The sequence below is a fragment of the Puma concolor genome, chromosome D3 (genome assembly GCF_028749965.1).
Source record: "Puma concolor isolate L17-30 chromosome D3, mPumCon1.1.hap2, whole genome shotgun sequence".
NCBI lineage: Eukaryota > Metazoa > Chordata > Mammalia > Carnivora > Felidae > Puma > Puma concolor.
Genome location: NC_141678.1, coordinates 10,010,982 through 10,232,828, shown reverse-complemented (window position 1 = coordinate 10,232,828; position 221,847 = coordinate 10,010,982). Strand labels below are relative to the sequence as shown.

The 221,847-nt window shown below is 44.4% G+C and overlaps 2 protein-coding genes, 1 long non-coding RNA gene and 1 pseudogene across 8 annotated transcripts; 3 read left to right on the top strand and 1 right to left on the bottom strand.

The window, feature by feature from the left end:
* The first annotated feature begins 1,147 nt into the window (after positions 1-1,147).
* Positions 1,148-5,174, top strand: RPL6 (ribosomal protein L6). Its single transcript, XM_025933676.2, has 6 exons — positions 1,148-1,414; positions 1,510-1,608; positions 2,760-2,903; positions 3,420-3,468; positions 4,324-4,508; positions 4,984-5,174. The coding sequence occupies exons 1-6, from the start codon at positions 1,178-1,180 to the stop codon at positions 5,134-5,136; spliced, it is 867 nt and encodes a 288-aa protein (XP_025789461.1). The 5' UTR covers positions 1,148-1,177; the 3' UTR covers positions 5,137-5,174.
* Positions 5,175-19,158: 13,984 nt separating this feature from the next.
* On the top strand, positions 19,159-209,999 carry HECTD4 (HECT domain E3 ubiquitin protein ligase 4). Of its 6 annotated transcripts, XM_086681735.1 has the most exons (77): positions 19,159-19,515; positions 78,175-78,692; positions 83,307-83,396; positions 84,412-84,542; positions 87,024-87,132; positions 88,031-88,169; positions 91,437-91,607; positions 106,091-106,283; positions 110,199-110,357; positions 114,399-114,512; positions 115,226-115,366; positions 118,898-119,130; positions 119,508-119,653; positions 121,203-121,273; positions 122,603-122,708; positions 123,289-123,409; positions 124,112-124,240; positions 126,169-126,293; positions 127,773-127,926; positions 128,443-128,543; positions 130,202-130,400; positions 132,480-132,626; positions 133,748-133,852; positions 134,961-135,124; positions 135,693-135,926; positions 136,924-137,116; positions 137,869-137,973; positions 138,468-138,556; positions 138,928-139,103; positions 141,200-141,335; positions 141,447-141,588; positions 141,689-141,855; positions 144,797-144,943; positions 145,538-145,722; positions 148,059-148,212; positions 149,147-149,427; positions 149,647-149,836; positions 149,962-150,036; positions 150,866-150,947; positions 152,615-152,817; positions 153,471-153,606; positions 154,429-154,611; positions 155,099-155,263; positions 155,659-155,828; positions 156,741-156,856; positions 164,098-164,201; positions 166,021-166,182; positions 166,296-166,444; positions 166,714-166,793; positions 168,599-168,762; positions 169,390-169,627; positions 170,585-170,721; positions 171,148-171,274; positions 174,623-174,760; positions 176,239-176,375; positions 179,113-179,273; positions 181,709-181,890; positions 183,081-183,286; positions 183,591-183,721; positions 184,260-184,465; positions 186,284-186,463; positions 189,093-190,399; positions 191,396-191,603; positions 193,783-194,006; positions 194,094-194,245; positions 195,613-195,719; positions 196,191-196,314; positions 198,575-198,765; positions 199,807-199,953; positions 200,521-200,640; positions 201,359-201,514; positions 202,886-202,989; positions 203,097-203,318; positions 205,613-205,776; positions 206,018-206,213; positions 206,777-206,999; positions 207,779-209,999. In XM_086681735.1, exons 1-77 carry the CDS (start codon positions 19,339-19,341, stop codon positions 207,913-207,915), a joined length of 13,356 nt encoding a protein of 4,451 aa, XP_086537861.1. In that variant the 5' UTR covers positions 19,159-19,338; the 3' UTR covers positions 207,916-209,999. The 6 variants fall into 6 exon arrangements, with proteins under 6 accessions (XP_086537861.1, XP_086537860.1, XP_086537858.1 ...); XM_086681734.1 differs by lacking the exon at positions 149,962-150,036 and having other exon boundaries at positions 124,112-124,234; positions 132,507-132,626; XM_086681732.1 differs by lacking the exon at positions 149,962-150,036 and having other exon boundaries at positions 124,112-124,234.
* LOC147575296 (uncharacterized) lies at positions 37,511-39,355 on the top strand. The gene is made up of 2 exons (XR_015242235.1): positions 37,511-38,238; positions 38,478-39,355. It is a non-coding gene; the product is annotated as an uncharacterized LOC147575296 (long non-coding RNA).
* Positions 57,024-57,336, bottom strand: LOC147575295 (large ribosomal subunit protein eL42-like; annotated as a pseudogene).
* Positions 210,000-221,847: the final 11,848 nt, after the last annotated feature.

Below are 221,847 nucleotides of genomic sequence, written 5' to 3'. Positions count from 1 at the left end.
CTTCCAGAAGTATTTTGAGAATTTTATTGGTCTATAAAGTGAAACATTTTCAAAACGTTCCTTGCTTTTTGCCTGTTAATAAGGACACCTAGCTCTCCACAGTAGCACTGTCAAAGGAGGGGAAACTACACTTCCCATAATGCCCCAGCTCCGGAAGGAAGTGAGACTCAACAACTCCCGTGATTCCTTATAGACCGGAAGCCGGGATCTTAGTTCTCTTTCCCATCTTGCAAGGTAAGTATGGCGGGGCTTCTCTGCGAGACTAGATCTTAGGGTCCCTAATCCCTCACCATCCGAACCGAGAGGGAATCAAGTAGGCACCTGCAGGGGTCGAACATGCTCGGGGCCAACTGAGAGGCCTCCCAGACGCTTCATTTTTCTCGCCTGGGTTTGCATAGGGGCACGAAGAGGTTGAGGTAGGATGCCGTAGAGGCTCCGGAACTCCGGCTGCTCGCCACCCTCCTGGGCTGGGGATACTGGACCCCTCTGGGGATCCGTAGCGGAATAGTGGGGCCTCGGGGAGCATGGTGACAGCGTGCGCTCTGGAATCCCGGGTTCGGGTTCGAAAAGACGCCGCTGAGTTTGTCTGAGCCACGTTGGGATTTGGAGCCGAGGCCAAATGCTGCTTTTCCTTCTTCCCACGTCCGCGCCCGGAAGTCGCCAGTTGGCTTTGCGCTTCTTTTCGGTCTGGCCTGAGTGTGGGCTGAGTGTGTCTGTGTCCTCTCCTAAGCCGAATTTCTCGAATGAGACATTAGTCTGAAAAGAGCAAAAGCTCTGGACGCGAATGGTTTCAGGGTCCAGCGTCGCTGCTTCATAGCTGTGGGGATTTATTTGTCAGATTTCTAGTTCCCAGAACAGTAATGGTGAAATAATGGAATGGAGACTTTTGACCACTAAATATTTAGCAAACAGATGTAAGATTTCTTCAAATTAAAAAAAAAAAAGTTGTAGCGTATTCGGGAGACAACCCCAAAATTAACCATTATGACGGTTCCAGATGTGTGTGGTTTTGGAGGAAGACCTATCTTACAGGGGAGGCATGAAAGAAGGTTAGAGGTACTTGGACAGAGAAAGTGAGGGTTCCTCCCCTCGGAAGCCTATCCGTGTCCAGTTTAGATACTGTTTTGTTATAAGGTAGTTGGTGAAATGCCTTTCTTTTTAATCTGTGTATTGCTAGATGGCGGGCGAAAAAGCTGAGAAGCCGGATGCTAAGGAGAAGAAACCTGAAGCCAAGAAGGCTGATGCTGGTGGCAAGGTTAAGAAGGGTAACCTCAAGGCTAAAACGCCAAAGAAGGGGAAGCCCCACTGCAGCCGAAACCCCGTCCTAGTCAGAGGAATTGGCAGATATTCCCGATCGGCTATGTATTCGAGAAAGGCCATGTACAAGAGGAAGTATTCAGCAGCTAAATCCAGGGTAAGGGATGAGGGGAGTCACTGAGCATCACTTACCATTCTTAACCTGAGGAATGTTGGTCTGCCTCTGACTTTGACGCATTTGTGTCCTGATAGATTGAAAAGAAGAAGAAGGAGAAGGTTCTTGCTACTGTCACAAAACCAGTTGGTGGTGACAAGAATGGTGGTACCCGAGTGGTGAAACTTCGCAAAATGGTAAGATTTGGAAGATTTGAATGGTGGGAGGGGTTTTTGTGTGTGTGTGTTTACCTACCGGAGAATTACTAATGGAGGATTCTGGCCTTACAAACATTAGTAAACTTTTGGACCTTAAACGTTGGTTGGTTGACATTAATTAAGTAGATATTAATAATTGATACTACTTAAGCAGATATTAATTAATTGACCCTTCTGTGCTTCGGTTTCTTCGCCTGCAAAATGGGAATGAAGGTTTGCCTCACGGGGTTGTTGTGAGAATTGAGGCACGAAGCCTAGGATGCTGCTAGGCCTAGAGAGCGTTTACGGACCAGAGCACGGTTTCTTGGCTCCTCTTTAACCACCCACAAGACCCAACTCTTTCTCAGTGTTTGCTCTGCAATTTTCATTGTGGAAACATGCCCAGATGTATTACAGTCATCACAGTTGGAAATTACTGCCCCAGAGAGAAAGTGGCGCTTTGATTCCTGGTCACAGTTTTTTTGTGAGCTCGTTTTTCTGTTAGGTACTAATGTTTGAAGTAAAAGCAAGAGGTTATTGTGAGTTACTTGTCACACCCTTAGTAGCAGTCTTCGCGTGGGGTCTTGTTTTCACAGTAAGTGAACTGGTGCTCTTGATGTAAACTGTGTTGTTTTTTTTTTTTTTCCTTTACGGATAAAATGGGAGTAACTCATGTTGACGGGGAGGGTGTGAACACAATTGGAATCGAAAAACAAGCCATGCCTCCCTCGTAACCTGCAAAATGTGCATCAGACGTGTTGTTTCTGAAGAAGGACGGTTTAGGTTAAGGTCAGGGACCCCAGAAAAGCTTGAGCATCACTGCCACAGGACCGTGTGTAATGCTAGGACCGTGTATGATAGCTTGCCATGGAAGTCTCAGGTTTGGTTTAATCCCAGATTGACGGTTTTCATCTTTGCCTGAACACACAGCTCTGTTAAATGGATTCCACCCTATGTTTTACATGGAAAGAGTAAGCAGCATTGATCTTTGTCAAATTCAGTATCTACGGACAAGTGAAAATGAACTGTAATAGTGTAAATACAGCATTTGAAGTAGGTGAAAAGGGTGTAGCAAGTGTTTCACTGAGACCACCAGCTCTACTAATCTGATGAGCTTGTTTAAATAAGATGAACCTATGGATTCTCTACAGCCTAGGTATTATCCTACTGAAGATGTGCCTCGGAAGCTGTTGAGCCACGGCAAAAAACCTTTTAGTCAGCATGTGAGGAAACTGCGAGCTAGCATCACTCCTGGGACCATTTTGATCATCCTCACTGGGCGCCACAGAGGCAAGGTGAGCAGAGCACCTCGGCTTGTGAAGCTTCGGCTCAGGTGTCTGAGCCGCAGGTGCTTGATTGTAATGGGTCACACTCCAGGTGGGATTCTTTATTTGCCTGCAGTAACTAGTTCGCGGTGGGTGGGTAGCCCATAACAAGACCAGCAGCCCAGTCACTAGCATAACGTATTTAGTCCGTAATGTATGATAAATTATTACCATTTTCTGCTGTTGGGCTTATTATAGATGATTCCCATGTCCCTGTATCTGAAAGTACTTGTATAGATTTCTAGGGATGGAATTCGTGAGTTAAAGGATTAGAAGTAATGGCTGTTCCTTAAAAAGAAGCACCCAAAAGTATTGCTCATATCCAAGGGTCATCCCTGTTGGTAGTTTGGTGTAGTTGCTTCCAAGATTGCTGAGCAGATACGTATTGAGAAATTTCCTTTACCAAATTTATAAGCCTATGATTTGATTAACTCAGAAGTGCATTTGTAATTGCAGAAATGTCTGAGATTTCTGTTTAATTCACAGAGAGTGGTTTTCCTGAAGCAACTGAGCAGTGGCTTGCTACTTGTGACTGGTAAGAAAATCCTTGAATTTTATACTCTCTGAAACTTGGCATTTTTTTTTACATTTATTTATTTATTTGGGGGGGGGCACAGGGAGAGACCCCCAAGCAGGCTCCACACTGTGAGTGCAGAGCCTGACCCAGAGTTCGGTCTCAGGAACCATGAGGTCATGACCTGAACTGAAATCCAAGAGTTGGACACTTAACTGAACCATCCAGGTGCCCTGAAGCTTGGCATTTTTTTTTTTTTAATTTTTTTTTTTTTTCAGCGTTTATTTATTTTTGGGACAGAGAGAGACAGAGCATGAACGGGGGAGGGGCAGAGAGAGAGGGAGACACAGAATCGGAAACAGGCTCCAGGCTCTGAGCCATCAGCCCAGAGCCTGACGCGGGGCTCGAACTCACGGACCGCGAGATCGTGACCTGGCTGAAGTCGGACGCTTAACCGACTGTGCCACCCAGGTGCCCCATTGGCATTTTTAAGTGTACTTTTGTACCCACCTAAATGGAATTTTCAGTGCTATGTGGTTCCGTGTCTTATTTCATTGTCATATGTATACCTGAGTTGTGAGGAAGCAAGTGTTTACTTTCTGTGTGGCAACATATCACCAAGTATCTGCCACCTAAAGTGCAGAATGGTTGGCTGTTAACCGCAAGGAATGATCTCACAGACTTGTAATTGGTCTTCCACTTGGAACCAAAGTGGAGTTGCTAAACAGGTAAAAAGTGAACTGTTCACTCTGGAAAGCAGCGCTCAGTTTAAATTTGTCAGGAACCTGTGGTTTTGACCAGTGTGTTTGAGTGACTGCTGTCTCCTAAGTCTTTGCTTTCTCTTTGCCTCTGCGTATTGATTTTTTCCCCCCTCAGGACCTCTGTCCCTTAATCGAGTTCCTCTGCGTAGAACACACCAGAAATTTGTCATTGCCACCTCCACCAAAATTGATATCAGCAATGTGAAAATCCCCAAACACCTCACTGATGCTTACTTTAAGAAGAAGAAGCTGCGTAAGCCCAGACACCAGGAAGGTGAGATCTTCGACACGGAGAAAGAGGTAAGCTGCTTTTTCTGTCTTCGTTTTTGATAGCTCCAGCTCCTCTGGGTGGGAGTGAAAATACAGTTACGAATCGATGAAGAAAAGTCATAAATCATGAGAAATATCTGGGGAATAATAGTGTTCCAGATGCTGCTGCATTCAGTAATTTTTAATGGCAGTTGAGAGCTCATCTCAGAATCTTTTTGAGAGTTTTCGTGGAGCTCTGAATTCACTGCTACTGTTCTAATGGGAGTTCAGCCTCTTTATCCTTGATGTCTATTAAAAAAGACAAAAGGAAAAGAGCTACTATTTTTGTTATACTCGAAACAGGTTGTATTTCACAGCCCTCCAAGGAAAGGATTATTAAAGTTACATTCTAAATATCCCTGGGATTGAGTATTTGTGAGCTAGGATTCCTGAGAGGACTGGAGTGTGGTACTTGTGTCCTACTTTTAAATGATTTTCTTCTTTTTTTTCCCTCCCTTCCCCCTAGAAATATGAGATTACAGAGCAGCGCAAGGTTGATCAGAAAGCTGTGGACTCGCAAATTCTGCCAAAAATCAAAGCCGTTCCTCAGCTTCAGGGCTACCTCCGCTCTGTGTTTGCCCTCACGAATGGAGTTTACCCTCACAAATTGGTGTTCTAAATTTCTTACAAAGAACCTAATTAAATAACAGATCCATCTCTTTTGTGTCTTTTTTTTCTTTTTTGTTTTTAATCTTTCTCTGCCCAGAGATATGGTTTGATTCTGCATGCTTGTGGCATCTTGGCCTCTGCTAAGAGCAGTCGGGGTCGGGAGGCTGGCACCAGCTGCAGTGGAAGCTCCACTGTGTCATCGGTTTGGATCAGCATTCTTGCCTTCCTCACCGTCTGGCTTGCCACCCAGCACCCACCAGTAGGAAATAGCGACATTTCCCCAGTCAATACTGAGCAGGTCAGTACTGGGCTATGTGGACAAAAAATAGCTGTTCTCTTCAGGCCACAAACTTTCCTTCCTTTGAATGAGTAATACCCATTTCTCCCCCATAATCATTGCAATCTTGTATATCTGGTTTTTTAAGAGCATACATAGCAACATAGCAAATGAGTATAATTATTTACCATCTTTTTTTTTTTTTTAACCAAAAAGCCCTTATGCTGTACATACTATTACACAGATGACAAACCGTGTGTTTTGGTCATTCCATAGAAAGTCCCATCTTCAGGGGCACCTGGGTGGGTCAGTCGGTTGGGTGACCGACTTCGACTCAGGTCATGATCTCGCAGTTTGTGGGTTCGAGCTCCGCATCGGGCTCTGTGCTGAATGCTCGCTCGGAGCCTAGAGCCTGCTTTGGATTCTGTGTCTCCTTCTCTCTCTACCCCTCCTCCACTTGTGCTCTGTCTCACTCTGTCTCAAAAATAAATGTAAAAAAAAAACTTTTTAAAGTCCCATCTTTACTGATACAGAGTATAGTATTCCCTTATATGGATATTTGGGTTTACATCTTTTGTAAATATATACACAGTAGTAGATGAGTTCTCAAGTGTGCACACAGGTGAGTATCTGGTAAGAATTATTTTTTGCTGAGTAAGGATTTATGCATTTTGATTTTAATAGATTGTGTCAAACTGCCCTCTGTGGGGTTTGAGCCAGTTTAGCGTCTGTATAAAAGTGTCCAGGGGTGCCTGGGTGCTCAGTCAGTTGAGCATCTGCCTCTTGATTTTGGCTCAGGTCGTGAGATTGAGCCCTGCCTCAGGTTCCACACTGGACATGGAACCTGCTTGGGATTCTCTACCTCTGTCTCTCAAAAAGGGTTCATTTCTCCACAGGCTCCCTAAACGGGGTCATCAGATTAGAGGTTTTGGCAGTAGATAAGGGAAAGATGGCCCTGGTGGGGTGTTTTTTAAAGTTGATCGAATTGACGATTAACATTTGGTGAAATTCGCGATCCGGTGACGTCTATGTAGTTCAGTAAGCATCACCACCACCAAAGTTCCTTCATGCTTCTAAAGTCCGCTCCCGCTGCAGGCAGTCCTCCAATTTCTGTAAGGTGTAGTTTTGCCTTTTACAGAAGGTCTTATAATATGCCACTTAGCATAACGTTTTTGCGATTTGTTCATATTCATGGTTCGGTTTTTTGGTCATTTGTTACTCCATTATATCATTGTATTAACTTCCCTAAAATTCACCCACCAAACAACTTTGGGTGGTTCACAGTTCCTGGAGATGGTGAATAAAGCCACCATCAACATTCACATACAGGTTTTTGTGTGGATGTGTTTTCATTTCTGTTGGATGAAAATGCGGGATTGCTGGGTTGTATGGTAAATACACGTTTGTTTACCTTTGTAAGAAACTGCTAAGACTTCCATTTTGTATCCCACCAACAATGTGTGAGCTACTCCACTCCCTTGCCAGCACTTGGTATTTTCAGTTTTGTTAATTGAGAGAATTGACAGATTCGGGTGTACAATGTAATGATCAGTACTGTAAGTCTGGTTACCATCCATCACCGTATGTAGTTAGGAAATTTTTTGTGAGAGTTTACACAATCTAGCAACTTTCAAATATATGGTAGTGTTAACTAGAGTCACCTTGCTGTATGTCACATCCCCATGATGGTCTTTTTTTTTTTCACTTTTTTTCTTTTTTAATGTTTATTTTTTTGAGAGGGAGAGATAGAGATCGCAAGCTGGGGAGGGGCAGAGAGAGGGAGACCAAGGATCCGAAGCAGTCTCCATACTGTGCAGAGCCTGATGCAGGGCTTGAACCCACAAACTCAGATCATGAGCTGAGCCAGCCAGGTGCCCTATCTTTTTAATTCTAGCCTCTTGAGTAGATACATAGCTATGTGCTTGGATACATTTTTGAAACAAATCTAAACATGTCACTTCTGGCTACGGCCTTTTAGTGGCTGTTTATCACTCAAGTTCAGTTCCAAAATCATCTTGGCCACAACACAAGACCCTCTGATTGGCCCGTTTCTTCAGCCTACTCTTCTCTCTGGCCCATCAGATACCAATTACAAGCAGTAGACCCCTCCCACCTCCCAGGTCATCCCTCTTTGACCTGGCTACTTGACAACCCTCCTCAGATTGAATAATTTGCTATCATGACTCAGAACTTGGAAGCGCCTTACTTGAATTTATTGTAAAGGATACAACTCAGCCAAATGGAGGAAGTCTATAGCACAAGGTAAGGGTGGGGAGTAGCATGGAGTTTGCATGTCCTCTCCAACACTGACGTGTTCACCAACCCAGAAGTTCATCAAACCTTATAATTCCCAGCTTCTTCGAACCCCAGGCCCAGTACCCCCATTCCCTCCCTGCCTTAAGTCTGGGTAGGGCTGAAAGTTCCCACCTTATAATCAGTTGGGCTTTCTGGTGATTGGTCCCTTCTTGAGGGTAGGGTCTCGTCCTGTAAGTCACCTCATCAGCATACACTCAGGTATGATCTAAAGGAGCTTCTTGGCAATAAAAAAAGATACCCCTACCACTTGGGAAATTCAATGGGCTTTAAGAGCTCTGTGTTAGGAATCGGGGACAAAGACCAGATCTATCTATGTGCTCTACCACATTCCCCATGTCAAAATGTGCAGCTTAGTCACACCTGCCAAATCCCTTTTGCCAAATGAAGTAACGTACACGGGGGGCGGGCATTAGGCCATAGACACACTTTGGGACCATTATTCAGCCTACATCACCTCCCAAGCTGTAGTGACCAAGGCCTAGGGCCTGATTCCCAGTGTTGGCGGCTCTAGTAAGTGTTGTACTGAGTTCGGTGCTGCTCTTCCATGTGTAATTCAAAAAAAATAGTGTCAACGTACAAATGACGTAAGGACAGACAATGCTCTGGCTTTCCCCATTGTACAAGTATACATTATACAAGTATAAAATGGGAATTTCTGGGGCGCCTAGGTGGCAAAGTGTCTGACCATGTGGTTCTGAGCCCACATCGGGCTCTGCTGACAGCTCAGCCTGGGACCTGCTTTGGATTCTGTGTCTCTCTCTCTGCCCCTACCCCACTTGTGTTTTCTCTCTCTTTCTCTCTTTCTCAACAATAACACGTTTAAATAAAATGGGAATTTCTTTGGGGAAAAGGTGTGGAATAATACATTCAAAAAATAACCATTGAGTGCAGGTCAATTGGAAACTAGAGGTTAAAGTCAGAGCTTTGGGGATCAAAGGACTTAGTTTTGAATCCTTGTTTTGCTGCTTATTCACTTACCTTTCAGATGATCACAATAGCAAATACTGTGGTCCTGAGTATGTGCCAAGCAGTTAAAGTATGTACTTCTGTAGAATTACTTTATTGTGGTAAAATATATGTAACAACATGTACTATTTTATTTTTTTTTAATTTTTTTTCTCAACGTTTATTTATTTTTGGGACAGAGAGAGACAGAGCATGAACGGGCGAGGGGCAGAGAGAGCGGGAGACACAGAATCGGAAACAGGCTCCAGGCTCTGAGCCATCAGCCCAGAGCCCGATGCGGGGCTCGAACTCACGGACCGTGAGATCGTGACCTGGTTGAAGTCGGACGCTTAACCGACTGCGCCACCCAGGCGCCCCAGAACATGTACTATTTTAAACTTTTCTAAATGTACAGTTCGTATTGTGCAACCATTACCACCATCCATCTCTAGACGTTTTTGTCATTCTAAACTGAAGTCCTGTACGACTCCCCTTTCCCTCTCCCCCCAGCCTCGGTAACCTCTATTCTACCTGTTCTCTCTGTATTAGACGGAGACACAGCCATAGATTGGGTATAGAATACTATGAATATCATTAATACAGAGAATACTATGTAGCTCACATAAGTGGAATCACACAGTATTTGTGTCTGGATTATCTCACTTTGCATAATTCCTTCAAGGTTCATCCATGTTCTAGCTGGTGTCAGAACTTCATCCCTTTTTATGGCTAAATCTATTTCTTTGTGTGGGTATATTGCCTTTTGTTGACTCATTCACCTATGGATGCACATTTGGGTTGTTTCTCCCTTTTGGCAACTGTGAATAAAGCTATTGTGGCCATGACATACAGAGATCTACTCAAGTCCCTGCTTTCAATCATGTTTGAAATTGCTTGGGGGCCCCTGGCTGACTCAGTCAGTAAAGCATGCAACTCTTGATCTCAGGGTCATGAGTTTGAGTCCCACGTTGGGTGTCAAGGTTATAAAAATTCTGAAGATTATGGGCTGCTTGGGTGGCTCAGTCATTTAAGTGTCCAACTTTGGCTCAGGTCATGATCTCACGGTTCATGGGTTTAAGCCCCACATCGGTCTCTGGGCTGACAGCTCAGAGCCAGGAGCCTGCTTCAGATTCTGTGTCTCCCTCTCTCTTTGCCCCTCCCTGACTTGTGCTCTGTTTTTCAAAAATAAACATTAAAAAAAATTTTTTTTTAAGTTTATTTATTTTGAGAGAGAGAGAGCACATAGGCTGGGGAGGGGCAGAGAGGAGAGACAGAATTCCAAGCAGGCTCCACGCCATCAGTGCAGAGCCCGACGTGGGGCTCCAACCCACACACTGAGATCATGGCCTGAGCTGAGATCAAGAGTCAGACGCTTAACTGACTGCGCTACCCTGGTGCCCCCCCCCCCCCAAAAGTTATTTTAAACAGTACCTTTAAAAAAGAAGCGTGGGCACTTGGCTGTTTCAGTCCATGGAGCATGTTACTCTTGATCTCTGGGTTACGAGTTTAAGCCCTATGTTGGGTGTAGAGATTAGTTAAAATCTTAAGCGGGGGCCTGGGTGGCTTAGTCCATTAAGCATCCAACTCTTGGTTTTAGCTCATATCATGATCTCATGGTTTGTGAGATCAAGCCCCATGTTGGGCTTTGCGTTGACAATCTTAAGAAAAAGTGGAATTGCTTGATTGTATGGTAATGATGTTTAATTTTTTGAGGGACCACCATACTGCTTTTCACATTAAGAGCTATACTTTTAAATCCTGGGCACCTGGGTGGCTGACTTCGGCTTGGGTCATGAACTCATGGTTCGTGAGTTTAAGCCCTGCATCGGGCTCTGTGCTGTCAGCACAGAGCCTTCTTTGTTTCCTCTGTCTCCCTCTCTCTCTGCCCCTTCACCCCCTCTCTCTCAAAAAAATAAACATTAAAAATACCATTTAAAATTTTTCTTAAAAAGATACATACTTTTTAAAAATTTTTTTTTAACATTTATTTATTTTTGAGACAGAGAGGGACAGAGTATGAACGGAGGAGGGTCCAAGAGAGAGGGAGACACAGAACCTGAAACAGGCTCCAGGCTCTGAGCTGTCAGCACAGAGCCCGACGCGGGGCTTGAACTCATGGACAGCAAGATCATGACCTGAGCCAAAGTCGGACGCTTAACCGACTGAGCCACCCAGGCGCCCCAAAGATACATACTTTTAACTCCCTTACTACCACTATAGGAAGCAGGTTCTTGTATTTTTCACTATCGCTCCATTTTACAGATGGGAAGACTAAGGTGCAAAGAGGTTAAGTAATTCCTCCAAATGGGATTTGAACCTGGATTGTCTGGCCCTTGGACGCATGCTCTTAACCATGTCCTCTGCTGCCCCTCAGATGATTAAAGCAGAACCTTGTTTCAATTAATTTCCCTACATGTGGACTGCCCTACAAAAGATGACTCGGAATTAATTCATTTAGTGATTTTCTTCTTACTTTATTTTTATTTTCCTTAATTTTTTAATGTTTATTCATTTTTGAAAGAGAGAGAGAGAAAGTGGGCCTGACTTGGGGCTGGAACTCAGAAAGCGTGAGATCATGACCTGAGCGGAAGCCCGATGCCTAATCGACTAAGCCACCCAGGTGCCTCTAGTGATTCTTCGGACTATGTGCCAAGCACTGTGGTAGACATAATGTGTCTTACAGTCTAGCCAGGGAGACCAGCATCTACGTTTGCATTGGTAATTATTTAATTGAAGTTAACTAATCCTAAAAGGTATAGTGTGGAAAGACATTGAGAAAGAGATGGATTTGTGATGTTTGGGGAGGCCAGGGGAGTTCTCTGAGGTAGTGAGACCTGAAGGATGAGGAGTTTGACAAGCTTCCCAGGTGAGGAAGTGCATCTAGGCTAGGGGACAGCAAGTGCCAAGGCCAAGCAGTAGGAACGACACAATTGGTAAAGAAATTGAAAGAAGCCAGGGTGACCTTCTTAGATCACGAGGGACACTGAGAAGAGGTGAAGAAGCAGCCGAGAGGTGGGAGCATAGGGAGCGGGTAGCACACGCAAACCGTAAAACCACCTTGCAAATGAATGTGTGGAGTCTTGCACAGCATCTTCAGATTCAGCACTAAGAACCTTTATGGAGCAACTACTTTATTCTAAGCACCACGCCAGGCACTCAGGATTTAGGGATTAACCAAAAAACAAATGTCAGTATTGTTAGTGGTTGACAATAAAAAGCATGTGTTTCACCCCTCCAGGGTCCGTGGGTAGGCTGTGGGTTGGCTGAACTTCGGGGCTGGGATCTGGAGGGCTCAGCTCCAGGCTAGGGGCTGGTGGCTCATTTCTGCCACGTCTCATTTGGGGACCAGCAACTCCCAAAGCGGGTGCCAATGGACACAAAGACATTTTAACCTCTGCTCATCTGCTAAAACTCCATTGGCTGAAGCATGTCACATGGCCAAGACCTCAGTGGGGAGGGGAGATCTATTTGACCTGCTCTGATGGGAAGTTTGGGGAAATTGCCCTATTAGTCTCCTGGGGCGGCGGTGACAAAGCAGCATAGACTGGGCGGTTTAAAACAACAAATCCAGTCCCACGGTTCAGGAGGCTGGCAGTGCAAATTTAGAGTGTCAGCAGGGTTATTTCCTTCCGGTGATCCTTGGCGTTCCTTGGCTCCTAGATGCATCACTCCGATCTCTGTCTCTGTGTCTGTCCAAATTTCCCTCTTCTTATGAGGACACCAGTCTTTGGATTGGTGTCCAAATCTAGCATAACATCATTCTGACTTGATTATATCTGTAATGTAACCTATTTTCAGAGAAGGAAACATTCACAAATTCTGGATGGACATGAATTTGGAGGGAACACTCTTCCAACTAGTACAGTCTCATAACAAAGGGCATGGCTGTATAATTTTAATAAAGGGAGAAAGTGAAGAATTGAGAAGACATTTTCCAATCCACCACGGGACTACAGCAAAAGCCCAGAGAAGGGAATGATGATGATATCTAGTCTGTGAACTAGGAGTATTTTAGTTCAGTGGGTAGAGAGGGGGTGAGGACCATGAGAACTGATGCTGTAGCCCAACAAGAGCTTGATCCTGAGGATTTTGTGGGGCAACAGAGGAAGTCAAGAGAGATCAGGATTTTAGAGCCAGAGGATAATCATATTTGCATTTTCAAAAGCTTCTGTATGGACATGGGTCTAGAGGACACAAGGGAAAACTAAAATATGTTAGTAAATGGACAGTTGCAGGAATCTGACCAACTAAGTGATTTTTAATTTTTTTGATGTTTATTATTTGAGAAAGAGACAGAGAGCAAGCAGGGGAGGGGCAGAGAGAGAGGGAGACACAGAATCGGAAGCAGGCTCCAGGCTCAGAGCTGCCAGCACAGAACCCGTTGCGGGACTCCAACCCACAGACCATGAGATCATGACCTGAGCTGAAGGCCGCCGAACCAAGTGAGCCACCCAGGAGCCCCCCAACTTAGTGATTTTTAACTCATTAGAACCTCCGATGTGAATTTTTACGGGAAAGAAACTTGCTGACACAAAAATAAGTAACTTCCAGGGCACAAGCTTGAATTATACTAAAATTGTGGGGAATAAAAACCCCCACCGGTGTGACTCTGGAATCCTAATGCTGCTTCAGACCGAATTCCTTCGTAACAAGGATATTGAAGAGAAAATACCCTTATGCTCATCAGACACAACCATTTTCAAGTTACTAGGTGCATATCTAGTTCCTATGGATGTATGTAAATTTCTACATACATCTGATTTTCTTCGTAGAATACTATTTCATGAATATTTTATATTGCTGTCAAAACTTCAAATTTATTCTTTTCAATGGCTGCATACTATTTTATTTTAAATGTACATTATTATCTCACTTCTTAGATTTTACACATGCTATTCTGAAGGCTTGGAAAACTCTACTGCTACCCTTCCCCTGACTACAGTCCTCACTTTTGGTCAGTTTTTGAGCCTCCACATTAATGACATTTGGGGGTTGCATGCAAATGTCAACATGAAGGGGGGAACTGTTCTGTGCATTCTAGAATGTTTAGCCGCATCTCTGGCCTCTATTTACTAGATGTCAGTAGCATTCAACCCCTTCATGATGAAAAAACTCATCCAGGCATCGCCAAATGTCCCCGGTAGGCAAAAATCACGTAGGTTCTCCACGGTTGAGAACCACTGCTTTAGATCTCCTGCTGGCCCCCAAGTCTCACCCCAAATATGACTCAGGTGTCTCTGCTCTATGTGCTCCACTCCCCCCCTCACAGATAGGACTTCTTGCACTCAGGGAATACTGAATTAATGAAAACATAGAGTGCTTGTTTTTTTGTGAAAACTCTACGATTGTGTCTTTTGCTCACTTTTCCTTTGTGTGTGTGTGGGGGGGGAGGTACCATTTCTTCCTCTAAATTTTTGCAGCAGGGGAGATTTTTGCAAATTGGCAAGTCAGATTTTTTTTTTTAATGCTTATTTCTGAGACAGACGGAGCATGAGTGGGGGAGGGGCAGAGAGAGAGGGAGACACCGAATCCGAAGCAGGCTCCAGGCCCTGTGTCAGCACAGAGCCTGATGCGGGGCTCGAACTCACAAACCGTGAGATCATGACCTGAGCCAAAATTGGACGCTCAGCCGACTGAGCCACCCAGGCGCCCCGGAAAGTCAGATTTTTAAATTCCGGCGCAGCAAGGCCTCTGGTGCCCACAGGGGGGCGCGAGAGGACACAGCAACTTTCAGAGCTCCAAGGTGCTTGATTTTACCAATGAGAGCTGCACCCAATGCTGCCTCATCTTTGGGCTTTTCATCAACGTGGAGGCTGGTCCCTTAGCGATGGTAATTCAAAGGAGCGCCAAGGAGAATTTCTCCCTCTCCGTTTTCAAATACATCTTTCATCCTATTTCCTTTCCCTGCCGCTTCATAGACCCACCCCTGATCCGAAATAATCTTCCTTGAATTAAAAAAAAAAAGGAAAAAGAAAAAGAAAAAAAGAACAAGATCTACCAGATCATTTGGAAAAAAAAAAGATTTTAAGTAGGTGTATGTTTCCTCTTTGAGACTGTGATTAGTGAGATGGAAATAATCAATCTCCCCCACAGTTTCTGTCAGTGTGTGTGTCTATTTAGCAGATGTGTGCATGTGTTTTTTCCCTTGGTGCTTTGAAAAACCTTAAAAATTAACATGGATGCTTTGTTTAAAGCTATTTCAAGCTTTATTAAGGCTTTTCAAGGACCACTTATCTTCACTCCACACTCGTATTTTGTGAGCCCAGTAAGGATTACAGGCTCATTTTAGACCGTCAGCTGGTACAGAAAAGCCAGCAGAAGGGAGAGATATTGCAAAATCCCAGAGGGGCCCCAGCTTGAGCTGAGGCCAGTGAACATCACGTCAGCAGCTGGGGCAGCAGGGAGATGGTCTTCATCAACAAGCTTGCTCTCTCTTGGGGAGATGCTTCCCAAGAGAAACTGAGGTCCAACCTACCAACACTATTTTTCCTGCTTTCTCATGCTGCTTGTTTGCTTCCAACTTAGGGTTGCCCAGTCAAAACCTTCTCTTTTCTTCCCATCTCGATACTTCAACCTCATTTTTGAATGGAAGAGTGGAAAGGACAATTCCAAAGAAAATAAATCATAAACCATAAACCTTTTTTTCTATGAACCTATGAATGGATGTTTCCTGTGTGCATAGGTGTGTGTGTGTGTGTGTGTGTGTGTGTGTGTGTGTTGTCTTGATTAATTTGGATTCTCTGCATCCGGGCTTCCAGCATAGAGTTCTTTTGACCGGGGACTTTCTTTGTCTTTCTGACCATTCTAGAAATTCCCAGTAAATGGTCTTTTTCCAGAGGGGGTTCTATAAATATTAATTCATCAGCTGCCTCATCATGGTATGGTGGCAGGCATGCAGTCCTATGACTAATTAATTACTGTTGCTAAAATATTAAATAACTATTCATTATGCAGTCTAAAGACTTTCAGCCCTGGGTATGTGCTGTTTTCATTAATTAGGGTGAAGGACAATAGTTTCTGGGCATCTTGACTCCTGATCTTGAAATATAAAAATAAGAGCAGGAGAATGTTTCTCTGAGTTACACCGATGGTTATTTAGATTCTAAAACCCGAGCATTTTAAAAATTGTGATGGTTGGCATTAGGTTGGGAAGTTGTAAGCAAAAGAAAAGAAGTGCTTTCTTTACAGCCAAAATAAGGAAGCTGGGATCGTAGAATGAGACAGACCTGGGTTCACATCTGAGCTTTGATAGTCATTGGTTGTCAGACATTGAGCGAAGTATCCAGTGGAGCTTTGGTGTCTCAACTGGAAGAGACGACAATAATACTCCCTCTCTCCTAGGGTTGTTGTGAAATGTTATTTTATTCCATTGGCCTGTTTCATTGTTTTCATGGCACTGATCTGCTCTGAACTGCTGGACTTAGTATTTCTTTGCTCCTTGTCTGTCTCCCTCACTAGATTGTTGTCTTCCTTGAGAGAAGAGTTTTCTGCCTTAGCACAATGTCTGTTATACAGCAGGAATCAAGAAATATTTGTTGAAAGAATAAGAGAAGCATAGCCATCTTTCTGTGGAATATCTTTGACATACATTATTAGAACTGTCCAGCTCTCTGAGAGCAGGGAGTCCATTTTTCCTGTATTATTTCAGGGATTCAGATATAGCTCCATTCTATATGCTTCCCAGGATTTGACATCTACTAGAGGCTCAACAAATGCTTGTGGAATAAGTATCATAAAATTGAAATTTAACGTTATAAGAGGCATGAGATTGTTAACAGTGCCATGAATAAGAATTATTTGTTTAGGAGGGAGGCAGTGCAGGATGGAGCCTGCTATCGGTTCAAATCTTGATTCTGTCAATTCCTAGGCAGGTGCAAGTCACTTAATTCTGAGCTTCAGTTCTTGTACAATGGGCTGTTCATGAATCATCTGAAGGGTGTTATGGTGGATAAATGAATAGAAGTATTCTGATTCCTAGGTGTTCAATAGCTTTTTAAAAAATTTTTTTTTTTTTTTTTGCTTTTCTCAAATGTAACACACGCTCTAGGAAGAAAACTGGGAAAACATTCCAAAGCACAAACCATAGGTCCCCCAGTCAGTGCATTGCTGAAATTTACCCATATGTCATCAGGCATGATATCCTCCAGTCTTTTATTCTGTATCTACAGTCACACATGCTGTGTCATTTTTAAAATGCAATTGTAGGGGCACCGAGGTGGCTCAGTTAAGTGGCCGACTTTGGCTCAGGTCATGATCTCCTGGTTGATGAGTTTGAGCCCTGCATCAAGCTCTGTGCTGACAGCTCAGAGCCTGGAGCCTGCTTTAGATTCTGTCTCCCTTTTTCTCTGCCCCTCCCCCACTCGCACTCTGTCCCTCTCTCTCAAAATTAAATTAAAAAAATTTTTTAAAAAATGCAATGGTACATAGACATAGTTAAATTCCAAATTTTCCTTACTATTTTAGCCTGATTTTTTTCCATTTAGCAATACATTGTAAACATTCACTTGCATTAATATTTTTCACAAACATTATTCTGAATGGCTTCATAATATTTCATCTTATGGATATACCATTATTATGGTTAACCATTTCCATATTGGTGGATGTTTAGACTGGTTATAATTTTTTCTCTTATAAACAATACGGACCTGTCCATCCTGTGTGTGCATCCTTGACAATGGGTCTGATTATTTCCTTGGAACAACTTCCTCATAGCTGAATTGCTGGATCAAAGGGAATGCACCTTAATGTCCTTGTGATTCATTTACTTATTTATTCTTTATGAAAACTACTTTTCAGAGCAGTTTTAGGTTCACAGCAAAATTGAGAGGAAGGGACAGAGATTTTCCACATACTCCCTGCCTCCACACATGCATAGCTTCCTTTATCTTCAATATCCCCCACCAGATGGTACATTTGTTGCAAGTGAGGAACCCACACTGACACATTATCATTCCCAAAGTCCATAGTTTCCATTATGGCTTGCTCTTGGTGGTGTACATTCCATGCATTTGGACAAATGAATAATGACATGTATCCATCATTTCCGTATCAAAGTATTTTCACTGCCTTAAAAACCCTCCACACTCTGCCTATTCATCCGCACCCCAAAACCTCGGCAACCACTGATCTTTTTACTGTCTCCACAGTTCTGCCTTTTCCAGAATGTCCTATGGTTGGAATCACATACTATGTCACCTTTTCGGATTGGCTTCTTTCACTTAGTAATATGCCTTGAAGTCTCCTCCATGTCTTTTCGCGGCTTGATGGTCATTTCTTTTTAGCTCTGAATGATATCCCATTGCCTGGATGCTACTGAAGAGCATCCTGGTTACTTCCAAGTTTGGGAAATTATGAATACAGCTGCTAGAAACATCTGTGTGCATGTTTTTTTTTTGTGGACATACATTTTCAAGTTCTGTGATACCAATGAGTGCTTTTTTTTTTAATTGTAAAAAAAATACAAAGATGACATTCACCTCAACCATTACTCTCTGCATGGCAACTCATGTTAACAATTTGGTATGTGTTCTTAAATACATTTTTCTCTACACACATAGTTCTTTCCTAAAATGGGCCTGCGTGCTTATTTTTAAGGTGCATGTCAATCAGTGTTAAATACTGATGGAATATAACAATAGTTTCAACTCCCACTAGGGAACACTTAATGCAGTGCCAGACTTGGGGCACCAAGCATTGTGACCAGTGCTTTATTTACATTAGTTTTTTTTTTTTTTTAATGTTTATTTATTTTGAGAGAGAGAAAGAGAGGGAGAGAGAGAGCGCAGGCCGGGGAGGGGCAGAGAGATAGAAGGAGACACAGAATCTGAAACAGGCTCCAAGCAGTCAGCACAGAGTTCGAGGCTGGGATCGAACCCGCCAACCGGGAGATCATGATCAGAGCCAAAGTTGGCGGCTTAACCGACTGAGCCACTTAGGCACCTCTATTTTCATCAGGTTTTGAGTGCTTATTGTTTCCTAGACAGTTTAGTAACTATGAAGTACCTACTGTGAGGCTCTCCCAAGTGCTTGTGAACAAGCGTGCACCGTGCCGGATTTGTGCACGTTATCTCATTGAAATGTGAAAGCAGCAGGGAGTGAACCGCTATGTTCTGCCCAGGCTGGGGGCTCTGGCCACTGCAAGGGGTGCACACCTGAGTAGGGAGAGGAGGGGAGGCGGCGGCTTCTCCCGGTGGACAGCAGACCCAGGGCGCCCCCAAACGGCTAGGGGTAGAGGAGGCGGGGAAGGTCAGTCGGAGGGCAAGACCGAGCCAGAGGCGAAGCACCGGTCCTGCAGACCTGTGAGCCCCTGGCGGCCCGGAGTGGGCGGGGCCAGGCGGGTGGGCGGAGCCTGTATTGTCCGCTCCGCAGGGCATGCCGGGAGCCCCGCCCCCAACATGGCGTCTCACTGACAGTTGGCTGCCGAGCGGCAGAGGCGGGTCCTGCTCCTCAGGGCGGCGGCGGTGGCGGCGGGGCTGGGGTCTCCGGGGCCGGGGGTGGGGGGGGATGGCGGATCGGACCGCCTAGGGCGGAGCTGCACAGGCGAGGCGGCGAGCGGGGCGCTGCAGGCGGGCGCGGCGGCTGCTGCTATGGACTGGTGATCTCGGCGGCTCCTGCTCGCATCTCTCCCGGGCCGGGCGGCTGCTCCTCACCGCCAAGCCCTCACCCGGGGCCATGGGCTCATCGGCGGCCGCGGCGGCTGCGGCGGCGGCGGCCGCGGACTCGGCGCAGTGGCTCTCGGTGAAGGAGGAGACCATCTTCCTGCACGACGGGCTGATCCGGGTCACCGACCTGGCCGAGCTGCCCAGCGAGATCCTCGGGGCCCCGGAGGCCGCCGACACCGACCTGGAGGTGAGCGAGGCTGCTCCCCGGCCTCGGCCAGCAGATTAGCCCACCCGCCCCGCATCCCCGGCATCGGGGCCGTCGTCACGCCTCTGCCTCACCCCGGCCCCGAGGTCCCCCGAAGGCTGCCCCCGGCAGGTGTGTGGGCGCGGGGCGGACAGGTGGGGGGCCGCGGCCGCAGGTCCGCAGCCCGCCCGCCTCCCTGCCGCCTCGGGGCCTCAAGCCCGCCGGGGACTGCGTTTGTGGTTTCATTGGGAACGTTCCGACACCCGGCATTTTATTAGACTGTCACCCGGCACGGCCTTCACGCTCTGGAGGAGCCACCGGCGCCTCCCCGGCTCGCTCGCTCCCCTCCCCCCACGGACCCCCCGGACTCACTTCCAGGGCACACCCAGGTTGCTTAGCTCTGGGGACATTTTAATTTTAACGCTGTACACCTCGCCCTTTTTCATTCCCAGTTCTGTGTGGATTTTTTTTCTCCCGGGGGAGGTTGGTGGCAGCTGTCGGTCCGTGATGGGCAATCCAGCAACTTGTCTGTGCCGTGCCTCGGATTGACACGGGGCCTTTGTCAGGGAAGCGGGCAGTGTGGACAGCGAGGGTGATGCTTCAGGGGCCCTACGTTGCGCTCTCCGCAAAGGGTCACGGGCGCTTTAGGCCTCAAGGCCTTTTTTTTTTTTTTTTTGTGAGCTCGAGGGTCGCCGAGAAGCCGAGGCTTACGGGCCGTGGCAGGTGCAAAAGCAAATCTCCGCAATTGTGATGTCGGGTTTGGGGGCAGAAGGAAACCAAATATGTTCGGTTGATGAGAACTTTCCACCGACTTCACTTGGTTTCGTGTTTGCCCAGAGGTGAGAATACTGGCTGTATCGTTTCATCGAGGCCAGCCGATGCTGACGCTGCACCCCCTCCACCCTGTGGGATGATATTTTGATGTGTAGGTAGCACCGGGGGGTTCATGAAATTCTCAGTGTCGCAAGGAGGACTTTCTGGGGTAGGGCGCGTAGGGCGCGGGGAGGATGGCCTTGTCTTCTGGCTAAAAACGGAATGTGAGGAATCTTTTGTGTTTTGCGGTTTTGCATGCACTTTGGCTTGCAGCACAAGGAACGTTTATAGAAATGGATTAAAACCCATTACTGTGTGTTTCTGGAAACGGTAGCGATCAGATCGCGGTGGCCAAGACGCTTGGGCGTGCTTGAGATGCGAGTGCGTTCCCCTGTGTTTTGTGTCTGGATTTGAGCTGGAGCCTGCAGCATTCCCATTGTGAACTCTTAATTGACTTCCTGGCCACCGAAAAGGGAAGATAACAAGTTGGTAGGGAATTCCTAACATGGAATCGTAGTTTTATTATGTCTCATTTGGGCCTATTCTAGAAAAAGGAAGCGTCTGAGTGTCTTATGGGTTGAAAACTCAAAGGGCATTATGCTATGATGGTGGAATCTTTTTATTTAATTGACTTTGTTGTATCTGAAATGTGGGAAGTGGATGCTCTTTGTTCCTTAGAGACTAAGTTCACGGATCCCACAATTTTATACGTAATGTAGTTTATTTATTTTCAGTATTAAGAAGGTAGGAGTAGTTAAAAATACCTGAGCTATTAAGTTGGCTTTCCTAAGATGTTTACTGCATAAATGTATTGAGTATTTGTCAGCTGTTTCCACAGAAGAATGATCTTCAAGAAAGAACCTCTCTGGCTTGGTGAATTTTAAAACACTCTTAAAGAAAATGTAGGTTCTGACCTCTCAGAAACCAGTATGTGTATGGGTGATAAATATTTATGACTGTCAGTGGTGAAGAACTTTTTCATTTCTTTCCACGTTATACGGGCTATATAGTATCAGTAGAAATGGATAGCTAAGAATGTTTTTGCGGCTATTAGATTTGTGTTTGTGTGGGCGTACTTGCATTTAGTTATTTAATGACAATCCTAAGGGTATCCTGTGTGTCAAACATCATCTTATTAAGTTCCCCAAAGGATCCTGGTAGTTAAATACTGTTACCCGTTGTAACAACTATAAATGTTACACCCACCGTACAGATGAGGCAAGTAAACGCAGAGTGTGTATGTGACTTGCTCAACATCCCTCACGCGGAGCCAGGACATTAACCCAGGTCTGTTGGTCTCCAACACATCTGCTTCTTATCGTAATCTTGTGCTGTTTTTCCATGCAGTAGGATACTCATATTTGTAATTATTTAAAATTTCGTAACTGGCTAAAGATAGAGTAGTGAACAGGTATCTTTATTCCCTTTCTAGTAATGTGTTCTTTTTCATATTTGAGGAAGCTTAGAAGTTCATCACCTTTTTAAAAACTGACTTTTGAAATGCTGCCACCTCTGCAAAGTCTTCCAAGCCTCTCCTTGCAGTGGACACCTGGCTAACCAGTGGCCATATTTCCACAGGGTTTTCTAGTGACATAGAGTCCTTCAGGTGACGGTTTCGGATCATGACAAATTTGGATTAAGCTGACAAATTTATGGGGAGCCCGGGTGGCTCAGTCAGTTGAGCGTCTGACTTTGGATTTTGGTGTAGGCCGTGATCTCCCAGTTTGTGAGATCAAGCCCCTTGTTGGGCTGTGTGTGGACATCACGGAGCCTGCTTGGGATTCTCTGGTTCCCCCCGCGCCCCACCACCTTTCTTCTCAGAAATAATTAAAAAAACAAACATTTAAGCCAACAAATTTATGATTGGCAAACTTAACGCATACGTGTGCAGTAACTACAGTAGAGTGTCAGAACCTTGCAACAAGAAGGGACCTTGGAGATAAGTGCTTCCCTCATTTTAGAGAGAAGTTATCTGAGATCAGGAGAGGCTATGACTTGGCAGTGAAGCTAGTTATCCTGCCTTTGAATTCCACTGTTCTTTTCACTGTGTAAGTGCTGCTCAAAGTTAAATGTCAATTTCAAAAAAGAACCCATGCTACAAAGTAGATCAACATTGACTTAGCATTTTAATTTAAGCAAGAGCACAACATTTGAATTAAAATTTCTTCCTAGTTAATTCTAAACAGAAGTTTAGAATTTTTTTTTTTAAGTTTATTTATTTTTTTTTCTTTTGGTAATCTCTACACCCAAGGGCAGGTTTGAACTCATGACCCTGAGATCAATGCTCTTCCAACTGAGCCAGCCAGGCCCCCCAGCATTTATTTTTGAAATCAATAAATAGGGTGTAATCAACACATTTCTTCTTGAAGTATTTGTAGAATTCAGCAGTGGGTGGGGCCCACTGTCCTGGGTGTTGAGGACACAGCAGAGGATAAAATAAAATCTTTGTCTTTAAAAAACTTTTATTTTAGTGGGAGGATATAGACAATAACCAGTAATCAAACACATATTATGTATATGTAATATGTCAAATGATAAGTGCTGTGGAGACAAGTATAGGTGGGTAGGAGGAATGGGGAGGAATAGGGAGGAATGGGGGGAAGGGCTCCGTTTCATGTAGGATGGGCAGGACAGGAAAGCACAAGATGGCATTTGAGCAGAGACCTGAAGGAGGAGAGAGTGAGTGTACCATATGGCTCCTGGGGAAAGTACATCCTAGACAGAGGAGCCAAGTCCCTCAGAGGGAAGCATCCTCAGCATCCTTAGTTTGGTGCTCTGAGCCCAGGAAGCCAAGGGGAAGAGGAGAGTGATAGGAGATGGAGAGCTTGGGATGCAGATCGAGTAGGGCTGGTAGATGAGGACTTTGAATCCACTGCCGTGTATTAGAAATGCAGAGTGAGGTTTCTTTGGGGTGTTTAAAATAGCTACCTGTGTTTATTTTAATTTTATCTTGTTGGCAGAAAGTGAAAGCATGTAGGAAATAATTTTTTTAAGTGTGAAATAAATATAAATTGAAGAAATTCTTAAGAACTTAAAAATGACAACTCAAATATTGCATTTTGCATTACGTTTCATAGAACGTTAGTCTTTTTGTTTTTCTAAGGGCATTTACAAGAAAAAAAGCAATAGCTTATCTGTGGAAGTTCCAAAAGATTTCCGCTTCCTATCTCATTTTCCTTATAAACTCCAGTGGGGGCAGGCATTGCATATATGGATGTTGACAGGGAAGCTAATTGACTGTCCCAAATTGGCCAAGATATTTTATACTCTACAGTGGAGATTAATTTTGAACTCAGGCATTTTGGTTAGTGTTCTGGATTTTTCATTCTGTTTATAAGGACCCACCCCATACCTGCATACTCACACCAATTCAGAAGACTTGAACATGAATGTTCAGGGCAACTTTATTTGTGCTTGCCCAAAACTGGAAAAAACAATCTAAACATCCACCAAAAGGTGAATGGATAAACAAGTGCGATTTATACTGAGTGGAAGAAGCTAGACGAACAGGAATTCATCTTGTAAGATTCCACTTATATGAAATTCTAGAAAATGCAGACTCATTTATAGTGACAGGAAGCAGGTCAGTGGTTGCCTGGGAATGAAGGTGGGTTGGAAGGGATGGGAAAAGGGGTTATAAAAAAGCACGAGGAAACTTTTGGGTGATGGATGTGCTCCCTGTTTTGATTATGGTGATGGATTTATGGTTGTATATATACATAGGTCAAAACTCATCAAAGTGTACGTTTTAATTGTATGCAGTTTACTGTATGCCTGTTTGATCTCACTAAAACAAACAAACAAACAAACAAACAAACAAACAAACAAACTCCACACAAGCCCAGTATGCTTTACTGATACTATCTAGGAAATGAACCAAGGCTCAGGAGGATTTTTTGTTTGTTGTTTTACTAAGTAAGGGAGGAGTTGATCATCTGGAATAAGTTAAGGCTTTTTTTTTTTTTTTTTTAAATGTTTGTTTATTTTTGAGAGAGAGAGAGAGTGAGCAGGGGAGGAGCAGAGAGAGAGGGAGACACAGAATCAGAAGCAGGTTCTAGTCTCAGCTGTCAGCACAGATCCTGATATGGGGCTCGAACCCACAAACCATGAGATTATGACCTGAGCCAAAGTCAAGACACTCAACTGACTGAGCCACCCAGATGCCCTGGAATAAGTTAAGGCTCTGAATGCTTAGGATACACTCACATGAAACCTTTGAGATGATAATTTAGATTTATAAATGTTGATGTCTTCTCCTAGGAAGATACCACCAGCCTTTTTATCTTTTGGTCAGAATGCTTTGGAAGGGGCTTATGTACTTTTATAGAATTCCAAATTCTCAATTGGGAAGAGTTAATGAATAAGTGAATAAAACTACCTTTGCTCACCAGTAGAATTAATTACCATGTAATTAATGAGCACTGAAAGAAGAGGGGCACCCAGTCGGTTAAGTGTCCGACTTCAGCTCAGGTCATGATCTCACGGCTTGTGAGTTGAAGCCCTGCACAGAGCCTGCTTCGGATCCTCTGTCTGCTTCTCTCTATGCCCCTCCCTGCCCCCAAATAAATAAACTTAAAAAAAAAAAAAAAAAAAAAAAGAAAGAAAGAAAGAAAGAAATGAGCCCTGGAAGAAGAGCTGGTGAGCTTGGACAAATGGCTCAAGCAGCTCTCAGGTTTGTCTGGTTAGCTATAAAGTTAGAATGAGGTACCTGAGGACTGTGGGAGGCAGAATTACCTAGAGGTCAAAGTCAGGTTTGAAGAGTCAGACTGGGACTGAAGTTCCAGCTCTGCCCCTTACCGGCTGTGTGACTTTGGGCAAATGCCACGCCTTTAGTAATCCCTGGTTTCTTCTTCCACTGCAACTTCTCTGTCATCATTGTCCCCACCTCTACTTACCACCCTGACCACAGTGTCAGCATGTTGTGTGCCAGGCTCTGTGCCAAGCACTTGACACCCATGATCTCATTCAGCACTCACAAAAACCTGCTAAGGTTGTTACTATTGTTACCCTTACTTACAAATGAGGAGACAGTGGCACAGAAATGAAGTAGCTTGACAAAGGTCATACAGTGAGTAGCGAAGCTGGTCTGACTCTAGCCCAGGGTCCAGGCTTTAAAATCATGTTTAACTGTCTCATCATCTGTAAGAGGAGAGCAATAACAGGGTTAACGTAAGGACCAGATAAGGAGGGATGTGCTTATTTATATACTTACAGTGTATGAACTGCCTTTATAAGGTGCTACATTGTTGGGAAGTTATTGCATATTCAGTCAGCTGAGCATTGTATATGAAAGCAAAACTGTGCCTTCAACAGGATTTTATTTTCTTGTAGTGGATAGTGGAGATGGTAGGGTTTTTGTGTGTATATGATGCCTCTGGAATTTTCTTCCTTCCCAATTGTTTGCAGTATGGCTAGACAGATGAGATAACATTTCAGTTTTCCTCCAATTGTATGTCTAAGCTCTTGCTAAATAAATCAGTTTTGATTATTATCTGTCTTCTTGGCTTCCATATTGACTGTCACAAAATGCCACCTGTTGGCCAGGGCTACTGGGTGGATTGTCATGCACCTGTTCTTTCCCAAGTAATAAGTTACCTGTGGTGATAATTATGAAAGGCATGTCAAGTCCCGAAAGGGCCCCGTGCTTTCTCCTCCCTCCCCTTTTTCCATCTTGTTTTACAACGGTACTTGTGGGATGAACACAAGGAGTGGGGTCTGCTTCCTAAGATGTTTACTCAATAGTTCTAGACAAATGTAAATAACAGCAGGTGATCAACTATGGGACAAATGCATAGTTACTTCAAAAGGAGAGAAGACTGCGGATATTATATAACTGCTACTTTGATCTTGAATTTTTTAACACAATTTATGTATCCATCAAACAATCTTTTTAATTTAAATTTAAATTAAGAATTTTTTTCAATTAAAAAAATTTAAAACGGAGGTGCCTGGGTGGCTCAGTCAGTTAAGCATCTCTTTTTTTGTTTTTTTAAAAAAAAATTTTTTTTCTCAGAAAGTGGTAGTTTCTTTTGTTTTTTTTTTGTTTTTTTTAATGTTTATTTATTTTTGGGACAGAGAGAGACAGAGTGCATGTGGGGGAGGGGCAGAGAGAGAGGGAGACACAGAATCTGAAACAGGCTTCAGGCTCTGAGCTGTCAGCACAGAACCCGACACGGGGCTCAAACCCATGAACTGCAAGATCATGACCTGAGCTGAAGTCAGGAGCTTAACCGACTGAACCACCCAGGCACTCCAAGCATCTGACTCTTGATTTCAGCTCAGGTCATGATCTCATGGTCGTGAGATTGAGCCCTGAGTTGGGCTCTGCACTGAGTGTGGACCCTGCTTGGGATTCACTCTCTCCTCTCTCTCTCTGCCCTCTGTCAAAATAAATAAACATTAAAAATGTATTATTATTATTTGTTTACTAAAAAATTTTTTAATGTTTATTTATTTATTTTGAGAGACAGAGACAGAGCATGAGCAGGGGAGGAGCAGAGAAGAGGGAGACACAGAATCTGAAGCAGGTTCCAGGCTCTGAGCTGTCAGCACAGAGCCCAATGTGGGGCTCGAACTCACAAACCGTGAGATCATGACCTGAGCTGAAGTCGGACGCTTAACTGACTGAGCCACTCAGACGCCCCCTCCCCAAAATTTTTTAAATGAATACATGAATACATCCTCATAAAAAGTAGAAAAACAGGGGTGCCTGGTGGCTCAGTCAGTTAAGCATTCAACTTTTAAAAAAATTTTTGTAACATTTATTTATTATTACCATTTTTTAAATGTTTATTTATAATTAAGAGACAGAGAGAGACAGAGCATGGGAGGGGCAGAGAGAGGGGGAGACACAGAATCCCAAGCAGGTCCCAGGCTCTGAGCTGTCAGCACAGAGCCTCATGTGGGGATCGAACCCACGAACCGTGAGATCATGACCTGAGGTGAAGTCAGTCACTTACCTGACTAAGCCACCCATGTGCCCCTCGTTTTGTAACTTTTTAAACTAAATGGTATGTTTTAACCTTCCTATATCTCTCTCTATAGATCTACCACATTTTTTTTTTTTTTTTTTTTTTTTTTTTTTTTTTACCGCGTTTTTCTTTTTTTTAAGAGCTGCTCGGGACATCCCGATTGATGGGTGTATTAGCTTCCTGTTGCTATACTAACAAATCATCGCAAACTTAGTGGCTTAAAACAACACAAATTTGTTCTTACATTTACTCTTACGTTTCTGGAAACCGGAAGTCCAGAATGAGTCTCACCGGGTCCAAGCCCGCTGTGGGTACGTCTGGCTCCTTCCGCGGGTTCTAGGGGAGAATCTGTTCCCTGGCCTTGACCACAACTTCTAGTGGCTCCTTCCTCCGTCTTCAGAGTGTGTCAGTCTGGTCTCTGGCCTGTCATCACAGATCTTGTTTAATGGGCTCCTCCAGCATCCCTTTTGTAAGGACCTTTGGAGTCCCTTTCCCCCCCAAATAATCCAGGGTAATCTCTCCATCTCAAGATCCTTAATTTAATCACATTTGCAGAATCCCTTTTGCCATCCAACATCACTTTTACGGGTTCTGGGGATTAGGACTTAAATATCTCGGTAGGGAGCATTATTCAGGTTACCACAATGGGTATTTTGGTTGTTTTCAGTTTTTCACTATGAAAATTGGTCCTTCAGTACCTACCTTGCATATCTGTTGTGCACATGTTGGAATATTTCTCTCCAGTGGCTCCTGAGAAGTAGAATCCTGGGTCATAGGTGACCATTTTAAGTTTTATTTATTTATCTTTTTAATTTTTTTTTAACGTTTATTTATTTTTGAGACAGGGAGAGACAGCATGAACGGGGGAGGGTCTGAGAGAGAGGGAGACACAGAATCCGAAACAGGCTCCAGGCTCTGAGCTGTCAGCACAGAGCCCGACGTGGGGCTCGAACTCACGGACCGCGAGATCATGACCTGAGCCGAAGTCGGATGCTTAACCCACTGAGCCACCCAGGCGCCCCTTTTTTAAGTTTTAATAGATATTGCCAAATTGCTTTCCAAAGTGACTGTTTTAGTTTATACTCCTGAGTGACAGTGTTTGTTAGGACCCCTTTTCCTTACACCCTCATAGAGATTATTCTAGAACTCATGGATTTGCTTGATTTTATTATTTGCTTAAGCCAATGGCTTTTGCTCTGTAAGAGGAAGCCAGTAGATGTAATTGGGTACCTGGGAATGCATGCTGAACCATGGTCAGCTGAAACAAGCCAGAGTGTTCGGTTAGTGCTGCCTCGCTGTTATCCCTGCGCTTCAGAGGACCTGTCTTGTGGCTTGATCTTCCTTGTCTTCTGACATCCACTCGTTTTGGTCAGTAATCCAGTTAATCAGACCATGTGCATATTTAGGCAGGACAGAGCAACTTCTTATTTTGATGATCTGGGGATGCTGCCAGAGGCCAGCATCGCCAGGGAGCTGCCCGCTCTGGGAAGAGACACCCTGGCCCCTGAAGTGTGTTCTTAGTGCATGGTAGTTGTTAGGTAGACTGTTTCGACTCAGATTGTCTTAAAATTTTCTTTTATGTGCAGCTACTTCTCTCTCCTTTTCTTTTTTTTAAACTGTATGAAAAGGGGCTCCTGGGTGGCTCAGTCGGTTGTGTCCGACTTGGGCTCAGGTCATGATCTCATGGCTCATGGGTTCGAGCCCCATATCGGGCCCTGTGCTGACAGCTCAGAGCCTGGAGCCTGCTTCGGATTCTGTGTCTCCTTCTGTCTGCCCCTCTGCTGCTTGGATTGTCTGTCTGTCTCTCTCTCAAAAATAAATAAACGTTAAAAATTTTAAAAACAAATAAACTATGAAAAATACTTGATATTAACTTTTAATTTAATTTCATTAATTGATTGTATTTTTATGTTATGCAAAACTTTTTTCTTGTAAAGAAGTAAAAAATGAGTGTTGTAAACAGAGAAACACCCATATGTGTAAAAGAGAAAAGAAGTATCCTTTGATTGTACCATCCAGAAATAGTCATATTAATTAATTTTTTACTATTTCCTTCAGTTCACATTTTTATATATAAACAAAATTGAGATTATATACTATACACAGTTTTGTATCCTTTAATCACTTATTGGGAGCAATTTTGCCAAATTAGACTTAAAAACATACATTTTTTCTGTGTATTTACTTTTTACTGAATTTGTTAATGTTACAGAGTTCTTGCACTCCCAAACTGTGGCTGAGAATTTAGAGAAAGAAATGATACATGGACAGCCTCACCCACCCATCATATAGTATATTAAAACTTGATTCATGTACATTTTTATAATTTCAAAATAAAAACATAATTTTTGGGGGGCGCCTGCGTGGCTCAGTTGGTTGAGCATCCGACTTCGGCTCAGGTCATGATCTCACGGTTCGTGGGTTCGAGCCCCGCGTCGGGCTCTGTGCTGACAGCTCAGAGCCTGGAGCCTGCTTCGGATTCTGTGTCTCCCTCTCTCTGTGCCCCGTCCCCACTCATACTCTGTCTCTCTCTCCCTCAACAATAAATAAAACATTAAAAAAAAAATTTTAAAAACATAATTTTTTTTAGGGGCACCTGGGTGGCTCAGTTGGTTAAGTGTCCAACTTCAGCTCAGGTCATGATCTCATGGCTTATGAGTTCAAGCCTTGCATCGCGGAACCTGACTGGGACTCTCATTCTCTCCCTCTCTCTCTCAAAATAAATAAATAAACTTAAAAATAAAAACTTTATTTATTTATGTATTTATTATTGTTATTTTTTTAATTTTTTTTTTTTAATTTTTTTTTTTCAACGTTTACTCACTTTCGGGACAGAGAGAGACAGAGCATGAACGGGGGAGGGGCAGAGAGAGAGAGGGAGACACAGAATCGGAAACAGGCTCCAGGCTCCGAGCCATCAGCCCAGAGCCCGACGCGGGGCTCGAGCTCACGGACTGCGAGATTGTGACCTGGCTGAAGTCGGACGCTCAACCGACTGCGCCACCCAGGCGCCCCGTATTATTGTTATTTTTTAAAGTAATCTCTACACCCAACGTGGGGCTTGAACACATGATCCTGAGATCAAGAGTTGAATGTTCTACCAACTGAGTTAGCCAGGTGCTGCCTAAAGACATAATGGCTACATAGTAATTTATAAACATAATTTTTAGTGGCTACATAGTAATTTATTGATGTACTATAGTTGTCTTGTACCTTACTGCTTTCTCCTCACATCTGCTATTTTTTTTTTTAAGTTTATTTATTTATTTATTTATTTATTTATTTAATCTCTACACCTATTGTGGGGCTTGAACTCACGACCCTGATCAAGAGTGATCAAGAGTCACATGTTCTTCCAGCTGAGCCAGCCAGGCTCCCCACATCTGTTATTAAAAAAAAAATTTTTTTTAATGTTTATTTTTATTTTATTTATTTATTTTTAAATGTTTAAAATGTTTTATTTATTTCTGAGAGACAGAGAGAGAGAGAGAGAGACAGAGACAGAATATGAGCGGGGGAGAGGCAGAGAGAAAGGGAGACATCCCATGAAGCAGGCTCCAGGTTCTGAACTGTTACCACAGAGCCCAACGTGGGGCTTGAACCTGTGAACCACGAGATCATGACCTGAGCCAAAGTCGGACGCTTAACCGACTGAGCCACCCAGGTGCCCCTAATGTTTATTTATTTTTGAGAGAGAGAGACAGACAGACAGAGCACGAGTGGGGAAGGGACAGAGAGAGGGAGACACAGAATTGGAAGTAGGCCCTAGGCTCTAAGCTGTCAGCACAGAGCCCAGTGTGGGACTTGCACCCATGAACTGCGAGATCATGACCAGAGCCGAAGTCGGAGGCTTAATCAACTGAGCCACCCAGGAGCCCCAGCCACATCTGTTATTTTAAAGATAATTCCAGGGGCACTAGACTGGCTCAGTTGGCTAAGTGTCTGACTCTTCATTTCAGCTCAGTTCATGGTTTCATGGTTTGTGAGATGGAGCCTCACCTTGGATAATTCCAGATTATAGGAGGCCAAAAATGTTTTAGTGTTTATTGTTATTTGTTTGGTAAAGTTTGGTAAATTATACATTTGTAGTAATTATTAGTGTGTTTCTGCGATCCATTACTACAGGCAGTTTATAATTTAAGGGGATTTTTATAGTGCTGTATGATTCCTCTCCCGATAATGTTGAATGTTTCTGTGGAGCTTTGAGTTTATAAAGTGCTATTAAGAATAATTGTAGAATAATTAATGTTCCATGATGGGACACTTGGGGTGGACACGCTTGAATCCCTCGTGTTTCTACTGAAACCTGCGGTTGGCTGAATTACTAGGTCATAGCACAGTTTGTAGCAATTTTAGATTAACAACAAGGAGATGCGTAATTTGCAAACCATTTTATGCAAATTGTAGGTTTAGTAATGCTGATAACTACAGATGCATCATTCAAGTAGTGGTTTTACACCAACAAAATATTAACGTTTAGCGTGTATTTGTAATGGATCTTTCCTGTGTTTACTATATTGGCTTTGTGCTTTGTAGTTTGCATTACTGATTTCAAAAGAGCACTAATATAATAGATGTAACCATTTACAGGACAGGATAGAAAATCTGGACCTCCTATCTCTGTTCACATGGTTGCTTTTCTTACTGTTGAAATAAAATAATTAAGAATGTTAAAGGAAAAGCTGTGTCAACATATTTTCATCGAAACAGTGGTAGATAATAGGAGAAATGAAGTATTCTTGATTCTGATTCCTTCGTGATTATCTAGTTGTGGTGTAGCTCAACAACAACTACTGGTTTATTTAATGGAGAAAGGAGCAAATGACGAAAAGTAAAAATACATAAGGGGGACTTTGGAGGAAGCATTTTTGGATGAGCTTATAATAAAAAAAAAAGTTTTCCTTTCCCTCAGGGGTTCTGAACCTGAAAATAGAATCCGGGCACCATCTATAAGAGTGCAGGGGGTCTGTTAAGTAGGATGGGGAAAACTGTATCTTTATTTACTCATACCTAAGGTGAAATTCAGCATTCTCTTCAAATATGAATGTAGTCAACGAACCCCAGTGGTACTGATAGAACTGTAACTTTGTACAACGAACACAAATCATAGCTATTTTCATATCATATTATAGATGTTGAACATATCTTGAAATATTGTTTATGCTCACCATCACTTAGAAATTATGGTAAATTGGGGTTCCTGGGTGGCTCATTCGGTTAAAACATCGGACTGTTGATTTCAGCTCAGGTCAGGATCTCACTGTTCGTGAGTTTGAGCTCCATGTCGGGCTCTGCGCTGGGCCTGGAGTCTGCTTAAAATTCTCTCTCTCTCTCTCTCTCTCTCTTTCTTTCTCTCCCCCTCCCTTCTTCCTTCCCTCTGCCTCTCTCCTGCTCACCTGTGCATGCTCTCTCTCTCTCTCTCTCAGAATAAATAAATAAAAATTAAAAAAAATATGCTCATATTAGATTTTGGTGTTCAGTGTACTAAGAATGAAGTTCCTGTGCTGATAGCACAAATAAAGCATTTTGGCAACTGTATTTCAGTATGCTGTAACTGGCACTTCTAACACCATGTATTTTATTTTACATATTTGCAAATGTTATCTGAGACGGGTCCACAGGCTTCACTGAAAGCAAGTGGTGAAGGGCCCTGAGATACCCTCTCTTGCTCCCAGCATCTCTCCTGTTGTAGTTCAAGTTTGCTGAAGACGAGCATAGTTTTGCAATTTTCTGAAATAAAAGGACCACATTTTTGACACTCTTTAGTATTTTTTTGGTAGAAAATGTTATCCTACAAATTTTTCTATTACTTACTGCCTGCAAGCTATTAACTAGTAGTAGTTCTCTTGGATAATCTGATTTTTGTCCATTTGCCCAACACGTGTCATTAAGGAAGCTGTTTTTTAAGAAAGTAACATATCTGCTAAAAAAATGACAAGAAATTCTTTTGAAATAGAACAGGTTTTTTTCCCACCATATTTTGGGTTTTCCCCCCTTGTCTGGGGAGAACGTTTGTCGGCTGAAGTTATGTGAATAAAAATTCATTAAAAAAAACTCATGAATATGCTTTATATCAGGATCTTACACTGCTAGTAAAGAACTATTTTTTGAAAAGTGTATTTATCTATTTGGGGTGTGGAGGGGTAGGGAGAGGGAGGGGGCAGAGAGAGAGAGAGAGAGAGAGAGAGAGAGAGAGAGAGAATCCCAAGTAGGCTCTGCGCTCCCACTCACAAATTGGATCCTGAGATCGTGACCTGAGCTGAGATCAAGAGTTGGATGCTTAACCGACTGAGCCACCCAGGTGCCCCTCTTTTTATGTTTTTAAATATAACTACTGGAAAATATTAAATTCCACTTATGTCTAACCTATTTCTATCGGACAGTACTTCTTTATACAGAGGTCAGCAAACTATGGCCATACCTTAGGGTACATCCAGCAGTCTCTTTTTTTGTTTCATTTTTTGAAAATATTTATTTATTTTGAGAGAGAGCGTGAGCAGGGGAGGGGCAGAGAGAGAAGGAGAGAGAGAATTCTAAGCAGGCTCTTCACTGTCAGTGCAGAGCCCAATGCAAGGCTCAGTCCTACCAATCGTGAGATGGTGACCTGAGCCAAAATCAAGAGTCAGACACTCAACCGATGGAACCACCCAGGTACTCCAGTAGTCTGTTTTTATAAATAAAGTTTTATTGAGACAAAACCAGTTCATTAGTTTACATATGGTCTGTCTTCATGCCACCGTGCAGAGTTGAATGGTTGTGACAGAGACCTCATGACCAGCAAGCCTTCTGGGGATTTTCATTTATACGCTTTTCATTTCATCCTTTCAGTGGTTCTGTGAAGCAGTAGAGGAGATATTATTTTAGGAAAAAAAGGCTTTGAGAAGCCGAGTCATTTGTCCAGGGTCATGCAATTAGGTAGTGCTAGGGTTAGGAATCTAGTTCTGAGTGATTTTCTACTCTACCTCTGCTATTTAGGTAGCACTTGAGTTTGATAACGTGTTATCTCTGAGACAGTAGTTAATGGCTATTATTTTAAATAAGAGCTACACAGCCAGGTCTACAGGCTGCCAGAGTAATCTTCCTAAAGCACAGTTACATTGACTTTTTGCCCAGACCGTCTATGGCTTCCAATTTCCTGCAACTAAAGTAATAATTCAAGGTAGCTATGATTTGGTTCCATTCTACCTTTCCAACCTTTTATCTCATTACTCTCTATCTCCCCAGGAACCATATATTTCACAAGCTCACTTTCTATATTCTCTCCTACGCAGTCTTGGCTTATGAGGTCCCGTCGCTCTGGGAAACCCCAACTCCAACTTTTAGAACCCTACTCTATTCTTCAAGATGCAGATCAAATGCCACTCCTCCACGAAACTTTCATGGTGCCTACAGTTAGAAGCTGTCACCCTCTCTCTGTATTTCTGTAGCACTGCCTTATAAAGTCATGTATTTGTTTGCTTGATCTCCCTTACTACATTATAATCTCTCGGAGGGCAGCTACTTCATAGTATACATCATGGTGTACCTACTAATATAGTTCAAACATTAGATGTGGATTGAACTGAATGCTAGAAAGGGTATTTAGAACAAATTTGAAAGGGTGAGATTTAATAATACCATGTGTTGAGGATACAAGTTAATGGAGAATAAGAATAGGTAATTGTTTTTGATGAACTAAAATAGTGTAGGTAAGACTTTAGGAATTTTAATTGCAGTTATGCTTTGCAATTTGTTTTTTGTTTATTTGTTTTTTATGCTTTGCACTTGAGATACGAAGAATGTTGTTAATGCTGGAATATGGATAAGCAACATGGAGTTAAAACCTTTGAATTTGTATACAGCCTAACAAATTTTGCATACAGAATAATGAATTCGTGAGGGATTTTTGAAAACAGCTACATTAGATAGAGTTAATTGAAAATACCTTGTTTTGATCATCATTCTAAAAATCTTATGAATTTGGATGAATATTTGTTTAACTTAGTTGTTTTATGGTTAGGTAGTGAACTTGAGCACTATTTGTTTTTAAGATCTTATTTTTAAGTAACCTCTGCAACCCAACATGGGGCTTGAACTCACAACCCCGAGATCAAGAGTTGCATACTCTACCCACCAAGCCAGCCGGGTGCCCTGAACTTGAGCATTATTATATTTATTTTGAACATTTCCATGTAGAGATTTTTTTTCTCCAGGGATTCCAGTGAACTATGTCTATTTACCAGCTTTTATTGAATGACAGTGCTTGAAGACTGGAACTGTTACAAAGTTATTTTATGTAATTTAGTAAAATCTAGTTACTGATTAGCATAATAAGGCTGTTAGGCATAATTTATTTAAAACATTATAAAGCAATCTATAGGGGTGCCTGGATGGTCAGTCGGTTGAGCGTTGACTTTGACGCAGGTCATGATCTCACAGTTCTTGAGTTCGAGCCCTGCATCAGGCTCTACCCTAGCAGCACAGAGCCCATTCAGATCCTCTGTCTGCCCCTTTCTCTCTGCCCCTTCCCTGCTGGTTCTCTCTCTCTTTCTCTCAAAATAAATAAATAAACTTTAAAAAAATTATAAAGTACTTTAAAAATTTTTAATTAAAATGTTAGAATTTTAGAAAATTTCAGGACATCTGCCTGACTCATTTGGTAGAGCATGCCACTTGATCTCAGGGTTGTGAGTTCGAGCCCCACATTGGATGTAGAGATTACTTAAAAATGAAATCTTTTAACAAAGAATTTTAGAAAATTTGCGAGACATAAGAACACGAAGAAGAAAATAAAATCACTTGTATTACTACCATCTACAGATAAGTATAGTTCATATTTTCCTGCAGACATTTTTGTATGCATGCACCCTTACAGACATCTTCTAGGCATTTAGGTTCATTGTGTATACATTTCGTGCCTTGTCCTTTTTACTTAACCTTGATGTCATTTAGGGGACATTCCTCCGTTCTCAATATGGTTGAGAATATAGTTTTTAATACCTGCATAGAATTAAAGTCTGCATGGCATTTCATTATATGAATGTGCCACGATTTATTTGTCCAATCCTCTCTTTGGGTCGTTAGTCAATTCTGTTGAAAAGTTTTAAAAGTTAGAGAAATAGCCTTTATAAATAGTGAGACTCTTCTCTTTCAAGTAGGCCACACATATATAACCATCTAGGGTTATTTGCCAGAAGTCAGAATGTGAGCCTTCAGAACTGTGCTCTAACTGTATACAATGATAGCAGTGTTTGTTCATTTTTATATGCATAAAGTTCATATTTCCTGTCATGTAATAGAATGCATAAATTATATGTGTGGTCTGTGGTTTCAAGGGGTGCTTTATTTAATTAAAACTTTTAGGAGAGCAACACATGGTTCAAGATTTCAAAGGTTGAAAAGGAGATTCAGGGAGTGCCTGGGTGGCTCAGTCAGCTAAATGCTGGGTAAGGGACCAACTCTTGATTTTGGCTCAGGTCATGATCTCATGGTTTATGGGATTAAGCCCTGTGTCAGGTGTACTGAGCACAGAGCCTACTTAGCATGTGTGTTCTCTCTCTGTCTGTCTCTCTGTCTCTCTCTCTTTCTCACATACACACACACTTAAATTTTTAAAAATTAAGAAAAAAAAAAAGAAAGAAAATAAATTCAGGGAAAGGTCTTCCTAGCTTTGTCTCCTCAGCAGCAGCCAGGGTAGTGAGCTGGTCTGTGTCCCTCAGAGGTGTCCAAGCAGTTGCACAGCAGATCCGCCTCTGACCTCGACTTCTGCTGTGTCCCCTTCTTCCTTCATTCCGCTGCAGCCACCTTGGCCTTCTGGTGTTTGTCATGAATCAGGCTGGCAGGGCCCAAAGGTTCCCTGCCCCAGGGCCTTTGTTTGTCTCCCTGGACAGAATAAGCCTCCATAAGGCAACAGTCCACACAGGGCATGGTATTTTTGAAACTTTTAAAGTATGAAATAATTGGAAACTTGACGTATTAGAAAACAAAAACAGCCATATTGCCAATGGCAGCTTTAGTTCTCTTAGCAGACCAGTGGGAAAGTTTTGAAATGACTCAAATAATGAATCCTTTTAGATGCATAGTTATATGCTTAGCACAGTTCTACAGAGTACAGATCGATACTTCGAGTACCATGTTTAAGGAAACAGAGGACTTTTAGTCCAAAGGTTCTCTGGTTGCAAGACTGTGTGGTAATTCTACATAATTGGGTGGGTGGGGGCATCCAGTGCCCATTTGGTGCTGAAATATCACCCTTCCTGCTTCTGGAGTTAAACAGATACTTACACGATAAACAAATACGTGTTTTGCATAGGACTAGATTTTATTATTATTTTTTTAGGTTTATTTATTTTGAGAGAGAGAGTGAGCGCGCGCGCGCGCACACACACACACACACACACACACACACACACACACACACACACACACACAGCAGAGCGGGGGAGGGGCAGAGAGAGGGAGAGAGAGAATCAATCCCAAGCACTGTCACCTGGGAGACTGGTGCGGGGCTTGATCCTTGAACGGTGAGTTCATGACCTGAGCTGAAACCAAGAGTTGGTTGCTTAACCAACTGAGCCACCCAGGTGCCTGGCACAGGACTGTTTTTGTTTTGTTTTGTTTTGTTTTTGAATGTTTATTTATCTTGAGAGAGAGAGAGAGAGGGCACAAGCAGGGGAGGGTCAGAGAGAGAGGAGCAAGAGAATCCCAAGCAGGCTTTGTGCTGTTAGCACGGAGCCCGATGTGGAGCTCCATCTCCTGAACCATGAGATTGTGACCTGAGCTGAAACCAAGTAGGATGCTTAACCGACTGAACCACCCAGGTGCCCCAGGACTGGTTTTTAAAAGCGTGTAAAATGCTATAATTATATGGCACTTTCTTTGCCTGTTGTTTTTAGAATATCTGCATGTTAACCTGTGGGGCCATACAGAATATGGTACCCTTTGGGATTTAAAGAAGGAAAGTGTTGGGGCGCCTGGGTGGCGCAGTCAGTTAAGCGTCCGACTTCAGCCAGGTCACGATCTCGCGGTCCGTGAGTTCGAGCCCCGCGTCGGGCTCTGGGCTGATGGCTCGGAGCCTGGAGCCTGTTTCCGATTCTGTGTCTCCCTCTCTCTCTGCCCCTCCCCCGTTCATGCTTTGTCTCTCTCTGTCCCAAAAATAAATAAAAAAACGTTGAAAAAAAAATTTTTTTTAAAGAAGGAAAGTGTACTGAGTGCGGTGTTAGATAAATAAACTGGGACCTCAAAATGCAGGAGCCTTCAGGGGATGTGTGGACACAGAGCGAGCCTAGTGGTTAATCTTTTTGGCTTTGGCATTGACACATCGAGCCAACTTTTAGCCCAGCTCTGCCACCTGTCAGAACTTCCACTTTTTGGTTATAAGATATTTTAAGCTCTTTTTCATGACTTAGACTTAATTATCACTATGTGTGATTTTCAGAAACTGATTGGTAAGACAACTGCACCTCCACCCTGAATGCTCCCAAGTGAATGTTCTCGCAGTTGGCATTTTCTCCCTCCTGCTCGCCCACAACTCCTCACCCTTGGGGTCCGCCTCCCGGTTAAATTCTCATTCCTTTCCTCTGAGCTTACTCTCCTGTCTTTTTCATCGCCTTTCGTCTTTCAGTCACTCCATGGGTGTGACAAAAATGGCTGTCCTTAGGCAACCAGTCACGTCACATCTTCAGCATTCAGAATCTTACAGTTTGTGGGGCTGAAAGGATCTTAGTATCATTTAATCCAGCTTTTTTTCAGAGGTCCTTTAACCTATTGTGGTCAGTACTAAACGACGGAGGCTTTAAAAGTACTTTGGAAAATAAATAGGTTGCATATAGAGCAGTGCTACTCACAGTTTGGTCTGCATACCATGAGCCCATAATGACAAGAGAAGTACAGAAATTGAGAGCGAAGCATTTAGAAACATAACAGTTTGGCGGGCTGATTTTGTATCTGTTGAACACAGTAAACTTGGGACTTGTAGTTTGTGTCTTTTTTTTTTCACATTATTTTTGTAGTAACTTTTTAATTGTATTTTACAAAAGATTTGTTCTGCAGTGGATTAGAAAACAACAACAACAACAACAGCCTGGTTCTTTACCTCAGACAGTTTGAGAAGCACTGATATAGGATATTTAACACAGTGTTTGGCACATAGTAGGCTCTCAAAAACCAATAGCTTGCTCATGTCTTCAAAGTGTGCATTTACTTTGGGTAAGGATGCTAGAAATCTGAGTAGCAGGTAAAGGAAATATTATTTTATAGAAATGAGGTGATTAAAATTGGTAATGCTGTTTTTCAAATACAAGTAATGCAGTTTTTTCCTTTTTAAACGTAGCCTGTACATTGAAGAGCGTTTTATACATAGTAGAAAGCTAATTTATATTTTCACTGATTCTTGGAGATACTTTATAACATTTAACGTGCTACCCATACCCTCAGCTCTGCAAGGTTGGGGGAACTTAAACTCTGGTAGCTAGCCATATCCATAAATATTTGACTATATTATAGCAGTGCTTATATGTTATCTTCTTGGATAAGAAGAGGGAAAGATCTGTTGAAAAGCACTCAGGTTTTGTCAGCTTCCTCATGTCACTCAGCATCTGGAAAGTACATGGTTGTAATATTACTTGGCATTCCCATTTTAACGCAGTTTAGTGCCACATGCAGTGGCCCTTCATTTTCAGGAATCCGTGGCTATTCTTTGGAACTAGATTAGCATGTCCTGTTTTTTTAACTGAATCCAATGTAGTTGAGCTTATATGTGACACAATAAATACAGACTGTCAGAAGCAGTTAGCTTACCGTGGTGTTTACAGGTTTAAGGGACATGTTTTCCATACTACTCAAGATCATGAAATTGCCACTCCTTGTTTAAGGATAAAGGTCATTGACGGGGGTGCCTGGGTGGCTCAGTTCATTAAGTGTCCGAGTCTTGGTTTTGGCTCAGGTTGTGATCTTCAGGTTCATGAGATTGAGCCCCATGTCCTGCTCTGCACTGACAGTGTGGAACCTTTTTGGGATTCTCTATCTCTCTCTCTGCTCCTCCCCCACTAGTGAGCACACTTTCTCTCTCTCTTAAAAGAAATAAATGAACATTAAAAAAAAAAAAAGGTAATTGACTGAGCCAGGTGACTTTCCTGAAATGCCACCCCTTTGAAAATTCTGTCTATAAAGTTTACTTATTTATTTATTTTGAGAATCAGTGCAGAGCCCAACTCAGGGCTTGATCCCATGAACTGTGAGATCATGACCTGAGCCAAGATCAAGAGTCGGTGCTTAACTGATCAAACCACCCAGGTGTCCCTAAAACTTCTGTTTATCATCAAAGAATCCTTAGAAACAAGGTCCTTTTGAGTTAGTAGATTTCATTTTGGCAGGTTTAAAACATTATTTGAATGTTAAGGAACCTGAATGAATTGCTTTTTGCTTGGGGATATCGTCTACCTTTTTGTGATACCATTACACATAATGTAATGGGATAAATCTTTGTCCTTATAATTAAAAGAAACGACACATTTTATTTTTTAAAAATCCACGTGGAATATCCCTAATCTGCTTATTTAGATATAGGATAAATATTTTCTCTGGAGGGCAGGATTCCTTTGTTTTGAGCTTCATTTTTATTTGTACAGGGCTCAAATTCTTTATAATTTTTTTCTTTAAATTTTTTTAACGTTTATTTATTTTTGAGACAGAGAGAGACAGAGCATGAACGGGGGAGGGTCAGAGAGAGAGGGAGACACAGAATCTGAAACAGGCCCCAGGCTCTGAGCTGTCAGCACAGAGACTGACGCGGGGCTCGAACCCACAGACTTGTGAGATCATGACCCGAGCTGAAGTCGGACGCTCAACCGACTGAGCCACCCAGGCGCCCCTCTATAATTTTTTAAAGTAAGCTCTCTGCTCATCATGGGGCTGGAGCTCACGACCTGGGTTGCACGCTCTAGCAACTGAGTCAGCCAGGCGCCCCAAGGCTTAAATTCTTAACATCTGAGAAGTTTGAAACTGAACCAAGATTTGACATAACCAGCATATATCATGGTTGAAGAGTAAGGAGCTTTGCAGTGATGACTGAGAATAATAAGCTATTCAAAGTGTTGCTCCTTGGTTTTAATAGGACCACTTAATTTATACAGTCAGGTTTCCCCCTCTTTCTGTCTCCTTTAGGAGCCAGGCTGAAGAACTTCAGAAAAAAGAACCGCTATTATTAATCCTTTCGAGTGCATATTACATTTTGGCAAATGCTGGCTGATGAGATTAAAATTACCCTTTTGCACTTTAAAAGTTACATTTCTGTAATCATGTTAGCAAGCAGGTGGGTCCTAGGGGGACAGGAAATGAAGATTCTTTTAGCCAACTTTTCAAAGTTTAGAATTTATTTCGGGATTTTGCTTTGACGCATGAAAGGATCTAGTCGTAGTTTCTTAAAATAACTCAGTTTATCTATGTTCGGCAGTCACTGTTGAAATCCAAGGAAGAGCCACATTTTGGAAAATAAGAAAGACAAGTAAGAAACTGGCACTCTTTTGATGGTTTTTTTTTTTTTTTTCTGAGAGAGATGATAAAAACTAAGTAGTATGTAGGTGGGTTAATAATCTCAGAGCCTCTTCTCTCAGGTAGCATGTTTAGAATTTGGGGAAACAGTACAGGTTTGATGAAATATCCATTAACTTAGGTACCTAGTAAGAATCCCTCACTTGTTCTTAAATTGCCCCTTGACTGTAAGGAAGCCATATGTGCCTCCTTGGAACTGTAGAACCGTCAAGATAGCATTCCTAGAGAGGTCAGCAGAGTTTTAACCTGATAATGGTGGCTGCTGGTCAGGGAGCTCTCCAGTTGGGTTCTTAGTTCTTAGGAAATCCTTCTGCTTATTTCCATAGGGTTGTCCTTCTGGGCTAAGGACAGACTTAGTCTCGTCTGGGCTAAGGCAAGGACTTTGTCCTTGTTTTGGATGTTTGTTAAGATGAAAACAGTGATGCTTCCAGCCTTTGGGCGACTTGAGTTCCGGTAGGATTTCTGAAGTTTTCTTCCTTGCACATAAGGTCTTAATCATGACCCTTGCATGTTTCTGCTGTTGAGTTTTTGAGGATCAATTAGAATTATGCTCTGTGTGTTTAAAACTCAGATTGAGAGTTGAAACAGAAAGGTTCTCCTCTGCTTCCTGTATTTTCAAGTGCCTGAATAGAGCAGAGAAAATTTTTGTTACATGGCTGTGTTATGGCCAAATCCCAGTGGGGGCTCTGTGTATTTTAGTAGAGATAACCTGTATGAAGTTCAGCTCTGTACTGGGTTGGGTCATACCCGCCCCCACTGCCTGTTTACCCTCTGCATCCCTACTTGTTTCTTTATAGCTTAGAAATGTGTTTCTTTTTTTTGTTTGTTTAATTACAAAATTTTTTTATTTTGTTTTTATATTTGAGAGAGAGAGAGAGACAGAGTGTAAGAGGGGGAGGGGCAGAGAGAGAGGGAGACACAGAATCCGAAGCAGGCTTCAGGCTCCCAGCTGTCAGCACAGAGCCGGACGAGAGGCTCGGACTCTGAACTGTGAGATCATGACCTGAGCCGAAGTCAGATGCTCTGCCGACTGAGCCACCCAGGCGCCCCTTAATTAAAAAAAGATAATAATAATGTTTATTTATTTTTGAGAGAGAGAGAGAGAGAGACATAACATGAGCAGAGGAGGGGTAGAAAGAGAGGGAGACAGAATCTGAAGCAGGCTGCAGGCTCCGAGCTGTCAGCACAGAGCCTGATATGGGGCTCCAACTCACAAACCACGAGATCATGACCTGAGCCAAAGTCGGACACTTAACCAACTGAGCCACCCAGGCACCCCCCCTTAATTTTTTTTTAATGTTTATCCACTTTCTGAGAGAGAGACAGAGTGCAAGTGGGTGAGGGGCATAGAGAGAGGGAGACACAGAATCCGAAGCAGGCTCCAGGCTCTGAGCTGTCAGTACAGAGTCCAATGCGGGGCTTGAACCCACGAACTTCAAGATCATGACCTGAGCCGAAGTCGGTCTCTTAACCAGTGGAGTCACCCAGGTTTCCCCTTAGAAATGTTGTTGTTGTTTTTTTTAATTTTTTTTAAGTGTTTATTTATTTTTGAGACAGAGAGAGACAGAGCATGAACGGGGGAGGGTGAGAGAGAGAGGGAGACACAGAATCCGAAACAGGCTCCAGGCTCTGAGCTGTCAGCACAGAGCCCGACGTGGGGCTCGAACTCACAAACCACGAGATCATGACCTGAGCCAAAGTCGACCGCTTAACCGACTGAGCCACCCAGGCACCCCACCTTAGAAATGTTTTTAATAGCCATGAGGGAGGCTAGGTGATGCTAACGTTTTAGTGACTTTTAAAGCCAGCTTGTGCAACTTGCCTTTGTATCTGAGTGATTATAGCTAGTTTTTTTTGCCTGTCTAGGATTTGAAATGTTAGTAAAATAGACATGAAACCTTTTCTGAGAAATCTCTAGCTTCCCGGTCCTTATAGGATTATAATGATAGTCACTTCCTTCTTAGTTTCTAAAATAAATTCACACACAATCCAGTTTATCTAAAAATATACCTTCAAACTAACATTAATATTAGATGTGTTTTTAGATCTATAAAAGATGTGGTTCTAGCCAGAAAATGTTTCATGTGCTTTTTCATAGTATAGCCCAGTTTCTTTACTCTGAAAGGGAAATGAAGTTTCAGTCTTCTGAGAAGGTGAAGAAAAATCCAGTTTTATGGTAGAAGCAATTTGGTGTTGTAAACTAGACAAATAGAGCTTTCTTCCTTCAAAAACCCTCTGCTTATAAAGGGTTTGCTATAAAAAAAATTGAGCAAAGCTTTTGGGGTGCCTGGCTGGTTCAGTTGGTAGAGCCTGTGACTCTTGATCTTTGGGTTGTGAGTTCAACCCCACGTTAGACATAGAATTTACTTAAAAAAATAAATTGAGCAAAGCTTTTATTTTTTAAAAATTTTTATTTATTTTTTAAATTTATTTATCTATTTTTTAAATTTTTGAGCAAGAGAGAGAAAGCACGTGTGCATGTGTGCAGGAGGGGAGGGGCAGAGAGAGAGAGAGAGAGAGAGAGGGGGACAGAGGATCCAAAGCAGGCTCTGTACTGACAGCACAGAGCCTGATGTAGGGTTCAAACTCATCAACTGTGAGATCATGACCTGAAGTAGGACGCTAACTGACTGAGCCACCCAGGCACTCTGAGCAAAGCTTTTAGACCACAGTAAGGAAAAGCAGAGCTCTTCTGTAAAGATGCCTCATTTCATGAAGAAAAAAAAGCATAGAAAAAGACTGTCTAGATTAAAGAAAAGACAAGAGGCCTCAAAGCATGGTGGAAGGGACATCACAGCTACCTAGCTTCTCATACTATTGATTAGATTCTTATTTATCAAATTGTGTTCTTGGATATTTATGAGAGACTTTCACAGGTAGGTTAAGTTTCTGCAGCAAGGAACCATCAAAGATTTTTGGTTCTTAGTATTTGATTACAAAATGTTAAATGTTCCCAAAGTGTGTGTTTTTCTCTCATTCTTTTTTTTTTAAATGTTTGTTTATTTTTGAGAGACAGATAGAGAGAGTTGAGCAGGGTAGGGGCAGAGAGGGAAACACAGAATCTGAAGCGGGCTCCAGGCTCTGAGCCGTCAGCACAGAGCCTGATGCGGGGTCTGAACCCATGAACCATGAGCTCATGCATGACCTTAGCCCAAGTTGGACACTTATCTGACTGAGCCACCCAGGTGCCCCATTTTCTACCCTATCTTTGCTCGTTACCCATCCTGTTTGAATCTCACAACATAGTCCAAAAAGTGGAACTTTGAATATATTTTTATGTTTTCATTTTTTTCAAGATTTTGTTTTAAGTAATCTCTACACCCAACTTGGGGCTCAAACTTGCAACCCCGAGGTCAAGAGTCCTCCACTCCACTGACTGAGACAGCCAGGTGCCCCTGAATGTATATTTTTTTTCTTTTTCTTTTTTTTTTTTTTTTAACATTTATTTATTTTTGAGAGAGAGAGAGACAGAGCATGAACGGGGGAGGGTCAGAGAGAGGGAGACACAGAATCTGAAACAGGCTCCAGGCTCTGAGCTGTCAGCACAGAGCCTGACGCGGGGCTCGAACCCACGGACCGCGAGATCATGACCTGAGCCGAAGTTGGACGCTTAACCGACTGAGCCACCCAGGCACCCCGAATGTATTTTTTATAATTAAAGTGCATCTAAGCGAATTTTGTTTTGGTGAATTTTATAAAACCTACCTCAAAGTAATGGGGAAGAGATAGGTATTCTTGCCCTGAATCATAGCTGGGCAGCTCAGAGATTTCTGATGGCTGTTTACTCTTGTCCTTTCCTCAGAGTCTCTTGCTCTGTCTTACACATTTGCATGGATGCAGAAAGAAATGGAGAAGTAAAAGAGCAGCTTTGAATATAGCCTTACCATAAGATGTAGTTTCTGTGCAGACAGAAACTGTATCTCTGTATCTCTATATCATGTACAAACAAAAATAACACCGCCAGCAGCTTCACAATAAAGTCTACCCCAAAAGCACATTTTTGTGTGTCATCTAATATTTAGTAATTCACTTGTCGGACATCTTTTTTTTCTTTGATGTTTCTGTTCCGAGCCTCCTGTTCTCAGCTTTTCCATTACTTAGGAGGGCTATGAAGAAGAATATGTTTAAATGGTTGATTTCAACTCCTAGGTTAGCAAGGGTTGTACATACCTAGTGATCTTATTTTGCATTATTCTTTTTACTTTTTTCCGTGTTTTTACTTTCAAGGGACGTAATGGGACACAAACTAAACCGGTGTCTTATGTTTACTGATGTTATGTCTTATGTTATTTCCCGTCTCCAAGTCATATTGAAACTATGACATAGACCCCGACATATTTTAAGTGAGGCATTCTGTAAAATCAAAACCAAAAAGCTTCTCAATGGGGAAGGTTCTCAATTTCTTCATAATTGCATGCGCATTTGTGAATGAGGGCTCCTTGGTCTTCTTACTACCTACAGTGTGGTACGTGTGCTGAATATTTGTCAAGTCGAACTAAAGCAATAATGTATGAGACAATGGGCATGCGGGGCATGTACCTTATTCGTTCACATTTCTGCGAGGTAACTAGGTATGGGTCATTCTGTGTTTTTAAGACTAGGAAAAGTGAGGAACAGAAAGATTAGTGGCTGACATGCCTTGGATTAGAATTTCTGCCTCTTAAACACACTGAACGGTATTTTATCTGCTAAGCTACATTACTAAGTAGGTGCATATGTCCCTGGTAATGGTATCTTTCTCGCCCATTGGCACAATTTAAGCCAGGCAGGGTAGTATAAAAGCTATGTACAAATACTGTTATGAGCTTTCATGATTTATCTGTAGCTTTAACAGGGAAAAAAACCCCAACTAAATACACTACATTAAACCTTTTACTTTTACCCCCTTGCCTAGAAGTGTCTGTTTATTAAAGAACGAGATTCATTTGTATCTATCCAGCCACTACAGATAGTTTATAGACAGATCTGGAAATCTCCATAGTTGTCTTTGTTGGGGTATTTGTCTAAATGCTTCTCTTTCCCAAAGGACTCACCTGGGTTTTCACTATTAAAAGATTATTTAGATTGGTTACCTAGGGAAGATCTCCATGGTGTTGTGAGCAATATTCTGAGAGAGCAGAAGGAGGGGCAGCTGTGTGCCCTTATCTGTGTCTCGGCAGACACTAAACAAACTCCACCCTGGCGTGTTTGGTGTGAGCGATAGCGTCAGAGCTGATGCTGAGGCCTGTCCTTCGTGGACGGAGGACCTCCCTTCAGCAAACTTGGATTACTTTGGATGCAAGAGATTTGAATTCTTTGGAAACACTAATAAAGGAGGCAGGAGGGGCGTGCACAGTGGGCTCCTTGATGCATCTGCACAGAAAGCTAGGTACAGATCTCTCAGGTCTGCAGGGTAGAGAATACAAACCCTTACCCATGCTGAGTGGTGGCTGGAATAGGAAATGAGGTGGCCGATGAATGAAGGTGATGATTTATGTTGCCACTCACACTCAGTTGGATTTCCGACACAGAATCGAGCTCCTGCTTAGGGAGACTAACAGGCCCTTAATGTAGGTAAACCACAACTTAGCGTTTGGTTCTAATCGACTGAGCTAGCCATGGGAGCCAAAAGAACTGACCCAGCCCTCTCACTGAAAGGTCTCATAACCAGGAGAACAAAGGGTGGTGTAACGTGTGGCCAAGAGGACTGGCATCAGGAATCGGAGCAGACTGTCTGTGGAGAATACAAATGGAGAGTGTGTCTTGCTGGCAGCTTTAAGCTTTTAAAATTGAATTATTAAAAAAGAAAAAGAAGGGGCGCCTGGGGGGCTCAGTCGGTCGAGCGTCCGACTTCGGCTCAGGTCATGATCTCGCGGTTTGTGAGTTCGAGCCCCGCGTCGGGCTCTGTGCTCACAGCTCGGAGCCTGGAGCCTGCTTTGGATTCTGTGTCTCCCTCTCCCTCTGCCCCTCCCCTGCTCATGCTCTGTCTCTCTCTGTCTCAAAAATAAATAAAAAAAATAAAACATTAAAAAAATTTTTTTAATTGAATTATTTTTGATTATGATGAAGATAAAGCCTTAGTCACTTGAGGGACACTATAAAGAAGTTTGATTCCTTTGAAGCCTAGAAAAAGGAATTCATCCAAGAACACTAAAGCATAAAGTTTATTAGGTAAAAATATACCGAGAGACTGGGGAGTATTTCTTTTACCTCACTGGCTTCGTATCCTTAATAGGGAAAAACAAAATAGGTACTTTAACCGTCCAAGAAGCAAATTCTGGAATTTGGAGGCTTATGGGAACATGGCAGTACTGCTCCCCAAATCAGCAAAACCAAAAAAAGGAAAGTGACACAAAAGGGCATTTCTTCTAATAACGTATGTTGTTTCCTCAGAAATGATTATGACCTTCCTCCTTTTAATAGTGAGAACAATGTGTTTATCTTGGGTTTTGAGTCTAATAAGACATCTGATGCTGAAAGAAAAACTGCCGTGTTTTTGTTTCCAATGGTCTTTCCAAAAAAATATAAATACTTTCAGAAATAGGAAATTATTTGAGGTATTCCCATCATTCTATTGCATTCTAGAATTAGGTAGGCTCCTTTAATCAAGTTTGTTTTTTCTCTTTTGCTCTCAGCCCTTACCAAATATAAAATCCTCCTACACTTGCTCGCCCATTTTTTACTCCATAACACTCCAGGCGCTGTTTCCAGGAAAAGGTTAAAATTAAGAATGATGTATTTCCTGCTGACCACCATGTTTGTACTGCCACAGCTGAATTCTGGGCCAATTTCTTTTGCCATCTGTTCCCAGCGTGGAGAAGTTGAGATTCATATAACAACGAGAGAGAAGCGAAGCTAGATGTTTCATCTGACTTCTACGCCCAGAAGCATGGCTTATCTTTGCCAATTAGACTCTTCACTGGTGAATAACTTGACATGGAAATATCACGTGGCAAATCTTTAAAATGTTGATCTTAGAGTTTCCTGCTAGGCCTCTCTGTGTGTAATTTTTTAAAAAGTACTGAAAATATTTTATTTTGTTTTGTAGCCTCCTTTATTTACCTGTTATATTTTAAATATTTTTTCCCCATGATATTCTATACCCCCTATCCCATTCAAAGGCAATTTGTGTTTAGTTGACCCTACCTGGAAAAAAAAAAAAAAGTTAAAAATCGACCATAACCCTCCACTGTTAAGATTTTGGAACCTGTTCCACTCTTCTCCCCCTTCTATAAATACACAGTATATATACACACATGTATTTATATGTAAAGCATACATGTGCACACTTAAAAACCAGGATTATGCTCTTCCTAACATTTTAATGCATACAAGTTTTAAGTTTTTGATCCATAGTTCTGTTTGATACAGCATTCAAGGAGCATCACAAAACCTATTTCAGGGGCGCCTGGGTGGCTCAGTTGGTTAGGCGTCTGACTTCAGCTCAGGTCATGATCTCCGTGAGTTGGAGCCCCGCGTCTGTGCTGACAGGTCAGAGCCTGGAGCCTGATTCGGATTCTGTGTCTCATTCTCTCTCTGCCCCTCCCCCACTTGTGCTCTGTCTGTCTCTCAAAAATAAACAAACGTTAAAAAAAAATTACCTATTTCAAGGACATAGAGAATCTGCTTGGTAGCTTATTTTTCTCAATCATAAATTTGATCAGTTCCTTAACTGTTGCTTTTGAGATTGCTTACAAAAACAGGTAACAGGGCCACTGAGATAAAATATATGGTCCTCCTAATGCATCTCCTTGTAGAACATTGTGTTACTCTAGTTTATTTTATTTTTTTAATTTTTAATTTTATTTACTTAAGTAATCTCTACACCCAGTGTGGGGCTTGAACTCACAACCCTGAGATCAAGAGATGTATGCTCCTCCAACTGAGCCAGCCAGGCACCCCAATCTGGTTTATGTCTTAATGTCAAAGCAATCAACTTTTCTCTGGGCAACAGTGCTTTGAATAAATTAAAAAAAAAAATGCTTTTCCATCTGCAGTTAGAATGCTTGGTGTTTAAAACTTTCAACCTTTATGTTCACTGTGCTCCAACATTTTATCTCTGTCCAAACTAAGAAGGAACTGTTTCTGCTCTCAAGCCCGGGCAAGGACTTGGCAGAGCCAGTAAGGTGATAGCCTGTAACAGCTCCAGCAGGGAATTCTGTGTATTGCCCTGTTGTACGTCATCCATATAAACGGAATATGTTCATAGTTCGTATGGCAAGCAGTTGGCATGCAAGCTCGTAAGTCTCGGGCCAGCACACGGTCCATATGTTCGAAATCCACGATTCTTAACACCTGCCGTGGGGCCCCCCCTCCTTCTGCCCTGAGCATCGTTGCCTCAGGAAACCACTGTGACTGGGGAGAGTGTGATTTATCTCTCAGCTGTGTTGGAATCGAAGGAAACTTGGGGATCGTAGCCCAAGTCCTATCCACTAGGAGTCTGATAGTATTCCTAATATCAGTATGCATATTGATGGCTGGTGGTAGGTGACTGAAGTGTAAGTAAATTCCTCAAATTTACCTGGCTTTGTACTTCAGTCACTGGGGCGTTCCCAGTCCTAGAGTTTCCGTTGTCAAGGCATCTTGGCAGATGCCAGCTCATTTATCTTCAGAGATTCTTTGCAGCTTTATTGAAGTACAATTGACAAACAAGAGATTTTAAAATTTAACGTCTGCCCCCCCGCCGCGAGAAAAGAAATACATATTGTATCTAATAAATGGATATATTTATGGAAAAAGAAACTGAGGTATGAGGAATTTGGATTATAAACTGTAATGCAAGGATTATAAACTATAATCAGGAGGCCAAGTTCAATCCACAGATAGTTTTTGTTTGGCACGTAGAGTTTTCAGAAATACTTTAATTTGAACGTCTTTAGGAGGGATCTGCACGGTCCAGTTTGCCGTGGACCTTACCGTTCGTTGTGTGTGAAATACTAATCTGAATAATTGATGACCTCTTTCTACTAGGAAAGTGCTTATTTAGGAATATGAATCCCTGGTCTCCTTTTCTCCTGTTTTCAAAAGAGAATGACCAAGTGGGGCTGTTACTGGCTACCCACACCCCCTGGCCACCGAGTTTGTGGTGGCAAATAAGCCACCAGTGACTCTCAGAGCCATTGTGGGGGCTCTAGAAATTCAGAACTCTGGCAGCCTCAGCACAAAAGCTTTATCTCCTGTTTCATGTTATAAACTGGTCATTTTTCTCTCTTGGAAACCCAAGAATACCTTCAACCATTTTCTTTTTTCTTTTTTTTTTTTTTTTTTGGAGAGTACAGTATCTGGCATTTCATCCTAGTAATTTTATGCAAATTTTAGGCTTCATCCTAAACAAAAAGTTTGGGTGGCAGTAGAGGGTGGACAGGGTTTTTCAAGTCATACTTGATAAAAATTAACTGGGATGCCTATTACATATACAGACTCCCAGGACCTCTGACGGAAGGTGTAGGGGCAGTATGTGTTTCTAACTGGCGCTCAGGGTGACTCAGCGTGTCTGGAAACACGTGGTGTGGTTCAGAAAGTGGGCTCTGAGCTTAGAGACTACCTTTTAATGCCAGTTCACCATTTTCTGATGACAAGACCTTGGCCGGTGGCTTAATCTGCTACACCAGCAATTTCCTCATCTGTAAAATGGGGACAGTATTACTATTTACCTATCGAATGCTATGCTTAGGGACTGTATAGTAAATGGGAGCTTTTTAGCCCAGTTTCTAGCACATAAACCTTTGGTAAATGTAGTTCCCTCACCACCAGACTTCCTGTGAGCTCTTGACCGACAGCGTTCTAGAGCCTTCAGGAGAGACTATGTGCTTTCTATTTGTTCTAAAATAACTTCTTACAAAATAATATACGTTCTACGGAGAAAATTTGAAAGAGCAAAAGGAAGAAAAATACAAATTACTTGTACTCCATTATTTTATGAATTTACTGCTAGTCTCCGTAGACAGGTGTTAGAATGTGATTAATATATAGTTAGTAATTTTCTTTTGTGAAATAATTGTACTTGAATTGCTTATTTTGCTATTTACATTTGTGTCTCTTATATTAAGGTATTTTTTTTTTTTGACTTAGTTAGTGTTTGTTCGTTTTTATAGATGTGGTTTAGAGTCTTTTTTAAAAGATTTTATTTATTTATTTTAAGTTTATTTATTTTGAGAGAGCGAGGGAGCAGGGGAGGGGCAGAGAGAGAGGCCAAGAGAGAGAATCCCAAGCAGGCTCCGCATCGTCAGTGCAGAGCCTGGTGTGGGGCTCACACTCATGAACCATGAGATCATGACCTGAGCTGAAATCAAGTGTCAGATGCTTACCTGACTGAGCCACGTAGGCGCCCCCTTTTAAGGTTTTATTTTTAAGTAATCTCCACACCTAAGATGGGGCTCAAACTTACAATCCTGAGATCGAGAGTCACATGCTCTAACAAAGGTTTAGTCTTGTTTATTGTTTTTGTATGGTTTCATTTTTTTTTTTTTTTCTAAATCCAAAAATTTTGTATTCGACAGGAAAAACTTGAGATAGTCCATGGAACCAGTCCATGGAACCAGTCTCTTTTCCATTAGTACCTATGGGCCTCTGCTGTGTTGAGCTTTTTATGAACTAGTTACGTTGGTTTTAGAATTTATATCTGAACCACAGATACTGCTGGCTTGTTTAGTTTCTTACAGTGTGACTATTTACTTGGCTGAATTTTGTGCTTAACATCATCCAAGCTGTTTCAGAAATCACAGGACCAGTTATAATATAGCCTGGCAGTTTTTGGCCTACAGCTTCAGACGACATTGTAGGATATTTCCACGGTGGTTGTTGATTTTCCTCCTTAAATCCATTGAAAGTTGGGAATGCTTTAGAGTTAAAAAATTTATGTTTACCCAAGAGTGACAATTTTAAGTAAATGGGAGTCAGAATTTATTACAAACATTGGTTAAGTCATTCTACAGACTTGCCTCAGAAGTCCTTGTGAAGAGAGATCTAGAATTCACATTCAGGCCTGTTCAAATCCGGTTCCGCTGTCTTCCTGCCACAGTTGGCCCCCTGCAGGCATGTTCTGAATCCTTTAGTAACAAAGCCTGAAGATGCCACTACAGAATACATGTAGTAATCATCTTTCAACATCAATGCTATATGCATGTTTCCGCAACTTGTTTTTTCCTACTCGTATCTTAGAGCTTGATTCATGTGTGTATATACATGAATTGTATGTATATAAGTATGAATTATACGTACCTATATTATATCTATGTGAATTGCTTAGTCTCATTCTTGTATTTAGCCCTTCTATTGATGGACATTTTAGGTTGATTTCAACTTTTCTTTAATGAAACAATATTCGGTATCTTTGTACACCAAACGTTTCTAAATCTTCACAAGCACTTATCAACACTTCATACATCAAACACCACATCATAAATGAAGTTTGTTGGACTGAATTTGGAGAATACTGTTTTATTTTATTTATTTGTAAATAGAATTCAGTAGTACTTGTCAAGTTTTAGTGTTGTCAAAAATTTTGAGAGAATGTCAGTATGACTAGCTACCTATGTGGTGGTCTGGGACATCAAAAATACGAGTTGAACCCTTTTAAAACAAATCCATATAACAAAAATATTTTTAAGTTTTAGTTGGTGGGTGGGTGCCTGGGTGGCTCGGTTGATTAAGTGTCTGACTCTTGATTTTGGTTCAGGTTATGATCTTACGGTTCGTGAGATTGAGCCCCGTATCAGGCTCTGCACTGACAGCTTGGAGCCTGTTTGGGACTCTCTCTCTGTCTCTGTCTCTCTGCTCCTCTCCTGCTCACGTGTGCACGCTCTCTCTCTCAAATAAAGTCTTAGTTGGTGGAATTTATTTTGTTTTATATACAAATACAGCACATTTCCAGTGCAATTAAAAAATTGATATATTTTTGGAGGTTATTTTGCCTGTAGTTTTAGAGTTTTAATGAAATTATAAAATTACAGTTATAGATTTTGGAAAAAAAGAAGGAATCTCATCTTTCATTTTAGCAGTGACCGCTGGGTAATATACAGTGTTGTAAGTTAAATGTGCATCAGTGTGGTGAATTACAGTGGTTTTGAAATAACTTTCTAAGATGTAAAGTGTTTTGATTGTGCTTCATGCTTCATTTTGTTTGTTGTCTGTTACATGGCTTACTAAAGAATGAATTCCTTGGGTAAAAAAATCATATTGGAAAGAGAAATTGAACTTTACATATCTTGTGACATTTCAGAACACAGGTATAACATGGTATAATTTGGTATATATGGCTTTGGCAGCAAAAATAGTAAAAAAAATCTCACAAGTAACTTCAGACTGTTGAAATCCATAGTGTGCTATGTCTTTTTCATTGTTGTAGAATATTTTCATGGGTTCATCCTGTATCATTTCTAGGCAGGGGCTTTATGACTCAGAAGTGATAGTAAAATCAGCACAAAGAGGGGGAATTGTATGTATTTTGCTTTAGTAATTGATAAAACTCTTAGAAATTTATTCTATTAAAATTTTTTTTTAAGTTTATTTATTTCTGAGAGAGAGACAGAGACAGAGCATGAGAGGGAGAGGGACAGAGGGAGAGAGGGAGACACAGAATCTGAAGCAGGCTCCGGGCTCTGAGCTGTCAGCGCACAGCTAGATGTGGGGCTTGAACTCGTGAACCGCGAGATCATGACCTGAGCCAAAGTCAGATGCTTAACCAACTGAGCCACCCAGGCTCCCCAAAACTCTTAGAAATTTAAAATCATGGTTCCAGATCAAGGCCATAACAAGTAGATGTTTTTTTTCCTTGTTTTTCTGATCATGGGACAGGACGAGTAGCTTGGCGATGAATCTTGTGTATTTCAGATATCAAAAAGTAAAACCAGAGGTTAAATATCCATTCAGGCTTTCTAAAGTCCAAATGAGAGGAAAATGTATGAACAAACCTTTGGGATTGATAGTCATAGGTAATTATTTTGGATGAGCGATGTGTTGATATGTGTTAATTTCGTCAGAAAGTTTTGTTTTTAGATGTAAATACATTTTAACCAGGAGTTTCTGGATTTACCCCTGATTTGCTAAGATAGGAGATGAATATCTAAGTATTTATATGGTTAAGCTCTGTGTTACCTTCTTTCTAATGGTTTATACATATATTCCTTGTTCCCTGCCCCCAACAACATATTAAGTCTTAGCTAGAAAAGGTGCATTTAATTTTAGCTATTTGGTTAGTTTTTCTGAACATTTGTTCTTTGCAGACTGAGAGAGACAGATGGATTTGAATCCTAAAGCGGAGTCTTTTGATTTAGTACAAGAAATAACCAGTAAAGTGATAGACAAGGTTTCCAGGCAGTTTTAATTAGTCAGGCACAGCTGTGAGCAGGAATCGACGAGAAGGGCAAGACGCAGTGGCACAAAAGACACAGCCTTTCTCACGTTTCTTAGACGTGCACTTAGTGGTCAGCCATGGTCATTGGTAATTTTTATTGAGTAGTCACTTGGTGCATATTCACAGTTTAGCCCAACGTAGCGGACAATTACAGGCCATGGTTTCGAATTAATCTCTGATCTTATCAGAGTTTGAATAACACTGATTTCAGCTTTCTTGTTGATGTTGACCACAGGAAGATGAGGTCAGGAGTCTCAGATAGCAGTGCTGACCTGGCAGTGTGTTTGGAAGTGGTGCCTCATTGTATCTGCTGCTTTTGGTTGTTTTGTTTGTTGGAGGGTGGGGGGAGATGTAGGTGTACTATTAGGTAGCATTGTTGGTCATTTGCTCATTCAATAAATATTTATTGAGCACTTATTATGTGCCAGAATATGTGCATGGGATACACATTAGGGGAACAGAATAGGCAAAGTTGTATGGATGGAGTTTGAATAAATTTGAAAAAGTTCTTTTTTTTTTTTTAAATTTCAGATAATACTAATGCTATTGAGTGCTTACTGCATGCCAGGTGCTGTACTTTGTGCCTGATTTCTGGAGAAACAATTAAAAATGTACTGAGATTTTAGGGTAGAAGATATGAATGAATCTAAGTGTACAATCTATCAGAATTCTTCTGGTACGTATAATCATCTGTAAAACTGGTATTTTAAGTGAGCATATGATTAGAATCCCTTCTGTGCACAGTTCTGAGGATCAGCAGATTTTGCCAACTGGGACTTTCTATATCCCTTATGGGAGAGTTCATTGTCACACTTAATGTCAGGTGGCAGTAGTTAGCTTATTGCAGGCGCTCAAATCAAGTGGTTACTGTAGAACAGGGTTTCTCCATCGAGGTCAGGTGATTCTCGGGTGTGGGGCCTTCCCTATGTATTGTAGGCTATTTAGCAGCCCCCACCGGATACCAGTAGTGCCTCTATACTTAGAACAGCCAAAAATGTGTGTAGGCATTGCCAGATGTCCCCTGGGAGGCGGTCTCTCCCCAGCTCCCTCCTCTCCCCTCCCTTAAGTCTCTGCATTAGGAGCTAGTTTCCCTAAACAATCAGCAGCTCCTTCCAGAGGCAGAGAGAACTCCAGCATCACCCAAAGCTTAGTCTGTGTATCAGCTCACACTGTTCCTAAAAATGTGAAGCACTTGGGCCACTCACACCTTATACTGCGATACTCTCGTTATGCAATGATGCCATCTCTAGGGAAACGGATAAGTGTTTATCAGCAGTGGGGATAATGATCTTGGTCTGCTTTTCAGGGCTGCAATAATAAGGAAGTACAACATTTTTTATTAAATATATATTAAAATATATTCATTTTGGGTAGAGCTTTTGAGTATATAAATAAAAATTTTTAAATGTATGTTATTCTGTAATCTTACCACTCAAGAAATGGGTCCATACTGGTATCTTTAAAGCCCCCTGCATGCTCTACAATTCAGCCCTTCCTCTCTCCTACATAGGAGGCTACTATCCTGAATTCTGTTTCTTTTTCTTCCTTCCTTTCTTTCTCTCGCTTTCTTTCTCTCTCTTCCTTTCCCCTCCCCTCCTCCCCTCCCCTCCTCCCCTCCCCTCCTCCCCTCCCCTCCCCTCCTCCCCTCCCCTCCCCTCCCCTCCTCCCCTCCCCCCCTCCCCTCCCCTCCCCTCCCCTCCTCCCCTCCCCTCCCCTCCCCCCCTCCCCTCCCCTCCGCTCTCCTCTCCTCTCCTCTCCTCTCCTCTCCTCTCCTCTCCTCTCCTCTCCTCTCCTCTCCTCTCCTCTCCTTTCAGCAGGGTAACCTCCAGATTTTATTGTCTTCATAATATAACAAAATAGGAAGCTTAGACCTGGATGAGTCAGCCCTTCATCTTCTTATCTCCTCCCAGTTCAGATGGCTTGCCTCTCTTAACAGCCAGCATTCTCTTAGACCTGCAGGTAGGCTCAGCACATCCAAGCCTCGGACAGGCTTCTTTGCCATTTTAGCCTTTTTCTGGAAAATTGGCTTACTGTGCCCACCACAGCCACTCTGCTCCCTGTTGTAATGCTGCTTTCCCTGGGCACGAAGAGAACCTTTGCCTTTCTTGTACTCTGTCACTTTGTGGGGCTGGTGCCTACCACACTCTCACAGAAAGTCCAGTGGGTTTTAGGAACCATTCACCACATTTCTGAGAGTGCTAGAGCATCGTCTTTTGCTTTTCTTTCTTTCTTTTTTTTTTTTTTATTTTTAATGTTATTTTTTGAGAGAGAGACAGAACATGAGTGGGGGAGGGGGAGAGAGAGAGAGAGAGAGAGAGAGAGAAAGGGAGAGAGAGGGAGACACAGCATCCGAAGCAGGCTCCAGGCTCCAAGCTGTCAGCACAGAGCCTGATGCGGGGTTTGAACTCACGAACCGCGAGATCATGACAAGCTGAAGTTGGACACTCAGCCAACTGAGCCCGCCCCCCCGTACCCCTGTCTTTTGCTTTTCTTTATTGTTTTATCATACGTACGCAACCCTAAACATGATAGAGCTTAGTTATCTTGTGTTTTGAGACCTTATAAATGCAGTTGCCATATGTATTTTTTTGGTGGCTTTTTTCTTGGCTCCACATGTATGATGATTCTTCTGTGTTGATGTGTGTAACTATACTTTTAATTTTCACTGCTGCCTAATTAAATGACATTTAACTCTCTCGTTGATGGATATTTGAGTCTTTTCCAGTTTTGTTGTTATGTTGCTGTGAATATTCTCATTCTTGTCACCTGGTATTCATGTGTAAGAATTTCGGAGGTGGATTGCTGGATTGTGGGCTATATGCATATAGTAGGCTGGATGATAGGTAGCCTCTAAAGGAGGCTAATCTCTGGCACCTGTAAATGTTACTTCTTACGGGGAGAGGTGCTCTGCGATGTCATTATGTTAAGGATTTTGAGCTGGGTAGATTTTCCTAGCTTTTCAGGTGGGCTCTAAGTGCAGTCACAAGCATCCTCATGAGAGGAGAGGCCAAGGGAGATTGCCCAGGGAATAAAAGGAGACCATGTGCGCGTAGAGGGAGTGATGCGGCCACGGCCGAGGAGCGCCAGCAGCCGTCCGAAGGTGGAAGAGCCAAGAGACAGATGCCCTGCTAGAGCCTCTCGTGGGAGTGTGGCCCTGCCAGCACCTTGAATTTGGCCTCGTGGTAGTGAGTGTGGACCTCTGGCCTTCGGAACTGTGAGCCGATAAATATCTGTTGTTTTAGGCCACTGGTTTGCAGTGATTTGTTAGCACCGCCTTGGGAAATGAAGACGATGCGTTTTCAGTTTAACTGGATGATGCCAGTTTTTCTCGAAGGTGCTTGTGCTAATTTATATTCCCACTGGAAGCGTCTAAGAATTCCTGTTGTTTCACATTCTGGTCAGTATTCGGTACTATTGCACTGTACCGGTGGGAGGTTTCACTGAGCAATTCTGTAAAACCTAGGACAATTTCCCCCTCCCGCCGCTCCCCCAAACCTAGTAGAAATCTTGAAACATTTAGTTCAGTAGTTAAAAACACTGAGTGCATTAATAAGGTAAAAATGTTGATGTTAAATGATAATGAAGTTGAGGGGTTTGGTTGAACTTCTAAATCTGCTGTAGATAATGTGGTCCCCTGTTCTTTCTCTTGTCTCCTCTCCTAACCAGTAAGGATCTTCTGTACACACTCTTCCTTCTCTAGAAAAGAATCCAGTGATTCTTCGGCACTCCTTGCGTGAACTGGCATGCTCTTGAGTTTCTGTTTGGTTCATTTCTATTTTTACTGCTGCATTTTACAAAATCCTTCTGGCTAAACATAGATTGGTAAAATAGTATTTTGGGGGACGGGCAGTAACCATAACCTACCTACTCGATAAGCTAGTATATTTGTGCATATGTTTTGTTTAAAACGCTTTTTAAAAAAAATGCTTATTTTTGAGAGAGCACGAGCAGGGGAGGGGCAGAGACAGGCGGACACAGAATATGGACGAGGCTCCAGGCTCTGAGGGACTCGAACTCACAAATGCAAGATCATGCCTTGAGCTGAAGTTGGACCCTGAGCCGGCTGAGCCCTCCCAGGTGCCCCGGTGCATATATTTTGAAGGAACAGATGTTAGTCATCAATTCCAGAATACATATTACAACTTTGTTTCGTGAAGTATGTTATTTGGTGATAAACCTATTGCTCGTAGAGACAATAATTGTACCTTAGAGGTGAATTGCATTTGGCACTGTAAATAGAATTTAAAAATGTATTTTCTGGGGTCCCTGGGTGGCTCAGTCGGTTAAGCATCTGACTTCGGCTCAGGTCATGATCTCATGGTCTGTGAGTTTGAGCCCCGCGTCGGGCTCTGTGCTGACAGCTGGGAGCCTGGAGTCTGCTTCGGATTCTGTGTCCCCCTCTCTCTCTCTGCTCCTCCCCTGTTCATGCTCTGTCTCTGTCTCAAAAATAAACATTAAAAAAAAAGTATTTTCTTTCGGTTGATTTGTTTTCTGTTTTTCTTAAGGGTAAGTATATAAGCCGATATGTTAGGAAAGTGAATTAATAGCTGTTTGTAAACAGTTTTGAGGGTCTGAAGAAAAACTTTCTACTAGCAAAATTAAGTGGTGAGTTGAGGTGATTTAGCTAGATCTGTTTTAAAAGACTGCTTGTTTGAGTAGAGTCCTAGCGTTGGAAGAAGAAATTTTTGTCATTTACAAGGACGATAACAAAGGGCCGTCTGGTTTCTTCCTGATTCTGGCTAACGATGGGCCTCTTACAACCTCTGTACACCCTGTTTTAGTTTCGACAGCCTTTATTATTTTTTTGTTTCATTTATTTCAGTAATCTCTATGCCCCACATGGGGCTCAAACTCATGACCCCGAGGTCAAGAGTCCCATTCTCTTGAACACACACAAAAAACCCAAAACAGAGGCATCTGGGTGGCTCATTTGGTTAAGGGTCCCACTCCTGATTTCCAATCAGGTCATGATCTAATGATGGTGGGATTGAGTCCTGCATCAGGCTCTGCACTGGCATTGCAGAGTTCCCTCTCTACCTCCCTGTTCCCCGCCCCCCCCCACTCCCCACTCTGTCAAAATAAGTAAACATTAAAAAACCTTATAAAACATTTGGAAAATTGCAACAAAACCAATAGAATTGCATAATGGATCCCTATATATCCATCACCAACTTGAACGATTTTCAACTCCTGCCCAATCTTGTTTCAGCTATAACTGCTACCTGCTTATCTCTTTCCCGTATTATTTTGAAATGCACGACCTATCACTTTTTAACATCGTGTTGTATTAGTTTCATGTGTACAATATAGTGATTCAGCCATTCCATACATTACCTGGTGTTCATCACAAGTGCAATCTGTAATCCCCATCACCTAGTTCAGCCATTCCCCCACCCACCTCCCCTCTGGTAAGCATCAGTTCTCTAGTTTCTCGATTTCCCTTTACTCATTTTCTCTTTGCTTTTTTTATTAAAAATTTTTTTTCTTTAACTTTAATTTTTTAAAAAATTTACATCCAAATTAGCCTATAGTGCAACAATAATTTCAGGAGTAGATTCCTTAGTGCCCCTTACCCATTTAGCCCATCCCCCACTCCGTTACCCTCTGTCTGTTCTCCATATTTATGAGTCTTGTCTGTTTTGTCCCCCTCCCTGTTTTTATATTGTTTCCCTTCCCTTATGTTCATTTGTTTTGTCTCTTAAAAAGTCCTCATTTGAGTGAAGTCCTATGACTTTTGTCTTTCTCTGGCTAATTTCACTTAGCATGATCCCCTCCAGTTGCATCCACATTGTTGCAAATGGCAGGATTTCATTCTTTTTGATTGCGGAGTAATACTCCATTGTGTGTATGTATATGTGTATACACACACACACCACATCTTCTTTATCCATTCATCCAACGATGATCATTTGGGCTCTTTCCATACTTTGGCTATTGTTGATAGGGCTGCTATAAACATTGGGGTGCACACGTCCCTTCGAAACCGCACACCTGTATCCCTTGGATAAATACCTAGTAGTGCAATTGCTGGGTCGTAGGTAGTTCCAGTTTTATTTTTTTGAGGAACCTCCATACTGTTTTCCAGAGTGGCTGCACCAGCTTGCATTGCCACCAACAATGCAAAAGAGATCCTCTTTCTCCGCATCCTTGCCAACATCTGTTGTTGCCTGAGTCGTTAATGTTAGCCATTCTGACAGGTGTGAGGTGGTATCTCATTGTTTTGATTTGTATTTCCCTGATGATGAGTGATGTGGAGCATTTTTTCATGTTATCGGTTGGCCATCTGGATGTCTTCTTGGGAAAAGTCTCTTCATATCTTTTGCCTGTTTCTTCACTGGATTATTTGTTTTTTGGGTGTGGAGTTTGATAAGTTCTTTATAGATTTTTGGATACTAACCCTTTATCTGATATGTCATTTGCAAATCTCCCATTCTGTTGGTTGCCTTTTAGTTTTGTCTTTTTTTTTAAACGTTTGTTCATTTTTTAAAAAATTTTTTTAACATTTATTTGTTATTGAGAGACAGAGTGTGAGCAGGGGAGGGGCAGAGAGAGAGGGAGGCACAGAATCGGAACCAGGCTCCGGGCTCCGAACTGTCAGCACAGACCCCGACGCGGGGCTCGAACCCACGGACCGCGAGATCATGACCTGAGTCGAAGTCTGCCACTCAACCGACTGAGCCACCCAGGTGCCTGCCCTCGTTTGCTTTGTTTCTTAAATTCCACAGGAGTGAAATCATATGGTATTTGTCTTTCTCTGACTTGTTTGACTTAGCATTCTACTCTCTGGCTCCATTCATGTCCTTCCAAATGGCAGGATTTCATTCTTTTTTTTATGGCTGAGTAATACTCCTGTGTGTGTGTGTGTGTGTGTGTGTGTGTGTGTGTGTGTGTGTGTGTGTGTGTGTGTGTATACACACACCATATCTTCTTTTCTCGTTAATCAGTTAGTGGACCCTTCAGCTGCTTCCATAATTTGGCTCTTGCTAAATAATGCTGCTATAAACATAGGGGTATCCTTTTCAATTATCTTTGTATTCTTTGGATAAATACCCTGTACTGTGGTTGCTAGCTCATAGGGTATTTCTATTTTTAACTTTTTGAGGGACCTCCATACTGTGTTCCACGGTGGCTGTACCAGTTTGAATTCCTACTAGCAGTGCACAAGGGTTCCTTTTTCTCCACATCTTTGCTGACACCTGTTGTTGCTTGTGTTGATTTTTGGGCATTCTGACAGGTGTAAGGTGATGTCTCATTGTAGTTCTGTTTTGCATTTCCCTGACGGTTAAATGATAAGTATCTTTTCATGTGTGTGTTGGCCATCTGTATGTCTTCTTTGGAGAAATGTCTGTTCATGTCTACTGTCTGCTTTTGATTTTTTTAAAATTTTTAAGTTTTTAAATTTTTTAAATGTTTATTTTGGGGGGGGGTAGAGGCAGAGAGAAAGAGAGGGAGACAGAATCCAGAGCAGGCTCTGCACTTTCAGTGCAAAGCCTGACGTGGGGCTCGAACCCACAAACCGTGAGATTGTGATCTGAGCCAAAGCTGAACCAGCTAAGACACCCAGGTGCCCCTCTACTGTTCATTTTTTGTTTTTTGTTTTGGGGGGGTGTTTCATAAGCTCTTTGTATATATTTGTGTATTTGAGGTACTAATCCTTTATTGGATGTCATTTGCAAAAATCTTATTCCATAGGTTGCCTTTTAGTTCTGTTGATTGTTTTCTTCATTGTGCAGAGAAGCTTTATTTTGATGTAGTCCCAATAGTTTGTATTTGCTATAGAGAAGTTGCTACTGTCAATGACAAAGAAGTTACTGCCTGTGTTAGCTTCTAGGGTTTTATGGTATCCGGTCTCCCATCACATTTAGGTCTTTCATCCATTCTGAATTTATTTTTGTGTGTGACGTAAGAAAGTGTCCAGTTTCTTTCTTTTGAATGTTGCCGTCTAGTTTTCCCAACATCATTTGTTGAAGAGACTGTCTTTTTCCTTGGTATATTTCCTGCTTTGTCAAGGTGAATTGACCATATAGTGATGTGTTTATTTGGGCTTTTTCTATTCTGTTTCATTGACATGTATGTCTGTTTTTGTGCCAGCACCATACCATTTGGAATCCTACAGTTTTGTAATATAACTTAAAGTCAGGAATTGTGATGCCTCCAGGTTTTCTTTTTCAAGATTGCTTTGGATATTTGGGGTCTTTTGTCATTCCATACAAATTTTAGAATTGTTTGTTCTAGTTCTGTGAAAAATGATGTTGCTATTTTGATAGGAATTGAATTAAATGTATAGATTGCTTTGCATCGTAGACGCCTTTCAACAATACTTGCTCCTCAAATCCATGAGCATAGAATGTCTTTCTGTGACCTATCATTTTATTCATAAATACTTCAATATATATCTAAAAGATATATATTCAATATATGTCTAAGATATATGTGTGTGTGTGTATGTGTGTGTGTGTATATATATATATATATATATATATATATATATATATATATATATATATAAAAGACTCCTTTAAAAAATCCTAACATAATAGTATCTTTAAAAATTAACCATTCCTGGGGTGCCTGGGTGGCTCAGTTGGTTAAGCAACCGACTTCAGATCAGGTCATGATCTCACAGCTTGTGAGTTCGAGCCCCACGTCAGGCTCTGTACTGATAGCTCGGAGTCTGGAGCCTGCTTCAGATTCCGTGTCTCCCTCTCTCTCTGCCCCTCCCCTGCTCATGCTCTGTTTCTCTCTGTCTCAAAAAAAAAAAAAAAAAAAAAAAAAACCATTCCTTAAAATTACATAGGCAGTGTTCAAATTTCCATTTTTTAAAAATGTTTTTGAGAGGGAGAGAGAGGGACAGGATCCAAGCACGCTGTGCTGTGTGAGCACGGAGCCTGATGTGGGGCTCAAACTCCTGAACTGTAAGATCATGACCTCCGCTGAAGTCAGACCTTTAACCAACTGAGCCACCCAGGCACCCCTCCAATTGTCTTAGAATTGTTAATATTTTTTTAAAGGTTGTTTGAGGATCTAAATAAGACACACTGAGATATCTTTTAAACTGTTTCCTTTCTCCCCACCTCTGGCCTTCTGGTTTATTTGTTGACAAAATTTTGTTCTTCTAGAGCATGGTTTGATCAAATTCAAGTCTGATTGTTGTCTTTGTTTTTGTTTTTTTTTGTCTTTTTTTTTTTTTTTTTTGCAAGACTGCTTCTCAGGTGGTGGTGTATGTGTTTGTCAATAGGCATATGATGTCTGCTGCTTTTTTGTGATGTTTGCAGCTATTATTTTTTTTTTTAATTTTTTTTTTCAACGTTTATTTATTTTTGGGACAGAGAGAGACAGAGCATGAACGGGGGAGAGGCAGAGAGAGAGGGAGACACAGAATCGGAAACAGGCTCCAGGCTCTGAGCCATCAGCCCAGAGCCCGACGCGGGGCTCGAACTCACGGACCGCGAGATCGTGACCTGGCTGAAGTCGGACGCTTAACCGACTGTGCCACCCAGGCGCCCCTGTTTGCAGCTATTAAAGCCCTGTGCCTACATCTTTTAAATCGAGATCGCAAAATGGTGCCGGTCCGTCATACCTGCATACTTTGATTAGTCGTAACGCTTATGTAAAGGGAAGTTTTCTTTCCTCAACGGTTTGCTCATCTAGGTGTACGGTTCATATGAGAAAGGCAGGACACATGTTTGAATCTTTCCCTGTATTAACCACTTTTCAAAATGAGCTGGTTTACCAACATCCTCCAATGGTGATTTCTTTTTCATAATATAAGCTTGTGGGTTTAAATGTATTTGATGTGTTTGTCCGTTGGAGTTACTGTTTTTGACATAGCAAAACCGCTGTTTCACAAAACGTACTGTTTTTCCAAAGATAGGCGAATGACCAGTAAGCCCACGAGATGTTTAACATCGTTAACCGTCAGGGAAGGCAAATCAAAAGCACGTGAGTTACCATTTCACACCCACTTGGATGGCTGTAATCAAAAGACAGATAATAACAAGTGTTAGCAATGATGTGGAGAGACTGAAATCTTCATACATTGCTGCTGGAAATTTAAAAGGTGCAGCCACTTTGGAGAACAGTTGAGCGGTTCCTCCATAGGGTAAAAACAGTTACCATATGACTCCGTGGTTTTTCTGTTGGGTAAATAACCCCAAGGGATGAAAACCTACGTCCGCACAAAAACTTGAATGTTCATAGCAGCGTTATTCATAACCTCCCAAAAGTAGAACTCCAATCAATGAATGGATAAATACGATGTGATCTATCCATAGAATGAAATATTCAGTAAACCAGAATGAAGTGCTAATGTATGCTACAACATAGACAAATCTCAAAAACATAATGCTAAGTGACTTATGCAAAATACCACGCGTAGTAGCATTCCACTTACATTTAATGCGAAGAATATGTAAATCTAGACAGTAGGTTAGTGATGGCCGAGGCCTAAGTAAGATTTGGGGGAAGGGGAGAGATTGCTAATGGGTACCGAGTTTCTTTCGGAGGTGTTGGAAGGGTTCTAAAATTGTGCTAATGACTGTATGACTCTGAATATACTAAAAGCCATTGACTTTTGCACCTTAAGTGTATGAATTTTATGATGTGAATTATAAACCTTCTATAAAAAATTTTTAAAAATTACCCAGAATTACACAGAGCCTGCTTCTTCAGATGTAGGTTCCAGGGCACATCCTAGACTTCTTGAAATGGTCTTTGTAGGTGGATCCCAAGAAACTTTAAGATAAATTTTTTTAACGTTTTGAGAGCGAGAGACTGAGTGCAAGTGGGGGAGGGGCAGAGAGCAAGAGGGAGACACAGACTCTGGAACAGGCTCTAGGCTCTGAGCTGTCAGCACAGAGCCTGATGTGGGTCACAAACTCACGGACCGTGAGATCGTGACCTGAGCTGAAGTTGAACGCTTCACCGAGTCACCCAAGTGCCACCACCCATCCCCCAACCCCCAAGAATCTTTGTTTTAAGTATATCCAGGAATCGTGATCCACGCTCTTCAAATTATTATCCAAGTTCTTTGTTATGCTGTGCATCCCAGTAACTTCCTTTCTCTGCTGCCTCTGGAGCAGTAAAGTCTTCCTCTTCCACCTGACAGCCCTTCAGTTTTATGAACGCTGCTCCCCATTCCAACTCCTCCCTTGTAGGCCACGCATCCCTGCTTCCTTAACCATTTCTCATGACCTGATTGCCAGAGTAGTCCAATCACCCTCTTCTGGACCCCTACTAGTCTGTTAATGACCTCTTAAAATGAGGTGCCCTGAACTGAACGGGGTATTCCAGTTAAAGTTTGACCATTGCAGAATATAAATGAGATTATTACCTCCCTTGCTCCTGACCCTGGCATTCTACTAATGCATTTTAAGATTGCATTAGCATTTTAAAAACGGTGTTGGCTCAAATGAAGCACGTGTTTCATTCCATACCTCCCTTACCCCACCCCCAACACTCCCAGCTTTCATCTGGTCTGGTTTTTTCTTTCAGGGTAATCTGGAAAAATTCCCTTTCTTGGTGGTGATGTGGTCTAAAATAAGGGCATCCTAACAATTGTTCAGTAGTTGCAACCTTTCAGAATGCTCCCTGAACATTTGTTTCCATCTTAACTGTGTAAATGGAGGCAGGCGTTGCCCTCATTTTTAGAGATGCAGAAATACTGAGTTAAAGTAAAATCCCTAAGGGGAAATTGTCATTTGTGGAGTCTGGGCTGGAACCTGGATTCCCTAACAGTAGGAAATCTTGGCTGCCCATTGCTTTCACTGGTGGAGTTACACACACACACACACACACACACACACACACACACACACACCCATGGGTTCCATCCCCAGGTATTCTGAATTAATCTGACTGGATTGGGGCCCACTCATTAGTATTGTTTTGAAAGCTCTCATGGGGAGGCTTGATGGGGTGGCTCAGTTGAGCGGCCAACTTTGGCCCAGGTCGTGATCTCATGCATGACTCGTGAGTTCAAGCCCTATGTCGGGCTCTATACTGACAGCTCAGAGCCTGGAGCCTGCCTCAGATTCTCTCTCTCTCTCTCTCTCTCTCTGTCTCTCTCTCAAAAAAAAATTTTTTTTCTCGAAGCAATTTTAATGTGTGGCCAGGGTTGAGAACAACGACCCTAACTCGTATTCTGGTGTCCCCTCTTATCACACGTATTTTCTTCATCTGATGAAAAAGCTCTTATGTGGAAGAGGAAGAATTCTTTTCCATTTCTCCAGAAGGCAGACTTCTTTTTTTTTTTTTTTCTTTTTTCTTTTTTTTTTTTTTAATTTTTTTTTTTAACGTTTATTTTTGAGACAGAGACAGAGCATGAACGGGGGAGGGGCAGAGAAAGAGGGAGACACAGAACCGGAAGCAGGCTCCAGGCTCTGGGCCATCAGCCCAGAGCCCGACGCGGGGCTCGAACTCACGGACCGTGAGATCGTGACCTGAGCTGAAGTCGGACACTTAACCGACTGAGCCACCCAGGCGCCCCCAGAAGGCAGACTTCTAATCAGTCCAACCGAGCAAGGGTTACTCAGATGTACAGTGGGAATCAGATGTACCTCCTGAAAGAATTATTCTTGGAATTCATGTATCTTCTCGTTAATTTGGCAAATGTTTACGTGCCAGACACTGTGCTAAGCTCTGGTGATACAAATGTGAATAAGATCTGGTTTCCCCCTGGTGCGCCAGGTCGGCTCAGTAGGTTAAGCGGCCGACTCTAGGTTTCAGCTCAAGTCCTTCTCTCCTAGTTTGTGAGTTCGAGCCCTGCATTGGGCTTCGTGCTGAGAGCATGTCTCTCTTCCTCTCTCTGCTCCTTTCCCTCCCTCGCGTGTGTGTATGTGCACGTACACACTCTGTCAAAATAATAAAAACTTAAAAAAATTTTTTTCCCCTTTAGTACTCAGCTCGTTGAAAGAGAGAGACTGTAAATAACCCACATTATAGTCCTGTGGTGTTACACATATTGGAGTTACATAATTTCCTTTAATTTGATACATTTTTTATATTTAAGAACAGTGATTTTTTTTTTTTTTCCTCTTACTAAAATATATGCTGAGTGTTTGAATAGATCACAGTATGGTAGTCTTTAAGTAGGTGATGCAATCAGTTAACAAAGTTCATCTCTTCAGAGATCTTTTTCTTTAGTCCTAACAAACGAATCCTTGATCCATTCCTATTGAAACAGCAGATGCATTTTTCCTTCTAGCTTATAGCCGATCCTCTGATAGAGGTATGTACTAGACCTGGTGGACACACATGGAAGCTCATTCTGGAAAGGGGAAAAAAAAAGTAAGGAAATCCAGATTTTTTCAAAAGCAGGTGACCGAGCTGAATTTTGAAAGGTAGGACTTAGCCCGATGGGGTGAATATTCAGGCAACAAAAGCAGGCAGATGAAAAAAAAAAAAATAGGACCCTGGTCATGGGGAAATGACAAAAGATGAGGAGAAAATCGGGCAGGGCCAGGTCGAGAGAGAACTTTCATGCAAGAATTGGAACCATGATTCCTTAGATCCTGCATCCTCACCATTCTTTGTTGTTGTTTGTTTATTTAAGTTCTATCCCCAACATGGGGCTCAAACTCATGACCCTGAGATCAAGAGTTGCGTGCTCTTCTCACTGAGCCAGGCAGGCTCCCTGAATCTTCACAATTCTGATAATCGTGCCGTCAGCAGCAGGAGTGTGAAGATGTGGGAGAAATCACTGGAGCAAGTTCCACAGGGCTGATCCAAAGCCGAACAACCTGGAAACAAGGCAGGGCCCATTCTAGTTTTGTCACCAAGCTAGGGGCTTAAACTCCTAAATTAAAGCCTGCAACTTAATCATGTTATCCATTAAAGACCCTTTTTACAAATAGATGTTGAAAGAATTCGAACATGTGTATTTCTAGGACTGGATGGGGATATGCAGATTTGGGGTCTAATTTAATAAGTGATCCACTTTTGATTTAGGCTTTTGTATTAGAGCTAGAATTCCATCCTTCCATTCACAATTCATTTACTTGGTTCACTTGAGATCTTCTGTGAATTGCCATATGCAATTATGCAATTCAATTTGGCCATGATTGCCATCTTCATAATGTGAAAAACGGGAAAACTTACAGAAGGACTTAAAAATTCACCCTAACATTTGAGAGGGTTTCCGTATTCTATTGCCTTTCCTGAAAAGTTTTGTGTTGAGTTTGCAAGACCAGCCAGTTGATCTGCTTTGAAATAACAACCCAGGTATAAAGTCCTTTTTACGCTGACAGGTACATCTAATGAATTGGTTAATGTAGCCGATCAGGGAGTATAGTAATTCATCTGTTTGGAGCTTGAGTGATCCTGAGTTTCAGTGTATGTGCTGCCAAGGCAGGCATAGTCCTGAGTTTTAAGTATCCTTTCTTTTTGGAGAGTGAAAGGTTTTATTGTTTATTCATAGCTCCCAGTATCTGCAGTGTCTTCCCTGTCCCACGACTCAATCTTCCCTCCTAACCAGGAATCTAACCAGCCCCTACATTATTTGCTGCCAAAGTGCAACAGATGGAACTAGTCAGCTGATGTAAGGACTCTGTAGCCTGTGGTTTTCATGATTTTTTTTCTCAGATGTCCCCCAAATTTTAAATATATCACTCGTCACTATTTGTTTGACTACCAGTTATTTAAAAATAGCATTTGCTTTAGAAAAATCACCCCTGTAGTTATGATTGCTTAAATATGAACTCTTGAACTTATCACTGTTTTTTTTTGTTTGTTTGAATGTTTATTCTTGAGAGAAAGAGAGACCCAGAGATGGAGAGTGAGCGGGGGGAGGTGCAGAGAGGAGGACACAGAATCTGAAGCAGGCTCCAGGCTCTGAGCTGTCGGTACAGAGCCCGGTGTGCAGCTCAAACTCAAGGACTGCGAGATCGTGACCTGAGCTGAAGTTGGATCCTTAACTGACTGAGCCACCCAGGCACCCCTGTTTCTTTTTCTTTCTCTTTTTTTTTTCCCACTATTTTTTTTTAAACAGAGAAAACCCGTGTTTCTATTACCACAAATACTAATGACATTTTAAATTGAACAAGCGTGTTTTACATAGTCCTAATTATAGGGTATATATAATTAGTTTTTTTAATGTTTATTTTTGAGACAGATTGTGAGTGGGGGAGAGGCAGAGAGAAAGAGGGAGACAGACTCCGAAGTAGGCTCCAGGCTCCGAGCTGTCAGCACAGAGCCCAATGTGGGTCTTGAACTCCCGAACTGCAAGATCATGACCCAAGCCGAAGTCAGATGTTTAACCGACTGAGCCACCCAGGCGCCCCAGGGCATGTATAATTCTTATACCGCTTTTTGTTTGGTTTCAACTTTTTTTTAGTTACTACATAATATTCCATTGTCATATGTTATCTTTAAGTTTACTTACTTTGAGAGCAAGAGTGAAAGAGAGCAAGAGCATAGGCAGAGAGAGAATCCCAAGCAGGCTCCTCACCATCCACGCAGAGCCTAACATGGGGCTCAAGACCACAAACTATGAGATCATAACTTGAGCAGAAATCAAGAGTTGGATGCTCAAGCAACTGAGCCACCCAGGTGCCCCTAATATCATGTTTTAATTGAGCACTTTTTAAAATTTTTATTTTTATTTTATTTTTATCTTATTTTTATTTTATTTTTTAATTTTTTGTTAAGGTTTACTTTTGAGAGAGAGAGAGCGAGCATGAGAGGCAGAGAGGCAGAGAGAGAAGGAGACACAGAGCCCAAAGCAGGCTTCAGGCTCTGAGCTGTCAGCACAGAGCCCAATGCAGGGCTTGAACCCACGAACCGTGAGATCATGACCTGAGTCCAAGTCGGAGGCTTAACCGACTGAGCCACCCAGGCGCCCCATTAAATTTTTATTTTTCTAGTTTCATTTATTTTTAAGTAATCTGCACTCATTGTAGGGCTTCAACTCACAACCCTGAGATTGAGTTGCATGCGCCACCAACTGAGCAAGCCAGGTGCCCCCAATTTATTTTACTATGCTGGTTTGCTGAAGATTAATTCCTATTTTCTTTTTCTTTCTGATTTTATTCTTAAGTAATCTGTACACCCAATGTGGGACTCGAACTCCCAACACTGAAATCGAGTTGCATGCTGTACCGACTAAGCTAGCCAGCCAGCCACCCCTGAACACTGCCCTTTAGATGTTGAGATTGCTTCTGTTCTTTCCACTCAGATAAAACTGTAGTGAACATTTCTGTATATTTTATTTCTGGAATTTTTTTTTTTTTTAGGGTAAATTCTTAGAAATGAGATTACTTTATTTCTTTCAGAGGTAGGCTCTAATAGATCTTTTAATTTCTTGACCCTTTTAGAGACTTCCATCCCTATTCCAAACAGTGAAGTAGATGGATATTGATATTTACATTCAGGGGAATGCAGTAGTTCATGCCCTAATCTTTTCTATTATTGGTTTAGTTAATTTCTTTATATATAACATGCTCTACTACTTTAAAAGCCTCTCTGTGCTTTTTCTTACTACCACAATTACTTGAAATGCATGTTGGCATTTCATATTTTACATCATGGCTGGCAGGTGTATGTTCGTGTATTTTTCCATGTGGAAGATAGAAAGAAATTGGCTGAAGTGAGCAGATCCTCTATAACTGCTCTTAGGTCAAATACTGGAATTTTGTTCAAAGCTAGATTTGGCTGGCAAATTCTACCCTGTTGGGCTTTCTAGAATGATTGTTGTTTTAGCTTAAACTTGTGTGTGTCACCTATGATTTTTTAAAAAGTACTGTAAGGCTACAAGTCGCTTTGAAAGTCCTTCCTTTCGTTGGGTGACTTCATTATCACCAAAGTACAGTTAGTGACCCTTCCTTCTTGATGGGGATCTTCCCTGTGTCTTAAATAGCTTTCCCCCTTCTTAAAGAAAAAAGTATTCCTTTTCTAAGGACATTCTGGTCTTCGGTCTACTTCGAGCAGTTACTGAGAGCAGTGGTTTTATAGCAGGATCTGAGACCAATCATTTAATATTCATAAGTACCAGAATAGATCCTTCATAGCGGACTCACTAAAACTCCGAGGTATGAGGTCTTTGAGCTGATGTTTGGCCATGACCTTCAAACTTAGAATTCTGAAAAACAGCCATGTAGTGCACAGTTCTTAGTTTTTCTAAGGGGCCATTGGAATGGACAATGCTGAGTAGTCTAATGGATTTCTGAAAGCATAGTGTGCTTTAGATAATGCTAAATCAATAAACACAAGTCACTTAAGTGTGTATATTATATAATATTTGGTTAATTATAACTCAGATCCTTTCAGAATATTTGTCTTTCAAGTGGAATGCCAAAATATAACCGAAGTACTTATAAAAATAGAATCACAAAAAAGTGCAGAAGTATATTAGTTTTTTTTTTTTTTTCAGCTAGTCTTAATATTTGGAGTTAGGTATAGATTCTGTCATATTTTATGAACCATGAAATATCACATTTTAGAACCTCTTATGTTTAAGATTGATAATAAAAAATAGCTGAATTTAATGTTCCTAAGCTCTTTGATTCTTGAGTAATAAAAGCCTGTATTGAATCTTTAACAGTTACTTCATATAACTTAAGGAGATGATCAGTGTACCATAAGTAAAAACGTATGTAGAAGACATGTATTCTATATCAAAGAGTTGTATTCAGCGGAAATTACAAAACAATATTGGAAAGGCTTGTAAAAACGCAACAAAACTTGTTTTAGATGTTCATAGCTGGAAAGACAAATTTAAAGTTTTGTGATTTTCTTTTCTTTTTTTTTTTTTTTAACAACATTGAAAAATACCTTGGTCTTTGGTGGTTGATTTTATTTCATTCTTTTTACATTTATTTCTTTTGTGAGAGCGTGTGTGTGCGCAAGCCAGGGAGGGGCAGAGAGAGAATCCTCAGCAGGCTCCACACTGTTGGCACAGATCCCAACTTGTGTGTGGCTCAGTCTCACACACAATGAGATCATGACTTGAGCGGAAATCAAGAGTAGGGCACTTAATCAACTGAGCCACCTAAGTGCCCCTCATTGTTAATATTGGAGGTTGGTTACTGACTTTTGAGTTGATATCCTTAAAGGAAAAAAAAAACAAAAGGGCAGTCTACCTTCCTTGGATATGATTACAGCTTCAAGGTAGATGGTTGCCCTTGAAATAACAAGCACCTTTAAAAAAATGATATCTTTCTGCTGTGTGAAAAATAAAAGGGTGATTTATGTTTGAATCCAGACAAAAGGTAGAAAAACAGTTTGTGACTTGATGGTAAGACCTTTAATCATTATTTGTTTGATCCTGTTGTATTAAAAACTAAGGGGGCTCCTGGGTGGCTCAGTCAGTTGAGCGTCCGACTTCAGCTCAGGTCATGATCTCACGGCTCGTGGGTTTGAGCCCTGCATCAGGCTCTGTGCTGACCGCTTGCTCAGAGTCTGGAAGCTGCTTCAGATTCTGTGTTTCCTTCTCTCTCTGCTCTTCCCCCGCTCGCGCTCTGTCTCACTGTCTCTCAAAAATAAATGTAAAAAAATTTTTTTAAACTAAAAACTAACTAAAAATGGCCCTAGTTCTTAATTTTAACGTGACCTGCAATATAGCTTTACCCAGTAAAACCTAGTTAAATACAGATCTAACCTGGTTGGAATTTTTTTCCTTTTGTTTAAAAATTTATCGTACAGTGAAATTGACCTTTTCAGAAGGTATACTGTTGTATGAATTTTAACACATGTGTAGATTCACATCACAACCACCACCAGGATACAGAACCCTTTGTTCATTCCAAAAAACTTCTTCATACCATTCCTACATAATCATAATCTGACTGTTCCCCCTAACCTCTGGCAATCCCTGAGCTCTTCTCCATCATGATAGTTCTATTTTTTTTCCCGGAAAGTCATGTAAATGGAATCAAACCGATGCGACCTTTTGAAATTGGCTGCTTGTACTCAACAAAATGCCATCGAGATTCATTGAAGTTGTGTGTATCCGTTTTTATTGCTAAGTCATTGGTTGAAATTTTATTGTTTACTTATTTAACTTTTAAAATTTATATCCAAGTTTAGTTAGCATACAGTGCAACAGTGATTTCAGGAGTAGGTTCCTTAATGCCCCTTACCCATTTAGCCCATTCCCCCCTCCCACAATCCCTCCAGTAACCCTCTGTTTGTTCTCCCTATAGGAGTCTCTTCTGTTTTGTCCCCCTCCCTGTTTTTGTTATTTGTGTTCCCCTTCCCTTATGTTCATCTGTTTGGTCTCTTAAAGTCCTCCTATGAGTGAAGTCATATGATATTTGTTTTTCTCTAATTTTGCTTAGCATAATACCCTCTAGTTCCATCTATATAGTTGCAAATGGCAAGATTTCATTCTTTTTGATTACCTAGTAATACTACACACACACACTCACACACACACCCCACATCTTCTTTATCCAATCATCCATCAATGGACATTTGGGCTCTTTCCATACTTTGGCTATTGTCGATAGTGCTGCTATAAACATTGGGATGCAAATGTCCCTTCAAAACAGCACAACTGTATCCCTCGGATAAATACCTAGTAGTGCAATTGCTGGGTCATAGGGTAGTTCTATTTTTAATTTTTTTTGAGGAACCTCCATACTGTTTTCCAGAGTGGCTGCACCAGTTTGCATTCCCACCAGCAGTGCAAAAGAGATCCTTTTTCTCTGCATTCTCACCAACATCTGTTGTTGCCTGAGTTGTTAATGTTAGCCATTCTGACAGGTGTGAGGTGGTATCTCATTGTGGTTTTGATTTGTATTTCCCGGATGATGAGTGATGTGGAACATTTTTTCATGTGTCAGTTGGCCATCTGGATGTCTTCTGTGGAGAAGTGTCTATTCATGTTTTTTGCCCATTTCTTCACTGGATTGATTGTTTTTTGTGTGTTGAGTTTGGTAAGTTCTTTATAGGTTTTGGATACTAAACCTGTATCTGACCTGTTGTTTGCAAATATGTTCTCCCATTCCATGGGTTGCTGATTGTTTACTTTGCTGTGCAGAAGCTTTTTATTTTGATGAGTTCATTTGCTTTTGTTTCCCTTGCTTCCAGACACATATTGAGTAAGAAGTTGCTGCGGCCGAGGTCAAAGAGGTTTTTGCCTGCTTTCTCCTCGAGGATTTTGATGGCTTTCTGTTTTACATTGAGGTCTTTCATCCATTTTCAGTTTATTTTTGTGTATGGTGTAAGACAGTGGTCCAGGTTCATTTTTCTGCATGTTCCTCTCCAGCTTTCCCAGATCCATTTGCTGAAGAGACGGTCTTTATTCCTTTGGATATTCTTTGCCGTTTTGTCAAAGATGGGTTGGCCATATGTTTGTGGGTCCATTTCTGGGTTCTCTGCTGTTCCGTTGATCTGAGTGTCTGCTTTTGTGCCATGAAACTTTATTTTTTTTTAATATATTTTTTTTAAGTTTGAGAGTGTGAGCAAGCGAGCAAAGCAGGGCGGGGGGGGGGGAGGGGAGGGAGGAGAGAGAGAGACAGACTCCCAAGCAGGCTCTACACTGTCAGCACAGAGCCCAGTGTGGGGTTAGAACTCACACGTCGTGAAATCATGACCTGAGCCAAAACCAAGAGTGGGATGCTTTGCCAACTGAGCTACCCAGGTGCTCCTGTTGGTTGAAATTGGCTGGCACTGAAGTTCAAATTGCTTACTTTTTTTTTTTTTAACTATGAACTGTTTTCAGATACACGAAATACATTTTTTGAATTGGAATTTGGTTTTTATTTATAAGTAGGCTCCACACCCAACATGGGGCTTGAACCCACAACCCTGAGATCAAATCACATGCTCTATTGACTGAGCCAGCCAGGCACCCTGGAATATGTCTTTTTAAACTGAACATTTTTTTCACTTCAGTGACTTGCATGTATGGCTAAGCAAGGCAGATACAGGGTTTACATTGTTCTGGAAGTTCTTGTTGTTTTATTGGGTTATTTTGAAGGGAAAAATTTGAGGTAGTAAAATTATTTTGCAGGTTTCTGAGAGAAATAAAGTGAACTATATAACCTTTTAAAATGACAAATTTTTTTTTTTTTTTTTTTTGCTTTTATTTCAAACCTCTTCCCACCCTTTTTTGGTCTACTGAGAAACAGATTCCTCTGGCCCCTGATATTGTTTTAATGTGTTTGCTCCTAGAGTGTCCTCCGTTGTTGCTTACAGTAGTTTGTTCATTTTTTTAGTTTTTGTCTTTTCAAAACTTTTTAAAATTTTATTTTATTTTTAATTTACATCCAAATTAGTTAGCATATAGTGCAACAATGATTTCAGGAGTAGGTTCCTTAATGCCCCTTACCCATTTCTTACCCTTAGCCCATCCCCCCTCTCACAACCCCTCCAGTAACCCTCAGTTTGTTCTCCATATTTGAGTCTCTTCTGTTTTGTCCCCCTTCCTGTTTTTATGATTTTTGTTTCCCTTCCCTTATGTTCATCTGTTTTGTCTCTTAAAGTCCTCATTTGAGTGAAGTCATGACTTTTGTCTTTCTCTGACTAATTTCACTTAGCATAATACCCTCCAGTTCCATCCACATAGTTGCAAATGGCAAGATTTCATTCTTTTTGATTGCCGAGTAATATTCTGTGTGTGTGTGTGTGTGTGTGTGTGTGTGTGTGTAATATGTATACTACATCTTCTTGATCCACTCATCCATTGATGGACATTTGGGCTCTTTCCATACTTTGGCTATTGTTGACAGTGCTGCTATAAACATGGGGGTGCATGTGTCCCTTCGAAACAGCACACCTGTATCCCGTGGATAAATGCCTAGTAGTGCAATTGCTGTGTCACAGGGTAGTTCTATTTTTATTTTTTTGAGGAACCTCCATACTGTTTTCCAGAGTGTCTGCACCAGCTTGCATTCCCACAGTAGTTTGTTCATTTTAACCTAGTTGAATTTATATGTGCAAACTTTTGGCATCACCAAGTTTAATTCATTTATTTTTAAAAGTTTATTTGAAAGTGAGCACATGTGTGCGTGCAAGCCTGAGAGGGGCAAGGGTGGGGGAGAAAGTGAGAGTGAGAATCCCAAGTAGTCTTAGCACCATCAGTGCTCGGATATCATAAGATCTTGACCTGAGCTGAAATGGAGTTGGTTGCTCAACCAAATGAGCCACCCAGCAGGCCCTAATTCTATTCTTTTAAAAAAAAATTTAATGTGTATTTACTTTTGAGAGAGAGAGAGAGAGAGAGAGAGAGAGAGAGACACACACACACACAGAGTGTGAGCAAGGGGAGGGGCAGAGGGAGGGAGACACAATCCGAAGCAGGCTCCAGGCTCTGAGCTGTCAGCACAGAGCCTGACGCGGGGCTCTAACTCACAAACTGAGATCATGACCTGAGCCTAAGTCCGACGCTTAATTGACTGAGCCCCCTCCCCCCCCCCCCCCATAATTCTCTATCTTGATAGCTGGTTCCTTCCTTGATTGAGGATTTAGTGGTTTTATTTCCCTAGTTGCTGAAGATCTAGAGAAGCTCTCCTGGTAATTGTAGGTTTTGGCAAGAAACTAGTAGTGATTCCTCTGTTCGTATAAATCTGAATAAATCTATACCATGTCATCGATTGAAATAATGGATTAACAGTAGTAAAAATGGAGTGTTCTTCAAAATCAAAGAACCATAAACTATCAATTATTGACTAGGTATATTCGATTTTGAAGGTAAAACTTTGTTCTTTTCATGTATAATCCACCTGGTAAGTGGAGTCAGACTTACATGATAACTCGAGCATTTAATTAAGATTTGTACCTCCATTTTCTAGAGCAAAGTAACTTCTGAATTCCACCCTTCACTATTTTTATGATTTGGGCTCTTTCAGTTAGGTCTGATATTACTTTTAATTGGAGCACTAGCAGAAACGCCACAAGGAGAAAAATCTCCATCAGCAACTACCTGGCTTTATGGCACATATTTTCACATTTGGCCGCAGTTACGATGATTTACGTGGACTGTTTTTAGACACCATTGGCTAGACTTGCTTCCGCAGGTGAAAGCGGTGGTGAAAACCATGCACACGAACTTCTTTGTTTGTTTGTTTCCTCCCTTAGATTTTAACATTTGAGACCAAGAACCCGACGGAATTAGCCGAACGTTTGCGCTCTGTGTGTGGCAATCAGAGCAACGCCTACGCCCGCCTGCTGGAATACCGCCTGAACGCCTTGCGAGGACTGTGGAATGCCCAGCGCCAGCTGGCCTTGGAGGAACAGCACGAGAGAGAGAGTTCGGGTGACGAAGAGACCCTGGCCCTGCTCAAACGCCAGGGCTTGCTGCAGCAACCCGAGCAGGCGCCCTTCACGTCTCGGATGGGGCTCCTGCTGGTCTTCCCCCTCATTCAGTCCCAGAGCAGAACGGACCCCTCCCTCTGTAACATAACTGCCGAGGTGCTATTGAACTGCCTTCGCGACTGCCAGCCTTTGAGCCTGACCAAGGAGCCCGCCGACTGTCTCAATGGCATCGAAACTCTGCTGTGCTCCTGGCTGGAGGACGCTCCCGACACGGGCCGACACGTCCCACATAAGCAAAAGGAAAATGCTGCTGCCGCTCTGGTGGCGTTAGCATGTGCCAGGTAAGGGCAGTCAGACGTACCGCCTGCTGACGTGCTGCCGGGGGTGGGGCGTGAGTAAGAGGGCAGGCCCGTTTGATGAAGTCGTCGCGTCCAGGAGGCCTTCTTGGTTGGCAGCATTGGATTCCCCAGCCTTGACCGCGCAGAAGATGCCTTCACCGAAACTTGGCACCAGGAACCCCCAGCTGGAGGCTAAAGCTCCAGTTTTTGCTGTCTGCTCTCCCGTGATAAAGCTGAAACCGCTTAAAATGGAGAGCCAACCCTTGCGGTTATCTACTCGCCCCTTGGATGATGAGCGTTTTCGGAGCAGTAGTTAGTGGGGGTGGCGTATCTGTATCTCTCCTGGGAGGACGGTCAGAAAACTTGTGCTTTCAATTTTTTTTCCACGGGTGTCTCTAAGGAGCGTGTCGGCAAGTGAGTGGGTTATTATCTGGACTCAGTCCCACAGATTTGGTCACAAGTTCTGTTTCTGGACCCTGATGCTTCCGTTAGTTTAATGGAAAGATCTCTCTGTATATGTCCAGATTTAATAGCGTGCCATCCTTTGTGTGTAAGCTGATGTTACTGATTTCGTATCAATAGGAAATGTGCTCAGAGTGACTTTTCCAGGAGAGGATTTCCACGTTGTCCTGCCCGATAACTGTATGTTCATTCGCACATATTTGTGAGAAAAAGGTCCACTGCCCTTACTTCTAAGCTAGTTGTCTAGAGACCTGTTAGGGACCACGGTCTGACAGATTAGTGTCACTAATTAATGTCACACTAATCTGTCCCTCTTCAGAATTTTCTTTGAGTTCTTTTTTCTCTTTATCTTCTTTTTTTCTAATGTCTATTTTTGAGAGCGAGCACAAGCAGGAGAGGGGCAGAGAGGGAGACACAAAATCTGAAGCAGGCTGCAGGCTCTGAGCTGTCAGCATGGAGCCCGATGTGGGATTTGAATTCACAAGCTATAAGATCATGACCTGAGCTTCATGAAGTCAAACACTTAAGTGAGTCACCCAGGAACACCCCCCTCCCCTTTGTTTTTTCTTTTCTTTTCCTTTTTTTTTTTTTTTTTTTTTTTTTTAAAGCAAAGTGTATGTGGGAAAATTCTTCTTGGAGGATTGTGAAGTTCTTAGCTATAAGACTTCTTTCCCTGTTTTTATGGTTTCAGAGTTGACCTTCAGATGGTTGACTATCAAGCTGTTTTTTTTTTTGTTTTTTTTTTTTTAATTTTTTTTTCAATGTTTATTTATTTTTGGGACAGAGAGAGACAGAGCATGAACGGGGGAGGGGCAGAGAGAGAGGGAGACACAGAATCGGAAACAGGCTCCAGGCTCTGAGCCATCAGCCCAGAGCCTGACGCGGGGCTCGAACTCACGGACCGCGAGATCGTGACCTGGCTGAAGTCGGACGCTTAACCGACTGCGCCACCCAGGCGCCCCTCAAGCTATTTTTTAAGGCAAGATGGCACCAGTATTTGTCAGTTTCTTTGCCCTGAGCAAAGTGTCTTAGCCTAGTTTCAGATCCCTGAAGACTGTAGATTGTGGAAATCCTGACATGAGCTTAATTCTGGAGACATTACTGGGTGGTACCGAAATAAGTTCCCCTGGAAAGGCTTTATATTGGATTGATCTGTATTTTACAAGCCCTAAATAGATTTATTATTAATACAAAAATCTCATTTAGAGAAAATATGCTTTTAGGTAGAACTGTCTTAAGGCAGATTTAGAATGTTAGGAATAATCATCAGCTCTTGAATTTTAAACATTTTTTTGTAGTTATTGAACATAGGATCATAAACTTTACTTTTTGTGCCCACATTCAATCTGCTAGTTATTGGAATTGCTTCATGTGCTTGAGTTTCCAAATTCCACTCAGAAATGTTGAAATGAGTGTTTTTAGTTTCCTCTTGGTGTTGTTGTTGTTGTTGTTTTTTTTTTTTTTGAGAGAGGGCACAAGTGAGTGAGGGGCAGAGAGAAAGAATCCCATAAGAGACAGAAGTGGGGCTCACTGGGGGTTCGTGTTTTACCCAAAGCAGGGTTCAGACTCACAAACTGTGTGATCATGACCTGAGCCGAAGTCAGATGCTTAACGACCAAGGCACCTAGGCATCCTTGTGTTGTTTTTAAAGATTGTTCCTACATTGTCTTGCCAATATTGCCCTCCGCCCTGGACTGTATTTACCTCAGAAGTCCTAAGCTTTTCAGTTGGGTTATCTACTTTAATGAAGTTATTAGGGACCTAATTGAACTTCTGAGATTGATGCTTTCAAAGACCAAATATTTTCATATTTTGAAGATGTTTATTCGTTCAGCCAACTAACATTTATTGAACACCTTTGCCAGGAACCTTGCTAGGTTTTAGGAACATAGTGACTCATGGTTTCATACCTTGCAGTTGAATGGACTCCGGGCGATTCACCTTGTAAATAATTATTGCTCACTTTCCGTGTGCAGGGTGCCCTTCTAGGCAGTGGGGATCCAGCAGTGAGCAAGATCATTGGTGCCTGAAACTGCAAAGTTGCCATGCATAAGATCACTTCAGAGAGGGCTGCTCATTTGTAGGAAGACCTAGCAGGATATTTTGCTACAGAATGACTAAGTGGAGGTGGGACAGCATTTGTTGGAGCCCAGGGAAGGCCTTACTGAAGTGGAGCAGAGGCCGGGAAGATGACAAAGAGCCAGCCAGTGACCGAGTGTCGTGGTCAAGAAAAGCAGCAAGTGCCACAACTCGGGTGCTCTTTCTGTGCTTGGTGTAGTCGAGGGGACAGCAAGGTAACCAGCTGGAAGGCAGTGGGAGAGAAAAGGGACAGGAGAGGAGCTTGGCAGGGCTCAGATCCTGGAGGAGCTTAGGAACCAGGGAACCAGTGACTGTGTGGCAGGTAACTATACCTTACAGTTGGTTTCATGGCCTTAAATGTTCCAGTGTGCTTTTGCCCCTTTATTTCAACCTTGTTGCACCCCAGGGACGTCTCCCTGTTGGAGAAATGAAGAAGCAAAAGTCCATAGGAATTAAGTGACAGGTTTGAGATGGGGCAGCTGGTGAGTGGCCGGACTCCCAGCTTGAGCATTTAGACCCTGTCTGCTGCCTTCCCTCTTTATATTGTATTGCTCTTTGGTTTTGATTCTTTGAACACCAGAGGTAGTGAAAGGGATGCTTAAGAGGAGGACTTTAAGCCTACTCGGTCTAGTGTCCGGTATCCTGTTTCTTTTAGGGTTGAGGTATAGGCTACCCAGCAATTAAAGCCTTGGCTAAGAGAATAAGGCAGCGATCCGAAGTCAGCCTATCTGATACAGGTGATCATTTCGTTCAGGAAATGTTCTGTGGTGATTTATACTTAGGATCTGGCCAGGTAAGTCCCATGCATCTTAAAAGCACCTTCTTTTAGATCCTGCTGACCATATTCTAGATTTCCCAGAGTCTTGAGTCTTGGGAACCAAAAGGAAATTGGGTAGTGGTGAGCTCTGTGAGTATTACAATCACGTACTTCACAGCAAGGGAAGCAGAAGCAACACCTCTGAGAACAAAATCTTAATTGTTTGAGGCCTGGCTGGCTCAGTTGGTAGAGCCTGTGACTCTTGATGTCAGGGTCATGAGTTTGAGCCCCATGTTGGAGGCAGAGGTTACTTAATAAAAAAAAATTAAAAATTACTGGAATGTATTCCTCTTCAGTCATATTTAATGTGATGGGGTTTGGGGAGAGTTATGTAAAATGGATAAACTTAAAGATCTTTAAAAACTAAGCTTGGAGGTGTCTGGGTGGCTTGGTTGGTTAAGCGCTTGACTCTCGATTTCTGCTCTAGTCGTGGTCTCCTGGCTCATGAGATTGAACCCAGCTTTGGGCTAACAGTGTGGAGCCTGCTTGGGATCCTCTCTCCCTCCCTCTCTCTGCCTCTCCCTAGCTCCTGTTTCTCTCTCTCTCTCTCTCTCTCTCTCTCTCTCTCTCTCTCTCTCTCTCAAAATAAATGAATGAAGTTAAAATAAAAAATAAATAAATAATCTAACAGTATTTCCAAGCTTAGTTTTTGTTTTATTTTTTATTTTTTATTTTTTTTTTTCAACATTTATTTATTTTTGGGACAGAGAGAGACAGAGCATGAACAGGGGAGGGGCAGAGAGAGAGGGAGACACAGAATCGGAAACAGGCTCCAGGCTCTGAGCCATCAGCCCAGAGCCCGACGCGGGGCTCGAACTCACGGACTGCGAGATCGTGACCTGGCTGAAGTCAGACACTTAACCGACTGCGCCACCCAGGCGCCCCATAGATTATTTATTAAATGTAACTGCCTTCTGTAAAATCTCTCTCCTAGGCTAGAGAAGGACTTGATGAAATGGTGTCCAAGCGTAATCGCCACATGTTCTTTGTGTTTGAGCCTTCTGTTTTGAACTTTTGTGTTGGGGGGAACTCGTTTACAGATGCAAGGAGAACATCCTAATTGGCATAATTGGTGCCGCTCATAAAACTTTTTGTATGAGTCAGTGGTGATCTGTACGAATCAAGTATATTTTGTACAATACGTCTTCTGATTGGTGGAAACAGATAGACCCCTTCTGGAACCTTCTCACGTGGCTAATAAAATCAACCTTCTTATTTGACTTAGCAGTTGTGACGATTTTCCTTCCTTTTATTTTTAGGGGATCATTGAAGACTTTTGTCCATACGGTCCATCTGTTACAGAAACAGACTGATCTGGGGTCCCTGCCTGTAGCCGATGTACTGTATAGGTAAGTTGTCACTTCGGATCCTTATCTTCTTCCTCCATGAGGGAGATTTGTACATAGTCTAACAGGTAGAGAGCTAAACTGCTTAATTAGTGATTCATATTTTAAAATAAGAATATTATCCTATTCATCTTAAGAATTCTGTCTCCTCTTTCCTTTTTTGAAAGTGTTCCTAGAGCGTGTTGTTTAGTTTCTATTTTGTTTTTTTAAAATGTAATCGCTTATAGTGAATTTTTATTATAGATTTTAAGATCTGTGAAAGTGTAAAGAAGAAACTGAAAATCATTTATAAGCTCATTACCCAAAGATAACCATTCCTAATGTTTTAGTGTATGTGCCTCCCAATCCTTACCCTAACTACCCCCCTACATATATATAAAACCTATACATTTTATACACAACTGTACTTAAAAAAAATTTTTTTAAATAAACATTTACTGCTTATTTTTGAGAGAGTGAGAGAGAGATAGTGGGAGTGGAGAAGGGGGAGAGAGAGAGGGAGATGCAGAATCCGAAGTAGGCTCCAGGCTCCAAGCTATCAGCACAGAGCCCAACGCGGGGCTCAAATCCACGAGTCACGAGATCATAACCTGAGCTGCAGTTGGACGCTTAACCATCTGAGCCACCCAGGTGCCCCAGTGTTTATTTTTGATAGAACACAAGGTGGGGAGGAGAAGAAAGACAGGGAGACCCAGAATCTGAAGCAGGCTCTAGGCTCTGAGCTGTCCGCACAGAGCCCGACGCGCGGCTTGAACCCACAGACCATGATGAGATCATGATCTGAGCTGAAGTCGGTTGCCCAACTGACTGAATCACCCAGGCGCCCCTATACACAGCTGTACTTTTATTATGTTTCTGTAAGCATGGATTTGTAATTTTTAAATTTAAAAACATGACTGTTTTTTCCAGATATGTATTTGTTCAAAACTAGTTATCTGCTCTTTGAGATGACTTTCATTTTCTTGCTGAAATGGATAGTTTCCTTGTCTTCATGATTCTCCCATCTCCCCGTTTTTAGGCTGTTGCTTTTGGAAGGGGGGCCTGGCTCCCCCTCCTGTTTGCTCGGTGGCAAACACATAGTATCGTGGGGGTATGAAGACATGTTGCCTGCACCAGATAGTAGCACCGGCTCCAGTTCTGAAAACAAAGGTAACGTAGGGGTTTTGATCCTGTGACTGAAGTTAAGATGTGAAAAGAATGGCCTTGGATCATTGTGGCAAACGATTTGGGTAGAACTCTGTTCTCTTAACTAAAAGCGCTAGGATCCTATACAGTGAGTTCTTTGTCTGCTTTATCAGTAAAAGTGTAAAAGCTGATGCTCAGGGAGGTAAGAAAATGGATAGGTTTTACTATCGCAAGGGAAAGGGATCATCCATACGCTTTAGCCAAGGAGCCATGAATTACTGCAGTGGACTCCTGGGTATTTGAGTTTGAGCCTGGGAGCCTTAAGTTAAATTTTTATGTCCATGAACAGAAGGTCAGATCTTGCTGCCTAAGCCTGATGCTGTTTCTTTTAGTAACTTATTATGTGTGTGTGGTTGAACCCTCTGTCCTAAAAGGGGCGGGATTGGGGGGAGACAAGATTGTTCAAAGGAGCATGGATTAAGTCTCTCCTTTAACAAAATGGGCTGGATTAAAATGTTTTTACACTTTCAGAAGTTTTCCATATCAGTTTATTGTGATCTCCGTGAAAATGGCAGAACTTCTCTTAATTGACCTTCACTTACCTGACTTGTTGGATGAAGGTGGCCTCTCCGTTTGTGTGGTAGAAGTAGTGAGCGGTGCCCTGGCACCCCAGGCAGGCTGCTTCTAGCCTCCTCCTGTGGAGGTGCAGGCTCACCAAGAGTCTGTCTACCTTGCTCCCAAACCTGTTAGTTGTTGTAGCTGGTATTCTGTCATTAAACAACGTTATGTAACCGATGAAATAGGAATTTAAGACGCCCCAGGAAATTGTTTCTAAGACCTTCAGTTGTCTTCTGGAAAGACTCAAAGTGAATCTCTAAGAAATTGGAGATTACTTGCATTTCTCACCCTTGATGGGGAAACTTCCTGGACAGCCTTAAGGGCATGGGATGCAGTCTGAGAGGCAGGCCACCGCTGCACCTCTCATCCTGGGGCCCGTGTCTTTTCGTGTCCACTGTTGCTTCCAAATAGTCATGTGAGCTGGTAAAAGGAACCAATGGTAAAATGGATCTGATGCAACTAGAGTCAACAGGAGAAGCAAAGAGCCTGTAAAACCCAAGAAGTTCTTAAACATTGTAGGCTGAAATTTACATCTTCAAATGAAACCCGAACCCCTTTATTTTCTCCCTTTACTTCTTTTAGTATCTACCTTGGGGTAGTTTCTTACGGGGGATGATGGTGTTAAACCGGTCTGCTTGGTTTCCACTCCCTTGTACTTTTAGTTTTGCTTCCACCTAGAGAATATTTTTCTTAGAATTTAAAAAGTAACCTTATTTTTAATATGGAAACATCTAACAGATATAGAAGTTGAGAGGATGCTTTAGTCAACCCCTGGCACTCCTCACTTGGCTTCAACAAGTATCAACTCGGGGCCAATCTTCTCTGTCACTTTCACTCCCACCCCTTGTCAGACTCCTCAGAAGGCCCTAGGCCTCTATCTAAAGAGGAACGAATAAATGGATCTTTATAGGTTCCAAGTTAAAATACTTAAGGAAAGAAAATATTTTAAAAACGATTACTCACTTTAACGGTCTTTTGAAGAACCTAATAGTTACAAATTGTAGTTGTCTGGGATTCGTAGACTGAATTCTTAAGATAACAGCATATTCGTTACTAAATATGAGGGCTGTGGTGTTGGATTTCCTTTAATAGGACAGGTAGTAGACAAACTTCACCATGGTGAAATGGTGAGGAAAACACTGAAAGTTTTACAAGCTGTCTCTTTAGGACAAATTCTTGAGGGTAAATTAATAAACTGTTTACTATTCTATGGAGTAATACGGTTTTTAGCTGGCAGTGGATACAGCTAAGGGGGAACAGAGTCACTGGATGGGAAATCCACAGAAGCAGACTTTAGGTCCACGAGTTTCATGGGTATGCCAGCATAATAGCATTTGCCATTTATGGAACACTGGTTTTGAACCAGGGGCCTGTGGGTGTTCCCCTGTGCTATCTCCTTTAACCATCACAGTGACTCTTGAGGTACAGAGTAGTCTCATTTTCTGGATGAAGAAACTGAGGTTCAGAAAGGCCTAAGGTCAACTAATAAGTGCCCAGAGCTCTTAAGAGCTCATGGCTTTTTAACCACCGGATCATTACTGAAAGTCCTCGAGTCTTAGTCCTCTCAGAGTCCTCTCAAGTTATGCACTTTGACTCTATTTTTGCTATTCAAAAAGACAAGAAGAAAACTTCTGGCAGGTAGAACCAGATTCCCCTGCTATTATCTATCTGACCTCTTTACCGGATGTTGGTTCCTGATCCCACTACATTCTAGAGTCTTGATTTGGGGGTTTGAGCCATCTTTCCTGGAAGTCACACTGAAGCATTTATTTTAGAAGTGGGAGATTATCTTTCACTCAACCTCCTAAGGCTTTTTCACTAGAAGCATGTTTGTAATTTCATTAGAAAAATCATGTATATAATTTACCTGTGAAAAAATGATTTCAGATGCTGACTTAGGGCGCTGTCTCACGGCGGATGGTCTCTACCTGTATACTACTAACTCAGTTGGAAGAGGAGTAAGCAAATTGGGGTCTGGATTACATGGTACTCTCAGGTCAGTTGCATGGAACTTGCTGAATGATTTGGCTGGAACATTTCCCTTCTTCCATAAACCTCTGTGAGGAAGATACCTGGGGATGCGGATCTTCCCCTTCTGTTCCCCCCCTCCCCCAACCCACCCAAAGACTGACTAGTAACTAAATAAGTCTGGACAATTTCATGTAATTTGATTTTTCTTGGATTAGTAGACTCTTGTTCTGTTAATGCATTTCACTTTGTTTGGACTCTAAACAGCTTGGTAGCCCTCAGGTCATTGTTTCTAGCCAGAAATTCCTCTATGATCCAAACTGTTACAATATTCGCGCCTTCTCCATGTTGATGAATGGACATTTTTCTAGTTCAGTCTTTTTTAAAAATTTTTTTTAACACTTATTCATTTTTGAGAGAGACGGGCAGAGAGAGAGGGAGACACAGAATCTGAAGCAGGCTCCAGGCTCTGAGCTGTCAGCACAGAGCCCGATACGGGGCTTGAGCCCACAAACCGTGAGATCGTGACCTGAGCCAAAGTCAGATGCTTAACTGACTTAGCCACCCAGGTGCCCCTAGTTCAGTGTTTGTGTACTTGGATTTGACCGTGGATTAGCCCTACTTTTCAGTGGGGATATCAGATCTGTGAATTGCTGCCACAAGAAACCAGTTTGAGAGGCTTCTATATATTTAATTAGATCTTTTCCCAACTTTTTTTCTGCTGTAATTTGTTGTGGAAAATGAATATTTGCTGTAGTGTCAGTCGCAAAGTTAACGTAATACACGTACTCTCCTTGAGATGTTTTGCATACTTAGTCATTTTTTAAAAATCAGGTGGAAGATGTTTGCTGTAGCGCATTGTGTGGTTTCCAGCAACCGCCTGGCTACTCAGCCTGTGTGCTTTCTTCCCCCCCCCCCTCCCGCAGAGGTTTTGTGTACTGCCGGAACGAGGAGCTGGAACCAGGATGGGTCGCTTTCGGCAGCGGCAGTCTTCTCCACCGGCCTGTATCTTTTGATAACAAACCTCACTCCCTTTTCCAAGTCATTGACCAGAATACCCTTCAGGTAAAAAGAAAACCAAGACCTTGTCTGTTATGTTTTGGAGACCGTAAGGGAAGTTCCTGACCTCATCAGAGGGAAGAAGCATACAGTTGAGGTAGTTTCCTGCCGCAGCGGCATCCTTCTAATTGTCACCATTGGGGCATTCTGGTTTTTTCTCTGGTGTCTTGGAGTTGTCCCACATGATCTAAGTGAATGTGCTCTAGTTTCTAAGGCCATCACCAAGCTTTTAGGATTAAAAAAAATTCTAGAGAGTCAAAGATGTTACACGTACGAGCTATCTTGTTCTCTTGCCGGGTCTATTTTGGGGAGGGTATCATTTCCTTATTTGATTTGTTCTAAACAGCCTTTCTGAAAGGAGTTTGGATAAAATCCTCATGTGATTAGGGATTCAGAGCTCATCTTGACTGCTTCCAAACATAGCACCCTATCACCACACTTGCTGGATTATGCTGAAATCACCTGCTTTTGTGTTTCTTCCCCACTACCATGCATCCCTTTAGATCTGGACCCTATCTTCCCTATCTTTGTGTGCTTACAATGGAGCACAGTGCCTAGCATTTGATTGATGATGATAATAGTAACTGTCATTTATCCGTGTCTGTCTCTGTGCCGAGAGCTCTGGTCTAGGCAATTTACATACACTTCTCCTACCTATGAGGTAAAACTGTGGCAGTTTCACTTTACAGACCAGGCAGCTGAGTCGAGGCATTTTGTAAGTGCTCGGCAAGTGGGGTTTTTTTCCTTCTTTTTAAAATTTATTTTGAGAGACTGTGCATATGCACAAGTGGGGGAGGGGCAGAGAGAGAGAATGAGAATGAGCATGAATCCCCAGCAGGCTCCACACTGTCCTCGCAGAGCCTGACGGGGTCTCAACCTCATGAACTGTGAGATCATGACCTGAGCCAAAATCAAGAGTTGGATGTTCAACCCAGTGAGCCACCCAGGCGCCCCTTGGCAAGTGTTTATTGTTGGAGGAAGGAATGTAGCTCAGAGGTCATGGGGCTTGTCCAGGGTCACATAGTAATTAATGGTGGCATAAGAATGTGAACCCATGGTTCTTAGCACTAGACTGAGCTTTTTTTTTTTTTTTTTAATTTTTTTTTTTTCCAACGTTTATTTACCTTTGGGACAGAGAGAGACAGAGCATGAACGGGGGAGGGGCAGAGAGAGAGGGAGACACAGAATCGGAAACAGGCTCCAGGCTCTGAGCCATCAGCCCAGAGCCCGACGCAGGGCTCGAACCCACGGACCGCGAGATCGTGACCTGGCTGAAGTCGGACGCTCAACCGACTGCGCCACCCAGGCGCCCCTAGACTGAGCTTTTTATATTACAACTTCCTGCCTTTCAATGGAAGTTGAACAGAATAGTTACAGTTGCCATCTGTGGAGTGAATTCCCTGGGAGAAGTCCCCTCCAGGAGTTAAGTGGAATGTTACTTCTGCTTTCGTCTGTCCCTCAACTGTGCCTTTCCTGGTAAACGGGGACTGTCTTCTTCACCATTGCATCTCCAAAGCACACAGTAGCTTCTTGATAATTGTTGGATGAATAAAACGAGCATATTGACAAATAGATGCCCAATTGACTTCATTTTTTTTTTTTTTTGAGTTTATTTTGAGGGAGATGAGCGCTCAAGTGGGACAGGAGCAGAGAGAGAGAGAGCGAGAGAGAGGGAGACGGAGAATCTGAAGCAGGCTCTGCACTGATGGCAGAGAGCCCAATGCAGCTCGAACTCATGAACTGTGAGATCATGACCTGAGCCGAAGTCAGATGCTTAACTGACTGAGCCAGGCAGCTGTCTCCAATTGACTTCATATTTTATCGTTAATGCAGACAGATGTGAGAATATGTTCTGTATTTATTTGAAATAGAATTATAAGCCTGGGAATTAAACAGATGTTCAATTCTAGAACATGGTTTTTATCTCAAGCAATGTCCATTTCGTCTGTGTTCTTGCGAAAACTCTGATTCTTATCCAAAAAGATCCTGTTGTCACTAACGAGGTTACATGCACTGGAGCAGTTTGGGGGTAACAGAGGCCAATCAGTAGCTGTCAACATTGTAGATTGCCTGGCACTACAAGTTCCAACGTGTGGTCATAGCAACTGCATTACTTCTTAACTTCTGAAATAGACAAAACAAGTCTGGAAAAAAGTTCATATGAAATGAGTTCAAGGGTCGGAAGTAACCTTAGGGAAACTAGTGACTCACCTCGAGGGACAGAATAACAGAAAGTCGCTCTTAGGGCTCCCAGAGGCATCTGACCATCTCTGATTATTTTTATTTTTGGATTTTGACTTCTCCTGCTCTTGGCGTTTTTGAAGAACCTAGCCAGCAGGTTTTTTTTGGGGGGGGGGGGGTGGTTCTCTGTTTCTCTCATTTTAAGGGCTTTTCTCTGGCAGTAAAAATTAGTATGTAACTACACATTTAGTGTGAAATGATGCAAAGCTCATTCATTATTCTGAAACTGAAGGATGCTCAGTATTAGAAACACATGCCTTCGTGTCTAATACAGAGAGCTGGAGTTTGTCTCTTTCCTGATGATGCACTTGATGCATTTCACTAAAGCCTCATGTGCTGGGCTAGGGTCTGCCTTCATTTGTTTTACTTTGTCCTTTCTCTTCTCTTCTCTGCCTCCCCTCTTCCTTCTGCCCTCTTTTTTTACTTCCATATTGAGTAACTTTTGAGTTAGACTCTGAATTAGCTGCTGGGATATAAAAGTAAGATACAGTACTTTTAATGTAATTTTTAGTCTGAAATTCACTTACTGAGGAAATCTCAGTATGGTTTCTCTAAAGCTTTGTTTTTGGTAATTGTTAGCTGAAACACACGTGCTTAGCAGATTCAAAGCGTTGAGTAAATATCTTTGGCCTATGTTATCTGTCCCATGGGCTGTTGTATGAATTTTATATTTTTGTCATGCAATTTTCATATGTTAGAGGTATCAGTTTAATTTCTTTTTAATGCTTATTTTTGAAAAAGAGAGCAAGTGTGAGTGGGAGAGGGGTAGAGAGAGACGGAGGGTCCGAAGCAGGCTCTGAGCACACACAGCCCGGTGTGGGGCTCAGAGTCACGACCGTGAGACCGTGACCTGAGCCGAAACCAAGAGTTGGCCGCTTAACCGACCGAACCACCCAGGTGCCCCGCTGTCAGTTTAATTTGGACCGAGAAGCCCGAGTTCTGATTCTGGACATAATGGCGTTAGTGATGGACTGACGGAATTAATAGGAAGTTCTGTGTCCCGTTAATGAAGTTTTCCTTTTCCATGTCCAGGTGTGCCAGGTGGTGCCAATGCCAGCCAATCATCTCCCGGTTGGCAGCACCATGAGCACTGTGCACCTTTCTTCGGATGGTACTTACTTCTACTGGATCTGGTCTCCTGCCAGTCTGAATGAGAAAACCCCCAAGGGGCATTCTGTCTTCATGGACATTTTTGAACTCGGGGTAAGGTTCCCTTTCTGTCTCATTGTGTCTTGGCAGAGAAATTTCGATTTGGTTTCTTTTTTGTATTGGTTTAAAAAGGACCCGAGAAAGGTGGAGTAGGCACAGTGTGTTCACTCTTAGCTCAAATTTTGCGGTTTTTCTTGGATTTCTTTGAAGGTTTCTTTGTTTAGAATTGTAGGACATGGATAAATTCAAGCTTTCTGAAGGTTAATCTGGCAACAAGGTGGAAATAGTAATACTTAATGTGTAGACAGTGGGGTTTTTTTTTTGTTTTTTTTTTTGTTTTAATGTTTGTTTACTTTGGGGAGAGGGGGGCACCAGCAGGGGAGGGGCAGAAAGAGGGAGGCACAGAATGTGAAGCAGGCTCCAGGCTCCGAGCTGTCAGCACAGAGCCCGATGCGGGGCTCAAACTCCCGAACCATGAGATCCTGATCTGAGCCGAAGTCGGACGCTCAACCGACTGAGCCACCCAGGCACTAGACAGTGGGGTTTTTAGGCCAAAATGCCCATGGGGCTTGTTGGAAACCTGGAAGTAAATCGCAGTGGCAAGATTGGGGCTATAGTACACCTTGGGAGTCTCTGAGAGTGATGATAGTTAAAATTGTGAGAAGGCGTTCATTCGTTTGATGGTAGCTGAATGCCTACTGTGAGTCAGGCAGCATTGTGTTTAGGTGGTGGGAATACAGTGATGGGCAGGGTGAGCAGGCTCCGTGCTCTAATGGAGCTTGGATTCTGCCTGGTGGGTGGCTTGGGGTGGTAGTGGTGGAGTGACAAAACATTAACCATAATCAAGTGAGCAAATCAGTGGACAAGAGAATTTTACGTCTTTGAAGGAAAAGTAGTAGTTACCCTTATTCTCCAACTTCTTCCTGGGGTTGAGTAGAACATTCTAGGAAGAAGAGACCACAGGTGCAAAGGCTTTGGCGGGAGCAAGCATGTGTTTCAGGAAATGACAGCAGGCTACTGTGGCTGGAATGCAGAGAGAAGGAAGGAGAGCTTGGTGTAAGAAGAGGACCCATGGTAGTCTAGAACTGTACCTGTCCAGTGCAGGAACCCTTAGCCACATGTGGCTATTAGAAAATTTTTTACTTTTTTTTTTTTTTAAATCTTAAAGCACAAGCAGGAGAGGGGCAGAGAGAGAGGGAGAGAGGGAGAAATCCAAGCAGGCTCCTCACGGTCCGTGCACAGAGTCTGACGTGGGGCTCAAGCCCACGAAACCGCGAGATCATGACCTGAGCCAAAATCAAGAGTCGGACACTTAAACGACTGAGCCACCCAGGTGCCTCACATGTGGCTACTTAAAATAGAATTAAATAAAATGTTAAAAAAAATTAAAAAGAAAGTGGGGTGCCTGGGTGGCTCAGTCGGTTAAGTGGCCTGCTTCGGCTCAGGTCATGATCTCGTGGTCCATGAGTTCGAGCCCCGCATCGGGCTCTGTGCTGACAGCTCAGAGCCTGGAGCCTCTTTTGGATTCTGTGTCTCCCTCTCTCTGACCCTCCCCTGTTCATGCTCTGTCTCTCCCTGTCTCAAAAATAAATAAATGTTAAAAAAAAAATTAAAAAAAAAAATTAAAACTAAGGCTTCAATTGTTTCCTCACATTCGCCACATTTCAAGTGCTCAGTAGCCACATGTGACTGGCTTCTGTGTTGAACATCCAAGATCTAGAACTTGTCAGCATTGAACATTCTGCTGGACAGTGCTGGTCTCAATAATATTTGTAGACACTTATAAAAGAAAAATTGCCCCAAGTCAATCTGTGACAAAACCTGTTTTAATGATGTAATTTACAGCCCCCTTCTGGAAGAAATTAGCATTCCTGGGGGAAAAAAAAAAAAAACACCGAAGTAATTTTCGAATGAATTTTAATAGGCTTTAAACTTGTTCTGGGAAACCAGTCAGCCATCCCGCCAGCTGACTGTCAGTCAGGAGTCTGGTGTCCTTAAACCTACATCCTCTTGTTTTTCTATCTAGTTTCTCCGCTTAATCATCATCTTTTTTAAATGTTCCAGCTGCAGTGTCTTTGAATTGGTCTGCTAGAGATTGTACTCCTTGAACACGTGTTCAGAGTTGTCAGAAAAGTTTTAGTACTTGCTGCCTGGAACAGACCTGCCAGCTGGCCAAAGGATGATTTAGGTCTTTATTGTGAGTAGAGTGGGAAAACATTGAAGGCTTTCCCCTTTCTCTGGTAGTTTTTTCTTTAACAGAAGCCTATCAGAAATACATGCACGTGGACCAGAACTTGAGGCAGCACAGGAGATAAGGGTTTGGTCTACTTCCTCCTCTTTCCTTCTTCCTCATAATGTGTTTTACTTATTTTCATTCCTCTTGTGGTTATCTCGGTAACGGACAGTGAAGCCTGTATTTCTTGTTCCTCAGCTGATGGAGGTGGTAGTGGCCCTTCCTGTCTTTCAGTGTGGGGCGAGCCGCGGCCAAAAACGCATGTTTGCTCAGGGGAAGAGAGGAGTCTCCCCTGCCCACTTCAGAGTCTTGGGAGCGGGAGGCACGAGGTGTGGTGCAAAGCTACGGTGAGAGGGGTGTAGGCCGAACGTTAATAAAAGGAACTGTCCATCCCTTTCCTGGTGTACTCCTTTGTGCTTAGAGACTGGCTGCCCAGGCAGAAGGCTGGACTTTATTTTCTGAATAAGCTGGGTGACTCTGGAAAAAAGACCTCAGTGTACGGACATTAGGGTTCATTTAAGGAAAGGACTTGCTGCCCTAGTGAATCACCCACAAGTGATGTCTTCCAGTAAGCAAGCCTCAACCATGTGCACAGCATTCCTGATCAGTGCTAAACTGTTTAAAAAGCAGATGCATACAGAACAACAACAAAACAAAAAATAAAAACAACAAACAAAACCCAACCTCACAAAACCCCAAACTTTGGAGAGGTGTGTGGGGAGGGGAAGAGGAATAGGTTATCTGTATTTTTGCCAATTTTTTTTTATATTTATTTTTGAAGGAGAGAGTGACGGAGCATGAGTGGGGGAGGGGCAGAGAGAGAGAGAGAGAGAGAGAGAGAGAGAGAGAGAGAGGGAGGGAGGGAGGGAGGGAGGGAGACGCAGAATCTGAAGCAGGCTCCAAGCTGTCAGCACAGAGCTCAGCGCGGGGTTCGAACTCACAAACTGTGGTGAGATCATGACCTGAGCCAAAGTCAGAAGCTTAACTGGCTGAGCCACCTAGGCACCAATCCCTCCCCCCCCTTTTTTTTTTTTTTTAAATTATTGAAGCTAGGTGCTGGGTACATGGGGCGGGGCGGTGGGGGGAGCTCTTGTGTACATTTAAAAAAGCACCCTATTGGGGCGCCTGGGTGGCTCAGTCGGTGAAGCGTCCGACTTCAGCTCAGGTCATGATCTTGCGGTCCGTGAGTTCGAGCCCTGCATCGGGCTCTGTGCTGACCGCTCAGAGCCTGGAGCCTGTTTCAGATTCTGTGTCTCCCTCTCTCTGACCCTCCCCCATTCATGCTCTGTCTCTCTCTGTCTCAAAAATAAAAGTTAAAAAAAAAATTAAAAAAAATTAAAAAGCACCCTATTTAAGAATTTCCTTAGGGGCTCTTGGGTGGCTCAGTAGGTTGAGCATCCGACTTCGGCTAAGGTCATGATCTTGAGGTCTGTGAGTTTAAGCCCTGCATCGGGCTTTGTGCTGACTGAAAGCCTGGAGCCTGCTTTGGATTCTGTGTCTCCCTCTTTCTCTGCCCCTCCTCTGCTCATGCTCTCAGAAATAAACATTAAAAAAAAATTAAAAAATTAAAGCAGATAGCCAAGGATCTCTAGACCAATTAGGAAAGTCTCCAGTATGAAAATATGAAATCAGAAGAACAGCCAATAGGGTTTACAATGTTTTATTCTCCTAGCTGTATGAGATATGAGAACATCTTGCATTCATACAATATAGCACAGGGGCTCCTAAAAAAAAAAAAAAAAAAAAAATGAGCGAGAGCTCCTGGGAATTAAAACTATGATTGTCGGGGTGCCTGGGAGGCTCAGTTAAATGTCCGACTTCAGCTCCGGTCATGATCTCACGGTCCTTGAGTTCAAGCCCTGCGTCGGGCTGTGTGCTGACAGCTCAGAGCCTGGAGCCCGCTTCGGATTCTGTGTCTCCCTCTCTCTCTGCCCCTCCCCCACTCATACTCTGTTTCTCTCTCTCAAAAATGAATAAACGTTAAAAAAAAAAATCTGTCAACATTTAAAAAAATGTAAGAAATCTCTCAAAGGGCAAAAATAAAAACGATAAATATGAGAGAAGAGTTGATAAATGTGGAGGAGTAATCCCTCTAAAGTCCTAGTTGATAGGAGTTCCAGAAAAGAGAACAGAAAACCAAGAGGGCGGCATGATCAAAGAATATGGAAAAAATGTCAAACTAGAGGGCACAGGTGTCTAGATGAACAGATATCTGACATGGTGAATGAAGAATGCCCACCATGTGGCATATCATCCTGAAATTTCAGATTATCGTGGTGTCAAGAGAGGGTTGTGAAGCTTCCAGAGACAATCATGTACAAATGATAAAATCACGTATAAATGATGTGGAATAAGGAAAGCACCACGCTATGTAGTAGCATTATTGGATACACAAATGGAGTAGCACTCTCAAAATTCTGAGGGAAAGTGATTTCTAGCCCAGAAGTTAGCAGTCCTCCAAAGTGTCCATCAAGTGTAGAGACAACAGAGATTTCTAGACCTCGCAGTTATACAATCAAAAGCCCATACCTGCTCTGGAGGAAATAGAACTAAAATAGCCCCTGTCAGTGGCATAAAATAGAAAGTTGGGGCTGAAGGAACTTGATCTAGATTAAAAGAACAACCTTTGAATCCTTTTTGGAGTCTGAATCAAACCATTAAGGAAGATTTTGGAGACCGTTTGGAATTTGAATATAAAATGAGTATTAGATAAAACCAAGGCATTATTCTTAATTTGTTTGTAAAGTATGCAAATGGCATTGTGGTTCTATGAGGATGTCCACATTTTTTAGAGATGTGTAGTGAAATATTTGGAAGTGGAATTAGAGTGTTGACTTTGGCTCAGGTCATGATCTCGAGGTTGGGGAGTTCAGGCCCTCGTCAGACTCCATGCTGACAGCGTAGAGCCCGGAGCCTGCTTCAGATTCTATGTCTCCCTCTCTCTCTGCCCCTACCCCGCTTATGCTTTGTCTCTCTCCCTCTCTCTCAAAAATGAATAATGTTGGGGCGCCTGGGTGGCGCAGTCGGTTAAGCGTCCGACTTCAGCCAGGTCACGATCTCGCGGTCCGTGAGTTTGAGCCCCGCATCAGGCTCTGGGCTGACGGCTCGGAGCCTGGAGCCTGTTTCCGATTCTGTGTCTCCCTCTCTCTCTGCCCCTCCCCCGTTCATGCTCTGTCTCTCTCTGTCCCAAAAATAAATAAACGTTGGAAAAAAAAAAATGAATAATGTTAAAACAAATTTTTAAAAAATAAAACGCTTGAGCCAAAAAAGTGATAGGTCAAGCCTGTGTGGCAATATCTGGATAAGAGTTGAATCTGGAGGAAGGTTCATTGGCCTATTCTCTATTTTTACATGCTTGAAATTTTCCATCAAATAAAAAATTAAGCATCACCAGCCTCTAGTTTAGCAGTTTCTAAAATGCTGATTTGGGAAGCTAAACACAGATATCTGTGTCTATGGTACTTTCACGGAATGGAACACTGTACAGCCATTAAAAAGAACAAGGCTGATCTGCATAGACCAAGCAGATCAATTTCCAAGTTCTGTCGTTTAGCACGATAAAGCTAGGTTCAGAACACTGTATTCCCTACCTGCTATAAAAAGGTGGAGTGGGGGTGCAGATTCCTTCTGCAAGTGTCCTCCTACATTAACGGCTTTCCTCTCGACGGATCATTCAGCACAGCATACGGATACATCAGAGGATATCCTGTCTTGGGGGGGAAAAAAACCCAAAAAAGTGCCTTGACCCGTGCCCGCCTCCAGTCCCCTGTTTTTGGCTTCCCTTTATAGCACTACTCTTGAAAGAGTTTATTCTTCCTGTTTTTATGTTCTTTCCTTCCATGCTGTCTTGAGCCTGCTCCAGTCAGTCTCGTATCTTCACCACATGCCACCAGAACAGTTCTTCCACGTTTGCCGGGGACTTGCACATTATGGAGTTCGAGGTCTACTTTGTGTCTTTTTCCTTGACCTTTTAGCAGTATTTGATTCTTGAAGCGGCTTTCTCTTGCCTTGTGGGACCTCCCATAGGACTTCTCCTGCCAGTGGTTGCTCCTGCCCTGCCCCACCTTCCCTACTTCTCAACGATTACGTGCTTCCGGACCTATTTCCGGATGCCTTCTGTCGCTGCCTGCTCTTACTCACTGGCTGGTCTCCTGTCGTGTAGCTGTAAACACCTCTATCTACTGCTGGTGCTCAAATCTGCTGCTCAGCCAGAACCTGTCCCCAGAGAGCTGGCTGCATATCGACGTGGGTGTTTGTTTGTATGTGCGCAGGACATGAGACTCTTCCAGTCTGATCATCACCGCAAGCTAAATGTGCCCCCAGCCACACTTCTGGTTTTACCCCAGAGCTGCTCATCCCGCAGGCTTTCCCTTTTCAATTGATGGCATCGGTGTCCTTCCAGTGCTGGCAAGAGACCTTTACTGTTCCTCTTTAGACGTTTGTTTATTCTGAGAGAGCACACACAGGGAAGGGGCAGAGAGGGGGAGAGAGGATCCTGACTGAGCAGGCTCCACGCTGTCAACACAGAGCCCCACAAGGGGCTCAGACTCACAAACCGTGAGATCATGACCTGAGCTGAGCTCAAGAGTCGGGTGCTTAATTGACTGAGTCACCCAGGTGCCCCCAAATAAGTAAACTTTTATAAAAGGAGAACGTGGCTAATAGCATTGAATTCTGCTGGGAAAGTCAAGATTGAGGCTGAAAGAGGTCTTTGGGTGGAGAATATGGCAGTTCTTGGTGGTAGCCTTAACAGGAGCGGCTGTGGGGGTTAGGAGGGGTGAAGCCAGGTGCAGTTGGTCAAGTATGGTGAAGAGGGTAAGACGACAAGAATAAATCTCTCCAGAGGTTTGTTATGAAAAAGCGAGAAATGAGAGGGAGGTAGTGGAGTGGACCGTGGGGACGTTGAAGTATTTTTAACTTTGTTTTTAAAATTTTAAACGAACAGATAATAAACTCCTCTACTTCAAGACTGACAGGTTATAGGGTGTAGCCTTACACCTCTGATAAATGGCCTTGGCCAAACCAGACAAAAACTCCTAAAATGAGGGCTTTCAACTAGACGATTCGAACTTTTAGCCCTGATATTCTCCCCCACCCCCTCCAGCTTTATTGGGGTATTCCTAACAAAATGGTATACTTTCAAGGTAAAGGTTTGACGTATGTGTATATTGTGAAATGGTTACCATCGTCGAGTTAACACCTCCATTGCCTCCTGTGTTTACCACGTTTGTGTGTCTGCGTGTATGGCAGCATTAAGATACAACTCTTAGCAACTTCGAAGTTTATGATTACCTATAGTTACCATGCTGTACATTAGATCCCCAGGACGTATTCATTTTCTAACTGAAAGTTTGTACCCTTTGACCCACATCTCCCATTTCTCCCACCCTGCAGCCCCTGGCAACCATCATTCTTTCTGTGAGTTTGACTTTTTATCTTCTGGCGTGAGATCATAAAATGTTTGTCTTTCTTGGGCTGACTTATTCGCTTAGTATAATAGTTTCAAGGCCCATCCGTGTTGTCACAAATGGCAGGATTTCCTTTTTTGAAAGGCTGAATGCTGAAATTCATTTTCTGATTCACAAAAGCTTTTGGTTTCTAAATAGTATAAATATTTGCTACTTAGATGTGGCTGATGATAATCATTAGAAACGATTAGGTTTGCTGTGAATTATGATTTCACCCAGATACTTGGAAGTACTGGTAAATTTCTCTCCAAATTTAGTGATCGTTATATTGTTTTGAATACATTGTTTTTAAAAATAATCTATTTATGGGGCACCTGGGTGGCTCAGTCGATTAAACATCTCTTGATTTTAGCTCAGGTCATGATCTCCTAGTCATGAGATCCAGCCCTGCACTGTCCACGCAGAGCCTGCTTGGGGTTCTCTCTCTTTCCCTCTTTGTGTCCGTCTCCTGCTTGCACGCGCACGTTCTCTCTCTCTCTCTCTCTCTCTCTCTCAAATGTTAAAGTTAAAAAAAATTTCTAGGGGCGACTGGGTGGCTCAGTGGGTTGAGCGTCCGACTTCGGCTCAGGACACGATCTCACAGTTTGTGGGTTTGAGCCCCTCGTCAGCCTCTGTGCTGACAGCTGGGAGCCTGGAGCCTGCTTCGGATTCTGTGTCTCCCTCTCTCTCTGCCCCTCCACAGCTCATGCTCTGTCTCTGTCTCAAAAATAAAAACAGTAAAAAAAAATTAAAAAATTTTAAATCTATTTACATAGTTATAAAATTCAAATGGTACAAAAGTCTCTCCTTCACCTTGCCTCCTGATTCAGTTTCCCTTGCTGCAGGCAAGTAACGTTAACACTTTCTTCTGTATTCTTCCTGAGATAACATGAACGTGTACAACTACACATGTATAATTTTTTCCCTTTCTGTTTTTACACAAATAGTAATTTGTTATACTTTTTTTTTTTTTTAAAGCTTTATGATCAACGTGGGGCTTGAACTCATGACCCTGAAATCAAAAGTTGCATGCTCTACCAGCTGAGCCAGCCAGGCACCCACACTCCCAATTTTTTTTTTTTTAAGTTTTTTTATTTTGAGAGAGCGAGCACACATGGGAGGAGCAGAGAGAGAGAGAAAGAAGAATTTCAAGCAGGATCCACTGCAACATAAGCTTGAAGTGCAATATGGGGTTCAAACTCACGAACCGTGAGATTGTGACCTGAGCCCAAATCAAGAGTTGGATGCTCAACTGAGCCACCCAGGTGTCCCAGTATTTGGACTTTTAAAAAAAAAATTTTTTTTAATGTTTATTTTTGAGAGAGAAAGAGCATGTGTGTGAGCGAGTCAGGGAGGGCCAGAGAGAGAGGGAGGCAGAATCTGAAGTAGGATCCCGGCTCTGAGCTGTCAGCACAGAGCCTGACGTAGGACTCAAACTGAGGAACTGTGAGATCGTGACCTGAGCCGAAGTCAGACACTTAACCAACTGAGCCACCCAGGCGCCCCACTGGTATTTGGATTTTATTCCAGGGGACAATGGAGAGCTCAGAGAGTTCTGAGCAGGATCTGGTTTTAAAAGTTCATGGTAGCTTTTGGGTCAAGAATAAAGCAAGATTTAAAGATTTGGGGCACCTGGGTGGCTTAGATGAGCGTCCGACTTCGGCTCAGGTCATGATCTCGCGGTCTGTGAGTTCCAGCCTGGCGTCGGGCTCTGTGCTGACAGCTCGGTGTCTGGAGCCTCCTTCGGATTCTGTGTCTCCCTCTCTCTGCCCCTTCCCTGCTCATGATGTGTGTGTGTGTCTGTCTGTCTGTCTCTCTCTCTCTCTGCCAAAATAAATAAACATTAAATTTTTTAAAGATCCTTTAAGAGATTAAACAGCTATGGAAGAGACCACATATTAGTTTTTTTTTAATGTAATTTTTTTTTTCAACGTTTATTTTTGGGACAGAGAGAGACAGAGCATGAACGGGGGAGGGGCAGAGAGAGAGGGAGACACAGAATCGGAAACAGGCTCCAGGCTCTGAGCCATCAGCCCAGAGCCCGACGCGGGGCTCGAACTCCCAGACCGCGAGATCGTGACCTGGCTGAAGTCGGACGCTTAACCGACTGCGCCACCCAGGCGCCCCCATATTAGTTTTATAATCAGGAAAGAAATACTAAAAACCTATTTTTGGAACCTCGACTACCACCAGTGTTCTTCCTTGTCAATTTTTACGAAAAATCAGTGGAGTTTGATCTGCAAAATAGGCGTGTTGATACTTAAGATTGAGCGAAAGCTAAAGGATTGAAGCCTGGCTAAGATAAATAGGTAATCCTAGCAGGACTAACTAACTGGCTGTGCTTGTCTCAAAATGATTTCTTACGAACTCCGAGTGGAATAGGTAAGTAACCATTACATAAGGTAGACTATAGAAATATTGGAGTATGATGGAAAGAAATGGAATGGAGTAGATACCCTGCCTAACTGAAGCTATTAATATGAACAGTCTCTGACTTTGGGGGTATTTGAGTTATCTTCTGCTCAACAAGCGACCTCAAAACTAAGTGACTCTCAGCAGTAACAACTTACAGGTTGATGGGGCTCAGTAGGGTGGTGGTTCTTCGCTGCGTGGGGGAAGCTGAGGTCATACTTGCAGCCTCGTTCAGCTTGGAGCTTGACTGGGGCTGTCATGTTCACGTCGGCCTCTCATTCTCCATCTTTTCAAGAGCACAAGTGCTCCTCTAGCCTGTGCTTGTGTCTTGCTTCCGAGGGCCAAGCCTGGAGTCTGCATGGGAGGGAACTAGGCGAGGACCTGACTCCAGGTTGCAGCTTTCTCCTGGGGCCACCAACGTGATAGCCTAGCGCTTGGGGTCACGGGCTTTTGACATTCTCTGACACTTAGATTCTGGCCTTTAAAACTACAGAGTAACTAAAACTCCTTTTTTTTTTTTTTTTTTTTTTTTTTTTTTACCTTTTCAGAACATATTTTTTTTACATCTTTTGTTCTGAGTTCTTTCTGCTCCCATATATACGTGTTCTCTATAAAAGGCTGTTCTTTAGATAGACTCAGTGACCATTTTACTGCTATTTTGTCCTCTTTATGTCCCTTCTGAAAGATATGGTCAGCATAGTAATGGACATGCTAGGTCCCTTCTCTTTTCCCTGGGTTTATTATTTCCTTTAAATTGTGATCTGGATGACTGAGATACCCTTCATTCATCAGTATTAATTCTGCACCTGCTCTGTTGCTTTGTCTGGGTAGCGGGGTAACAGGCCTTTGTTTTCAAGGAGCTCACATTAGTGTGGGGAGTTCGACAATAAGAAAGTAAATTAAGTAAATAAGAACAAAACCATTTCAGCTAGTGAAAAGTAAAGGAGGCGAGAAAATAAGATGATGTGACAGTGAATGGGGTGGAGGTGGGGAACCACTTTGGTTTACCTGGCAGATCCGGCCTTTCTAAGGAAGGACATTGGAGCTGAGACCTGAATGATAAGCCACCATCCATCCTGACGGGTAGGGTGACCAACCATCCCAGTTTGCCTGGGACTGAGATTTCTCCGGTCATGGGACTGTCGGTGCTGAAACTAGGACATTCCCAGGCCAACTGAACAGTTGCTCAATCCAGGAACAGGGAACAGCAAGTCCCAAGGCCTAGAGTTAGGAGGAAGTTTGGCATTTTAGAGGCAGGACAGAAGGCCAGTGCAGTCGAGGGTGTGGTGAGAAAGGGTGAGCAGAGGCAGGCGAGACTGGGAGGTCTGTGAGTGACGGACTATGTGGGCCTTGATGGTAGTTTGGGTTTAATAAGCCACTGTGGGGTTCTGAGACTGGAAGGACGTGGTTTTGTTTACACTGGTGAATGATCATTGGCCGGGTGTAGAGAGGAGAGCATAGGGTGCCGAGGTAGAAACGGGAGGCCAGTCGAGAGGCTGGTTCAGCCCTCAGGCTTGAGATGATGGTGGCCTGTGCCTGGGAGGCAGCCAGGAGGGAAGCTTCTTGGCACCACTAACTCTCGCTCCGCTTACTCCTCTCAGCCTCTTCCCCTCCTTTCTAGGTCAGTAGCTTTTCAATCCTGAAGAGCTTCTTTGCCAAGCAGAGGTTCCCAGATTTACCATTCGTACGCCAAACCGCGCTCCTTTTTGCTTCCCCGGGTGCTTTATCAGTTTCTCCGTGTTTTCAGACAGTGACCCGACTAAGCCACCCAGGCGCCCCGCTTCTCGGTATTTTCAAAGTACTTGAACACAATGGTATAGTTTTTTTTTAAGGTCTCCATTGATTTTCTCATGGGGCCAGATTGGGTAATGCTTTTGAATGCCAAGCTTAGAGTGACTGATTTTTATCTTGGATGCCTTTGAAGGGTTCTTTCCAGAGTTGTGTGACATAAATAGAGCTATGCTTGGTAAAAGTTGCTGTAGCATGGCGGGGGGGGGGGGGGGGGGGACGACGTGGATGTGTTAAATTTTCAGCGACAGCAGGCTATTTGAGAGGAAATGCCTGGGAGCGGGAGGCAGTCGGAGATGGTGGGACTGAATCTCAGTAGCAGGGATGGGTCTCTTTATAGGAACGTGGGAGTCCTACCACGAAGAGGTGAGATCGGATTCAAGCGAGGACGCTGGTTTGTTTATTCAGCAAGGCATTGAGTACGTCTGAGTGCTGAGGAGGTTATAGTGAACAAGCCAGGCCGAGATCCCTGTTCTCGGGGACCTGGCATTCGGTCGGGGTGGGAGGTAAAAGAGTGAATTAATGAGTAAGATAGCTTTAGAGAGCGGTAAGTGCCATGTGGATAGCAAAACAGGGTGACGTGCTCTGGCCTGGGGAGGGGGGAAGGAGATTATTTTTAGATCAGTAGACCGGGAAGGGGTCTTTGCAGAGGTGGCATTCTACCTGAGACCTGAGTGATTGGGAAGAGCCAGCCACGAGACAATGTAGGGACAGAGTGTTCGAGGCAGAGGTCTTAGACACCAAAGGTTGGGTCTAATCCTAGGCAAGCTTCTGTTTGAGTAAGTGGAGATGGGGAACCAAAAAATAAGAGAGTAAGGAGGGTGGGGACCGTGTTGGTTCTGCTCACCAGCAGAGTACCTTCCACACAAGTAAGGATTCATATTAAAAAGACACAAAACAGGATCGTGTTCTGGAAAAAGAAATGGCAACAGCACAGCCCACATGGAAGACAAGGAAGAGGTCCGTGGTTTTGGTTTTAGGTTACGCACGGACCGTTCAGCACATCCACTTATTAGAGGGGGCCAAGTTAAGTCGCTATAAAGGGGGAGGAAGTAGGGGCGAGGAAATAGAAATAGCATTTTTTGGACTCTCCAAGAACTCCTCTCTCATATCACTTGTGACTGTATCCTAAGAGTCTCCCCCACTGTGTGCAGCCTTCCCTGGGAATCTTTCCTGGCTGTGCTTCTGAACTTGCTTTCTCTTCTCTGTTGCCAGCCTTTTACATTGGACTCCTTTGCCTTTTGTTTGCTTCTGTGAGCCTTGCCTCTCTGCACTCCTATTCCCTCTGGTCTCTGTACCTCACAGCTGCAGGCCAGTCCCACCCAGCTTTGCTGGTGGCACCAGTGTCTGAGGCTCCAGCCAGATCCAGGAGCCTGGGTCTGGAAGGGGGCAGAGAGAAGCCAAAACTGGAGGAGATGTAATTTGAGACATTTGCCAGTGAATGGAAGTGGAGAAAAGGCATGGTACTTCAGTGGGCCACCCAAGTCTTGTGTAAGGTCTGTGTGTGCTTGAAACCACGGAGAAGGAAGACCATAGGGAGACTGACAGCCAGATAACAGCGCAGAAGGGCCTTAATTAAGGGAGCAGTTAGGGGACAGAAGAGGAAGAATTAACCTTAAACTGCATGAGGTGAGTGCACTTCTTCCTCTGAATTAAGAGGAAAGGAAGGATAAGTGAAGCTGAATACAAAGATACTGGAGTTGGAAGAGAGATGAGTGGGAGAAACTTCTAGTAAGTGGTCTGGATCTTTTTAGCAAGAAAGACAGGTAGGCGCTCTGCTGAAGTCAAGCTCGAGATCGGTGCAGGAATTTTGGAATCCTCACTGCAGAGATTCTGCTGGGCAATCAAGGGTTGAAGGAAGGACTGGCAGGCACCAGCAAGGATCCAGCTGATGTTGGCACGTATTTTTTAGCAGACAAAGTCTGCCTTCCTCCAGGATTGCTGTGCAGTGCCCAAGCAGCTGGGGCTAATGTTAACTGCTGCTCATACAGAATTTGGATTTTAGCCACTAATTATATTTCAAGAAGACATTATCTTCCTGGTTATACTTAATAGCAAATCAAAAACTGATTGATTTGTTTTCCTCTCCTCTTACTTGTACCTGTCAGAAGCTTGTAATTAGCGAGAGCTGCCTGTGGAATTCAATATAAGGAATTTTAATCAACCTTTTGCAGATCCTATTAAACTTGGCTCCCTGCTTTTAGAATCTGTGCTGTTATGAAAAAGGAAAGCTCTTGAACTTAGCACAGCCTTTCTTTTGTTCTCAGTAGTTTCCATAGAACTTAAGTTTTGAGGCGTACATCTACTCAGGTGCAGGCTTTGGAAATACGTGTTTTTTTCTTTTTTTACATTTATTTGGAGAGACAGAGTGCGGGGGTGGGGTGTGGGGGGGGGCGGGCACAGAGAGGGAGAGAGAGAATCCCAAGCAGACGTGACACTGTCGGTGCAGAGCGAGATGTGGGGCTTGAACTCACGAACCTCGAGAATCATGACCTGAGCTGAAATCCAGAATCGGACGCATAACCACTTGAGATACCCTGGCGCCCCTTTGGAAGTGTTTTCGAGCAAACAGATCGCGGTGATAATTCTCAAGTAGAAATCTGCCGACTTGGGGGAAACCACTATCTCTTAAGGGCCTCTTTTTCTTTAACTACTAGGTTGAAAATGGTGTATATGTAGCCAATCCGCTTCAGGAACGTACAATTCTAATGAGAAAAGAGGGCGAATCTGCAAAAAGCATTAACGAGATGCTTCTGAGCAGACTTTCACGCTACAGAGCTTCTCCGTCCGCAACGCTGGCTGCCCTCACAGGCTCCACCATCTCCAACACTCTGAAAGAGGACCAAGCAGGTATGCTGCCCCTCACTTACACTGCTTGCCTTGTGTAGCTCCATTTAGCTGTTGACATATATTTTAAGACTTAATTAATTTAAAAAAAAATTTTTTTTAACGTTTATTTATTTTTGAGACAGAGAGAGACAGAGCATGAACGGGGGAGGGGCAGAGAGAGAGGGAGACACAGAATCGGAAGCAGGCTCCAGGTCTGAGCCGTCAGCCCAGAGCCCGACGCGGGGCTCGAACTCACAGACCGCGAGATTGTGACCTGAGTTGAAGTCGGATGCTTAACCGACTGAGCCACCCAGGCGCCCCTAAGACTTAATTTTTAAAATTTTTATTTTTATTTGTTTTTAATGTTTTTTATTTTTGAGAGAGAATGCGTGTGAATGGGGGAAAAGCAGAGAGAGAGGGAAATGCCAAATCCAAAGCAGGCTCCCGGCTCTGAGCTGTCAGCATAGAGTCTGACACGGGGCTCGAACTCACGAACCACGAGATCATGACCTGAGTCAAAGTCGGATGCTTAACCGACTGAGCCAATCAGGCGCCCAAGACTTAATTTTTTTTAGAGCAGTTTTATGTTCACAGCGAAATTGAAAGGAAGGTAGAGAAATATCCCATAAACCTCCTGCCCCCACACACGCACAGCCTTCCTCATTATCCAGAGGTGGTACCTTTGTTACAGTTGGTGAACCTACATTGAAACAACATTATCACCCAAAGTCCATAGTTTATTCTTGTTCACTCTTGGTGGTTTGGACAACTACATAATGACGCGTCTTCATCATTACAGGGTTATACACCGTAGTTTCACTGCCCTAGAAGTTTTTTGTGCTCTAGCTATTTATCCGTCCTCCCCCGAGTCCCTGGCCACCACTCCTTGTAGTCCTTGTAGTGTTGCCTTTGCCAGAACGTCCTATAGTTGGAATCACACAGTATGTAGCCTTTTCAGATTGGCTTCTTTCAGTTAGTAATATGTGTTTAAGTTTCCTTTATGTCTTTCCATGGCTTAATATATTCAGCTTGTGATTAGTGAGAGGCTGCCTCTTGAATTTGGGTAGTAATTAAAAAAAGTGGTTTTTTTTAATGTTTATTTTATTTTTTATTTTTAAGAGACAGAGACAGAGACAGAGTGTGAGTGGGGGAGGGGCAGAGAGAGAGGGAGACATAGAATCCGAAGCAGGCTCCAGGCTCTTGGCTGTCAGCACAGAGCCCGACGCGGGGCTTGAACCCATGAACTGCGAGATCATGACCAGAGCTGAAGTCGGATGCTTAACTGACTGAGCCACCCAGGCTCCCCTTGGGTAGTACTTTTTCTTGAATGCTTCCAGTGTGCCGTACAAAGCACTTTGCTTCACATAGTTCACCCTTTTATCTCCTTCCAGTCATCCATTTTCTTATTCCAAAGTAATACCTGTTGTTGGTGTGGATGTAAATTAACGTGAACCTGTAATAATTCAAAACCACTCCGTCTTTATAGATACCTCGTTACTGTTAATGTAAATTGACTTCATGTTTAGCATATGATTCATAAATGTAAAAAGCTCATGTTTAGCAACGTCCTCACTAAATACAATCTTGGTCAAGCAAGGAAGAGGCAAACCTTCCACAAGATTACTTTTTCTAGAATTTATCATTTAATGTTTGCACTTTAATATTTTAAAATAGATAATGCCTTTATAGAGTTTGAAAGTAAAAACAATATAAAAAGGCATGTGCAGAGAAATCTTACTGTATCATCTTGGCATATTATACATTTTGCTCCCACACTGCCTCCTGTAGCTAACTATATTTATTAGTTTTGACTTACAAAATTTCTTTATGCAAATACAATTAAAGACAAATTTATGTGTTCTTATTTTCCTCCTTTTCTTAATCAAAGGTAGCCAACTAAGCACACTGCTGTGTACTTTTATTTTATTTTATTTTATTTTATTTATTTATTTTATTTATTTTATTTATTTTATTTATTTTATTTTATTTTTATTTTATTTTATTTATTTTATTTTATTTTTTTAATATATGAAATTTATTGTCAAATTGGTTTCCATACAACACCCAGTGCTCATCCCAAAAGGTGCCCTCCTCAATACCCATCACCGTGCTGTGTACTTTTAAAAAGAGTTCTTAACTGAACTAAGCCTTTGAGAGATTCACGAACATACATGAACCTCTTCTATAACATCTTAAGTGTATCCATCTTGATTTTCACCAGATTTTCAAGGTCATCTATGACCAAAAAAGTTAAGAACCATTATTCTTGACGACTTTACAGATTAAATATCAACCATGTGACTCTATAACAAATCCTAAACTGGAGTAAAAGATAAGGCTAGAAAATATGCCACATGTAGAAAAATATATCTAAATTAATATGTTTAATGAATTTAATGCAATTTTATGCTTTAATCCTTCTATATATTGAAATGTTAAGAAGAAGGAATATTTGTGATTATAAAGCTATCTGATTACTTGTTAGTGTTAGAATTTAAGGATAGAATTTTATTTTCACAGGTCTCTATTATATCAAATATAAGGAGGGAAATTATTAATAGTTGTTATAACTTAGGTATGCAGATAATTTGAATGGCAGAAATACTTTGTAGAGGACAGTCCTTTTTCTAAAATAAACAGCTTCCTGACCAGCTGAAGGCTTGATCTGGGTTTATCCCTTGGGAGAAAATTGAATCCTACCCTGTGAACAGTAGAAGTGCTAAAGGAATCTTTGTTGGATGAGAAAATATGGGAGAAATCAAAAAGAAAACTCAGAAGGCAAGGTTATATTTAGAATTCTGTGAAAACTGTTACTTGTATTTAAAACCTGTGAGTTCCTATGTTTATGTACAGTCGCTGCATATTCATTAACGTGATGTTGCTGCATAAAAATCCACCAGTTATTAAGCTAAGTGACTTCTGACAAGCCAGCATTCATAGGGTCTAGAATGTTTTATTCCGGGATAAACTGATACCTATTACCATGTTGATGTCTATTAAAATATCTTGGTGAAAATGTTCTGCTCACAGAGTTGCTTATTTTCCAGTCATTGCCCCTTTTAGGTTTCTTGTGGAAATTCATGCCCCTGAATTTATTTCCTGAGTGAAGAATATACTTGTTGAGGATTTGGAGTTTTAAAAAATGGAGCTGTTTAGAAACAAGCATTCAAAACAAATATCAGACACATTAGGTTTGCTTTTCTCATGTAAACCATCTAAAGACAATTTGACATCTGCCTAAGCAGTTCTATTTTGTGCCCTGACGGCTCCCTAGGTAAAGCATTCTGACTGACTTAGGAAATCCTTAAATTTGCATTTTCCGATCGGCCAGTGAGGAAGAGAGATTAGCGTGCATTTTACCTCTTGATTAGAAACAATAATTATTTGTTTAATGATAGTTTATGTCACCGACCCTAAAAAATAGAAAATATGTAATGGGTTATCCTAAATCATGCAGGTGTAAAATTGGATATTGTGAAAGCATTTGTTAACTAGATATAGGTCGAAATTTCTGGCTGGCCTCATGTTCAGAGCGGTTTGTAACCCAAACCCGTGAAGAAGTTGTTCTGTATAAAATGGAAAGAGGTCTATTGGAGTGCAGTTTCCCAGAGGAAACACAAACAGAAGGATTCTTCTTTCATTTTGAGATTTAGTCCATGTGAGGATTTATTCTTTTGAAAGAAGTTTTGAGACATAAAGGCGTATTGAATATTGGGAACACCTTTGAAAATGTTCAGCTCATGCAACAGGGCGGGGGGGGGGGGGGGGGGGGGCCTGGGGCCAGGCTATGGAGCCAGAAGATTATTTCTCCTTAGCTTACCACTTCTTGCTGTGTTTGCTGAATCCGGATATAGCCTTGTTTGAATTTGGGGCCCCCTCGTTAGACTCTAATCAAATCTGCGTGTTAAACACCGCTATTTTCATCCCTTTCACCAGCAAATACTAGCTGTGGGCTGCCTCTGAAAATGCTGCGGAAGACACCCATCTATACGTGCGGCACGTACTTGGTGATGCTGGTCCCACCGCCAGGGGGCGCCGGCAGCTCTGCCACCCGTTCTCTTTTCGGTGGGACAAGTGGTTTGTCGTCTTTAAAAAGTAAGTGTCTTTGATCTGTGGCACTTTGCCCAATTTGTCTCTAACTTCAAAATTTAAGGCTTTTCGGGGTGCCTGGGTGGCTCAGTCGCTAAGAGTCCCACTTTGGCTAAGGTCATGATCTGACGGTTCGTGAGTTGGAGCCCGCATCAGCTCTCTGCTGTCAGCGCAGAGCTCACTTCAGATCCTCTGTCCCGCTGTCTCTCTCTGCCCCTCTGCTCGTTCGTGTTCTCTCTCTCTCTGAAATAAATAAATAAATGAAATTTAAGGCTTTTCTATTAATGATGTTAAACTTTGTTAAAGTTGTTTGCAGAAGCTATTTGATACCAACACAAAAACTTATCAATACAGTCATAGGATAGGGGGAATTAAAAATACAATTTTTGTAGATGATATAATAATATACTTTGCAAAACCATCCTGTAAAATTGCTAGAAATAATGAGTTCAGGACAATTTTAGAAAACACTCTGTTGCCACAGTATTTACTGATGACCCAGCAAGAGCTCTACCCAGTATGAATAGAGTTCCAAAGCTCTTAAGTATGTGAAGTGCCTCCATTTTAGGGCACGTAAACAAAAGGTTAAGCAAAAAATTTGGAACTTAATTTGGAAATTAATGTTGTTAATTAAGTGTATGTGTATTTTTTATAAAAGAGGGAGGCATACTCTATAAAGTGTTGTGATTTTGGCTTCAGAGGAGACAAATAGTTAAATGGAATAAGACATAGAACCAAAATCAAGAATCAAAAAATATTTCAGGGCGCCTGGCTGCTTCAGTTGGTAGAACATGCCAACTCGATCTTGGGGCCGTGAGTTCAAGCTCCAGGTGGGGTGTAGAGATTACTTAAAAATATCTTAAAAGAATGTTTCTTTTACATGGCCATTTTCTAACTTTCTAAGGGACATCATTTGACCCATCTGAGCCTCAGTTTTCCCACCTACAAAGAATAAAAGGATAGTATCTCACACTGTTGTTTGATGATCATATGCAAGAAAGTTATGTTAGAGTTTTTATAAAAAACAAAAACCCGAATGTTTCTTTTATATATGGTAACAGTTTTTCTTTGAAAGTTGTTTAGAAAAATAAAATGTTTTAAAATCTGTTTGTTTTCATTTCCCAATATTTTCATATTCTGTGCTCTTAAAATGATTTGTTTACAGCTATCCCAGTAAAGGATTATATTTCACATGTAGACTTTTAAAAAGGCATTTTGTACTCTAAGCCTGAAGATGTAAATTGGACCTCAGCAGTTGATACAAAATCATTTTTCTCATATCAACCTTTGGGCCATTTCAAGTAGTTGCATGTGTTGGGGATTTAGATCTTCATAATAGCTCAAAACTCTTTCGCCTGTAGAATCCAATTGGTTGGACTTTTTCTCAACAGCTTGTTATCTCTGGCAGTTCATGTGACCACAATGTCCCCTTTAGCTCTTGAATAAATGATGTAAATTTACTATTAGTCTTTTTTTTTTAATACTAGCTTTATTGAGATCTAACTTACATACCATAAAGTCCATACCTTTTAGGTATACTGTTCACTGGTTTTTAGTATATTCAGAGTTGTGTAACCATTACCACTATCTAATTCTAGAACGTTTTTATCACTCCATACCCATTAGCAGCCACACTCTTTTCTCTCCTCACCCCAGCCCCTGGCATCCATCAGTCTTTCTGTCTATATGAGTTTATCCCTGGACTTTTCCTATTTATGGAATTATATATATGTTTTTGTGACTGGCTTTTTGTTTTTAAGGTTCATCCATTTGGTAGCACAAAATCATGACTTCATTCCTTTTTATGGCTAAATTATATTCCATTGTATGGATAGACCCCATTTTGTTGAAATTTGGATTGTTTCTCCTTTCTTGCTATTTTGCATAATGCTGCTATGAACATTCTAGTACAAGTTTTTGTGTGGGCATGTCTTCATTTCTCTTGTGTGTATACATAGGAGTAGAATGTTCGTCATATGGTAGCTATATGTTTAGCCTTTGGAGGGACTGCCAAACTGTTTTCCAAATGCATCATTTTACGTTCTCATCAGTAACGTAAAATGGTTCCAATTTCTCCACATCCTCACTGACATTTATTTTTTGTTTTTTAAAAATCTAGCCATCCTAATGGGTATGAAGTGGTATTTCATTGTGGTTTTGATTTGCACTTCCCTAATGACTAATGACGTTGAACATCTTTTCTTGTGCTTATTGGCCATATGTACGTCCCCCTTGGAGAAATATCTATTCAGATCCCTTGTCCATTTTTAAATTGGGTTATTTATTTACCATTAGTCTTATTAAAGTCTTTTTTTAGTCTCTGGCATGGCTTTTTCACTCACTTAAAATTGGCCCCATTTGATTAAAGTAGGACTTCACAGCACCATTTTTTCATGAGGCTATAGCTTACATAGTGATTCTATTCTAGTCCCAACAAATCCGTAAATACTTAAATTTGTTTCCTGTTCCACATTGGTCACTGTGGAGGCTACACCATAAGTGGGAGAACTGGTGCTTGCTTTGAGGAGCTCCTCGTCTGGTCGGGAGAAATGTTGTACATGTGTGGAACAAGGAGAAAATGGTACACAATGCCGTATCACTGCCTGAGCGGTGGGGAGATGAAGTGCTGTAGGATGTGAGAGAAAGGGTCATTGTGGAGTGAACTAGAAAGGAGATCCGTCCTGAGGTCTTGGGTTTAAGTTGTGCAAAATAGGTATTATTCATGTAAGTGGCCAATGTGGGAAAACCCAATGAAAAAGAGATTTGGGGCAGATGATTTGTTATGGTGCAGGTTGGAACAGCAGCACGTAGAAAATACAGTACAGTTTAGAGTATAGCTTGAGTCTGGTGTAGTGAGGACCTGGATTACAGGGGGGATGGGAACAAGAAAGAGGAGCTTAAGAGACAGGGCTAGAATTTTATGTTTGAAAACGGAAAAGAAATGGTTATAGCGAGTACAGCTGTGCTGGTGTAGAGCCTGTAGAAAGGTTTTAACTCATTTAATTTTCACGATAACTACATAAGGTGGGTGCTTCTATGATCTCTACTTTGTACATGAGGAAATGGAGAGGTTTGGTAAATTTCCCAGGGTCTCGCAGAACTGGTACAACTGGAATTCAAACCCAGAAAACCCAGAGCCGTGCCTGTCATCACCATGCTATGCTATGTTAAGAGAAAAGGCCAAAGTGTCTCCAAGTTCTAGAGCCAGTGCTTGGAGGGACAGCATCCCAGCTCTGTTTGAGTGTCTGCTAACCTTTGTTGAGTAGCAACTGTATATGAGATATTTCTCGTTAGTGGTATTTCCTGGTGATGTTAGTGAGCGTAACTCCTCTTGCAATTACCCTTTTGATAATCTGTATTGAAAAATATATGTAAAAGTTGCCATCTGAAAAACACTTTGAGAAATATGGCTATTTTTTAAAGTTTATCAAAAAAATTTTTAAACGTTTATTTATTATTGAGAGACAGAGCATGAGCAGGGGAGGGGCTGAGAGATGGGGAGACCCAGAATGTGAAGCAGGCTCCATCCAGGCTCTGAGCTGTCAGCACAGAGCCTGACACGGGGCTCGAACTCACAAACTGTGAGATCATGACCTGAGCCGAAGTTGGACGCTCAACCGACTGAGCCACCCAGGTTCCCCAGAGTTTGTTTATTTATTTAGAGACAGCGTGTGCATGAGCGGGGTGGGACAGAAGGAGAGGGAGGGGGGGAGAGAGAGAGAATCCCAGGCAGGCTCTGTGCTCTCAGCTTGGGTCCAGTGCAGGGCGTGAACCCACGAACCATGAGATCGTGATCTGAGCCAAAACGAAGAGTCGGCTACTTAACTAACTGAGGAAAAGTATGGCTCGCTATTTAGGAAGATGTGACTGTTTTCTTTCTTGTGGTCTTACGTGTGTATTCTGTCTCTTCATTGTTCCCACCAATAGGCAACAACAACAAAAGGTGTGATTTTTGTGAAAGTCTTGTTAAGAGCCTAAAGTTTAAACTTTGAAAAGTAGGCCATCGCCGTAAGGCGTATTAAACAAGCTTAATGTTTGTTTCCAAAGTCCTTGCCTCTAGCTTGGTGTATAACATTTCGGATGGTCAGTTCACAAGTCGCGCTGATCTCATAGATGCTGCTGGAAGCTCGCTTGGTCGTGGTGCTCTTGTACCAGGATTGGGTAAGACGTGTCCGTATTTCCCTGGAAAATTCAAAATTTTAGCAGTTTCTCGCAGAAAAATCTTGTCATTTCCCTGTGGTTTCTATTTTCCTTGCAAGAAAGAATTTTTTGATACTGTTTAATTTTGAGGATCAATGTAAGAAACTGCCAAGGTGAAATTCTTCCACATAAATTGCTATTGAAGATACTGTCCATTAGGTTGTATGATGGTGCCCTTAACAAATTCCCCTCAAATTCATGCTGTAAAAAAGTTTATTTTCCATGAGGAATCAGTATGCTCCTTATTGTTAGGAAATGAACATTATGTAATATATTGGATTTTCTCTTTGCTTTGGCTCCTAGGAAGCTCATACCTACGTTTGGGCTTGGTTACTAAGGCTCTAATTGGGTGTTAATGTTCATAAGTCCTGGTTTTGATTTAAGCCACTTAAATCCTTTTTGGAATTAAAAGGGTCACATATAAGTCCGTTACTAAGAACTGTCTGTTTCACAAGACTTACTCCATTCTCACGTAGGAGTTAAGCAAAGTAGAAATGGAGTCCTGCCTTCATGCTGATTCCTTCTAATGCTTTGCCAAACAAAGATATGGGAATTAGGGGTATGGATTGTCAGTGGTGGGGAGAATCGCCTTTGCATTCTGTAGCGGTGCTTTTGGGAAGTCTGTATACAGGCCGATGGTGACTTGACCGGTGAATACAATGTGCTCTTTGCAGGTGCCTGTTACGATACAGTGAACAACATGCTGTGGACATGCTCAAACGATTATATTGATCAGTGGTGTAATCCTGGGAACCAGGCCTTCCATTATGTCTGCCAGAGACTTGGAGTCAGCCACATCATCACAGAGCCCAAAGGTGAAGTGCACTCATGGTCTTATAGGAAAAGACTTCTCCTTCACGAAATAAATTAGGAGAGAGCACAGCAGTACTAGTAAGTGGGAACATAGGCCAAGCGACAAAATGTGTCAACAGCCTTCCCACTTTGAACTTAGAAACCTGACCTGCTTGCTGCCTGGTTGGTTTGTGATTAAATAAATCTGTAAATAGAGGATGTGAGCTAGTCTCATAGACTTAAAAAAATTTTTTTTTAATGTTTATTTTTGAGAGAGAGAGAGACCGAGCATGAGTGGGGTGGGGCAGAAAGAGAGGGAAACACAGAATCTGAAGTGGGCTTCAGGCTCTGAGCTGTCAGCACAAAGCCCAATGTGGGGCTCGAACCCACAAACCGCGAGATCATGACCTGAGCCAAAAGATGGATGCTTAACCGATTGAACCACCCGGGCGCCCCAGTCCATAGAGTTCTTTAGAGCAAACTGTTAAATCACTCTGAAATTGTCAGAACCGTGGTGCAAAAAATGATGATTTGTACTTGCCGTGGGTTATTTGGTGTTTTAATGTTTTACACTGATAACTTATTTATAAACAAACTTATAATTAGATGGAATTAAGTATGTATTGTTAATATTAACTTAAAAGCGAGTGGCTTCAAGGTCAGTTACAGTGGTATAGAAGAGCACATCTTCCCCCCTTACAGTAACGGTGAAAGGGACATAATTACCAAAAGCAACTATTTCTAGGCTCTGGAAACTGACCAAAGGCATACACCAAATTGAGAAGTGAATCCTCATAAAACCACTGAACTTTGGGTAAGAGAAGCGGAAGTCTGTGGTATTCTCAGCTGGGATGGAAGCTCCCGTCCTCCACTGTAATTTCGGTCAGTGCAGTGACCCCCCCCCCCAGGGTGTGGCGGGTCATGTCAGTGACCCCACCGGCATGGGGCAGATCATGTCAACCGGCAGCTTTGCTGCCGGAGGAGGCTGACTCGATTTGGAGCAGAGCGTGGAAAAAACTCCTGCCCAACCCCGGTGTCAGTAACAATACTCGTCTGTGTGGCACGCCAGCTGAGAAGACCAGTGGCTTAGCTGGCCTGAGGTTGTGGTTTTGATGAGGGCGAGCAGAGAGCCAGCGGACTAGCCAGAGATGAGCTCCTGAGATCCGGGTCAGGAGAAAGCTGCACGGGGCCTTGGTAAGCTCCCTGCACATCTGTATAGAAGAAGTTGGAGAGGACCCAGCGTGTTCACACAGGCCTGGCCGAGCACGAGCCTGTATATACCTGTGACGATGTGGGAGGGCCCGACAGAAATCCAGGGCAGAACCGAAAGCTGTATGAGCCTTGACGTGCTCCCCCCAAAAGAGAGACCCAGCCAGGGTGGCTGACTTACTGGCTCAAGGCGTTTGAGCACAACCTTTGACTCAGACTAGGTGACCCCTAGGAAAGCAGGCTTAAAAGTAAAAACAATAATGAGAGTAAACAGGTAAAGAAGGTAAAAACGTAGAAACAAGAATTAAAAAAAACCCAAACCAAACAAATTAGTAGCTACACACTGCAGACACAACTCAGAAGTGGGACTTAGCAGATAAAGACTAAAGTAGCCTTTCATACATATACTGAAAGATCTAAAGGAAACCCTGTGGAAAAAGATGACTTAAGAATAGAGAATGTCAACAAATAATGTTTGAAAAAAGAACCAGTTGGAAATTCTGGATTTGAAAAGTTCAGTGACTGAAGAGAGAAAAAATCATTAAGAGGGCTCAGCAGCAGGCTTGAGATGGTGGGAAAAATAAATCCGCAACTTGGACCTAGCTGGATAGAGTCTTCCTATTTGAAGAACGGAAAAGGACACTTCTGGGGACTACTGGTCAGGTATTTTATAGAATGTCCTTCGGTTTGGGTTCATCTGATGTTTTCTCATTTTTTTTTTTTTTTAAGTTTACTTTGAGAGCACGTGCATGTGAGCAGGGAAGGGGCAGAGAGAGAGAGAGAGAGAGAGAGGTGGGGGGGGAGGCAGGGAGAGAGAGAATCCCAAGCAGGCTCCATTTTGCACTACCCGGGCTACACTACCTCTTGCCTAGACATTGGTTTTACTTTGCCAGATTCTCATAGTGGCCCGCTCACTGGTCTTCCTGCTTCCTCCACGGTTGCCCTCCGCCCCTGTAGGCTCCTTTCTGCCCGGCAACCAGTCTCAGTGTCAGGAGTCAGGTCTGTCCCTCCTTTGCTCAGACTCCTCCACCAGCTTCCCATCTAACTCAGCATAAAAATCAAAGACCTTATTTATTTGGGTAGGTCCCAGAGGCTAGCTTGCTGAAAGTCTTTGGTGAGGACGAGTAGTATTAACCCGAATTCTATTGTCCTAAAAGCAAAGGGACTCAAAGACATAAAAGAGAACTGGCCCTCCAGTTAATATACAATTGAAAAGTTTAGTTTTGGCCAAGTTTACCTTCTCATTGGTTTTCCTTGAGTCCTTCCTCATAGTCCCCAGTGCCCACCATCCTTTAGCGACTCCAAGGTCCCCCTACCCAGGCCTGCCTCTCCCAGATTGCTGCTTTCCTGTTCCTGGTAGGCAATTAATTTCAGCTACTTTAAGGGGGAAAAGCAGGGTTGGGTTTTTTTGTTTTGTTCTGTTTTTCACTCTGCCTGTTTAGATTACTTTCACATCCATTTCCTGAATGGCTGTGACCGTCCATGGGCTGTTTATTATTATGTAAGAGGATGCTTGTGAATGCTCACAGTTGAACTGATGGCTCTCTAGGTTGTGGTGACTGAGATAAAAATGTTGAGGTACCGTGGGAGGAGATATTTGTGGACCTGGGAGTGGGGATGCGGTGGGGGTGGTGTTCCATCACAGAGAAGTCATAGAAGGTAGATTTTACTAGATTGGTTGCAGCATGGCCTCTGAGCGGAAATGACCTGAATGCAAATCCCAGCTCTACACTTAGTATCTGTGTGACCCAGGGCGAGTTACTTAACCTCTCTAACCTTGATTGACTCCTCTACAAAACAGGGCTAAAATAGTCTAAGTTTTATAACGGTATTGTAAGGTAATGCATGTAAAACATTTAGCCTGTTGTCCGGCATATAGAAAGGGCTCTCTAAGTGGTTAGTCACTTCTGCCCTTTAAAAATGGGGATTTCCTAGGGGCGCCTGGGTGGCTCAGTCAGTTAAGCGTCTGACTTCGGCTCAGGCCATGATCTCGCAGTTTGTGAGCTCGAGTTCTGCGTCGGGCTCTGTGCTGACTGCTCGGAGCCTGGAGCCTGCTTCAAATTCTGTGTCTACCCCTCTCTCTGCCCTTCCCATGCTCTGTCTCTTGTCTTTTAATAATAAATAAACGTTAATTTTAAAAAAAAAAAAATGGGGATTTCCTAGCGTTTTCATTTTCGCCCCAGCACTCTGTGGCAGGGAAAAGGATTCTCCAGAGGTAGTAGAAGAGATGGGAGCCAAGATCCTCTGTCCTAGTATGTGTGTTCCTTTTGTAAGTCAGAGTTCTGCTCCTTGGAGGCCACCCATGGAGATGCCTTTCCTCACTGAGTTTCTTTTTCATTTTCTAGAAGAGGCTATAACCACGAATGAGGTTATAAACCAGTTACTGCACCATGTGGGTGCGATGTGCATACACCAACTCAATCTTCTTGCCACCAACCCCAATCTTCCAATCACAAGTGTCTTGGGCAAGCAGCATCCAATCGAAGCCCACCATCTTAGCAGTATTTGTGACATTATGGAGAAGGCCATGGTTAACGGAGATACTTGTATCATACGCTGTATTCTCGTTGTCTTTCAGGTAAATGCACCGTTTCGACATAAGATACTAGAGAAAAAGAAACACAAAACTTGTTTTCAGCCAGCTAATTGCCACCAAAAGAGAAATTTAATAACATTCCCGTCTTGCATCATAACCACACTCTAATCCTGTAATTAGGAATGATAATCATATTCATTGCACTGCAGTTAATGGAGTATGGCTATATGTAGCTCACTGCAATTAATAGATGTAAAATATTTACTATAATTACACTATTACACAATAGAAGAGAGTGTGGTTAAAAATCCACCTGGATGTCTGTTCATAAGAATATCTACTATGTGCTTTTTTTCATAGGGATAATTTTATCCTTAGTAGAATAAGCATTTTTAGATACACCCCCTATGTTTCCGTAGGTGGTATTTAAATTTTTCTTCAGCCCACAAACTGAAAGAAACCGAGACATCATTCGACGGTCTGGATTGCTGCTTTGGCAGTTGTTGATGGCACCAAAAGATCAAATTTGCCCTGAAATTCAGAAGGAAGTCTGTCTTGCCATCAGGTAATCAGATGATTTTCTTCATGCTTTCTGCAAAATGCGTCTCCTGTGCCACCCTGTACCCTCTGTACTCTACTGGCTGGTGGCCTGGAAGCCTCTGACCTCATCCCATAGTCAGGGCCTCGTGCACAGGGGATAATTTGGCCAGAGAGGGCTTGTGGCCCCACTCCCAGAGGCCCCAAGCCACATAACTATGTGTCCTCATCTTACCTTTCGGATTTTAAAAGAAAGAAAAAAAATTTTTAGCTCTTTAATTGGGTATTTTGATGGTTTGCAAGTGAAGGTTCCTGTCCTGTGTGGAGAGAGTGTCACAAAGTGACTAAGAAGCCAGGCTTTGGGCAGCCGGCAGACCTGGGTTCTAGTCCTTGCTCTGCCACTTACTAGCTCGGTTTGAGGTTTCCTTTTCCTTAGCTTTAAAATGGGCATAAAAATAACACCTACTATGAGAGTTTGTGAGAGCTTAGTAAAATGCAAAGTACCTTTTAAATTCTGCTTAAAACCTAACATCTTGTTAGAGAAGAGGGCAGAATATATGGGCCATTTTCTGTTTGTTATTATTTAATAATATTGTTTAATATTTAATATTGTTTTCCGAGTGCAATGAACTGTTATCCAGGAATATAGTTTTAATGTGACCAAGTATAATTTAGTGACCAAGGGACAACTGAATGCTTGGTCTGCAAGAACTGTGTGACAGGGGTGAGCAGAGAGGGAGGGGATTTTTTTCCTTCCATAGTTGATTATGCTTTGGGTATCTTTTCTAATTTATTTATTTTTAAGTTTTTTTTTTTTTAAACGTATGTTTATTTTTGAGAGTGAGCATACGCGCGCATGCTTGAGTGGGGAAGGGGCAGAGAGAGAGAGGGAGACACAGAATCCAAAGTGGGCTCCAGGCTCTGAGCTGTCAGCACAGAGCCTGACGCGGGGCCTGAACTCACAAACCACGAGATCATGACCTGAGCTGAAGTCAGATGCCCCTGTTTCTAATTTAAATCTAGTGTCATGAGGAAACTTCTGGAGGTGATGGCTGTGTTCTGACTATGGTGATGGCTTCATGGGTATACCCATATGTCAAAACTTGTCATATTGTACACTTGAAAAATGTTCACTTTATTGTGTGGAAACCTCACAGAAAAAAAAAAATTCTGGCACCACTTGTGATGTTCCTCTTGCCCATTTGGAAAAGCTGAGATTTAGAAATGCCACTTCCCAAATGTGCTTTTGGGCACAGTCTGCGAATATCTACCTGGCCCGGCTACACTGACTTTTTTACAGCTCAGTTCTCTCTTACCAGTTCCATATCCAGCCTCAGGCAAGTTCTCATTCTGGAAACTCGCAGGAGGAGAGGGAGCCTGTTGGTTGCTGATCAGGGAGGTGAATGGACTGTATCATGATGTTGAATTTAGGTTCAGCCACTTTGTTAGTCATGAAACTTCCCTCAGAGTTTCATGTAATCACTGGCATCTTTAATATAAGTGCAAATTAAAATATCTAGAGTTTGGATTTTCTAGAATATTTGTTGAAAAGCGTTTTGACCTTTCTGTCATTTCAGCTCTGGCTTAAATATCTTGTACCCAGGTGAAACCGAAATCAATAACTTACTTAAGCTGGTCTTAACGGAAGGTGAGAATTATCCCTGACTTCTCCTGGAACAGCCATCCCTTTTTTTGTCCGCGAGGAACCAACTGGATTATTATGATAATAGACCTTTCTTGTTTGTTAGTATTTGTTAGTATTTTTTTTTTCAAAGTTCACTTTTTTTTTTTTTTAAATTTTTTTTTTCAACGTTTATTTATTTTTGGGACAGAGAGAGACAGAGCATGAATGGGGGAGGGGGCAGAGAGAGAGGGAGACACAGAATCGGAAACAGGCTCCAGGCTCTGAGCCATCAGCCCAGCGCCCGACGTGGGGCTCGAACTCACGGACTGTGAGATCGTGACCTGGCTGAAGTCGGACGCTTAACTGACTGCGCCACCCAGGCGCCCCTCAAAGTTCACTTTTGAGAGAGAGACAGAATGCGAACGGGGGCCGGGGGGCAGAGAGAGCGAGACCCAGAATCTGAAGCAGGCTCCAGGCTCTGAGCTGTCAGCACAGAGCCTGATGCGGGACTCGAACCCACAAATTGTGAGATCGTGACCTGAGCCAAAGTTGGATGCTTAATCGACTGAGCCACCCAGGTGCCCCGTGTTAATTTTTTTTTTTTTTAATTTTTTTTTTCAATGTTTATTTATTTTTGGGACAGAGAGAGACAGAGCATGAATGGGGGAGGGGCAGAGAGAGAGGGAGACACAGAATCGGAAACAGGCTCCAGGCTCTGAGCCATCAGCCCAGAGCCCGACGCGGGGCTCGAACTCACAGACCGTGAGATCGTGACCTGGCTGAAGTCGGACGCTTAACCGACTGCGCCACCCAGGCGCCCCAATTTTTTTTTTTTAATGTATCTGTACGTACACCAGTGCTTCAACTAGATTGAGAGGAGAAACCCTGTTCTGTGTATCTTCAAACTTTATCAACCTTTTTCTATCCATGCCGCTTAGCAGAAGGTGCCTGATAGTAGAGGTTTAATGTGCATTACAGATAATGACTTCTTAGGGGTTGCCAAGTCCGTTTGTTTCCTCCATACATTAAAACCCAACTTTTAAAGTTAGATCGAACAACTACAGCAAAGCTCACCCTGTCAGAGACACTCTGTGTTTATAAGCAGCGTGAATTTAAGGAATTAGAAATCCCACTGTGTGACATATGAAGAGGCAAACTACAGCTAGATAAGGATGTGCTGGTTGAAAGAAGTGCTTGGTTGTGAGGTTGTTTTTGCTGCTGCTCTTTGTGAGAGTACGTGTGCCTGGCGCCCCCACATCGTCAACAGTGTGCTCATTTGAAAACTTGTTTTAATAGCCTCAGTTTCCTAAGTGTAATCACCAGGGTCGTTCACGGAGCTCTGTTCTGTGTCAGGAGAGAGAAACAGCGGCCTCTCCCAGCTGCGGGATGTGATCTTAACCAATTTAGCTGAACAGCTTCAAAACAACCGATTTGGCAGCGAGGAGGATGAGCATTACAGGTGACCCCAGTCACGCTGTTGACTGATAGCCTTCTCTTTGTGTTTTTCTCAGTAACTAATTTACATTAAATGCGTTTGAGCAACGTAAGTCTCCTATAATACCTAATATGATAATTAGCATGTTAAGTTGAAATCACGGATCAGTCAAAAGATCATATATCCCACACTTGCCCTAAAAGGCGATGATAGCATTTTTCAGTTTTCTCAGCAAAGTACTCAGTGGAAAGAATGGATGGAACTTATTTAAACATCTTGGTGAAGGGTGCCACCCAACTCAGTGGGCTACGGGAGAGGGCCAGGGTGAGGGTGTGGGTGAGAGCTGGGAAGGGGAGGAAGGTGTTGGTTTTCTTTGCCGTTTACAAAAGTACTCAGACTACGTCCTTGGTTACCATTTTGTTTCTTAAGTTGGATTTAGATAGTACACCTAGTTGTTAGCATTGTTGCTGAGGAAGATGATATACTTACAGAGCCAGTGAATTTTGTATCTCCTGTTTGTCATCTCATTCCAATTGTGTAAAGTTTATCCTTTTATTATTAAACCATACGTATCTTATTGTTACGTTTTTCCTGCATTTTAAAGACTAAATGATGAACTTTTACACTACATTCTGAAGATTGTTGTACGGGAATCCTGTATCTTAATCACCAAGTGCCAAACTGTCTCTAAAGAGGATTTTCAAAAACTCCTTTCGACTGTGCCTGTAAGTAAAAATGTGTTTAATGAAGCCAAATGGTATCAAGTGTCCCTGTTTTCATGTTACTGTATTGAGGTGTGTGTGTGTGTGTGTGTGTGCGCATGCGCGCGTGTATGTGTGTATACACACTGATGTAACGCACTCTCCAAGGCAGTCTTAATTGACGGAGTCAGTGGGTGACTGTGTTTGTCCTGGAAATACAGAACCAAACAAACCCACTTGGATCGCTTTCTCTAAGATTTTATTCCTCTTGCTTTTAAATGTCTTGATGCAGTGAATTGTTTGACTGAATTTGGATGTTTTCGTTTTGTTTACATAGTGAGGATTGTCCTCCCTGTTAATTGTTAATGTGGTATCGTTTTCTAAAACGTCACCGTTCCCCCAGAGACTAGAAAGAACCTAGAGATTCTTTCAAGGTTCTGGTGGACTCTCTTCTAGTGGAAATTCATGAGAGGGGGAGAGGGTGGGAGAAATTCAAGTAAGTATCTGAGTGACTAGTGCGAATTAGGCAGCAGAAGGCAGAAAGGTAAATGTGTCAAATGACATATCAAAAGTCATGTGGAAATAAGTCACCTGAGAAACTAACCTGGTCTGTTTTCTGTACTTTCTCTTCTGCTTCCCTTGTCCAACCCTTATAAACATGAGGATTACATGAAGCCTTTTTGCTGTAAGGTGTAGATCATTTAAATGCCCTTATTTGTATTAAAGGCTGCATCCTCCTGCCTGCGCTATCTGATGGCAGTTCAGAACCACCTTCTCAGTAACACTATTTTGATTAAACCCGATGAGAACGAGGACAGTGACAGCTCCTTGCAGGGAGAGACATTGAAGGTACAGGTAAACACCAAGCTTTCTTCTAACGATGCTTTCTACCCAGTGTGTAAAGTGCAGCTCAGCTGGCTAACTCTGTGTATTACGATGTCACATTTCACCATGTGGCTATATTGTTGTGAGAGGTAATATTAGGTCACTCATCTCATAGGTTCTTATGTCCTTGCACAGTGGTTACCATATTTGTGACACTCTCATAACGTGTCTCCATGTGCTCGTGTCACTCTTCTGTCACTCTTCTTGTGCCTTGTTTATTTCATCCTTTTTTAAAGGACTATAAAGTATTGCGCTTACAAGTGATCTCATACACATCTGAAATCTATGTATATAGAGATAAAATAATCTAACATTTGAAATAATTTTGACTTTGTGGCTGGTTTATTACATTCTCTCCATTCAAATAACTTAAAAAGGTGGTAATTTTCTCACAACCTTTATATTGAATAATTTCTAAACCTACGGTTCATTTCATTCTCTGTAATTATTTTTAAGTTAGCTTCTATGTAAACTCAATAATTTGTTCCCACATGGCAATTTATAGCAATCCAAAGTTTTTTTTTTTTATAGCAGTGGTGGTTATAATTTTGACAGATGCTGGAGGCTATTGCTTGCATTGTTGTTTAGAATTTCTTCTTTGTGAGAGAATTAGAGAAATCAATAAGAACTTGGTTCTTCTCTAAAGTGTTGACTGAAACACACTGAGAAATTTACCGAGGAAGCGATAGAGATAAAAGCCATTATGCTTCGCCCTTTTCTTACTGTTTTATGCGCTGATACTCTAAAACCCATACACTTGTTAATTCTTGAGTTGATCTCACTGTATAATCAGTTTTTAAATAGGCAAAAATGCAGGAATTAATCATTTAAATTGCTGATACTGTTGATTAACTTCTCTTGCCTTAGTTTCTCAGTGAAAAAGGACACTAAGTCTCCCTTGGCAAGGTTCTGTGAGGCTCAGAGGAGGCATGCTAACCGCATGCACTGTGCGGCCACAGGGGGCGCCGTCAGCACATGGCAGCTGATGGGATCCGTGGGACTTAAACCATGGTTTAGCCTGTCAGTTCAGAATTCCTTTTCTCTTCATGATAAAAACATCTTAATCATTGCAAAGAAGGCCCCAGAAAAGTCCCAACAATGGAAGCAAGTGTTTTCTATTTGAAAGGCTAAATTCTGTAAATTCTTTAATTAATCCATGGAGAGAAATACTCTTGGTAAAGGCAGAAGAGGCAGAGTTATCCAGTATCTCTGGGAAAAATTAAAAACCCAGATTTCACCTAGAAGGTTAGGTTGGTTGTATTTTTTCTTAACAGAAAATAATTGTAAGCTTAAACACTTGTGTGATTTTAACGAGTGCTTTTTAACACACGATTTAGGATTTGTATGCCCACGAACTCTCTAATAGTTAATTTTAATGTTCGATAGCCTGTAACTGCCTGCTACTTCAATTGAATTTTTAACTTGCCTGTTTTCAAGTGTGATGGTTTACAACATTAAGTAAAAAGGTCACTTGTACTGTTTCAGAATGTTGTGTTTTTGTCTCATTTTATTCACCGCCTCTACATGCGCCTTTTACTGTTCTGTTTTTCTCTTTAGCTGCCCTCATACCACCCAAGGCAATCTTCCACCTGGACAGTTTCTCGGCTGGCCACCGGGAGCTCTCTTGTGCTGGAGGGGATGGGAGAAATGCCTTTTCTCCCAGGGACTCGGTGTGCTCCCCGTGAAATACTGCGTATTTCTGTCAGCACTCCAGACCTTAGCCTCCCAAATCAAATTGCTACTTGCCATCCTAGCGGAACTTCCTGCTTTGGGCTGATTCTGGCCACCTCATTATTTCGTTTGGAAATGCATCATTAAATACATCGTTTCGTGTTGTCGTTGTGAGTGTATGTTCATCCCAAAGCCTAAAAAATAATATTGTGGTATTTTCTACCTAGGAGCTAAAGGTCAGTATTTTGGCTCTTGCCACCCAAATCCTGACTGGATGTGATGAAGTGTTGGAAATGCTACAGCAGGTCACAACTGCCCTCATAAATAGTGACCTAGCTGACCGTGAGCAGAGGTGAGGAAATGGGTCGTGAGCTGTGGCCTGCTGCCCTTCAGGAAGCAGAATTGCTTATGAAAGCAAAATCTCTTAGGACAGAACATCAAATGTTCATTTAATATAGAGGGATTTTTGTGAGACTAGGTTGAAACGGCAACTGTTGTCAATGCCAAGTGCAATCGAACTCTTTAATGGTGCTTTTAGGTGAGACTGGGCCGCCAGCCAGAGTCTGAGGGGGCGGCGAGGCTCTGGTGCACAGCCTCCCCGCCGACATTCGGGTCTGCCACCATCATCGCCCCCAAACTGGCCTTTCCTTCCGTCATCTAGCTCAGCAGCACATGCACTTGGTGTCCTCGTGATAAGTACTTTAGACAGGCAGGTGACTTAGTGACACAGAAGATTAACTGCCATGCGAAAGATGACACTGACATAATGTCTTAAAATTTTACTGTAATTTTACTTCTTCAAGTATAGGAGTGACCTCTGTAGAGGGTAATCTTCTCTCTCCCAGTAATAAAACTCTTTCTTAGCCCTCCCCATGAAAATTTCTGCTAATGGTTTGCCATTGCATCTGTGTGTGATAATGATTTTAATGTTAGAGATGCTGATCCAAAACAACCCGCAGTGTAATTTTTCCTCTGGTAACCCTGTCTGTCCCCATGTCCCTTGTTTCCTGCCCATTCCCAGAGAGTAGGTGGCCACATTGGAACTGGGGGCAGTATAACCCAGATAGGCATTGCACGAGGGCTTGTTAAGTCCTATGGGGCCCATCGCTGGGGCTTGTGGTACAGATTTGGCCTCCCCACCCCCTACCTGCCCCCCGCCTGCCAGGGAGGAGAGATAGTCTGAGAGCCTGGGAGATGGGAGGTCTGTTTCTTGTTCCAACCCCAGTACCCTAAGTAGCCTCAGAGAATTTCTATAACCCGCGTCTTTCTTTGGGTGAGTCACATCCCTTAATTCTTCGGGCAGAGGATTGGGATATCAAGAATGTGATTTTAGGTAATCATTTTACAATATATACATCTATCAAATAATTGTTATATACCTTAAATTTATACACTGTTCTGTCTCAGTAAAATGGGGGATGTGATTTTAAAGGCAAAAGAAAAATCTGTGTTGTAGCTAGTTACTTTCTCTCTGTCGGAGACTGCATACAGCACAGCGATCTAAAGTTCCAGTGCCAAGGGAACTCTACCTGTGGTAACTACCTAGAGTAGCCGTCTGCATGTTAGAACCCACTGATAAAGTGCTTCCGAGGTGCTATGATACGTACCGTGTCAACTCAGGTTGACGGTGACATCTCTTACTTGGTTTCTGTTCTCTCCCTCTCCCTCAGTGATAGAAGGTGGGAGATTTGTGGACCAAACTGCCGTAGCTAGAAGTGCTTAAGCAGTTCAAGGAAATGCAGTTTAAGAGAATTTGTCAGATAAAGAGGACGGTTGCTTCTTCACGTGATTAAGAATTGCTTAAGCCATTGTTTTCTTGAACTTTTTGTAGGTTAAAAGGCTTGGAACAAGTTACTAAGGCTACTATGCTTGGTCACCTTCTTCCAGTGTTACTGACTTCCCTGATGCATCCAAATTTACAGACTCTGACCATGGCCGATGCCCTGATGCCTCAGCTGGTCCAGTTGGTACTCTATACCAGTCAGGTACGGTCCCTGGTGTGCCAAAGTGAGCTGCTCTTCGGCCCGCCCACCTCTCACGTTGCGGCTGTGTGCATTTACTGAAGGCAGAGTAAACATGGCCATGTCTTTCAGAAGTCAAAGGAAATAATAGTGGAATGAAGGAAAACATAGTAAAAAAGAAACCGAAATATTAAGGGGAAACGTTTTGTTTGACTAAATTACTTACTGCGATCTTCTAGCAAGTGTTGATCGCTGGTCAGCTGTGAAAATGCTAATCTGCAATGCTACTGAGATCCTACCATTGTATTCAGCCTCCTGAGGCCTTGCGGGCTATCGGTGACTGATAGAAAGGATATGTGCCATGACAGCATTAAATAAAATGATGTTAAGTGGTCTAAGTCGCAAAGCATTTCTTCGTGAAGGAGGACAGACTAGGATTGTAAAAAGATGACTTAAGTGAGAATTCTAAATTTGGCTGTAGTACCATCCAGATAACTGACAGTAAGCACTTTAAGACATGATGATGGTTTTGTGTTTCAGACGGCTTTGCTGCTTAAAACCCAGTGTCCAGTTTTTGCCGAGGTGGGCTGTTCCCCATGTGGTGCATCAGACCAGAAGGGCAGGCTGTTCCCCGATCAGAGGTGAAAGATGCTGCTTCCTTGCTGGAACCCCTGCCTTGTTTTCTTCTGGTGAAAGCCTCGTTCTCCTTTTACGACACTGAATTCTAGCAAGGATTCTGTAACTGGGAAAAGAGACTTTAGGGTCACGTTTTCCAGATAAATCTAGAATTGCTTTATAGATTTATAGGATCAGGTGAGAATAAATTCCCCACAGATCAAGAGATTAAAGATTGACAGGCTCTCCTATACCAACGATGGCGATGTAAAATACTATGACTTTGGCAAATAGGTTGACAGTTTCTTAAAAAGTTAAGTGTATACCTGCCACATGACCTAGCTATTCCACCTCTAGGTATTTACACAAGAAAAAGGAAAGCATAGCTTCTTACAAAGACTTGTATATGAAGGTTCATAACAGCCTTACTTGGAGGAGCCCAACATAAGAAACAACCCTAATGTCTATCAACGGGGGAAGGGATAAATGAGTTGCAGAGTATTAGAATATTCCTACGACGGAATCCTACCCAGCAATAAAAATGAATGAATGGTTGATACATGCGACAATAGGAACGACTTTCAGAATCCTTACGCTGCGCAAAAGAAGCCAGATCCCCTCAAAAAGAACATGCTATATGATTCCCTAGATAGGAAACTATAGAAGATGTAAACTCATTTCTAGTGATAGAAAGCAAAAAATGATTGCCTGGATTACCAAGCGAAGGAAGGAAACTTCACTAGTATATACCTATGTCCAAACTTACCAAGTTGTACACTTTAAATATGGGCAGTTGATTACGTGTCAGTTACATCTATCAGAGCAGTCTTCAACAATGCCAATTAGAAAGGGGCGACTTTGCAGGTTTCTCTAGAAGAGCGTGGTATCCAATGCAGCTTTGCGTAGTGACGCAACTTTGCCCCCATGCTGTCCAGGATCATCAGCCATAGCCACACGCTGTTCATGATGACTTGTGGTGTCACTCATGTGATCAAGAAACTGAATCTTAAATTGTCTTCAGTTCAGATTCTGTCTACCTGGCCACACTTGACTCCGTGGCCACCACATTGCTAGTGCAGAGCTGAAAGAAGAGTGTTAATTTCACAAAAGCCAAGTATAGGTCTTAGGAGTTTGTATACCACAGCCTTGGGCTGCAAAGCCCTCGAGGGTTTAATTACAGTAGACAAGAGGACTTTGAAGGCATTCTTCTTTAGCAAAAATTAAAGTAAAAAGTCAGGTAGACTCATGGAGTTTTCAACAATTGGCATTTAGATATCAACAAAAGGAACCTTGATAGGATACTAATCCTGTGGGATTTGGAAAGTGACCAATCTTAAGGGTCCTTTATAGCATCTTTTTTTTTGTTTGTTTTTGTTTTTGTTTTTGTTTTTAGTAACTTGAGAGTTGGTGAGGTCCTCTCCTGGGCTCTCCTCCTTGAAAAGAGAGAGGGGAAATGCAAGTATCTTCTCTAGCGACAACAACAAAAGAGCCTTAAACATAGGAGCTTTTACAGTGCTTCTGATCGCCACTGATACCTAGCATTTAAAAGCTCTGAGGTTGTCAGACTGCATGATGTGGAAAAGGAAAGCGACATTTCTTAACCTTTTGTATTTTACCATGTGTACCTCTTCTTTTTCCTCTCTCCACTGCTAAGCTAAATCACTTTCTCTGTGTCTGGTTTTAGGATGCTGGAAGAGAAGGAAGAGCCAGGCTTTCTCACTGGTTTAAAGATTCCTGCTCCATGGGCTGCTGGAAAGACTGTGGAAACCGTCCACCCTGTCAGAGACAACTATAAATTTAAAGAAACTGTCCACATCCCAGGAGCTCGCTGCTTGTACCTTAGATTTGATAGTAGATGTTCTTCACAGTATGACTATGACAAAGTAAGCAAGACTGGCTTAGTATTGGTTCCACCGCCAATAGGCTGGTTTCTTAGATGCTTCTTATTTTTCTTTGCTTCTGGTCACCATTCCCGACTTATTTCTGTCTGCAGATGTCTCTTTGGAAAACTTTAAGATACGCCTTGAAGGGTAGTGGTTGGGGAAATAACCAGCATGTCTGTGTTCGAAGAACAGCGTTTTCACAACATGTTGAAAGTGCACTTTCGTAAGCTTTTCAGAGTTTAGATCTGAGAGTCAAAGGAAGTTTTCCTTTGCCTATTGCTTACCTACTGCCTTCCTCCGGTGCTCGGAATTCCTGTGGACAGGTGATTTGCATTCATCTAGAAAGATCGTACTGCCCGATTCTGGGGCTTCTCACGTATTCTTTGGGAGAAGATGGACTTTTAGAAGAGTTTCAGATGTGCTAGGATCTGTTTTCTTTTTATTATTTGTTCTTTGTTGTCAGTACCTCAGGGCCCACGTAGATTTTGAGGAAGAGTAGTTTCTGACATGTAGTGGCTTGATAATTTTAAGTGGAAGGAAACATTTGAGGGGTTGAAGTGTTTTCTTCTGTTTATGTTGTTGTGTTGCAAACCATCATGTTGAACTTCTGAGGAAAGAGGAATGTGACTGTGACGTGTAACCTCCTAAAAGAACAACTGCAGGATTATCTACTAGCTTTGTACATACGCAGGACTATTTTTATGTAGTTGTATGTAGATTGTTAGCTCCTCTGTAGAGTGTTAGGGTGAAAGGTCTTAAATCCTTCCAGGGGAGATTTTTAGGTTAAATAATAAAGGACTTCTTAACTGTATGTATTCTGAGGTGGTGAAACCCATCACTGAGCAAATGATAGTGTCCCCTTCCCCCTTATCTTTTAGGATAGTGAAAACTGTCAGGTGTCGGGAGGGGCTTAAGATTCGTCTCCAAAACTCAGGTTAGCTAGAAGCAGGAGAATTTAGAAAATGGTCTTTCATGGGCCTTTCAAAAAAGAAACGTCTTGCCATCAGCCTGCCCCACTTCATGGCTCCTGACATCAGCTACCCCCATTTCCTAGATTCAGCTGATAGGACTATTGAAAATAGAAATGGAGAGGTTGCCGTATCAGTCGGTGTCATTTTGTTTCTCCTTTAAAACCAGTGATTTGCATCCTCCGACCTACGCTAACCAACACCTGCGGTAGACGTTTAGCGTTAAATGTTGAGGCACAGGGAGGCTTCCTACACAGATAAAAGGAACATTTACTTTTCCAGTGGTCCCTGGTTGGTATCCGCAAAAGGTCCAAAAGGGTAAGAAAGCACAACATGATAAGTGTCAGGGGCTAAAAATGTAGCCTCTAGATCCAAACCGAGCTCTCCTGTGCAGTCAGAGGTGGTCAGAGTGCACATGAGAAGACAGGAGTTGGAGTTTACGGAAACCAGAGCTTCATTCTTCCCGCGGAAGTATTTGAATGCCAAGGGACCTCTAAATATCTCTCCTGCGTATTAGAAAGTTGGTTAATTGCATATACATGAATAACCTTTATTGCGGAAAAGTACTGATCCATGAAAACTGACCCAAGAAGCAGCAGCACCTTTTCTGGCCTAAATTTATGTCATTTTCTTTTTACCCCATTAAGCAACATTCAAAGGATGTATGGCTTATTTTCAATTTGTTGCGTTTTTAAAAATCCTCATTCATTGAGTTTTTGGGTTTTGTGTTGTTTTTTGTTTTTTTGCCTTTATTTTGTTGTGTTAGATATCACCGTCTTTCCATCTGTATTTGCTCACGTTATTAATTTGGGGGAGGACTTCAGGGGGCAAACTGTACCAGTTATTAATGAGTTATACGTCATTACTTAGCATTACAATAACTACTTAACAATATGTGTAATAGCTGAGTAGACCTATGTTAATGTGAGGTCCCCAGGCAGTTAAATTGTGGTAATACCTGTTGCATCCAAACTAGTATCAGTTATACCTTAAAAAATCAGGGAATATTCTACTGTAATGACATCAGTGCCTGGTTATGAATGTATTTTTAAACAAACATTTTTTTGCAGCCTTTTTATTTGTAGATGTTGTTTTTGTTTTTCTTTTACAGTCTAACAGTATATTTTCTGTTTTGAAGTTGGTGATATATGCGGGGCCTAACACAAACAGTAGGAAGGTTGCTGAGTATGGAGGCAACACACTGGGATATGGCAGCCGTAGTGTCTTAGGAACTGGCTGGCCCAAAGACTTGGTGAAGGTATGGTATCCAGTCAGATTCACTTCCTCGAAAAGAAAACTGAACTCCCGTTCCTTCCAGGCCCGAGTATTAACTCTAATTCCAGGGAAAAAAAAAAAAAAAAAAAAGTCTGTGGGTGCTTTTGTTGAGCTGGAGCCATCTTGCCGGGTCTGTGAACTCACTGCCTCATTCAGAATGACCCTCCTTGTAGGGCATTGTCAGACCCCTGTCGGCTCCAGAACTGGCATCCATTCCCCAGGTTACTCCAGGGACTGAGGTGCCCACGGCATTTCCTTCCCTGTCCATTAGATGAAGGCCTGCTAGTTCTTTCAGCTTGCTTGTCTGCACTCTCCCGTGATGGGCACCCTAGGTTAAAAGTGTGGAATCCGTGTTTTCGAATGAATTTGGGCCTCTGGAGCAACAGTAATGATCCTTCTCAGATGGATGAGATTCCAGTCATGCTTTGTAATCTGGGCCCTGGAACTACAACAGATCTACCTAGGCTATGAATATGAACTGAAATGCCCACTAAACCCTGAAAACCTCTCCAAAGTCTGTTCTGGAAGCTTGTATCTCGTGTGCGTTACCTACCCTCTTTAATTCAGCAGTAGAGAGCAAGTTATGTCCAGGGGTGTAGTTTGGATGCATCCAAATCTGCATCGGCATTGGCACGACACTTTTAATCGTTCTCTCATTTCCTATGTTTTGTTCATTACTCGTGGTGTTGGTTCCGCAATACAGAGCAAGGTCTCGCAGCACTCTGTTCTTCAAGATCCAGGCCGTTTGCCTGCCTTCCCGGCACAAGTGAGGTGGTGGGGAGGGGGAGGGCAGAAAGAATAGAAGTCTGAGGAATCAATTGAAATTATGGTCAAGATTTAATCTATACTCCGATCCTGCTATTGGGTGATCGTGGCCCGTTTCCCAGATGCCTCGTCCCCAGACTACCTGGTCAGGAGAGACCCCCGGAAGGCTGGTGTCCAGAGGAGAGAGGGGATGGAGTTTGAGTCAAACATGCGATTGAGAAAAGGAGTGAATTATTGCTGTGGCCCTTTTGAAAGTAAATCTCTGAAATTCATTGCTCTCTTGAAAATCATGTGTCTTTTTTTTTTTTAAAGTGTATTTTCCCCCCCTTAAATTTTAAGGTGGAAGGAGATACAGTCACCTTCTCCTTTGAAATGAGAAGTGGCCGTGAACACAACACTCCCGATAAAGCTATGTGGGGCTTTGCTTGCACAGTTCGCGCTCAGGTACTGGAACCTAACCACCGCTGTGGGCATAATGTACTTTCTCCTGTGTGCCTTGCTTACAGACATCATATTTGCCCCGGAGACTGGGCAAAATATGAGCTACTGTTTCATCCATCTCTTCCATTTGGCAGTAGTAGACTACTTTCATAAGTAGTAGTTTTGTGGACTGAAACTAGCTGTGACCTAAAATCCGTTTAGCGGCACAGAAAGAACCCACTGCTAGGGGCTCCATCTTCAAAGCCTGGAGAGGTAATCTGCCTCTAGCATCTTTCCATAGGTGAAGAAGACTCGAACACCTAACAGAAATAAGCATTGGGAATTCCGGGTTTTTAGAGTGGTAGGATCAGATTTTCATTCTATTCTCAAAGGCTCCGTCTCTGCTTAATTGGGTATGTTATACTCTGTATATGGTCCATTGAAACCCTGTATGCAGGTTCAGTCTACTCCTTTTAGTGCCAAATAGTTACTTCCCTCCCCGTGAATCTATGTGAATTCTTTTCCCAGCCGGAAAAAAAATGAGAGAGTGGTAGGAGTTCTACTAGCCCCTTGAGTTGCTTGATTTGTAAAACCTATTTTAGACTTGGAGATTGCTTAAGTTTCACCAAGCTAACACACTCTAGAGCGGAAGTACCTGCTAGAATGGAAGCTCCGTGAGGGCAGGAATCTTTGTTCTCTGCTGTATTGCAAGGGCCTAGAACAATGACTGGTACACAGTAGGTACTCAAATATTTGTTGAATGAACTCAGTATGAGAACTGACAACGTCTTGGTTCGAGCACAGGATGGAAGTGACCCAACGAAGTAGTGATTTATACCTGGATAGGCACAGCAGAGAGGAATCGACCCAAAGAATCTTGCACGTGATTTGTGCTCTCTCTAATATGGAGTCTTATCAGCTCTTCTCTCTCCAGAATTGTGTTCAGCCTTCACTCTGTGCCACCATCTTTCTGCTCATGGTGTTGGGTGCTGTGCCTGTGTCCCATAGCCATAATACTCGACGCTGCTCTGTGAGCCCCTGTGGTTGGGGACCCGTGCAGCGCGGTGCACACGGGTCGAAGTGCTCCACCGTGCACGCTGACCAGTGTGGTCTGCCCCTGTCTGCGTTGCAGGAGTCGTCGGAGGATGTGTCCGGAGGCCTGCCCTTTCTGGTAGACCTGGCTCTAGGTCTGTCCGTGTTAGCCTGCTCCATGTTGAGAATCCTGTACAATGGACCAGAAATCACCAAAGAAGAAGAAGCCTGTCAGGAACTATTGCGGTCCAAACTTTTACAAAGGTAAAAGGCTCAGATAGGGCTAGTTTTGCTCACAAAGGCGCAAGAACTTCATATGGCAAACTACTTTGAGTCCGTTTCCCAGCTCATTGTGCATATTGCCTGACAATCCCGAGGGTGTCACTGTCGTTAAGAAAGAAGATGAAAAGTGCCTTTTGGCCCTTACTTTACTAAATTTGAAATTACAGCCTTGAACTGCAGAAGCTTTTCTCCAACCCAAATAGTGCATAATTAAATTAAAGGATCCCCTAAAGGATGAGTAGATGAGTGATAAAGCAAACATATCAAAATGTTTATTCTAGAATCTAGGCGGCGGGTATATGGGTGTTAACCTTGGAATGCTTTCAACTTTGCTATATATACTTAAAAGTTTTCATAATAAAATGTTGGGGAGAAGGTAAATTCCCAAAGATGTGATTTCATATAATGCTCATTTTCCTTAGCTTCTGGGGAAGGCTTGGTGAATACCTAACATATAATGTGATCCTTCAGATGTTTGGTATATCTGCAAACTTTAAGTAGCTCTTTTCAGATGGAAGAGGAGTGAAGATCCTCTTTCCTGTCTGTTCAGGTGCCAGTGGCAGGTGGAGGCCAATGGCGTGATCTCGCCTGCCCTTACTCCAAGCCCATCTCCACTGCCACTGACCATCGAAGAAGACAGAGAATTCACCTACCCCTCTGACGTCCTCGTGCCTCCTGTTGGAAACTACTTTGACCTGCCCCGGATCAGGCTGCCTCCAGGAATCATGATAAAGCTCAGGGAAATTTCTGGGCGTGCTAGACCTCAATTCAGACCAAGTATAAAGTATGTTGCTAAACGGTGCTCTGCTTTTCCCATTGGAAAAAAAAAAAAACTGTTTAGACAATGGAAGGTGGGGGGGGGTGGTAAATTTTTTATAGTCTAGCAAGTGAGCCTTTAATTGTGCATTTACTTATGAATGCTAACCAGATACTCTGGGGAGTACCCCCAGGTGGTATTCCAGGTCCTCAGGTCTCAAGGTGTGGGCCTCCAGCTAACACTGTCTGAGCGCTTGTTAGTTCTGGGGCCCCATCTCATACCTAGTGGATCAGAACCTCTGAGGATGAGGCCCGGTAATCGATGTTTTGACCAGTTTTCCATAAGATTCTGAGGCATGAGAAGGTTTGACAAGTTCTAGGTTTTTCCATGGTGGTTTGACCGTCTACTCCTAGTCCTCAACTTGGGTTTCCTTAGTCCAGAGAGATGGTGAGGGGTCTTTGATGTAGAACATGAAGTTGTGCAGTTGCAAACGTCTTTGTAGTATTCTTGCTTCAAGTCTGGTGGCCTCTGCCCTGTCTTCTGAGACACGATTGCCCATTTCAGGGAGAAAGATTTTAAGAATAGTTGAAATTTAAAAAGAAAGAGACAGAAGTACCATTCATTTTCAGCCCAGCATCCAAATATCACAAGCTGTAATGGTGCATAAATGGTGCTAAAGATCTTTTTTTTTTTTTTTTTTTTTTTTTTTTTTTTTAAATCCTTAGACCTATTCCAGCTTTAATACGATTCTGACACAAAATATACAAATTATAGAAAATGAAGTCTCTTTAATTTTGATTTTCATTTTATCAGCTGAAGTCAGTTTTGTCAGTTAAACAGTAAATTACTGCCAACTTGATATGAAAGCCATCATAATGTCGTGCCTCTTTATTGTAATAAAGAAGGTGTGGTTTAATGTATTTAATATATTTAAATCAAAGCCTACACCCTCCAACCGATTGAATATGGGATTGGTAATTTGAGAGCATGGCATATACTTGACTCATTTCCTTCGTAATCACAGAGAAGTAATTCAGCCCGATGTGATGGAGGAAATGGTGGTCTCCTGTGTTATTAAGCACTTGAATTTGGTCGATGCACTGCAGTCCCTAATAAATTTCCAGTATCAAGAAGAACATGCTGAGGAATATGACTTACTGTGTAAAATTATGGGAGAGACCTTCAAGAAACTCAATGCCATGGAGAGACAGCTGCAGGTAAGTGAAGGCGAAAGCACTTAGATTTCTCCTACAACTGTTGGAAATAATTTCTTTCCTGGAAATGTAATGAAGTTTTTAAAAAAAATTGTTCTTAATGTTTGTTTATTTTTGAGAGAGAGAGAGAATCCAAAGCAGGCTTGGAGCTGTCAACACGGAACCTGAAACAGAGCTTGAGCTCAGGAGCCATGAGATTGTGACTGGAGCCAAAGTCAGACGCTTAAGTGACTGAGCCACCCAGGTGCCCCTGTAATGAAGTTCTAAAAGGGACCTGAGGGGCATGTGGGTGGCTCCATTGGTTAAGCACCTGATTCTTATTCTCCCTCTCAGGTCTTGATCTCAGGACTGTGAGTTGAGGCCCCACATTGGGCTCCATGCTGGGCATAAAGCCTACATTAAAAAAAAAAAAAAAAAAAAAAAAAAAAGAAGGGGCGCCTGGGTGGCGCAGTTGGTTAAGCGTCCGACTTCAGCTCAGGTCACGATCTCGCGGTCCATGAGTTCGAGCCCCGCGTCAGGCTCTGGGCTGATGGCTCAGAGCCTGGAGCCTGTTTCTGATTCTGTGTCTCCCTCTCTCTCTACCCCTCCCCCGTTCATGCTCTCTCTCTGTCCCAAAAATAAATAAACGTTAAAAAAAAAAAAAAGTGACCTGAAGTTTTGAAACATTAGGACTAAGATTTCCAAATTTGCAGATAGCACTGGTTTTTGTTTTGTACCTATTCTCGCGTTGTTTTATTTTTTAATGTACCTATTAGAGTGTTGCAGAATTGGAACAGAAATGGCAAAGTGAGGTTGATGACGCCATGCAGGGGAAGCTGGAGAACAACATGCCCTTCTTCTATGATTACCATTTTAATGAGGTGAGCAAGTTGTAGGCTTGATCACTGGAGCTTTGGTATTTACAGTGCAAAGGTATATATCATGTATGTGTAGAGACCAAATAATGATTCTTGTTAAGATGTCGCACACACCAAAATGTATCCATTCTTGACAGAGATTAAATAAGATTGATTAGATCAACATATCAATGATACAAATAATAAATTATTAGGCTGTTCTTAACTGATTAATAGTTTTATCAGGAAGTTACCAGCATTGTCAAATTTTGCTTCTAAGCCTTCAAAAACAAAAGGCAGTTATAGGTACTGGAGAAGTCCCCAGAAAGTAGTCAATGCCATCTGTAATCATTAAAATATCAAATAATTACTTACAAATGTGCTCTGGCGTACAAATATGGACCAGAGGTGGTGGGTTCCCCCCCCCCCCGAAATTCTCTGTTCCTTTTAACATGAACGGTAAAACTCAGTTTTTGCAGATCCTGCCTACCATCTTTTCTTGATTTTTCCTTCTTTAGAACAAAATGAAAGAACTAGAACTTCTGTGTTCAATGAAGGAAGTCTCCTTTGATGGAAATGATCTTGAAAACATGGTCCTATCACTGAGGTTAGTGATGTTAATAACTACACAAAGCTAATTTACTACTGTGATGCTTACACTGTGATGACGTATACTCTTAGGAGATACTTTTTAAAAATCTGACGCATTCACTGAATATTTGAGTTGGAACTCAGTTTGTAAACATGGAAATTTTTAGCTTAGCCTTCAGAAGTCAGCATAGGTGCATCTGAAACTGGGCAAAGGGAGCTGACACTGGTCCGTTCACAAGGCTGCTCCTTTCTGATAGGGAAGGGGAGCGATGTTTCTCAGCTTTCTTTGGCTTGGTCTCCCCCTATCTTCTCGTATCCTTATAATTACGAAACTTGGGTTTCGGTGAAGCTGAGAACGACTAAATGCACATTAGCCTTTCCTTCCAGGGAGAAGTTCCTACAAGAAGTGAATTCTCTTACTCAGAAACCGTCGCACCCACTGGCTAAAACGAAGACGTTAGTCAAGAGTTTGATGAACCGAGCCGAGCTGCTGTTACATGTCACCATTGCGGCCCAGTCCGGCCTCACAAGAAGCATCTCGGGGACCCCTGCAGAAACTCCGGGTACAAAGCCAGCCCTGCACGGGCTCTCTGCACTAGCCCGTTTGTAGAAAATACACACCAGCTCCTTAAAGAGAAATCACTCTTGTGTTCTCATAGGAAGGAGAAAAAGAAATTTCAGCATTTTTTTATTCTACCTTTTACTTTCTCATCGAATTCATGTGGTGGCTTGTGAGTCCGTCTGAGCGTCAGGTGTGCCTCCTCACCTGCCTTACTCGGTGTTTCTTGGGAGCATCTTGGGAGCCCAGTAACGTGGATTTTTAGTTTTGGGCTTGTCGCTTTCATAGTAATGTGCATAATTAGTGAACATTATGAATCTTGTAATGCATCACATTTTCCTCTTAAAGCCGAGTTTATATTGCACATTTAGTCATTATGTGGAACCTTCTAACATCAGTTTCACTATTTTTTTTTCCTGGTCACGTTTTAATTGTTAGCCTGAAAGGACGTTCCTCAGGAAAATCAATGAGTCTTCTTTCTTAAGCCTGATCCCCAACACTGGGCATAGCCTATAATGACCAGTGTTACTACTTCCTTTTTTTTTTTTTTTTTTTTTTTAAATGTTTATTTTTGAGAGAGACAGAGACAGAATGTGAGTGGGTTAGGGACAGAGAGAGAGGGAGGCACAGAATCCGAAGTAGGCGCCAGGCTCCGAGCTGTCAGCACAGAGCCCGATGTGGGGCCCGAACCCATGAGCTGTGAGATCATGACCTGAGCCACAGTCGGACGCTCAACCGACTGAGCCACCCAGGCACCCCGACAAGTGTTATTTCTTACCTTGAGAGAGAGGATGAATAAATAGGAGACTCTGTTATCTAACCCGATGGACCCTGCCAAGCAAGCAAACTGTTTTCATCCCAGCTGATGGGCCCAGGGCTCCCCTCGCATGGGAGAGAAGTCCAGGGTGACTCAGGTTTCTGACCCCCTAGTGAAAGGGTACTGTTGGCTGAGAACATCCGGGGACATGTACCAGGGTGTGCAGTGTGATCACATACTGAGACGGTGTGCTGACCACGTCCTTAGTCACACTGAGCTTTGGTTAATTCAAGGTCCTATAGAAAGACTTAACCACCCAGTAAGGCTGATGATGCTTTTCAAGAGGTTCTTTCCATCAGAGATCATGAACCAATAGTTTGCTGAGCAATAACATCTTCAAAAACTATTTTTTAAGACTGAAGCTGTCTAACCATTCTTTTTTAAATAATTTTTTAATGTTTTATTTATTTGGGGGGGGGTGGAGAGGGAGAGAGAATGAGTGGGGGAAGGGCAGAGAGAGAGGGAGACAGAATCTGCATCAGGCTCCAGGCTCTGGACTGTCAGCACAGAGCCTGAGATGGGGCTCAAACTCATAAACCATGAGATCATGACCTGAGCCGAAGTCAGACACTTACCCGACTGAGCCATCCAGGTGCTTGTAACCATTCTTAAGACCAATTCAAAATAACCTTGACTTTTTTTTTTTTCTTAGATGATCTTAATATGTAGTTTTGTCATCTTCCATTAAATATTCTTTTATAATACAACTAGTTTCCTGGATAGCGTTAAGGAGTGTATTTTAGAGGAAGGGCCAGTTGGATTCTAGCTCAAGTGTGATGTTTACTCGCGCCAACTATGATCAAAGCCAAGGTACTACCAGATGTCAGTAAATCAACTGAATAAATCTGGGATTAAAGGGGGAACAAAGGCTGTCTCTGAAAAAAAAAAAAAACAGTATTTGGATTTATTTCAGTTAAGAAATTTTTTATTCTAGAAATTACTGTCTCTGTCCTCTCTGCCTTTTTAGAACGCTTATATGAAGGTGAACATTGAGAGTTTATGAAATTAAATGAATCTTTCAGCCTTTTTTTGAAACCCAATTTAATAAGAAAGATTCTAGTTTTTCACACTAAAATGCCTTTTTAACCCTAATATCTTGATTTTAAAGAATGGGCCTAAAAGTCACCAGTGTGCAATGCTGGCTGGATTAGAACCTCCTAGAGAATCCTGAAGTCTCCTAGAAAGCAAAGAGTATCTTTCTTAGACTGATAGCGTAGCTGTTGTTGCTGTCCTTACAAATCGGATAGCAGATACGCCAACCTTTTTATTGCTTTCTGTTTCAGCTTGTAAATCAGCTTCAGAAACAAAGGTGATATCTCATGCTGTGCGACAGCCTGTTTTTCTTCGCAGCATGTCGGCTCCTTCTGACCTGGAAATGATTGGTAATGAAGATTTGGAATTTACTCGAGCAAATCAGAGGTAAATGACTAATGGCCAAGGTTGGATTCCCACGTGAGCTGAAGACAGTCATCAAAACCCGCTCCCTGAATTTCTGGTTTTGTGATCTAGCGCTATTTTGCTTTCCCATAGGCGGCGCCATGTGACCAGCCACCGCAGCAGCTCCTTCACACTCCTGCAGTCACTGGCCATCGAGGACAGCAGGGACAAGCCCACCTACAGTGTCCTGCTGGGGCAGCTGTTTGCTTTCATCGGCACCAACCCTGACCAAGCTGTATGTCCATTTTGCTGAATACAGAGGAATACCACCTAATGGCATGGGGGCCTGTGGCAGTCAGCAAGAGTCAGGTGGACTTCCTTCTCATGCGTTTCAGGTGTCCAGCAGCAGCTTTCTTTTGGCTGCACAGACGAGGTGGCGGAGGGGAAATACTCGCAAGCAGGCCCTAGTGCACATGCGGGAATTGCTGACGGCTGCTGTGCGCGTCGGGGGTGTGACGCACCTCGTGGGTCCAGTGACGATGGTCCTTCAGGGAGGACCCAGGTCAGTTGTTTCTATTAGTTCATACCATCCTGTCTGGAGTGTGCAAGAGGCATTCCAAAGATTATTCATGAGGCCATATTTTAGACGGGTATTTGCGAACGTTTTCCCCTAAAACAATATCTTTATTTTTATTTTTGTAAAAGCATTTCACAATTTTTTTTAACAATTGCAGCATGTGTAACAAAGTAAAAGTCCCTTTATTCCTCCTCTTCTGAATTCCACCCTGTTAACTAAGAGCTTGTTGTATCAACTACACACACATAAATGGCTGTTTCTCCTTGTGCACAGAAGTATGTATGTGTGTGATTTTTTTCCCCTTAATTCAGATTATATTATACTACAATAGAACACTGCCATGAGAATTGTTTTGCTCATATATGTTGGATATATCTCTTCTCATGTCATTACTTCAAGATCTGCTTTATAGTTAAAAAACATTTTTTTAATGTTTATTTTTTAAGGGGGGGAGGGGCAGAGAATGGGAGGCACAGAATCCGCATCAGGCTCCAGGCTCCGAGCCGTCAGCACAGAGCCTGACACGGGGCTCGAGCTCACGAACTGTGAGATCATGACCTGAGACAAAGTCCGATGCTTAACCAACTGAGCCACCCAGGCGCCCAACTTTATAGTTTCTTTTTAAAGTTTGTTTTTAGAGAGAGAAAGCACCTGCATGAGTGGGGAGGGGCAGAGAGAGAGAGAGAATCCCAAGAAGACTGCACTGTCAGCGCAGAGCCCAACATGGGGCTCGATCCCACAGACCGTGAGATGCATGACCTGAGCCAAAATCCAGAGTCAGATGCTTAACTGGCTGAGCCACCCAGGCGCCCCTGCTTTATCATTTTTAAGAACTTCATGGACCTCTGTTATATGGATGGCTCTGTCTTATTTAACTCATCCCCTTCTGGTGGACACATGGTTCATTTTCTCTTACTCTCCTTCATTTTTTCTGTTTTATTTTTGCATTAATAGCAGTGATGTAGTAACATTCTTACACCTATATTTTTGTGTACTTTTGTGCTTATTTTACTGGATCAATTTCTTTTAAAATTTGTTTTTTAATGTTTATTTTTGAGAGAGCACGTGCCAATGGGGGAAGGGTAGAGAGCGGGAGACACAGTATCCGAAGCAGACTCCAGGCTCTGAGTTGTCAGCACAGAGCCCGATGCAGGGCTCGATGTCACAAACCTCGAGATCGTGACCTGAGCCACCCAGGCGCCCCTTGGCGAAATTAATTTCTAAAAACCTAGTCGTAGATAAGAACTTTGAAGAACATTTTGTATTTGTGAGGAGTTTTTCTATACTGTTCCCTACTGGGCTTCAAAGATCTTCAGATAGAAATAGAAAAGGCATTTGTCTACAGGTCCTAGAGTAGATGCTTGGGGCTGCTTGTGTCTCCTGACAGCTCTTTGAAGAGTTCTGGCCAATAAGCAGGGGTCAGTGGCTGGAGCAAAATGTGTTAACTAGCAAGAGCTCGCATGAATATCTTGAGAAATTTCTGTGTCCATCAGGAGAGGCCAAGTTATTCTTTGGAAGCAAAACCCTCCCAAATCTCCGTGTTTACAAAACAAAACTTCAGTGCTTGCTCATGTCCAGCGCAGGTGCGCCCCAGCCCGTGATACTCCCAGGAGCCCAGTAGAGGAGGCGACCGCTGTCTCAAAAGCTGTCCGTCCCCTTGTCAGAGCTCTGGCTTATTGGCCAGGCTGGTCACATGCTCATCCAACCAAAGGGAAGCCACAAGGCACAGTGAGTAGCACTGGCTACCACAGCTTACTTCCAGAATAATTTTTCTTATCCATTTTTTTTTTTTAACATTTATTTATTTTTGAGACAGAGACAGAGCATGAATGGGGGAGGGTCAGAGAGGGAGACACAGAATCTGAAACAGGCTCCAGGCTCTGAGCTGTCAGCACAGAGCCCGACCTGGGGCTCGAACCCACGGACCGCGAGATCATGACCTGAGCCCAAGTCGGACGCTTCACCGACTGAGCCACCCTGGCGCCCCATCCAGAATAATTGCTCCACAACCCTGGCAGCATTATTCCTTTTTCCGTCAATGGTTAATGTCATAGATCAAACATTTGAAAAAATGCAGAAAATCCCGAAGTGTAAAGTAGAAAATCACCTGTAAATCCAGCATCTCAAGATAAAACCTGTTAACACTCTAGTGTTTTTGTTCTGTCTTTATTCTAACCATAGATCCCTCCTGTATGTCTCTAGTGGCTGTGTAGCCACTGCATCGTATTCCCGAACCTTTATTTATGGCTCAATCCCTACTTTTCAACCTTAGGTTTTATTTATTTTTGTTATTATAAACAGTATTCTATGGCCTATCTTTGTAGATGAATCCGGATAGTTCCAGTTTTCAACTAATATTAATTGCTGTAGAATCACCCCCAGGTTGTGTTTTTACACTGGGAAAGTCTTAGTTCATATCAATTGGATTCTCATACTCTGCTAATAATCACAGTGTGAACTTGACAAGGACACTTAGCTAATCTATTTGGGCCTTGATTTTCTCATGAGTACAATTACGTTTACAGAATTCAGTGCTGCATAGGATATTGCAGGCCTGTTTCAAATGGTTTCATTATTAAATACGTTTGGGAAATGTTGGGTGCCATTCTCTTGCTCTTAGAGTTATTGTGGACCTTAACCTTGTAAGGCTCCGAGTAGTCCTACAGTAGAGAACCCTGCTTGACTTGACTTAGCCTAGGATTCCCCAGACTTCTCTAGAGCATGGGCATTGTGTTTGAGGCAACTTAAGAAATGCTGCCTAACAGTCTTCTGTGGTCCTGCAGTCTGGGAAACACTGGTGATCTCTAACATCCCTTCAGTTCGGGATTCATCTAGACACTCTTGGATTTCTCAGAACGTGCCTGCTCTTATGTTCACGGTCACTTGCCATGGCTCAGGAAGCCTGCACTTTGGTTCTGTTTCCTAGAATTGAAGAATTAACCTGTGGTGGGATGGTCGAGCAGGTCCAGGAAGCCTTTGGCGAGACCATGACCTCTGTGGTTTCTCTGTGTGCTCGTTACCCTATCGCATGTGCAAATAGCATCGGACTCTTGTGTACCATACCTTACACCAGGTAAGCAAGGCTTTTTACTGTGGGTGAATTGCATTGCAGTGTAGTTGCTTAAATAAAAATACTTCTAAATTAAAAAATTCCCTGGGGTTTTTTTTGCTTTGATTATCCAGTGACACTATCACTGTGATTAAATGAGTTTACCTCCTGACAGACACCTAGCGTTTCTATGTAAATTCCATATTATTGAATTCCTACATGATCAAAAGCGGCCAATAGGGATTATATCACATGGTCAAAAAGTAGAGGTTTGAAGGAAAGAAAAAGGCCTCTAGGAAATTATTTAATATGTTCAGCAAAAATTTTTTTGCAAATGCACATTTATTTTCTCAGTACCCTTATGAATCCCCTCGTGATAAAATATACAACTTTTTTTCTGTTATAGCAACCTTCTGTTTTTACTTGGCTGTTCTATATGAACAAGCCAGAACTTGAAATTTCTTATTTATGAAGGAAATCCTCACCGTAAAGAAGTACTTTTGTGTTTGGTTATATGTGGCGGTAAAGAATGATACTGGCATGTTTTCTGCCCCTTGATAACCAACCTGAGGGTTGGTCAGTTATGTTTATTTCATGTACCCTTCCTGCCTGGCCCAGGAGTGAAGAGAAGTGCCTGGTTCGCAGTGGCCTTGTGCAGCTCATGGACCGACTGTGTAGCTTGAGCAGTCAGACGGAGTCCGGCTCCAGTGAGAAACAAACCAAGAAACAGAAGGTAGCCACCATGGCCTGGGCAGCGTTCCAGGTGCTTGCCAACCGCTGCGTTGAGTGGGAAAAAGAAGAAGGTAAGAAGCAGGATCCTGTTTTAGAATTCATTGATTTCTTCTGTTGATGTGTTTATTTAATTATGGGTTTAATCAATTAATGATTTCAGGAGAGCCTCTTCGTCAGCATGGTTCTCTGGAAATTTATGGCTACACTGACGTTAAATAATAGCCTCGAGGGCATTGTGCTAAATGAAATAAGCCAGACACAGAAAGACAAGTACTGAATGATCTTGCTTATATGTGAAATCTAAAAAAGCCAAACTCCTGTGGGGCGCCTGGGTGGCTCAGTCGGTTGAGCATCTGACTTCAGCTCAGGTCATGATCTCACATTCTGTGAGTTCGAGCCCCATGTCGGGCTCTGTGCTGACAGCTCAGAGCCTGGAGACTGCTTCAGATTCTGTGTCTCCCTCTCTCTACACCTGCCTGACTTGCACTCTGTCTCTCTCTCTCTGTCTCTCCCTCTCTCTCTCTCTCTCAAAAATAATAAACATTAAAAAAAATTTTTTAAGTAAAAAAGAAAAAAGCCAAACTCCTAGAAACCAGGAGTAGAATGGTGGCTGCTAAGAATTTTAGGAGGAGGGGGAAATGGGAAGATGTAGGTCAGAGGGTCAAACTTCCAGTTACAAAGTGAATAAGTTCTACACACACACACAAACACACACACACAGGTAATTAGTGAGCTGGTGGATACATTAACTAGATTGCCGTAATCCTTTCAGAGTATATATACATATCTATATCTATAATCATGTAGACCTTCTAAAAAATGCACATTGAACCACCTAAATTGTATACGACTTGTATTTGTCAGTCATACCTCAGTAAAGCTGTGGCTGGGGAGGTGGGGGGATGGGGAATGATCATCACCTGAAAGAGTACAGTAAGCCAGGAAATTGAAAAGATACCTCATTTCCTTTTTGTCAATTCTGCTAACAGTCTCCAAATAAATACTCTTATGAAATGGTTTAGTTGCATTTTCAAGTGCCGTTTCCAAATTCTGTTTTTACCAATCCAGTTGAAAAAGTGAAGTTGAATATCCCATAATATCCCAGGCCTGCGTATACAGCTTGTTGACTTCTCTATTTATTAATTCACTGTGCACTTTATTGTCGAGAGCCAGGCGTAAGATGAACAAGACTTTGACTGCTCTTACTCTTAAGAAATAGGGTGCAGTGGGGGAAATGGACCAATGAACAAATGATTACAGTGTGATCAGTGCCATATTTTAGGTGCATGTGAAGTGCAGAGGGAGCACAGAAACTGTGTGTGTAGGCACAGGGATCCAAGACAGCATAGAAAGTTGAGGAAATGACAGCTAATTTGTGTGGCTTTTTACAAGAGCTGCTTGGTGCGGGGAAGGGCCTTTGGATCTACAGTGAAAATGGAAAGATCCCAAAAGGTGTTTAATTGTGTTTGAGGAGAGGTAGGGTGGGAGTTTTAATTTTTTTTTTTTTTCAACGTTTATTTATTTTTGGGACAGAGAGAGACAGAGCATGAACGGGGGAGGGGCAGAGAGAGAGGGAGACACAGAATCAGAAACAGGCTCCAGGCTCCGAGCCATCAGCCCAGAGCCCGACGCGGGGCTCGAACTCACGGACTGTGAGATCGTGACCTGGCTGAAGTCGGACGCTTAACCGACTGCGCCACCCAGGCGCCCCTAGGGAGTTTTAAAAATCAACAGGTTTTCGGGGCACCTGGGTGGTTCAGTCAGTTAAGTGTCTGACTCTTGATCTCAGCTCAGGTCTTGATCTCAGGGTCGGGAGTTCAAGCCCCATGGTGGACTCCACGCTGGGTGTGGAGCCTACTTAAAAAAAAAAAAAAAAAAAAAAAAAAAAACTTAGGGGCACCTGGGTGGCTCAGGCAGTTAAGCATCCAGCTTCAGCTCAGGTCATGATCTCAAGGTTTGTGAGTTCAAGTCCCACATCGGGTTCTGTGCTGACAGCTCAGAGCCTGGAGCCTGCTTCGGATTCTGTGTCTCCCTCTCTCTGTGTCCTTCCTCTGCTCACACTCTGTCTCTCAAAAATGAATGTTAAAAAATTTTTTTCAAAACAAAATAAAAATCAACAGGTTTTCATCACAGGAAGAAAATGGTGATTCTTCCCTATTAATCAAAATATGTTCCTTAGTTTTGTGTGAATTCTGTTCGGTTTATTTTGGTAGCTAATGGAATACTGAGTAGGTTAGAGAAGAGATTGGGCAAGAGGAGGGCTTTAATGCAGGGAGGCTGAGAGGGAGGATTCACCATGCCTGCAGGCTCGCCATGGCTTCCTTAGGTTCTCACCTTGCTTTTTCTTTTCTTTTATTTTTTTTCCTTTTTCTTTTCTTTCTTTCTTTTTTTTTTTTAAACTCTGTAGGTGGCTCCACAGAGGCCGTGCACTCAGGGCTGGCCCGTCAGGTGTCCAGCCTTCTCACCAACCATCTTGCCCGAGCAACTGAGTGCTGTGGCAACCAGGCCGCCGGGAACGATGCCCTCCAGGATGTCCTTAGTCTTCTCAATGATCTCTCAAGGTATGGAAGGCCCAGCCGGAGCTGTGGGAGAAAGTGGCTTTCTTCTTGAATGATTGGGGTTCCTTTGGGTGGTGATTGTCTTTGAAACATCTAAATTATGAGGCCATTCTGACCTGCTCCTGCTTCAAGAACAATAGAGAAGAAAAGCATTGGAAAAATAGTAGTTCCAAAGTGTGAGGGTTATTTAGGTGAATATCTACATTATAAAATGATATCATTTACTTTAATGTTTTGCTGGCAACAGCTGCTAGCCTTTCAAGTAGATAACAGTTGCATTAAGTAACCCCAAATCCTTACCCTCATTATATATAGCAAGGTAAAGAATAATCAGTCAGGACCTGTAATTGACTCATGTTCTCATACTGTGTCTTCAGAAAGAAGATAATCTGCGGGGGGGGGGGGGGGGCGGCAGGGGTGGTTGGTTGATAACATCCTGGGTGAGTGGTGAGGTCCACAGCAGCTTGTCTACATAAGGCTGCTGTTCTTTGGTTTCTGCTCGACTTGGTTTTCTTCTCAGATGTCACAGGTTCACCTGGGACAGATTGCAGACTGTTGAGGCTTATACAATACTGTGTGGTATCTTTGGTCTTGAAGCACTCCTTAAAAAGGAATAAAAGGTTAAATGGAAAGTCTCCTAGTTTGGATTTCAGAGTCGTAGTGCCCTGTGAATCATGCTGAACTGTAGCATCGCAATTAAGTAAACATTGGGCATCAGCAACTGCTCAGAAATGTTTCTTTTTGAGTGGTCGCTTGTGAGCCTTCATTAGATATTTACAGAAAAGCTCAGATTCAGATCTCCTTTATAAAAACACAATGCTGAATGTGAGTCTTCCTCGTGAATCTGTTTGTTCGTCCTCGTTTAGGGAACTCTCACGTCTGAACTTCTACAGACCAACATGCCCAGTGTCGTGCGCCTTTTCTTCCCTCTTTCCAGGAGTCACATAGGTAAAGCCATCCTGAGCCAGCCAGCTTGTGTGTCCAAACTCCTCTCCCTGCTGCTTGACCAGCGCCCATCTCCAAAGCTCGTCCTTATCATTCTTCAGCTGTGCCGGGCGGCGCTCCCGCTGATGAGCGTGGAAGACTGTGGCAACGTGGAGCTCCCACCGTGGAGCTACTCCGTTCCCTCCCTAAACAGTGAGCAGGAGGATCCCAGCGACCCAGCGTCCAAGATAGCCTCATTGCTCTTAGCAAAGCTGGCAGATTACGTGGTCCCAGGTGAGCAGCTCCTGGTCCCAGCAGGGCGCTGTGGCACCCACTTCCCGGGGCAGGCCAGACTGAGCTTTCCACGGTCTATCACCTGTAGCTGCCGCTGTGCCTCCTATGATGAGAGAGGAGGAGAAGGGAGAGGGAGGAAGAGAGACTCCAAAATCTGAGCTTGCCCTGTGCCGGGGAGCTGCACAAATAACATTGTGATTTTTCTGTTTGCTTTCAAAGGATGTCAGACAGTTCTCTCTCCAACTGCTTCTGAACCTGACACTACGTTGACGAAAACCAGTCCCAAGAGTTCCTTAAAAGGAGATAAAGATCCTGGAGAAGAGAGTGAAGCAGTGGATGGCAAGCTGTCTATCTTTATCCACAAGCGGGAAGACCAGTCGTCCCATGAGGTTCTCCAGCCATTACTGAGGTAACTGATGATTGTAATAGCTCTGTGTCCTCAGACTCTGTAAGCCCCTTATGTACATCAACTATCTCCACCCTCTTGACAAACCTAAGAAGCAACCACTATTCCTGTCATCCCTGTTGTTACAGTGGAGAAACTGAGGCAGAGCTGAATCACAGACGCAGGCCTCTGACCGCAGAGTACAAGCTGTTATCCATGACTCGGTACTGTTTCTTCAGACCCAACAGAGAGCAAAAGCCCTGTTGAGAATGTATTGTTTGTGCTCAGTGGAGAGTCTGCGGTGTGATTTGGGCTTCGAGAAGGAATAACACAGGCTGGTTTTAGTTATTGGCATCTTTCAGCCATTGGTCAGTTTAAGGATACCATTGACTGTGAGGTAGAGAAATAAGAGAAACTTTTTAAAACTTTAATTCACTGAAGGTGAATGGTATGATTGCTCAACGGGAAAGTACAAATATACTTACTGTCCAAAGATTACAGACCTCCGGGGCCCTGTTAGTGGGAGCCCAGGCAATGGGAAGGCCTACCACAGCACACGAGGGAGTTGAGGACGCCTGTGTATGTCTCAGGTGGAAGACTTTTTTCTCCAGATAAATGATTGGATGATGGTGTCCTCCTCATAATTGGTCCCTTGTCTGCCGTCATGGCAGCTGGAAGCACTCCTGGGCTACGGTATGAACCAATAGGGCCAGGCAGGTCCTGCTAGATGCGGAAATCACCAAGAAGCATTCTTGGGCTTTGCAGGATTTTAGAGTGCAAATTTGGTGAAGGAATGTTCGGAGAGGCAGAGGAAGCTGAGTTATCAGAAACATCCAGTCATTCACACCAAGGCATCCAATTCATGCTGCAGTTAAAGTCCCCTCACTTTGGGATTTAGATCACTTCCCGAGTGCCTCCCAGGCCTTCTTGGGATCATAGGTTCAGAGTCTCGAGTTTGTTCAGCTCCGACCAGCACTAGGTTGCCCCACGGGCATGCAGTGCCACCTTGACCTTGCCCGTAAGATGGCCCCCTCTCTCTGCCTTCCCTTCTAGTAGCTCCGAAGGACGGCCCTTCCGACTTGGCACTGGCGCCAACATGGAGAAAGTTGTGAAAATGGATCGAGACATGACGAAGGTAAACCCGATACGGAAATATTTGCCCTGACAAGACCCACGATTGAAGGGCACTTACCATGCTTTCGGTTTTCAAGAGACACTTAAAAAAAAAAAAAAAAAAATTTCAAGTTACCACAAGGAGGCAGGGTGAGAAATCGAAGTTACTGGCTTAACTGAAGCTGTTTCCAAGAGAACTAGTTAGAATCAATTTGTCATTAATGTTAAAATATAAAAGAGACCTCTTGGTTTTGACCTAGAAGTTTTTTCTTAGTTCTGTTAAGAAAGTTGTGCAGCCTATGGGCACCTGGGTGGCTCAGTTGCCTAAGTGTCTGACTTCAGCTCAGGTCATGATCTCACAGTCTGTGGGTTTGAGCCCGCGTTAGACCCTTGCTGACAGTTCAGAGCCTAGAGCCTGCTTTGGATTCTGTGTCTCCCTATCTCTACACCTCCCCCACTTGCCCTCTGTCTCTCTCTGTCAAAAATAAACATTAAAAAAAAAGTTTTGCAGCCTAAAACTGCAGGACACCTGGGTGGCTTAGTCAGTTGACCGTCCAACTCTTGATTTTGGCTCTTGATTTTGGCTTGGGTCATGATACCACAATCATGGGATCGAGCCCTGCATTGGGCTCCATGCTGAGTGTGGAGCCTGCTTACAATTCTGTCTCTCCCTCTGCCCCTCTCACCCGTTGCACACATGCTCTCTCTCACTCTAAGAGTAAGAAATAAAAAATGAAGTTTTGTAGCCTAATAATACTTTAAAAGGGATCACATGTGAAAGGTTAGAAGAGTAATAGATAAGAAATAAAGACGCATAGCTCATAAAAAATAGAAAAATATGCCCACATTTACAAATTACACAACAAAGGATTAAAAATAGTAATCTATCCTTTTTCATCTGTCACACGAAGTTAAGATTGAGAATACCCGTTGCGGTCAAGATGAGAGTAAATAGTCCTTCTCAAGTATCTCGATACAACCATGTTCTTCATGTTCTGTTGATAAGAAAACAAAGTAGAATCTGTATACCCCTAAATACGGGATTGATTAAACAATTGTTATGTGTCAATTATACCTCAGGTTTTTTTTTAATTTAAAAATTTAAATTATATGCATACAACGAAATACCATACAACTATATAAAGAGCTGGGTAGATCTGTATATACTGATATCAAAACACATGATATTTTTATTAACTGATAAAAATAAATAGAAAACTGTGTGAAGTAAGATCCATGATTATGTATGCCAAAATTTGCATGGAAATAGGGGCACCTGGCTGGCTCAGTTGGTTAAGTGTCCGACTTCAGCTCAGGTCATGATCTCATGGTTCGTGGGTTCGAGTCCCACGTTGGACTCTGTGCTGACCGCTCAGGGCCTGGAGCCTGCTTCGGATTCTGTGTCTCCCTCTCTCTCTGCCCCTCCACCACTCATGCTCTGTCTCTCCTCTCTCAAAAACGGATAAATATTAAAAAAAAAAAAAAAAAACTGCATGGAAAGAAATCTAGAGGACTAACAATTGTGTGACTGGGTGAGGACATGGGATGTTTATGGGAAATTAACTTTCTACACATAGTATTTTGACATGTGAATTTTTAGAAATGAGCCTGGGTTGCCTTGGTAACTGGGAAGCAGGCTTTAACAGGTAAGGAAGCTGAGTGTGGTGACTGTCTCAAACCTCCCTCCAGGGCGGCTGCTGTGAAGTGATTACAGAAGAGGCCGCAGCCGCTCTTCGGAAGGCAACCAAGTGGGCACAGTCTGGCCTCATCGTCAGCGTTGGGCCACCTGTAGAGTCCATCAACCCAGAGACTGTGAGCGGACTGTCCACAGGCGACAAGAAGAAAACCGCCCAGACCTCCATTTGCCGAGAGAGGAACTCGGAGCTCGCAAGGTAGTCTTTCCCTGTCCACGTTTTTTTCAGAGCTACTTTGTAATGGACTTGTGGTTTGGGTTTTTATCGTCTGTCATCCCCTCGACCTGCCAGAAAACGAGGACTGAGGGCTTAAAATACCCAGCCGAGGTTGTGGCGGGTGAATAGGGTGGCACTGCTGGCCAAGTGGGCAGCTTTAGCCAGAGGGTTGTATTTCTGAGAAAGGCCGCCACCAGGAACACCAGCTATGGCTTTTCTGAGCATTAGTAAACTCGGGTCTTACTGCCTCTGTTTCTTCCAAACGATACTTCCCACCAGCCCAACTGTATACAATAACCTCTAAGGAGTAGAGAGGAGTGAGTGTTGCCTCCAACAAGTCTGCAAGGTGTGCTCTTCTTTCAAGCCAGGAATTAGGCGTCTTCCCTCAATCCTGATGGTTTACGCGGTTCAAGGTTGAGGTGTGTTGTTTCAGAGGATTCTTCAGCTACTGGAAGGAATATGAATGAAGTGATTTTTCTTTTCCTGATGATAATTTAGCATCTCTTTTTCTCAATGAATGCACTTTTTCCTGTATGATTAGAAAATTTTTCCATCTGATGATAACCCTAAAAGCCCCCCCATCTGCATTCTTAACCATCCCTGGGCATTGACCCTTTCCCTCCTGACGCTTGCAGGACTGACCCCGTCCGACCCTTCATCAGCGGGCACGTGGCAAACAGCATGGCCGCAGAGGTGATTGCCTTGCTTCATAGCTTGCTGATGGCACCCGAGTCAAATGCTGCTCAGATATGGACCACAACAGCAGAAAAGGTTAGCACGGTGTCACTCCCTCATCGAGGAAGCAAGGAGGAAGTTTGTGTTCTGTTTCAGCATTTGAATCCTGCCTAGCAAGGGTCATATTCTAGTAAAGAGAGATTTCCCAAATTGGCCAGATAGACTGGTTAGCTGTTCTCCCACCCCCACCAACACCACATATTTGCTTTGGTTTAGTGGTTTCACCTCTGTTAATCTATGTCCCCTGTCGCTGCCAGTTCTAATTTTGCAGAAGACCGGACTGTATTCTCAGGGAAAGAACGGAACTCCTTGTTTCTCTTTGCTTGTGTTTGATTGGTACTGACACTAGGAAATCACACAGCCTTGGTTTATTGGATTTGTTACGTGTATTTACTAAGTCCTGAGGAGGTCCCTGTGATTTATACCCCCAGACTGCTCTATCAGTAATTCATCACTACAAACAGAAGTCTAGTTTCCTAAAATCTGGGGATCTGTAATCAATTCCCATTTTCCCACTGTCATTTTTCAAGTGAGTGCCTTATAGCACGTCCTCAAAGAAAGTGGGTATTGAGATGTAGGCAGTATGCTGTGATGGTTTTCCATCAGGTTAAGATTTTGCTTTCGTTCTGTTAACACAGTGTTTGTCCCATATGCTGAGGTTGTGTGTGTGCAGTCCTAATTCTATAAGGCAGATACGGCATCAGTCAATGGTCATACCTCGTAGTTACTTCATCCCTCCCATAACCGAAGTTCCTTCGGGACACGGGAGCCAGGCACTGTTACAGACACTTCATCACTCTTAGTGTCAAAAATGACTAAAGCTTTAACTACTACTACATGGCTGCTTTTTCAATGTAGGTTCTGTCTCGTGCGCTGATGTACATTCCACAGTTGGGGAAATACGCAGAGAGCATTCTGGAAAACGGCAGCAGCAGTGGCAGGAAACTCGCCAAACTTCAGAGAATCGCCCGCCAGGCTGTCGCTGCACTGTGTGCTCTCGGAGGATTCAAAGAGACCATCAAGATAGGGTCTGAGGTTCAGGTAACCAGCCAGCGTTTCCCAAGTCACTGCTCTCCCCAAGTCACTGCATCCATTGATTAATTGATCATCTGTAAGATGGCATCATCCACCCGAATGGACAAAGATCCTTGTTCTTTTGAGCTAAACAAGGAATCTGAGAAACTCACGAATTCTAATCCACACTGTGCTACAGATTACTTAAATGTTAGTACAGTATTATATAATGTTAACTATAATACTTGTGTCCTATGGTGTCACTAATATTTTAGAGTTGGGAGTTTGAGAGTCTGTCATCTTGTGATGACCTTGACACAGATTTTAGGGCCTCTATTATTTTAACTCCCATTCAGTGCATGGTACCTGCATTGTAATAAACATGCAGTAATTCCTGCATTCTTGTAATGCCAACTGACAACAGCTGCGAATTTGCTCCTCCCCACCTGTCACATGAGAGCGTTATGAACACCATCGTTGCTGGTCGGCAGTTCTAACCCATCGTTGTCTCTAGGTTTTAGGTAGAGGAATATCAGGAAGCATCGGAGTAGTGGCTTCTATCAATGAACAGGAAGGTATAGCTACAGTCAGATTCCCACCCATAGACTGTAGAAAGACTTCGCAAGCGTCAGACACATTGACTATTCCATTGTCTAGACTTTGTGTTCCAAGATCAGAGGTAAGGTGATTTTTAAATGCATTATCACATGTCACTGCAAATGGTAACCATACCGTAATGAGCAATATGCACATTCATAGGGCAGAGGCACAAATACCTGGTTATCTTAAATGCTACTTGGGATGTATATTTATGTATTGGGCATAATTATTTAATAGTAACATTTATGTGAAAATTTCACCTAGGTGACGAGATTCATCTCTTTGGTTAGGAATATTCCACAGTGTGTTATATTTTTAATTGTTTTGGTCTAGTTTGCTATTTTCTGTATGGTGATTTTATTTTTTTAACTGAAATTGTGAGAATTAACTCCAGATAATAATGCCCTCATTTCTTATAAACTAACTACTTGAATTTAACTTTCTGCCATGCCCCCCCCCCCCCACCACCATCAGGCACTGCCTCTTCATAAACTGTCCATTACTGAGAAGGTAGTACAGGCAGTCCAGTCCATGTTGCTTCCTCAGGAGGGAAGTCTCTCTATTCATACCTCACTTCCTGCAACAGGAGATGGGTCAGCTCCTGTGATGGCAGTCGTTCGGCTCCTGGCTGAAATAAGAACAAGGTGAGCACCCGGGCCACAGAGGCGGGGCGGGGGGACTCCACTCCCGGCTTAGTGGGTCCACAGGTGAAGTCCATGCCAACGTGAGAACGGAGACCGTTGTCTTGAGCTTTGTTGACTACCTTTTTGTCGCATTCCCCAATTTCTGCAAGTTCTGTTGCATTGTGTAATTTCTACACTTTGAAACACTTTAGCTGTTCCCCTAAGAAAATAAGTAAGCCATCAAGATGTGGTCTATGGAAAGTGTGCTTACGGCTCCACCGCTCTGCTTTGGTAAAAGTACTTTGTTCTGTCCCGGGAATCCTTCTGCCACTCTACCTTGTGTAAATGGGTTGGGCCGCATTAGCATACATCTGGTCTGTCGCTTTCCAAACCCATGATGAGAAAACTAGAACGCCCTCAACTGTTGGTGTCAGAAGGAAGAGTAGTGTTTTCTTGCGAATGCATTTATTTGGCACAAAACAACGTCAACAAGTTTCTCTTTTGGCGATGGGACTTCTTAGAAGGTTCTAAGTTGCATTTTGAAGTAGGTGACAGATCAGCATACAGATTTTCCAAGCGTTTGGGTCCCTCTCGTTCCCAGAACACTAATACTGCCCGAGGAGCACAGATGAGGAAGCATTGTTAAGAGATGATGCTGATTTCTCACGTGGCACTCTGTGTCTGCATTTAGGAGAGATGGCAACCGCTTTCCCCCTCTCTGCTTGTCGGCAGTGTCAGCAGTTACTGTGGGGCACAAGGAAAGTTAGACCACTCCAGCTCAGGGGAGCATGGAAAAAAAAAAGCAAGAGGAATGGGGAGTGTGAATCTTTTTGTAAATTACGGGACAGAATTGATTGAAATGCTTTTCACAGTTAACTTGTTAGAGAATGAACATTGATGACCTTGAAATATTGTAAATCTTTTAACATTAAGAGCATGCCTGGTCATGGCCCAGCTTTTAGAAGACAGCTTGTTTTGTGAAGAATTCATACAACAGTGTCCCGCAGCTGTCGAAGTGCTCAACCTAGTAGCCCAGGAGTGCAGTGCGGGTAAGTACCTGTGGCTTTCCTTTCCACCCGACTTTATTGAGTTTGTCAGTACATTTCCAATTTGATGATGGAATGCTAACATTTGTGTATACGTGCATGAACTTACACACGCGCAAACACACACATCAAACTGCTGAGCTCTGCAGACAGCACTTATCACAACTTTTATCTCAGATCTAGAAATGTAAACAGCTTTTACTACATGCAAAGTAGGAAATCAGCATTTAAAAAAAAAATTTTTTTATGTTTTTATTTTCTTTTTGAGAGCCAGAGAGTGCTAGCAGGGAAGGGGCAGAGAGAGAGGGGGACACAGAATCCAAAGCAGGCTCCAGACTCTGAGCTGTCGGCACAGAACCTGACACAGGGCTCAAACTCCCGGATGGTGAGATCGTGACCTGAGCCCAAGTCAGACGCTTAACCGACTGAGCCACCCAGGTGCCCTGGAAACCAGCATTTTTAAATTTAACTTGAGGACCATGTCAGTGTCCTCCATTAATTTCATTGCATTTGTTTCCTTGCTAGAACTATCTGTGAACCCATAAGGCTGCAGATACTTTCTGACCATTGTCACTGGCTACGTTTGAATTCAGTCAGGAGTTTGCACTAACATCCATCTGTTTGTGTGTGTGTGTGTGTGTGTGTGTGTGTGTTGAAAAGTTTAAACAAATGCAAAAATAGGTACACTAGTATAATGAACCCTCAAGTTCAACAGTTACAACTCATAGTCCTGTTTCATTTATGCTATACCCTCCTGGATTATATTTTTAGATATCCTTTTACTCTTAAATATTTTAGTATGTGTCTCTAAAATAGACCAACTTTTTTTTTTTTTAATGTTTATTTATTTTTGAGAGAGAGAGAGAGCAAGGATGAGTTGGGGATGAGCAGAGAGAGAGGGAGACACAGAATCGGAAGCAGGCTCCAGGCTCTGAGGTGTCAGCACAGAGCCTGACCTGGGGCTCGAACCCACGAACCATGAGATCATCACCTGATCCAAGTCAGACGCTTAACCGTTTGAGCCATCTAGTTGCCTCCCCACCCACCCCCCGACCCGCCACACAACTCTTTCTTTTTTTTTTTTTTTAAAGTTTATTTTGAGAGAGCAAGCAAGCACAAGTGGGGGAGAGTCAGAGAGCGAGAGAGAGAGAGAATCCCAAGCGGGCTTCACACTGTCATCATGCTAGCATGGAGCCTGTTGCGGGGCTCAGTCTCATGAACCTTGAGATCATCACCTGAGCCAAAACCAAGGTTCAGACGCTTAACCGACTGAGCCATCCAGGCACCCCTAAAAAATGACCCTTAAAAAAATAACCACAATACCATTATCACATCTGAAAAATTAACAGTAGTTATTTAATATTGGTATCTGGTCAGCATTCCAGTTTCTAATTTTCTCATAAAGTCATACTTGTTTCTGTATTTGTTTGCATCAGGATCCACATAAAATTCTTACATTGTAACTTCATTGCTGCTATGTCTTTGAATTTCCTTTCAAAATCTAGAGTCCCCTCATCATGTTCTTTTTTGCCTTGCAATTTATTTTTTTGAAAGGTTTCCCACATTCCGGATTCTGTGGATTGTATCTGTGTGGTGTCATTTAATGTGTCCTCTTGTCTTCACCGGTCTTGTAAATGGGTAGTTGGCCTGGGTGTTTTTAAGGGAAGATGTGTGGTTTGTCCCCAAGGGTATAATTGGACTCTGCATGAAATTGTTCCCAGTTAGATTAGCGTCCTCCAGTGCTCTAGAGCTGGCCTTTTCATGAACTGTAACTAATAAATGAGCACCTTTAACTTCCATAATGGCTTTGGTTTTATCCTTCATGTCTGTGAGTCATTTTTATTATCCGTATTATCTACTATTTCTCATTTCTCTGTTGCTTTTTCAGACACTCCCTAATCTCTTTACTGTCCTTACATTTTTGTTTTTTTTCACGTGGCACCAATTTCTGTGGGTTGGTCTCTGCTCTCTTTATTCTGTATGTGTTTTACTCTTCAAAGTTTCCTCCTTTTTTAAGGATAGTGCTGTGGAGCCAGTTAATAAACCTCAGAGAGACCCCGAGCATAAGAATAAGGACAGAAGGAAAGGGATTTGCTAGGCTTCTTAGGGGAAATTGCTTGTGACCAAATGTTTGCCCGTAACTTGGCTTTGTACTTGTGGTTGGGCCTTAGTTCCCTGCCTCTGCTTTTTAATATTCTAGCCTAGGTTGCATCGTAAGACATACATTAGTGATTTTTCAGCAAGCATATACTTGCTGAATAAATCAGTCACTTTTCTGTAGGACTCTCTGAGTATCCTTTTATACATTTTATAGAATAAGGGAGTTTTGATCTGTGAGATTAACTTCAGTACTTAATGTATAAGCTAAGAGTTGTCGTAATTTGGAGCAGTGGTCTCAAATGGTTTTAACAGTCACCCACCTAACCCATTTTCCCTAATGGAAAAGAACTCTGTTGTCACAAAGAGTTGGATAGAAATAGGTAGGAAGTACTTATTGCCACAAATAGACGACTGTGAGCTTATACACATCAATTTATATCCGAAAATGGTGTCTTATGTCAAATATAATTGTACTTAATAATTCATTTATTAGGTTACCAGAAAGAGCTCTGAGGTTTAAAGTACATATGAAAGTTTGCTGGCTTCTCAGTCCTTTACCCTTGAATAGTCAACAAACCTACCCTGCATCTGGGTTACTTTGGATTGTAGTTTAGATTACATCTGGGTTACAGTGGATTCTTCTAGCCCACAAGAGAGTCTTAGATTGTCCTTACAACAAATGCTGTTTAATAAATGATTCAAGATGGTGGGTAGAAGGGAAAGAATTCTTCAATTTTTATTTTTTAACGTATCAAGATTTTTTATTTTGTGTATGAAAATGTCATGTGAAATTTATACACACTATCTGAATCTTTCAAATGAAAAAAAAATTTTTTTCAATGAATTTCTTCCAGTATTTTACTTCATCTGGAATGAAGCAGAAGATTTGGCCATTGTCATGTTGACTTACCCCATCTCAATTTTATAGCTTCTCTAATCCAAGGAAAAGAATACCTAATTCCATTTGGTCTCAGCACTATGCTACAGAGCTTTTTCCCATGAAGAACTATTTCTATGAAGTTAACTGGATCCCTTGGTTGAAATAACATAGGAAACCTATTGATACTGAAGAAAAAGCATATAGAAACCCCTAAATTCCCACCTTTTATTCTTGCAGAAGCCAGAACTTCTCAGGTTCAGGTGTGTTTCCTTCTCCCTACCTTGTTAAATCTACACATTCCCTGAGCCAGAGGTTCCCCTCAGACTCTGAAACCTCATACGAATCCCTGGGAAGCAGGTTTAAAATGCTTTCCAAGCTCCACCCAAAAGTCAGAATCATCAGTTGAAGGTGACCCTGGGCAGTTGTGATGGGAGGGGCCCCCGACCTGCTCTAAGCTTTGCCTGACCCACCTTCAATTTTGTGGCTTCTGCTTGTGGGCATTCCCTCCCTTGCTATCCAGGCCTCTCAGCTCTTTCTCTTGGAGGGACCCCCAGCCTCATGAATACCCCACATTTAAAACCAGTCATTATTTCCTCTAGAGTCAGCTCTCCTTTCTGACTTCCCAGTTTTAGGTCTTACTCAGACTATTTTTGAGGCTCAGATAGGGAGTCAAATATGACAGAGCCCTCCTTCCTATCCTTCCATATCCAATCAGTTGCCATGTTCTATTCTTCCTTTGAAATGCTCCTGAGATTTAGCCCTTTCCTCCCCATTTCCATTACCAGCTTCACAAGCCAGGTGCTTTTTCTCTTGTGTTTAGACATGTGTGTTATTCTCCCAACTTTTGCTGCTTGCATCTTGCCTTTCCACGTCACACTTAGCTTCCTGAAGGCCTGCTTTGAGTGGCCCTCAAGAGCATGGAGCTGTCACCGAGAGGCTGGCTTTCCTGAGCATAGTTACCACTGTGAAGTTGTCATTTACAGATTGGAATGAGTTCACAGCCAGTTCTGGCTGTTACTTGTTACTCTGGCTGTAGTACAGTCAGTCTTGCCTTTCCTGAATATGAAGTGTAGAAACTTTTTATTCTCACAGTAGATAGCGTAAAAACTCCTCTCGTGTTAAGCCCATCTTATGGTAGATGTGCCTCACCCCCGCCAGGTAGTTGCCATTCTTCCCCCTAAGAATTGCTTTTCCCTTACCTGATAGGATTCTAGCCATCATCCTTGAAATATCTGCCCGACACTGGTTAGTGCTTTATTGTAAGGACCTTGTTGCCCACGCCACTCCCTGGATCATCTGGTATTTTGTATATAAATTTTCTTGGAATAAATTTTTAATTTGAACAATAATAATCAGAAAGTGTTTATCAAAGTTAGCTGGGCTCTTTATGACTAGTATACATATGTAACGGACTTCATGAATCTTGTAACTGAATGGTTTCCTCTTTGATTTGTCCCCTGGGAAGCATAGGCCTGAACGTGTGTCCCACTCCAGGTGTAAAGAAAGGACAGGGGCCACACACCCCATGGCCTGGCCTCGCTTCTTCCTCCACTTTAAATCTGTTTGGTCTTTGTCTCCTCTTTCCTGTTGCCTTCTAATCCATGTCATTGGGTCGCATTAGGTGCCAAGTGTCTGTCCGTGAGGTATAAGTCAATAAATTTCTCACCAATATCCTAAACAACCTCTGTGCTTTAACTTCCATTGGACTACTTTTTTTTAAGGGGGGAAGAGCGCAAGGGGGTGAGCGGCAGAAAGGGAGGGTGCGGGGACAGAGGATGGGAACCGGGCTCTGTGCTCACATGCTGACAGCAGTGAGCCTGATGTGGGACTCAAACTCACGAACAGTGAGATCATGACCTGAGCTAAAGTCAGACGCTTGACTGACTGAGCCACTCAGGTGCCCCTGGACTACTTTTTATTTCTCCTAGGACCTCTTTTTTTTTTTTTTTTTTAATGAGGTATAAATCACATACCATACGATTTACCATTTTGAAGTGTTAGTGTATTCACAGAGCTGTGTCTTCATCACTATCTATTTCCAGAACTTTTTCATCCTCCCACATACAAACTCTTTGCCAATGAAACAGTAACTCCCCTTTTCCCCTCCCCCGGCTCCTGATAATCTCTAATCTACCTTCTGTCTCTATGGATTTACATCTTCTGGGTATTTCACATCAGTGGGATCGTACAATATTTGTCATTTTTTGGTCCAATTTCCTTCACTTAGCATAATGTTTTCAGGGTTCATCCATGTTGTAGCAGATCTCAGAGGTTCATTGCTTTTTATGGCTGAATCCCATTCCATTATGCATAGACCTCATTGATGAATTTACGAATACTTGTGTTTGTACTTTTTGGCGATTATGAGTAATGCTGCTGTAAATACGTATATACAAGAATTTATGTGGATGTATGTTTTTAGTTCCCTTGGGCCTATATAGGGGTGGAATTGCTGGGTGATATAGTAATCCTGCATTTAACTTTTGAGGAACTGCTTTCTATTTTGAGGAATCGTTTTCCACAGTGGCTGTGCCATTTTCCTTTGCCAACAGCATCGTATGGGGGTCCTAATTACTCCACACCCTCACCAACTTTGGTGTTACCTGTCTTTTTGATTAGAGTTCGCCTAGTGGGTGTGGTCTGTTTGAATCCTTTGCCCATTTTAAGTGGGTTGTCATTTTGTTGTTAAGTTGTAAGAGTTCTTTACAATTTTAGCTCTGTTAGTTCCTGATCAGATATAATAACCTCAATCTTTTCTCCCATTCTGTGGGTTGTCTTTTCACTTCGTCGGTAGTGTCCTTTGAAACACACAAGTTTTTCATTTCAGTGAAGTCCACTTTATCTCATTTTTCTTTTGTTGCTTGTGCTTTTGGTGTCCTATCTCAGAAGCCGTGGCCTAATCCAAAGTTGAAGATTTACACCAATATTTTCTTCTAAGAGTTTTACAGTTTTAGCTGTAAGGTTTTTTCAGGTCTTTGATCCATTTTCGCGTTAATTTTTGTGTGTCGAACAAGGTACTCCTAAGACCTCTGACTCCTGACTCTCCACGACCATTTCCCATATTGCCAGACCACCTGGAATTTCCTTCCTTCTCTGCTTATTGAAACCCTGTCTTTTCTAAGACCGAACTTAATGCTGTCTTTATGAAGCCATCTTGGGTCCTGGAATGAAGTGATCACCCCCTCCTCCCTGCCTGTGTTTGTGCTTAGATCATATCACATACTGCGGCCTTGGACCGTGTTCGTTCTTGTATGTGTAAATGCATGCACACATCTCCTCTGTCCTCCCAGAATGGGAGCTTTGGTTCATGTATCTTTGTATTCTCCAGCATCAGCACTGTGCCTTGCCCATAGATGTTAAATAGATATTAGGTTTTTATTTTATTTTTTTTAAGTTTATTGATTTTGAGAGACCGTGCTAGTGGGGGAGGGAGAGTGAGAGAATCCCAAGCAGCCTCTGCACCATCAGTGCAGAGCCAGATGCAGGGCTTGAACTTGTGAACCGTGAGCTCGTGACCTGAGCTGACATTGGATGCTTAACCACCTGAGCCACCCGGGTGCCTCAGATACTAGATTTTTTATTATTTTTTTATTTTTATTTTTATTTTTTTTACATTTTTATTTATTTTTGATAGAGAGAGAGAGAGAGAGAGAGCGAGCGCACAAATGGGGGAGGGGCAGAGAGAGAGGGAGACACAGAATTGGAAGCAGGCTCCAGGCTCTGAGCTGTCAGCACCGAGCCCGACGCGGGCCTCGAACCCACAAACCGTGAGATCATGACCTGAGCCGAAGTTGGACGCTTAACCAGCTGAGCCACCCAGGTGCCCCGATACTAGATTTTTTTAAAAAAATAATTTCAATAACGGGAATAGAACTTCCATTTATTGCGTGTTCGCCCGGCCCTTTAGCCGGGGACTTGGCTAAAGGCTCCACTTGTGTCACTTCATTTCATCTTCGTGACAACCTTGTGAGGCACAGGTGCCATTGTTAACCCCCATTATCAGAAGTGAGATGGTACATATCTGAGTGATGAAGCCAGATTCTGGATCCAGGCAGCTCAACTTCAGAGCACGTGCACTTTGGCCACATTGCTGTGCTGCTGAGCTGTGTGTGGTAGACAGAGCTGTCTCAGGATATTTGCTCTTCTGTAAGAATTTTGAGTGATCTCAGAAGCCGCTTGTCACCTTAGCCCTACTCCAGAAGGGTTGGCACTCTCTCGGGGGTTGTGGGACTTATTTTCACGTATGCGGTGGATTCCCCTCCAGGAGAGCGACTGGCAGTTGTGGAGGTACAGTGTGAACGGCTGCGGATGCTCTACCGGGACTGCGCTCGGCCCCCACCCCCTCCACTGCAGGCCGACCGGAGACAGGTGAGCCCCGTGCCGTGCGAGGCCACAGCGCACCGCGTTAAAGGATGCCGACCGGCACGTTAGTAACCTTTAGAACGAGCGTTCACAAAGCCCTTTGGAGGGACGCACTCCGTGATGACGTGCTGTCATCTTTGAATGTCCGAGCACATTGATTTGACATCCTGAGTATTGAAAGATGGTGGCAAAGGAGCAGAACTCCATTTGTATGATAGTTTCTTAAGGTATCAATAACAGAAGAAAAGCTTTTTTCAAAACTTTAGTTATATTGTCTGTCTTACAGAGGAATAAGCATATGTATGTAGAGAGAGGCTGAGAGGTGATTAAAAAGCAAAAGTGGTGAAGTGTTGAGAGTTGATACCTCTATGAATGTTCTTAGCTTATTCGTAATAGCCCCAAAGTGGAAACAACCCAAACGTTTATCACCTGATGAACGAAGATGCCTTCATCGTGTATGCATATCGGGTGTATCCGATGGAATGTTATTCAGCCTTGAAAAGTAATGAAGTAGTAACACATGCCACGATGGGAAGAAACCTGAAATCATGCCAAGCCAAAGAAGCCAGCCACAAAAGGCCACGTGCTACGGGATGTCCTGTGTATGAAGTGTCCAGAACAGGCAGATCTAGAGACAGCAGATGGGCGATGCCAGGGGCTGTGGGGGAAAGGGGTACACGAGGAGCGACTGCTAGTGGCTGGGGGCTTTAGGGGGACAGAAACACTAAAAAGTTGATGGCGGTGATGGTTGCTCAACTCCAGTAGACTAGAAACCACTGAATCGTATGTACACTTTAAACAGGTGAATTGTATGTTACGTGATTTATATCTCGAAAAATCAGTGCATCTAGGTAAGAGTGTACAAAAATTGCTGTTGTGATTTTTCTGTAGATTTGAAATTATTTCAAAATAAAAAATTAGAAACATATAGAAGACAAAGTGTCCCCTGAAATCTCAACATCTGGTTAACATTGTCACGATAGCCACGTGATGTGTCACCTGTACTTTTTCATGACCACGGGGCTGTGCTGCGCATGCCGTCTTACCATCTAACTTTTCTCCCTCAGTAACTCCATAGTCCAGCATACACTTGTGCCTCAGTTTCCCCACGCAGGCTTTTCTTGTTGCCCTGCATTGTCTCTAGTTTCCACCACAGCGATTTGATGAATGACACTGGAGCTCATCACTGTATGCATCTTTCAGCCCTTTCCTTAGGATAAAAACAAAACTCACAGGTTAAAAAAATGTGCTTTTGTCAACAGAGTAGCATGAAGTTTAGGATGAGATATATTAAAAGTTATGAAAGAAAAAGACAATTTTTTCAAAAAAAGCAAATGTAATATTACTTCTTGGCTTTGAGCTGAATAGTAAATCACAGGGATAAAAATTGTGACCACTGATGGGTCTGCAGCTTGGTGTGTAATCGCACAAGCAGGAAGACAGGGCAGGGGTGAGGGCCTGCACGCGTCTGTGGAAGGAGAAGGAGAGATGTAGGAATGAAAACCTCGTTTTTCATCACAGAAGCGATATCCTGAAGGGAATTAAAAATGGCATTATAAGGATAGAAGGAGAAGAGAGGTAAGTTTCAGAGTGAACCATTAAAGAGCTACAAGAGTGATGGTTTCTAGAGAACAGCGCTGGGCATAGCAATGGAGACTGCCTTTGTTTTTAAATAAAGAGAAGTTTTCCTTTGGAAAAACAAGCTACGTTCTTAAAAGATGTACCTATATTATAATGCCACTAAGACAAAAACTTTTCTTCTTTGAGGGGGTACAAAGATTTGTGTTTGCAGTTGTATTGAATGAGACGCTTTCCCCCGTCACAGCCCAAAGAGATCACTTGGAGCCCCTCGAGAGTGTTCCCGCCTGTCCGAGCCTGCATGTTCTCATCACGCCTGACTTCTGTCACCTTCCTGGCTGACCCCAGCGCTGGGGGCGGTCTGCCCCGGGGCACATTTATCTATGCCACCTCACCACTGCCAGTGCAGGTGAGAAGTCACACGGTCTCTCGCCTCTTTCCTTCATATTTGAAAGAAAAAGCAAGTCTCAGGAACCCGAGTTGAGCCCTCTGATTGCCTGCCTGCTTCTGGTGTTTCCTCAGGCCCCATCTTTTTACTGGGAAATTGAAATTGTTTCCTATGGAGATACTGATGACGACACGGGACCAATAGTTTCCTTTGGCTTTGCCACAGAAGCAGAGAAACGAGATGGGGCTTGGACCAATCCAGTGGGGACTTGTCTTTTCCATAAGTAAGTGGCTACTACTGCTGTTACTTAAAAAAAAAAAATAGTGGGTGTGGGTGTTTAATACTGAAATAATATCCTTGTAATCTCAGTCTCCAAAAGTGTATAAAATACCAGTTGGAAGTATATTCAAATTGAGGGAAAGAGAATAGCTCTTAGGAGTTCTCTTTGAATTACTCTGATTCCACCGAAGCCCCTGGGCCCGTTCGTGACTCAACTGCCTCTGTGTTGGCCAGGGAGCCTTGTCTTTGACTTTCCTTTGCTCTCTTTCATAGCAACGGCCGAGCGGTGCACTACAATGGCTCCAGTTTATTGCAGTGGAAGAGCGTGCGCTTGGATGTGACTCTCTCTCCTGGTGAGCGAAGCAGGAGCCTTTTTTTTTTTTTTTTTTTTTTTTTACACTGCGTATTTCTGCTATTCCCTGGTTTTGTCTAAATAGGTTGAAAGTAAATTAATTTAGCAACTGGAAGTGGGCAGTTGGTTAGTGAAAGCCAAGTACTTGTCATTGCTGTCTGCTAGTGTGTGCCCAACCGCTCATTTCGTGAGGCCGTTTTCATTGAGAAGCCTCCACCTGGTGAGGCAGGAGTCACATCCACTTTTCATTCGTGTCCATCTGTCCATCGTTGGAACCACCTGAGGTTTTGCTTCTGTTTGAAGTTTGGTCTCTTGTCAGCTTTTCATTGATGTGCAGATAAATAGGCTAAAAAAATAAAAAAGGAGAGAGCTCTACCACTAGCCCTGAGGCACTTGGAAAATGCACTATCGGTAGATAACGTGCTGTAGACTTTGTTCTCGGGAGCCTAACATCAGGTCCTGCTTCGGCAAACCTGCCCGGATGTTTCAGTTACGTAGTCGATTCAATTAAAAAAAAAAAAAAAAAGATTTTCCTCTTCTTTTTAGCCACCATATAAGTCACTTGCTCTGTGTGGGTGAATTGGGATCGATCCTGCCTGATCCAGCAGAGGAACAAAATGTAGGCACTGTCCTCTTGCCGTTAGGAGCCCCCCAAACAGGGGCATCAAGGTGGCCCAGTCAGTTAAGCGTCTGACTTTGGCTCAAGTCACGATCCATGGTTCATGGGTTGGAGCCTGCTTCAGATTCTGTGTCTCCATCTCTCTCTGCCCTTCCCTGCTTGTGCTCTGTCTCTCCCTCCCTCCCCCCCACCCTTTCAAAAATAAACACTTGGAAAAAAGAAGCCCCAGATGTGTTGGCTACATAGTTTCAGACAGTGCATCTTAGTGTCAATGAAGCCCAAATCACTGTACGTGGTCGATGGTCTGGGCTGCTCAGATGGGGAAGAGTAAGTCACTCCATCCACCAGATAACCTCGTATAGCTGACTGGGGGTAATTTTGCCATCACTTAACTTGGGGAGCTGATTGTTGCACCTTCCAGGGGGCATAGCATTTTCGGGAATGGTCAAGTTACTACTTGGAGATAACTTCCGGGCAGTTACTTGTCTCTTTCTGGAGCAGACCTCTGACATTTCAACTGAGTATTTAAGTGTTTTAAGCACCAAGGAGGGTTTGGGGAGAACATGGGAGCCATAGATAGTCAGGATTTGTATTTGTCACTGTCATTTGTTTTGTTGGGTCCCATTTTAGTTGTTGAGAACTTTTGGACTTGGACCTCATGTAAACATGCTACCTTCTCAGAGAAATATGTCTGGGTAGGAATCGAGAATTCATTTTTTTACAACAAAATCTCAACTGGGTGCCTGGGTGGCTCAGTAGGTTAAGCGTCTGTTTATATTTTTAAGACCATATCTAAATCTTTCACAAATTCACTTTATGCCATAAGTAATTCTCTATGTGTCAGTAGAAGAAAACTTACATTCCTCTGTTAAAAAAAAAAAAAAAAAATCGTACCAAATGCTTTCCCTTTTTGTCTTGGCTACCAGGAAAATAAAAGCTGAATTTAATATGTAATTGTGGGAATTGATTTAGACACTAGGTATTTCTTCTGAATAGTTTTGACTTCTCCTTTTAAAATTATTTCTGTTGTGTTACTTTATATTAAGTACAATACGTAACTCCGTGCCTTTTTCAGTTGTAACTAATGGCATAAACAAAGCTAGTCCGAGATCGTGTGGCCTGATCACCCTTTATTTATAATCAGTAAAAGGGAAAATGAGATGTTTCCTTCCTGTTCTCTGCCATAGGTGATGTGGCAGGAATTGGCTGGGAGAGAACCGAGGGGACGCCACCTCCTCCGGGGCAGCCAGCCAAGGGCCGGGTGTACTTCACATACTGCGGGCAGCGCCTGTCCCCGTATCTCGAAGACGTCTCTGGTGGGATGTGGCCTGTGGTTCACATTCAGAAGAAGGCAGGTTCTCTTACTGGGAAGGAAAACAAGTTCTCCTTAGTAATTTGGACCATGCTCCATCACACCGGGGAGGGCAATCTCCTTGACGGAATCCACCATTCAGTTGCTGATCTCATCCAGAGGCACCCTCCCAGACACCCCCCATAATAATGTTGAGTCTGGCACCCCGCGGCCAGTCAAGCTGACGATTAAATTAACCATCACAGTACGATTGCACATCGTAGACTTAGGGAGCAAACGTGACCCTGAAGAAGCAATGCCTGAGCCAGGTCTAGGCTATTAACTGGTCTTAACTTGGCAAAGTTGGAGGGAAACAATGTCCCCAGTGAAGGGAGCAGCTTGTGCGGTGGCATCAGACGGAAGGGAAGAGTGCTGGGAACAGGAAAGGTCGCTGTCTGAGTAGCAACGAGTGGGAGAGTGAGGTGTGGGAGGGCGGGCGCACCGGCCTGGGCAGAGCTTGGTCTCCGCTCCAGTGCACGTGGTCACACTGGCCCCTCTGCCTCGCCCCACATGCTCTCCCAGAGCCGGGGCCATTCTTCTGATGACCTTCACCTTGGAGTGTTAAATAAATAAACTAAGTCAACAACACTAGCTCCTTTCAAATCCTTTATTTGACCTCCTTCCCAGAACACCAAGACTCGCGCTAACTTTGGCTCCCGCCCATTCGCCTACGCGGAAGGGCAGGCCCACCGCAACGCCGCAGACCTGTGCACCGATCTGGCAGAAGAGATCAGCGCGAACTTTGAGGCCCTGCCCTTTGCCATGGCATCTGACAGTGACAACGACGCTGGCACCAGTATTGCATCAGACCCCGGCACTCACGGGCCGCCGTGCCGCATTGCTGCTGTGGCCACTGCTCAGCAACGTAAGCCGTCTCCTCCCAGGGCCCCACTGCTTCCTGGGAGTACAGATGCTGCTAATTCATAAATTCTCACTTGGGCAAGTTCTGGTGCCCATCGCATATGGGGCGATGGGCCCAGTGACATAAAATGGGGAGCAGGAGCAGCATGGGAGACTAGAAAGCACATTCCCACATACGGGAAGCCTGCCATGACTCCGTGCTGGCAGAATATTGCCACCCGGAAACGCAAGCCTGAAAGATTGTCCACTTTTGTAAGACAGCTAAAAACCCTAGAATTTTCGGGGTGCCTGGGTGGCTCGGTTAGTTGTCTGACTTTGACTCAGGTCACGATCTCACAGTTTGAGTTCGATCCCCACGTCTGGCTCTCTGCTATCGGTACAAGCCCACTTTGGATCCTTTGTCCCCCTCTCTCTCTGCCCCTCCTCCTCTCTTTCCTCTCTCTTTCTGTCTCTCAAAAATAAACATTAAAAAACCTCAGAATTTTATTTGAAATCTTTTATCTTTTGTTTTAAAACTGAGGCCATCAAAGACTAAGAAAACACTAATTGTGGAATCTATGTGGTGGGTATTAGATGTGCACTAAAAACCTTTCCTGATTATTTGAAAAACTTCATAATCAAATAAAACCGAGCTTCCTGAACTAAAGGTATCTGCAGACTGTATCTGGCCCTTGGGATATGGGTTTGCAAACTGCTTTAAGGCTGTTTACTTCTTTCTCATGATGAAGAACTTTCCAAATTCTTCTCCGAATTGAATGAATTATACCCATAAAAACGATCTTAGGATTCAGGATAACGATGCATGATTTGTTATTCCTTGGCTTTGTGTTTCGAAATCCCTCCCCAGTGCTGGGAGTCCTTCATGCAAATGAAGATACTGTGGTTTGTCTGAGGGGCAGAAGTTCGTGATTTTTCCAGCCTGCTCTTCCTCAGAATTCACTGTCACTGTGCTCTGTTACAGAATACGATAGTGACACTTCCTGTCATTATAAAGTAGAACTCAGCTATGAGAATTTCATCACCTCTGGCCCAGACCCCCACCCGCCTCCCATCGCGGATGATGAAAGTGATGATGAGGACGATGACGACGTCCCACAGGTGCGAGGCCCGTGGCCCTTGACCAGGACAGGCCGCCGGGAACGATTTTGATGTGAGGGTACAAGGCCGGAGCGGTTACACTTCCCGCTGCGTCCCTGTGTTTGAGCGGTGGCTCTGGAGCATTCACCTTGCAAACCACGTATCGGTAGCGAAGCCTTTTGGGCTCGTTTGCCCAGGACTCCTCTGGGTGTGGGAGAAATGAGGTACCTTGATGCCGCAGTGAGGTCGGGGATCGCGTGATGCTCATTAGGCTTTAGAGGGAAGGGAAGGGCTTGCCGCATGCAGTCCGGCTGTTTTCTCCCCTGGCATCTGAGGGGGTGTTTCTGCGACTGGCCTCAGAGGGGGTGAGAGCTGTGCGTCCGGGAGGGGGCTGGCGCCCACCTGAGCTACTCCTCTTCTGTTGATGCGTTTGCCTTCTCCTTCCAGGAGGACCACTACGCCCTGCTGGTGAAAGCCTGGGAGACCAAGGTGTTTCCTACGATCCGAAGACGCTTCCGCAACGAGGCGGAGCGGAAGTCGGGCCTGGACCAGATAAAGGGTGCCTTGCAACTAGGTCTGGTGCTTTGCGCTTTCCTCGGGAGCCACTCGTGACTTGAAGAGACGTGCTTAGATGAAAGTAGATGTAAATCAGGAAAGGGGGGCTCGCCTGAAGTCAGGCCAGACCTAACCGGGTCCTCTACCCGTGCCTTTACTGAACTCTGCGGTTGCCGGCTTTCCTTGCCAGGCTTTTCTTTGCTTGTCCACGTAACTCTGTACGTGGGGGCGTCGATAGGCCGCTGAAATGGAAGTGAAATGGTCATACCGGGAAGTTGATGGCCAAATGCTGTGGGCGGCTCTCCAGGCGCAGCTATGCCATTTACTGTCCCTACGACCTTAGGAAAGCTACTTCACCTTTCTGGGCTTTCCTCACCTTTGAGAGGGAACCAGTGACGGTAACCACCTCATCTGTGTATGAGACTTAACTGCCTTATACAGATAAAGCTCCTCCAAAAGCCGCATCCGGAACATAGGAAGCATTCGGTTCATATGGTTCCAGATGCCGCCGTGATGGGGGCAATGGGCATTTTTCTCCCGCTGGCACAGTTCATCCAGCAAAGAATGCAGAGCTTGACCCCAGACAGTGAGTCTTGAGTACAGGTAGCTAATTTCTCTTCAGTTTTCCTCGTCTTGTGAAGTACCTGCTTTTTCCCCCCAACATGGAGGCCCGGGGCTGGGGTGGGGGGGGGGATGTAAGAAGTTTCATTTTTGTCCTATGTGAGCAGCTTTGCTCCTCTTTTAACTTGTTCTGAGACTAGGACCCAATAAAGATACCCACCCCCCCCACCCCACCCAAGACCTTTATTTTTTGGCCATTTTATATGCTGAGTCCCAGATTTCCAGCGATTTCTTTTTTCCCATATTGGCACCAGGACTAATCAGTTATGTGTACAGCTGTGGCTTTGTTTTTATTTACTTATTTCCTTAATGCTTTCTATCCCCAAAGCTAAGATCTTGTTTAAACATAACCTTAGCCATACCTCCTGTGACCTGGTGGGATTGCTGCCGACCCAGTTCCAGGGCAGATGGTATTCTCCTCTTCTGTCAAGAGTTTCAGGCAGAGGGAGCAACATTAGGAAAGACGCTCAGTGGGGGTGAGCTTGGGTGATTGGGGGACCAGCAAAAAGGCCAGGCAGCAGGTGTGGCCGAAGAGGAGGGCACGAGGGAGGGGCAGGGACAAGCGTTGGGTGCGTGAGGACTGTGGATTTTATTCTGTGTGAGACAGAAGCTGTTGGGAGTGGTAAGCAAATGAGCCACGTAATGCGATGTAGTCGATCCCAGAGATAAGAAGAGAGTTTCTCTTCCCCATTCATCCTCAACATCTGAGCGAAATGCCCTTTTGTGTTCTGCCAGAGTGCAGAACACATCTTCTGCTCAGACAGCTCGGTGCCAGATTTCGTCGCTGCCCACCTGGGAGCACGCGGGCAGCCATTCAGAGGTGGGAGGGCTTTATTCTAGAGGCTTTTATTCAGCCATTAATTCATCACTTACCCATCCCCACATTCAGCAAGCGACTCCCAGGCATCGGGCCCCTGGCTGGGGAATCAAGAAAGCCTCTGGGAACAAGACGGAGAGGGTCCCCTCTCTCACCGCGTATATCCCAGGGGGCAGCAGCAGACGACATGTGGTCAGGGCTGGGCGGTAGATGAGGAGGCCCCAGCATGTGTAGGTAGGGCAGCCCAATGCAGCGTGGCTTCTCTACCTGGTGTTTAAGCGGAGATCTGGAGCTAACTCGCCACCAGCGGGCTGACCGTGAAAAACGTGAAGCGCCGTTTGTCCGGGGGACTGGTACTTCCTGCTGTTGGGAGAGTAAGAAAGGGGGAAAGAATTCACAGTATGCAAATGGAAAGCTCTTATGTATGATCATTGGTTGCTGTGCCTTTATTTTGACGAGGTTCTGCTTCAACTTGGATACCTTTTCTTTCGCCCTTTGGTGCCGGAGCCATCCCTGGTGTCTGTGGCCGAGTGTACCTCCTCCTTCTCCGCTCCCAGTTCGGTTAGGGGGAAGTTTAGACAGCACAGCAGAAAATGTGATCATCCAAAGGCGGCCCCTGGACCAGAGGCAGACTGATGGCTCCCCCAGAAGTACCTCTGGCTCCTGAGGCGGCATCCTGCCAAGGTGTTCTCTCGGGTTCCATCCGTGTGGCCATGACTAGTCGTATGAACTATATCAATCCAAACATAAAAGATTTACCTTTTGAACATACCCTCCTTCAGTGTAGCAGTGGCAGAAGTGAAAAGGAGGGGTGCGGGGGGCTTGTGGTCCCCGAAGGACCACCTCTGTGCGGTGCATCAGCCTCCTGTTGTCAGGTCCCCAAGGAAGGTTAGCGGAACGACCCCCGGACCGAGCGTGATTGAGCTCGGCATTCTCCCCGTGTTCCCGGACTCCTGCTTAGTAGACAGCAGAGGATTTCTTTTCTTCTCTCCCCGTTCCCTTTGGAAAATGTTGCCAAGATTATTTTTCCGCAGTCTTCCAGTATCAGGCCACATTTCTGGCTTCTTCCGACAATTCTTTCTCTCAGCATCCTTCTCTAATTGCAGCCTCCTCAACTGTGCTCAGAAAATTGTGCCTTTTCCCTACAGCAAGGCTGGCAAATAAAGGAGTAGGAGGCGAGTGTGATGGAAATAAGCCTTGTGCGAAGGCAGATGTGTCCACACCCGTATCTGTACCCACACTTCCTGAGCCGCGTGCGAGCTACGGCGGCAACAGCAGACGGAGATACTGTACCCGCCTCTCTGTGCTCCCCGCGGTGCCATCTCACCAGGGCTTTGGAGACTTGTGGGCTGGGTGTATTAATTAATAGTGGCTGTTTGTGCTGAACATAATGACGTGTTCTCCCTCTGGGAAGGAAGAACAGGGCGACTTCCGGTACTGAGTAGAAGCTGATGTAACTCTTTCGTAAGCAACACGTGTTTGCTGTAGTAAAAATCACACACAGTACAAAAATGAATAAAGTAAGAAAGAAACCTTTTCCTCACTTCCTTCTTACTGTCCGTTTGTCCCGTACTTAGTTCTTAAGTCATCGTGCAGCCATGCCCTTTGTGCCCGATCACTTTTTACCGCTCTGTATTGATAAATGATCTTGTTATTCCTACTTTGGGATTTCCCAGCAGTGCCGCAGGAGGTGTTCTTGTATCTTTACACACTCGTGCTTGTGCTTCTGTGGGAGAGATTTGAGAGGTTCCTACAGGCAGGGCAGTGAGTGTTTTAAACTTGCTAGACCCTGCACAGTCACCTTCCTCAGAAGGCTCTGTACCCCCACAGACGGTGTTGGGGAGATTCTCTCGGTATCAGTCAGTGTCATGGTTGATCTGAAGACCGGGTCCTCTTTGGAGAGTTTCCAGTGTGGTTAATATTTTTTAGGCATGGTGGACATTGCCCGGCAGACGGTCGAATTCCTGTACGAGGAGAACGGTGGCATCCCCAGAGACCTGTATCTTCCCACCATCGAAGACATTAAAGACGAAGCAAACAAGTTCACGATTGATAAAGTTCGAAAAGGTTTTGCTTTCCCTCTTACTTCATCTATGAAACTGTGTGTGGAATGAGAAGTTGGGTTTTCGCTCGGCCTCAGCTGGCCTCCTGTACATGTCCCAAACTCACCGACATGTGCAGTCAGATGGCGCACTTATGCAGAGGGGGAGATGGGGCGTGGGTGGAGGGTTCCAGGTAGGCCTGGTTAGATCGTGGCTGCTGAGCTAATTAACCAGGAATGTGTGGTTGCCCTGTGCTTTTTAGAATTTTAACAGAATGTGTTTGTTCCTTTGATTAAACATCTGTTGCAGATTTTGAGGAAATGAAAATCCAGAAAAGCACAGACAAAAATTGAAACCACTCATTATTAGCCTTTCATAAAAATATCAGAGTATCAGGGACAGGGGCAGAAGTGTATATTTGCTTTTCTTTTTTTCTCTTTTTTTCTCTTTTTTTCTCTTTTTTTCTCTTTTTTAGGTATAATTCACATACCATAAAGCTCACCCTTCTACAGCATTCAGTTTTTAATATACTCACAAAGTTGTACAACCACCAAACCATTACCTCTAATCCCACAACATTTTCATCCTCCAGAAAGAAGTCCTGTCCTCCACCATTTCCCACGTCTCCTTCCCCTGAGCCCCATTAATTTACTTTCTGTCTCTCTAGATTTACCTCTTCTGGACATTTCCTATAAATGGAGTCCTACAGCATGTGGTCTTTTGTATCTGGCCTCTTTCATATAGCACAGTTGTTCAAGATTCATCCATGTTGTAGCATGTGTTAGTACTTTATTCCTTTTTATGGCAAAATGATATTCCATTGTATGGATAATACCCCATTTTTTAAAATCATTCATCAGATGTTGGACACCTGGGTTGTTTCTAACTTTTGGCTTTTATGAGTAATGAATGCTACTGTGAACCTTGGTGTTCAGGTTTTTTGTTTTTGGTTTTTTGGTATTTTTTCCAGACCTATGTTTTCATTTTCCTTGGGTACATATGTGGGAGTGGGATTGCTGGGTCATAGAATAAGTTGAACTTTTTGACTTCTGGATGGTTTTCCAAAGTGATTGCAGCATTTTACATTCCCACCAGAAATGTATAAGGGTTCCAATCTCTTCACATCTTGCCAACACTTACTATTGTCTTTTTTTTTTTTTTTAATTACAGCCATCCTAGTGGATGTGGAGTGGTACCTCATTGTGGCTCTGACTTCTGTTTCCCTAATTCTAATGGAAAATCTTTCCATGCGTATCTTTCACTTTTCCTTAGAGGAAGGTTTATTCAAATCCTTTGCCGATTTTTTGGTCGGCTTCTTTGCTTTTTATTATGAGAGCTCTTTTAGTTGTGTAATTTTTCAGACCGAGCTTTGTCCCTTTTTTAGTTGCAACCAAACCGAGGTATTGTTGGATGCTGTAGCGCTGTTTTAGGCCCTGAAATACAGGATCCCAAGATGACAATGGTATTTGCTTCTGAAGAAACTTCTTCCTCTGCCCTCCTCAGGTCTCACGGTGGTGACCCGCTCTCCAGACAGCAACAACGTAGCCAGCAGTACTGTAGGAACTGCTCTGCCCAAGTTCGCCATCCGAGGGATGCTGAAAACCTTTGGGCTTCATGGAGTCGTGTTAGATGTTGATTCAGTGAGTAAAACAGCCTTTCGAATACACGGAAACTTTTGTGTCCAGACTCCAGGTGCCTTAAAAAGCGGTCACGTAGATGGATTACTCCCCAACTAGGGATGAAGAAAGCAGGCCGAGTGCTCACACCAGCAGTTTGCCTGAGGTTTTCTCGAGGGCCCGGATCCCCGGGGATCAGGGCTGATAGATGATAAGCTCTTAACACTCAGCACTGTCAGTGCCTTCAGACCACACTGCCTCCGCCATTATTTTCCGTCAGCCGTGTTCAGACCGCCCCTACATTATACCTGCCCAAGTTCCAAGGGAAAACTCTCCCGTTGTCCTTGAGGAATGGGTGATCTGTCATTGTCGTGACTGTTACAGACACAAGTCAAAGAAATAGTTTTATGACTCTGATCACGTCATCTCACTGGTCCTCTCAGCCTCAGCTTCCCGATATGTAACATGGATCTATTAAATCCATGGGGCAGGGGTGGGGGGACGCGGGTGGGGAAGAAGGAACAGAAGATGCGTGAGGGCAAAGTCAAAGCTTTCTTTTGAAAACAAGGTCCTGTGTGAAAGCGATGACCGTGTTTCTGAGGTTGCATGCACGTGCTGACACTGGAGAAGTTTCCCATTCGAGAAAACTGATGAATGCCGGTAGTTTAAGCCTAAGAGTCTGATGAAAAAAAAAAAAAAGGATCTGTCACTATGAACATAGACTAGAATCTATCTAGATAGGGATACAGATACAGACACTGGTAATGTTAGGTACCACTAATGCTTTGAAATGGAAAATTTTACATCTTTTACTGACTCCATTGTACTTCAACTTAATTTTGAATCATTAAATTTTTCAGAGAGGCTATCTGACTGATGGTTTACTAGGGTGAACTTCAGAAATTTCCAGGGGTGCCTGGGTGGCTCAGGCAGTTAAGCATCTGACTTTGGCTCAGGTCATGATTTCATGGCTCAGGAGCTGGAGCCCCGCATCGGGCTCTGTGCTGACAGCTCAGAGCCTGGAGCCTGCTTTGGATTCTGTGTCTCCCTTTCTCTCTGCCCCTTCCCTGCTCATGCTCGCTCTCTCCCTCTCTGCCCCTCTCCTGCCTGTGCGTGCGCGCTCTCTCTCTCTCTCTCAAAGATAAACATTTTAAAAAGGTAGGAAATTCCATTGGTGATACTGTTAATGTCCCACTGCCTTCTGATACACATTTCTGATCCTAGTTATCAGAAAGTACATAACTGACACTGGCTTTTAGCAACTGGAAATGTGTACAAGTAAAAATTTAGAAAAATAGAAATTTCCTTAAAATAATAATTGTTATTGGGGTGCCTGGGTGGCTCAGTCGGTTGAGCGTCTGACTTTGGCTCAGGTCATGATCTCACAGTGTGTGAGTTTGAGCCCCGCGTCAGGCTCTGTGCTGACGACTCAGAGCCTAGAGCCTGCTTCGGATTCTGTGTCTCCCTCTCTCTCTCTGCCCCTGCCCCGTTCACGCTCTGTCTCTCAATAAATAAACATTAAAAATTTTTTTAAATAAAAAAAAATTATTATTTCTCCAGTAGTTTGATTCTTTTTGTTTCAGTAATCCTAAATAAAAATGTTTGTATTTGAATCCAAAATGTATATGCATGAGTTAGCTCTTTTATTGCAGGAAAATAAAAAGTAATCAGGTTCCCTGCTTTTACAAAATTACTAACCTAAGAACAATGAACGTAAAATAATATGTACTGACTTATTACTGAACTATAGCACTGTTGTGTTTAAATCTCTATCTCATGGGGCACCTGGCTGCCTCAGTTGGTGGAGCTGCAGCTCTTCATCTTGGGGTTGTAAGTTCGAGCCCCACATTGGGTATAGAGGTTACTTGAAAAGTAAAAGCTAAAGGGGTGCTGGGGTGGCTCAGTTAAGGGTCCAAGTCTTGATTTTGGCTCAGGTCATGATCTCACAGATTGTGGGTTCGAGTCCCACATTGGGCTCTGCACTGATAATGTGAAGCCTTCTTGGAATTCTCTCTTTCAAAATAAATAAAGTAAAAAAAAAAAAAAAAGATCTAAATTCATTTCTAACTCATGAATACATACCAGTTAAAATTTTAAAACTGGTAGGGGTGCCTGGGTGGCGCAGTCGGTTAAGCGTCCGACTTCAGTCAGGTCACGATCTCGCGCTCCGTGAGTTCGAGCCCCGCGTCGGGCTCTGGGCTGATGGCTCAGAGCCTGGAGCCTGTTTCCGATTCTGTGTCTCCCTCTCTCTCTGCCCCTCCCCCGTTCATGCTCTGTCTCTCTCTGTCCCAAAAATAAATAAATGTTAAAAAAAAAAAAATTTTAAAACTGGTATGAAAAACCTAAACACACTATCAATCAGTACTAACCATATATCTTTGAACTTCTAGACTCAATCAGTGACATGAAACTAACATTTATGACTACAAAACTTTGGTTTTTTTTTTTTTTTAATTCTTTTTCAATGTTTATTTTATTGAGAGAGACAGAGTGCAAGCAGGAGAGGGGCAGAGAGAGAGGGAGACACAAAATCCAAGCAGGCTCCAGGCTCTGAGCTGTCAACACAGAGCCCGACACAGGGCTTGAACTCACAGACCGCAAGATCACGACCTGAGTCGAAGTTGGACGCTTAACCGGCCAAGCCACCCAGGCACCCCAAAACTTTGGTTTTATATATAATACACATACGTGTATTTTAAAACTTGGAGGGGAAAGGTCAGTGTCCAAAGAGTCCAATAGATATTTCCTTTAACTATTGTAGGTAAACGAATTGGTGCAGGTAGAAACATACCTCCGAAGTGAAGGTGTGCTGGTCCGGTACTGGTATCCCATTGACATGCTGGAAAGGCCCCCGGCGGGCTACCGAAGGACCGCCACCAACGGGCTGGTCACGCTGGACAATACCAACCTTCAAATTCACAGGTAAAATTGAGCCCTTCTTTCTAGGGGATCACAGAAATTTGCTTACTGTGTTTTACCACATGTACTATTCGTTGTTGGCGAGGTTTCCTTCAAAGCTGAGAGAGGGAAGCTATAAAATAACGGCAAAATTGCAGGAGTTGGGAAGAAATGTGGGATCCCGTGTCACCCAGCCTGTGCCACGGGCGCTTGAGGGGTGGGTGGAGATGGCACGCGTGTGGGAAAGCTGTAAAGAGTAAGGCCAGTCCAGACACCGTGTGAACAGCCAGCTTTTTTCTCGGTGTTCGTTCCTGAGCGCCTGCTTTGTGCCTCACACCGGGCAGAGATCTCCAAGGAAACATGTGCCCGCACTGTGGGGGTTAAAACCCAAAGACCATTCGTCTCTCTCCTCCAGTTCAGACCTTCCGTGCCTTTCCACCTCCCCTGGAGGAGAATTCGCCACTAACCTGCCTCACGAACCCCTCCGGGGCCTCAGAGCCTCCGCTCTCCACGTACTTTGCGCCAGCGCTGATGGCCTTCCCGTGCCTCCTACACAGCCGCTTGCGTCCTCGGCAGCGCCTCGTGTGTGCTTGTCACTTGGCCTGGGGTGCTTTGCGCAGAACTTTGCACGGCTGTCTCATTCTTGTCATTCAGATCTCAGTACGTCCCCCTTGCCGAGAGAGTTCGCTTTACCGTCTGAAGTAAGCGCGGAGCCACGTGTCGTCATAGCACTGCCTTTCACTTCTCTTCCGGGACCTGAGGTTTTTGCTTGTTTTTAAAATTCATTTCTTGGGTTGTCTCCTCCTCCTAGAACGTGGGGTTCTTAATAGCAGAGACTGATTCTTTGCTAGAGCCCCCGGTGCCGAATGTGGGCCCTGGCTCACATTGTAAACTCGAAGTATCTATTGAAAAGGAGCCCAAAACATATGCTTGAGTATCAGTGTGATGCTATTGAAAGCTTTTAAAGCTTTTAAAGCTTTATTTAATCAGTTGTATTTTTAGCAAATGTCTCTGATGGATGTAATTAAGATGTAAGTTAATGACCTTTGACTAGCAGCTGAGTGAAAAGGCACAGTGCTTTGTAGAGTTTCAGGCAGGCTACAGATGTAGGATGTTTATTCTCAGTATTATGGCTGTGATCTTGGTATTGGGGGAAATAAGAACCATGCTGTATGGGTTCGTTTTATCAGTAAAGTGACTGAAGGGGGCGCCTGAGTGGCTCAGTGGGTTAAGCTTCCGACTTTGGCTCAGGTCACGATCTCGCAGTTCATGGGTTCGATCTCCACATCAGGCCCTGTGCTGACAGCTCCAAGCCTGGAGTGGTCGGTGTCAAACTCTGGCACGAACTGATTACAGACTGGTGGGGATGAGAAAGAAACCACCCAGATGCCACATCTTGGCTGCTTCTTGTTTATCTTCGTAGCTGTGCAAACTCATCAGGTATTCGGTGGCTTCATTCATTGCTGTTGTGCCCAAATCTGAGTTAGGACAGACCAGTGTTAAATTTAGTTCAGCTCAGTGGGCGACACAGAATGAGCCCTGATGCCTCCAAGTGGGTTTTAAACCGACACTTCCTAGAAACAGTAGGGCTGCTTCCAACTTGCTTTTTTAGCTTAGTGCTTAATACCAGGAGACTTTTTAATAATGGCGACTAGCTAAAGAAACACAGGGAGGCTCCCCTACGCTTAGTATTAGATTATTTGCCAAGAGATGGAATTCTAAATGAGACCTGCTTAGTCACTAATCAGCTGTTATTCAAGGTGAATGGCAATTACTTCATAAACTGATGACACAAAAAACGTTCGCAGTGGATATTTTTGAACCGCTTTAGTGAGCTGCAGTTCACATTCCAGATAACTCACCCGTTTAAAGTATACGAGGCAGTGGTATTTAATATAGAGACCGAGGTGTGCGGCCACCAGTGCCATCGATCTTAGAACCTTCTCATAACCCTAGGAAGGAGGCCTGTACCCATGCTCTCCGCTAGCTCAGCTCTGTTCCATTTCAGTGGATTTGCTTGATTCTGGACAATCTGTATAAATGGAATCACATAATATGCAGCCGTTTGTGTCTGCCGTTTTTTCTTCTTGGCAGAATGTCTTCAAGGTTCATCCACGTCGAAGCACGAAGTATTGCATCCCACTTACTGCTGAGCAGTATTCCACTGTGCGGACTTACCATCCCTCACCTGATGGACAGTGGGATTGTTTCCACGTTTTGGCTGCTAAGAATAATGCTGATGTGGACATAAGTTTCTGTGGGGACCTATATCTTCATTGCTTTTTCCGCGGTGATTTCTGAGTAGAGAAAATCCAAACGTACTTTAACGTGGCTTTTTATTTAAGACCCCAGGGACTGACCTGGCCTACAGAACACAGGGCCAGAGGAGAGGCCTGTGGCCCAGCCCATGCAGGGGCCGGGGCACCGGCACTCAGCGCCTCTCCCTGCTTTCCCCACAGAGAGCTGCTCCGGTGCGAGGCCGCGCTGGCCAGGCTGTACTGCCGCATGGCCCTGCTCAACATCTTCGCCCCCAAGCTGCCACACTTGTTCACCCGCCTCTTCCACATCCCTGCCATCCGGGACATCACGCTGGAGCATCTGCAGCTGCTGTCCAATCAGCTCCTGGCCCCTCCCCTCCCAGGTGAGCCTCGGCTTTGCCACTGAGCCACTGGTGCAGTCAACCCAGGGGGGAAACAGCCCCGAGGGTGAGCCCGGCCCCAGGCAGGAGCCGTGGTGGTGAGGTACTCGCCCAAAGCGTGGCACGGTGCCTTCGGACTCGTGGAGGTAAGTGGCCCTGAAGAGTCCCAGTGACCTTGGCAGTGTTTTCTCACTCTGAAAAGTGCAAGTGTGCTACATGACGTATTGAGTCCTTGCTTTATTAAGCATTCATAGAGCTTCCCAAACAAACTGTGGATCAAGGAAAATTTAGCATTATTTGGGAAATCCCGTCACTGCACCATTGCCGCAGACGTTCTCTCTGGCGTTATTCAAAAAGGAAAATGCTCCTGTTACCGAGCTCCTGCACGGCACACCCGAGTGGTTTGTTGTGACTTCGGGTGGAGCCATTTTGACGGCCCAGGTTGTGTGTATCTGCTGGCCTTAGGGCCCTTGGCCAGTCCCGATGCTGTGTGTTGGTTCCCCCGGTGAACGCTAAGCGGTGGATCCGCTTAGCCCAGTCCAAGACTGAGGAGCCCCTGCATCTTTCCCGGCACCTCAGCCTCCACCTGCTCCCCTCGACCTCCCGGCATCTGAGATAGGAGCATCCTATCTGAGATAGGAGCAAGGCGTGAGAGGGCGGATGGCACTTGAGGCCTGATGGCACCTCCCAGCTGTGGGGTCCCGGCCATGTGTGTGTGCTGGGGTCCCCTGGCCTACCCCAAGAATTCAGAAGCTCCAAAACATACCCAGAAAGCTTTAAAATGTATGTGGAAGAAGCTCTGCCCTAATGGCCTAACACGCGCCTTACAGACTCCCTTAGCGGCTCCTTGGGGCCTCCAGGACGGGCCAGGGCACGCCAGGGTCAGGCTGTGGGAACCCCTGCATCGAAGCTGCTCTACTTGTGTTTAATAGACTTGGGTCTCCACTTAAGATTTTATTTTAGGAATTGGTTTCGTTGCTTAAAAGAAAGCAAAAATATAGACCACTGACGTGAAATCCCCCGCCAGCCCGCCGGCCTGCGGGATCTGATCGGCAACATCTTAGCCGAGGTGCCGGGTCCGAGCTGTCCCGGCCTGGCTATCTGGACGGGTTGCTGGTCGGTTCCCAGGCTCTCCCTGGGAGCCATGGGCCGCTGCGGTTCTGGAGAACTTAGGTCTTCTTTCCTGGCCCCAGATGGCACCATCAGCTCCAGCTCCATCCTCCTGGCACAGTCCCTGCAGCACTGCGTGCGCTCCCAGAACTGCTCGGCCACAGACCTCTTCTACCAGGGCAGCTCCCACATAGTGAGAGAGTGGCTCAGCGTGGCCATCACCCGGACCCTGCACCAGGGCGAGGAGAGCCTGTTGGAGCTGACGAAACAGCTCTGCTCTTTCCTGCAGGTACCGGTCTCACACTCAACTCTCCCTGAACCTGGGTTGTCACCTTTCAGTGGAAGGCTTATTGGTTTGCTGAGAATGACCCTCTCGCTTCCCCAACCGCCCCCGCCTTCCGAACCAGTCTCCTTTCCCTCGAGGCTTTCCCGCCCGGTCCCGTCTGCATTGGCCTTTGCCCCAGGTGGCTTTCTGGTCCTCCTGAGCCTGTGACCACGCATGCGTTGTTGGCCCTGCCCCTTGCCTGGGAGTTGGGAGGTGAAATGCTCCCCTGTGGGTACCCTGTGCCTTTCATGGTTAAATGTCTCTGCAGACAGCCCCGGAGCAGTTCCCCTCCGAAGAGTTCCCCATCTCAGAGTCCAAAGTCAACATGGATGTTAACTTCCCCGGGGCGGCTTTCGTCGTGGTGTCGTGCAAAGAAAGTCAGTCTGGATTCCGCAAAGAGTAAGTTGCCCCTTCTCCGGGAGAGGTGACGGGAGAGAAGAGAAAAATGGATTCTGGTGAAATGGACAGAAGAAAAACTCAGATTGTTTTTATTGTTTAATGCATACTATATTTGAAAATAATCTATAGTTCTTTCCATATTTCTGTGTTTTGGAAATTAGTCTTTATGAAGAACGACCTTCTAAAATATGGTGGGAATGGGGGCACCCGGGTGGCTCAGTCGGTCAAGCATCCGACTTTGGCTAATGTCATGAGCTCACGGTTTGTGGGTTTGAGCCCCACGCCGGGCCCTGTGCTGACAACTCGGAGCCCGGAGCCTTCTTCGGATTGTTCTCCCTCTCTCTGCCCCTCCCCCACTCACACCTCTGTCTCTCTTTCTCTCAAAAATAAACAAACATTAGAAAAAAATTTTAATGGTGGGAATGACTCACAAATGCCCGATCCCGACCCTCCTTCTGGGGCTGAGTCTGCTCCCCATCCCTGGCGCGTGCGCCCGGACCCCGCTGACTCTCCTCCCTTCCTCTCCTCCACTCCTCAGCTCCTCCCTGTACAAGGCGCCATGGGCACGGGTGCTCGTCTATGGGCTTGGCCACAAAGTCAAGCGGAACGGCCAGCTAAACCTGATCGAGGCCGTGTGTTATCCGAGGGATGCATCTCCGGCCAACACCGGCCTCACGCCGCCGCCTACCGCCAACCAGTACCCCTCTGTGATCCTGTCCACGGACAAGGTCCACATCAAACTGGGTAGGTCTCTGAATTAGCTCTTGGTGATCAGCACAGCTTGAGGTTACTCTCTGCTCTCTTTCTCTTTGAAGATAGAAAGGATTTTGTACCTTGCTGTGTTCCAGTGCCCAGTCCGTAAAGAGCAGAAGCGCTTGGGATAGTGTATTTTAGGGACAGGAGGTGAAGGGAGCACCCTTCCTACCCAGGGAGGACCTGCACCTGCTGCCTGGACCTCAGTGGACAGTTCCTTTCTTATCGCCAGTGGATGCTCTTTAGAGTGACGGGAACAGAGCAGCCTTGTGATTTAGCTACAATACTCCCAGCTGCGTTTCTCAAGTTCTCCGTGAAAACAAATTCTCTCCGGTGCGAGTGGTTCCCCTGGGGTTCAGGCCACAGTGAGCGTCTGCTCCCCGCCCCCCAGTCTAAGCGGTGAACCGCCTGGTGGGAGGCCTAGTTGGTGTTGTCTCCCCAGCATTCTTTGCTAAGCCTGCATGGTTTTAGGTTGAGGTGAGGCTAAACCTGTGCCCTGGGGCCAGCTGACTGTCCGGAGCAGACACACAGAGGAAAGGACAACCTGGTCACAGACTTCCACCTCACTTCCTCATCATGTTTGATAAGAAAAGACGGACGTGTGTTTGTTAGACACGATGAAATGTATTAGAGGGGTGTCCAGCTGGCTCAGTTGATTGAGCATCCAACTGTTGATTTTGGCTCAGGTTATGATACCAGGGTCGTAGGATTGGGCCTCACATCAGGCTCTGTGCTGAGAGTGGAGCCTGCTGAAGATTCTCTCTCTCTCTCTCTCTCTCTCTCTCTCTCTCTCTGCTCCCTCCCCTGCTCATTCTGTCTCTCTCTCTCTCTAAAAAAAAAAAAAAAAAAAAAAAAAGGCAGAGGGTTGGGGCGGGGCCTTCGGCTTTTCCACAGCCCCTGTCCTTGTGTCTCTATGGAATGAAACAAAAGGAGACTACTTAAGTGATTTGGTTATTGCTAAACAACTTTATGATCTCATTTTATTAGAACCGATTTTTTCATAGCGTTTTGCCTATACTAGCTGTTTTTTAAACTTTATAATTGTAAAACAGAAGTTCTCTATCTTCTCATTCCCCAGTGATCACTATATAAACATTCACCCCTAAGTGCAGGCCAGTCACTATGGTTCCTTCTGAACTTGTCCAGAGATCTCCAGGCCCCTGGCGCCCTGACTTCTGTCTGGTCAGGACTTGTAGCGGGCCTTGGGGTACGGTGCAGGATACAAGGGGGGATCAGACCTCAGGGCCTTTTTCCTCTCACTGTTGCGTCTCAGGCCAGATTCAGGCCACGGCAGTGACATAGGGTAATAAGAGAATATCAAAGCCCAAGGCCCTGGTAGTGCTAGTCTGGGGCACCCCTAGCTGGTCCGCTCTGTAACTTAATTATAAGCTTAATGGTCTCACAGGATTGCAGCCACACCAAACGGCTGAGTATTTCTTTACCAAGATGGGAATGTTCCAATGAAGCACCTTTAGAGTCTGACTTAGTATTTCCCTGCTGGGTCGTTCGGCTGGTGGGTGTCTAACCAGCTGGGGAGTGTCTCCTTCCCTGTTCTCGTTGCTGCCCTTTGTCCCGTTGTTGTACCAACAAATGGACTCCTCGGAGGGATGGCCTCTGGCTCCTCCTGCACCTGCAGCTGATGGTCTGGAATGGGGGGGGCGGGGGTTACGTTTCTTTTCCCCTCCAACAGATGAGCAGGTGGGCTTTCCGGCCCTGTTCTTCCACGCACACCTGGTGGGTCCTTTTCTTAGGTTTATTTTGGCTTCAGTGCTGCCAATTATGAGCCTTTCTCCTTGGCCCCTCTTCCAGGGGTGTCTCCACCGCCCGGAGCCGTGCTGGTATTGCATTCTTTGCCTCTGGAGTTCCCTCTGGCCATGGCCTTCGCGGAGCAGCTGCTGTCCTGGAGATTAGAGGACAGCGAAGGGAGATCCGAAGATGAGCCCGACACCATCCCAACATCTGTCCTCCTACAAGTGGTGGAGCTGCTGGGTAAGGCCTCCCTCCCCTCCGCCCAGGATCGGGCCTGGGCGACCTGGCTCAGTGCCAAAGGGAGGGGCTTGCACGCTGGTGGCCTCTTGTCAGGTTGCAGTCATTGGAAGAGGGCTTGCAGAGTGGACAGTAGGGTATAGCCTAGTCTTCTAAACACGTGACGTGCGGGGTGTTTTCATTATTTTGAGGGGCAGCAACTAACCGTGAAAATAAGATTTTTCATACTTCATACTTTCATACTTTCATACTTTACCATACTTCACTGTAAAACCCAAATATGTGCCATTTTTGTAACTTTGGAGGTAAAAGGTGGTATGGAAGTGAATGACATTGCAAAATCAAACATCATGACTTCCTAGTTCCAGAAAGGTTGAAAAGGGGTTGCATTTTGGGGCGCCTGGGTGGCTCACTTAAGCATTTGACTTTGGCTCAGGTCATGATCTCACGGTCCATGAGTTTGAGCCCCGCATCAGGGGCTCTGTGCTGACAGCTCAGAGCCTGGAGTCTGCTTCGGATTCTGTGTGTGTCTCTCTCTCTGCCCCTCCCCTGCTTGTGCTCTGTGTCTCTCTCCTCAAAAATAAATAAACATGAAGAAACCTTTTTTTAAAGGGGGGGTTGCATTTTGGCAAAACTCATAGAATGGTAAACTTTAGAGTTTTACATTTTACCATGTGTAAATTTACCTCAAATTCTAAATAAATATTGAACTTCATTAATGATATGGCTGCTTAAGTGTTCAGGGATAAAACAGACTGATGTTTGCAACTTAATTTGAAATAATCAAATCCTAAGATAAGTTTCTGTGTGAATAGATAGGTAGAAAGGTACATAAGAGCAAATTTAGCAAAATGGTAATGGGAGAACCCAGGTGGTGGGCGTACGGGCATTCACTGTGTAAGTAGTTCAGCCTCCCCATGTATTTGAAATTTTTTTACCATAAAATGTTTGACGGGAAACGATATTGCAGACTTAAATGCCCTCAGGGGTCAGACAGATGACGTAAATGGGGGAAATAGAAGGAAAGTGGGCCCGGGCACCTCATGTTCCGTCAGACAGTCACCGAGCCCTGCCACTCACTGCTGCATTATTTCAGAAACCGGTAATGCAGATGTTGATGTGAATTTTCCAGTTTTTGTATGTTGGCAATGAAACCAAATTCTTTAAAACACACTGGGTGAGGGATCAGGGAAGGTGAGTGGGGAACCACTGTAGGAAGGAAATGTCTGTGACCAGCCTCCACTCACTGGCCATTTGCAGTCTTGGCAGAGAAGAATTCTCTCCAACACTGTCCTCTCATGTAAATGGCAAACAGCAGAGGAAGGACAATGGAAGGACGTCACATGAGCATCTGAGGGTGACCTTTGTTCTCTTGAATGGCTTCATGAGTGCCCACATGGCATGACAACCCTGAGTTCATTTCCAATTAAAGTTACGAAATGGATGCCTGGGTGGCTCAGTCGGTTAAGGGTCCAACTCCTGATTTTGGCTCAGGTCATAATCTCACAGTTCATGAGTTCAAACCCCGCGTTGGGCTCTGCGCTGTGAGCGCAGAGATTCTTTTCTCTCCCTCTCTCTCTGCCTGTCCCCAGCTTGTGCCCTCCCTCTCAAAAATACATAAACAAACTTAAAATAGTTACAAAACAGCATCTCCCCTAAGAGATCAGGCAGTTTAATCCCCTCCCCTTATAGGTGCTGAGCCTGATTGGAGACTCTTGATAAGTCAGCTGACCTGGCCCTTGGGGCTCCGTGCCCACAGCATGAGTGTGTGAATTTAAGATACACGTCTGGCACAAAGGGATCTTGATAGAAACCTGTGACCCATCTTGTCCTAGACAAATTTCCTGAACTTCAGTCCTTGTCATGCCTTCTTTGTGTGATTTCCACCATGTCTGTGAATCATGTTTGTCAGCGTTTATTGATTTTCTGGCAATCAGCTCTTTTCTCTTTTTTTTTTTTTTAAACTTTAAGGGGAGTTTTATGTTGCTACTTTAAGTGGAAAATTAGTATCTCTTGCTATAACCAGAAGGTTAAAGATAAAAATGGTTACTGTTAGGAAATTCTGACTGTTGCTGCCTGTCAGAGGCTCTGGGTCTGTGGCCCACTGTCTGTCAAGGATATATATATATATATATATATATCAGAATATATATATAATATATACACGAGCTCACAGTAAGGCTTTCTTGTTGAAAAAACCGGGGCTGGAAGAGGAGTTAGGATACCTTGCCAGTGTGGATTTCTGTGCTAGCTGATAAAATTGGATTGTGTGCCCCCCAGAGTAAGCGTCTCATGGTTTGGGAAGTCCTGTTCTCGTGACTTGTCACTAACTCACTTGATAACCTTATGAGAAAGAAAATGACTTTTTTTTGGTGTGAGCCATAGACGCCGGCTCTGCACGATCGTGTGGCACGGGGGTTAAGGCCGCAGGCTCTGGGGCCAGCCGGCCAGGCTTCAGCTCTTGGAGCCTCTGCTTCTGCTTCATGTGTGAGATGGGGGTGAGTAGCGTAGGTCCTGCCTCTCTTGAGGTTGCCGGGAGGGCGGAGTGCGTCACGTGGCCGGGAACAGTCCCTAGTACAGAATCGGGGCCGTACAAGTGACCGCTGCTGTTACTGTTTTATATTTGCCTCAGGAAACTTCCTGTGGACCACGGACATGGCGGCCTGTGTGAAGGAGCTTGTTTTCCATCTCCTGGCGGAGCTGCTGCGCACGGTGCACGCCCTGGAGCAGAGGAAGCACCCTGCTGGCCTGTCCTCGTCCATCGCCCTCCAGCTGAACCCCTGTCTGGCCATGCTGATGGCCCTGCAGTCGGAGCTCCATAAGCTGTATGACGAGGAGACCCAGAGCTGGGTCTCGGGCGGCACCTGCGGAGGCTCCGGGGCGGTGGCGGCCGCGGACCACGGCAGGTTCTCCACCTACTTTCACGCGCTCATGGAAGGCTGCCTGGCGGTGGCTGAAGTGACTCTGCCCACGAACATGAGTGTCACGGCCAGTGGGGTGCCCTCAACGACCGCCCCCAATCTCAGCGACTCCTCGTCCTCCTCGTCCTCCTCCCCGGGACAGACGCCACAGAGCCCCAGCCTCCTGTCTAAGAGGAAAAAAGTCAAGATGAAGCGGGAAAAGGCCTCCTCCTCTGGGAAGCGCCAGTCCTCGCGCTCAGTGGAGTCCGACTCCGCCATGCTCAGCATCGGGGGCAGCAAGCCCGAGGACATGCTGTGGTTTCATCGAGCCCTCACCCTGCTCATCATTCTCCGGCACCTCACCAGGAAGGACCCGCAGGGCCTGGGCGTGACGAGCGACGCCATCGCCGACGCCTGCCAGGCGCTGGTGGGCCCCACCGCCCACAGCCGCCTGCTGGTCATCTCTGGGATCCCCACCCACCTGGACGAGGGCATCGTCAGAGGTGCTATCCGCAAGGCCTGCAATGCCCACGGCGGGGTCTTCAAAGACGAGATCTACATCCCCCTGCAGGACGAAGACCCCAGGAAGCCGAAGGACAAGGCCGAGGGCGGCGATGGAAAAGCCGAGGCGGAGAAGACCCTCGGCTTCCCCAGCACAGACAGCCTGGAGGTCAGCACGTCCAGCAGCCTGACCCCTGCCATGAGCGTGAGCGCGTCCGCTTCCACCAGCCAGGCCTCCACCTGCAGCTCCCAGGGCATCTCGCAGACAGTCAGTGACCTCTCCGTGGATCCGCTGCCCTCAGGCCCTGAGCCGCCCATCCCTCCTGGCGTATTGGAGCCCCATGTGGTGTCCAGCCAGGAGAGTCTAGACATTTCCCTGTGCAGCACTGGCAGTCTGGGCAGCCTGGGCAGCCTGGCGGAGCCACTGGACAACGCAGAGACGGCCTCTGTGTCGGACATGGGCTCCGCGTACACGGTCACGTCCCTGGACAACCAGCCCCTCGCAGCACGCCCCATCAAAGGCTTCGCGGTCGTGGAGGTAACGGCGCTCACGCTTCGGCAACCACTGAAATCATGAGCGGCTTGAACCCCCACAAGCCTCTTTAAACCCTCCAGTGTCCTTTCCGAGGGATTAACTGCTAGGTGACCCGGGGGCACTTAGGGAGCTCCCTGAAGCGGCTCTTGGAAACCGCAGTGACTTACTATGTTGATTATCTGTGTTTGAGGTCACATCTCTGCGAGTGATGTCAAGTCTGATCTCATGAAGTCCTGCAGTTCTTGCTGAGTGTGGGAGGGAGGCAGAGGGGTCTGAGGGGCCTGCCTTTCCTGGCGGATGGGCTTCATCAAGCGCGATCCAGCTCAGGCCTGCCGGTATAGCTTTGAGTGGCCTTGGGTCGTTGTAAATGTTGCCATTGGCGGGAGGGATCTTCACTGATGAGCGTGAGAACAGACTTGCCGTTCTGCTGGAGAGATTCTGAGTTTCCAGGTCACATTTACACGTCAAGATCCCATCTGTTTCTTGGGCCTCCTTGTCTAGAAATCCCACCTCCTGTGTCTTCCTGCACCCTTGTGTAAGGGGACTCAGGCTCAGAGTAAAACTGTCCTCGCCTCCCTGGACACGGAGAGGAAGGCCCTCAGAAGGAAACATGCCTCACCTTCCTCTTCCAGGGAGCTCTGACAGGAAAGCTCAAGAACCTGGTGGTTGGCTTCTTCCCTGGAATCGCTTCTCTTAATCTATGCACCCTCTGCCTGGGGGCTTTTTCCGAGCCGAGCATGGACTTTAGCTCCCTGGGCATCAGAGTAAAGCCACAGACCTGGCCAGGGAGTAGCGACAGAGGTTTCCACTTGAGATGTTCCCTTCCAAGTTAGTGCTATTGGCAGGTGGCGGATACCTTACCAGGAGGAGGCCAGCTAGCAGGGTCAGACCGCACTCACGGCACTGAAGACGAGGACAGGGTTTCAGGGAAAGGCGGGAAGGAAAACAAGGCCATTCGTTCCTCTCCTCCAATGCTGACCCTTTTCTTTGTTCGCACAGATAAGATCCCGAGCCAAGATTGAGAAAATTCGAGCAAGTTTATTTAACAACAATGACTTGATCGGTTTGTCAAGTTTGGACGGTGAAGATGAATTGATGGAGATGTCAACGGAGGAGATTCTCACTGTATCTGTAGTAAATCAGAGTCTGTTTGATACTCAGGGGAGCCCAGGGCTAGAAGATTATTTCAATGATAAATCAATTAAAGGTGGGTTATGGATTTTTTTCTTAATGAATAGACTGTTTTTTGAGCAGTTTTAAATTTACAGGAAAAAATGAGCAAAAGTCCTCTCCTCCCTTCTTTGTACCCAATATCCCGTTTTTTTTCTAATATCCCCAATTTTTTTGATGTTGGTTTATTTTTTTTTTTAATTTTTTTTGTTTGTTCATTTCTGAAAGAGAGTACAAGCAGGGGTGGGGCGGAGAGAGAGGGGGACACAGAATCTGAAGCAGGCTCCAGGCTCTGAGCTCTCAGCACAGAGCCCAACATGGGGCTTGAACTTACGAACCGCGAGATCGTGACCTGAGCCGAAGTCGGACACTCAACTGACTGAGCCACCCAGGCGCCCCAATGTTGGTTTATTTTTGAAAGAGAGAGAACGTGAGCAGGAGAGGGGCAGAGAGAGAGGGAGACACAGAACCCAAAACAGGCTCCAGGCTCCGAGCTGTCAGCACAGCTTGAACTCACGAACTGTGAGATCGTGACCTGAGCCAAAGTCGGACGCTCAACTGACTGAGCCACCCAGGTGCCCCTCAATATCCCCTATTTTTAACCTCTTACCTGAGAAAGGAACCTTGGGGAGCACCTCTAGGGGTTGGTGATTTGAGAAATGATGTGGAGGGTGTCATGGATTTGGGACAAGAGGTTCTTTGCCCGGCTCACGGCAGTTGTCAGGGTTCTGAGGGCCATCGGGGCACTGCTGCGTTCCAGCCAGGAGACCTCCGGGAGCGGCTGTGCCACGACTCTCTTCGGAATGGACTTGCGTCCAAGTCCCATTTTGCTTTTTATCTAGCCAGGCTTCCCTCTGTTCAAGTTCAGGTGTATTTATTTTGTTCCGTGCTGTGGAGCTGGAACATACCAAGCACATGTCTGGTGATCGTTTGGTCATTTGCTTGAGGACAGTAAATGTCTCCACCTCTGCTCTGATTCTTGGGGAAGAAACAGTTCCAGCTCCTTATTCACCAAGTCCCACTTTGTCATTCTGACGACTCTTTGGGGTGGACCCTCTGTGGCTTCCCCGCTTCTTTTGTGTGATACGGAGTGTTCATCCAGGACGTGGGCCCCGAGGCCCCGCCGAGCAGAATCTAGCAGCAGACTCCCATCTGAGGCCGACGGCTCGCCTCACTTAGAAACAGTGGTTATTTTCTTGTTAGGATTAGTCTTTTTTTTTTTTTTTTTTCTAGTCTTGCTCGACATTTTTCATCCACGTCCTTTTTTTCTAAATCTTGAATATTTGAAATTTCATAGTAGTATTATAGAATTTGTTTCATGTTCCACAAGTACAAAAATATGATACCAAATATGGGCTTTGTTGTTGCCCCAATCATAAAATTTTGAAATATTCCCTCAGGCCTGGGACCAGGGTGAGGGAAGTGAGGTCTTGGGCACAAAATTTAATGGGCTCCAAAAATCTCTGTAATCTAGATAAATAATAATTTGGTTCTGTATTTATAGAAGTCAAAGTTAATGCAAAATATCCACAACGAACAAACTGGTAAAATTAAAAAAAATTTTTTTAAGTTTGTTTATTTTAGGGGCGCCTGGGTGACTCAGTCGGTTAAGCATCCAACTTTTTTTTCTTGTGCTCATGGACAATCTTCTTATATCTAAGAGAACTTTCTTTTCCCACTTGCTCAAGTCTTGAAGCACACTAATAATGCGAGATGTGCTCGACAGCTTGCGCTTTGTACTAAAAGCACTTGCAGACTCTGTACTCTCTTGTTCCTTCGGGACTGCCCGTCACAAACGTGTGGTTGAAGTTAAGGTAGATTAAACTGCTGCGCTAAGTAGCCCTAAGAGGACAGTGGCTCAAACCCAGTGGAAGTGTGTTTCTTGCACATGGAAGAATCCAGGGTGAGTGCTGAGGTCCGAGTCCCAGGGGGTTGTTGTGTCCGTGCAGCCGGTGGAGGGGATGAGGGCAGACTGGCCCAGGATTGCTTCCGTCTCCTGTCCCAGGACCACACCCAGCAGCAGGGCGGGCCGGGAGTGCGGCGGGGGTGTGTGCCCGCGAAGGGGAAACCAGGTTTTGGTGGCCTGCTCCTCACTGCCACTAAACGTCTATTACCCACGTTCCAAGATGAGCTGTTTCTGAGAAAATGCTGCAAGGCTCCTCCTGATGTAGCACGTTCACGGCAGAATTGTTTGGTCCTCCCCCGTTTTGTAACAGGTGAGAAGCTGGTGCCCGGTGCCAGGGAGGTGCTGACGGAGATATTTAAGAGCTGTGCCCATTCGGAACAGATGCTGAGCCTAACACCGGCAAAGCCCATCAAAGTGTCGGACATTTATCTTAGCAAGGAGCAGATCAACTCCCAGACCCCAGGCAACCTCCTCCACCTCTTCTTCACCAACGTCCGGCCTCCGAAAAAGGTGCTGGAAGACCAGCTCACGCAGGTAGATGCCCCGCCCCGCCCCGCGTGCCGGGCCTCAGGTGCGCCTTGGGCTGAGCCCGAGGACCCTCCCTCCCTCTGGTGCCCACAGATCCTGAGGAAATACGGCGTGCCCAAGCCCAAGTTCGACAAGAGCAAGTACAGCAAGGGCGGGAAGGAGCAGCACCCCGTGAAGGTGGTGAGCACCAAGCGGCCCATCACCAAGCCGCCCGCCAAGGACAAGGCTGCGCTCAACAGTGTCAGGTGCGCGTCCGAGGGGCCCGGCGTGTGCGTCCGCCGGGGGACACGGGGCCGCCGCCTTGACAGTTTCCCCGCAAGGCTCTCCTTGCTCCCCAGAGGTGCAGACACCCTGGCTCTTCTTTGCTGCTGCGCCGTCTTGGTCCCCGGCTTCGTCAACTCAGAGACACAGTGTTCCATTTTACCCATAAGTGTAGTAAAATCTGGACCATGCAGGCTGGAAGGCAGGCCAGTCTGAAGTAATACGACATCCAAAATGTACAGAATTGTTTAAAAAAAAAAAAAAAAAATCTGACTTCTTTTAACCACACAAAGAATGCATAGGTCATACAGAAAAACTGTAAAATGCATATTAAAAACACATCGTTACTTATATAGCAACCCGCTTTTAACAGTTAAGTGTATAACCTTTTATTGGTGCATATGTATTATTTTCTTAAATTTTAAAGTAGTACAAAATTCAACAGCATATGCAGTCAAAAGCGACACCTCTTCTCCATCTAAGCCTTCCTGCCGCCCTCCGTGAGATTGCCAGTGTTACTTCCAGAGCCTTCCAGAACTCTCCTGTGTACACACAAGCACATGAGCGTTCTCCCAGATGTCTCCATACTGTACACAGGGCCTACCCCTTGCTGTTTCCATTTACTACTAATCTTGGGGATGACCCCGTATCAACACAAAAATAACTTCGTGCCCTTTTTTTTTTTTATAGCGCTATAGTATTTCGTGTGTGGGTGTGCACACATAATTAACAGAATTTTCTGCAGACATAGGCGGATGACTCTCAGGAACTCAAAACTGAATCTTCGATAGCAAAGTGTGACCAGGCAGGAGTCTCTAGAGGAATTGTTTAAAGGATCAGAAAAATCAACTGTCCTTTCATTAATTAATTATATATAAGTGGTGCTTACAAACCAGAACCGTACAATAGACTTTTCTGTGATGGAAATCTATGCTGTTTCCCTGTCTGTGCTGTTGAATGCGGTAGCCACTAGCCACAGGTGGCCACTGAGCGCTTGAAATGTGGCCAGTATGATCAAGGAATTGAGTTTGTTATTTTATTTTAAACTTTGGCTACATCTGACTAGTGACTGCTTCTTTGTGCAGCTCAAAAGTATGTAGAAGGAACATTCAAAAAGCATCTTTCAGAGTTTTCATAGTTAAGGCATCATTTTGTCCTAATTTGCTCAGTAAACCCCTTGGTGAGAACAGAGCTGGTCTTGAGCCCAGCCCTGTGGGAACTGCAGGCCGTGGGGGGTGCCGGGGGGGGGGGGGGGGGGAGTCTGAACTAATGCGCGTGTGAGGCTCTGCATGTCCTCTGTCAGGACAAGGTATAGGCACAGGGATTCTGATTGCAGTGCTTTGGTCTATAGCAGGACTGCCTTAAGTGAGAAGAAGCCAACCGTGAAGCCAAAGTCCCCAGAAAAGAGCAAGCCAGATGAGAAGGACCCAGAGAAGTCACCCACCAAAAAACAAGAAGGTGAATGAGTAACTTGGGGCTGGAGACTGGTAGGCCCCTGGACCCAGCATTTGTCTGACTGGCTGGGCTCCCTTGGGGTTTAGGTGAGGCAGGGCCTCAATGCCATCTTTGTGAATTTATGGAGGTCAGCATAGCAGCTCCCAAAATACCATGTATCCAAGATGAAAAGTAGATGATGGTGATTGAAAGTAAAGATCTGGATCTGCTTAGAAATTCGCTTCCAGAAGGCACTTACTGGGCATTAGAACTTGAGCTTCATAAAGGCCCAAGCAGAGCTGGAGAAGAGTCAGGCTGTGGCTCGCTGACCTCATGAGGTCGCAGGTTGTGCCAGGTCGGTGACGGACCCTGGAGGGGCGGGAGGCGGGCACTGTGTGGATCGGGCCCTGCCAGAGACGTCTGAGGGCATGTAGTGGGGCCCCTGCAGTGGGAGGTTCTACCAAACTCCTAATAGTCTGAATGCTTCTCCATCAGTCCCTGAGGAGAAGTATCTGACCTTGGAAGGATTTCACAAGTTTGTCATTGACCGAGCCAAGCAAGACATCCGTAGCGTCTGGAGGGCGATTTTATCCTGCGGTTATGACCTTCACTTTGAGAGGTAAGAAGTTATGTCTCTCAACCCAGTTGATACCTTGTATAAAAATTTTTTGGGGGGAGCACCTGGATGGCTCTGTCAGTTCAGTGTCCAACTCCTGATTTTGGCCCAGGTCATGATCCTAGGGATATGGGTTCGAGCCCCCCACGCTCAGTGTGAAGCCTGCTTGGGATTCTCGCTCTTCTCTCTCCCTCCCTCCCTCCCTCCCTCTCTCTCTCTCCCCCACCCTGCTCTCGTGCTATCTCTCTCTTAAAAAAAAAATCGTTTTCAGCCACCGGATGTATTCCCAAGAAAATCCTTCCAGGGAACCATTCTGTCTGCCTTTCTTAATGCCTACTGAGTTATTTTCAAATTTTTCATAATTATTAAAGTGGGTGTTAGAACCTGTTTGGAAACAGACTCTGTTCTAAACAATAAATTCATTTTCTCACAGTTCTGGAAGTCAAGGGCTCAACAGGGTTGGTTTTTCCTGAGTTCTGTCCTTGCCTTATGGACAGAAGGTCACCTTCTCACTGCGCGCACACGGGCCACTGCCTGCCCGCTTCTGATGAGGACACCAGTCTGCTGGTCTGGGCCCCGCCCTTATGACCTCCTTTAACTTCATTAGGAAAGGGGTGGGGGGGGGGAGATACGCTTCAGCCCCTAACAGGAATGATTTCTCTTTCCAAAGACCCTTTGTTCCTCAGAGTCCCGCGTTGTCTCCGAGTCTCCGTTGCCCACTCTCTCTCCCTCCCAGGCAGGAGCGCAGCAAGGTCACTGCCCGCCAGGTCCCCAGGGCCAGACAAAGATGGTTTCCCCTTTCTAGCCATAAGGGAGTCCCAGGCAGGCGTGACATCTGCAAACTGGAAGACACCTGCCTACCCTACTCCAGCGCTCACCCCTGGCACTCAAAGCAAGGTGTGCCCGGCGTCAGGGAAAGAGTGGCTTAAAAAGCCACTTTCAGGATTCAGAAGCCATTTGCTGCTTGGTTCCGCCATTTTGTTCCTTCACGGAAGGCTCCGGGTCCATCCCTGGATGGGCCTGCATCATGGTGGCAGGAATGAGTTTCTTACTAAGCCAGTAGGGGAGAGAACTCTGGGGCTTTTGAAAAGTAGAATCACCTGTTTTGGACTAGAAAGTGCATTTGAAGTGGGAAGGGTGCAAATTGGACTACAAACGGATTTCCAAGTGACGTGTTTGTTGCAGCTAAAGGGCTCGTTCCGGCGTGTCATGGGGCCACCCTGTGCCCTGAGCCCCTTCCGACACCGGGCCCAAGGGCAGCCAGTGTGGGGGGGCTGTGAGGGGATCCCCACAGAGGAAGCTCGCTCTCTAAGCGCTGCTTGCGTAGGAGGGAGGAGGCCTGTCCGGAGAGGTTCTGCCATTGCCCCGAGGAAGGCCCTCCTGGCAGGATGCACCCTGTGCGGCACGTGCCCCAGTTGAGGTGCTGCGAGCTCTGGAGCTAAGGCACCTATCCACCCACCAGCCTGCCTGCCTCTCTCGGGTGAGCAGCTGAACGTTTGTAGGTTAAGGACGTGCACGCGTAATAAAAAGCCCATGCAGTATAGGCAGGCACAGGGGAGAGGGCCTGTGATTCGGTGCCCAGGGGGCTTCTGTAAACGTGTCTCCCAACATTTTCTGGGGGTAGAGTTTTTCAGTGCTACGGAAGTGGGATCAGACCAGACGTCTGCCTTTTTTTTCGTTCTTCCTCATCATTCAGTGTCACCGCAGGAGAGGACTCCGCGGTCCCGTAGCCGTGGGCACTTGCGTCGTGTGTGATGTGGCTGCAGTTAAAGCGCTGCCCTCACAAACACACCTTTGCCTGTTGGCGTAGCTCCCGGCGCCAACCCAGGGACGGGGCCGCTGGCCGAGGGTAACGGCTTCAGTGAGGCCGGCGGCCGGTGGCTTCTCGGGCCCTGGCCGTGCGCGCCCTCAGCGAGCTCTCATGAGGCCAGCGCCGCCGCTATGGCTCCATCCTATAGGTGAGGAAGTCGAGGCTCAGAAAGCAGGCTTCTTTGTGGCCTGGGTCGCCAGGTGGCCGAGATTTGAGCCCAAGGGCTCCCGAGCCCCAGCCCTAGCCAGGCGCCCTCGCCCCGCGCAGGAGGGAGCACCTGGGGGTGCGCGTCGCCAAACCCCAGGAGGGATGTGCCCTTCCGGCCCCTAGGCCCCTACGGCCTGCTCTGCTCCCTCCTCCTGCTGGGTCGCGACCGGCGTCCCAAGGAGGGAGGAGGAGTCCCCCGTGTCCCCGGCGGCCCCGCCCCACCTCGCCCTTCTCCCCCCGCCCCAGGTGTGCCTGCATCGATGTCCGACACGCGCACAAGGCCTCAAGGAAGTGGACGCTGGAGATGGACGTGGCGCTCGTGCAGTACATCAACCGGCTGTGCCGCCATCTCGCCATCACGCCCGCGAGGCTCCACCCCCACGAGGTGTATCTGGACCCCGCAGACGCCGCCGACCCCAGAGTGGCCTGTCTCCTGAGTATGTGGGTCCCGGGGGTCTGGCTTTCGGGGACCGTCCCCTGCGCCGCCGCCGGGGTAGGCGCGCCTGCCGTGAGCCACGTGGACAAAGAAGAGGGAGAGAAAGGCACGAAGCTGCGACTGTGGCCGAGCTAAAAGTTTACAAGGCCTCACCGTGTGCTCTGTGCAAGGAAGCCGCGGGTGCTGCTGGGAGACCACGCCCCATCACCGCACCCAGGCCTCGGCCCAGAGGTCACGGTGGATGCCCTGCTGGAGTCGGTGGCGAGGGGGCGGGGCTCAGAGTTGGCCGCGCGTTAGAAGCATTCTCCATTAGGAGAGCGCGCGGCGTGTCTTTACTAAAAGCTAGGAGTGCGTGTGCACCCACAAATGCACTCACAGACGTTCTCCATAAATCCGTCCGTGGAAGGTGACCGCTGGGCTTGTTTCTGTGCCTGTGCACGTGTGTGCCACAGGCGGTTTTGAGTCTGCCCACTCTTGCTCAGCCACACGGCCTGGGCCTTTGCTCTCTTCCTGATACTTCCAAGGTAAACGTGGGCCAGACGTGGTCCCGATGTCCATCTCTCCCAGCTGGAGAGGAGACGGACGTGAGCGTGAACAAGTAAGACTGTGCCAGTATCTCCGTGTCCAGGTCTTGACATGTGTCGCTTTTGGGGGAAAGCAGATGAAAGGTACCCGGGACTCTGTACTATTTTTGTGGCTTCCTAGAAGTCTCATTATTTTGAAGTTGAAAATTAAAAATAGCAGCTCTGCAGGGCTCCAAAGATAGGTCAAGGTGGGAGGGGGCGCCCTCGGATTCCCTGAGCGCCCGAGCCTCCCTTCTGGCCAGGCGGGGCCTCCCGCCTTTGCTTCTGCTCGGCACAGGCTCCGGCAGATTGAGGGCCCCACTTGCTGAGCGTCTCTGGGTGTCGGGGATAAGATCCCCTGCGGGAGCCTCCCGGTCCCCCCTAAGTGCCCTCTCCTGATGGCCGCTTCGAACAATGGGGGCCATTTGAGTCTGTTCGTGACCGAGAGTCTCGGCCTGACCGCCCCCCGTGCCCTGCAGACGTGCCCGTCGAGAGCCTGCGCCTGCGGTTCGCCTTGCTCCAGTCCCTGAACACCACGCTGGAGACCTTCTTCCTGCCTCTGGTGGAGCTGCGCCAGACCCCCATGTTTGCCCACAGCATCGCCGCCCTGCTGAAGGAGGCCAAAGGTCAGTGCCTGCGCCCGCCGCCACGGCCAGACCCAGCAACTGCCCGGGATGACCCTTCTCCTTTACATGTGACCTACGTGTGTCCCCAGGAACGGCGCTCCCAGCCAAGAGCGGTTACTTCAGCTATGCTTTGAAAAATTAAATTTTCTAAAGTTTTCAAGGGTTCCTGACTGGCTCAGTTTGAAGACCTCGCGGCTCCTGATCGCAGGGTCGTGAGTTCAAGCCCTATGCTGAAGGTAGAGGTTACTTAAGTGAATAAAGCTTAAAAACAAAAAGTTTTCGGGTTATTTAGAAATACATAAGGCTCTGATTCGCTATCTGCCAACTAGGTGTTCCTGGGCACAACAGAGTCAAGGTTCGTGCGTTACCATTTGAGCAGATACTATGAACTTGCCTCCTGGAAGGTCAGGACTATGACACCTGAGTGCCTCAGGGGCCTGAAGGGCATCCCAGGAGAGACTAGACAGACTCAAAGGGGACAGCATGTCCTCCGCCGGGCCTCAGAGGCCACAGGGAAGGAAGGCGAGCAGCCCCATCCCAGCCTCTCTCCCACATTCCTCCCCGCAGGGCTCATCTTTTACGACACGAAGGTGACGGTCATGAATCGGGTGCTAAACGCCACCGCACAGAGGACAGCTGACCATGCAGCTCCAGAGATCACGTTGGACCCCCTGGAAATCGTGGGAGGTAAAGTTAGCTGTACGGACCAGAAAATACAACATAGCTGTGATCTCGAACAAAGGATTTAGTTGATTTGCACAGAAAAGAAGCCTCTAGAAGAAGGGAGTCCAGATATCCATCTGGCTGCTTCGTCTTTCTCCTCTAGTGTCCCAGTGTGTGACTCCCACCTTCAGGGTCCCCTAGTGAGCCTGCCTTCCTGGCAGCAAGAGCCAGTGGAGGAGCTCTCCACTTCCTGGAGGCTCGCCTTGGCTTCCCATCTCCCGGGAGGCCTGCCACGTGGCCACACCTAACTGCAGGGGAGGCTGGGGTGTGTACGCTGAACTCTGGTTGGCCGTGGGCTTGCTGGAGTCGGGGTTCTGGCATCGAAGCAACTGGGGCGAGTGGCTGCTGGGGAGGCAGCCAGGAGTCTGCCACGGCACGTGAACCCACGTGCTACAAATGACACAAACTGGAGGGGAGAGGATCACAGATGGGGAGGACACCCCCCACTCCCCGGGGACAGAGGGAAGGCTGGGAGCCACACGGCCAAGGCACGAAGATGTTCCAAAAGTGGAGAGAAGGCAAGGCGGCAGAACCAGGGGCAGGGAGAGGGCCAGGAGGCAGGCGAAGGCCCGGCCAGGTGTCCGTCCTGGGCTGGAAGAGCAGAGGAAGGAGAGGAAGGTGCTTCAGGGCGGGGGTTGGTGGGGGGGGGGGGGGGGTGTTACTGGTTCCTCTCTCTTCCCAGGGGAGATCAGAGCTTCTGAAAACTCCTACTTCTGCCAGGCTGCCAGGCAGCTGGCCTCGGTGCCCTCATCCCAGCTTTGTGTCAAGCTGGCCAGTGGCGGTGACCCCACCTACGCCTTCAACATCCGCTTCACCGGGGAGGAGGTCCATGGCACCAGTAAGTGGCGGCCCCCGCCGGGCTCTGCAGCCAGTTCGGGTGGAGGCTGTGTTGAAAATGAGAACATTTTTGGAGTTATTTTTAGTCTAAACTGCCCACAATCCCCCCCCACTGGCGAGACTAAGGAAGCTGTGTCCTTGTTAGCCTGCTCGGCAGAAGCCAGGACGACCGAAGGGCTCCCCAGTGCCCCCATCTCCCATGGGACACATCCGAACTCTGAGCCCAGTGGCCCTTCCCGGGGGAGAGGGCCGACCCAAACCGAGCGTGTCTCTGTTGTGTCCGTTCGGCACGAAGGGCACCCCCCTAGTGCTCACCAGAGGTGGGGTCCCCAAGCTGGGACGGCACTGGGCGGAGGTCCCTGGCAAGCACCGGTTCCCCGCCACGGGCCCGGGGGCCAGTTTCAGGGGCCTGGCCAGAGCCACCAACCGGCACCGTAGCGTGCTCCGGGCACAGCCGGCTCTCAGGACCGCGTGCTCAGCACCTTCCACTCCTCACAGCACCAACACTGCACAAGAGACCGGCCTCGTCCCACTGGACCGGTGGGGAAACTGGGACGCTGCCAACCCAAGTAGTGTCCCCAAGGTCGGGCAGCCAGCTGGGGTTCAAAGCCAGGTCTGTCCGATTCCCAAGCCCAGCCCTTGGCGGCTTCAGCAGGCCGGGGTCTCCTGCTTCTCCGTGGAAGCTGAGTGAGGACATCTGTCCCCAGGCGCGTCCTGTGCGTGGCTCCGACCAAGCAGTGGGCACGCACGGCTGTCCTCTGAGCTTCCTGACCTTAGGACGTTGACAGGGGGTACACAGGGGAGAGGGGATCCAGCCACAGAGAGGAGTCGGCAAGAAAACCGCAGGCACGTTTGGAATGACGGCAGCAGAGATGCTGATGATCGCCGGTTGCCCTTTGCGGGCGTTCGTGCGTCAGGCTGTTCGGCTGGACGCTGCTCACCGAACAGATAGACGCTGGGCACCTGGGCCTGGGGGGAGGGAGGGGAGCACGGAGTAGCACGGGCGGCCCCACTCCTGGTGCAACCCGGAGCGACGGAGGTGGATTAAACGAGCCCGCGGATCCGTGTAAGCTCACGGCGGTGCCAGATACGCAGGGCTCTGCGTCCGGTCTCTCTGACTCCTTGAAACTAGCCTGCGACGTAGGTACGGTGACTGTCCCCCTTTGACGGATTGGGTCCCTGAGAAGTGATGACCTGGGGGTCACCCAGCCAGTGAGTGGCCCGGCAGGACTTGACCCCAGGTCTCCCCACCTTCAGGCGAGCTCTGTCTCCGCCGCAGCCGAGTTCAGGCCGGCAAAGGAGCTGCCGTTCCGGGCGGGCAGGGCGGGCCGGCGGGGCCCCCGATGCCCATCAGCCTCCATGTGTCCCGCAGGCGGCTCTTTCCGGCACTTCCTGTGGCAGGTGTGTAAAGAGCTGCAGAGCTCCTCACTGTCCCTCCTGCTCTTGTGCCCCAGCTCAGCCGTCAACAAAAACAAGGTAAGACGGCCGAGGCGCGGGCCATGGCGGGGCAGTGGCCGGGACCTGTGTTCCCGGGGAGGAGGGGAGGCGCCCAGCAGTCGCTGCATCTCTGCCTCTGTGTCCAGGGCAAGTATATCCTGACCCCCAGCCCCATCACCTACGGGGAAGAGCAGCTCCTGCACTTCCTGGGCCAGCTGCTGGGGATTGCGATTCGAGCAGATGTCCCTCTTCCCCTGGACCTCCTGCCTTCCTTCTGGAAGACTCTGGTGGGTGAGCCTCTGGACCCTGACCAAGACCTGCAGGAAGCAGATATACTCACCTACAATTACGTCAAGAAATTTGAGAGCGTAAGTGAGTGAGGCATTTATTCTGGGGACAGCAGAACTCCAGAGCAGTGTCCCCAGGGCTCGTGGCTGCCTCTGTGATCTGCCATTTGCTGGGCCTCCAAACCCCGGGAGCCCAGGCTTCCCCCCAAGGACCGATCAGGGTCTCCCAGAGAACGTTAGGGAACGTGAGCTGTCTCTGCCGGGCTTGCTTTGTGGGGACAGAAGCCTCTCTGGCTTCTCTTCCTGCTTGATGGGGCACGTCGGTCACTGCCCATCTGCTGCTGTTGGGCCTCCCAAGGACACAGGGGTGAAGGGTTCCCGGCAGCTGACTGAGCAGGCAGGGATGTCAGGGTGGGGACTCCTACAAGTGGACCCACTTTCACTTTTAAGAGCTTGGTTTTGGGTGGCTCGGGTGGTTTAAGTGTCTGACTTCCGCTCAACTCATGATCTCCTGGTTTGTGAGTTCAAGGCCCGCATCAGGGCTCAGAGCTGGAGCTGCTTCGGATTCTGTGTCTCCCTCTCTCTCTGGCCCTCCTCCGCTCACACTCTCTCTCAAAAATAAACAAAAGAGAGTTTGGCTTCAGGGCCTCAGAGCACAGGAGACCGGCTCTTGGGGGTCACCTGGGATTGGCCAGGGACAGAGTTGGGAATGTAGCTGTCCTCTTCGTGCCTGGGAACACAAAGAGGTAGAGCTCGCCACGTCTGACCGGCCCCCTGGCGGGGGTGTGGTCGGCGCTCAGGCTGCCAGCTGAGCCCGTGGGACCCCTTCAGGTCTGTCCACCGGTTAGCGTCGTGGTAGCCTGCCGTGGGCCAGGCTCTGGGCTCTCGCCCCAGCCATAGGAAGCTTCCGGGTTGTTCTCCCGATACGCGAGGCCCTGTTTGGAAGGGCTGTGTGCACAAGTCCTCGTGACAAGGCCGGGAGGAAGGGAGGCTCAGAGAGGAGGGTGGGCTGGGAACAGAGCCACCGGGGCGAACCTGGGCCCGTCTGGCTGAAAAGTCTCCTCAAGCTCGAGACGGAGTGTGGTGGTGCCCCTGCCCCGGCCCTCCCCCTTGACTCCCCCGCTGCCCGTGTTCACAGGGGAGCAGACTGAGGCCGGGCCGAGGCGGCTCTCGACGGGAACCCCAGCCGAAGGAGGCACAAAACTGGGGCCCCCTGAGGGGCCTCGTGGCCAGGCTGTCTGTTGTCCCCCCCTGAGCCGCCACTTGAGGGCAGCCGGCACGAGGGCGCACCAAAGCCAGGATCTCGGATTAGTGGCAGAAATGGGGTTGACAGGGAATTATCTAAAAGGTCAACGCAGGACGGCCGCTCTGGGCGAGGGGTTTAGGAGTCCCTGCCCGGCACTGCTTCAGGAAGTCCTCCTGGGGCTATGGGCAGCAGCAAGGGCCTGGGGTGCGCGGGGGGATATAAGACAGTGTCCAGGAAGACCGTCCGGCCGAGACTTCTTTCCGAAGGCGCTGGGCAGAGCCACAGAGCGTGTTGGGACACCAGGCTACAGCAGGGTTGGGGCACACAGACCAGGCAGAGAGATTCTGACCTTCTGGTACTCGTTCCAGTCACCTTCAACATGCCAGAAGGGCAAGTTTGTTCTTCTCTGGGCCAGATCCCGGCATCTCCTCAGTAGCCCAGCAGGCACCTCAGCGTCTTTTGGACCCTAATTTTGGTGTTTTTAAATGATTTGCTTTTAAAACTAAATATGGATCGGGGCGCCTGGATGGCGTAGTCGGTTAAGCTTCTGACTTCTGCTCAGGTCACGATCTCGCCGTTTGTGAGTTCGAGCCCCGCGTCGGGCTCTGTGGTGACAGCTCAGAGCCTGGAGCCTGCTTCCGATTCTGTCTCCCCCTCTCGGCCCCTCCCCTGCTCACACTCGGTGTCTGTCTCTCTCTCAAAAACGAACGCGTAAAAAATAAATAAAACTAAACACGGATGTAGGTTTGGCTTCAGGCAAGGCTGAATCCTGGTGCTCAAACAATGTCCTCAGTAATTGGTTTCAAGATGGCCCCTAGTAGTACAAGATGTACATCTTAAGAGTCGTGTCCACACCAGTGAAAGTGCGTTGCTGCTTCCAAATGGTAACAGGAAAAGCCCTCCAATTTGGTTTTCATTAGGTCTCAGGTGGCCTGGGCCACATACCTAACCCTGAACTCCCGGCAAACCGATTGGCCAGGCCCGTGCCATGTGCACGTTCATAATGGCCAAGGGTGGTCCCCGTGCGAACAGTGCCTGGTGTCTGCCCGACTAGAGATTTGGGTTCCGTCTTCCCGGGGACCCTGGGAGCAGGACAGGCAATTAGCCTCTGTCTGCCTCCGCCCTCCAGATCAACGACGAGACGGAGTTAGAGGCCCTCTGTGCCGAGATCGCCTCCCAGCACCTGGCCACCGAGAGCCCCGAGGGTCCCAAGCCCTGCTGCAGGTTCACGTACCTGACCATGACGGGCGAGGAAGTGGAGCTGTGCAGCCGCGGCCGGCACATCCCCGTGGCGTGAGTGTGTGCGCGAGGGGAGCGTTGGGGCGGGCGGCCTGGGCGTCGGGTCAGGTGATGGATCTCACCAGAGGGACGGCTGTGGGGCAGGATGCGGGGTTCCAGGAAGGGTGGCGTGCATTCGGCAGCGGGACTTTATTAAGAAGGCCCCAGCCGTGAGGCGGGTGATGGACGCCTGGAGGCAGGAGAGGCAGGACACCCAGTAACCGTTTCCCCTCGCCCGGGCCCCCCGCACCCGCAGGTGGGAGAACAAGGACATCTACGCGGCGGCCATCCGGAGCCTGCGGCTGCGGGAGCTCCAGAACGCCGAGTGCGTGACGGCCGTGAGGGCGGGCCTGGGCGCCGTCATCCCCCTGCAGCTGCTCACCACGCTCAGCCCGCTGGAGATGGAGCTGCGCACCTGTGGCCTGCCGTACATCAACCTCGAGTTCCTCAAGGTCGGTGGGCGGGGGCCTGTCCTGGACCCCCCCCCCCACGTGTCCCAGTGCCCTGTTCTCACGTGCCCCCCCCCCCCCACGTCACAGCTGGGGAAGCCGGAGCTTGAGTCACTTGCCCGGATGCGGTGGGGTCGGTCTCACCCCCAGACGGCTGGCCTCCGGGGCCCGGGTCTTGAGCTTCATCCCGAGGCGAAGACCGTTCTTGCCAAGCCCCATCCATTCCTCAGGCCGCACCCCGGCCTCCCAGGCTGGCTTCTTGCTGGCAGCGAGACCTTGAACAGTGACTTCACATCTGGTGGGGACAGTGACAGGACCTGCCCGGTGTGTTCACGGTGGGGGGGGGGGGGGGTGGGTAACGCTCGTGGAGCCTCTGCTCTGGGCGCGGTCTCCAGGCCGCAGCCACGCGACGGGCGCGGGCACGACTACTTCCGTGGCCTTTGTCGTTGTCGTGGTCTCATAACCTATGTCCCGCGGCCGTTTCCCCGCCGCAGCCACCCGGCCCGGGGCGGTGCGGGGTGAGCAGAGGCCGGGACCGCTCACATCCGGGGGCCTTTCTTCCCCAGGCCCACACCATGTACCAGGTGGGGCTGATGGAGACAGACCAGCACATCGAGTTCTTCTGGGGGGCACTGGAGGTGTTCACGCAGGAGGAGCTGTGCAAGTTCATCAAATTTGCCTGCAACCAGGAACGCATCCCCTTCACCTGCCCCTGCAAAGACGGGGGCCCTGACACAGCCCACGTGCCCCCCTACCCCATGAAGATTGCTCCCCCAGATGGCACAGCAGGTACCGCCTTCCCCTTGTCGTGTTCCGAGTGGGACGCACAGGCCCTTCTCTCAGTGGGAGCTGGGGCTGCTGGGCCCTGCAGGAGGGAGGGACGTCAGTGGCCAGCTGAGCCCAAATGTAAATCGGGGGACGGGCCTGCGCAGGGGAAGGGGTTGTCATGTGCCTCCCAAACCTGACTTTGGCCAAGAGTCAGTACAGGCCCAAGGTTGGCCTATGTTCTGGGTTTTTTTTTTTTTTTTTTTTTTTTTTTAAAGGATTCTTTTTTTCAAGTTTTATTTATTTTTGAGCGAGAGTGCAAGCAGGGGAGGGAGAGGGGGCGACATTGTACTGACTGCATTGAGCCCGATGTGGGGCTTGAACTCATGAACTGTGAGATCATGACCTGAGCTGAAGTCGGACAGTCAACCAACTGAGCCACCCAAGTGCCCCTACATTCTGATAACTTTAAAAAGCTAACGGGGCTTTTTAGAAAAATGTTTTAATTTTCCAACTTCTAAACGTAGAAAAATAAGAAAACAACCCTTTGCTGACTGAACAAACCTGTCTACCACCAGATTCCCTCACAGGTCAGCCATCTGCTCCCTGTGCCGTACAACTTCCTGTGCCATTTTCTCCTCCAGAATCTTCTCTTGCCCTGCCCCCGCCCCTCCTCCTGCTTGGGCCTCGGTTAGCTTCAAGCTACCCAAAGAAGCAAACCTGAAAGCAGGGCGGCCAGTAGGTCTCCCTGGGATCAGAGCCCAGCCTCTGACACTGGCCTGGTGGGGGTTTTATTTTTGCAGGTTCCCCAGACTCTCGCTACATCCGAGTGGAGACCTGCATGTTCATGATCAAACTTCCCCAGTACTCCTCTCTGGAAATCATGCTGGAGAAACTTCGTTGTGCCATTCACTACCGTGAAGACCCCCTAAGTGGCTGAGGGGAGGGAGCCCCGGAGTTAGTCCGTCACCGAGGCACCGCTCCGCCGGCTTGGGAAGCCTGCCACTGAGGGCACATTCCCTCCAGGCCCTGCGTGAGGAGTTGGCGACGTTTTGCTTTTCCGAACTTTTGTCCACGTTCCAGGGCTTCCTGGAAGACTTAACCTTTTGTATTTGTATGTTTTGTGATGGGTTGGTTCTTTTACACCTGTTTGTGGTATGTTTGTAGGATAGTTTAATTCCCAGGCAGCCTGTGTCTCATTTGATCTTCCCGGACATTGTCTCTCATGGCCACCGGATTCTGATGCCATAAGGCCCCAGTTAGTTCCACATCATGGAACCACCCAGCAGGAAGGTGGTGGTGAGATACCTGCGGCCGGCCACACAGAGCATCCTGTTGTCTCTTCACAGCATCTTCACAGGTCTGTGGCCCTGCCCCTCCTGCCTTGAGCTGGAGTTGATCCTGGACGCAGCTCCCCCAGGCCTCCTTCCATCTTGAAAGGGTTGGGCCCCAACATGGGAGACACACAGGGAGCTTTCTGTGTTCATCTTCCAGCTTTCGAACCTTGTTTATGGTCTGGGTTTTTCAGAGGAAAAGCACCCCACCCCGGTGGCTGCCCGTCCCTTCCCCCTCAGCCCTCTGCTCTCCGTCTCTCCTGGGCCCCTGACCTGACAGTTTCCTGCTGAATGTTCCTCAGGAGACCAAAGGGTTCATTCTGACCTTAGTTCACAGCCAGGCGTGTCCCAGCTCCAGGAGTTCAGGACGCCTAGAGGAGGAGGGACGGACAGTGCTCGGGGGAGGGGGGGCTTTTTCTGAGACTGATTGAACAGGAAAGCACATGATTCAAGCCTACCCCCCTTTTGTACTCAGAAACGGCCCTTCCTCACCACAGTGTTGGTGACAGGAGGAACAGAAGGGCCACACGCCCATTTTAAAAAGAGCGGCTGACTGAGGTGCTCTGCTCAATTCAGGGTCTACTTCGGTGACCAAGACCTTCCAAGGACCACTATGCGGTCCTTCTGCCCCTCTGGCCAGGCCCGCCCCTTGTCCCCTCGCCGCCCCATGTGAGCGTGTGTGCCAGGGTGGAGCTGCTCCAGGCTCCCCCGCTGCCCCAGTGCATTTGTGCCCCAAACAGGTCTTTGTCCAATGGTACTTTGTTCAAGAGCAGCATATGCCGGCTTGTTGGACACTGTCATTTTGGGCCTTGCCAGTTCTCCTGGAATTGCATCACTGTATTTATTGTATAATATTGTGAATACTGAAGGTTCTGAGTGAGTGCTGACTAGAAGGTTCTGGAGTGTGCATGCTGGGGAGAGAAAGCTGTGCTTTTCCTTTCTCTGCTGTGGCCCTGGCCCGTTGGGAAGATGTATGGATTTTAGAGTTAGAGCCATTAGCAGCCATCTCCTCCCTCTTATTCTTAGGAAATGCGTTAAGGACCATTACTGAAGTGATTCCCCAACCTAAGGAAAAGCTAAAACTGGATGCATCAGTTATGTTTGATGCAGGAGCAGTCCTGTCTGGAGAGGAGGGCCTGCACGCAGGCTCCTTGCTTGGAAGGAAGATGGTTGGCTGCTGCCTCCTGGGGGCCAGAGCCCCGTTGCCTGGGGGTCAGACCAGGACGTAGTCCTGACAAGGATCCTCCTATTTCATTTCTGCATAACGAGAGCCTTTGGATTATTAGAAGTGGTTCTTCCTCTCTGTATTTTTAAATTCTTGGTCCCCTCCAATCCTTCCCATCCCTTAAATGGACTCAGAATTGTTAGCTACCTCCCCAAGGGGGGTTTTGGGAAGCTGCTTTTGGCCCATCACTTGATTTGATGACAGCTGTAAGATGTCTGCTGCTAACACGCTTCTCCCAGAGAGCACATTGAGAGGTCCAGACTGATCCAAACCTTGGCCCTAAAAAAACGTGTGCTGTAAAGTTACTTGATGTATATTTATTATAATTATTTATGGTTGCATTTAACAAAGTTTTCATTCAGTTTGAGGCTATTTACACCATTGCTGTGTAAAGGAAGCTCACTACAGGAAAAAAAAAAAAGTCACACCAATAAATAACCTTCATCTAATTTTGACTTACCGTAAGAGTTGTGTGGTCATCTACTCACTGAAAAGATACAATGACTGACCTGCTTGGACTGGGCGGCTCTGATCCTTAAGTGCGGTCCAAAGGTTAGGAATTTGTTTCTAATTATTGTCTCTACACTTGATGTGATTCTTACTCCCTCATGCTTACCAACTAATCCTCCCCCCACCCCACCTCCCCCATTCAGCCCCTCGAACCTGGTTGTCATACAGAAAGGATAACTGAAGGGATGGAAATCCAAGGTCAAAGCTAAACCTCACCCTGCATCTTCTGCCCCCCCTCCCCCCCCCCCCCCCATACTGGAGCTAGTCTGAACTCTTAGGCCAGTGGGAGGGTTTTCCTCAAGCGGATAATTGCAGTGGAAGGGGGTGGGAGCCAGCAGTGGATTTAGAACTGTACAAAAGGGAAATGCAGAGAAGATAAAGACTTAGGGCTGCTTTCCTAAGGTTGATGTTCAGCTCTCGTGCACAGCTGTCCTTTGCCACCCCCACAGGGAGCTCTGTGGTCTGCATGCAGGAGAATCCAATCTCCCAGACATGGTCCTGCTCCATGGGAGGGGGAGGTCCTCAGACCCATTTAGTTCTTCTCTTGACCCTACCTTTCTTACACTTAATAAATGCCAACTTTTAGCGAAAGTGTCCCACTTATGTCTTTATTATAGGAAGACCAAGGGTCCTCTTGGGTGAGGAACAACTCCCCTCAGGGTGCTGGAAACAGCAAAAGCCACCACTCAGAAGCTGGGGTGGATGGGGATGCCTTGTGTGGAGAGTCCCAGCTGAGCACAGCAAGAATTTGCTCTCCAGGATGGCTGAGGCCATCTCCTTTAAGAGTTGCTTCTTTAAAAAACTATGTTCAAAATTACGCTATCCAATAATAGAAGACATTCATCCTCATTAGTCATCAGGGGAAAGCAAATTAAAATCACAAAATCTATACAACCACCCCCAAAAAGGAAAGTACCAGGACTGGGGGAAGGCATGGAACCAATAGAACTCTCCTCTGGATGTGGGGAATGTAACCTACAACTACTCTGGAAACCTGGGTGCCCTCCACTACGCACCCCTTAGACCAATCCCACCTCTAGGTGTACGTCCACCAGAACACCCACCCATATTCACCAAAAGACGTGTAAAAATACAGCAGCAATAATAGTAGTAGCCAAAACTAGAAACAAGTTGAAGGTCCGAAGTAGAAAAAGTTACGGCACACAATGGAATACCATACAGGAAGGAAAGCAAACTGCTACCTGCAACCTATAGGTGAGTCAGAAACACAGTGTTCAGCAAGAGGAGTCAAGCATAAAAAAATACTTCATGGTATGAGTACTTTTAAATAATGAGTTCATTTAAATGTTGAAAATAGAAAAAAATAACATCTTAAAATGTCAAGATTGTGGTTATTCTGGGTCCCAGAGAGGAGGATAGAGAGTATGAGGGGTGTTCTGGTGTCCTGGTAATGTTTTTGATATGGGTGGTGGTGACAGGTGTTGAGTGAACCCTATGCTACCATGCACTTTTCTGTAGGGATGTTCTACCGTATGGATAGTTTCTTAAAAATACAAGCGGACCAGCGTGTCTGGCTGGCTCAGTTGGTAGAGTATGTGACTCTTGATCTCTGTTTAAGCCCCATGTTGTGTGGTGGTACCTACTTAAAAAAAAAAAATCCCAATGCCTCCGTGCCAAAAAAAAAAAACACAAAATGAAATCAGGAAATAAAAGCACACATTCCATCCTCATGAAACCAAAAGAAATCATTTCAGTCCACAATTTCTCAAAGGACAGCTACTGAAAGAATAAATGACTTAAGGGGACATCATGGGCAGCAAGCTTCTTGTAGGTCCCTTGGAAAAAACCAAAACGTTGCAAAGCAAAGAAGGAATTAGAGGCCCCACTGCCAAGAGAAAAACAAGGATTGGAAATTCATGTAGGAAGCAGTTGTTCAAGCCCACCACTCTGCAGAAAGTCAGAAGCCCTATTTGGGAGAATCAAACCCAGCAGCTAAGACCCCAGCCCCACCCTGAGTTTACACAGCAGACTGGAAGACCCCTTTCAGGAGGAAACCAGAAATAAGACCTATAGATTCTCACAGCAGGGGGTTCTTCAGTGAAAACACCAGCTTGTTACCCTACAGTGAATGTGAACAGTTAAAGAAGCTTCTCATCTTTAGTGCCCCAGCCTTAAATATAGACAGGCAAAAAACAGATGAGGAAGAGTCTATAACATGAAATACCAAACAAAAATAGGTAACACAGACTAGAACAAGAAACAACTATGGCACATAGTATGCGAACGTACTGCACTGGGGCACCTGGCTGGCTCAGTTGGTAGATCAAGAGTCACTCTGGGTTTCAGGGTTGTAAGTTTTAGCCCCATGTTACAAGGTGTAAAATCTTACAAAAAAGAAAAAGTTACTTCGGGGACACCTGGCTGGCTCGGTAGAGTGTGTGACTCTTGATCTCGGGGTTGTGAGTTCAATTCCCACATTGGCTGCAGAGATTACTTAAAATCTTGGTGTGCCTGGATGACTCAGACATCTGACTGTTGATTTTCAGCTCCGGTCATGATCTCCTGTTTCATGAGATCGAGTCCTGCATCAGGCTCCATGCTAGCAGTGCAGAGCCTCCTTGGGATTCTCTTACTTGCTCTTGTAAATAATAAACTTAAAAAAAATCACTGCATCCCTTAAGGAGAGAAAAGGCTGTGGGAAAGAATAAAAGGTTTGGGAAATATCAGAAATCCATTTAATATAAAGATGAAAGGATAAAGTTGAAGAAATCTCCCATAGGGCAAAAAATATGAAAAGAAAAAGGAGCACCTGGGTGGCTCAGTCGGTTGAGCATAGAACTTCAGCTCAGGTAATGATCTCACAGCGTGTGATTTGGGGCCCCGCTTCGGGTTCTGTGCTGACAGCTCAGAGCCTGGAGCCTGCTTCAGATTGTGTCTGCCTCTCTCCCTGCCCCTCCCCATCTTGCACTCTCTTTCTCAAAAATAAACATTAAAAAAAATTTTTAAAGGAAAAAGGGATCAGTCTAAGACGGTCTATCCTACTATCACTGGAGTTCTGCAAAGAGAAAACAGGAGACATAACCAAAATATAAGAAAATTCTGAAAAACAGAATGTCACAAGTTCCAGACAAAATGATAAGTATCCAGCTCTTTGAATAGAAAAAGAATCCACACCACTTTACAACATGGGGAAATTTAAAAATACCAGGGACAGACATCCTAAAAAGCTTCAAGGGGAAAAATTACATGTAAATCAGAATGGCATCAGGCTTTATAACAAACTAGAAAGATAACACCTTCAAGACACTTCTAATTCTAATCACAATAAATGAACAGAAGCCAGATTTCCCTATCACAACAACTAAAATAAAAAACCTAACATATGTATGGTTCTCAAAACAAGCAATAAAAAAACTGAGAAGAGAAAATAAATATGGTGGGCCCTACCATTGCCTCAGCTTATGGTCTGGATAGTTTTCAGAGAGCAGCAAGAGGAGGGGAAACCCAAAGTCGAACTCAACAGTCTCCTAGAGTTCAGAAAACAAAGCATGAAAGGAAACAAAGGCAGCTAGTTTGCAAGACAGAGTACTAAAGAGGAAGAGACTTACAGAGAACTCTGTAGATCTCTTGAGAGTCCTCAAGTATTCAACTGAGTACTGATAAGCTCAAGCATATAAGGAAACTGCCAGAGGCTGGGAAAAGAACCAGCCAAAAGGATTAGAGCTGGCAAAGAACAGGAAGTAGTTCCTATTCCCACTAGCCAATGTAGAAAACTTTGTAATTTGTGGGACTTTGGTTTTGCCTTAGTAGTGAAGTAAAATTAGCCCTAATTCCTGTTCAGGTCCCACCTAATAAAGCTTAAAAGTTTGACCCAGAAGGATCAAGCTGTCTCCAAGTGACCACAGATAAAAACAAAGCTCAAAAATACAGGAAATACATGGGACACCTGGGTGGCTCAGTTTGTTGGGCGTCCAATTCTTGATCTCAGGGTTGTGAGTTCACGCTCCATGCCTAGCATGGAGCCTACTTTAGAAACAAACAAGTAATACAAAAATACCCAGCATGTAAGTAGGTAAAATTCAGAATGTCTGGCATCCAATAAAAAAAACCACCAGACATGCAAAGAAACAACAAAATAGCACCCAGAAAAATCAACTGCAACTGACCCAGAAATTATACAAATGATAGAATTCGCAGGCAAGAGCATTAAAACAGTTATTACTGTATACAAAAGGTTTACGAAGCTAGGGGAAAAAAACAATGAACATGTTAGGTAGAACCATGGAAAATATAAAACACAAACTGAATATCTAGAGATAGAAACTTCAATGTCTGAGATGAAAACTGGATAGATTAGCAACAGATTAGACTGCAGAAGGTTTCAGTGACTTTGGAAGCACACAAATGACCCATCTGAAAACAAAAGAATCCAAAAAAGTGAGGAGTGTCAGTAAGATATGGCACTTCATTTGGCCTATAATATAGGAGAATAATCCCCCAAAGAGAAGAAAAATGGGGAAAAATCTTGAGATAACAGCTGGAACTTTTTCCAAATTTACTTAAAAACTACAAAGATGTAAGAAGCTTAATGAACCTAAAGCACAAGAAACAGCGGTGGTGATGGTTGTAGAACAATGAATGTACTTGATGTCACAGAACCATACAAAGGTGCATCACAATCTAATTGTATAAAATCAGTGATAAATCTTAAAAACAACCCCCACAAAGACACATTCTGTACAGAAGAACAAAGATAAGGATGGTAGATTTCTCAGTAGAACCAATGCAAGCAAGGAGACAGCAGAGTAACATATCTAAAGTATTGGGAGGGGAAAAGCTATCAACCGAGAATTCTATACCTTTCAAATAGTGAAGGAGAAAATAGGCAAGTACCTAGAGACAAATCAGGTTACTGCTTAGGGAGGGAGTGCTTAATGGGTATGGGATTTCCTTTAAAGATTAAAATTCCTGAACAAGTAGTGGTGATGATTGCACAACACTGTGAATGGATTTATGGACACCTAATTGTATACTTTAAAATAATTGAAATGTTAAGTTTTGGGGCACCTATGTAGCTTAGTCAAACATCCGACTTCGGCTGGGGTCATGATCTCACAGTTCATAAATTCAAGCCCAACATCTATGCTGTTGGCGCAGAGCCTGCTTCAGATAATCTGTCCTCTCTCTGCCCCTCCCTGCACCCCCCTTCAAAAATAAACATTTTTTTAATGTTGAATTTCATTAGATGTATTTTACCACAATTTTTTAAAAGTGAAGAAGAAATAAAGACCTTTTCAGACATAGAAAAGCTGCAAGAACACAGGCTAACTTGCACTACAACAAAGTCCTTCACACAAAAGGAAAATGATACCATGTGGGAATCTGGGTCTGCACAAAGAAAAAAAAATACAAAAATATTAACTACATGGGTAAATATAAAAGACATGTTTAAGTCTTTAAAAGATCATTGACTTAAAAAAAATTTTTAATGTTTATTTTTGAGAGAGAACGAGTGAGCACACACGAGCATGAGTCGAGGAGGGGAAGGGAGAGAGGGAGACACAGAATCCAAAGCAGGCTCCAAGCTGTCAGCACGGAGCCCGATGCGGGGCTTGAACTCACAAACCAGGAGATCATGACCTGAACCAAAGTTGGACGCTCAATCGACTGAGCCACCCAGGTGCCCCTAATAGATAATTGAGTACTTAAACAAAACAACAAGGTATTGGGGATTTATGATGAATAAAGAAATGGAGGGGAGGAGCACCTAGGTGGCTCAGTCGGTTAAGCATCTGACTCTTGATTTCACCTCAGGTCATGATCTCCCAGTTTGAACCCTACGTTGGTCTCCTCACTGACACTGTAGAGCCTGCTTGGGATTCTCTCTCTCTCACTCTCTGCCCCTCCCCCCCACCAAAATAAATAAATTAAAAAATAAATATATGACAATGGCACAAAGGCTAGGAGGAAATAAATATGTTATTGTAATACCAATCATGAAGTAGCACAATATTACTTAAAGGTAAACTGTGATACTGTGATAAATCAGAGGTGTATGTACTATAAACCCTAAAACAACTACTTAAATAATACAATAAAGTCAAAACTAATAGGCCAACAAAAGAGATAAATGGAATCATAAGAAGTATTAAAAGAAAGCAAAAAAAAAAGAGAAAAAAGGCACATAGAACACAACAGATAAATAGCAAAAAGATTTATTTAAACTCAACTATCAGGGCATCCGGCTGGCTCAGTCGGTAGCATGTGACTCTTAATCTCAGGGTCTTGAGTTCAAGCCACATTGGGTGTGGAGACTAGTTAAAAGAAAAAAAAAAAAGTATTCTAAACCCAACCATATCAATAATTACATTAAATGTAAATGGTTGACACACCCAAATTAAAAGACAAACTCCTCAGACTGGCTCAAAAACAAAAACCCCAACTATATGCTGCCTCTGAGAAAACCAATGTAAATATGTAAACAAAAATAGGATAAAAGTAAAAGGATGGAAAAAGATATACTATGCCAACACAAATCAGCAGAAAGCTGAAGAATGTTAATATTGCTATCTTTTTTTATTTATTATTTTTTTAATTTTTTTTTTTTTTCAACGTTTATTTATTTTTGGGACAGAGAGAGACAGAGCATGAACGGGGGAGGGGCAGAGAGAGAGGGAGACACAGAATCGGAAGCAGGCTCCAGGCTCTGAGCCATCAGCCCAGAGCCCGACGCGGGGCTCGAACTCCCGGACCGCGAGATCGTGACCTGGCTGAAGTCGGACGCTTAACCGACTGCGCCACCCAGGCGCCCCAATATTGCTATCTTAATATCAAATTGTATCTCAGTGGGGCGCCTGGGTGGCGCAGTCGGTTAAGGGGCTGACTTTAGCCAGGTCACGATCTCGCGGTCCGTGAGTTCGAGCCCCGCGTCGGGCTCTGGGCTGATGGCTCGGAGCCTGGAGCCTGCTTCCGATTCTGTGTCTCCCTCTCTCTCTGCCCCTCCCCTGTTCATGCTCTGTCTCTCTCTGTCCCAAAAATAAATAAACGTTGAAAAAAAAAATTAAAAAAAAAATAAAAACAAAGTGTATCTCAGAGCAAATATTACAAAGAAGGTCATTTCATAATAATAAAAAAGCCAAACAAGAACATAGCTATCTTAGGCATTTATACATCTAATAACAAGGCTTCAAAAGAATGAAGCAATTACAGAATCATAAGGAAAAATAATCTTCAATTACAATACAGATTTCAAAAAGAACTATCCCCCATCCCCCAATAATTAAGAGAACAAGTAAACAGAACATCAGTAATATCAAAGCTTGAACAACACTACCAACCAATTTGACCTACCTGTCATTTATATAATATTCCATCTAACCAAAATACAATGCACATTCTTTTCAAGTACATACAGGACATTTATGGCCTGGAGAATATTCTAAGGATAAAACAAACCTCAATAAATTTGAAGAGATTCAGTTCATACAAATTATGTTCTCTGACCACTAGAAAATTAGTAATCAATAACAAATCTGGGGGCAGCTGGCTGGCTCAGTCATAAGAGCATGTGATTCTTGATCCCAGGGTTGTGAGTTCAAGCCCCACATTGGATGTAAAGATTAAACTTAAAAAAAAAACAAAAACAAGGGTGGGAGGGAGGGGAAGGTGGGTGATGGGTATTGAGGAGGTCACCTTTTGGTATGAGCATTGGGTGTTGTATGGAAACCAATTTGACAATAAATTTAATATTAAAAAATAATAAGGTAAACATATAATTACCACTATGAATTAAAACACTCAATTTTGACATCTTGAAAAAAAATCTAGAGTGCCTGGGTGGCTCAGTCAGTTAAGTGTCCAACTTTTTAATTTTTAAATTTACAAACAAGGTGGTTAGCATATAGCGCAATGATTTCAAGAGTAAAATCCAATGATTCATCCCCTACATATAACACCCAGTGCTTATCCCGAGTCTCCTCCTTAATGTCCCTTGCCCACTTAGCCCATCCCCCCACCCATAACCCCTCCAGCAACCCTCAGTTTGTTCTCTATATTTAAGAGTCTCTTGTGTTTTGTTCCCCTCCCTGTTTTTTATTTTTGCTTCTCTTATGTTCATCTGTTTTGAATCTTTAAAAAATTAATGTTTATTTTTGAGAGAGAGAGAGAGAGAGAGTGTAAGTGAGGGAGGGGCAGAGAGAGAGGGAGACACAGAATCCAAAGCAGGCTGCAGGCTCCAGGCTCCAAGCTAGCAGCAAAGAGCCTGACAAACTCAAACTCACAAACCAGTGAGATCATGACCTGAGCCGAAGTTGGCCACTGAACCAACTGAGCCACCCAGGCACCCCATCTGTTTTGAATCTGAAATTCCACACATGAGTGAAATCATATATTGTCTTTCTCTAATTTCACTTAGCATAATACACTCTAGTTCCATCTATGTTGTTGCAGATAGCAAGATTTCACTTTTTGATTGCCAAGTAATACTCGTGTGTGTGCGTGTGTGTGCACGCACGTGTACCACATCTTCTTTATCCAGTCATCTGTCGATGGACATTTGGACTCTTTCCATACTTTGGCTATTGTCGACAGCACTGCTATAAACATTAGGGAGCACGTGCCCTTTTGAAACAGCACACCTGTATGGATAAGTACCTAGTAGTGCAATTTCTGGGTTGTAGGCTAGATCAATTTTTAATTTTTTGAGAAAACTCCATACTGTTTTCCAGAGTGGCTGCACCACTTTGCATTCCCACCAGCGGTGCAAAAGAGATCCTCTTTCTCTGCATTCTCACCAACATCTGTCATTGCCTATGTTGTTCATTTTAGCCATTCTGACAGGTAAAGTGGTATCTCATTGTGCTTTTTATTTGTATTTCCCTGATGATGAATGATATTGAGCATTTTTTCATGTGTCTGTTAGCCATCTGGATGTCTTCTTTGGAGAATTGTCTATTCATGTCTTTTGCCCATTTCTTCACTGGATTATTTGTTTTTTGGGTGTTGAGTTTGATAAGTTCTTTACAGATTTTGGATACTAACCCTTTACCTGATATGTCGTTTGCAAATATCTTCTCTCATTCTGTTGGTTGCCTTTTCGTTTTGCTGATTGTTTCTTTCACTGTGCGGAAGCTTTTTATGTTGATGAGGTCCCAGCAGTTCATTTTTGCTTTTGTTTCCCTTGCCTCTGGAGATGTGTTGAGTAAGAAGTTGCTGTGGCTGAGGTCAAAGAGGTTTTTGCCTGCCTTCTCCTCTAGGATTTTGATGGCTTCCTGTCTTACATTTAGGTCTTTCATCCATTTTGAGTTTATTTTTGTGTATGGTGTAAGACAGTGGTCCAGGTTCATTTTTCTGCATGTCACTGTCCAGTTTTCCAACACCATTTGCTGAAGAGACTGTCTTTATTCCATTGGATATTCTTTCCTGCTTTGTCAAAGTTTAGTTGGCCATTAAGTGTCTAACTCTTGATTTCAGCTCATGATATCAGGGTTTGTGAGTTTGAGCCCCAAGCCTCACATCAGGCTCCATGCTCACAGTGCAGAGCCTGCTTCGGATTCTCTCTCTGCCCCTTACCCAATCGTGTGTGTTTACACTCTCTCTCTCTTAAAATAAATAAAATTTTAAAAAATCTGGAAAATATCCAAATAGTATAAACTAATAGCCCAGAGGATAAAGAAATCAATGTATTCTGAACTGGATGAAAACAAAAAGACACCAAAGTATATGAAACACAGGTAAAGCAGTTCTTAGGGAAATTTATAGCACCAAACACTTACAAAAAAAGAAAGGTCTCAAATGAATGATCTCAGCTTTGACCTTAAACTAAACAAGAAAGAAGCTCAAAGTAAGCAGAAGAAAGCAAATAAAGATCAGAATCGAAGAAAAAACAAAAGATCAGAATGGAAAACAATGAAATGGAAACAGAAAACCAGTAAAGGGAATCAATGGAACCCAAGTTGATTTTTTTGAGATCAATATAACTGATAAATCTCTAACTCAGGGTTGCCATGCTATGGCTCATAATCCAGCTGCCTGTTTTTGTAAATAAAGTCTCACTGGAAGCCTCACCCATAGAGCTGTGTTTACTCTCTAACAGCATTGCCGAGTAATTGCAATTCTGACTATATGGCCTAAATATTGACTATTTGGCCTTTTAAGAAAGAAAAAGTTTGAGGATCTCTGCTCTAGCCAAACAGATCGGGAAAAGAGAAAACAAATGATCAACATCAAAAAATGAGAGAAGTGACATCACTACAGATTTTACAGATATTTTCAAATAAGGTTATATTATGAACACCTTTATGCCAATAAATTAACTTACTGAAATGGACAAATTCTTTGAAAGACAATACCAAAGTTCACTCAAGAAGAAACAGAAAACCTGAATAGCTATATCTGTTAAAACTGATAAACTGTATCATACTTATTTACGGTTTTTAAGAAATTGGTCTATTTCTCACAGTCCCTTTTTAAGGGCTCATCTGATTAGGTCAGGCCCACTCAGAATGATCCTTTATTCATTCAGAGCCAACTGATTTGAGGCTTTATTTACACCTTCATAGTTTTGTCATACTATATCAATCATATTCACAGTCCTGCCAACATCCAAGGGGAAGGAATTACATGTACACCATGTAAATGAACATTACATATATACCATGTACACCAGGAATCTGGAATCTTCAGGGCCAACTTAAAATTCTGCTTATCACAAATAAGGAAACAAATTTATTCACTGAAACATTATTTTTAATAATAAGATTTTGAAAACAACCTAAGCAACATACATAGGAGAATAAAACACAGTACATCCACACAATGAAGCAATTTTTTAAATTGAGGCATAACTGACATATATACAAAGAGGTAATCTTGAGAATATGTTATTAAGTGAAAAAATCAAAGTTCAAGAGTATAATATGCTACCTCTGGTGTAAGAGAAAAAAAATAAGAACATACACATGTGTTTGGTTATTTTGGCAAAAAGAATCAAGAAGACAATTTAGGGGGAGAAAAGTGAATAAAACAGAAACTAGTAAGATTGGTTGCCCACAGTGAGTGAGTAGAAACAAGGTGAAAGCCTGGAGATGTTGAATGGGAGTAGAAGGTATGAGTGTTAGTGACTTTTTTTTTTTTTTTTTTTTAATTTGAGAAAGAGAGAGAGAACACAAGGAGGAGATGGGCAGTGGGGGGGAGGGGGCGGGGAGAAAGAGAATTTTTTTCTATTTTTTTTAATGTTTATTTTTTTAGAAAGGGAGAGAGTGCACGTGCAAGCACTTACAAGCCAGGGAGGGACAGAGAGGGAGACACAGAATCCGAAGGAGGCTCCAGGCTCTGAGATGTCAGCACAGAGCCTGATGCGGGACTCAAACTCACAAACCATGAGATCATGACCTGAACCAAAGTTGGACACTTAACCGACGGAGTTACTCAGGTACCACCCACCCCCTCCAGGGGGATTTTCAATCATGCCAGAAATGGTACAAGTCTCTCAGTCTTTCCAGCTTCTTTCACCTGACACAAGAAGGTCTCTGAGCTAATGGACTGATTTTAACTGACATATAATATACCAAAAAATCCCTATAGTTATATATTCTTTTTTCTAATCTAGCTTGTTTCTCTCAGAATAGCTCAGACCTGGATTTGAGTCCTAGCACTGCTGTGAATTATCTGCATAGCCTTATGCAGGTCACTCCTTTTTACCTATGAAAAGGGACAATTTTTCCCTCTTTCCCCACCCCCACTAGGTTGTGAGGGGAAAAACAAAAGAGCTCAAAATGACCTGAGGTCCTATGCAAACTGTGAGGTGCTGAAGGGTAATGAATAATTCTACTAAGACTCAACC

Coding starts and splice junctions, on each gene's coding strand:
- RPL6 (XM_025933676.2), top strand. CDS start 1,178: ATGGCGGGCGAAAAAGCTGAGAAGCCGGATGCTAAGGAGAAGAAACCT. Junction 1,609..2,759: donor TGGTGAAACTTCGCAAAATG/GTAAGATTTGGA, acceptor GATTCTCTACAG/CCTAGGTATTATCCTACTGA. Junction 2,904..3,419: donor CTGGGCGCCACAGAGGCAAG/GTGAGCAGAGCA, acceptor TTTAATTCACAG/AGAGTGGTTTTCCTGAAGCA.
- HECTD4 (XM_086681735.1), top strand. CDS start 19,339: ATGGGCTCATCGGCGGCCGCGGCGGCTGCGGCGGCGGCGGCCGCGGAC. Junction 87,133..88,030: donor GGATTACATGGTACTCTCAG/GTCAGTTGCATG, acceptor CCCCTCCCGCAG/AGGTTTTGTGTACTGCCGGA. Junction 179,274..181,708: donor ACCAACCTTCAAATTCACAG/GTAAAATTGAGC, acceptor CTTTCCCCACAG/AGAGCTGCTCCGGTGCGAGG.